The sequence below is a fragment of the Sturnira hondurensis genome, unplaced genomic scaffold (genome assembly GCF_014824575.4).
Source record: "Sturnira hondurensis isolate 20B ecotype Veracruz unplaced genomic scaffold, ASM1482457v3 Scaffold0022910, whole genome shotgun sequence".
In the NCBI taxonomy this organism is placed as follows: domain Eukaryota; kingdom Metazoa; phylum Chordata; class Mammalia; order Chiroptera; family Phyllostomidae; genus Sturnira; species Sturnira hondurensis.
This window is the reverse complement of record NW_028095541.1, coordinates 11,490,318-11,772,592: the sequence shown is the minus strand read 5'-3', so window position 1 is coordinate 11,772,592 and position 282,275 is coordinate 11,490,318. Positions and strand designations below refer to the sequence as shown.

General features: G+C 45.4%; 1 protein-coding gene, 1 long non-coding RNA gene and 1 pseudogene across 9 annotated transcripts; all 3 read right to left on the bottom strand.

Annotated features, from left to right (window-relative positions):
• Nucleotides 1–41,340: 41,340 nt before the first annotated feature.
• Nucleotides 41,341–196,732, bottom strand: SVIL (supervillin). 8 transcript variants are annotated; one of them, XM_037037053.1, is made up of 40 exons: nucleotides 196,706–196,732; nucleotides 135,766–135,823; nucleotides 130,231–130,322; nucleotides 124,891–124,948; nucleotides 124,631–124,782; nucleotides 121,469–122,132; nucleotides 106,599–106,679; nucleotides 103,401–104,270; nucleotides 102,874–103,044; nucleotides 102,166–102,200; nucleotides 101,538–101,599; nucleotides 101,109–101,248; nucleotides 99,401–99,496; nucleotides 97,360–97,603; nucleotides 96,368–96,929; nucleotides 95,305–95,530; nucleotides 86,964–87,093; nucleotides 83,449–83,496; nucleotides 82,855–82,932; nucleotides 76,534–76,681; nucleotides 73,178–73,267; nucleotides 73,002–73,088; nucleotides 71,438–71,615; nucleotides 68,687–68,859; nucleotides 66,681–66,836; nucleotides 65,443–65,579; nucleotides 64,687–64,834; nucleotides 64,412–64,557; nucleotides 63,098–63,273; nucleotides 60,318–60,462; nucleotides 59,668–59,944; nucleotides 54,790–54,941; nucleotides 52,206–52,311; nucleotides 51,365–51,572; nucleotides 49,719–49,852; nucleotides 47,710–47,865; nucleotides 46,045–46,188; nucleotides 44,424–44,548; nucleotides 42,401–42,556; nucleotides 41,341–42,302 (listed from the first exon to the last, which is right to left on the bottom strand). In XM_037037053.1, exons 4-40 carry the CDS (start codon nucleotides 124,896–124,898, stop codon nucleotides 42,216–42,218), a joined length of 6,696 nt encoding a protein of 2,231 aa, XP_036892948.1. In that variant the 5' UTR covers nucleotides 124,899–124,948; nucleotides 130,231–130,322; nucleotides 135,766–135,823; nucleotides 196,706–196,732; the 3' UTR covers nucleotides 41,341–42,215. The 8 variants fall into 8 exon arrangements, with proteins under 8 accessions (XP_036892948.1, XP_036892949.1, XP_036892944.1 ...); XM_037037054.1 differs by lacking the exon at nucleotides 196,706–196,732 and adding an exon at nucleotides 149,707–149,711; XM_037037049.1 differs by lacking the exons at nucleotides 82,855–82,932; nucleotides 196,706–196,732 and adding an exon at nucleotides 137,497–137,557.
• LOC118980418 (U6 snRNA-associated Sm-like protein LSm3) lies at nucleotides 146,664–147,188 on the bottom strand (annotated as a pseudogene).
• A 16,845-nt stretch (nucleotides 196,733–213,577) lies between the features above and the next one.
• Nucleotides 213,578–252,113, bottom strand: LOC118980419 (uncharacterized). The gene is made up of 3 exons (XR_005065103.1): nucleotides 251,816–252,113; nucleotides 218,852–218,913; nucleotides 213,578–213,589 (listed from the first exon to the last, which is right to left on the bottom strand). It is a non-coding gene; the product is annotated as an uncharacterized LOC118980419 (long non-coding RNA).
• Between the last annotated feature and the right edge of the window lie 30,162 nt (nucleotides 252,114–282,275).

Sequence of the window (282,275 nt, the reverse complement as noted above, 5' to 3'; positions counted from 1 at the left end):
CTTGCCCGTCTTCTGGAAGGCGGCACCATGTTTCCAGGTCACTAGGCTGCTGGAAGCAAAGCCGTGCAGGTTACCTAGGGTTAAAGCAGAGTCAGCGCCTGAGGCCCTGGCCTCTGTGCACACCGTCCCTCCGCCCCTTGGGGGGCTGCCCTGTCCCTCCCACCACACCACTGCCACGGCAGCAGATGTGTCCTGCCGGAGCTAAGGGCTGAACTGTACATCTTGTTTCAGGAAGCAACGTGGCCTCTGCCCTAATTGTAGGGGTGGGAGCACCAGGCAGCCACAGGCCTTCCCTTTGCCAAAAAAAAGCTGCAGTTCGGTCCTTTTGGTTTCATTTCAAAGAAGCTTTAAAAACCCCTTAGTTCACCTAAGTGCTGCCTTCTCGGAGTGAAATGGAGACTTTTATTTGTTTCTGCCTGCTGCTTTCTTCACCCCACCTGCTTCTGAGGTGGTCTAATGAGTAAATTACTCATGTCCTGCTAACCAGTGTGAGGGCCAGGGACAGGACAGCGACGGGTGCCAGTTACCACACGTGGCCAGCACTCCGTGGTGCTCCTCCTCCCAGGGGCCCTGACCTTGGCGCACTCTCTGCTTCCAGTTGGTGCTGGGCTGCAGCTGAATGCCTTCGGAGGAGCCCGATCTGAGTTCAGTGGGGGCTTGTTTGCGTGAGGGCTCTGAGAATGGCTGTCCCAATCAGGCCTCTAAAACTGGCCATCAGGGTCTGCCCTGGGGGTGCTCCTGCTGCCTCTCCAGCTTCCAGTGGGCAGGGCTGAGCCACAGGGCCTCTCCTGACCCAGTGGTATTTGACTGAGTATAGATAAAAACTTAAACAACCCAGTCTTAAGCTTTTGAGTTCAGCTCTCAGTGAATCTAGCATTCATTTTTAACTTAGAAGGTTTGCTCCCATTTCGAAGTGTCATCTCACCCACTGGTTCATTTTGAAGCTCGGAGGGCTTTGTGGACCCCCCATGGTACCCTTAGCTTTCCCTGTCACCGGCCCTGGCAGCTTCCGTCTCTGTGTTCCTTTCTATCACCGTGGGGGAAACATGGCCTGGGAACCACGCTGTTCAAATGTGAAGTTGCCACAGGTGTAAATATGGAGGCTTGGATCTCAGTGTGCTCCATTTTGCCACACACGCTGTGACCAGGAGCGCTGCATGGCTCAGGGATTGTCAGAGTCCAGACCCAGTGGCCCCTGTCACCATAAGGGCAGATGTGTTTTGGAAGGAGCCCTTCTCTCTGTGTCCCTTCCTCTTTCTGGAGGGCAGGTTTGGGGCATGCACCCAGGTGGGCTGCTGGTAGGAGCAACCCCCCTCAGAAGCCCAGTGGGCCATCTGAGGCAACCGTCCACCTGTTTTTCATGCCCCCAACCTGACCTGAGGGCTGGCTTCCTCCCGGGCTCTGGGCCCATCCCAGGCCTGGGAGTAGAGGAAGTTGCCTCCCTCACCTGGGGCAGCCCTCTTGCCCCATCTGGTCACATACTTCCCAAACTCACCTCCAGACCCCAACTCCAACCTGTTTAGTACCCAAATACCATCAGCACATAGCTAATCTTTTAGGGTCTCCCCAAGGGCATATTATGTATTTTGTAGAACTGGTTTTGTATCGATGAGTACTCTCACAAGAAATGATTTTTTAAGTATGACTTGGAAGATAAATTCATTGCTGAAAAATTAGGGAACACGCACATCATGAAATTTTGCAATAATAGATCATTGACAAAACCTTGGAGAATGTTTAATGAGTTCCCTTCCCATGTTACCCCTGGACTATCAGCGATGCTCATTATCAGCAGTCAGGGGACTTGAGTTGCCAGCTCAAGGACCCCAAGTGTACCCCAGTGTTTACGGGCCTGAGCTACACCCCTAACATGGGGTCGGCCCGGGCAGCTTCAGGGTGCCTTGTGGAAAACCAGTAGTGGTATAATGCTCTGACCAGGTAATTTGAAAGTCGCCCTTTGGGATCTATGTAATTTAATTGTGAAAGCTTAATTCATGAGCAAGTTTATGCAATGAGGAACAGACATTGGAAAATTGCTCAGAGATCAAGAAAAAGTCCACCAGGCCAATTATACCCGCTCTGGCCCCGTAACAGCCCTGGTGCTGGGCACGCCGTGCCTGGGAGACAGTGAGGACATTTCACTGTTTGATTCGAGTGTGTCTGGGAGTAGAAACTTCTGCTTTCACTCAGGTTGATTGATTTCTCTTTTCCCCAGTAATTGTTAAAAAAAACAAAATAAAACCTCTTGTAAGGCTTGGAACTTCTGGGAAAGTCCCCTTGCTGAGGACTGCTTAATGTGAGAAGTGTGACAGGCGTAGCCAGAAGCTGCCCTTCCAGAGCCCTGCCTTTCCTGGGGGCCTGGGTGCGCAAGGGCCCCGGAGGGACGCCCTGCGGGAGCCAGAGGCCATCCCTGGGCAGTCAGCAAAACGACCAAACCAGACTGGGTGTGCGCTGGCAAGAGTCACAGGGAAACCTTGCTGATGGCATGAAAGGATGGCTACATCACAATGGGAATGAAATTCTCCCGACCTCTAATTACAAAGAAGAAAAATCACTAAAAGACTGTTTTAAATGTCTTAATATTGGTCTTTATAACCAAAAACCACCACCTTAAGCTTTGAAGACCAAGTACTTTGAGGCAGCTTCCAACTGCAGGTCCACAGCTGGGCTATCTGAAGTGGTCACGGTGAGGGTTCTGTTCCAGTAAGTGTCCTTCATTCCTGAGCAGGGGCTCGTGCTAGGTGGGGAGCTTCTTAAAAACAGGGGTAACCTTGACTCAATCAGGGCGGAAGCTGTCTTTAGCTTGCTTCTCCAGCTAACTGTCCGTGCGTCCCGGGCCCTGGTTCCATCCCCTTTATGAGCGACCTCTGAGGACTCCTGGCTGCCCCTTGGGACTCGGACCCCAATGCCGGCCTGACACTGGCAGGGCCGGACACAGACTTCCTGCCACCAGCCCTCTGGGATCGCTGGGCCGTGTGGAAGGGATGAAAAGCCTTCACGACGTGAAGATAGAGGACAATTGTCGCCTCAAAAGCCTCTGTACACGGGGCCCTGTGTGACCCCCTGTGGTGCAAAAACTGTCTGTCTCTTCAGAATCTCTGTCTCCCGTGTGTCTTTGTTAGCTCAGCCCCGTGGCCCTCAGCGGGACTTGGCAGATGCTGCAGGTGACAGAGGAAGCAACTTCCACTGAGCTGCTTTCTTGTGCTGAAGCAGGAGGAGCTGGGGGTCCATGAGGGGTTTTCGGCATTGGCCCGGCCTCTTAGACCGACAGATCTTCAAATGGTCCCTTCTGCACCTCATTTCCATGTCTCTGACATCACCTTGACCGCCTCAGCACTCTGGTGGAGCCCTGCTTTCCTCGTGTTTGCTGCTCCCCAGGGTTTATTTTTCCCAAGGGCTCTTGTGTTGTTTGGGGTCTGCATCATATCTCCTCCCTAGGAGAGTGCGCCCTGCCCACCTTTACCGCCCCTACCTTAAATCCCCAACCTCATAAGGCCAGTCTTCTGTACTCTGAAAGTGCGTAATAACTATGGGCTGAATCATTTACTCTTTTTTATTTATGTGTACCCACCTTCATCTAGAAATCATTTAAGGGGACTCATAATACATATAAAATACAGCTGGATGGAATAAATTATCTTCTGATTAAATGTATTCTAGTTCTTTCCAGATCTGAGAACCTAAGAACTAACACATATGAGATGCCTTTTACATGAAAATATACACATAAATGGTCTTAAAATATAAACAGAAAGATGCAGTCACATTCCTGATTCTAAGGAGAAGATCTACCACTTGGTATTGCACAGCTGGTGCCCGGGCCTGTGCATCCGGGTGGAAACCCTTCGACTTCAGGATGTACTATGGCTTCTGGGTGACCTACGGAGAGCCCTGTGATTCAGGTTTGTGAGGATTTGTGTTAGGGATTATTTGCAGGGCATTGCTTAAAAATCTTTACAGGTGAAGGATGGACATTAAGTGCCTTGCTGAGTGATGATTTGCAACGTATTGCTTAGAGATTGTTCCAACAAAATTCCATGGGTTCTAAACACGCATTTGTGTGAACTAACACTACAGCTAGTGTTCACAGTGGTTTATTCATTGGTGTCCACCTCCTTCACTTCTGGGGACACCGGTGAGCCTAGGCCCAGCCAAGGGCAGTTATAGCACGTTAGTACTTCTCGGTGGCCAGCTGCTCATCAGTCAGCAGGGTCATAGCCAAATCTGGAGAGTCTTCAAGTGACCTAAAAGGTGCCTTCAAGAGCAACCATTTCAGCTTCTTAATCTAAGAGGGAACAGGTCCGGAAAGAGTGCTTCAAAGTTTGTGTTGGATTAAAATTCTCATGTACTCCTTCCTAAAAGTATTTTAACACTCTTAGTGCTGGTTCCAGCCTAGGAGAATCAGAAGTTAATGGCATGAGCTTCTCCTAAAGCCTAGCGTTTCTCAGCACTTTCTAATACTTACGGTTTCTCCTTTTCTGGCTCGATGTTTGTTTTCTCAGTTGCCTTCTTCCAAATGCACTGATGCTGCCTAGTTTTGAGAAGCTGCACAGGCTCTCTGGATTTGGCCGGGCCTTCGTGGTGCGCAGTCTGCATCTGGCTGTGGCCCACCTGTTCTCTGCCTGTTTCCCGGATGACCCCATAAAGGACAGGGGTTGAGGGGGGGCAGTCCATCCCCCAGAGTGGGCGGGTGGCAGGAGCCTGCCAGAAGCCACACAGCTGGGATCACTCAGTGCAGGCCTGGGGCAGGCAGTCCCAGCCCAGCTGAATACTGCTCTCCATCGTCTGCCCTGCTTCTGCCCCACGTTCTTCACGCAACATCGTCTCCTGGTTTCTCGCCACTAGCCTGTCCAAGCTGAGGTAGGAGTTGACATTTCAGCATAGGTGCCCTGGGAAGCAGGAACGAAAACTGAACAGCAGGAGATACTGTTTTGCCCACTCTGACCCCAACGGCACAGCCTCCAGCTGGAGCGTGGAGTTCGCACCAGGGAGCACACACTGAAACAGCTGGAATTGATCAGCGGGCCCCCGTTAACCCATTGGTTCCAGGAGTTGGGATTTCCTGACCCAAAGCACTCGTTTTTGCACTTTTTTTTTTTACTCTTCCTTTCTAACTTTTAAGGAAACAGGAGCACCATGTGTGGGCAAAGAGGCCACTCTGGGTAGCAGCAGATTCCTTCTCCATCTGCTTCCTGTCGTGAACTGAGGAGCTTGGAGAGAAAGGAAAATACAGTTCGAGTGACCCGTTTCTTTATTGTTCCTCATAGGTTTGCTGAAGCTCCAGGTTCCTGCCCGACACTGTGCCCTTTCCTCTAGCCTCTGGAAAGCCAGACTCTAAATAACAGTGGCACTTTTCACTGCTCCCTGGACTGATGAAAAACATGTGAGGATCCTAGATTGCAGAGGGCGAATGCCCACTCTCTCAGGAGGGGCGCTATGGGGCCCCAGGACAGCTAAGTCCCCCCTCCCACTAGGCCCCACCAGGAAGAGGAAGGAGAGTCGGTGGGCACATGCGCTGAGAGCAGGGCGTCCGAGGAGGCCTCAAAGCTGCAGGCAAACTTCTTACGCTCTTTTAGGACTGGCATAGTGTCTCTCTTGTCCCCTCTTCAGAGAGCCACACAGAGCTCACCCACAGGAGTCTGCTAGTAGCCAGACTATAAAAGGAAACGAAGCTACAGGAGATGGAAGGCAAATCCCTGCCCGGACCAGTGCATTTCCACCTCTGCTAACTAGCTGTGGCACCCCCAGTTCATGGGCCGCTGTGAGCGTGGGGGCACTTACCTGAGACATCCTGGTCCAGGGCTGGGCTCCGGGACCCAGTCAGTTGTAGTTCCTGCTGCCCACTCAACATCTGCCGCTTATGCTCTCAGGAGGAAATTTCCTTACCAAGACCACCACCAGGCACATACATGTCCATGGTCAAGGGGCTAGAGTGGTAAATAGCACGGCGTTTTCCAATGAGCTGCCAATGTTCTGAACTCATGGCAAGTTGCACATATCTGGCACACATTTTTTCTTCCTGTACCCCGGCCGCCCCTGTCCTGACACCCCACCTCTCTCTGGGTGGACCCCTGCCTCAGCCAGGAGATCAGAGGCTTCTGTTTGTAGGAAGTACCTCTGCTGAGTGGGACTGCCCCAAACGCCATGCACACATCCCTCTGAGGTCTGGGGCTGTGCGGGGTGCCTGGGATGTGGCCTGGTAGAGGGGAGGGAGGGTGTGCTCTTGCAACGCTTGGGGCCTTTTTAAATCGTGATCTGGTCTCGGCATTTGGGTGCTCACACACGAGAGGGAAGCCGGCTCTCTGGAGACCCGGACTGAGGCGAATGCAAAGGATCCCCAGTTTCTGGCTTCAAGGTGAGCCCTCAAATGAGGGAGGGAAGCCGGGAAGCAGAGTCCCCACCACCAGCGGGAGAGGCTGAGGGAAAGGTTGGAAGGAGGAAGGTAGTGCTTGCTTACTGCGATGGGCCCACGACAGAGGCCCCCAGGGTGTTCCAAATGCTGGGACGGAGGGGCCAGGGAAACAGCTCTTCCCTGTCCTCCATTCCGACGGTCTTCCATTTGTGGGATCTGGGGGGTCTCCTATCCTGCCAGGTGCAAATTCCCCCAGGAAGGGTGCACTCAGTTTAAAGGCTGGTTTCCTTGAGGACAAGAGCCCCTGGGGTGAGGACAAAGAGGAAGAAAAGCTGGAGAAAGAGGAGGCTGCTGCCTGTATTCCACCTCCTGTACAAGTGAGCCCTGGGCAGCCCAGGGAGCAAATGGTAAAGTGGTCTTTTTTAAAAAAGAAAATGAGAAAATGATGCAAGGATAGCTGCTACTCCTTCCCTTGGATCTGACTTCCATTTGCTTATGAGCACCCTGAAAGACAGCCTGGATTTATTTGAAAAGCCCGGATGATTTATAAAGAGGTGGAGAGGCAGGAGGGAAAGCAGCAGCCAGGCAGGCTTGGAAATGAGACGGAGGCAGCCCCACCTGGCTGCTGCTGGGGATTGTGCTCCCCCCTGCAGGGCTGGGACCCATCTCCACAGGGGCTGGAGACGAGGAGGGGGCGCCCAGGACGGTGGAGGGCTGTCTGCTGCCCAGACATCACCCCGAAGCCAAGGGAACAAACAGCAACCCCCCCCCCCCCCCACACACACACACACACTGCGGGAGTGGCAGGGCCCAGCGGCTGCGGGGAAGGCCTGCGGGGCTGCTCCCTGGGCGCTCTGATCCTTAATAGAAAGGAAGGCAGAGAATATTGAATTTCTGATTAGGCCTGCCGCCTGCTGCGCCTCAGCCCAGCTCCGATTCCTCATGGGCCACGGATCATTTTTATGACTGGTGAATAAATGATTATTATCTACATAATATCACTTCCTCAAAAAGGGCCGGCCTGCACTGACTGCAGCGCCACCGGAAGGAGTGGGGGAAGGCTGGGCACAGCAGTGGGTCGCTCTGTGGTGGCACCAGGGCGGGCCTGAGCTCCGAGTGAGTGTGCACAGCCAGGGCCTCTGATCCTTGGGGCCTGGCCAGTGGGCTGGGCTTGGGGAGGAACCAGGGAAGGGGTGGGTGGTGAGGTGCTTTCCTGTGTGGTCTGTAATTGGCACAAGCCGTCAGGGCTCTGCCCACGCTCCCCATACCCACGAAGCAGCGTGCAGACTCAGCCTCTGCAGGGAGGAAGGAGCAAAAACCCTTGTCTGAATTCCTAGTTTCTCCAGAAGAAGCCAGGACCCCTCTTAGCAGGGCTCCAATCAGCTGAGGGTGGCCACCTGAGGGGCGGAGGGTCCAATCGGCCTGTATGGCTACCTCCTGTGGGTTGAGTCGAAGTGCTAAGAGGTTGTTTTATTGTTTTATAAGCCGGTGGGCTCTCCTGAATGGGCTTCTATCTCAGCATTTTCTTGTCTTGCTGTCCCTCGGGACACCCTCTCTAGACCCACGGGCAGTAAGCTGCAGGCTGCCTGCCGGGCTGGATAATGCAGGCACCGTGTTGCAGTCACATTTAATTTTCTTCAGCTGTCACGTCTCACGGAGCTGCAGCCTTTGGAAGACTCATGGTCCCCTTCTGTGTGCCAAAGAGCTCGGACTCCTGACGTCTGCAGAGGGCTGTCAATTAGCTGGTGAAGTCAGGATTGGACTGCCAGCCCACCCAGAGACCATCCTGGGGGCTTCGCTCTCCTTTTCTCAACACACAGTTTCAGCCTCAGGATTCCCAGTGGGCAACGCAATACAAAGAAAGGACCCAGGCGGGGCCTTCAAGGCCAAAACCAACTCCGCAGGCCCCAGCACCCTCTGGGATGGGTGCTGGCCCCGCAGAAAAGCCGGCTTCCTTGTCCCCGTGGCCCCCTCCCGGCCAGCAGCTTCCTTCCTCTGGGTTTGTAACCTCTGTTAATTGCCAGGCACTCTCCATTGTGTGTGACTTCATCGCGGACATAAGGCTCCGTCAGTTCAGCGAGTGGGGACTGAGCCAAATAGTTTTCTGATCAACTCCATCCTCTAGTGCACTCTGGGCACAAACAGGCCTTTCTTCTCTGTGGCAGGCCCGTCTCCGGATGAGCCGGAGGCTCCCTCTGCTGGTGGTGGCGGTAGCAGCAGCCACGCGCTCTCAGTGCAGGCCTCTGGGCTGGTGAAGTAAACTCAGCGAGGTAATAGGCATTTTCCTGAACACTCTAAAATAACTGGTAATGGTAGAGAAAGACAGCCTTTGTCCAGCTGGTCATACTGAACGTGACAACACCTGCTTTCCTAAGTTGAACTACCAGCATTTTGATGGTCTGTGTGTTTTGTGTACACAGTTTAAGTGCATTTTTAAAAATTTAATCATTTTCACTGTTATTCTTTTACAGTTGTCCCAATTTTCCCCCTTTGCCCTCCTCCTCCCAGCCTACCTCCCCCGCCAGCTCCCACAGTCAATTCCCACACTGTTGTCCATGTCTGTGGGGCGTTCATACTCATTCTTTGTCTAGTTCCTTCCTTTCCACCATTATCTCCCTCCCCTCTCCCCTCTGGTCACTGTCAGTCTGTTCTCTGTTTCCATGCCTGGGGTTCTATTTTGTCATTAGTTTATTTTGTTCATTAGATTCCTCTTATAGGTGACATCATACGGTATTTGTCTTTCACTGGCTGGCTTATTTCAAAACAGTCTGGCACAGGCATAAGAACAGACACATAGATAAATGGAACAGAGGAGAGAGCCCAGAAATAAACCCAAGTCTCTATAGTCAGTTCATATTTGACAAAGGGGGCAGGAGCACACAGTGGATGCGTTCTTGGCAAGGAGGAGCCATCTAGCCCTGTGCAACGCACGGGACAGATTTTTACCTGCTCCTGTGAGCTTTATCCTTTCGGGTGGATTTTCTGTTGGTTTCTTCACTCAGATGGTTCCCTGAGATTCAGTCTTGAACATGGAGGCTGACGCACAGCCGCTGCGAATGTTTCTGAATAAATGTGAGAGCCACTCTGTGAATGACTCAGTGAGTGGTTTGTCTCTAGGTGGGAGAGAGGTCTGCTGAAATATGGAAAAATTAAAAAGGCACTGGGTTAGTCACCAATTTCTCTCAAAAATTGCACAACCTGGTTGGTACTGTCCATGCAGACTGTCAGTTACCACTGTCTGACCTCTGTTAACAGCCCACCAGAAGAACCTGCAAGCTGGATATGTTAAGAACACCTTCTTAAATACACACCGTGTTAAAAGTCTCCCAGGTAGACAGGGGTACAGGCATGTAAGCACCGAGTCAGGCCATGCAAAATAAAAATACACCTCTCTGGCTAGGCGGCTCAGTTGGTTGGTGCATTGTCCTGATACGCGAAGGTTGCTAGTTCCATCCCTGCTCAGGGCACATACAAGAATCAACCAATGAATGCATAAATAAGTGGAACCTTATCTCAAAATCAATAATAAATAAAATACATTTTAAAATAATAAAAATAGGCAAATGACCCACGCAGTGCATTTCTACCCTTTCTTTTTTGTTGCTGTCTCCCAGCCGGATTTCCTGGGGAGTAGGCGTGCCAGCTGCGAGCCTTTGGCTATCATTTCAGGAAATCCTGACGCCCCACATGGTGGTTGGGGCAAACCCCTCTGCAGCATCCCCCTCAGAACTGGGAAGGGGCCAAATCAAAGGGCCCTTTGCTTGTTGTCTTTGGGAGACTGGAGGAAGAGGACAATGGTTTCTGTGGTAATTGGCCTGCCTTAAGCGGAAGTCGTTAGCCACAACTCTGAGCAGAGCAAGGCTCGGAGCTGCTGGCTGGCCCAGATCAGTGCTGGGCATGCAGAGGCTCCCGTCCCCACCCACCTAATCCTCACCAAGGTTGGCGAGGAGTGGGTACCTAGCGCCTTTCCCTGGTGACCCGGCTATACCAGATAAGATGTCAGAACTATCGGGGGCAGCCAGGAAAGGCCCTCTTCACGTCACACCAGCCTGCCCGCACACTACTTCAAGTCACCACCCATCGGGGTCCAGCCCTGGCTGGCCTTTGGAGCCTGAATTCTTCTGGTATTGGGTCCAACCCCCTCTGACAGTACCCCCTACAGCCTGCCTCCTCTCACCCACGCCCCATCCAGCTTCCTGTGACCCCTCCGTCCTCAGGGTACCCCATGCAGCTCCCTCCCGGCCTTTGCCTCTAGTCTCCTCAGCAGCCGCACTTCACACAGTTTTCCCTCAGTCCAGTCTTCCCTGCAGCCTGTCATACCCAGGCCACATCCCATCTCCTTGTATAATGGATTCTCATCTCAGATGCCCCCTTTCCTGAAATCCGATGGCACTTAGGAATCAGGCAGGACTTGTGGCTATTTTTTGTCCCTGTAACTCCAGTAAATCCTTTTGGAGAGAGGCTGTGGGGATGGAGGATGAGTCACTTGTATGCGGGTGGCTCCTGGGCACTGGTCCTGGCTCTGTTCTCCTCGTTAGCCCCTTGACAAACAACCCCACCTCAATGGATCTCCACTGGGGGGTGGGCCATTCGGCAATGTCCTGAGACGTATTTGGTTGTCACACCTGGGACAGTGCTACCGGTGTCTGTTGGGTGGAGGCCCAGGGATGCTGCGAAACCTCCTACAATGCACAGGACAGGGCCCCAAAAAGAATCGTCTGGCCCCGAATGTCAGTAGCGACAAACAGTGAGAAACACTGCCCTACCTCCGTCTCCTCACCTGGAGAAGAAGAAGGTTGTGAAAAAAATCAGCTGAGATGATTCGTGTGACAGCAGATGAAAACTGTAAATGCTATTTATAATCTGCTCCCTGCACCCTTCCACCAGGGTTTCTTTCTGCGAAGTATGGATGATGTGAGGACAACAGCCCGCATCAAGTGGATACTTATTATGGATTATCTCGTTGGATCCCGTGGAGACCCAACCGCACAGGCACGGGTGTGGTCCCCACTTTCCAGAAGAGTGGCTGGCAGCCACTGAGGAGGCAACCAAGGGCTCACACTGGGGACTTCTGGGCTCACACTGTAATCACTGGTCTTGCCAACTGGACACAATTTTGTGTAAAAGCCTTGGAAACGCCGAAACACTGTACAAATTGCAGTTCTCTAGCGGGAAGCCCTCTATGTCCTCTCCTGCAACAGCACAGCATTGGCCATGCCATTGAGACTCAATAAATACCTGCAGATTAACTGAATTTGAATTCCTCTGGTGAGCCAGGAGAGAGAAACTGGAGGCTGCCATGTGGCCTGGAAGCCAAATCACCAGAGCCTTGGAAAACTCTAGAAGCTGGGAACAGTCTCAGTGGCCCCAGGAAAGCCCAGGACCTTGTGAGTGAGGGAGATACACAGCCCACACCAGGCCTGGCGCCATGCTCAGAGACAGCCAGCCCAGTGTGCTTCACCAGTGCGTTGCTCACTTGTTCAGCAGTCGATTGATGGAATCAGCAACTGGGGTCCGGGGCAGCCTTCCTCCAGGTGCCGGCAGCTCAGTGGACAGGGCAGTTGTGCTCACACCCCAGGTGTAGACCCAGAGCTTGCATGAGTGGGCAGCCCTCATCATAATGTGATGTCCACAGCCTGACCCTGTCCTCTGCAGCAATGCCATATTCTCCACTGAGAAGGATATTAATCTCTAGGAAGAGGCTGCCAAATTTCCAATGGGGACATGTGTCCATGGGGCTGGGAGGCTCAGCCGCAGTGGCACACATTCACCAAATCACAATTAACCATTGCCTTCCTATGTGTAAAGGAAAGGGGACACTGTGGCTCGCCTGTCATGAGCAGGCCAGCTCTGGGGAACAAAGCTAGTCATTGCCATTCATTCTTTCCTCTTTGTTTTTCCACTTGGGAAGTGAGAGATTAAATTAATATCTGAAAATCTCTTTCCAAGGTTCTCCCCTGAAGATAATTCTGAGATTAGGAATGGTTATTTCTATGTCCGGGGGATTAAAGCCTTTAAGGCTCATGACACTGCAAAAATTCTGAGTACACAGGAGGCAATGTAATCCTTCTGGCAGGAAACCATCAGTCCAATAAGAAGATAACATATTGCTCATTCCCCTGAAGATCAAACGGGCCCCATCAATTTCTCTCCTGCTTGTGAACGATGGCCAATTTATCAGGTACACAGTGAACAATGATTTACCATGGGGACAGCAGCTCTTATGACAAAGTGCTCCTGCTCTAGCCGCATTATTATAAACAACATCCAGTTTATGGAGTCAGGAAGCAGGGGCATTGCTCACTTATGTGTCACCGTTACCTGGAATGAGTCATCAAATCTAGACTGTCGTGTGTTTTCTGGCTGAAAACTTCAAACAATTAATATTCCTATTTTGATCATGAGCCCAATTTATAAATTAGTTGTTCAATAGGATGATTAAATCCCAGAGCTGGAGCTTGCTTTAGCCAAATGTGAGTAGCCAAATGTGACAAATCTTATATAACTTTTCAGACAGAAGGAACTGTTTGAGACATTGGGGATTTTTGGTGAATTTCAAATGAGGCAGCTTCACCTTAGGAGAACGCAGCAGTCTTGCCCGGCCTCCCAGAGGGAGATGAGTCAATGGCATGCTCCTGCGTTCAGGTAGCGCGGCTGTCTGCTGGGCCTGAGTCCGTGGTACAGGGGCAGGCACTCGCCTGGAAGAACCCTTGGCCTTGATGGGTGACAGAATCTCAACGTTGCTCTCCCTGGAAGCTCTTAGGTGGGTACCCCCTTGTCCTTCCCCATCTCAGGAAACCCATGCAAAGTTGCAAGCCTATGGGACCCTAGATGAAAACTAGGAGAGGTGAGACTGTGGAAAAATAAAGTTTGGAGTAATATTTAAAACATGACCCTGTAGAGTCTAGAGTCTATGCCTCAAGAAACTGAACGGTAAGAGTGGCAAGTGATGGGGGATATTGTCATAGGCTAATTGGTTATTTTAAATATATAGGCAATGAATATGTTTGAAAATTTCATCCATAGTATGTCAACAAAGTAGTGTTGTTCTATCATTTAGTTTGTGAAACCTATTCCAGCATTTAGTTTGCATTTAAATTCATTATTTGTTTGCTCATTTAAATTCATTATTTCTTGGTCATTTCCAAAGTGCTCGTTTTTGTACATCTGTAAGCTGTCCAGGATGGTGATGAATTTTGAGGATGAATTTTATGTAATCATCCTAATTAATAGGATGAACATGGTCTATTGAATTTACGATTAAAGAGACAAGAAGAAACTACCAATCACTGATGGCAAGCATCGGGGGAAGTGGTCACTCATACACACAGCTTGTGAAAGTAGACGCTGTTCTGAAACTTGGGAAAAACAAATTGGCAACAGGTATCAAAGCCGATATCCTTGACCCAGCCATTTCACTCCCAGGAATTTATCTTAAGGAAAAGAGTTAGTGGAGAACTGATGTCCAGCATGAGGTTAATTAAGTGTTAGGACAATCATGTGATGTAAATATGTATATATACAGTCATAAAAATTGTTGTGGAACACATGATAGATACATTGCTCAATGAATGCAACCACTTAAAAGGCAAAACATACCACGTGATCTCAGTTTCATGTAAAAAAGTGTGTATTATACATGCTTGTGAGAGAAGAATCACCAAGACATTAACAATGGTTATCTCTGTAAGGTAAGACAGGGAATGATCTTGAATTTTTTTCTTTGTACTTTTCTGAATATTCTGTAATAAATACACATACATTTGTTATCAGAGAAAAAGAGGCAATGGGATTTTTGAAGAATTTTAGCCAGTTGAGTTAGCAGGATTTTTATATAAGACTGTAAGAATGTATATGATGTATTATACTACATTCTATTATACCATATTATAAGGTTTGCTTTTTACAATTTTTGTTGTATATTTTTTCCATTACCATTTAGTCCCCTTACACCCCCTCCTCCCAGCAATCACCACACTGTTGTCCGTGCCCATGAGTCCCTTTTCCTTTTTGTTCAATCCCTTCACCCCTCAACCTACACCCTCCTTAGCTGTCATCCTGCTCTCTCTCTAAGTCTGTCTCTCTTTGCTTGTTAGTTCAGGTTGTTCGTTAGATTCCACATGTAAGTGAAATCATATGGTATTTATCTTTCTCGGACTGGCTTATTTCACTTAGCATGTTATCCAAGTCTATCCACACTGTCACAAAGGATAAAACTTACTTCTTTTTTAACGCCAACTAGTATTTTATTGTGTAAATGTCCCATAGTTGTTTTATCCACTCATCTGTTGATGGGCACTTGGACTGCTTCCGTATCTTGGCAATTATAAATAACACTGCAATGAACATAGAGGGGCATATGTTCTTTCAGATTGGTGTTTTGAATTCCTTTGGATATATTCCTAGCAGTGGGATTACTGCGTTGAAAGGCAGATTCATTTTTAATATTTTGAGGTATCTCCATACTGCTTTTCACAGTGGCTGTACCAGTCTGCATTCCCACCAACAGTGCAAAAGGGTTCCCCTTTCTCCACATCCTCACCAGCACTTGCTGTTTGTTGATTTATTGATGATAACCATTCTGACAGGTGTGAGGTGATAACTCCTTGTGGTTTTAATTTTCATTTCTCTGATGACCAGTGACATTGGGCATCTTTTTATATGTCTATTAGCCATTTGTATATTCCCTTTGGACAAGTGCCTATTCAAGTCCTTTGCCCATTTTTTAATTAGGTGGTTTTTTTGATGTTGAGTTTTATAACTTCTTTATAAAATTTGTATATTAACTGCTTATCAGATGTACTGGCAAATATGTTCTCCCATTCTATGGGTTGTCTCTTCATTTTGTTCATGTTTTCTTTTGCTGTGCAAAAACTTTTTAGTTTGAGGTAGTCCCATTTGTTTATTTTTTCTTTTGTTTCACTTGCCTAGGGAGATATACCTCATAAAATATTGCTATGAGCAGTGTCCAAGATTTTGCTGCCTATGTTTTCTCTGATTTTTATGGTTTGGGGTCTAACATATGAGTCTTTGATCCATTTTGCATTTATTCTTGTGTATGGGGTAAGAATGTGGCATAGTTTCATTTTTCTGCATGCATCTGTCCAGTTTTCCCAATACATTTGTTGATTAAACTATCTTTAGTCCATCATATGTGCTTGCTTCCTCTGTTGAATATTAATTAACTATAGAGGTGTGGGTTTATTTCTGGGCTCCCTATTCTGTTCCATTGATCTTTGTGTCTTTTTATGCCAGTACCATGTTGTGTTTGTTTCTAAGATTTTATTTATTTATTTTCAGAGGGGAAGGGAAGGAGAGAGGGAGAGAAATGTCAATGTATGGTTGCCTCTTGTGGGTCCCCTGCTGGGAACTGGCCTGCAACCCAGGCATGTGCCCTGACTGGAAATTGAACTGTGATCTTTTGGTTCACAGGCCCACGCTCAATCCAATGAGCTACACCAACCAGGGCCCATGTTGTTTTTTGATCACTATGGCCTTAGAGTACAGTTTGATATTAGGTAGCATGATTCCTTCAATTGTTTTCTTCTTTCTCAAGATCATTGTTGCTATGTGAGGCCTTTTTTGGTTCCATATAAATTTTTGAAAGATTCATCTAGTTCTGTGAAATCTATCATTTGGAAACTTGATAGGAATTGCATTGAATCTATAGGTTGTTTTGGGTAGTATGGACATTTTAATGATATTAATTCTTCCTACCCATGAACACAGTATATGCTTCCATTTGTTTGCATCTTATTCAGTTTTTTTCTTCAGTGTCTCATAATTTTCCAAGTGCAGGTCTTTTACATCTATGGTTAGATTTATTCCTAGGTACTTCATTCTTTGTGAAAGAATTATAAATGGGATTTTTCTTTTAATTTCCCTTTCTGGTAGTTCATTATTGGCCTATAAAAGTGCAACTGATTTTTGAATATTAGTTTTGTATTGTGCTACTTTGCTGAGTTTATTTATTAGTTTTAGCAGTTTCTTGGTGTACTCTTTGGGGTTCTCTATGGTACAGTAACATGTTATCTGCAAATAAAAAGTTTTACTTCTTCCTTTCCAATTTGGATGCCTTTTATTTCTTTTTCTTGTCTGATTCCTGCGGCAGGGACTTCCAGCACTGTGTTGAGTAAGAAAGGTGAAAGTGGACGTACCTGTCTGGTTCTCAATGTTAAGGGGAATGCTTATAGTTTTTGCCCATTGAGTATGATGCAGGCAGTGTGTTTGTCATATGTAGTCTTTATGTTTAGGTATGTTCACTCTATCCCCACTTTGCTGAGAGTTTTTATCCTAAATTGGTGCTGAATTTTATCAAATGCTTTTTCTGCATTAAGTATATGATCATGTGATTTTTATCCTTCATTTTGTTTATGTGGTGAATCACATTTATTGATTTGCAAATGCTGTACCAACCTTGCATTCCTAGAATAAATCCCACTTGATCACGGTGCATGATCTTTCTGATGTGTTGCTGTATTTGGTTTGCTAATATTTTGTTGAGGATTTTAGTGTCTATATTCATCTGGGATATTGACTACAATTTTCATTCTTTGTAAATATCTTTTTCTGGTTTTGTAATTAGGACAATGCTGGCCTCATAAAATGAGTTTGGATCCTTCCCTCCTCTTGAATTTTTTGAAATAGTTTGAGAAGGAGAGGTATGTGTTCTTCTTGGAGTGCTTGGTAAAATTCATCGGTGAAGCCATCCAGTCCAGGGCTTTTGTTTGTTGGAAGTTTTTTGATTACTGTTTCAATCTCATTAGGTGTAATCTGTCTATTCAGATTCTCTGATTCTTCCTGATTTATTTTTGGAAGATCGAAAGTTTCGAGGAATTTATTAACTTCATCATCCAGTTTGTTGCCATATAGTTGTTCATTATATTCCTACAATCCTTTGTATTTTTTTGGTGTCAGTTGTTGTTTCTCCTTTTTCATTTCTGATTTTATTTACTTGGGTCCTCTCTCTTTTTTTCTTGATAAATCTGGTTAAAAGTTTTAAATCTTGTTTATTTTTTTGAAGAACCAGCTCTTGGATTCATTGATCTTTTGTATCATATTTTTTTAGACTCTAATTCATTTATTTTTGCTCTGATTTTTATTATTTCCTTCTTTCTACTCACTTTGGGCTTTATTTGTTGTTCTTTTTCAACTTCCTTTAAGTATAAAGTTAGATTGTTTATTTGAGCTTTTCCTTTTTTTCACACAAATTTTTGAGTGAAAAACAAGAATGCACATTATACATGGGAAGTACTAATTCCATATCTAGATAAATGTTTTTAATTCTCTTATTTATGTTCATGCATTAATAGTGTAACTCTAGAAAGCCATAACAATATCCATATGCAACTTAAGATCCTGGTTTACAATAATTGGTTTTGTTTTAAAATATAAATAAATAAATAAATAAATAAAAACAAAAAAACTTTTCCCTCAAAGTTTGGGCCAAAAATGTTCCTGTACATTATACGTAGGAACACATTAAACATGGCAAAATACAGTATATGTGTCTTGTTTTCTTATCCATTCAGCTATCCTTTGTCTTTTGGTTGGAGCTTTTAAGCTATTTACATTTTAGGTGATTACTGATAGGTACATATTTAGTACCATGTTATTGTTACACAATTTTTCTCTGTTGTTGTAGTAGTTGTTGTTGCTGTTCTTCTTCTTTTTCTTCTTCTTTTTCCTTCTCTCCTTCTTAAAGCAAGCCCTTTAACATTTGCTTCAGTACTAGTTCAGTGTAAACAAACACTTTTAGCTTTTTCTTGTCTAGAAAGCGCCTTATTTCTCCTTTGATTTTAAATAGTAGCCTTGCTGGGTAAACTAGCCTTGGTTGTAGATCCTTGCTTTTCATCACCTTGAATATTTCATGCCACTCCTTTCTATCCTGAAATGTGTCTGTTGAGAAATCAGATGACAGTCTAATTGGTGCTTTCTTGTGTATAAGCATGTGGCTTTCTCTTGTAGCTTTTAGCATTCTCTCCTTGTCTTTAAGGTTTGCCATTTTAATTATGATGTATCTCAGTGTAGGCTTCTTCAGGCCTAACTTGTTTGGGATACTCTGAGCTTGCTGTACTTGTGTGTTTTTTTCCTTTACCAGATTAGGGAAGTTTTTGGTCATCATTTGTTCAAATAGGTTCTTGATCCCTTGCTCTCTTTCTTCTCTTTCTGGTATTCTCATTATGCAAATGTTGTTATGCTTCAAGTTGTCCAAAATGTTTCATAAGCTCTCCTTGTTTTTTAAAATCTTTTTTCTTTTTGCTCCTTTGCTTGGGTATTTTTTTCTACCTTGTCTTCTAAATCACTGATCTGATCCTCTGCTTCAACTAACCTACAGTTTATTCTTTCCACTGTATTATATATTTCAGATATTGCATCCTTTAATTATGACTGGTCCTTTTTATGGTATTTATGTCTTTTTTCATGTTGTTAATAAGTCTTATAGTCATTACTTTGAACTCTATATCAGACAAATTGCTTGCCTCCATTTCATGTAGTTTTTCTTCTGGAGAATTCTTTTGTTCCTTCACATGGGCTCTGTTTCTTTGTCTTCCCAATTTGGCTGCTTCTTTGTGTTTGTTGCTATATTTCTGTAGATCTGTAACTACTCTGGGGTAGGCCTATGTCAGATCCTCCTGGTGACTGGCCCTGGGCAAACTGTTTAGAGCTGTCAGCAATCCACAGCTGTGGCTCCCTCTGCTGGGCTTGAGTAAGTGCAGACAGAACAGGCTGCACACCGTGGCTGGCTTTTACCAGCACCAGGCCCAGAGAAGGGTCAGCTAGAGTGTCAGATCTCCTAGAAATCTGCCCCAGTTGTTAAAGTTAATCAATGATGCAGTCTCAAGCTGTACTTAGCAGCCCAGCTTGATCTCCATAAGGTGGGGTGAGAGGGATTTCTGTGAGTGGGGATATTGCTTCTCCTGGGCTGATGCCACTTGGAGAGATGCGCTCTGCCTGAGAAAGATGGCCTCTACAGAGTGGGGGATGACTCAGCACAGGGATCACGGTGGCTGTTCCTTCAGTTCTCTCCCCAGAGCCGCTAGTCCTATACTCTCCTCATGCAACTCTGGTTCACTCTGCCCTCCCTCTGCCAGGACCCACAGTAAGTGGATGCATACGAAATTTTGTGTTTTGACTCTTTTAGAGTCTCTCTGAGTCTCCAGCCATCTCTCCTTGGCAGACCGAAACCAGCTTTTCACAGCTGGATATTGTCTGAGTTTCTTTCCCAGTTCTGACGCTGTAGGCTTAGGAGCCCAGCTTGGGGTTTAGACCCTACACTTCTCAGGAGGAAACACCCAGCTCCTGAAATATTTGGAAATTTAGCTGCTGCCCACGTGAGCCCAACCAGCCCTCTTGCGATCTCTGCACTCCCTACCAGTCACATTGTGGTGAACTGGTTTCTTCTGTCTGTCCATGGTTATGAGGCTTCTCTCCAGCTAGTGTTCAGTTGGTTATTCAGGGTGATTTCTTTACAATTTAGTTGTACTTCTAGATTGGTCCTGGGAGGGGGGTTAGTGTAGCTTCCACTTACTCCTTGGTCATCCTGGGTCTCCTGGGGCCCTGTAGTGCAGTGAATCACTATGAGTTTCTATTAGTCATGAGCAGATGGGTTGGGGACTTCTAGCAGTGATCTAGATTCTCAGTGGTCAGTGATTCATGATCAGGTGATCTTGAGAAGAAGCAGGTAAGGGAAAGCCAGAGTCAGCTTTTCTAAAAATATCATTTATAATTAACTCACGTTGGAAAGATGATGTAAGAAGTGTACTGGATCTGTTTTGGTTTGAAATTCACCATACATCAGAGAAAAAATGGTCGGCTTAGACAGCCCATAACACAGAATCCTGATGCATCAGTAAACTGTCTGTCCATACAAGATAGGGCAGTGAAGCCTGTACTGATTGTGCTCCCACTGCTCAGAGTGGGCCTCATGCCTTAGGAACCAGCGAGAGGGGAGCCCAGCCTGGGGAGCTGGAATTGGTGATCTGCATCCATCCTGCTGGTGGCTCCTTGAGACCCAGCTCTGAGGCTTCGAATTTCCACAGAGAGAAGCCAAGGCAGGGAAAGTGAGGACTGGAACTCTTGTCTAGGAACTCCCATTCACATCACCTCCTTTGCCAGCCACAGTGCCTCCACCTGTGTGTCCTAGCAGTCCATCCGCATGTGAGTTCTTGCTTGCCAGGGTCCATCCATGTGTGTGCATGTGGGTAAGTATGTACGTGTGCCTACATGTGTCCCAGCCACAGTCCAGTCTATGAGGGTCCTACTTTGTTTTGGTACCAGGACTCACCAGGACTGCTACACCCTGGATGATGCAGCTACGGATACCGCTGCTTCGTCCCCTGCATCTGACTAGACAGTGATTTCCTGTTTTCTTCTTTTCATGGTATTGAGGTCTCAGTTCCTTAGAATTGCGGGGCTTTAGGGGAATATATATTTTATTATGCCTTCCACCCCAAATTTCCTTCAGTATTTCTTATTTTTAGGATTTTATTTATTTATTTTATTTTTAGATAGAGGAGAAGGGAGAGAGAAAGAGAGGGAGAGAAACATCAATGTATGGTTGCCTCTCACACACCTCCTACTGGGGACCTGGCCCGCAACCCAGGCCTGTGCCCTGACTGGGAATCAAACCAGCGACCCTTTGCTTCACAGGCTGGCACTCAATCCACTGAGCTATACCAGCCAGGGTTCCTTCAGTATATTCTCAACAGAGGTGCTACTGGCATTAGAGCAAGAAAATTTTGGTTGCATGGGATTGACCAAACGATGAAGTACTTTTAGTTTTCCTGGCTCTCCAGGTGAATACCAGTAGGACCCTTTCTGAACCTGTGGTAACCAAGAATGCCTCTGCCACTCTTCCAAGCCACTGTGGGAGCCATTCTGCATTGGAGGTTCATGCTCCAAATTGGACTGATTCTCAAAGCCTTTGGGCCCGACTGCTCTCTCAGTCTACGACCTCTCCTCTAGGAGACTGACTTCGAATTACCAATTACACATGTGTGTGAGGGCTTTCCTATTTGTTATTCCTAGCTTTGCAGTACCCCATTCCTCTGTTAAGACACTATTTCTGTGGATATGTAGAACTTGTGGTCTTGACCTATTTTGTGATATCCTAAATCTTATAATATCAAAAGATGCATCAAGACCCCAATATTTTAACTCATTTGTTCATTCATTCAATCAATCAATATTTGTTAAGAATCTACTATTAGTCAGGCACTGGTTAAGAGGCTGGGATTTCAATAATGAGCAGAGAAATCTATCAAGCCACCACATTAAAAATACAGAGTGTAAACTGAGGTGCATGTTCTGAGGAAGGGAGGGAATAGGTTAGAGGGGAATTTGTTACAAAGAGCCATCTAGGCTGGGTAATTAGAGAAGGTTTTAGTGAAATGATGCTTGAAAAGAGACCCGAAGGCCACGCAGGGCTAGCCAGATGAGGGGTGGCTGTGGCGGCATTTGATCATTTTCGTTGGAGGGAACAGCAGGCACAAAGGCCTGTTTGAGCCGGCTTCCGGGGCACGGGGAGAATTAAAGAAGCCAGTGTGGCCAGAGCACACAGAATGAGGCGCGTTTGAATGGGGGCCTTGTAGGCTTGTTAGAGAATAGCTTTGTGTTTTGGGAGCAACGGGAAGCTACTAGAGGTTTTTAAGCAGGGTGTGCTAAGGCCAGCCCTGCATTTGGGAAAGATTGTTATAGATGCAATGTGGGGATTAGATGGGGAGAGAATTGAACAGGATCCAAAAGGGGCAGCCGCCACCACCGTGCAGGTAAGGGACAAAGGCAGCCTGGATTTAGGTGGTGGCAGTGATGGTAGGTGGTGAGAAATGGGTGGATTTAGAGGTATATAGGAAGTTAAATGGTTGGCACTTGCTGATGGGTTAGTTTGGGTGGCAAAAATGAAGACAATGATAAGGATGGCTTTGTTTTCCAGTTTGTATCACTTCAAGGATGGGTGTTGCACCATTCATGGGTCTGGAACCCCAGGACAGATCGGGCGGGGCTGGTAGCCAGGGCTGGAGAGAAACCAGGTATACTTTTAGACAACACGGGTTTGTGGTATCTGAGACAACATGAGGGGCAGTCACAGGGAAATGCCCTGGTTGGGGTGGGGTGGGGGGTGGAACGGAGAGGAGACCAATGCTGCTGTACTGGGCTGCAGATCTTGGTGAATATTTATTTTTCATAATATTTTCCTTTTCGTGGCAGTCTGTCTGATGCCAGTGTGGCTGTCCAGCGCGACAAGCAGGGAGCGATGCTTGAGTCTTGCTGGCATGTCTTGAGGAAAAAAAGAAGAAACTAGAAATCCAGTTTAAAGATTGTGTTCCTGTTTAAGACAAGATTAAAAGCAATATTTTGTCCTTTGAAAACTTGAAATAGTAGCGTAACATGTACATGATCTAGGATCTTTTCATGAATCAGCAATATTGGTGAATTAGGAATTAAAATTTAGAAAAACAATGTGGAGAAGCATTCTGACTTGTTGGGACTCCCTGAAGTACCCAGTGACCCTGGCCCCCAGGCAAAGATGGGCCTGGGTCCTTCTAAAGTGGGATGCAGGCCTATGTACATCTTCAGGGAGGCTCTCAGAGGACCCACCTGGGCCATTCAGTCAAACGTGTGCTTGTGACGGTGCCCTCACATCCCGGGGGCTCCCGGATACTGGAAAAGTTTAGGTGGCGAAGTATTTTTCTGTACCAACCACCAATTCTCTGACCTCCTGACACACCAAATGGTCAACAGTGTAATTCAGTTCTGATACTGGCTGTCCGCAGTCAGGGCAGACCCGCAGGACGGGCTCGTCCTCACATGATGGGGCCCACTTCCAATGCCAGGCATGAGCCTGGGGCTTCCTGTATTTCTAACTAACCCACCACAAATTGAAATTCCCATGATAATTTGCCAGCAGACCTCGCAGAACTCAGAACACATTTAATTTACATTTGCCAGTTTACTCTAAGGCTATGCTAAAGGATACAAACAAGCATCCAAATGAAGAGATGCCTAGGGCGGGGTCAGGAAGGGTCCCAGTGCACTTAGCCCCCTCCCAGCATGGAGTGTGCTCACTGACCCAGACGCTTGCCGAACCCCCTGCATGCTGTTGGGATTCTTCTGGAGGCTTCACCATGTAGATATGATTGATTATTAACTCAATCTCCAGCTCCTCTCCCCTCTCTAGAGGTTGGGGATGGGGCTGCGTGTTCCAAGCTTCCAATTAAGGTTTGGTTTCTTGCGACCTGAAGCTTTCGAGGGCCTATCCACAGTTGCCTCATTAGGACAAGATGCTCCTATCGCCCAGGAATTGCCAAGAGATGTAGGTGCTTTGTGTGATGAACCAAGGACAGAGCAGAAGATGTTCCTATCACCACTATCACTCAGAATATTCCAAGGGTTTTAAGAGCTCTGTGTCAGAAACCAGATATATATTCCTTATGCTCTAGGTGGCTAATATCCTCTTGTAGGAATTCTAGAAGGCATTGAGAAGCTACCTAGGCTTCAGTAGCAACTGTCCCCCTTACCTGTGCTGAGCACCACCCTTACCTGCTGGCAGAGGGAGCCCATCTCTGATGCACAAACTGCCTCTGACCTGGGGTGAGCCAGAAAGCCCCATATCTGGGCAGTGGAGGGGAGAGAGTGAGGGGATGGGGACAAGGCCATGTTCATGCCCCAGGTTTGTGTCTCTGTTGTATGGTTGTCTCACAAAAGTGGGAACTCTTCTGTCATGGGCACATTTTCTGTAGGAAGAATGGGCCGATGCTCATCACTCACTAAGCCTCTAATCCATGTGAACATTTGTACACATTATCCCTAATTCTTAAACCCTGGAGAGAGGTTGAACTGTCTGCCTTCACCCCCCCCCCCCCATTTTATAGATGACTTGCTGGAGGCTCAAGATCACAGTTAAGTGGTAGAGGTCAGATTCAAACCCGAATCTGTCAAGTGCAATGTCCTCCCATGATGCCTCTGGTTCCCAGTAGGGGAACAGAGGTCAGATCCTATAGCTGATCCCTAAGGGCTGGCCAGACCCAAACAGTAGCCAGAAGACTTAACCCATAAATTAAAGTAATGCCAGAGCCCAGAAATGCCCTGCGGATTCCATTCCTGGTTTGCAGCAGAATGCAGTGGGTGTGGTCAGCATCCTTCCCAGGTCTGCAAAGATGGAGGGGCATTTCCTCAACTATTGTCAGGATCTCATTTTGGTGTCTCTGAGACCCTATTTGCAGACTCATGTGTGTCTTCATGAATGCAAACTGTCCGGCCAAGAGAGAGCCTGTCAAGATCCTGGCCCACACTCGGGCCTCAGCCCCCACCAGGGTAGGTATCTGGACTGGCTGCAGGTGAGAACCTGGAGGAGAGTCCAGTAACTGGCACAGACAAGCCATGGTGCTCCAGCACAAGCAGCTGTCCTTCTACTCCCGTGGCCCCCTGTGGGGAAGGGTGGGCCACCCAGTGCTCCCCCATACCCCCTGCTCACCCTGCCCTTAATAGCACTTAACTCACACTCTTTGGACAGAGACCAGTGAGGGAGGGGAACCCAAGTTGTCCCGTTGGGGCAACTCTGCTCATTTATTCAAATCCACAGGTGCCTCCGCACCTGCTCAAACCACCATCCTTCCTGCAAAGCCTTTCTCAGTGCTCCATCCCACACCTCAGCCCCTTTCAGGACTCTAACACTTCTTTGTTGTACCATTCTCTTTTTTAAGCAGCTGGTCTGGGGCAAAAATAACTGACTAGCATTGCATGTGAAACTATTGCCATTCCCAAGTTCATTCCTACACACCCCCCCGCCCTGCCACGGCACACAGGGTGCTCCCCCCCCCCCCCCAATTTCCCTCTGGAATCGCTTATTCCGGAGGCACATGTCCATGTATGGGCATCTGCAGCGTTCCTGCCCTCTCTAAGGGCTCTGCAGTGGGCTGTCGTGGCACGAAGTTTCAGGTTTGCTTAGTCACTGCAGGATGGCCAGGCATTTGGGTTGCTTCCAGCAAGTTGCTCTTATAAATAGCACTCCCAGTCGCTTTTGCATTTAACCACCTGCTTAGCTGTTTAACTGTCTCCTGGGGTATTCCTATCGTCCTCACTGGAGGGAGGGCTGTGTGGCTTAACCTTTTGTATCCCCCTCCCTGCCCACAAGGGTGCTGAGCCCAAAGGAGAGCTTCATAACAAAAGAGCTAGCTGTTCTGAGCCCTCGCTACCTGCCAGACACTGAAGAAGCGCAGTCTGTGGATTACCTCATTCAGTCCTCACCTGACCCTGTGATTCTTTTTTTTTTAAATAGCAGGGTTTTTTTTTATCCTCACCCAGGGATATATTTATTAATTTTAGAGAGAGGGGAAAGGATGGAGAGAGAGAGGAGGAAAACAACAATAGGTTGCCTGCAACCTAGGCATGGGCCCTGACAGAGAGCCCGGGAATCGAACCCGTGAGGACGCTCCGACTGAGTCACACTGACCAGGGCACGGTTCTCATTCTGTACATGGGGAAACTGGCCCTTAAAATGGTTGGGTATTTTCCCATCACACCCCTGAGAAGAGGTGGGATGTGTGGTCCTGGCCGTGGGACTCTGCATACACCTGCCTGCCTGCCCTACCTGGTTGAATTTACCTGATGCGGCAGGGGGACCCCTGGGCCCTCACAGCTGACATGCAGCTTGGTAAGGACGTTACTCAAGATTGGTCCCACACAGGATCACGTGATTGAGAGTTACTCCTGTGTTTGCTCTGCTCATTCTAGGTAGAAGCCTGCAAGTGGGTGTCTGCCCTGCGACAGCCTGTCCATCCCACCAGGCTCCAAGTGGAAAATATATTTCCATTCTAGCTCCTGGGCCCCCAAATTGAGTTTTCAGTACAAAAGATGCTCCTCTGATTCCTACAAGTGGGGGAGAAGGGAGGAGGGAAAGACACAGAATTCTGCTCCTGGGGCCCTTTGTGCCTCAAATATTTTAGAGGGGAGAACTGGAGACACGCCCTCTGCCTCAGAAGCCCAAGGCCAGCACCATGGCCCCGCGGTGAAGGAGGGCTGGCAGGGCTGCAGCCTGTCCGGCTTGTTGGCTCTGGCAGGCCTGGCTGGGCTCGGAGCAGCTGTGGCCCTTGAAAAAGTACTTTGCTGTCACCGGCTCAGTGCTGTGAGGTGGAGAAGCATGCTCCCTCTGCCCTCCTGTTTCTCTGGCCAGCCTGTTCTGAGCACGCACGTCCACACTCTGAGAAAGGGGCCTCATTGAGGAGACTCCTGCGCGGTCATCAGAGCCCAGACGGCATCAGGGCTGGAAAACCTATCCAGCGGCACCAGATTTGGCCACCTGACTTCTGACAGGTGGAGATTAGTATCCCCATTTTACAGGTGAGACCCCTGAGGTCCGGAGGGACTCAAGACGGCCCATCTCAGAAGTCACGGTTGGGTGTTGCATATGTGAGACATTGGATATTTTCTGGGACAGCAACCCACTATTTTCAAATGGGTCTTAATAGTATTTTTCTTTCTCTTTAGAACAGTAGTATATTCTCATTTTAGAACCTGTCAAAAAAGGAAAATTAAAGCTGTCCATTATCTCCTCACTTGGGGATAACTCAATATTAACACATTAGTATATTTAAACTTCACGCACACACGCCTTTTTACACAGCTGTTTATCTATGTGAAATGTTTGCAGCCTACCTTTGTCACTTATCATTACAAACGTTTCTCCAGTCATGGAGACAGCTTAGTAAATATGCTTTTCATAACTACACCATACATTTTGTTTGATATCAAGCCAAACTTCTCTTAAGCATTTCCTTATATAACACTTGCTCAATTCCAACGTTCTGTTATTGTGAACGATTCTGGGATTAACATCGTTGGAGTAAGCTTTTTCTGCATTTTTAGATTTCCTGTGTTATGGGTTTTCCATAAATAGAGATCCCCGAGATGCAGAATTACTGAGTCAAACACCGTGAGCATTTTGAAGGTTCTCGGTAAATTGCTCTGCAGAGGTGACATGTGCTTTCTCACTCCGACCAGCAGCGCCTGGCTCCGCCCTGCCCTCTCCAGGTTCAGTGTTAATAAAAATTTAAAAATAATGAAATGGTCAAAGTCCATCAGCATCTTCAGTCATGATTTTTCCCTGTGGCTTCCAGCTGCGTCAGGCTCTTAACTGATAAAGACCACACTCACGGAGAACGTCTGGTGTACAAGACTTTGTGCTGAGATCTCATATGACCTTCCCAGAGTCCCCAGTTGGGTTTTATTGTTGCCTCTGCTTTTCAGATGAGAAACCTGAGACAGAGACAGATTAAATGAGTTGCCCAAAGCACACAGTTAGCAAGTGGTGAGCCTTCAGTGAAAGAGTCTGTTTCCTGTACCTGCACTCCCACCACCAGTCCTAATGCCAGGTTAAATCGGGGGCCAGGCCTGGCTGCTCTGCTCAGCATGGATCTCAGTCCCGATTTTGAGTGACGCTTGGTGTAACCCTGCCACGGTCAAGCCAACAAAGCAGGAGTGGCCTTCCATTCTGCCCTGGATACTCATCTCCACAAAGTGTTGAGCTATTTGTGACGTGTCAAGCTCTTGGCAAGATTTAAGATCAGGAAAACATCACTATTTCCCTCAAAAGTTTATAAGCTGGTTGAAAGGTAAAAGTCAAATACACAAATGACGGCTTTATAAGATGGAATATATAAAGGCCTTAAACGAGGCAACGTGTGAGGATGTTGGATATGCAGAGCAGGGAATGAAGCTGGATGGAGGGTTCCACTGAGCACGTGCCACGGAAGTTCCCTAAAGAGAGAGGAGAATTTGAGTTATGAGGGAAGGCAGGAGGGGACCCCGGGCAGAAGGCTTCAAGTGACCCAGAGGATGGAATGGTGTTGAAGGAGTAGTGTGCTGTTCCGTGTGGGAAATGAAAGAGGTGGAGTTGAAGGTAGTGGTTGCCAAGCTCGGGACTCTGCACTCCACATGGGCGGCAGGACTGGAAGTGGTGCCCAGTCCCAGTACTGATGGGAATGGAGGGGAGATCTTGAATTCAGGCAAAAGATGAAGAGACTTGACCGTGGCGGGAGGTGGGTATGGGAATGGAAGAAAAACAACGCATTCCAGAGAGTTTACAAAATGGAATTTTTCCACTGGATGATGGGGCTGACAGAGTCATTCATGATTTCTTGAGTCTCTGGCTCCTGTCCTTTCCTGCCCCCACAAGATGCGGTAGCAGTCCCACTGTCTCCCCCTCTAAAACACATCTCAAGGGCGTAGGTTTCCTCCAGCTCCTCAGCCACCATCTGTCCTGTCTAGGCCCCTCTCATGGCGTGTCCACATCATTGCACTCAATTCCAACTGACCTCACCAATTCCAACTGATGTATCAGCTTCCGTGATGAACATCTCCACACCTCCTCCTTACTGTGGCCAGAGTCAGGGGGATCTTGTTATAGGGAACCAGTCCACCTGGCAGTGGTGAGTGTAGCCCAGCCCTGTTGGAAAAGCAGTATGTGCGAGTTGGCACACCCACAGATTAGCCTTCCTGTAAGAAACAAGGCCTGCATTACGCCTAGGCTGCTTTGAGGCTTGCTCTTGCTAAAACTCCCTTACCCTAAATTGAAGCAGAATATGTTTACTGCATATCTTTAAAGTAACTTCCTAGAGTCTGTGCTAATTCTTCAAAGGATGGAGTATAACCAGACCAATCACACTTATTGTTCCCTTGTATTTGCAACATTTTTTCCTTGTTAATCTGTAAGAAATAATCAGCAACATCCTTTCCTTTGTTATCTGTAAAAAGTAGTCACCTAAAGCAAACCTGGGCATAATGAATGAGAACCTTCTTTGATGCATGCTATTAGAAAGCCAATAAAAGCCTGTCCAGGCAAGGGTCGAGGCTCTCCCTCTCTCAGAAAGTGGCTGTGCCGTCCCTTTTTCTCCACAGGACTTCAGTAGTTCGTGTGAATTTGTTCATTGCATCCACACCACCATGGACACTGCTGGCTGGAGTCCACATCATCTGGTGATTTACTGTCTGAACCAGGAGGACACTGAAGAAGGCGAAAGGAGGCACTGTAAATAATTAGGCCAGACAAAAGGCACAAACCAGTAGTGTGCCTGGGCAAGCCCAGACATACGGACTTCCTAGACAGAGGGATCACTTGCAAGCGTAAACAGTAGCCAATTACTCTCTTGCTTAATAGCTTCCCTCTGCAGTTAGAATAAAGCCCTGGGGTCCTCACCCTGGCAGTCCCGCTTCTCACCTTCTCCCTCCGCACACCCTTTCCCTGTGGCCATTCGGGCTCCTCTATCAGCAGCAAGAACTTAACACATGCCAATCCCAGTGCCAGAACGCCCTCCGCTAGATATTCCTGAGGCTGGCCGCTCCTCACTGCCCAGTCCTTCCCCAGGCCGGCTCCCCAGACCGGCTTCTCATGACCTCGCAGCAGCTCTCCCCCACCTCCCCTGTCAGCTCCCTAGCCCTTAGTCTTATCTGAAAGTAAGATATTTACTGAGTTCCTATTGCAGCTCCAACATCAAAAGAGCTTAGAAGTTGTCACTTCTGTCCCCACAACAAGAAAAACCCAGACAAACTGAAAATCAATGATTTTGGGGGGGATACATTAGGGAACTGAGGCTGCCGGGCAAACCGTCACCGTGAAAGCTGCACAGACAGGCAGATCCCGGAAGTCTCAGCCCAAGGCTGAGCCCAGGGCTCATTACCTGCGGCAGAAGCTGGACCTCTTAACTGGTAGGAACACTTGACTAACTGGTAATGTTAATGAATTGCTGAGGCTGAGTGTAGACTAGTGTGAGGATAACCAAGTCCTGGGGACTGCACTCTTAGGGGGACCCCACACTTTTTTGGGCGTTCCCTCTAGGAGCTCCACCAGGTTCTTGTGGTGAGGATCTGAGAAAGATCGTGGCTGTGGCTGGGGTAAAGGAAGAAGGACTCTGTGAAACACAGCAGAGCATTCTCCGTAACTAAGGCCCAGCCCCAGGGGACAGGCTTCGTCAGAGCTCTGTCCGGACCGGTGGGAGAGCAGCCCTCCCAGCCCAGCCACCTCTGGCCCTGCTGCCTCACCTAGAGGGACGTGTAAAAGAAGGAGCATTTACAAGGCACACCCACTAAAGGACTGAGATTTAATGGGAAGATCGTAGCACTCTCCCTTCCTCTCCATCACTGGGGGCCATGACATAATAGTAGGTTGAAGCTGAAAGAGCTTCAAGACACAGACTGTCGGGAGAGGAGGACTGGGGGAAGCCCCAACTCAGGAGGGGAGACAAAGAGCAAACACACGGATGCTAGAGTCTCTGGTGCCTATGGCCACAGAAAACACTCAGCAGAGCCAGCTCCTAGCCAGATTATCATGAATCTTTACAGGAGAGACCAATTTGCTTGCACTCCTATTATCCAGTACAGCTTGTCCACGTTTCAATAAGGTCACAGTCCTGTCTAAAACCAAGGAAAACACAGTCTGAAAAGACAAAGCAGCAAAATTAGGCTCAGACATGACACAGATGTTGCAAATGGTCATACAGGGACTTTAAAATAATTATGACTGATCTGTGAAGGGCTCTAATGGACTAAGTAGACAACATGCAGGAGCAGATGGGTCATGTCAGCAGAGAGAGGGAAAGCTGGGAGACAGGGGCTCAGAAAGGAAAAGCACTGGGAGGAATGAAGAGTGCTTGCTATGCGTTCGTCAGAGGACTCACTCAACAGAGCTGAGGGAAGAATCAATGAGCTTGAAGATAAACCAGTGCGAATACAATAACACCCTAAAAAAGATAGAAAGATAGAAAGAAAAGACCCAGACCATTCAAGAACTGTGAGAATTACAAAGATATAACACATACATGACTGGAATACCAGAAGAAGAGAGAACTGAGCAGAACAAATGTTTGAAGTAATAATGGCAGAGAACCTTCCAGAATTAAGAACATGCAGCAGACCACAGATCCGGGAAACTCAGTGAAATTAAACTCGCTGCCTTTGTGTGTGTCAGGCATTGGTCCCCGTGCCCCACTGCCTCCTGCACACAGGCTCCCCAAGAACATCGGTCTTGTTTATCTCTGTTTTCCTGGAGTCCAGACATGGCCTGGTACATAGTAGGAGCTCAGCAAGTGTTTACTGGATGAATGAAGGAGTCACATTGTTCTGAGCCTGGGCACCTGCAGACCAGTTCTATAGCTTTAGATGTGCAGAGTTCCCACAGCTCACAGGACGCTGATGAGCTCCTAGCTGCGCTTTCTCAGCCTTGGCATCCTTCACCCAACTGAACTTGATGCCTGCTGATGACCAAGAGGGTCCCCTGTGTGGGTGGAGGGCCAGGCCCACCCAGCTCACCAAGTGTCCTAGAGCTTGGGCGGGTGACCTGTGACCTGCTGCGTTGTTCCCCTGCAGGCAGCACACCAGTCTGGGCTACTATGGCTTCCTCCTGACTCGACAACGGCAACTCATGACCCACCTGCCTGATTCTGGCTCTAGGTCCCTCGATCCATTCTCCAGAATGGTGTGGTCTTTACTAACGACAATATTTATCCTCTGATTTTCTCACTTCAAACACAGCAACAGCTCCTTACTGCATTCAGGAGAAAAATCTCGATTCCTGAGCACAGCACCCAAGACTGTCCGTGTTTCGCCTGCTTGTTCGGTCCTGGACCGTCCCCTCCCACGCTCCACCCTTTACAATGGTTTGCGGTTCTCGAAGCCTTTGAGCCCATTTTTCAGCTTCCTGCGTCCCATTCTTGTGCCCTCCTGGTTAACTGCACCATCCTTGTGGCTGAGGTTGAGGGCCGTTTCCTGGGGAGGTCTGGTACCACACGCCCCAGTCTGAGGTCAGTGCCCACTTTGTGGGCTGACCCCTGCTGTAGCATTCGTCACACGATATTTTAAAAACTGCCTATTTACTTCTACCTCTGTCTCCCTAGGACGGAAGCTCCCCGAGGGAGTACTAGTGGTCTGAAACTTGGACCCCAGGCACAAATGCCAGTGAGGACAACGCCCCCTGCCTGTGGTGCTGGGTTCTCTGGGGACAGCCGTCTGTCTGACTGATGGCTTGCTATTGATCAGGGCCTGGATGCTAAATTTACATGAGAACTTGAAAGAAGCAAAGCTATTGCAAATGACTTCTGTCAAGTAGAGGAGGACAATGATTTCTGACTAGTAGAAAAGAGTTCCTGCAAATGTTAATGTTTTTATTAACATTTGCACCTGACCCAATTTGAATGTAATTTAGAAATCTGATTCCTGTGCTCCTTTCCCCACTGTCCCCTCTCTATATACAGAAACATATAAGTGTTGGTGTGTATGTGCACTTACGCACTCACATTATCATCACATTGCTTCAGTCATCGCCCACCTAACGAGTTAAGCCTGTGGCCTGTGCTGTGAGGAGAACGGTCAGCTGGTGGCTTCTAGGTGCAGTGATTTCTGATCCACCGCCACCTGCATGACAGAGTCAGGCGGGGACCTGGGGCCTGGACATTTCTGCCCATGTCCTAAAAAGGACGACCTTTGCTCTGGGGCTCCCCACCGATTGGCCAAAACCTTCCCCGAGCTGCCCCTCAGCCCGAGGCTCTTTCTTCCGCGCCCTCCTCCTTCCTTTGTGTCAGGGGTCAGTCTTCCACCATCACCTACAGGCTCTCCTGGCCTCCTCCTGCCCCTTCTCTCCTCTGTCTTCAACCCAGTATATGTCTTGCCCTTCTTGGTGCCTGTTTTCTGGAGGCCCCCAATATATCACCACAGAGCTATAGGAGGTTTTTTTTTTTAACTTTTTGAAAGTCATGCCCAGGGAGAAAGTCAGAGGCAGGCGTCTGCACCGTTGTAACATGCATCTCTAGCATAGCTTCATGCTAGTGGCAGAGGCTTAGTAACTCTTTGCAGAACAAGAAGTAAAATAATTTTGCTGTATGCCAGGAGAACACCACGGCCTCTGCTGGGGCCCTGACCTGAACGCAAACTGGGCCATGTTGCTTCTAAGCCTCTAGAAATGCCTGTGGATCACCTGCAACTCCGGGCTGCTTCGGTGTCTTTCACGAGAAAGGGCTCATGGCTTGCATGTGACCTAATTTCTCCTCAAGGAGTCCCTGCTGGGGCAGAAAGGGGGCAGGCATGTGACAGGTAGGACGTGAGGAAACGGCCTGAGGTAGAGGGGATAGTATGACCTGCCAGGAAAGAGAGCAGCTTGGGGCACGTAAGTGAGGCCTCCTGACACCAGGCCCTCCCGTGACTCTGCCTTAGCGCTACTGCTGGGCTGCGGCTGAGGGGTTGCCTAGGCCGGGCTGACGGTGCTTGGGCAGCGTGGCCCTGCCGATGGGCTGAGTGAGAAGGGAAGCTGACTTCTCAGGACCCTGGGCAACAGGGAGAAACTGGGATGTTAACTCAAAAAGTCTCTCTTACAGTCCTGAAAGGTATAAAACTTATGAAAACCTGTATTTAAAATTATGTTTCTGATCCTGTCATTTTCTCTGGTTATTCTGCATGTTTAATAGATGAGTATGAATCATCCCCAAGTGTGGCTAATTAAATATTTGGTAAATAGAATGTAGTGCTTTTCATCTGCAGAGAGCTTTCTTGAGATGAACTAATTGATTCTTAGAAAGGTAGCACCTTCATTTCATAGATGGCAGAACTGCCAGAGGAAAAACATGTAAAGAAGGCAAAAAAAAAAGTGTGTGTACAGGGGCAGGGACCCTCCTATAGAAGCCCCGACCTCGGGGCAGTTTCATTTAATTGTGTAATTCCTCAGTGCTTGTACGGCTGCGGTGCTGGCCTCTGTGGATTTGCCTCTGAGTATATTCTCTGAGCTCCTAGCAGGGGCAGATGCAAAGGAGGCTGCAGGTGGGAACTGCACTCCCGGAGTCACTGGATTCCTGTTGTTTGCGTTGAAAATAATTTAAGGAGTGGAGCTGGGGTCACTCAGGGGCAGCTCGGGGCTTGGGGGCAGGTCCTAGCCCATCTCACTGCCAAGGAACTGGCGCTTGCTTTTGACATCATGACTTAGGGCAATGGCGGGGAGGGGCGCCCCTGCCGGGCTCCTGGGCTTCAGCTGGGGAGCAACAGCGTCACCTGCTGGCTCTACAGCTGCTTCTCCAGTGCAGACCATGGGCTGAAGGCCAAGGTTGTTCTCTAGTTTCCTCCCCCCCCCCGCCCCCCCCACCCGGCCAGTCGAAGTTCCGAGTCCTGGCTTCTCCAGCTGAGGAATGTAGCCGACAGGTTTCATAATGACAAAATTATTTTGAAAATGAATATGAATCTGTCAGAGCACTATTTGGACATGAACAGCAAACATCTCTCCCCAGCCCTATCACTGCTGGTGGACGGGGGAGGGGGGAACTGGTCTAGAAGCCGTGTTTTCATGGCTAGCGCTTCCTTCCGTGGGCCCCTGGTCACCCAGCCATTCCTCCCATCCAGGCTCTCAAGGGCAGTGTGAAGGCTCCACCTGAATATTCTCCTCCCTCCACTTGTTCTCCCAAATGGTGGAACGAGTTCTGAATCCCTCCCTGGGCCTATGTGTCCTTTCTCAAAGAGAGTAAGGTGACTCAGCTCTTTGTTCCTGCTGTCCAGCGGGAACTCATGCAGGAGCCAAAGGCCGTGGAGCCCTGTCCACACAGATGCCCAGGTGGGGACTGGGGCCACGAGGCTGTAAACTAAAGTGAGGCAAAACCCTCTGCAGCCGGAGTCAGGAGCAAGGATGGCCACGGGGAACAGCAGAGAGCCATCCACGGGACGAAGGGGCCCGAGTCTCTGACGCCCCATGCAGTCTCTCTGGTTCTAGGGTCCCATTGGGAACAGGAGGACCTGCCTGAATGGCTCCGAGGACAGTTGGCCCATTTCCCACCTTCCACACACCGGAGCCACACTGACAATGAAGTGGGAACTGTCAGTGGCTTTGGATCTTTAAGACAGAACTGAGTCCTACGCACAAGGCCAGAGTTGGTTACCGCCTGAGAAAGAGGCAGCATGCCATGCACCTGCTGAGTTCCTTTGGAGACAATTGCCCCCTGGGTCCTGCTGGTGGAGTCCTAGCCCCCAGCCCAAGACCCAGGAAGCCTGAGTGCCCCAGGCTGCTGCTGTCCAGTGTCAGTGGGTCCCCACCTTACTTCCAAGCCCTGGTCTGGCTGACCTTCCTACGCTATGGAACAACTACTCTGAGGCAGCTCAGTGCTTCATTTCCATTCTGCCATTTAATGCCACCTCCTACGGGGTGGCTGCTGATGGTACCAACCCCACTTGACAGATGTGAACGAGGCCGAGACACAGATGTTAGGGAACTTGCTCCTCGAGAGGATTGGGAATTGGAGCGGCCGGAGCCTGCACTTTCCCTGTGCAATCCTCCCCCCTCTCTCCCTCCCTCCCTTCCTCCCTGTTACAGCACAGCCCCTCCAGTGATCTCAGCCTCCACACCAATGACGGTGGGGAGTGGGGGACAGGTGGGCAAGTTGGGGACCTTCTTAATGAAAGAGCCAAACTTTGGGTCGGAAATCATGAAAACTAGTACTCTCTTTTCAGCCACGTGGCGGTGGCAGGTGGAAGGGAAGCAGAGGTGAAGTCAAAGTCAGTCTCTGCCACGTGCTACAGGTGGGCAGGTGCGTCAGAAACTTGACCTCGGAGATTACCACCTCTACCATGGGGACAGCAAGCACCTCACGGGAGGGCTTCATGGATATGATGGAATCGTTTGGAGAATGCTGGCACAGGACTGGGAGTGGGGTTCCTTCCCCCGCCTTCCTCAGTCCCTCCCAAGGGAGACCCAGGCGGGGTGTTCATGGGTCCCCAGAACTCAGTAATTATCACTTGCAGATGGAGCGCGGACGACCCAATCTGGGGGCTGTCCTGCACCCAGCACATGGCAGAGCCATCTCGTAGTCAGTACATTTCTGCACCAATGGCCCTGCTGGGTAGAAAACCCTAGACTAGCATTCCCCGTGGCAGACTCTGCTATGTGCCGGAGATTTTGGGGAAAAAATTGTGTGGTAGGTAGCCTAGACAGGGACTGAATAGAACCAGCACTTTTAATATTTGAATATAAAGGTACAAGATGGAAGTGTGATCTCACAGTGTAAAGTAAGCCAGTGAGATGAGACCAGAGGGTCCTGAAAACAAACTCACTGGGTCACGGTGAGGATGGGATGCTGCCCATTGGCCTAATGTATCCTGAAGGCCAGGAGTCAGTCCCAGATGTGGTTGCCAGCTCGTCCTCTCACCTGAAAATATCCTTCACCCTGGACCAATCAGCCTGTCCACTTCTAATTTCCTTTAACCGCATCGCATCTTCACTTTAGCCTCGAGGCTGTAATTGCTATTCCTCAATCCTGCCCACAGCTGGGAGACTGGCACACCCTCCCTCTCCATCTTCCCTCATTAAATACTCCCCTTTGGAGCTATTGTCTGATGGGCTGATGCTAGCTGCAGTGAGAAATTGTAACAGTCCAGGCCTACCCAGATAACACTTCCTCCAGGAAGCTGCCTTGATTGCTCCCTTCCCTACCCCCTCCCACCAGAAGACCCTCCTTTGCACTCTGTGCATTTCCTAGATCTGCTGTAACAAAGTGCCACAGACTGCATGGCTGAAGACAACAGAAATGTATGGCTTCATAGTTTTTGAGTCTAGAAATTTGGAGTCCAGTCAAGGTATTGGCAGGGTTGGTTTCTTCTAAGGTCTCTCTCTTTGGCTTATATGATGGGGCGACCCAAAAAATCCAAAAATGATCTTCTGGAGGGTGGGCCCCTTGTAGTACAGGCTTCCACAACTAGATGGGTGTTCTAGGAACCCACTTGTATCAGGATATCAGCTGGTGTTGTTGTGGGAGGCTGCATTCGTGTCAATGAATTTTTTTGAAGACTCTTACAACACATTTGCCAATTTCATGATGGGTGATTTACAAGTGCACCTGCCCACACTGCACTGAGTGTTCAGCAGTTTTTGACCAAAAATGGCCTCTGTGCCCCACCCTCCTTATTCACCTGATCTTGCCCCAAGAGATTTTTTTTGTTTTCCAGGTGAAAAAAAAGTGCCCAAAGAGAAACGTTTTGCTGATGTGGAAGAGATGAAACAAACGAACTAAAAACAGCAGAAGCCTTAAAAGACATCAACATTGAACAGCTCAAAAAGCTGTTTTGAGCAGGAGGAAAAATGTCTCCATAGGTGCACTGCATCAAAGGGAGAGTGTTTCGAAGGTGACTGAAGTTTAAATGTGTAAGAATAAACTCACCATTTTTAAATAAATAAATTCCATTTGGGGGGCCCCCCTTTGTAGTTGCCTGTCTTCTCCCCATTCTGCCTTCCTTCTCTAAATGCCTACCTCTGTGTCCAAATTATATGGGAAGGTTTCATTCAATGAGGCATCCAAATAGAGTCCTTGTGGGACTCTCGTCATATTGGAGGAGAGCCACCCTAATGGCCTCACTTGACTTGATTTCCTGTAGATTACCTCCGACTAAAGTCACACACTGTGTTAATGAGAGTTAGAACTCTAGCACATCCATTTCTTTGAGAGGTGAAGAGGGCACATTTCAATCCATAACAGACTCCCAGGGCATCTTAGGCTTTTGGACAATGCCCCTTGTTCTCTTCTCCCTGGAATGCTCGTTCATTGTGGGGGCAGAGCCTGGACAAGACTTGTGTGCATTTTCTGGTGAGGCCTACACCTTGTCACACTCATCGACACTGGGGTGAGTGAGCAGTAAACACAGATGCTTATGGACCACTGCCATCACGACAGGTCTGCGTGTATGGCGCTCGACCTCAGAAACACATGCGGGCAGGTGATGTGGCCTCCACTGCAGGCTGCAGGCAGGTCTGGTTGGTGGAAGGACCCTGCCAACCTCCAGAGAAAATCTTCCCCATCAGGACCTGAAGTGCCATCCCTGACAAACGATGCTCCAGGTGAGCCCTCTGTGATTCCTGATTCCTAACACAGGAAGCACTGGTGTTTGCAGGGGGAGGGGCCCCTGAAGGTGGAGCTGGAGGAGACCAGGGAAGCCAGGAGGGGAGGCAGGGTGTCTGCTTTGACTAACAATGGCTTACCCTTCCCAAATGCATTGTTTAGTTGCTTGTGTTCATTTCTAGAAACCGGCAATCAGAAAGTACCAGGTACCTGCCTCTTCTCCCTGTCCCACGTGACTTTTCCGTATTGGCTTACAGCTCCTCGTTCAGTTGTCGTTCATCATTTGTTTACTTCATGGAGCTAGCACGCCCTGCTATAACCATTTCAGGATGGATGCTACAGTGGTGTTCGCCAGAGGCATGACACAAAAGCTCAACAGAGGGCCAGTCCATTATTAGAAATGAGGGGTGCTGGTCTGTTCATCTTTCTTCCTCATTTGCCCTCCAGGATCAACGCTATGCCCTGTGCATGCGAAGGGTGAAACCTGTGGGGGGTTTCCATACAAGCTCCACACTCCAGCAAATCTGCAGAACTGATCAGAGGCACACAACCTCTGGTGTTTTCCCCTCACAAATCCGTCTTTCCACTCTGTGCCGTGGAGTCCATCCACTGTATGTAGGTCATCTAAAGCAGCCCTGACATCCTTTGTGCATTTAGTTTTTAAAAGTAAAGTAGGATGTTTTCTTTGGGCCAAATGCCAGACCAATAGAGTCAAATTTCCATTACTTGCATTTGACCCATCACCTTGACCTCTGACTTGTTACTGTGCTCTGGACGCACACTCACTGCCCGGCTTTGCACAGGGCCTGCCTTGGGAATTCTGGCCCTTTGCTCTGGGTCTGGCATCAAGGAGGCCTGTGAAAACGCAGCCCTCCCCCTGTTTCTGGGCCTGGGCGTGATGCTGCTCACTTAATGAGGAATGTGGACAGGCCCTGGGGTGGGGGAGGTTGGTGATTTGGCCTCCACGCTGTACCCTCTGTGGCCTCAGAACCTCACACACACACAGATAGACACCCAAGAACCCCTGTCTGAGCCCTACTGTTTACAGGAAAATTAAGACACTAAAGAACAAACTCAATTTTTTTCTCTTCAAAAATATATGAGCATACATCTCCACATTAATACATGTAAAGAAAAGCCTAGAAAAACATAAATTGAATTATTGAAGTACTTGTATTTGGGAAGTGGTGACAGAGACTCCTCTGAGCCCAACTTGGCCCTGTCCTTGGGCATGTTCTCCAAAAGCCCTCTTTTAACAAGAATCTTGTCAACTGTGTGAGGCCCACGTCCCCACCCTTGACACCCGATCACCCTTGTTGTCTGGTCCTCATCCTCCGCCATTGCCCAGGTGATGCCTGAGCCCCATGCTCTTCCGCAGGCAGAAGTCCCACTTTACCTTGGTCTGCATGCTTCTTCTGACTGATTTTCCACCCACCGATCACCCCTCTCCCTGCCTGCTGGCTATAACTCCCCACTTTTCCTCGTCTGTTCCGATCTCTCTCCCTCCAGCACACCTCACTGCAGGGGCACCCACACCTGCAGTGGGGGCTCTGAGTGAAGCCAGCCTCCCTGCCTTAACAAGTGTCTTGGATAATTATTTCTTTAACAGTTGTATGATCTACGATTTTCAAATCCTAATTTACATCTTCATAAGACTAATGTTGGCATTTTCCACGTAGATCAGTGTTACTGTTTTCTAAAACAGCTTTCTTGAGGTATAACACTCATGCCATAAAATACGCCTCCGTAAGTGCACAGCTCAACAAATGTTAGCACTTTTACAGAGTCAGGCAACACTACCATAATCTACTTTTAGAAGAGTTCCCATCTCCCTAGAAAGCTCCCTCTTGTTACTTGCAGTCAGCCTTCACTCCCATTTCCATTGCCAGCACCATGATCTGTTTTCTTTCTGAATGACTTCGTCTTTTCAGGAAATGTCATAGATAACAATGCCCCTTATCCAAGGGGAACGCATTCGAAGACCCGCGGTGGATGCCTGAAACTGCAGATAGTGCAGAGGTCATTGGGGTCTTTATACACACTTCCTATGACAAAATTCAACATCGCTGATGATACTCATCTCTCATCTCTGGCAGGATCGTCACTGGAGGCTCTTAGAGCAGCCCAGTCACTTTCCATGTGGGAAAGGATCCAGGTCACCTCTTTGAACGGACCCAGGCAGCCCTGCCTCCCCTTTGGACACTCTGCTGGTGGCCCTGCTGGCTCTGGGAGTCCTTCTCTGCTTCTCCTTGCTTACGGCCCATGGGGCACACACTCAGAGCTCCTCTCTCTCCTTCCCCTCCTCCATTTGTGTCTTTGGAAGGTCCCACTTGTTTTCGTTTAATCTCTAATTTCTAGGTGTGGGGCTCCATTCCTTAACCTCCTCTCCCATCTCCCCTAGGTCAGCTACAATAAAAAATGGCAGCAGCAGGTACCTAGGAAGGACTTCCACTTGACTGTATTCAAGGAGCTTCCACCTGATCCTCACTAAGAATCAACCCCATGATGTCAGCAGGAGAGCTGGTATTGACTCTCTTTTTAATTTTTTAAAGAAAATGTGGTGGGAAAGTCAGTGACTGCCCAATATCATATAGTCATAAAGTGGTGGGACCAGGAAGGAGTTACAATCCCAGAGTGCAGGTACTCAAGTATGTGAGGATGTTTAAGGCAAATATTATTCAATAGGTTAAAATTAAAGCAAGGTTGGGGGGGGGGCAGTAACAACTTACATTAGGCCTGTAAAATCTGTTCAGACAATGGACTTGGGATATGAACAACCTCTGAGCCTGTGAGGAGCTTTCTGGCTCACTTTAAGTGTTCTAAATCCCTTACATAGTCAATATTTTAAAAGGCACTGAGACCCTGATTTTGAGAGGTCGACATAGTCAGACTGTAGATGTAGATACAGTTTTAGGGTAAAGAGATTCTGTTACAGGGTGATTTACAAAAATATTTCTTTAACATAGTATTTTGAATTTTATCAGTTGACTACCATCTGTCTATGTAGTCCTATGACCTTGTATAGAATTTTGCCCTAAACTAAATGAAAAGAGCACATACTACCTAATGGTGAAATACAGGTACTAGGTTAACATTTGCAAAAAACTCTTTTTCAGAAAGGAACATGCTTGGAATTCAATGTGAACGAATCAATTGCTGTGTTTATTCCGAAGCTTTTATTTTGGAGTCCTAGATCACAAGATGACATGTTTAATGTTTACAACAGATATTAGAAATTGAGATGTTTCTTTATTTCTATTGTTTTAGAGTAAAATCGTGGATAATGTTCCAAACCCTCATCGAAAAAGGCAGGGCAAATTTTTATGTATACAAACTGTACATAAAAACAAGGCACTATACATTTTGGGGAGACATTAAGGTAGAAAGGTGAATCCGCACAGATTCCATGCCAGGAAGTTCACATGTTCTGTTCCTTTTAGCACCGGAAGCAGCACTCAGAACAGTGAGACCTCACGCTGAAAGGACACTTCTGAACGCGGTGAACACGCGCAACGGTGGCAGAGCTAATTCCGTAGAAACGACTCCCTCTACCTTTTAATATCATTTTGACACCCCCCAAAATCTTAAAAGTGAATGAATACATATCGCTTTGTTAAATACATATTTGATTTATATGGTGTTTATATAAATATATATATTTTCGAATCCACAGACTATCAAAATAACACTTTATAAAGAGAACTGCTTAAAAAAAAATAGGCAACGCTTAGCTGGAGCAGGAGGGCGTGCAGCGGCAACCGCCGAGGAACCGCCGCGGAGGCGCGCCTCCGCACTTTCATTGACATCACCTGCTGCATCGCGGAACGCGTTCCCGCAGAGTTCTCTTAAACATTTACAAAATACACAACTCCAGGACAAGCAGTAGAGCTAATAACTTCAGGTTTTGAAAACTCCGATTAAAAAATATTTTTAAAAATACCAGTCCAAAAAATATCCATTTTCCTGGTCCAAGGGCATTGAAAGTGACAACCGAGGTTTCGCCAGCATCTCTGCGCTCAGAACAGACCCTTCGCTTTCTTCAAGTTCACCTGCTTCCAGGCGGGCAGTGCATTGTACTCCTCTCTCGTCATGTCTAGTGCAAACTGGAAGAATCGGGAGAAAAGCCCAGCGGCTGAGTAAGAGGACTCTCACACCGCCCAGTGTGTGGTGTAATTGCTATACCGCCTGAAGAAACACTTACCTCGAAGTCTTCATCAGTGAGATAAATCTCAAGCTTTAGAGGGTCAACTCCCTCGGGCAGTGGCCTGGCGAGAAGATCGGCCAGTGGGTAAATGGTTTTACAGAGCTTGGTTAACACATCTTCCACAAGGGTGATCTGATTTGAGACTTCTGTGTCCTAGAGAAGAGGAGGAGGCAGAAAGAACAGTGTCCCACACCTGAACACATTCTGCCCTGTACCCGCAAATACATAGCCCTGTCCTATCAGCACCTCAGCCTGGGGACCCTCCCTCAGGGGGAAGCAGAGATCTAAAGTGGAAAGGAATTGCTCAAAGCCCCCCAGTTCGCCCCAGGACTGTAGGTACCATCTCATCCCTAAATGTTCAGCAACTCCTGCCCCTGGGCTGCCTCAGAAGGAAAGCTTAGGGACTACCCTATGAGGGAATTATGACATAAGATTACTAAATTTGAAGTCTAAGCACCAGAAACATCCAAATAATGATGTTCGTTTGATAATATTTAAAGACAATTAGAAAATGCATGTGAAATATGCCGGGGTTGAATCAAGAATTTTCTTAAAAAATCACTGTGTGCTTTTGGATGTATTCAGGTAAATTATTCTCTGTTAACGTGAATCCAGGTTGGCTGCCTTCCTAGCGGGCGAGTGGGGGAATGAATGGTGAACAGGGCAGCGCTATGCAGTGGAAGACTAGCTGTCAAGACGTGGGTTTCGGAGGCAGCCTGAGCCTGAGACCTGGAGCGAGCTGCTTCCTGTTTGTGCGCCTCAGCTCCTTCGCCTGTAAAATGGGGACAATAATACAATGATTCTTCATGGACTGTTATGAATATTGATGGAGAAATCAATGTAAAGTGCTTGGAGCCATGCCTGGCACAGAGTCAGCTCTCAGTGAATGTTCATTATTATTACAACTTGTCGACGTGGGAAGCCAACTGTTCACTGGCCGAAAGCCCGAGGGCCTGCACAAGACAGCATACAGCCCCATCGCCAGCCCCAGGGATCCAGAGTGGCCATGATTTACAGCCTTGAACTTAGACCGCAGCAACAGTGCTCCCATTCCCTGGAGCTCTGTAGTCCCGTGGATCACATATTTCCCTATGGAGAACAGAGCCCCCTTGCTGATGGTGTTGGACAGCAGGCTGCCTGAGCCCTGCCTGTGCCTGTGAAGTCCATCTGGCCACAGAGGGATAGGGCTGGTGGTGATGCTCACACTAGGAAACAGCCTCCTTCCATTGTTAAACAGCAGCAAACTTTTCTTGTTTAGACTTATTCAGACCTCCTATGAAATGCACTCATGCCCTCTCTACCTGCTCTCCACTAAAAGCAGCTCTCCTCCTCAGTGAGAAAACCAAAACGAACAGACCTACAGACCCATTACCAAACCAAAACACTCCTGGAACGGCCATTCCTACCAACGTGAAAAACCCATAAATTAAGAAATTCTATATAGTTGCAGGAAGCTTCCTTCTTTTCTGTGCAGTTGGAAATGATAACATTCTAGTCCATAATATTTTTTAGCAACAGTAATTCTGATAGATGCCTCGTGGTAACACCAGGTGGTCTCATAAGAGAATATTAATGACTTAGTGAGCAGTGCCTTATCAGGAGTGATTTACAACATTCGCTCATTGAGTTATCCTCACAGGTTAATTCATCACGGAGTTATCTGTGTCTTCTTTAACAAAGGCCAATGTCTGAAACACGAGGGCTCTGCTGTGCCTCATGTGAGCCTTGAGAGTGAGGAGGCAGTGGCTTTTATTTATGAATATTTTCAAAGTAATGAAATTCACCTTTGCTTTTCAGTTTTTGGACCTGAGTACTATGTGTAGAAAATTACCAAAATACTTTAATGGATTTCTCCTTCCTTAGACCTTTCCTCTTCCTATGCTCATTCTAGATAGACTTGTTAATAACATATCGGAATTGAAAAGACATGTTCTCACACTGAAAATGCAATTCCCCCAGGAAAAGCCGCCCAGAGTCCAGAAGGCGGGGATCCCCCGTCAGAGGAAGGGGGCGTGCTCACCATCTCTGTGATCTCAGCAATGTCCTCTCTGTGCTCCCAGCTGGGAAACATGTTAGTGAACGTCAGGGGCTCCAGGCCCGCGTGGATCAGGTAAGATTTAGGTGGCGGCTTCTTGATATTTTTTCCTGTGGTGACACAGAAGGTGAGTGTCTGCAGACCCAGCCTCAGAGACCCTGTCTTTCTCTGACTTCCCTCGAAATCTATTCCTCTCTTTTTGGATCTCCAGACTTCATGCTTAAAGTTCATAACAGCACCTGGGTGATGTTTATACAGTGCTCACTTTATGCATATGACTTCGCATAAAACTGCGTGTGATCCACCTGACTCTGTCCTTTCAGAACATTGCAAAATGTGTCTGAGGCCTTGGTCGGGAGGAAGCTTCTCGGGGGGCGGGGCACGTCCTTCCTTCCGCACTCCTTGGCAGAAATATTCCTGATGCAGGTTAAGTTCAAAGAGAACTAAACAGCTAACATGGCATTTTATAAGCCACTGTAGCTTGAACATTTGGTGGGAAGTTTAACAAGTTATTTTATTACTAAAGAGATATTCAAGAACAGAATCCGTTGTACACCTTGTGACCATAAACTATTAATAAAACCTTTAAAATTCAGATAAGAAATGAATTACTGGCATCTTCAGTTTACACAGAAGCCCATAAATTTTAGGTGCACAGCACAATAAAAACCATGAACTGACTACAGATCTTTCCTTAATGGTATCATGGTAAAAATAGTAATGAGTGGTGGCCACTGGCTTTCCTGTCTGTGGGGAGCTCTCCACGCCCGACAGCGCGAGGCTGTGTGCGGACACTGTGTGCACGCAGCCTCCCCCAGGGAGATAATCCTGAGTGCAGAGGGTTTTAACCAGTCCAGGGAGTTCTACAATATAGGCAACCCTCAACAACATGGGGTTTTAGGGGCACCAACACCCCATGCAGTAAAAAATCTGTGCAAACTTTGGACTCCCCCCAAAACTTAGTCATCCATCGGTATCCACAGGGTATTGATTCCAGGACCCCGCCCCCCCCCCACCTGCCCTGCCAGACACCAACATCCGTGGACGCTCAAGTCCGCTATATACCCCTATATAGAGTGTGTAGAACGACGCACACAGTTGGTCCTCCACATCCTCAGACTCCCGCCCGCAGACTGAAAATACTTGTTGATCCGCAGTTGGCTGAATCTCTGGATATGAAACCCTCGGATATGGAGGGCTGACTGTATTATTTACTGAAAAAAATCTGTGTATAACTGGACTCACGCAGCTCAAACCTTGCTGTTCAAGGGTCAGCAGTTCAAGAGACAGCCTTCAGCCTCCAGGGTAACAAATTAAATGGCTTCATAATAGGAAAAAAAATGAAATCCCGCTCATGTTGGCAGCTGACAATACACTAATCTGAAAATTAATAAGCCTCAAAAGTTAAAGAGAAAATTGGTTTTGTCACTCCCGCCAGGCTGTGCCAAGGCTGGCTGGCACGCGTGGAAGGGAGGCCTGGGCAGAGTCTCTGACCCTGCAGAGGGCCTGCAGAGGGCTGCTGGCACCAGCTTCTGCAAGGATGCTGGCCATCACCGTGCTGGGGGTTTGGGGCCCGCCCGACAGCCCAGCCCTGCAGACGCCTCACCCCGGCAGTACTGGAGCACGGTCTCCATGGCGCTCTTTCGGTCGGAGGCCCAGCGAATGCGGGCGGAACCCGTGATCTTGTTCTCGATGGGCCACCAGCCTTGCCAGAGGTACACCTCATGGTGATTGTCAACCAGGAAAAGTGCTGTGAGGGCAAGGACAGACCAGACAATCAGGCCTCTTCGTGGATGCTGCCAGTCATGTCTCCCCAAATCTAACAGATGTCCTCCCCCCTGGCTGCCTTTGTCAGGGGCACAATCCCGCTGGCAGTTAAAGTCAGGGGGAAAGGGAGAGTCCTTCGAACATTAAATCAGGACAGAGAGAGGGGCACTGATGATGTGGGCCTCCTTCCTTCCCTCTCCCATGGCCCTTCCTCAACCACAGGTGTCCTCAAGGTGCTGAGTGGGGGGGGGGCAATTATCTTTAAAATGTATGAAAAACTGGAGCGTCGCCATGCTTGCCCTACACCTCCCTGACACTCAAGCCCATGTACAACTGCTTCACCGGTGCTGTGAGGTCCATGGCTCTTTTAGAGAGGAATGGGCTCTAGAAATCATGCTCCTTACCTTTTCTCGTCATCAAACCACCAGCCTACTCTCACTCCACGTGGTAAAGGGGCTCTCACTTTAGCTCGGCTTGCCCTGGGTCCTAGCATACATTTCAGCGTTCTGTAAAAACCACACACTTGAAAAGCCAAGTGGAGGTTAGTAACTCATCCTGAGCCACAGGATGAAGAGGGTGGGTAGCAGCTTCCCTTTAAAGATACTTGCTAATACACCCCACAGTATGACCCGTGTACCCACTGCGCTTTTAAGGTGGTGACCTAGGCTGCCAGTGACAGGTGAGGTTCTGGCTGTGGCTCCAGGCTCTTGTTGTGGGAGAGGGGTCGCCAACCTTAGACTGAGTTCAGGGAGGTGAGGAGGGTCTGTACACAGAGCCCAGCCTCCAGGGACTGTGACTGGCCCAACCAGAACAAGAGCACACAGGTTCTGTCTCCAGGTGGTGGTGGAGGGGAAACAGACCCGACCTTGGGATTAGAAGACCTGGGTGAGGCCACGGCTCCGCTGTGCAGCCTTGGTATGGCAGGTACTGTCCTTTGCCTAATTCTGTAGACACTCCCAATGCCCTACTCCCTGGCCACTTGCTGTTCCAGGCTCCCTGCAGCTGGAGTGGCTATGTGACAGAGCTCTGGCCAAAGGAATGCCGGCAGGAGTCTGCTGGGGGCTTCAGGGAAAACTTTTGCTTTATCTGATGAAAGGGAGCGACGAGGCCATCACTGCTCTTCCCCCTACCCCCTTCTTCCGTCTGGAATGAAAATAGGAAGGCGGGACCAGGGCAGACAGCAGTGGACCACAATGAAGGAAGACTGAGGGAAGCCTGGGGCAGCAACAGACACACCAGGCCTGACACTGCTGTGCTCAACTTATTCCTACAGATGTGCTTGGGTGACTTAAGTCACGGAGCTTCAGTTTCTTATGATGTGAGGTTGACGCCCCTTTTCTTCTGGGATAGATGTGAAGATCAAATGCAATAATATTTTAAAAAATGTTCTGCCAGTGTACTTGACAAATAAGAACTGCCTGGTGAATGCACAAGAGAAATAAAAAGCTTTTTTGGATGGTGTACTTTTGCCGCCCAGCACGACCTCTGCCCTCGGGGGCCATACCTGGCTGTGGTGCGCTGTACAGGTCTTCCTGCAGGAAGGGCATGGCATTGACCACAGAGGGGTCCCGGGCAGGGTACATGAACTCTGTGGCTGAGAAATCCCCAGAGGAACTGCTGAGGATGAACAGGCGGGGTGTGAAGTTAAAATTTCCAGGATCTTGGAAAGAAAAGAGAACAAAGCTAAAAACAAAATATGCACCAAAGGGAATTTCAGAGGGATTGGAGAATTCATACAAAACGAGAAATAATCAAAGAACCAGTATAAAAAATAGTAGCGAATATCTGAGCATGGAGGCAGGGAAGTTCTTTTTAATCAAAATTGCAAAAGAAGTAATTAAAGGAGAAGAGATTTAGGCACTGACAACATAAAAATAATAATTACCTTGCAAAAAAAAATCCCAAACAAACAAAAACCCAAACCAACAAAGAAAATGAAAAGGTAAGTGAAAAAATGGGAAATAAGGAAACTTGCTAATATCTCTAGTATATCAAGGAATATACTGAAAAGATGAATATCTCGATAAGCAATGGCACAAAATAAAAAGGCACAAATAAAACATTCATCGAAGGAGAAATGCAAATATCTAAAATACAATTTTTATACAAATAAAAATTCATGTCGAAAGCATTTAATGGTACTCCTAATTTTAAGCCATTAATTGAGAATGGTCCTTAGAGAGCATTTCCCCCCAGCAGCGCTGGCAAAGGTGGAGAAGGCGATGTTCGGACGTTGTGACAGGCTGGGAAATGCACACCTTTGTATTCTGCTGGCGACGCTGAACCTTGCGCCAACATTCTGTTGATACACTTGGCGATTTGGATATGAACTGTAGGACTTTTATTAGCTGAACACAACAGTTCCATATCTAGGAATTTACCTTAACTAGGAATGGATGCAGATCATTATTTTAAAAATTATTCACAACTGTATCATTATATAATAGAAAAAATGGAAATACCTCATGTCTCCAAATGTTAGAGACAGGTTATATAGAAAATGTCATAAATTATAGACTATTCATGGAATGCCCTACAGCCATTAAAGTCTACATATTGACAACCCGAGAAGTTGTCCGTAATAAATTAAAGAAAAACCCAGGTTATAAAACAATAGATATAATGCTATCCAAATTTTATTTAAAAAATATATGTACATATAACATAGAGAAATGTTAATTCTGGTTATCATTGAGAGACATGGTTATAAGTGACTTTTCTTAACTTCTCCATATTTTTAAAGAGTCTCCATCATTAATGTTGATTATGTGAAAGAACTGTATAAAAATTATAAAAATGGAGAGGTTGTATAATAGAGGGGTTATGTGTCCCCCATTGTTGTCCAACTTGGGAAACTCGACTGATTCACTTCTCTGCGCTTCAGGAGTCGCAGAGCTGGATTGTAAGAATTAAATGGGTTAATGTCCTTCAGGTGCTTAGTGTCTGAATCACACACTAAGCTATTTAATAATTGTTAGCTTTTCTTCTGATGTTAGTCTGCACTGAAGTCGACCTCTGTACATTGAGTATGTTGTGCATTTAAATACGAACCGATATACTCTCTAAGTGCAACTCTACTCCTTGCCTGCATCCAGGAAGCTGGCCGCACTGAAAACGCCTTGTTCCACAGGTTCACACTGTGTCGCTGCTTATCTGGTTTTCCAGAGTCTTCTTTTCTTTCTCCCTTCTCTCAAGTCATACCTACCTCCAGCTCCATGTAAATGCTCCATGTAAACACCTTGTCTCTGTGGGGCTGGGTGTGATTTTTCCTTGTGGAAGTAATGTTTTTTTTTTCTTTTTAACTTTCAACCTCCTTTACCTTTACCTCTTTCATGACACATAACATTTTTATTTGGTGTTATAATTAGTCACCCATATTTTTTTAGACTTACTGGGTTGTAGGTCCATGAGGACCTAGCCTAGGTTTAATTCATTGTGTGCTGTACATAGTAGATGCTCAATAAATGCGTGTTGAATCAATGAGTGCCCAGCGGCGACAGAGTGTGGGCTTACCTTGGAGCATGCAGTCGTAGGCTTTCCTGTCTCTCCTTCCCAGTGCGTCCCAGAATCCCAGGGGCTCGGAGCCTTCGTCGCATTCATGTATGGTCACTTTGCTGCTGCTGTGCAGCCCTGCCTCCAGGGGGCACCTGCATGGACGCCAGTCGTTGTTGTCAGGCTGTGCAAATAAGTGCTGATGGCACGGCTAAACCTACAGGTGAGTTAACCTCTCTCCTCTACTTTTTCACTAAAACAGTTCTTGCTCATGAGTAAAAACGTGCTCTGTGGTGAAGAGGTTAGCTGTGCCCTTAGAGAGCAACGCACAACTACTTATAATATGTAAGGAACATGACATGCATTTTTATATATAATGGACATATTTACTATTCCTGGTCCTCTCCCGCTGGAACGTAACCTTTGTGCAGACAGAGACTTTGGTTCGCTCACTGGCAAGTCCCTAGTCCCTAAATCTGTGCTTGGCATCAAGTAGGCGCTGGAGAATTTCTGTTGAATGAATGAGTTCTTTGTTGTTTTGTTTTTTTCTCAAGGGTCCAAGTAAAAAATCCGATGGGCCATGAACGTCTTTGGAGGCCTCAAAGAACGTCATCATCCCGCCCCACCCCCTGGCCCTCAGGACAGTGTTGGAAATGAAAGATCAGGCTTCACAGCTGTCTACATGTTGAAAGGCCGCTTGCCTTCCTTTCCTTCTCTGTTCTCTCTCTGAGCGTTAGGGTTTCGAGCAGTCACAGGGAAAGCAGGCCCACTTTGCACTGTCCTGATGCCCAGAGAATGGATTTTACCAGACTGTGCTTTGGCGGTACACTGTGGCCCTGGGAAACTCCTCATTTTTACTATACACATGTCACCTAGGCCCTCCCAGTTCTTAAGGAGGAAACGCTGGGCACCTCCTGGATGACCGGGACACTGGGATTTCTATGGCTGCTGGCACTGCTCAGGCTGCTGGGAAGAGGGAGCCCGGCTGCGGCCTCCAGGCAGGGGCCTGGCCGGTGCAGCCCATCCCCAAGGGCCTCACTTCCTGCTGCAGCACCGCATGCTTTCTCTGCCTACCTGGTCGAGGGCAGCACCGGCCGGGTAGGAACAAAACCCTTTGCCTGCTGTGAGGGGTCTGAGAACCGCCCCAGGGGCCCAATAACTCACTGTTGGGGGCTGCCTCCGAGTACATGAAAACACAGTCCTTGTCTAAGGGGCGGGAGATGACTTATATTATACCAAAATCTTCATTAGCTAAATGCTTTTTAACATTCCAGTGTTCTGACAAAATTAAAACTCTGAACTTCAGAAAGATATTTGAGATTTGCTGTTTAAGTTACAAAGGATGTTAGGCTTGTGATTCAATGGCTGAGTCACATCTATGAAGAAATTAAAGTACTTGCTGGGGTGCTTTCCCTCAACCTTCACTCTGCCTTTTATGAGGCAGGGAAACCCTCAAGGTGGGAGAAGCCCTCAAGCTGGCGTTTGGCTGAGACATGTCAGATCTACGTGGAATGTCAGAGGCCTTGACCACAGTAATAAGTAGCCTTGGTGAGGTCACTGCACACACTCTGGGACGTCCACTAGGGGCCCTGGGCACCCTCTGGCCTTAGCCTGCACCCCCTACAGGCAGCCCTTCCAGAAGAAGCCCTCACACCAGCAACACTCACTGTTCTTTGATTTTATTTGCTGCAGTCCTTCCAACCTCCTTCGTGTGGGCCTGGGCTTTGCATCCGTGCCACAGGTAAATGAGGGCTTTATTTACGTTGAGGACAACCATGGATGTCCTGGACCTCAAGCTACTACAGTGGCAGGCCACCTCCAGCAAATTTCCTTCCACAGGCACTTCTCCTCGCACACAGTACAGCCTCCACTCGCCTGCAGGGGGCACCAGCGGCACAGGGTTAGGAGGTGTTCTGCACTGGGAGGCCCGCCCAATCCCTGCTCAGCAGTCAGCAGCAAACACCATTCCTAGACCGTGAACGGAAGGTGGAACCTGAGGCCCTGCGGCCAGCCATCTGACTGATGCCCCAAACACAAATCCTTTCAGAGTTTGGAGCAGGATGCCCAGTTCATGATGCAGAGAAATCATTTTCACAAAACTTATCAATGCCTAAGTAAGTCGTAGAACAGCATATTTTAAAGATCTCTAAAGCGAAGGTCCTTCGGTTTTTGTTTTGGTTCTGGCCAAGAAAAAATCTCGTAATTAATAATAGAAGATCCACTGGGTTTTTTTCCCTCCTAAAAAGAGACAGAGTTACTGTGACGATTCCATTAAGGTGAAGGACTCTGCCAGCCTCCAGCACTCGATGCTGGACCCCGGGCCCACCCCACAGGAGGGCGGATTGTGAGATCCCCCAAAGCTGCTGCATGAGTCAGACATTAGACATTAGAAGGCTTTCAGTGGTAAAGCCACAGCCATATGAAGAGACACTTAATAACCCCCACACCTACAAAAATACCTCCCAGGGGAGGAACAAAAATCTAACTCTACCAGTAAAAGTGACTCACTCTGCGCATTTTCTTCCTCCTCTTCTCGCCGGCCGGAGTGCACCACCATCCCGCCCTGGAAGCACTGAAGAAAGCAGGGCGGCTCCTTGCCCTGGAGCACCTGGACCTTCCAAGGCAAACACAGTCACATAAGCAACCCGCACCAGTGTCCCACAGGCACCCGAACTCTAATCCCTGCACAGAAAACCTGAAAATGGGTCAAGAAACACAAGCCAAAGCCAGTGATGGTACCATTATCTAAAGAGATCTGCTTCAACATTCTAGCATATAGCTTTCCTTTCAAAGTATTTTTCAGGTATCTATATATTTCCAAACAAAAATAGGATTGTGGTTTTGTGTTGCCTTCTACCCTGATTTTTTTCACTTGAAGTCTGTTGTTGAACATTTTTTTAAAACGTGGATTTTGATATTTAAATGGTATTTCACGGTGCAGATACCACTTGATTGATTTAAGCACATTTTTAATAAAGTGCACCTCCGAGCAGGGAGAATGATTAATTGCCCAGTGAGTCTGGGGGAAGGAACTGCCTCTTCTGTAACCTTTCCAAGAGCCCAGTGGCAGAGTCTGTGCCCCCACCCACAGGCGGCCCTCGAAGCTGCTGACACAGGCTCTTCCATCAGGTGTTAGCTACCCCACCAAGACTGACGTTAGGGGTGAGTCACCTCACTCTCACTTTGGCAAGACATTTTCCCTTAAAGAGGAAGTTATTTATTGAGGCTGGAAGTCGGGTAGGAAGCATTTCTCACCATGAATTAGTTTATCAATCTCAAGGCCCATTTTGCATAATTAAGTGCCATTTTCGGCAGTGTTTTATATGCCTAAAGCGATTTTCCATCTGTTGGCGTGACAACAAAATGAAATGCTTCAACTAGAGAGATTAAGGCTCAGAACTCTGAAGATGATTTGGAGGGCACACGTGCACACACACACACACACACACACACACATGAGCAGAAAAAAAAACCCAAAGAAAGGGGCACAGAAAGGACCTGCCATCAGGAACAGATGAAAATGCTACAGTGACTAACAACCACCGGTAAACACAGTTCACGGCAGAGGAGGACGGGGCCTTAGAGACCTGGAAGGCTGATGACGAGTGTTACTCTGTTTTCGGGGAAAATTCTTCTGTTCTCTCCCTTCCTGCTATCATCAACTATTCATCCAAGAGAGTAAAAATATCTGTACATGGTGTCCTGTTTCCTAAACACTCCCGGGGCAGCTCTGGGTTGCTGGTACTGAAGGATTGAAGCTGAGGCACAGACAACCTGAACACTGAAAAGGTGACAAAATCTTGGTTTGGGGTAGTAGTACCTGCCCATTATTATGCTGGCTCTGGGGCTATTATGATGATGAAGACCAGGACAGATGTGGTCTCTTTCATGTGTGTGGATGAACACAGATAATAAATAAGTAAACGAAACGACTACATAGCTTTCGTTTTGCATAGTGGGAAGTGCTATGAAAAAAATAACACTCTGGCTCTGGCTCATGTAGCTCAGTGGATTGAGCATGGGCTGTGAACCAAAGGGTCGCAGGTTCAGTTCCCAGTCAGGGCACATGGTCCCCAGTGGGGGCCACGTGAGAGCCAACCACACATTGATGCTTCTCTCCCTCTCTTTCTTCCTCCTTCTCCTTCTCTCTAAATATAAATAAACTCTTTCTTAAAAAGTAAGCTTCATTGTGTAAAAACAATATTTAAAAAAATAACACTTTGGAACCTAAATCTGAATTATATGTGGTAAGAGTTACATGGATCCAGGGAAGTGCAAAGGTGGGCGGAACAGGTGTGTCTGAGGAGCAGCAAGAAGCCTGGAGTAGCCGGCGGGGGCGGGGGCCTGGGCAAGAACAGGCGAGGCTGGAGAGATGTGTGGGCCGCTCCTGAGGTGCTGCTGGGCCACGGGAGGCTGCTGAGATTGTCCGCCAAGTGTGGTGACAGCAAGGGGGTGACGTGATCTGACCTGTTCTGAAGAAATCAGTCGGGGGCCTACTCTGAGGAATGCAGATGTTGGAAATATGCATTTTTACATTAATCTTTGATATTTCCTTAGGGTATATTTGTGCAAGTGGAATAACTGATTAAAGTTTATGAGCATTTTAGGGATCTTGAGCCAAAACTGTTTTTCAGGATGGCTGTTTCAAGTTACACTTCCATCGGCAGCGTGTAAGGGTCTCCTCCCAGGCAGCTCTGGGCAGCCTGGGACCCAGTCTTGAAACAAACCCCCACCCAGTTTAAAGGGCACCTTTGTTTTATTCGACATTCCTTGATGACTAGTTAAGTGTAAACCTCTAAAAAACACTCATTGGCTCCCAGTCCTTGCGTTGTGGAACTGCTATTTGCAGATGCAACATTTTGACAATCCTGTTACAATGGGTAGGTCTGCCTGGCCCAGTGGTGGAGGGGCGGGGAGGGGGACCAAAGTGAGGTGCAGCCTGAAGTCCGGAGAAGTGGGACCCGGACTAAAAGTGTGTTGAGTGAGCTGTCTCTGTTCATCAGAGTCGGGTCCCTTGGGGACCAGGCCACATGCTAGGGCCCCTGGAAAGGACACCTCTCTCCTTCCCGGTGCAGCACTCTGCAGGACGTACCTGGGCACCCCTTTCTTCGTCCAGCTCCACCGTCATCAGAGCTGACGTGCCCTTCTCGCTCACGGTCGACTGCCGGCCTTGCCAGAAGAAGTACACGCACCTCTCTTTGCCGGCCACCCTCACGGCGTGCTCGCCCTTCTGCCGGCTCCCCACTGCAAACACACACAACAGCCAGGGCACATGAGTGGTAGATACGACAAAGGAAGAGCAAGTTCACGGCTCTCTCCTCAGCCTCCCTGAGGACAAACAGGAAAGAAGCAGCATTGGGACCACAGGGCGGGGGAGAAATCATTCCTCACTGGAGGGAAAGTAAATCACGCCTGCAGGATAAGAGGAAAACCTCCTTCCTCCAGCTGACTGATCCTGAAACTGCAAGCAGGAGAGAAGTGATCTGAAGGGCGCTCCGGATACCCTAGGGTGACACCTGTCATCCTAGGGGAAGGTGGCAGACACTCCGAGTGTGACGGAGAAAGCGGTGGCTGCCAGAGCAGGGCCCAGGACTCCCAAGGAGGCAGACACATTTTCCGTATTACACTGCTCTCTGGCACCGATTAGCTGGTGGAGAAAAGATACTGAAAACAACAGCTGGGCCCGCTTTAAGCACAAAGGAAAAATTTTAGTCTGTTAAAACTATTCTAGTAAAAAAAAACCCTCTTTGAAGCCTCAAAGTTCCGTCAGAAATGGATGAGATGAACTGCTGACGTATCACTTTCATAAAGTAATCTGGAGTTGAAATAATATCTGTCACCAGGGCTGTAGCCAGGATTAAGTGCCGGTTATTCTCCCTGTCTGGCACCTCGCAGACATTCAAGACCGATTAGCAGCCCACAGAAGGCCGATCTCACTGAAGAGCAGTCGCGGCTAGTTAATTGGTCAAGTGGTCGATTTGGACAGTATTTCAGACCTCAAAATCGCTCCGAACTCCCCTTGTTCATTTGTCTTCAAAATATTTATTGGGCACCTTCTATGTGCCAGGAAACTCTAGGGTACTGGGGCTACGAGGATGAGTGGGACAGCAACTTCCCTGCTTTCGTTCTAATAAACAAACAGATGAGTAAGATGCTTTGGAGACAGGGGCAGTGATGTGGAAAACGGGCCGGGCCAGGGTGAGTGCTCCCGGGACTGCCTGAGGGAGGAAGGCCTTTCTGCAGAGGTGGCCGAGCGGAGGCCGGAGTAAGGTCAGGAGACCAGGCTCTGGACTCCAATGGCCAGGGCCCCACCCAGTACAGTAAGTGGGGGGTCAACAACGGGAGGAGGCAGGTGGTTCTAACACCCACCATGCGCCTTAAAAATGAATGATAATAACTGGATTCTGTTCCATATTACTTTAGTTTTCCTTAGCTCCCATCCCATGTACCAAATCATAGCTGTTTGAGATTTGAATGTAAGAGGAAAGCTTATTTGAGTTCTTAAGAGGTCGGAAGCCATATTTATTTGCTTATTTGTTGTTGTTGTTGTTTTTGGCCTGTTAGCAAAGGAGTCTATAACAGTTTTCAAAAATGATTACAATTCTTAAAGCACTCTGAGGAAGCACGGCCTTTAGTGCCATCTGCTGCGCCCTGAACTGGCCAGGCCCGGTGTTTCCGTGCGGGCGCAGAGAGACAGCAGCCCCCAGTGAGCGGACTGCAAATGCCCACAATTCATCTGGAAGGCACTTGAGTGAAATTTACGCTGGTTTAGATGGGAACAAAGGTTTGCTTTTGATTAGCAATCTTCAGTGGAGTGAAATTTAGTCAAGTTAACTAGATTTGGGGGAAGAGCTATGTTTAAAATGGATCATAGCAGTTGGCACCTGGGTTAGGGTTTGCTGACACTTAAGCACATTGTGTGAATACACGGTCAGGCCGAAGACCCACTGCTTTACACCCCGATGCTCTGAAGTGGACTCCAGTGTACCTGTCTAAAATGGAATTGTATTTCTCTGAAAATATTTCATTAAACAAACTTGTCACTGTTTTTCTCTTGCAATCTTATTATCATACAAAAATGCACTCCTACAGACAGCTTAATTTTTAACTCATTTATTTTTAATTTTAGCAAAGTAAAGATTAAGCTTTTATTAGTAAGAACTTCTGGAGTATAATTATTATAGTCTGATCAAATGCCTAATTTAAAGTGTTGATGCTATCAAAATACTTCCAAAAGTGAGACTTTTAGCAGCAGTTGTGTTCAAGAGTAATAGAGAACCAAAGTATGAAGTCCTTCTCATGGGCAAGTGGTCTGACACAGAACCCTATTTACTGACTGCCTGATTAAAGGAACTTGACCTTTATCACGCTGTAGAGTGTCCTGACCCAGCATCATTGGGTACCTCATGTAGCTAGCTTCCTGACCTTTAGGGGCACAAGCCATGCCCTGCAGCCTCTGAGGTGGTTACTAGGGCAGGACACTGGCCCACCAAAGCTTCCAGTCTCTCTTTTGTGGACCCCAAGGAGCTAGCCTGTCTGTGTGCCTCTGGGGCGGGGGGGGCTGGTGTAAACCACAAAGATGTCAGTACCACTTCTACAGCTGCTGCTTTCTGTGGAGCCTGTCCCAGCACATCCTGAGCCCCAGGTTCAGGCCTGTCTGCAGGCGCAGACCTTGTTGGGTGTGAGTGATGAGGGGCTGGACTAGCAGTCACCAAGGGCCAGTGTTTGTATGAGGACCACGTGTGACTGCAAATGCCATCGGTCTATTCTTTCTGCTCCCAAAGGCGGTCTGGGATCTGAATGCTCCTCACTCTAACTTAGTTCTCCGAAGCTAGACTTCTTCAAACTAATAACTTTGCCCTGCTGGATACAGATACTGCTGGATCCGGCTATGAGATGAACACATTGTCTACTGGGAAGAAATACAGAACGTATTTGCCTGGCTCAAAGCATTATTTCTTAGGGGCACACAAGTAAATCGTCTATGAAGACCTCAAATCTTAGGTTTACCTGCTAATTCATTTAGATTTCATGTCATTCATTTGCTGTTACTTCCTTTTTATAACTGACAGGTAAGGTAAGGAAATGACTCGATTTCACACTGCAGAGCCCCTTGGCCTCCATATATAAAGCACGCGGTTCCCTGTGCATTTGAAGAACAAGAACTACGTATGTCTTCTAAGGCTGTTCCTTCAAGTTCCCTGTTTCACAGCCCCAAAGGTTAGCAGTAGTATCTTTCCACCAAATTCCCCATTCTTGTTTTTATGGCCAATCAGCAGCACCGATTATTATTCCGGTCTCGGCCAACTCTGCGTCACATCCAGGAGCTTAAACCTATAGCAGTGACTCATGGCAGTTGCTCCTGTTTGGGTGAGTCCACGTTAGCTCATCTTCAAGTTAAATGCAGTCACCATGCTGTCACTCCTAGGACGTCACTCACCATTGTTTCCTGCACCTGCCATGTGAACACGTGCAAGGCACGAGGCACATGCTAATACACTGTAATACTAGACTGTAGTGTTCTGCAACTGGGTGTGATAATCTCCATCTTCCAGGGGAGACACCAGAGCCCAGAAAGGTTAAGTAACTTTACCCGGCTCCCTGAGCTGATGAGAAGGGCCTGAGAGAAGACTCAGACCCAGGCCGCATGGTGCCAAGACCCGTGAACTCCCCTCTAAGTGACGGGGCCTCCTTACAAAGGGAAAATGGTTTCAGCACCCTGCTCTGCTCTCTCCTGGCTGTGTGACTTCAGGGGACACCCTTAGTCTTGGTGTCCTGCCCCTTGTCTGAACAACGAGCACAAGGACCGACACAGCTCATGCGCTCTCTGGGAAGAGCCAGGGCCTGAGGCAGAGCCCCCAGGCTGGACCTTGGGGGTGGGGTGGCCCTCAGGGCCTGCACCCGGTTCCGGGCACAGCCCTGCACAGCCCTCCCGCCCGCTTTCCTACTGTGGCAGATGCCACCTCGGGGACCCTGTCTTCCTCCTTCAGCTCGACGTGGGTGCCTCTCTCTGCCTGTGCCTCACTGTCACACCACGCGCTTCTTGAAGGCAGGGTCTGGAGTGTTTACTGGCTTCCTATAAAAAGTCTCTAATACACAGCAGTGCTGTCTAGTTGATTAAATGATTTGTTTTGGATAAATTAGGAAAGAAATCCAATGGTTCTAAGTCTGCAGGTATTTGATCAGCAAACCACCTGGAGGGCAAGGGGACTGTAAGGAGGCAGGGCATCGACTCTTCTGGAGACGGCTCTCAAAATCACAGAGCTGTGACATAAGCTATCTGCCAGACACTATGCGTAACGTGGGTAACAGCTAGTTTTGAAAAAGAAAAAGAATTCTTCCTCCAAAGTTCACTCGCTGTTCTCGTTGTCTGCCTCTGTGTGTACAACGCACACAGATGAGTGTTTTGCTAGAAAGACTATTTCTCCGATGGGACCACTAGGAGCTTGACTATGTATTTGTTCTCCCTGATTTACAAAGCACTGTTGGGTTCTCGGCCTGGTAGGGAATAGCTTCTTTCATTTTTAATACTTTTTTGGTGCAATAATGTTACTACTACACCATTTGGTTTCAGTTCTAAGTCATCCAGATATACTTTACTTAACAACTTTAATTTAAACAGCATCCAGCCACACGGCAGTATCATCTGGAGGCAAATTGTCACTCTCCTAGAAAATATCTGGGGATAGGGCAGGGGAGGGAATGAGGGTCCCAGAAATAACTTAACACACGAGTTGGATTTCTATAAGGGCGCATCCCAGATGTTAGCAGCACTGCATTGCTAGGGGTTCACCTACAGGCTTCCTAAGTGGTTCTCAGGGCGAAGGAGTATGCTGGCACCACTGCGCCCCCACGGCCAGGGTGAGAGAGGGCGCACAGGGCTCTGGCTCTGGCAGCCCTGCAGCTGCAGTCTCTGGGCTGGGGCTGGGGCAGGGCCTGGCTCGGCTTGAAGAAAACACGAGTCACTGACCTGAGGTGCTCACCATGTACTTCCACTTGACCACATAGGCATCCCCTTCGTGGAACTGCCCGATGCTCTGTTTGGGGAGCCTGCTGTAGTCGAATTCAAGGATATGCCAGACATCCACAGAGACACTGGCAATCTCAAACTGCCTCCTGTCGTGCCCTTCCACCAGGCCGTAGCCACGGCCCACGTTCACTCCGTCCAGCACAGTGCCAGCTGTCGTCTGGGGCACTGGCACCATCCGGGTCACATCGTATGGCTTGACTTCGGCCCTAGGATCATCCTACAGGGAAACGAAAAACGCCTGTTCAGTTCCATGCTTGCCCAGACATTTCTTCTCACACTCCATGCTGTTTCGCTGTTAGTGGGACAGTATGAGTGTGCAGCCCCCACACTCTGTCTGGAGCGCTGAACTGCTTTGGGAAAGGCTGCATTTAAGGGAAGGCCCAAATACCGCACCCCCTGCCCCCTGTAGTGAATGGGATGCCCACAAACCCAAAGGTGCACACAGAACTACTTCCACCCTCAGGGTAGGAATGTAACGGGAAACTGGTTTGCTGTTCTACTAGTAAGCCCTGGGAAGGCTTTCAGCTTTCAGGCCTCTTTGTTGGGACCCAAACCAAGCTTGGAGGTTTGAGGATGGCTACTCAGCATACCTTCTGCTGGGCAAGTTCACTGGCATTCTTCTCAGTAGGTCTCTTCAGTTCAGTCCAATCGAGAAATTTCTCTTTGAACAAAATAGTCTCATTGTGTTCTGTAAGTCTCCCAAATATTGCCCAATCAGGCCGCCCCTGTCCTTTTCTGCAGGTGGGGCGGGGGTGCAGACAGGAAAAGAACCAAGATTAAGCCATGATAAAACAAAGGAAAGAAATTGAAAACAAACACATGCGGTCATTGGGGGAAAAACACAGAATACATAAGAAGTATACAGAATGAATGGTTTATTCTTATTTTACCAAATACGTGACATTTTATTTTAGCCTGAAGCCTTGCAAAGCTTTGTGTCCATGGAACTGATGAGCGAACCATGTCAGGGCTGACTTTGCTTGTATTCTGGCAGAATCCGGTGTTTGGGATAGTCTGGGGTGGTGCACCAGACTGGGAGCGGGGAGGGAGGGGTCACGTGCATGTCTTCCTTGCCTTCTCCAGGCCCCTCTGTGCTCTCCAAGTTTCTGTCCAGTTGAACAGATGGGAGTTCACCCTGAGCTCTGCTATTTGAAGTCATGTCAGAACAAAACTCTCCAGTCTCCTCTGTTACTGAACTGAACAGACTTGCAGGTATCGTGAAGTGAGTGTGGCGTGTTCATCTCTAGGCCACTGGACACGGCAGTAGGCAGGGAGAGCACAAGGACACGGGAAGGAGGTGGCACAGCCTGACCCGGAGGTCCTTCCTCAGGACCTCAGAATGTGAACTGTGCTGGAAACAAAAGGTGACTTAGAGAGAGGAACAGGCACAGCTTGGAGACATTGCGGGTTAGCTTCCAGACCACCACAGCGGAGCGAGTATGGCAATGAAGCAAGTCTCCCTTTTGCTGGTGGAGGGTCCTGCCTTCAAGTGTAAAAAACTCAGTATCTGTGAAGCATAATAAAACGAGGCATGCCCCTCCAGCTGAGAAAATGCACGCTCAAAAGGGCCTGGCCCTGAGAAAAAGGTGCAGGTAGGTCTCGTCGTTCCAAACCAATCGTTGGTTGTGAATCGTGACCGGGTCACACACATCCTCTCAGACCAACGGGCAGGGCTCACGGGGCCCTGCTGTGACTCCTGCCTCATCACCCCCTGTTTGGTTTTGGAATACATTCTCTGACGTCATGGCTGATGCACACTACAGAGGCTGCCTGTCTCTGCAAAGGAGATCAAACACTCCTGGGGGACTTAAGGAACCAAGTATTGGTGACTACGGAAGATGCAAGACTCCCTTAAAGGGCTGTGGTCTTCACCAGAAATGTCTGTGTGACTGTCATTTGCATACATCCAACTCTGCAGACTTGCTAAGATGCCTACAGACAATGCCCCTGGTTTCAGTGTTAGAAATGTATCTTTAAGCCGTGAGGTTGCATGAACACAAGAGGAGACCACGGCAGTGTGAGGCTGGGAACAGGAGCGGAAGCAGGTGTGCCCTCCCCACCCTGGTGCGCACGGTCTGGCTGGGCTAAGTCATGGCGCCTCTGTGGTTTCAGCCTCTATGTTTCATCAGAAGCTCTGGATGCTTAATATTGGCTGCACCTCAAAATTTCTGGGGAGCTTTTAAGACATACTGGCACATCAGTGCCGCCTCACGTGAATTGAAAACAGTTCTCTGGGGCCAGGCCTGGCACATGCGTTGTTTAAAACTCCTCAGCTGATTCTGATCTGGTCTGGATGAAAACATCTACTTCTAGATTTGTGATTATGTCACTGCTCAACAGGAACTGCCCATCATGCGAACTTTGTGCTTCAGAATTATACTTTTTGTGTATTACAGCAAATAAAATACCCCTTTTACCCTTAGCTTCCATCTGTAAAATGCTAGTTACCACAGGGCTAGTTTTAGGTTAAACGTGCACTTGTTTAAAAAGGATTTGAAAGCTTTCCACCGATATGGACAAAACTTTTAATCATTTCTATTTGATAATAATAAAATCAGTAATTTGATTTTAAAACAGGAAACTAGGTAGGAAAGTTGAAATGTGTGTCCTAGTTCAGTGGAAACCATCGAAACGCAGCTGTGTGACGCCTGGTATTCTATGCTGTACGGGGCACACCTGCTTCTAACCCGTGACGTGGCACACATAATCGAAATACACTTCTTTTACTCTGGGTGTTAAGAGAAAGAAAAATCTCTTTGCATAAGGAATTATTTTTCTTATGAGCACATTTCTCAGAGTTTGTGCATATCCTTATGATTTGCCAAAATTACTTAAAAAACATCCAGTACATAGAAAATGTTAAAATTACAATAATTATTTTAATGCCATATTTCCCCTCTCCTGCCAAGAAAAGGCATAAGCATCACCTACGGGCAAATAAATGACAAGCCCTGGGGTTCAAGGGCTATGCTGGGAAGTGAGAAGTTAGAGGGGAACGCATCGCTTTTGCACCTCCGTATCGATGGCTGAATTCCAGAGTCTGAAGATTTTTCAGATCAACGTGCAATTTTTTAAAACAATTGCTATTCATCTGTCACAACAGCACCTGGAATGCCACAGGTAAGAATAATTTGTTCACTCCAGAAATGTAATATAACAAACATCTCCTAGAAGATGACAGCATACATATTTCTGTACTTCTAGTTTGGTTAGAGCTAAATAAATATTCTTTTGTGAATATTCATGGTACTGAATTGCACTCATTTATGAAAACAAAAACCTATGAAAAAAAACAATAGACAATGGGGCAAGAACTGAGACCCCCGAGGGACCTCCTTGCTCTGCAAGGCACCCAAGGTCACAGGAGTACCTGGGAATAAGCGGGTTGCATTCTCCAGGATCCAGCGGGTTGATGTCACAGTTCTCATAGTCAAAGGTCCCATTCCACAGGTGCTTTGCCAGCTGAAATGCTATTTTCCGTTGTGCCAGTGTGACTTCCTTGCCGTGCCACACGTAAACTTCACTGCCGAAATCAAACACCAGTACCTGGGAGAACGGCACAGAAGAATTTAGAAACTTCAAGCGCAAGCTGCAGTTGAATCAGGGTCCCTACTGACAGTGAGTCAAAAGGGGGATGATACAAACCCAGATGGAGCAATTAATATGGACCAGCTGGCACTGTCTAGCCAGCCTCCACCCCGTGGGCAGGATTCTGTCTACATGCCCAAGTTAATTATCCCTCCTCTGAACACTCAAACACTCAAAAGTTCTGATTCATCAAAGAGTTAAAGATGTCCTCCTCGAATCCTTCCCCTTTCTCTCCTTCCCTTCTTTCCCCCCTGCATTCATTCATTCACTCCCGCAGCATACACAGGCTGCTATATCCCCGCTAGGCACAGAGGACCCAGGGGCGTCATCTCTCCTCTGTACAACTCCAGGGCCCTCAAGGGTATGGGTCCTACCACACTTACACTTACGGCAGGGCTTACTGTTTGCTGCGTGAATCCATGAGAGCAGTGCTCTTATTTCTATGCCTGTGGTTTGTTCTACCTATTTTTTCTAAAATAATTTCTCCATTGCCAGTAATTCAAATTCTTCTTAATTTTAAAGTAGGCTCACTTTCACTTTCTCTTTAAAATTATTCCTGATTATTCCCTTTTCTGTGACTTTTTAAATTTAAACACCCATACATATTATACAATCGATCTAGCTTCAGATTACATTCTTTATAATACTCTTCCAGTCAATGGAATTTTGTGTCTTTCCCTTTCCTTCTCAACACTCAGAATACTTAATGGTACTAGAAATGGACGTATTTAATAAATATTTAATGGTGTGAGAGAAAAAGGCATATAAAAATAAATTATATATATCTATATGCATCTATTATTCCTGAAACTTAAGGACAGAAGAATATTTAAATATTTATACAAAAATCAAAAGATAGGGCTAATACATACACTTATCTAAAACAGAAAAGCCTTCAGTGATGTATTGAGCCTCCTCCGAACAATACTCTAAATTCTGCATTAGCGCTTGGGACGGCGGGAATGGTTTGAGATCACAGATAAATATCCCTCAGAAGACGCCCCCAGTCTCTGACGGTGCCGACTAGCATTTGCGGGGCACTCGCTGTCTATCTGCTCGGGCAGCCCCGGGCAGAGCGCCTCGCCCCTCACTGTACCTCTTTTGACTGCAGCAGGGAACACTTTGGGATCTTCCCCCAGAAGTCGTCATCGGGAACAAGCTTGTCATCCATCAGACGGTAAGTGCAGTTTGTTTCTATTATGGCTGTTTCATACAGTTCATCTTCTTTTGGGTCTCCAGCGGCTTTGGGACGTGAAAAATAAGAGCGTCTTACGTTAGATGCTGAAATGGGGCTGGTTTTAGGAGAATGAACTAAGGGAGAAGGAAGGATATTTGAGTCTCGTCAATCTCTGAAATTCATTAAACTCTTACATTGGTAACTGGTCTGGCCCCCCAGAAGCTTCCAGAAGTCTTTGGCTGCATGAGTGTGCGTATTAATTCCTTCTTCAATAGTTTGGATATAAGTAGCTCTACAACCAAGTTCCCTCTTTGTCTGAATTAAAGTTGCAAGTTCTGAGGCCTGGAAGGAGAGAGGGACACAATCACCTGGGAAGACAGACAAGCCTGAGGCTGGTTGGAGGGGCCCACGCTGAAATCCGAGACCAGAAATGATGTGTGTGTGAAAGGCAGACCCGTGGCCAAGGGTCCTGAGACCCTGGTGGTTGGGTATACTCAACAAAGCTGGAAGACGTAACTAAACAACCAGGTATCAATTCTTTAGAGCTCTAGTTCTCCATCTTCAAGTTCAACAGATCGTGTGAATTTTAAAAACTACCTGTTCTCTGGGCTTCCTCCCATGATATCCTCATTTGAAGTCTGTAGCAGAATTTCACAGGTACTTGGAATAAGTAACTTTGAAGTGACATGCTAGTTCCTTTGTTACAACAAGCGTGAGAACAGATGAAGGACTTAAAACCCGGAGGGATAGGTTGTAATCCCTCTAAAACAACACACTTATGTCCCTAATGACAGCTGGTTTGAGAGACATTCAGGGAAATATCTATCCCTTCTTGCTCAGATGGGCATCGGGCACTTGAGAGGCTTTGTAATCACCTGGCAACTGGTAGAACATTCTGCAGTCTAGAAGGAGATGCTTAGTTAGACTATTTGTATTTTTCAGATACCAACCTTCGCCTTTTCGATGACATTTGCAAACTCTCCTACCCACAGGAAGCAGTGATGGGGAGAGAGCAGGAGGAAGCAGTCCCCACTGTTGAGTGATGAGGCCCGGGGCTCAACCAGTCTTGTCTGCACATGTCTTCTCCCTGAACACAAGGCAAAGGGTCACTGACTCCCCAGAAAGGACTCCCCCAGCCACAGGAAGGACCAGGAGGTACTCAAGTATCCCTTTCAGTGCTGAAGGGTCTGGCCCACCAACACTAGTTCCCAGGACTGGGGGTGGCAGAGGGGGATTCAGAGGGACAGCATCACAGATCACATTCCCACCAGTGCTTTCCCACATGTTGCCATGTTGTTAGGCCCACAGTTGGCGTCCTGTTTCAGTGCACAGATGCATCAGCTGCGGTTCCCTCCTCCAGGAAAGGTGGCACCCATGCCCCCTTCCCTCATCTCCTAGTTGCTTTCTCTCCACTGAGCCCATGCCCTACATTTAGTGGCTATGGCCAGCTTCCTCAGAATTCTTCACTTGAAACCACAGGGAGTCCTGAGGGGAATCAACACCTTCTCCTAGATGGCTGCTGACGGAGAGTCCCACTGGTGGCATAGTTTCTGGGTTAGGACCAAGAACAGAGGTTGGCTGTTTGAGCCTGTCCCCGAGGAGGGTGGTGGTTATGCCAAAACACACCGGAAATTCTCACGGATGGACAGCCTATTCCATCCTCCTCTCCCGACGATCAATCTCTCAGCTCTGTGCTCACAGCCCAGAGCTAAGTCCCTCTGCTATGGACAGAAAGGGTGATGGTGTGGAAGCTGTTCTGCTTCACTTGCTTCGCTCCCCCTGGATTCCTCCTCCACAGGTGTGCCTGTCTCCCCCTGGCCTCTGTGAGGGGAGCTGCGTGGACACAACTGTGACGACTTCTGGGGTCTGGTAGCTGCATGGCAACGTGCGTCAGGGGCCACGGGGCAAGGGGAGGCAGCCACCGAAGCTGAGCTTCTCGAATGGGCGAGACCACAGTTCACATCAGCAGTGCTGCTCAAGCTGCTCACCTCAGGCACCTCACTCGCCCTTCTGAGCCTCAGTGGGTGCAGCACCAGAGAAGAGGAAGCTCAGCGCCTGGTGTGCAGCAGATCCTCAGAGGGTGTGAGTTTGCTCCCATGAGAGGCAGTTAAGGGCAGTCAGGACCCCTGAGGCTGACCAACTGAAACCCCTGGCCACCGTGTCCCTCTTCTCCGCTGCTCTGAAATACCTTTGACCTGCATCAGCATCAGCTTCTTGTAGGGCAGGGCGCTGTTGTTCGAGTTCTGCTCTGTCAGGTTGACACTTCGCAGGCTGACGTTGCTGAAGTTCTCCTTACTGGCCAGACCCGCCAGGGTGACTTCTGAGAAGCTGGAGTTGGAGGACACTGGGGCGATGGAAGAGAGAAACACATAAACGTGGGGAGAAGCAAGATGTTCGGGCGCAATGACAATGTTTACCATCAGAAATCACTAGTGACTGTCTTTTTCTTTTATTTATTTGTTTTTTTATCCTTACCTGAAGATATACTCAGATTTTAGAGAGAGGGAAAGGGAGGGAGAGTGAGAGGGAGAGAAACATCCATGAGAGAGAGAAACATCGATTAGTTGCCTCTCATATGCACCCCAACCAGGGACCGAACCCACAACCTAGGCATGTGTCCTGACCAGAAATTGCACCAGTGACCTTTGGTTTATGGGACAATGCTCCAACCAACCGAGACACACCCAGCCAGACTATTTTTTTCTTTTAAAGTTAATGAGAAGGGGGAGCAAATACTCAAATCTGATTTAACTATGAAATGCCATGCTTAACCACTGTACTAAGAATTCAACTCGGTATTGAAAGTTTAGATTGCTTCTTGACAAAGGTCACAGCTCACCATGCGGAGCCAAAACTGGAGTGAAAATGTGGTACAGCTACCTTAGTACAAAATAAGGAGCTGGACTCCTTTGTTGCAATTCCACCTAATGCTGTTACAATTCCTAACAATGCTGAGATGTTGAAAATGCATTCTTAAAGAAGACTGTTGGATGTCTTTCACCAAAATCCTTCATTTTCTATCACAAGTAGAAAAAAGCAGGCATTCTATAAGAGATGGTTTAGTTCTGATGTTTTTCTGGAGGCAAAGCGATCAAGTTGCTGATCTCTTGAAGTCCTCTAGTCTCTGCTCTCAACTTAGGATTCTAAGCAGATGCAGAGCTCCCAAGACACACCCACACACGTGCGTGTACAGTCGCCACAGAGGCATTCTCCACGCCCCCAAGAGTGCAAGGACAGAAAAGTATGAACAACTTGTTCCAATAAACCTTGATTTCTCCATCTCATTGATTTTTTTCATGTATATGCTGGAGAGAAATTCAGAACAATTCTTTTACTAGGATTAGGTTCTAACAGAGGAAATATAACACACTTTGACAATTCATGGGGCACAGTGATTCTGACATACACTTAGTAAACCAGTGACACTGAAAAAGCTCACTTACTCCATCTAAATATATATGTTTCTGAGAAAAAGTGTTAGGAAATAGGGTTATGAATGTTACAGGAAAAGAAGAATTATAGGAAGAACATTCAAAACAGCATGATTATATATGTCATTGTGTCCACCAAGGAAACTTGCTTCAAAACTATGACACTCCACCCTACTGCACGGGTAAAAGCAGGGCAGCTCTGCCTCTGCTGAGGCGGGCAGCCGGGAGCCTGGCTCTCCTCTCACTGCTCTGCCCGACTCCCTGACCCCACCCAACCTGCGCCCCGACTTCGAGGAGCCTGAGGGTCCCATCAAAAACAATTTGCAGAGCACTGGTTTTTGCATTAAAAAAAATACAGAGTTAGGCAAAGCACTGATTTGGGACATTTTCCATGTGAGAGATCAAGTGATTTCCTCTCGAATAAGACTAAGTGGAGAATTATGGTGCTGAAAATGGGCTGGATGACAAGGCCCCAAAACACCCTTCTCCTCCAGCCTCCTGAAAGAAAATGCAGCAAATCCGGGTAATCTGCATTTTCCAACTAACCGATGCTGGAGGCTAGAAGAATTTCTGTGAAAACCTTTACGTTCCAGGCAGATTTTCGGCAGGTGTGCAAGTGCATTCACACCTGCTCATTTTTACTTAATGAGTGTCCGATGAATGCGACTCCTGGCCTTTGCAAGGCAGAGAAAGGGCAAAAGGATGAAAACACCGCATTACCCGTTCCCGAGCACAGAGGCAGGACGTGGTTCCAAATACTCACTCTTTTCTACTTTCATGCGCTTTGACTCCATGAAGGCAACATTGAGTCTCTGCTCAGTGTATTCCTGCAGGAGGTCATCCCTGGCTGCCAGCATTTTCAGGGGGTTTTTGGAAGCCTGAACCCGGCGCTTGGGCCTGACGGCGCGCTTGTGCTCGGCCACCGAAGATGTCAACCTGAGGAGCAAAGCGGAGCTGTGGCCTCGGTCCGGAGTACCGCCCACTCCTGGTTTACTGAGGGTCTCTGACCTGAAGTGATGGGCTCCACGGTTTGGTTCCCTGACTTCACTGTAAATCTTAGAAGTCTTCCTCCCTCCCGCCACTCGCCTGACAGGAAGTCACAGAATCTTGGGGATAGAAGGGAGATTCCAGGAGAGAGTCACGTAATTCAAGAGCCCAGACAATCCCAGGTAGGAAGTTCTTCCCTGACTCCATCATACCCACACGCCCATTCCAATTCTCCCCATTGCAATAACACACGTCTACTTCTTCTGTTACTAGCGAGTCCCTCAAGAATTACAGCCGGCTGGGGATTCTCCATTCCATCCTCATTCTTCTAGACTAACCTTTCTAATAACACAATAATTTCTCAGTTCCCTCACCAAGTTTCATAATGAGTCTCCTTGCAATCCATTGCCCCCCCCCTTTGAAAAATAAGCACTGTTTCGAAGAATAGATTGAAATAAAATTGGTTCACAAAACCAGCTCTGACCGCCACACACCAGCTCTGACCGCCACACACTCACACACCTCTCGGGGGCAGAAGGCCAGACTTGGGGAGGTGCGTGGACCCAGTCACGCGACTTCCCAACAGCTCTCCGCTGATGCTCCCAACTTCCAACTGCACGGGCCTATGTACAAGTCTTCTTTATACACAATGTTGCCGTGTGTGTATAAGTGAACATACATCTTTTAAATATAGAGCAACTTAAACAATGACTTTTGGGAAATGGTTTTAAATAACCATGTATGTAAATGCCCAAAATATTATTTAAATACAGGAAGTAGCAAATTGTTAATTTTCTTAAGGTACCCAATTGAATAAAAAGGAACATATTGGTACATACAAAAATATATGAGGAGTAGCCTAAGGAAAAATTTATGACAACTGTATAGACTCAAGGAAGAGACTGTCACTCTGATAAATTTGGAGCAAACGGATAAATGTGGCCCAGAGCTGTGGGCTGAGCCAGTCCAATGCATTTTCTCTGCTTCTGGTAAGAGTACCTCACTCTGTCTCCCGCCTCCCGCCCTGGCTCAGGAGGGGATCCAGACACCAGCTCTGTCCAGTCACCATCCTTCATCCCCTTGGCCACAATGACGGCTGATTTAGGGTGGGCTCAGACCCAAGAAAATCACGCCTGGAACTCCTGGGAAGAGAAGCTGCCAGTGCTGGAGTGTGCAAGTGAGCAGCCTGAAATCCAGCACTAGGTGTGGCGGTGTCCTACCACTCGGTCACAGCCTGAAAACAGGCAAGCGCGAAACCACATCCTGAGTGCCCGCCAAGACCCCGAGTTCTCGGCCACGCTTTTCAGGGAGTGAACCTTAAGCACCCTCACACCTTCCTTCTGCTAATGCTGGCTTGACCTGGCCTTCTTTCTGGCTCTTGCAGTTGAGGGCCCCATGAACCGTGACCACTGTTCTTAGCTGGTTTAGTCACATCCCGGTGTGAAGCCAGGCCCGTGGGCATCACTGAGAACAGCCTCAGATCTACTGATTTTATAAATGACTGTAAGTTAGGGAATATGCTTTACTGATTTTCCAGGTAGCTGTATTAATTTGAGCCCATGTGATCCAAATATCTTTTTAAAGTCATGAGTTTGGTATGTAAAGTCAAGAATTTGGTATGTCAGAGAAAAGGTATAGAAATCTCTGCTAAATAGTGTTAGTCCAAAAATATGCAGAAAACATTGGAGTGATGTGAGAAACCTGTGAGATGGGGTGTGCGTGTACGACTTCCTGACTGAATGCACGCCTGCTCTGGGGCGTGCAAGTTTTCTCCACCCAGAGCCCGGTGTGGCTTGCTCAGAGAATGCAGTAGCCCACCCTTACCCACGGCTTCACTTTCCATGGTTTCGGTTACTTGTGGTCAACCATGATATGCACAAAAATTCAGAAATAAACAATTCACAAATTTTAAATTGCACGTAGTCACTTTGAACAGCAGAATGAAACGTGCTGCCATTCTGCTTCGTCCTGCGACTCATCCGTCCTGTACATGCTCCTCCCCCATTTGCCACTTAGTAGCTGTCTTGGCTATCAGATTGGCAGTCCCAGTATCGCACTGCTTGTGTTCAGGTCACCCTTACTTGACTTAATAATGGCCCCGAAGCACAAGAGTAGTGTTGCTGGCAATTCAGATATGCCAGAGAGAAGCCATAGAGTGCTTCCTTTCAGTGAAAAGGTATGTATGTAGTACAAGAAAAAACATAGTACAGGCCTCATGGACACGGACAGCATTGTGGTGATTGCAGTGGGGAGGGGGATGTAAGGGGGATAAATGGTCATGGAGAAATGCAATTAAGAAATTAAAAAAAGAAAAGAAAAAACATAGTATTTGAAGAGTTTGGTGCTCTCCACGGTTTCAGGAATCCACTGGGGTCTTGGAAAGGTAATAATTTGGCTATGTTGAAGTTCTATCACAGCGGTAATGCAGTGAGAGAAGGAGCCTCGGGGAAATACCGAGTGGAGGCCGATGAGGGAGTCCATTCTCAGTGGGTCCATCCCTCAGAGGGATGGATTCACAGTGACTTACTGGGGGACGTAAGGGTCGAAAATAACATCGAAGTCTTCTTCCAGCTCCACAGGACTCCTCGGCATGGTATCGTCCACGCTGCGGTAAAATTTGGCAAAGGTTTCGTCGTCATCCAACTTCATGACCTCCTTCACAGATTTGCCGGTGACGGTGAGTACGGTTTCTTGCATCCCACCAGCTATTAATAAACAAGCAAATAAACAGCATAAATTTTTGTAGAAACATTATTCCAACTGCACCTCACAATATCTCAAAAATTATTTTCCTCCTAAGCAGAACAGATGGGAGTTCACCCTGGACTCTCTTATTTTAAGTTACGTTGTAACAATACTCTCCAGTCTACTCTCGTGTTACTAAACTGAACATACATTCATGTGTCATAACAGGGATGTCCAGGGTTGTGTGGATGCTCCGAAGGCCTGCCTTGACTTCTCCTGAAACGACTTCCAGTTGAACACAGTTCGCGCTGTGACGTGGTAGGAGAGAGCAGGGCAGGCCTTGCTGCACACAAGTCCACTACGCAACTTGTGCTACTCGAAGCAGAAGTAGCCTCAGCCTCATTCGAGGGCAGGGGTCAGCAAAGTCTTTCTCTGCAAAGGGCTCTTAGTAAACATTTTAGACTTTGCACGGGACTCTAGATGGCCTGTGTTACAACTACTCAACCCTGCTGCTGGAGAGCAAAAGTGGCTATTGACAATACCTTAACAGGTGGGCATGACTGTGTTCCAATAAAACTTTATTTACAAAAACAGGTGATGAGCTGGATTAGACCCCTGGGCTAGATCACTGTTATATACATGTAATAAACGTATAATTATTTGTATTGCTTACCTTGCCAAGTTAGTTATCTTAATATACTTAATATGTTTCTGGTTTAATGGGTTGTTTGTATTATTTCCAACCTATTTGATGGAGTTTCCCAAAGTTTAGTATTTCACAGGTTTCAGGTACAGAGAATTTTAATTAAGAGATAAGAATATTGCTACATATTATTCCTTTATTTTGTCTATTCCATTGACTTTTGTACTGAAATACTTATTTCAATGTATATTTACTAGAATATTCTTTTGTAAATAATTTGTGATTATAATATATGTCAGCTGCTGCCATTTTGGAAACTGACATATCCAATTTAAAGTTCATCAGGCCCAAGATCATGTTGATTTTGAGGAAGTATAATAATCTGCTTTCAGTGTTAAAAGCAAAATTAAGTCATGATTCTGCTGGGATGACATCCTAAGGATTTAGATGTAAGACGAAATGTTATTAGGGGTTCCCAAGTCAGCACATTATCAAACGGACTGGAGTTCGGTGATACAGTCAGACTTGGCCAGGAACTTCATTTTCAAAAAGACAACAACGAATATACTGCTGACAGCATAAATCAGCACAGTCGTATAGAAAGAAGACAATCTAGCTGAGGAGAAGGTCATCGCAATTGGGAGTTAGAGATTTTGAGAGAGGAGCAGGTTCTTTTAGGTTTCCTTGGCTACTCACTGAAATCCGAATCGCAGTGTGCTATGGGTATATAAACCAAAGCTTCCCTCTGGCTGCTGGCATGTACCTTTGTTATTCAGCCTTCTTAGGAAGGTTTCCAGCCTGTCCAACTTCAGGTCCGATTCTAACTGCATGTCTGGTCTGGCTTCGATATCTAGGCGAGTAGAAACCATCAGTCAGAATACCACTGAGGACTCTTCTGATCGCACAGCCGCTGGCGTATAGGGTGCCTTGGTGACTTACCTTCCAGGGGTTTGGAAATGGGTGTTGTGCCCTTCGTCTTACTGCACATTGGCGATGCTGTTGGTGTTATGGCACTGGGTGACGCCAAACCTGTGGACACAGAAGGGAGCTGTTTAGTATCTCAGAGTCATTGCCGAACACACCCCAGACCCTGCTGGATCTCTCTTATCGCTGATGTAGGTTTTATAATGTGCAGAATTTACACACAAACACACATGTCCGTACACAGGCACATTTGGCAGGGGACTGCAGTAGCTGATAGAACACTGTCCAACATGAACAATGAGGACACGCGGGGAAACACGTCCATAACATGTAGACAGAATAAGAAAGGATGACGGGCTATCAGAATACTCTTAAATGAAAGGAGTGTGCGTTCTGAAGGCCCTTTGTGGTGGTGGAAAAATACAATTAAGAAATTTTAAAACAGAAAAGAAAAAACATAGCATTTGAAGAGTTTGGTACTCTCCACAGTTTCCGGACTTTGCGCCATCTCCCACTGAGGAAGAGGAGAAGGGGCGGTCACGGTGGCTGCCAAGGGGCCCCTGCTCTGGAGTTTCCTCCCAGTCTGAGGTGAGGTGGGCACAGCGCAGCCCCTGGGTGCATCACGCAGGGGTGTGGCTCCATCGAACAGTAACTCAAGAGCACTAACCTTTCAGGAGAAAGACCTGGGACAGCACACATGTAAACTGACCTGTGATCTCCGGGGGGCCATCTCTACCTCAAGTGAGGCTGAGAGCCAATGATATGCTTTCCTGTGTATTTGTTTATCAGGGTGGGGTATGAGAGGGAAAGAAAGTAACTCCAGCATAAAAAGGCATCTAGTTGGAACAAGAAATTTTAATAAAAACCAATCAGTATTTCCCCTCTCCACTTCAGTAGAATTTGGAAAGGGAAATAATTAATACATTGACAGCGAACTACATCAGGTGTTAATGTTCTTCATATTCATTCGTAATAAATGTGAAACCGTTGGATGCCAGTACCACCTTAAGCACCCCTCAAAGAACAACATCTGAAGACGCCATTGTCACTTACAGGAAAAACAAATGAATGAGCTGCTCTGTCCCTTCCTTCTATGAGCTAGAGAAAGAGGTATTACAACATAACGTTTTTCAGGAAAAATACGGAAATGCAGTTTAAAATGTAAGGTTTAGGTGATAGTCTAGAATTCCTCAAGACATACATATTTTTACATAATGATGACAATAAAATTTTCAAAATTTAGCTTGGTGACCAGAACTGCAAAGGGTTTTTACATCAGTGAGAAAGTAAATTTTTCTGAAAGATAATAAAGTTAGGTAAAACTTGATATCGCAGGCTGGGACAGTAAATCATCATGTACTAAAAGGACGTATAAAATGCATGGAAAGGTTCATTTGCATAGAGGTTATTAACTCTAGAGCCAATGAACAGGCCTGACTCTTAAGGCAACCAGGAAACCTGGCTCTCATCCTGCCAGGGCGCTCCCTGCGGCCCAGCACGCGGGAGACCTCTTTCCCAGCTAGGAATAAGTATTTTCTGCAATGAAGGAGGGCAAACAGGTTTCAATTACACAATGTTCACCCAAAGCATTTCTCCTCCTTTTAATGACTTCTATGTGCAATGACCAGCCACCCACTCTCTTGTTCAAAGGCATACTTTGAGTAGTTTTCCTCCAGAAGAATACTAGAATACCAAGGGAACCTTTCAGAGCACAAATTGTTACAGAGACGGGAGGAATATCAAAAAGGGAGGAAGTGTTAATGGGGTTAGGGGAGAGTAGAGCTCTCTGTTGAGAGAGAACGAACATGAGGGTGCAGCAGGCCTTTTGGCAACTCACGGGCATGTGGTAACTCGGGGCTGCACAATGTATATGAAAATTATTTCCTGAGCAAGCCATAGGGCAACTGTTAAATAAAGATCCCCAATTTACTCAGAAAAATGTGAGTGCAAATTCATCCACTAAGGGACAGGAACTTCTTGGGCTGTGCTCCCCAAACCTGCATAAGAGCCAATCTCCGTCCTCTGATAGCATTGTGGACAAGGGCCATGGGATTTTGTAGTAAGGGCCCAGTTACAAATGAATTGTGATTTTTAAGATGGAAGAGGGGGAAAAAGCCAAAATAAAAAGTCATCATGATAAAAGTCCAGGCCAGAGGTTGGAGGATCTGAGCTCTGGGTCAAGTTCGAAGCTTGAATTCTTCTTAACCAATGTGGGCCTCAGGGAGCTGCTTTTGTGAGCATAGGATGGGGCTCACGTTAAAGGAGCTTAACATGATTGCACAGTTCTGCCAAGATTTGGTGAAGATACTCAAATGCTACCTCATTCTGCGAGAGTAAATTATTGGCTGTTATCTTCTGGCAATTCCAAGGTTAAGAATTTATGAGAGAGGATGCTTCCCCCAGGATTGGAGTTAATCTCAATTCGGGGCCTTTCCCTCCCTCTCTTCCTTCTGTAAATATTTATCACGAGACTAGCACAAGTTAGGCACTGTGTATGAGGGAGGGTCCTGAAAGATTTTGAGAAAAGAGAAATATAAACTTAAAGAGCTGATGACCGTATACATTAATTCTGAATGTGAAAACCTTTATCAGTAAGTTAGAACATTCATTTTGAAGTAATAGCTTAGAAAAGAAGGGTATCATATAGGAGACAAAGGGATCTCAAATTTTAACTATCTTCTGCAGGGTATGGAAGCTCACTGGTGACTTTACTAACCACGTGATTCCTCAGTTGCCTATGTCTTTGGATACAGGCTGCAGATCAGTTCTAAGAGCCCAGGTGCAGAGCAGGGGCTGCAGGGAAATCCCACTTTCGCAGGTGGAGATGCCTTTTAAACCTCTGGTAAGACACATGTGGTAATGTGGCATTGTAAGCCAGAGAACTCTGGTTTGACGGAAAGGGACCGAGGAATTTCCTTGTGAGGGAGAGGAGAGAAACTCCTTCTTCCCCGGGAAAGGCTAATTTGGGTTAACTGACTTCCAGATGGCAAGGAAATGGAAATAATCGAAAAGCAATTGTGGAAAAGAACTAGGACTTGTGAGCAGAGTTACTATTGCTTTGAAAACCTGTGCTCAATTTCCAAAGTGTTGGAAAGGCTAAGTTTTGAAAGGTGACTAATTGAATTATGCTTTTTAAATTGAAGATGATGCTCTGTATAAAAAAAGTTTTCAGTAGGAATATCTTGGAAAAACAACCCAAAACCATGAACACAACTTCAGTGAGATTAAAAACTGAAAAACACCATGGCATGATTGTTTTAATCAAGCTGTCACAATCTCCCTCCCCTCCATGGGCGATGGAGCGCACGTGCACACACATGCACACAAATGCACACACGTGTACATGCATACACACACATGTACACTCAGACCTTTCTTCACCATTCTCCCGGCCACTGTGAACTGGGTGGAGTCATTAGCTGCTCCTTTGCCTTTTGTCTTCCAGGCTTCCTCTCTCACAGTGATGAGGTGCTTTCTCTCTTCGATCGTCATTTGCATCTCTTGACTGTCCGTGACCCGCTGTTTTTAACATGTACAAAGGAGAACATAGGAGAGGGAAATGAGAGGTGAATTTTAGCCTGTAGCATATTGTGAGCTGAAAAGCAGGCAAACAAAGAGGAACACTGGTCAAACTGGCCAGTACCTCAAACTGGCCATAATTGTTCTATCTGGACTAGGTTGGCCTTCCTTATTTCCAGCTTGGTCAGAGATCACGATCAGATCAATATCAATAGTACTGAAACTTTAAATGAAAACTTAGGTTTTGGGTTTTTTTTTTCACTATTTGTTTGGAACATTGGAACACCAGGATGATACTTTGTAAAATACACAAAAATAGAGACTGCTTTTATGCCATGAACTATACAGGGTATTAAGGTTGCTGTTTTATTACCTATCTGGTTAAATTCAGTTGATGAGGAAATTTTATCCATTTTACCCCTATATATAGTCTGTCTGGAAAATATCCAGCCATTGTTAATATAATGAGAATGGTTTGCATGACATCAAAGTCACCTGGCAGTCAAGGAGAGTGGACTGGAATATGCGTGCATGAACAATGACGACTTCACTGTACTAGTCAGTGGGGGTGGTAGACATCATTGACTGAGCATGTGTACCATGTGGTCATTGCATTCAAAATGACTGAGCAATCATTTCTTGGCCTTTTGGCTACAATCAAGTGTAGTATCGAAATGACTGAGGGAGTAGAGCAATGAATTTGCATCACATTTTGTGTTAACTTTGAATATTCCTACACAGAAACTATTTGGATGATTCAGAGGCTGCAGCTATGAGGAACTGGTGATTCCCAGCTTCATCATGACGATGCGCCCATTCACATATCATATCTTGTGTGGAGTTTTTTGAATCAACCCTGCTTCAGCTGACTTGGCGCCTTGCAACTCCTGGCTTTTCCCAAAACTAAAATCATCTTTGAAAGGGAAGAGATTTCAGACCATCGATGAGATTCAGGAAAATACAACAGGGCAACTGACAGCAATTGGGAGAACTGTGTGAGGTCCCAAAGTGTCTCCTTGAAGGGGACTGAGGCATCATTGTCCTATGCACAATGTTTCTTGTATGATCTTCAATAAATGTCTCTATTTTTCATATTACATGTCTGGATACCTTCTGGACAGACCTTGTGTGTGTGTGTACATATATATGTGTGTGTGTGTGTATGTGTGTGTATATGTGTATATATCTTACAAAGAACATATCAATCTAGAAAATCTTATCCACTAAGTACACAGGGAACACAGTCAATTGCAGAGTAGGGAGGCTGATTAGGAGTAAGGTGTGCTATAAGAAGGTTTTCTGAAATTTGACCTGCTTTTTCCTAGAGCAACTATGTTATATGGGCAGTTAGGCAACCAAATCCTATCTGTTAAATCATAATATATCTGATACTGAGGATGAATTATGCTACAGACATAACCTACATATATAATGGCATTTTCAACTGAAAAAAGGGGTTTTTATAAGTTTCTAACTCGGGTTCTAGAGATACCTGCCTCTTCACTTTCTAAGCCATTGGTGATGCTCATTTCGCCCAAAGGAAGAAGCTGGAGGGGACCTGAGGGAGCACGACAGGAAGAGGAGCTCTGGGTGTGGAGCTGAGGTGAGAGAAAGAGGAGCAGGGAGGAGGCTGAAGACAGGCTCAAGGCACGCAGGACCCAGAGAGGGAGGGTGTGGCCTGGAGGAAGAGTGTGGATGATGGTAGCAGGGTGTCCTTAGCGGGAGGTCTTCCAAGGTTTGTGGGACTCCATCCCTGCTTTCACTACAGCCCCCTCTGTGGGGCGCATGGGCCAGGGTGAGCAGCAGGGGAGAGGGACCACCGCTGTGGGAGCCAGTGCGGAGGAGGAGGAGAGGAGACACGTTCCCGGGACAGAAACTGCCTCTTGGGGCTGTGTGCCCCAAAGTCAGTCTAGAAAGGGCCTCGAAAGATGGGGTCAGCCAGCTTCCTGGGAGTGGGCTTTGGCTCTCTCCTCAGGCTCTTCTTAGCCCAGGAATGGCACCTTTGCTGGGGCGTTTGCTTTCAAACTGGAGCCGAGCTCTCCTTAACTAATCTGGCAGCTTCCCCGCTCCTCTTCCCTCAAAAGGATTTTCCCTTTGAAGAGCACAGATCAAAGTGAAGGTCAGGCTCCCACTGCCAACCTGGGAGTGCCAGGGGAGTCCTGGGGGAATACATCCCAGGGGCTGGTGGGATCACTACCACTCCACCCACTGCAGCCTGCAGGTTAGCTTCCCTCCATTGACTGACCAGAAACAACTTCTTCCACCCAGAAGCATAAAACCAAGCCCACACCAATACAAGCTAGATCGAGTCATGAATATGGACTTCTCCATCATCTGGTATATGAATTTCCTTTTACAGAATTCTTCCACAGAGCAATCATAGCTACAGAGACATGACAACAACATACAGGGCATGATCCTGGCTCAGGTCCTAAACGGGGTGGGGGTGGGGCTAAAAGAGACATTATTTAGGGGGAAACTGAAACAATGGAAATACAAACCAGGGATTAAACATTGTACCAATGAGAAATAGAGAGATTTATGCGTAGAAGATACTGTGATGTGGCTCTTAAATTTTTATCTTATTCACATCGAATTAAACTAAATTGTAGAAAGAAATGATCAAGGCACATATTCAGTAATAGCAATAAGGCTAAGTGACAAATCGGTACTTCTTGGTTTTTGAAAATGTTATTGCCACTTAGAAATCGGTGCACTGTTAAATAAATTTACTAGCTTTGCCCCTGCGTGAGGTGATTTTGGTCCATCATCAGTGCATAGAGTCGGAAGTGGTCTGAACAGAACATGAAAATGAGCTCAACTATGCGAGAGCGCCACAATCTGATCCTGCCACCTCCTACCAGCTCCGACAATGAAAGGCGGGGCAGGTGGGGATTAAGGGAGATTTTACTCTGGCACAGCCTGAGGCGTGTGAGGAAGAGGAAATTGTGTGTTGAAGCTCGAAAAAGAGACAAACAGTCCATCCAGACACCGTCTGTGTCCTGTGGAAGTGCTGGGTGTCTTCTCTGAGCTGTGCATTACTGACTTTAGACGCCTGGACTGCGGAGGACAGGAGTCCCCTGACCTCTGGGAGCTGACAGACTGGGGCCACATAACTGGTGTGTAAAGGGTTTACCTGAGGAGCCTGTCAAGAAGCAAAAATATAGAAGTTTTCAGGGATTTTAACTCTAAAGTGATAAAGCACAGATTGCCTCTGGTAAATATATTTTTTAAAACTTAAAAACATATGGAGAGGTACTGCATGCTACTGCATAGAAGATGCAACATTGTTGAGATGTCAGTTTCTTCCAACTGGATCTATAGATTTGAGTACAATCCCAATCAAATTCCCAGCAAATCTGTGCATACTGATGAACTGACTCTAAAGTTTATATGGAGAACACAATACCCAGAACAGCCAACACAATATTGAAGGAGAAGAACAAAGCAAGACTGACACTCCCTGACTCCAAGACTTATTGTAAAGCTATAGTAATAACCCAGACAGCGTGAGTATCAGTAAAAAACAGACAAAGAGATCAGGGGAATAGAATAGGGAGCCCAGAAATCGATCCCCACAAATCTACTCAACTAACGTTTGATGAGACAGCAAAGGCAACACCGTGGAGAAAAGAGAGTCTTTTCTAAAGTGGAAAACTGGACACTCACACTGAAAAAGTCGTCTGGATACAGACCCTCACACCTTTCAAAACTGAACTCAAAACATATCACAGACCTAAATGTAAACAGGAAACCACAAAATATGTGTAAAGTAACATGGAAGAAGGATTAGAGGACCAGGGGGTCGGCGATGACGCTGCAGTTGTAATGGACGAGAAGGGCAACCGATTGGCGGGACTTCTGCTTGGTGAAACAGGCTTCCGGGAATGAGAAGACAAGCCACAGACCAGATGTGCAAAGACACATCTGGTCAAGGGCTGCTATCCAAAATGCACAGAGGACCGGTATAACTCTGCAATAAGAAGACAGGCAACCAACTAAAAAATAGTAAAAAGATCTGAACAGACACTTCACCCAAGAAGAGGTGCAGATGGCAAATAAACACATGAAAAGATGCTCCACATCATATGCCATCAGGGAAATGAAAATTAAAGCAGCACTGAGATACTGTTATACACCTACTAGAAAGGCAAACGTCCAAACCTCTGACTCCACCAAATGCCGGCGAGGACGTGGAGCAACAGAAACCCTCACTGCTGGTGGCAGTGCAAACAGACACTCCGAAAGGCAGTTTGGCAGTTTATTACAGAGTTAAATATACTCTCATCACATGATCCAGTAACTATGCTCATTAATACCAAAAGGAGCGGAAAAACTTACAGCTACAAAAAACCCTGTATATGAGTATTTACTGAAGCTTTTTATATAATTACTAAAACAAGGAAGCAACAAAGATGCCCTTTGGTAGGTAAATGATAAACAAATTGTCTTACATCCAGACGAGGAATATTATTGAGCACTAAAAGGATATGAGCTATCAAGTAATAGAAAGACATGGAAGAACCCTAAGCACTCTTTACTAAGGAGAAGAGGCCAAGCTGAAGAGGCTGAACACGGTATGATTCCAACTATGAGACATTCAGGAAAAGGCAGTGCTGCAGAGACAATGAAAGATCAGTGGCTGTCACGGACTGGGTGGGGAAGCGGGGGACAGGAACGGATAAGCAGAGCACGGAGCATTTTCTGGGCAGTGAGACTACTCTGTATGACACTGTAATGGCGGAGACGCATCATTACACCTTTGTCCAAACCCATAGAATGTATAAGACCAAGAGTGAACCCCAATGTCAACTATGGACTTCGGGGGGCAATGCCGTGTCAATACAGGTTCATCGACGGTGACACATGTACCTTTCTGAGGAGGATGCTGATGGTAGGAAAGGCTATGTGCTTGGGGTGAGGGGCACCTGGAGCACTCGATACTTTCCACTCAATTTTGCTATGAACCTACAACTTCTCTAAAAACCAGTCTATTAAGAAAGCATGTTTATGCAATACATGTGTTTTATATTTAAGAAGTTAGATAATATAACTTTTAATTTAAAGTCGTCTTATTTAGAAGAAGCAACTCATGTCCCTCCTTAGTGATGGAACGACAAGTTTGCTCCAGATTTCAGCCTGGTTTCTGGGTGGATGTTGACTGCCTGTGTGAGGCTGTGCTCACAGACCAGACTCCTAACTTCAGAGGAAGGGAACCAAGGAGAATGAGGGGAAGGCCCAACTTTGGGAGTCGGAACGGGGAGTTTCCACGTGTGAAGGCGCAAGAGGCAGACAGGAAGACGCCCAGATGCCTCCCCGGGGCAGTGCTCTGTCAGTTTCATGTTTGAAATCCTGTGCCTCACCCTCAAAGACCTGATTTGTCACTACCAGTCCTAAAGGGACAGCACAGTCACGAAATTCTGTAGTAGAGGCTGCCTTACAGCAAATAAAGCCCCGGTCCTGCTGAGGTCCTGCAGAGGCCCCAAGAGGGGAGCGACCGGGCCGGTCCCACAGGTGGAGGGGGAGGAGAATGTGGGCTTCGGGCCAAGTGGATGCAGCTGCTTTCCATAGCGCTCCTGACACCAGGGATGTTCCAAGGGGAACAGAAAACAATCATGGATACCTTCAGCTTTAAAAATAATTGTGTGTTATGCACCAACCGACTCCTTCAGCCCAGGCCCAGGCTCCCCTCTGGGTGGGGTTCCTCAGATGGGGTATGGAGGGCAGGGGGCAGGGGCTGCGGTTTTGCATTTCAGAAGAGCCACTGCAACCAGCTCCTGTCACATCAGCCCCTTCCCGCCTGTCCCTCCCACACCACACATTGCCTCCGCCACATCCTCCTCGTTTATTAAGCTAAGCAAGGTGGCATCATTGCCGCGCTGGAGCAAGGGACTCTGGTGCATTTCTTGGGCTCCTGACTCAACTTAGGATGTAACGCTTGGTCAAACTCTCAAACCAGTGTTGTGATTATGAGGTGAATTAGTATCATCAGGTCTACCTGAAAGTCTGAGCCAAGGATATGAGTGTGTGACTGTGTGACTGACTTGAAATACGTGAGCAGATCACGCGTGCACACAAACACACACTCAGCAGTTATCCCCCAAATGAGACGAGCTCTTCCTTACTGCTCAGAAATTGCAATGAGGCCCAAGCGTGTGTAGGATTTTCCTCACCTGATTAATAGATACAAAAGACAGGTGTTTATGGGCAGCAGGTATAGCAGGAGAATAAGTAGAAGCATATACGGGTTCCTATAGAGCAAAGCAAGAGGATTAGAGGTGAGGAGAGGGTATTTACTGGAGCAGGGTAGGAACGGGGAGAGACAAAAAACAATTTCTCTAACAGAAGGTTAATTTCTCATTGCAATTTCAGTGATCTTTTCGAGAGTCCTTCTCATTTGTTCACTTATTAAGAAATAAATCCACACAAACACAGTAAATATGCCTGAGTCCACTTTGTATAGTAATTGAATAAATTGATGGCCATATTACTGCAACTGATAGAAGATCCTGAGGTACAGAAAGGGGGCCCATAACTTTCACGGACAGCTTTAACATTTGCCACAAAATGTCTTCTTTAAAGCCTTTAACAGTTTTTTCATTACATGATTCAAAACAAAGTAAGAACACAGATAGCTCTCCACTCTGGATAAAGGTGACATCTTGCCTTGGAATAGGACACTGAACAAGGGCACCCTCTCTAGGATATCACGCGTGGGGGCACAACCAGCTGTCATCTAGGGACACCCACGTCAGCGTCAGGCTTACCCAAAGCAGATTAGAAATGGCACTATCATCTGTGAATCCTCCTTCTTCCTACAGGTTAAAACAAACAGGTAAACATTGCAGAGAGTCAGGAGGGCAGGGTCGAGTGAAGGCGTCACAGCTGCTTTGCAGCGCGCTGGGCCAGGGCTCAGTCAGAAGCATGCAAGTGCTCGTCCCCCCAGGTGGTACAGGCCCCAGGTAAGCTCGCACCCGCCAGCGGGATGCCACTCTTTCATCCGGGCCCCCTTCTTCTTCCTCCCCGTGCTCCTCAAATGGATCACATTCTTCTAAATTGTGATTTGGAATTTCAGTGACAGCAGGCAATGAGACCATGCATGTGGCAGATTTTCCTTCTTTGAATTTTCAAGGACTTATACGGGGGGCATTATAGATCTTAACTTGACTCACTGACTGAATCCTATTGAAGTGCAGCGAACATCATACCTTAATTTGCGACCCACAAGTAGACACAGGGTTGTAGTGGCAAACTGTACACAGGGCTTTTATTTCCTGGAATAGTCTGATATCCTGGGTGATTGTCCTAACAGAAGGACGCAGGATTCACTGTCTATGGTTTACTGTCCAGTATGCCAACACAGGGTTGGAACTTAAAAGAATTATTGGGTGAAAATAAGTAACTGCAATGTAGTTGTAACAAAGAGACTCCTGCCAAATCACTTCTATAAAACTTCATTTCGTTTCACCCTTTCGACGGAATGAGTTATTCTGCAGGCAACGGTGCAGACTGTGCTGGAGCCCACACATTCCACACGGTGCGGACCAGGCCAGACCTACACACCATGCGGCTGTACGGTCTTCAGAATTACTTACATGTGCTGCACGGCACAAATGCGCATGTCAGGTTAGCAACGCCCTAGACTAAGCTGAGAACAGGAGAAAGAAAAGAGAAGGAAAGGAGGGTGGCAAGGGAGAAAGGGAGGAGAGAGAAGGGACCTGGACTACTGGTCACGGGAAATGATGGAGTCGGCTCAGTCAAGGGTTAGTGCTCGCAAGGTCCAATTCCTCAATCCCGATTTTGGGGGAGCGAAGATCTGCTGTTAACTCCGACTTAGTCCCCCAAATCTATTCATGGGCCAAATTTTCTTACTATGTAGCACCCAAAACAAGATGCTGGTTACTGTACCACAAATTTGTTTCGTTTCAGACAAGCCCTTTGACAGAAACAAAACAGTTACAGATTTTTAAGGCAGCGTTTACTTTTTTTTAACATGGTTACTAGACAACCTAAAATTACTTATGTGGTTCACACGATACTGTTATTGGCCGGCAGGATTTTCATAAGGGCAGTGGAAGTGGTTTGCAGAGTCCCGTCTCTACTTCCTGTCTCCTCTGCGTTCCCACGGGCTGCCCCTCGTGGGACTGGGCTCACTGCACACAAAGGCTCGAGGGGGACAAACTGTAAAATGTTTGCTGACCACGAAAACGTGCTGTTTGGTGAAGTCAGAAACTGCAGGGAGGATGGACAGCTCTGGTGCAGCCCCCCCGAGCAGCTCTCCATCAGCAAGGCCAGGCCCAGCCCTGCAGCAAGACCCGCCCTGTGCACACCACTCCGTGACTGTGCTTGCTCTCCAGGGCAGCACTCCGGCACCCAGCAAGCAGGGGTGCTTCTCAAGTACTCCTCAGCTGCTGGGGGACTGTCTTCAGACAGGTCAGGTGTAAGGCACCTCACATGTGAACCCAGCAGGGGTGTGACAGAAATATAGTGCCAGCCCTTGGGAAGAAATCAAGCCAAGGGCTTATCAGAGGCCATGTGAAAACGGCTTGACCTCAACAGAACTTGAGATACCCCCATGTCTGCTCCACAGGCTTAAAATAGATCGGCTTATTTTAACTTCAAAGAGCTGATTGTCTCAGGCCAAAGTGAACTGGGTCATGGAGGATGAGTGGGAGAGTGAGTTCACTGTTGCTGCGGAGTCCGCAGCTTCCACTGGCCCAGAGCATCAGTCACACTGAAGCCCCAGGCAGGCCGAGAGCCCCCGTGCCCGGTGACGGGGGGGTTTCCGCCCCATGGGCAACTGAGTCAGCTTCTTCCATGTTCGATTTCTAAAACCCTCAGCCAAGCGTGAAGGCAGTTCGGATCACATTCTCTATTCACAGCCTCTGGTTTTCAGAGCCTCAAATGACCCTTCTCCTGAGCAGGCAGAGCACTTATCTCGCTGCACTATTCATGGGGAATCTGTCTGGCTTTGTGTTTTGCAGCTTTAATTTTCACCTGGCCACACAGGACTGCCAGCTCCTAAGGCTGCTTTGGATCTTCCAAAAGGACCAATGAGATGAAAGTGTTAAAGATGCTTTTGAACCAAGGCCTTTAAGACCCTTTTAATTAAGTCCATGGGCAAAGGGACCAAGTTGAAGGATCTGATTTCCTTTCACTTCAGGATTTCATCCTTAAACCCTCAGTTTCCCATCTATGCAAATCCAAGATCACACGTGATTATATTGGAAACACTTACTAATGACCAAGAATTAGATGTGTTTTATCATTCGCTGGAATAATTATATATGTCTGGAAGAGAGAATTCAAATTTCTACTCCCATTTAACCTGCCCAGGCACAGAAGCACTCTCTAAACCTGTGTCCGCGCTGCTGCCTCACTGGCCCGCGTGCACGCTTCCTTTCTGTGTGAGCTGCTAAATGCACGAAGGCCGCATTCACGGCTTCTCTCTTCTCCAGATGCTTAAGTTATTTCAGAACTAGAGGGGTCCAGATGATCATCTGGTAGGCAGATTTTCCCTCTTCCATTTGAAGACTTCGATGCCACCGGTTGGCCTGTGGACACGGCTGTCACAGGGGCTGCCCCCCTCCAGCCAGCAGGTGCGCCTTTGCAGCCCGCAGGCCAAGCGGCAGGGACGGCACTGCCCGTTTTGACAGTGTGCACTACCTGGTCAACAGCCGGTCATCCTTGCGTTAGAATTTAATGAGTCATCAATGCTTCTGCAGATGAGATCCTTGCCAGTAATGACAACAAAGTGTTATTTAATTTTATTTAAACTTGTAACATATTTACCTGTATATTCTCAATAAAAGGTATGCCTGCTCAATGTAAAAAAGTGCTTACAGTGATAAAATAATGTCTCACTGACCACAAAAATTATGTCCTCATTCTGCATATTTAGGTTTGAGATCTCGGTATCGGACACTTTAAGTCCATATATTATATGCAATGTATAAAGTATTAGTGGTCAATTAAGGCTTTGATAACATTGTAAAGTCAGACTTCACTTAAGAAGGCTTTAAGCCAAATAAAAGCACACACTTCAAAACGGAGGAACGTGCTTGCGGGTACATTATGCAGGCGGTGCTGTTCCCGGCTCTCCATCTCAGGACTCTACCTCTGGTCAATCGAAGCTGCTGCGAGACACTCTGAGTGTGGACTCCAGGGGCAAGGCAGTGCTAGCGCCTTGCAGAGCGGTGGTTAGCGAAGTCATGCACGCGTGTCTGATGCCCCTCCCAGCGTGATGGCAGTCAGCGCGCCTGCCCCACCACGGGGCACTTACCTTCTTCTTCAGTGACTGCTCTGCTTCTTGTACGTGCGGGCTGCTCGGCACGGACGCTTTGCCGTACTCCTGCTTTCTGCCGAGTCTGTTTCTCCAGTCTTCCTCCCCACTCTTCTTCAGCAGCGCCAATCTGGGGAGAAAGCATGCCGACCGAAGCGCTCAGCACCAAACTCTGGCTTGTAATAGAACCATAACATAGGTAACTCAGACGTCTTTGGCCACTAAATGACTGCAGTTGTCTAGTTTTAATCTTTCCGAATTTCATTTATTCCGAAGTGTGTTTGGAAAACTAATATAGGAGTCCCTTCTCTAAGATGGTCCCAAAGATTTTACAGCTGATTGAAATGCAAAGCTGAAATCTGACTTGCCAGATAAAAGCTGCCTCATCATTCCACCAAATGAATAGCTGTGATTTCTCCTTGCCCTTGGGCTGAGGACAGGATCCCCAGAGAAAATGTCTGCTAGTGACCCCTTCTGGCCCCTTGGTGAAACAACGTTGAATGACGAGTGCTAGATAATAACTTATTTGCAGAAAATATAGCAGAGACAGGTTTAAACCCGTAAAGCTATAAAACACTGACAATCTCTTGATGTCATATCTTTCAAAAGATTGATGTTTAAGATTGGTTTTCTTTCTGAACTCTAAGCCCTGGTTTTCCCCCTCCAAATAAACTTGGCCTTTCCAATCTATCTTCTTAACACAGAAACTTCTCCACGAACCCACTTTAAAAATGATCAGTTCAACTTCCCTCAGGGAAAATCTATCCACAAAAAAAGAATCTAATTAACTGAGGTTTTTTCACCTAACCTACTTCAGTTCCACTGCAGTCTGACCTGATAGAAAGCTGCTTGGATGCCATAAGCGATGGCCGGTTGTTTTGTTCCAGCTGCTACTCTGTTAAAACGACTGAGGAAGTCTTAGGCATTCAGTTGGAGAAACATGGGGAAGAAAAAAGGCAAAAGCGTGGGGAACACTGAACTCATCTGAGCTGATGCTCAAACACTTTAAAGGTTCCGGGAAAACACGATTAAACCCCTTGCCCTCTCTGCCCAACCTGCTGGGCCACGTTTAAAACTTAAACATCATTAGTGCACGTCCACACCGGCGTACTTGTAAGCAGCACATCTGCTCCAGCCTGGCCGTGAACTCTGGTCAAGTGGCCTGGTCTCCCTTCCTTATTAGTCATCTTGGGAACTGGACTGGATGGTTGTATGTGACCCTTCAATTAAGTCTCCTGATTTTATTAAATATTTTAATTGGAGATGGAAGGAGATATATCACACTCCCTGATGAAAGTTTTATTACACAAATAAGAAAAAATTTCCAGTACTTAAACAAGAATCCATTTACATTTGCAAATTCATACATGACCACACCTTATACTTGTCTCTTCATTTAGTCAAATAATGGAAAGTAAGCCATGAAGAAAAGAACCCCCCCAAAGGCAGGGGCTTCAGATCCTGGACCTATCTGCCCCCCAGTCTCTTCCTTTGCCTTCCCCTCTCCTACTTTCTGCTGTGTGACATGCCCATTCTGTGAAACTGGTATAATGGCATCTGGTCTACCTCAGATACTATGATTTATAATAAGAAATCTATATTTGGTCTTTGCCCCAGTTTCTGGCACAAAACTCTTAAAACTCCTGGAATTTCCTAAGTGAAAAGAATCATAAAGTATCTTTTATTATATTAATGATGAGACTTTTGGGAACCAACTTTCAGCTGGTTTCCTGGCTTAAGGAGAGGGGAGAGAAGCTGAAGATGGATTAAATCCTTGGTTATTTGCAACTGAGCTTAATTAATAATGCTTATGGAATGAAGGCCCCATAAAACCCCAAAAGGACAGAGCTCAGAGAGCTCTCGAGTTGGTGGAACCCGGAGATTCGGGCAGCTCTGTGCCCCTCTCACAGACCCGGCCCTGAATGTCTCTTCTGTCTGGCTGTTACTGAGTTATATGCGTTCTGATAAACCAGTGATCTAGTACGTGGAATGCTTCTCTGAGTTCTGTGAGTTGCTCTAGCAAATTAATCAAACCCAAGGAGGGGGTCGTGGGAGCCTCAGATTTATAGCCAGTGGATAAAATGTACAAGTAACAACCTGGATTTATGAGTGGCATCTGAAGTGGGGGTGGGAGATGGTCTTTTAGGAGCGAGTCTTTAGCCTGTGGGATCTGATGCTAGTAACAGGTAGATAGTGTTAGAACTGAGCTGAAGCACAGGACACCCAGCAGGTGTCAGGACAGCTTGGTTATTGGAGGTGAGGAGGAAACAACATACATTGGAAATTAAAGTCAGAATCTTACTGAGAGGCCTCATTTGGCCCAGGAATCCGTTGAACCTTAAATCCTATACACAATGATGTCTGACTAGACTCTGCATGCTACAAGGACCAGTTCATGTACTTGAGAACAAATTCTAAACTTCTTTCAATACTTTCACCTGAAGTTCAGTCTCCATATGACTAAGATAGATCACTTCTCCAATTATTCTCAGCGAGTCAGTTTTTTCCAATAAGAAAAAAGAATCCCACAAAATCCTATCACTAGAAGATATAATTAGTATTTGCACACTGCAGTGGAGCTTTCAAAGCTTCCAAATTATCTGTAAAGGGGACTTTCAGAAAGTAAGCCTGCCAGTGCTCCCAACTCCTCGGGCTGTGCAGACAGACAGGCACCTCGCTGCTGTCTGACGTGCAAATGCACCTCTTCCCCTCGGACTCAGATTAGTCGTGATTCATCGCAGCCATCTGCCTTTTTAATCCCATCAGACTGGATTCCAAGTGACTTGAGAGAATTTTTTAAAAATTCAAAAATTCATTCTCATGCATTGATTGGGTTTATTAAGAATAATGTGCTGCCATTTTTGAGGGCCTTCTCGAAAAGAAGTTCCCAAATATTTGGAGCAATGACATCATCCAAAGAATCATTTGGTTTCCCTGGTGGCTGATATGAGGATTAAAAACCTGACTTACAAAAAAAAAATTGTGGAGTGTTTAATCACTTTATAGTCTACCTTATGCCACGCTGATCTGCGCGGCAACCTTCACGAAATGAAATACTGTTATTCCCTATCTGACAGACAAGGAGCAAGGCACACACGGGCCAAGCACTCAGTTGACAGGGAGGTGGGCTCCAACCAGGCATGTCCTGCCTCGGTCCAGACTTGCTTCACTACCTCAGTGCATGGGTTGGCCAGGAATATTCTCCCTAAGATTTCAAGAACAGCATAGTATTCTGGCTTTCTTACAATGTCCTCCCCACCCCTGTCTCGGGTGGCCTTCAGAGATTCCCCCATTCCAAGAACCTGAAATCTTGCTTCTGGATGTGGTGGCTGGGCTTCCAAAGACTTCCAAGGACTTCAGAGGCTTCCAAAGACTACAGAGTAACCAAAATAACACGGAAGAACTGTGGTTCCACTGAGCCCACATGGCACTTTGGACCTAGCATTAGCCAACATGGTGCAAATGATGGGTAACTTAAAAATAACACACACTGACACTTTAATCCAATCAGACTGGCCATCTGGGATAATCAGGGCATCAGGAATAATATCAATCAGACTGGTATTATTCCTGTCCCTTTAGATTTCCTAGTCCGTGTTCCACAAGCAGAGGAGGCGAAAGCCCTTTCCAAATGTGGTCTTGCCTCTGCAGTCTCACGGCCCTCCTGACTCACTGCAGACTGCTGTGTACCAGAGAGGGCCAAGGAGCTAAACGTCTGATCTTACACATGACATAAATTACTGCCTGTGCAATTCAAACAACTGTCAGCGCTTTTAACATCCACCAAGTCCAAGTGCTATTTGCAGGGCTGTGATGGTGAGAGCCTGGGCATCTGCTCTGACTGAGGCTGAGAACTCAGTGAGTGGCGCTGCATTAGCCTATTGACCCTGTGGCTTGGCCGGGGCCACTGTGACGTGGGCCTGCCAGGCTGCCTGGGGAAATGTCCACCCCTCCTGCCACAGCCCGCACTTTTCCAGCAGAGAATACTACCCGGAGTGGCTGTTTCAGGGGCACTCGTCTGACAAGACCCACCTGGTCAGAACAAGTTCTGCAGGCCTGCAGCCGTCAGAGCTGGGTCAAACTCGGGACAGGCAAACCATGTGCCCTCATCCTCAACTTTTTCTTCCCTCTGAAAAAATGCCCCTGCATTTCAGAGGACCACGGGCACCACACAGATTTCAGATAAGGCCGAACTGCACAGATCGGTATTTACAATGGCCTTGGCTAGTTTGCAAGCTGGACAAGTGAACTTACGTGTCTTTTAAAGTAGGACAAATGAGAGATCAGAAAAGGAGGGTCACAGGGGAACAACACCTTTATCCCTAATTGTTACATAAATCTGGGGCCCTCTAGTGGCTGAAATCTCCCAAAGATAGGAACTATCTTAGTTCCTATCTGGAGTCTGTTGGGGAAGCATGAATATAGCTTCTGCTGGGTGCAGGGTGGAAGGATGGAGAGGCAAGCAGGGAAAATGGTGGGGGGCAGGGCAGCTGCCCCTGTGACTCAGGTCTCTGCAAGCTGGCAGGAGGCATGGGGAGAGTTCTTCGATATTATGCAACCAAGTCCTCACATTCCACCCATTTCCCACTGAAGGGGTGGCTCCTTTGCCTTATTTGGTAATGTCCCCAATATAAAATCTCAGATTTGGTCATCTTAGTAATTGTGGAAATAAGATTTCTAAAAGCCTAGTCTACTTTTAAAGAGGTATCAGGTATTAAAGAGGTTTTATCCCCAAAGAACATACAAAGAATTTGTTTTGCAATGCTTTTCAAACTAGTTCCCAGACAGGGACAGCTTACACCTCAATCAACTGGACAGTTATGAGGCAGCGATTTTATTAATCCAGTGAAAGACGCACATTGTGTTTAAGTTAGCACTTGCTGGGGTTCAAATTCGACATTCTAGAGGTCACAGAAAATGAAAAAGAAAAGAAACTTCTATTTATGTTTCTACTTGAGCATCAGACCTGTCCTGAAAGAAGAGTGGGCCCAGGGGGAGACGAGCCTGCCTGGCCCTGGGCTCTGCTCACTCGCCTGCAACCGCACTCCAGGCTGCTGGAGCCACGCCTCTCCTCTGGCAGCCTCTCCTCTGGCAGCCCGAGGCAGTCAGAGGACGTCAGCATAAGGTTTAAAAGCTCTGTTTTACCCTGGCTGGTGTAGTTCAGTGGATTGAGCACGGGCCTGCGAACCACACGATTGCGGTTCGATTCCCAGTCAGGGCACATGCCTGGGTTGCAGGCCAGTTCCCGGTTCCTGGCAGGGGACACACAAGAGGCAACCATACATTGATATTTCTCTCCCTCTCTCTCCTTCCCTTCCCCTCTAAAGATAATTTTTAAAAAATCTTTAAAAAAAAGCTCTACTTTATATGCCACCTCAAAAAAGAAAAGTAAAATCCAAAGAAATACATGAACAGCATTCTTATTTTAAATAGGTCAAACGTCATCATCTCAATTAACAGTAGGGAAGGATTATAAACCCAATTTAGGGAAAAGCTATCACAGATGGATTGTAAGGATACACAGTTTTGCTATTTCAGCAAAGTACAAGTAAAAGCACCATCAAGATGGTGCCAGGGGGAGATCACTGGTAAAAATATTTTGTATTAGCATAATTTACTATAAACCTAGCCGCTAAATTAAGGGCTCCTCATCCTTTTTCAAACATACAGGCACACCTCGTTGTATATGTGCAGTTTGCTTTATCGAACTTCACAGATGTTGCATTTGTTACACGTTGGGGGCAAGACTCTCCATCAGTGGAAAGATTACTACTCCCTTTATTGTGACGCTTGCGTCATTGCAGTGGTCTGAAACCAAACCTGCTATAAACCTGAAATACACCTGTATATTTTAACAATTAAACTGAAGAGCTGAGTATTTAACAAGCATTCCTTGCTATCATGGTTCGGAACAGGGTGGGCTCCCTCTTGGAGAGTGAGAGAGGTTTTATCTCCCACCAGCCAGAAGATCCCTGTGGAGACACAGTGGACTTGGAACACTTTCAGGCGGTTCCGAGAAACCTTACAGCCACCCTGGAACTCTTCAAAATGAGATGTTTACAGGAGGATTGAAACTGCTTTCAGAAAGGCACAAATACACTAACATTTACTAAAAACAGCAAATAAGCCAACAATTATTGCACCACGGATAGACGCAAAAGTTCATCAAAAGTTCTAAATCTCTTTAGCTTTACCTCATCTGGGAAGCACTTTATCTGCCCTTCCATTCTAAGTGATAGCTTTTGCTGGATAGAATAACCTAGGTTGTAGGTCCTTGATAAAGCTAAAGGAGTTCATCACCACCAAGCCATTATTATAGGAAATGCTAAAGAGACTTATTTAAGAAAAAGAAGATCAAAATCATGAACATTAAAAAGGCAACAAGTATCAACAACTGAATTAAAAAAAACAAAGCCAACAACTAGAACAGGAATGGAATCATAGATATGCAGATCACATGGAGGGTTGTCAGTTGGGAAGGGCGGGGGGGGGGGATGGGGGAGAATGGGGGGAAAAGTACAGGGAAAAAGAAACATAATTGATAGGAACAAAATAGACAGGGGGAGGTTAAGAATAGCATAAGAAATGGAGAAGCCAAAAAACTTACATGCATGACCCATGGGAATGAACTAAGAGGGGAGACTGCCAGAGGGAAGGTGGGCAACAGGCCCCTGGAGGCAATATGGAACAGCTGTAATAGCATAATCAATGAAGTATACTTAAAAACACTCCTAAGTCCCAACAGATAGATTACACCCAAAGATGGGGGAGTCCCTCTTAAGACCCTTTGAAAGGAGGGGTATATCTTAGTATTTCCCATTGGAATGTTTCTCCATAAAAATATAAAACACCCCTATGACATCAGAACTGTATACTGGTGACATTTACCATTAATTTCTTTAAATGCAACCTCTTTCTTCTCACCTACCCAGTAATCAACAGCTGGATCTCTGAGATCCAGCTTCTCTGAAGCAGGTTCCTGCAGAGGGGGCCTCTGGGCCGGAACAGGCCCAACAGCCTCCCACTGTGAGGACTGGGGTCCTGTCTCCCAGTGTCCTCGGTCTAGTGGGTGTAATTCATCATGAATTTTAAAGAATAAAGGAGAAAGTAAATAAGATTTAACCACCTTAACAATTCATTAGTTGACCAAGGCTCCATCTTATTAATGTTTCGAAAAGATTGTTCGAAAGCTTGGCTTGTAGCTCGAACAATAAGAGCAGCCAGAATCTGACAGAGCAGGAAAACTGAGTGGTGGGAGGTGCTAAGGAAGAGGCCGGGTGGGCAGAACCACAAGGAGCTGCCAGTAGAAATAGTTCTGCTCATCACACCGGGAACTCTAGGAGCCCTTTCTTCATGCTGTGTTCCTGTCACTGTTACCTTAATTCGACAGTGGTTTAAGGTTAACAAGGAAAATATGACCTGAGACATTTAGCTCCTATTCTTTGTATCTGTGCCATTTAAATATATTCTCTTAATCCTCCATCATTCATCCTTTTTTAAAAATCCTCACCCGAGGAGATGTTTATTGATTTTAGAGAAAGAAAAAGAAACAAATGTCAACAGGAGAGAGAAACACTGATTGGTTGCCTCCTGTATCCACCCTGACTGGGGACTGAACCTGCAGTCTAGGTGTGTATCCTGACCGGGAATCAAACCCGCAACCTTTTCCTGTATGGGACAACACTCCAAACAACTGAGCTACCCAGCCAGGGCCGCCATCATTCTTTTGAATAAAATGACCTTACAGTGTTGATACTCAAATATAATCTTTCATAGCTATTACCTGATACAAAATGTCTCAATGCAGTTCAGAAAAGTCCTTTAATTTATTTTCTGTAAAATAAACAGAACTTAGGTTTTAATCCCAAAGGTTTGTATTCTAGATATGCATTTCCCTTCGTTCCCGCCTTTTAGACATTCCTTCTACATACTTCGCACGGACAGTCAGAACCCGTAAGCACCTTTGATTGGATGCCACGTGGATCTGAAAGGGAGGGAGCCGAGCTCTCTGTTCCCATCGCCGCCGGAGCCCCAAAGCGTTTAATATAAAAAAGAAAACGAAACTGCAAACAAACGAAGCAAGCAAATTTCTGCTTCTGCGGTTTCCTTGTATGTGTGTGGAACTGGACCTCATCCAGCCTCGCCCGGCCAGACAGGGGGGTCACTGCAGTTCACCCTCAAATACCTCAACGTCCCCTAAGAACTCTAGTATAACAGCGTATCTCCTTATGTAGCTGGACTTGCGAGTTCCTCTCTTTGCACATCACTCAGATCTTTTCTTAAAAGCGAGTTGCAGTTTCTTCCGTAATAGAATTACTTTGCAGTCATTAAATCCGATTACCTTTCTTTAATTGACATGGTTTTGCTGGGTGAATCGAGGACGCCCTCCCCTGTTGGCGTTTTGATCTCTCCAGCAGCAAACATCGCACACGGATTCCTGTAGAGCTTCTCCTGCAGTTGTGCTGAAGGCTCCTGCTGCTTCCAGGACACTGGGGCTGCAGCTGGAGCAACAGTTTTCCCAGCAGCTGTGCCGTTCTGCTCAGAAGCGGGCTCTCCGAACTCGGCCGCTGGGAAGGAAAAGAGCAACGTCAGCACTAGCTCCTCCAGGCAAGCATTCTCCCAGCTATTCACCAGCCCCCGACAGTCCTACCCTTGAGTTCAATCTGTGGGCACATGGCCGGTTACCCAACCCACCGGGATTTATGCAAATCTGTGGCACGCTATATTCCTTGAGAAAACAAGTTTCCCAGGGGGTTCCTCCACACAGCAAATCGTTTGGTGACAACTGGTCTTTTCCTGTGTGCAAGACTCAGGAAGTTCACTTTAATGGTACACTACATAATGTTTTACTCCTCCAAACACTGCTTTCAAATGTGCCACACTCACAAGCCAAAACCACTGTTAAAATTTACATACTGTCATTTTACGAAAATGTAGAATGAGAAAGAAGTCCCATGTATATACCTTGCTGGTGTGCATGAGCAGAATGTAGAGGGGACCTGGAGTCCACAGACCTGGGATAAAGCCCTGCTTCCCTGTACGTACCCAGCCTGGACATTTGGGCCATGGAAGGGGCCAACAGAGCGAGCAGTTCACAAGGCTGTCATGTACCTTAACACGACCCAAGTAATCACACACCCTTATCAAAATGTGTGAAAGAGCATCAGGCATTCTTATTGTTGAAAAACTAATCATCCATGGAAAAAGTCAAATTCGAGAGGAAGAGAAGTCTAGGGGAGAGGAGGACTCTCACTAGACTTTTAATGAGTGCTAGTTATAAACTTGCCTTCATAATTTAATTACACCCAGCAACTCAATTAGGAACAATCACAAACGTGCAAGCAATCAAGCAGCCACCGAAACCCCAGCTGGTTTCTAAAACTTGAGGAGCAGCAGCGAGTTACCTCTCAGTGAAAACCTCCTCTTTGTGACATTCTCCACGTCCACCTTCTCTTCAAAGGGCTGCCTGTCCGAGCTCCCCTGTGTGAGGCTTCTGGCAGCGGGCAATTCCTCATCACCGAGGTGGGGGGCAGGAGTGCTAGCTGGCTCCAGGCTCCCCTTTCTCAGGACAGCGTACTGAGGTTCTTTCTGGCTGTCACCTCCCCAGACTCGGTTGAGGACGGGGTAGGACAGCTCTGCTTCCTCAAAGGACTCGTGCTTTTTAATGCCACTGTCCCTGCCTGTCAGGACTCTCTTACTCTCTGTCTCTCCAAACTCTCTCAACGTGCCTTTGCTCCCACTGCCCTCCATGGGAGGCTGCCAGACTTGGGACTTCAGAATGCTTCTAACCGGAGCGTCTGAAGTTTCTATCGAAGAAGGAAACTTATAGTCAGTGGCACTTGTGTTGTCATCCATGGGGGGCTTTGTCCGAAGGTCCCCTGCGTATACGGGCGTGACTGTCGATGCCTTGGTGGACACAGATGTGTTAATGGTGGGTGAGAAGGGAATGAGCTTTCCACTTTGCACCTGGAAGGACACAGTGAAGACAGAAAGAACGGATTTAAAAATACTGTGTACAGAAGCCCCAGTGTATGGATTGACCTACCCTGAAATACTGCCTCTGGTGCAGTCTCACTGCTGGTCTTGTGGGAAACCAATCCTAGATACAGTTATACAATGCATCTCATCAACCAAGTCATCTGGGTGAAAAGCAGACTGTGTGTCCTATTTTCTCTCTATAAAGATACATTCCAGATGATTTCAGCAGGCAAATTATACAAACAGGGAAAGAGAAACATACTGGGCATTCTTAGGAATGAAGGCATTACCAAAATATTTACAGGTAACACAGTGTACAGGTAGACCACCTTCAGTTTATCATTAACCCGAGATAACCCAGTGCTCCTAAAGTTGAAGAACATACCAGAAACCTAGAGATCGAAGACAGAGTACCCACCTGTTCCACCTCTCCAAGCGTGACTGGCTGAGTTTGATAGCGAGCATTCATTCTCCTCTGTCTCGTGTCTATTCTGTTTCGGGTAGAAATAGCTTTTGAGACTGGCTGGGACAATTTGTTAAACAGGGCCAACTTCTCTGCCAAGCTTAGAGTGGAGGAATCAGGTTCACCTTGTTCAGCAGAATCTTTGCCCTCATTTGCCTGGTCTCTGGCTAAGGCCTTTTGGTGAGCAGATGCCTGCAATCTGCAAGGGAGAATAAGTCAGTGACACAGATAAAAACACACACAAACCCATCACTAATTTTGTATGTTAACTTTCTTCCAAGTGTCTATTTTGAAAAGGGCTTTATTTTTGCCTATGTCCCTTTAAGACAGGTGCAGGCAGGTGTTAAGCTATTAAAGGAGACAGTAAAAAGCAGAGTAGCCGGGGACACCAGCCTTGTCAATCTCTTAAAGAGCGGATTTTGTAGCTCTGAAGTATCTCTGAAAATTGAATTCCCGAACTGAGAAATTGAAGTCACCTTGAGCATACCTTATTTTAGAAAGAAGTTGTCTTGTTGGAATCAGTAATAAACAAGGCTACAGGGAGTCTTAAGGCATCACACTTACGGCAGGGTCGTCAAAGCCATTTTCACCTGGGGCCCCATCAGCCTTGCATTTGCCTCCAAAGGGCCGAGTGGAATGTTAGGACTGTATAAATGTAACTACTCCTTAACAGTTAAGCAAGAGCTCGGCACTGCTGCCAGGTAGAAACAAGGTGCCGGGCCAGATAAAACAAGGTGGAGGGCTGGATTCAACCCATGGGCCCTGTGTTTGCCACCTGTGACCTATGGCATATTTAGACGTCACCTAAATGTGTGGTTCAGAAGGTGGTCGTTTCATTTTAAATAGTGACTAGCTAATCATGCTGTCAGCACTATCCACAACCCAGGGTTTTGATTTTCACTTGCTAAACACAAATGATTTAATTTTAAAGATTCTTTCACTCCTTCTCTCCAGCACTTTCTCTCACAGATTTCTCCCAGTTTTTTTAAAGGTATTTAGGTCAGTGACTTGAAAAGTGAAGGAAATTTTGGACACCGGTAGGCCCCTCTGGCTCCCAGGCAGAGAGGGCTTCCAGTAACGTGGCCGCGGGGGATCCTCAGAGGTTGAAGACAAGGCCCCTTCCGCCACGGGCACATCCGACTCTCAAATCCAGTCAACGGTTTATTCTGCCTTGACTCCATTTAATCGCCACTTCGCGTGTCGTGCCAGACACAGAGCAGCACCAGTGTTCCAGGGTAGAAGGGAGATGGCCGTAAGGTACCGCCCTGTCACGGTGTCTTTTCTGAGGTCAGCAGGTGACCTGGGAGGGTAACGTCAACCTCCTTCCAGGCGAGTCCCAGCATCTGGGTTGTGCTGGCTTTACTCCTGCACTGTCCCTTTACTTCTTTTATAGTCTTATCTTTAGCCTTCATGTTTTTGCCCATAATAGTAAAGCAGCGGGGGTTATTTTTGCCTTAAGGACACAATTTAAAACACAATAATGAAACACCTTTCAGACACTATAAATTCTTAATGTCCTAACCCCCAAATATAACGGCATTGTCTATCCATTAGAAACAGGTAGGATTATTTTTAATGCCTATTTGTGTCTATACATGTTTTTAAAAACCCGGGGATTATCAGAATTTCAACAGTCCCACTAAAGTCCATTTTCCCATTACTGTTTATCAAGTTCTAGTGTTTCAGAGTGAAGAATGACATTTCTTAAGGACAGCGACGTGTATGAGAAATGGAAGCCAAACGCACGGATAAGTGAGTTAGGGTGATTCTAGTTCTAACACGTCCTGGAAGCAGGTGGCTGGAGCGTTTCCCCATGCAGGCCCACGGGGAGTCATCAGTGTCCTGCACTGCGACTTAGGAAAACGGCACACATCCCCAGAACAAGACATGGCACCAACGTATTGTCACACACGCGAAAGGCATTCAAGATCCTCAGCCCCGTCCGCAGGCTAGCACCTTTGCCCTCGGGCCTCATGCCGCTATCGCTGCCCAGTACCTGGCAGGCTGCACAGCGCTCTGAGCTACAGTGGGACTAGGAAGTCTTGTCATTACAGGGTGGGTGGCCACAGAGCACGAGGCAGGGAGAGGCTCACTTTAAAGCAATTGCCAAAGAAGGACCATTCATAAGGAGAGAGAAGAAAAGAAGCATTAGGGAAAGCACAGTTTTCCATTCAGAAATGTGAAATCAAATATTTTAACAAAATCATTTGTTCATTCCTTTGGGAAAATCACAGAAGAACTTGAAAAGCAATAACAAACTTAGGAAATAACAGACAGAGGCTACTCAAAGTAAATAGAATAAGAATAGGCTATTTCCAAAAGACATATTCTCATCGAAAAAAGCAATTTAAAGAAAGCTAGTGTCAACCATAAGGATATCTTGTAGATTATGCTCATTTTTAGAATGTTTTCCTCAATTTATTTTTTTTAAAGAGTCAGTGTCTGCATAATCTATAGGCTCATCAGAGTAGACTCACAGCCTTACAAGGTGATCATTTTTGCTTATATTTACCTTTTTATTCCCACAGGTAGCTGCTTTGTGTTTTGCAATAGCCACCCAAATATTCAAAGAATCAACATTTTAATTAAAACAAACTGATTTGCTAAGGCTTCCTGATGGGCACAGGATATATTTATCCAAAAATACACCAAAATGTTGAGAAGTAGCTTAGGAAGGAAATGAAGGCAGCTGATCAAAGAGCAGACTCACAGGTGTGGGCTGGCGCACAGAGGCCTCTGGGGATGTTACTACCAAGTGAGATTCACATCATTTTTTCAGAATGTGTGTGTGTGTGTGTGTGTGTGTGCGTGTGTGTGTGCGTGTGTGTGTGTGTGTGTGTCCAGGGGAAGCCCAAAACCAATTTTCAATTTTCAAAAAAATGCCCTGACTCATGTGGCTCAGTTGGTTGGGTGTCATCTTGCAAAGCAAAGGGTTGCCAGTTCAAATCCCGGTCAGGGCACATGCCTGGGTTGTAGGTTCAGTTCCTGGTCAGGGTATATATGAGAGGCAACTGATGGATGTTTCTCTCCCTCACTTTGACCTCCCTGCCCCTCTCTCTAAAAACAAATAAAAATCTTAATCTTAAAACTAATAAAAGTTTTCACTTTATATAAGTAATTATCCCTGAATGAATGAATTTCTTTGGGAAATCCATTCTGAATATACTAGAACATACTGCTCAAAAATTACTTCCTAAAATTCGAAAAGTCATCAAACTTCCAATTAAATTAAATTTTTTGATTATTAAAAAAACCCTTTGCTTTTCAAGATATGCAGTAATGCACTTACAGGAAAAGTGGTGTCTGGGTTCGTCTAAAAACAAGGCGAGGGGAAAGGGAAGGGGGTGTGGCTCTAGGTACAGGAGCTGACGGTTGTTGAAACTGGGCGATGAATGCATGGGCTTCATTAGATTAATCCATCTACATTCATGTTGTAAACTTCCCAGTGTACAAGAGATAAGAAAATGCAGAGACAAAAAATTAAACAAAATTCATCTTCATGTCTTTCCGATAGATGCAATAGATAACACCTCCGATTACGAGGTTCTGAGAGACTCCAGCAAGAAAAATCTCTAAACACCAACTTCTCCATCGCTTCTAACTAAACCATCTCCCAATCACCTTGTTTTACTTAAAAATCTTTAAATCTCTTTGTAAATAGAAGACATCACAGCCATGGCCCCGAGCACCAAGGGGAGACTCACGTGGCTGCAATGACCACCTCCTCCGGGGTCACGGGCTGGGTGTGGGATCTGTCCTGCAGACGCCGCAGCCTTTGCTCCACGGCCGCGTTTCTCGAACGTCGTTTCGGAACGTTTTTCTCATCAAAGGACTTCTCCATTTCCTGAGATCAGAAACATTGTAAAATCCTCATGAATGTGAGGAAAGGAAATTGGGACAGGACAATGCCTCTACTCTGTTCCCCTCCAGGACTCCTGGGCAGGGGTGCATCCAGGGAGATCCAAATCACTTGTCACCAGCTGTGTTAGCTGGTGGTCACACCAGTCAGAGATGGGGAGAGGACAACAGCTGGGCAGGAGCTGGGGGGCTGCAGCGGCCCAGGTGCAGGGCGAGGCCAGGCACCTCCCTCAGCAGGGTGACAGTTTCTGCTCAAACGCATCAGCACATCTTACCCTGAAAAGCAGCCGCTTGGCAGCAACACTCAGCTTGGCTCGTTCATCTACCTTTTCTTCGTCTGTAAAAAGCCACAAAAGAAAAACTGGACGTCATTAGAAAATGTAGGTAAAGTCTCTAAAAAGTGTCTCCAAGGCTGACCTGGAAATCCTGTGAATGTAAGAACAGATGTACTAAAAATTATCCTGGGCAATATTTCCCCCCGGATGGGGAGCCTATTCTGCTCAGTGAAAAGGCGCTCATTTGAGTTGCAATTAACCAAACAAATGCTGTCTAGATAGTAATTTTCTACTGTGCTATTTGACAAATCAAGATTTCATAACAGAATTTTTGGGGAAGGCATGTCTCTTCTTTATTGTTCAAAAGCACCAGGAACAAGAACTACCTGCTTCTTTGGACCAAGTCAGTTGTTTTATTATTGCTCACTCAGCAATTCTCTAACTCTCTCAAAAACTAAGGCAAAGATTGTCTGAAAACCCTAACTAGGTTTTCTTATACTCACCAAAAGAAAACCCTCAGGAAAGGAAGAAATAGATACTCATGATCATCTCATTCTCAAAAAGTAAAAATCATTTAAGCCTAATCTGGGTGGGATAATAAAGAAGCAAAAGAAAAACAGATACTTGCCGTCAGCCGTTGGCATTTCTGAATTCGAAGCAGACCTATGAAAGACATTAGCAAATAATAACAACCAAAAATTAGCTGGTGGAGGTAGAAGATCCATATAAAACCTTACTTTAACACTAAAAATAACAATGCAATTAAACTCTCTTTAGGATATGATTCTGATAGCAATTCTAGTTGTGAATACACATGTGCAGTTAACAGACACCACAGACTGTGTGTGCACACAGCTCAGCCAAGTGCACACCTCGTGGAGACAAACCGGAATCCAGTGCGACTTACTGAACATGACTGATGATAACTGTTTAGACAAACCTTATCATTTCTCAGGCTAATCAAGTGATAATACAAAACTCAAATATGGCATGTTGGAAGACACCTATAAAATGAACACCCCTAAGTGATTTCCACTGTAAAATGTGGTGGGCGCTCAATTTCGATTCTAATTTAACAAGAGCACAACAAATTAAAAACATTAAATGAAGATCTTACTTCTTACAGTCCGAAAGCAGTCTAGAAGGTGTCTTGGAACACTGTAGTCATGGACAACATTCTTTAAACGTCCACTTATATAAGCCAAATAAAAACTCCTTATCTATTAGGTGGAAACATCATGGAGTCACCACACCCCCTTTAAACAGCAGCAGGACCATCGCTGAGGTGAAAACACTGTGTGGGTTCTCTCAAGTCCCTAGACATACACACGCCTACCTATCCGATTCCTTTCGTTCTGCCGAGGTTATAGGTTGAGTTCTAAATCTCTCAGAAGCTTTTCTACTTTCACCAGGAGAAAAATAGCGTCGTGGTTTCCGGGACCCCCTCTCCCGTTCCACGCTGGTAGGCAAGCCAACTCCTTTGGTTGACTTCTCAAGCTGCGTTTGGCTTTTAGAACCATCGGCAGGGAGGATACAGCAGGGGACCGAGGAGACAGAGAGAGAATAGAGCAAAGGTTTATGCATCTCAGTGAGTCAAGGCACAGACACCGCAAAATCCCACTGCATGCCTGTCCCATGCATGTAAAGGAGGAGGAGCATTCCCGAGACCCATCCTCCGGCTCCCCATTAGTAGGCGAAGCACAATGGTAGTTTTGGAGCCGTGTCCTGTGTGGTCTGCCCTGCACACTGGTGAGCTAAGCTTATATAGGACTCAATGCGGGACACGACACAAGTCGAGAAGTGAATAATTCTGCCAAGGACGTGCAAGTGACACATGGGGAGGACGTTGGAAACATCACCTACAGTTCAGGTTTCTTGCTGGCACTGGCAGGCTGCAGAAATGCATTGCGGAGCTGGGCGACAGAGACCTTGGTGTCCAGCACACTCGCCTCCGCGTGGGGCCCCTCAGCTCTGGAACTCTGCCGCTCGGACTGCCCCTTACCCCTCAGGGCCTGGAGCTGAGGGGGGCCCGTGTAGTCAGACAGGGAGCGGGTGAGGACCTTGTGCTTCCTCCTAGGTGCTTCTTTTTTGTGATCTGTCACTCTGGCATCTTGGGATACAGGCTCTCTCTGAACATACAACACCATTTCGCTCCTGCCCGTCCTCTCAGTGAACTGGCTCTGGGTTTGAGGTGGGTGTGATGGACTTTCTGGCTCCTTCCTATGTTCTAAGGTGATGGTGCCAAGAGCAGGCTTGCCAGAGTCCTCCTTTGCAGAGGGGTCTTCAAGCCCACCGTCCTCCAAAGCCAAGAGTGCTTTCCTGCTTTTCTCGAGAGCTTCTGCGAGGGGCACATATTCTTCTGCTTGTGATTCACAAATATGGAGGATGGGGGTCTCCTTTCTCTCACCTTCGAGAACCTTCAGGGCAGGAGGCTTTATAACGTTCTGTGTGGCTGATTCCACCCAGCTGCACTCGGACACACTTTCTGGGGTTTCCGAGGTCACCAGCAAGGCCGTGTGCACGGGATCTGCTGGTTGGACATAGCCCCGGATCGGCTGTCCTGCAGAGCCGGCTGCTTTGCCCGTGACCCTATCGAAGGCCGAGTTTTCTGACTGAAAGGACAGGTAATGCACCGGCACTGGCTGATGTCTCCTCTGAGTTAAGGACTCTGAGGCCGGTTCAGGGCTGCTGCGAGCACTCTCCTCTTTCACCAATTTTTCTCTAACTTTAATTCTTTAAGAAAGAAAAAGGGTTTAAGTTGCAAAGTGTAGTAACCGCTCAATGGGAAGGAAGCATGCGTACATCATGGGTGACCAGTGGATGGAAGTAAACCCACAGAGAGAGCAATGGGTGAGAAAGCACCTGGGGTGGTTAATGTCAGACACCCACTGTTTGCAAGACGAATGTTTTTGAGTTGAGTTTCTGCATGTGCATTCATCTGCAGGGGTGGTGAAAAACTAACTCTACCTCTGTAAAGCGGAGGGGTGAGATGCTGTCCTGGAAGAGAAGGGATGCCTTTTGACTAGATGAATACCCAGAAGCCACAGAGAAAAGCCCTAACTGAACCCCAGCAGTACGCATTAGACACACTGAGGCTGGAGTTGCGGGGGGCAGGCTTTCTGCATGTACAGCCCACAGAGGGCTGTGGGGTCGTTTCCAGTACGACTACCCCTATGGATCAAATGTCATTTCTTCATCTCCTGGAAATGTAAGAGCATGCGTGATTACTCTTTTTTTGAGTTCAAGACACAACAAATAAATCACCCTTTTCAAGTATACAACTGAACATTCACAAGCTTTTTCATGCAACCCAGACTGCATTCAGTCATTCAGGAGACATGTCATCAGTTTGGACAGCGTTACTACTAACAACTGTAGCACCCCGAAGAATGTTAGAGAAAAGATATTTGTTGAAAGAATTAATAAACTGCACATTTTCTCTCCTCTGGACTAGCAACTCCTATTAGGCCGTTAGTTCACAAGTAATGTAAAAAGAGATGGGTCTGTTTTTTTCTGGGACTATTTAAATATCTGGAAGCAAAACTGAAATCCATTTTAAAAGCTATGGCTCAGTGGATTGAGTGCTGGCCTGTGAACTAACAGGTTGCCAGTTTGATTCCCAGTCAGGGCACATGCCTGGGTTGCAGGCCAGATCCCCAGTAGGAGATGTGCGAGAGGCAACCACACATTGATGTTTCTCTCCTCCTTTCTCCCTCCCTTCCCCTCTTTAAAAATAAAGAAATAAAATCTTTTTTAAAAAACTGTATAAACAAGCTACTTTTCTACTTTTCTACAGCTGCAGAAGCAAAGGAGCCAAGCGCCCTGGCGGTGGGGCCCTCAGAGACCTCTGTTCAAATGCTGGCTCAGCTGGTTCTAGCTGTGTGGTCTCAGGTAACTTAGCAGGCTGGCCTCAGTCGCTTTATCTTTCAAATGGAACGAAAAGTGACAAAATGTAATGTGATGCTTGCAAGGCACATGGCTTTAATAGTCCTGGCAAGTTCCTGTTTTTGCTTTTTGAAATACCACTTAGTGAGAGAGGAGAAACCTTGAAACTGCTTAGAAATAGACTACTAACAGGGGATACTTTTTAAAAAAATGAAGAATGCCTTTAGAATGGAAAAAGTGATTTCTTGGGGAATGTAAAAGCTGCCTTTACTTAAGATTAGTCAGAGAAACGATTATTTCTGATATATCCTTCCAGAAGAAGCTGTTTTCTTAAATGACCAGCACACCCTGCTAAATGTGATATAAATGTGTACATGTTTTTCAACATGAGAGGCAGGATATCTATGTATACTTCATTAAAGAAAAACAAAGACACGGTTACTATGAGTCATTTGTGGGGGGGAAAGGATTCTGAGTTGTTACTTTTCTCCGACTATATAAGCTTTGTTCATCAAAAGAAGACGAAAACGGTTCAAGTTCTCCTGTGGAATGTGTCCTTCTAATCAGACAATCTGAACGTTGTCCTCAGCTGAGAACAAAGTGACTGTTCGAAACTCGATACAGGGTTGCTTTGTCCTGCCACCGACTTATTCATTCTTACTCTTTCCGCCTTTCCCTGCCCCCAACCTGAAAAATGAAATGATAGGGGCCTCTGTCTGCTTTCAAAACAACAGGCTCTCAAAGTAACTGTTGGAAATTAACTATTGGTTTAGAGAGGAGGAGACATGAAAACAAGGAGGCTGCAGTGCCTGGGTCAGGGGTGTTGACAAGATGGGACACTAGCTGGTTGGCATAAGAGACAGGGACGCCCAGAGGTGCCGGGAAGGCTGGCCGAGTGTGAGTTGGCAGAGAGAGGAGAAAAAACGAGAGGAGTAGTCCAAAAGATTTTTCAAAAAGAGGAGCAAAAGGAAATGCTGTTAGAGGGGAATGGACAACTGAAGGAGAAAAGCAAACAGTTAGGCAGTAACTTCCCAGACCCTTCGTGAACTCAGGCTTCTCAAAGGCACTGCTACCAGAGAGGGCAGAGCTGCACGGGGGAGGTGGGAACCGCAGGCGGGGGCAGGGAGAGCAGGAGCACTCGGAAACAGAGGCCAAGCGTTGCAGCTTGGGATGTACCTGGAAGGCCAGTTGATAAGTGAAGGTGTGTCCCCTTCGGAATCTTTCTGGAGAAACCACTCATGTTTGAGCTTCCCCGTACTATCATGTACAAAAAACAAAACTTCAGAAAATTTCTATTACAGTGTCAACATACACACAGAAATTAGACCCTTTCTAGTTGGGGAAAAAGGTCTTCCCATACACCTGGATTGTTTACTGCTACTGGCTAAATTGCTACATTACTGGAGATATAGGGAGGCGGGTGATAGGTTTGGATGTGGAAACACGGGAGATGTTACTGTAGAAACAGAAGTTCAGGTCTGACTGTGACAGACTGCAGCGGTCACAGCAGAATGTGTGGAAGTGGTGACAGATGGCTCTGGCCTGTCAGTGGAAACCAAAACTCAAACTAAAGAGGTTTTAGGAAATTGATTGTAATTTAAAACCTAAAGGCTGATTTCTGTTAAGTAAAGAGTAATCCTGGCTTTTGAAAATGTATAAGCATATTTTGTCATCAGGTTTATATTCATATCATAGAATTTCCAGGACATTTGGCTCACTGCTAAAATCAAGAGATAAAAATAACTATATCAAAAGCCACCAAACATAGTGTTTTTCAGGTAATTTGAAAGTATTAAGAATCTTTAATAGTCATACTTTACCCAGAAATACCAGTCGATTCTCTTGTAAAAAAAATGGATTAAAAATATAAGGTCATTTATCACCCATAGGTTTTGTTAAGGTACATTGGTAAACAGCGAAATACAAAAATAGTATCCAAAACAGTACATACGAAATAAAGGAATAAAAAGAGTCAATAAGATCATATCTTTAATTGCTATTACACATTTTCTTTTTATATTTATCACTGAATAACGCAGCCAAAACATTTACCAATACTACTCAAGTCTATTCCATAAGTGTTTATTGAGTTCCTACTATGTACAAGGCTCTGAGAAGTAACAAAGGTGCATCAGGCACCAACCAGCCATTAAAAAGCCTCTATCATGCTTGGCAAGACAGTGTCCGTTGGACACATCCATTCCTTAGCACTCAGTGGAACATAATGCAAGACTGACTATGACACAGCACAACCGACCCTTGAACAACTCGGGTTTGCGATGCACAGGTCCCCTTGTGGGCGGATTTTGTTCGGCAACCACAGTTGACCCTCTGGATCCCTGGGTCTCACGTCCGTGGACTGAACAAACTGCAGATGTGGAGAGCCAACTCACTGTTCAACGCCGCTTCACACGAGGGACTTGGGCATCGGAGAACTGGGGTCTCCTTCTGGCGGAGGGCAGTCCTGGAACCAATCCCCCACAGATACCAGGGGATGACTGTCGTTAACCTTTTGCAGGGATCAAGTTAAACTCGGTGCCCTGAACCGCCGTGTTGTTCAAGGGTCGGCTGTAATTATGCCAGGTAGAAGATATTTCAGAGAAAATCACAGACGAGGAAAACCGTGTGGTAACCGCGGAAAACAAGGCACAGGAGGAATACTCAAAGTACTGAGCTGCATCCTCTTATGATGTAGAAAGAAAAATGGCAATTCTACATGCAAGTTAAAATGTTTACCAGGACAAGCCCCTACCAACCTATCTGTGAGAGTTCTTCAACACCAGGCTGCAAACACTTTTTAGACCAAAGCACTCTCCAAAAGAACAGAATTATAATTACAATAACATTCTCTGCAGTTTCTAAAATCGCTGTAGTTTGAGTTTTGGTTTACGCAGACGGGGAAGAACCTGTCACCACTTTGGTACACTTTGCTGTGACCGCTGCAGTCCGTGACAATCAGACCTGAACTTCTTTTTCCCCAGTAATATCCCTGTCTTTCTACAGCCAAACCTATCACCCCCTACCCTATCTGCAGTATTACAGCAATTTAGCCCATATCCAATAAACACTTCAGGTATACAGGAAACCATTGTCTATTTTCCAACTTTATCTACAGGGTCTAATTTCTCAACATTCCATAAACATAGGAACACTTTAGCATACCATATGCAGCTAGGAAAGGATGCAATGCAACAGAGCACAAGATATTAAGAAGAGGGAATAATGGATACTCGCTTCCCCAAACCATCAAGTTAATGTAATCAATATATCTACATCACAGAGTGATACTAAAGTTCCGATGCTTTTTGTATAATGGATTGCTTCGTAAACTGTGAAGTGCTAAACGAGTTTCTGAATATGACCCTCACTAAGAATAATAAACTCGGTCAGTATCACCATAAAGAAATTACCAGGAGAGTTAAGAATACGTTTAGTTGGTGTTTGTAAACTGAAAACCAGCCATGGGTCTCGCCGGGCTCCATCTACCCATAACGACTTAAACATGGAACTGGCCAAAAACCCGAGTAACTGCCACCGTGGTAAGGGCTGCTCAAATTCTGACATTTGATGCACCCCACAAATGTGCGGAAGGAGAACTCACACATGTGAAGGCATTGTGCCGAGAACATCGTACGTCCTTCAAAAAGCTGGTCTTCTTTCTTCTTCAAAGACAACACAGCACTGCAGGTGTATTAGTCACTACTTTATATTTTAAAGGGATGACACATACATGTTTCCAGCTCAGAAGTCACGTGACTTTAAGGACAGGAGGGCCTGGGTTTGTCTCAAGTAAATTAAAAGCAGGAGCGACTTAGAATAGTATTTCTCAGATTAAGGCTCTCGGGACCCTTGAGGTTGGATAAGGCATTTATTTGGGTGAGGATTTCTGCTGTTCAAACCAGAAAAGAAAGAAAAGGCGTTGGGGAGAGACCTAAATTTAATTGAACAATGGTTTAGTTCAACAAGGCTGCCCTGGGCACTTCCTGTCCACTCTACTGCAGAGTGTGGCCACCTCTCTGTCCTCCTCTTACTCACCCACCAGCAGCACTGGACGATGGCTCCCTGCCCTATCGTCCGTCCTGCTCACTGCCCACCCCTCTGCGGCTAAGGGAGCCTGAGGCCCTGTCTCTTCCTGCTGTACCCACAGGCTAAGGCTGGATGACGTCATCCAGTTTTCACTTCCACACTGCCGGTCTCCCAACGCTTATCTCCATTCCAATCTCCCCCCGGAACTCAGACTTCTGGATTCAACTGCCTGCTTGGCACTTCCATTTGTATGTCCAAAAGACGTTTTAAATTTCTCCCATCGGAAAAGTGAACTCTCCATTTCCCTCCAAGCCTCACTGGTACTGAAGCCAGCCCTACCTTATTCAGCCAATGGCCACCCCCGTAATTGAGGTGCCCTGGCCAAACCCTTGAGCTCACCTTTGCCTCGTCTGTTTCTCTCATAGAACACAGAGCACATCTAAATCATCAGCAAATCCTGTGGTTAGCCTCAAAATGCAACCTCTTCTCATTACCCCTGCTGCCATCATTCTACGGCAAGGCACTGCCACCCCCACCTAGATTACTGAGATGACCTCCTGATTATTCCACCTACTTTCATGCTTGCCCACCTGCAGTCTACTTTGAGCTCAGCAACCAGAGGAATTATTTTTAAATGCAAGGCAGATCTGTCTTCTTCTCAAAACCCAAAGATCTCGTGATGGGCTAGAGGTCCTTCCTGATCTGCAGACATGTCCCCAGACTTCTCTCCCTATCACGACCCTCCAACCCCACATTGCTGCCCCCCCTAGGGAAGAGGCCTCCTCAAACTCAGAATGCACAGTACCTACGCAGGGGCGTGGCTTCCTTCCCCACCTCGAAGGGGTCTCTGTTCAACTCCTGTCTTCTCAGGGTGACCTTCCTAATCAGTCTCTCTATATCAAATAGCAAACCTAATCTCCTCTCCCCTTCCCTTCACTTGATTTGCTTGAATTTTCTTCATAGCACTCACTGCCCCTGTCACGGTACATGCTGACTCATGTCTCTCGCTGCACTGGGGTACACACACTCCTGGAAAGAGGAGACTGTTGCATCATCAGCACTGAGAACAGTGTTTGGCAAATAGCGGGTCTCGATACAGATTTGTGGAATGGCGGAATTGTTAGATGATAATGTCCACAATTCTCTGAGGCACTCTTATCCTCATTTTATAGGTGAAAAAAGGTGCACAAAAACGTATGAACTGCCTGAGATCACAAGCTGGTTAATGAAAGAATGGGCTTAACCCAGTGATTGGGCCCCTCAGATATACCTTGGACCCCTCCCGAGCTACTGGCTCCTGAGTTCTGGAAATGACTGCCGCCTGGCTTGAACGAGCGATGATGTGGCAGAAATGCTGGGGTTCTTGTGCCCTTGGGCCAGCAAGGAAGGCACCGACCTGTGGGGTCACACCCAGGACCCTGACCTGATGCTGGTCTCTCCCCCAGACAGTCACTCAGCTACCTGTACATCCTGCAAAACCCAGTCACCTTCCTCCTCCAAATACACAGCACGAAATCACAGGAGGGAAGAGCAGTTTGGCTCAGAGGGCACTCGCTGCTGAGGTGAGGCGGGTGGGGCCCGGCCTTGGTAAGGCGAGTGGCATTTTGTCTCCTTCTCCCACAGAGCAGTCTCTGCCAGAGACATGTGTGAGCATCACCCGTGTGGAAAGGAGAAACTTCGTGGGAGGAACAAACGGAGAACAGGCGATGCTGGGCGTTAGGTGGGAGGGATTATAAACACTGAGGACCGAGGGAGTACCCCGGTTCTGCCGCACTGACCTCTCAGCTGCCCCTGCTGCTCCGGCAGAACACAGCAACAATTCGACATAACACCGAATGCATGAAACCTCATCCTGCTCTCACAGACGCTCTGCAGGCTCAGCGTCACAGCAGCCAAATGTCCGTTGTTCATCCATAAATATTCACCTGTTGGCTGTGACACGTGTAATGCCAGCATCGGGGACCATCATTTTAGTGTGCACACCTGACTTGTGTTTTGAGTTTTCACTAGGAAACTGGGAATTACAAATCACCAATGTATAAACTGCCTTGAAATTTAAATTACAACCATTTGAGATGGATTTCTTCATTGAGAATACTATAAACAACATGTCTGTGATGCTTTTAAATCACTTCATCAAATTCTTACATGTCTTGAATTGACAAAAACAAAATACTCAAAGAATTTGGTTTGGTATATTAAAGATGAAGACCTATAACACAGAAAGCTGACCGCTGGCCGTCAGGGCCAGGGCTGGCGGGCTGACTGCAGGGTGAGCAAGGGGCCCTGGGGGCTGACACAGCTGCTCCAGATCCCAAATGCAGTGACAGTCACACAGCTTCATGGATTTGTCAGAATTCACAGAATTTTACTGAGAAGTGTGAATTTACTGAATGTAATTATGCTTAATAAAAATATTTTTAAAAGCATGCCTTCTAAAACCTGTAATTTAGCTGACCTTCATCACTGATCTAGTTCGAGGCACAGTTCAGGGATTTGCTTGGACGCAGATGTGTAGTGCAGCTAATGGTTGTTTTTTTTTTTTACATTCAGATATCTTTTTTCATCATTTGAAAGCAAAAAAGTTAATGAATGAAAAGTCAATAAAATGTGGACCACACACAGTCCATCCACAAAATCTGTTTTGGATCTTTCTTCTTGCTTTCCTTCAGATTTCTCCCCAAAGCCCAAAGAGACTGAGAAACCTGCGTGAAGGAGTGAGGAGAGCCCAGAGCGGGCCCTCTCAGTGTTTACAGTGGAAAGGAAGCAAACTTCTCCATTTGGAAAGCTGATCAAAAGTGTGGCTTGGCTCCCCAAATGGTGAAGAGTGCGGAGCTGATCCGGGTAGCGCACAGGCACGGCAAAGCTACAATGGAAGCTTTGGGTTTTCCACTAGGGAGTGTAGCCTGACTATAATACTGCAGGGTGCCTAAGGGATACCCCACATCAGATTAAAAACAACACCATTGCATAAACGTACACAATTAATTTCTGCATTATTTTGGAGAAACTGTATTATGGCAAGTGAGTTTCTAAAAATATGAAAAAGGGCTCTGGCTGATGTGGCAGAGTTGGTTGGAATGTTGTCCCTTAAACCGGAAGGTCACAGGTTCAATTCCTAGTTAGGGCGTGTGCCTAAGTTGTGGGTTCGGTCCCTGATCGGCCCAAGTCGGCACGTTCAAGAGGCAGCCCACTGATGCTTCTCTCTCACACTGATGTTCCTCTCCCTATCTCCTCCCCTTCCCTTCTCTCTAAAAAAAAAATAAAATAAAAAAGCCTGTCCTCAGGTGAAGATTAAAAAAAAGAGAGAGAGAGATCCCATCTGAATAGTGGTAATGATCCCTTGGGTTCTTTTCTCTTAGTTTCTTTCAGTCTTTCATGAATGCTGTTATTTTATGCAGTAATCCTTAGTGTTATGCTTAACTACTTTCCATACTTAAGGCTCAGTCACAACACAAACAGTGGGAAGGACCAGTTTTGCACAGTACAATGACGTGACCAGGCTGTGACAGCTGAGTAGAGGCAAGGCCACCATTGGTGGACAGAGGTCCAGGGGTGATGAAAACCTTTTCTATTTGACTGGGGTCAAGTTTATACATTTCCCCAAACTCACCAACTTGCATCATCCTTAAATTACGCGCATTCTGATGTATTATATTCCAATTAAAAATATACCACTGTCAAATTATAGAGTGAAGACATCTTGAGCAACAAAAGGTAGGAATTCAGAGTTTTCTTGGGGCAAAAGCAGGATAAACTTGTGAGGTAAGCAATTCTTCATCTTGCTGAGCTAATTTCAGGGATTAATGCGGAAATGCTGCAAACTAAACCAGGAAAAACAGTGATGGCGGGAGAAGCGCACAGACAGACAGACTGCCCAAGAAAGTGCTGCAGTCTGTGGAAGGTGGTGTGGTGGGCCTTCCAGAATGGATCAAGTTCATGCCTCCCAGCTGGACTTGGATTTCCACGTCTCCTGCTTGGATTCTAACGACCCTCCTAGAACAAGTAATCCCTGAACTTGGCTGCCTCTGTCATGGGACCAGCCCAGAGGCAGCGTTTCAGGGCTGGAGGCTCTGCTGGCCAGGCCCCAAAAGCACCCAATGGATTTTTGCTCACTTATCGCGATGCCCATTCACAGTTTAACCACCCTCATGAGCAATGACTCAAGATCATAAAATGAGAATTCTAACCTCAAAGTGGAAAAAGCCTTGTAGTGTAAACGAGTGCCACTCAAGTGTGTTCTACTGACTGAGTCACAGGTCCATGGTTAGAAAACAGGCCTATGCCAGAGAAAGTGAACATTGCTAGCCTGCTGTTCAGTACAGCCGACTTTTTCTTCATAGTGTGACTTTGTCGATGAAGGAAATGACCGTGGTTTACATTCAGGTGCAAGTCCCCATAGGTTGTGGGCTGATAAATGATTTGCGAATTGATTATTTCAAGTAGCACTGCTAGAGTCTGGTGACACTGAGAAAACAGAAAGCAGCACCATATTCACTCAAAAGGACTCACTGAGCCACCTGGTATGTGCTAGACGCTGGGCAACAACAGGGAAGGGCACAAGAAAGCGACTAAGGCGAGGTATCTATGCTTCCAGTAAGGCTTCTGCTGAAGTGATGTTGTCTTTGAGATCATCCTTAGCAATATTACAATCTCCCACTATACCAACTGCATGGCACCATTCATGGTCTGGGGGAATCTTGACAAAATTGCTAAAACCCCTTCCTGGGCATATCAGCCTTGTAGGGTATTGAGCATTTGAATGTCTTCTTCCTAAGACAGCATGTGTGGGTGAAGCTGTGTTTGTGAGACGTCTAACCTGGTTCGTGATCTCTCTCCACTTTTCCCTTTTGGCAGAACGATCACCAGCGAGATGTCAGACTGATGGGCTCAGGGCTCCCTATGCCAAACCAAACTTCAGCTTCGTAACTGCTCTGGGAAAAAGTCTGATAATGAGAAGAACAGACTGGTTTCAAAGTCTTAGTACCAGAGAAAGTGTGAGAGACTCCCAAAATGATTCCAGTTTCTATTAAGACAGGAGAGGTTTATAAAAACTTGGAAAGATCAAGAAAGCAGGGCAGATGGGAAGGTAGCCTTTATAGACATAACCTCATTTGTCAACAGCTCAGCTAGACTGAGAGGCCCAGGTACCCTGTGACACTGCGGAGGACAGGTGGACCAGGATCACCCGTGTTACCAACAGCTCACCTTCATGCTGTACCCCAACACTGTAGCAGCTACCCCGGTAGTCACCCAAAGAACTTGCTGCCAACTCAAACTCCAGGTCTGTTACCCACGACTGTTGTTAAAGCAGATTTCCCCAATCTTGACCTCATACACTGTTTTTTTTTCCTCTCTAAATACAGAACTTTATTAAATTGCATGTTGTTAGTTTCCAGCCATGGTGCCAGCTACATGTGCTTCCTTGCCTCCAGGCCAGCTCCCTTGCCACTCATCTCTCTCTGCCCTGCCCCTCCCTCCCGTCTCTTGGTTTGTATCACCGAACTTGTTTACAACCCCTCTTCCAGATATCTGATCACCGGGGCACCATTATCTTCCAGATTATCTAGTGAAATGCCAAATAGGGCCAAGTTAATGGCAGAGCCTAACTCACAGCCACAGACTTCACACCTCATGGGTGGGTGACTGCAAGAACCACGCAGTGGCCTGCGTCACTGGAATTGATTCTCTTGCAGACCAACCCCTACATATTCTCCTCAAGTGAGTGGTCTTTCTAAAACACATAATCAATCCGTTTGCTCTAAAATCCTTCAGGAACTTCCCATTGCCCACAAGCCAAAGGCCAAATGCCTTGACATGTCATCTGAGGTGCTCGGGGATGGGGCCCCGCCTGCTCTCAGCCTCACTGTCGCCCTTCTTCTAGGCCTGCAGTGGACATCCGTGCTGCCTTGCCGGGGCCAGGCTCCCCTCCAGTCCTGCAAACTGACCACATTCTTAAGGACTTGGTCCCATTAGGATGACTTCTCCAAGGGGGAAGAAGTAATACACCATTTTGGTATTAAGGCACCCAACCTTGGCTTCTAGAACCTTAATTAGTCCAATGTGTCGTAGTTATTTCCCACACTTTAAAAAAATGATAAACTCAGCTAGAAGCACAGTGATTGGCACACAGAAGGCTTATTGGCTCAAAATGATTTTCTTCCAAACTACCTTAGTGCTGAAATTAATACATAAACCAATTTGTGGGGGGGTATGGGTAGATGAATGGAGGTCTGCTGAGCTGGAATCCTTCTGGACTACAAGTTGTCCTTCTGTGTATGAGGACATGGCTTTTTGCTACCTTATGTAAATCCACACAAACTTTCTCGAAGACCCCTGATCTTCTTTCCTAAAATTTTGAACCTTCAAAGGGCAAAACCAGCAAACTCTCTTTTCCACTTTGATGGAAACTAGAACTGACACAAACAGCAAGAGCAGAGTGTAATGGAAAGAACTAATAACGGTTCAGAGAACTTGAATGAATAATGGATGATGGATAATGGGCTGGCTCAGTCTTGTCAAAGTGGGTACATGGTTTTAATCTAGTTACCTATGTGCTTTTATCGTTAGTTTTTTCATGCATAAAATAGATTTTTAAACTAAATAACCTCTGGGGTTACTCCTGTTTCTAGGAATTTAAAATTCTTTAACATCAAGTGACTATTTTGTGGGGTCCTTTGGGGGAGCCAGCTCCCCACAGGGCAGAAGCTACCTCCCCTGGGAGCGGACTACAGGGTTACTGGGGATTAGAGAACCGTGAGACAGTGACCTCGGGTGAACCTAGGGTGAACAGGACCTTTTTTATGATGCGGCAACTGGCTGGCTGAGAATTACACGACCAGAAAATAAGAACTCACCCTCGGTTGTCATGGAGGACAGCAGTTACTCTCGGTCCATGTCCCTCAGTATATAATCAGAGGCTTTAACTCCCCATAACAGTGCTTCCTGCTACCAAAGTGAGGTCAAGTTCAGCACAGCAAAATTAGTTTCACCCTGTAGGGGTCCAGCTTTAATTATGTAACAGCTTCTAATTATAAAACATTATTCAGCCTAAGAAAGTTGACTATGAACTTCAGCATCTCATTAAAAGGGACAGTTTATGTGCTAACGTTGCTTGTCAGGAAGAAGTGCTAATGATTACTTTGGACATATGCACAGGCGTGTGCATGGGCAAGGGCTCATGCACACAAGCAAAATCCTGCCTGTAGAATCGGCAGACGTGTGAATTTTCAGGATGTAGTACCAAGTGTCTGGGGTGACATATTCATAGTGAATTCAGTGATCAGAAACGATGCTTGCCAGTAAGAAGAGAATGAAATGAAATGAATGGGAGTGAGCTGGTCACACATCTACAGTCAAAGCTCAAACAGGGAGAGGGCAGCAGATGTTGGGGTATGGGGACTGAAAGGTGAAAAGGATTCCATCCCAACACTGGAGAAAGCCCTGAGGTCTCCTGTTTTGAGAGTGGGTCCTCGGAGGTCTCCGTGTTCCGGGACATTCTGCTATGACAGGAAGCCTGTGTTCCACACGCTCCTTCCTGCCACCGGAGAGACGGGCGGAGACAGACGGCGGATGGTGAAGAGGCCTTCTCTCCCTCAGCATCACTCTCTGTGGACGTTTCTATCAGTGCAGGTAAGCAGGCGATTGATAACTAACACAATGAGCTCAAGGTTGTGGGGACGGTTTTCAGAGTCACTCCTCTTACTGCGAGACAAATGCAATCAGAAATAAACTAAAAAAATGCAGCATAAGCCCTGTTCCTTCTTACATGGCCCAGTCTACATGTCACAGCTTTGCAGAGAACATTCATTCGGGAGGGTGCCCTGGTCCGTATTCCTGAACCTGGCCATGGCTCTCTGGTGCTACAGGGAGCCCTGCCCAAACCATCATTTACCAGTGGCAGCTCTGCCCGGGTCAAGTTTCAGTGCCAGCACTGCCTAAAACCACCACAGTTATTTTCTGGCCACTAATGTTACAGTTTGTTCAGTGGGAGAAGGCGTGGTGAGGACTGCTGTAGAGCAGCGGTCACCAGCCTTTGTCATCTCGGGGCACACGACGACGGTTTACTAAAATCCTGCAGCACAACAAAAATATATTGTTTGCTGATCTGACCAAAAAATGGGTATAATTTTGATTCATTCACACCAGACAGCTATTGTTCTGTTGGCTATTGTCATTATTAATTTGACAATCTAAGCGGAAGGGGTCAGTGTCCCTGACTAAATGGTGAGGTGTTGCATATTTTAAAAATTCTTGCAGCGCCCATAACCCCCTGGCTGGTGTAGCTCAGTGGATTGAGCACAGGCCTGCGAACCACATGATCACGGTTTGATTCCCAGTCAGGGCACATGCCTGGGTTGCAGGCCAGTTCCCAGCAGGGGACTCACAAGAGGCAACCATACATTGATATTTCTCTCCTTCTCTCCTTCCCTTCCCCTCTAAAAGTAAATAAATAAAATATTTAAAAAAATTCTTGCAGTGCCCTGGTTGAGAATCACTTCAGTAGAGTGATGGGGAAAAAAAGGAAGGAGGGTTTTCTAGAGTAGATCACCACTACAAAATTGGCCATCCTTCTCCTCTTTGCTGGTTGCAGGGCTAACTGAGAGCAGGGAGTCACAGCGGGCCCCCAGGAAAACAACCGCTGTGGGCTTGGGGACAGGGTCTGCGCTCACAAAAAATAACCGATGTGGTGCATTTTACTTTATTTTTTAATAATGAGGGATGCACAACGGAGCAAAGTCAGTGAGAGCTTTGATTCAGGACTTCTAATAGTAGCCAGGGCTCAGATTTTTAAAAATTTGAATAAGCCATAGGCCCCCAATAACTTTACATTTTATTTAAAATTCACAGGTGGCTGAAATAACAAAGAATCGTTCATATTAGCAATACTTCCTTTCCGGAAAATGCAATTTCTAAATTCCAAGTTTACTGGGCTTGGCAGGGTCGGGAAGCAGGGGTTGGGAGGAGCCCTGTGCTCTCCTCCACTACTAGGTGCGTTCTTAGCTTGCTTCAGAACAATGTGTTCACCTGACTCCCCGGCAACTAACAGGACTTCTTAGCCAAAGACCCTGTACCCTGTACCCTATACACGTACAGAGTGGGGCCAAAGTAGGTTTACAGAAATGAGTATGTGAAACAGACTTTATTCCTGTATTACTATTAATGATTGTATTATCTTCCATATGAACAACTGTAAACCTACTTTTGCCCCACCCTGTACATACATATCTCCTTTATCATCTACACTGAACATTAAATAATTCTAAAATAAATGTATTGCTTAGCTAAATATTGTCCTAAAGGTGATTACTGAGCTGATAATGCTTAACAACAGTGTAGTCCGGTGAAGGACAAGAACTGCTGACTCTTCCGTGTGTCCGTGTGCCCGTGCGTCTGTGTGTCCATGTGTCAGGGCACGGAAAAACTGAGCTTCGCTCTCTGACTCACTCCTGAATTTCCAGGCTACTGTAGGTGGTCTTGTGACTGTATATTCATGAGTGATGTATTCATATTCCATTAATGAAATAAAAACAGCCTCATGCTAGTGAGCACAGAATAAAACGAAATGGCAATGAGTTAATTCGGAAACTAATAGTCAAAGTCCTGGCGGACGTGGGTGACAGGTAGAATACAGCAGTGAGAAAAACATTCTGTGACTATGACAGAACAAACCCATGATGAAACGTCTCGTTAAACTGTTTTGTTACTTGTAGACACTTGCTGGTCATCCCTTAATCTTCCTGCACTTTTCTGTTACCTGTTTCCACGTTACGTGACATCTTGCTTTCACGCATGCTTATCGGGGACCTGAGTTTTCTTCGCTTACTGTTTTAGTTCACAGAGTGCTTTCTGTCTGTCTTCCCTGCACGTGGGAATCAAACAGCAGCGACTGTTTGGCTCCGGAATCACCTGGTGCTCGAGGAAGGACATCTAGCGGAATGGTAATCCTTCTGAAACCCATCTTTACATGAGGAGTGGCCGGAATCATCACAAAATAAATTTTAATCATTTTTAATGTCATGTTTGTCACCCATTATGTTCCCTTCTTTTTAATGCAAAGGTATCTCAGGTATTTCCTCCATCTCTATGAAATGATTTGTATTTCTCTGCATAGAAATCATACAACTGTATGCTTTGGTTACAAAAAATAAAGCACGCGCCTCCTCAAGAACTCCTTTACAATTTCTTAATTCTTTGAAGCCTTTCTTGGTGAAAGTAAGGCAGTGTGGGGCTAAGACTAGGCTTATGGAAACTTCCAGGTAACATTTTTCTTCAAATAACCTAGAAAGAAATGGCTCAAGATTGTAAGATACATATTTCTGAATATTAAGATTTTTAACTCACACAAAACTTTTCAGTATCCTGTCTTTTTACCTGAATGACTCAACCAACTTTTTTTTTAAAGATTTTATTTATTTATCTTTAGAGGGGAAGGGAAGGAAAGAAGGAGAGAAATATCAATGTATGGTTGCCTCTCGTGAGTCCCCTGCAGGGAACTGGCCTGCAACCCAGGCATGTGCCCTGACTGGGAATCAAACCGCGATCGTGTAGTTCGCAGGCCCGCACTCAATCCACTGAGCTACACCAGCCAGGGCTCAACCAACTTTTAATTATTTATACAACTGATTCAGAATATCACCAAGAATCTATGACCTAGATGACTACCTAGACACCTAACATGGTAACAGCTTCAACAGTTTTCATAATGTCGTGACCAAAACTTAAATTATTCACTATTTTTAACTCAGGTAATGGTAAATCTCTTTCTTTCTAAATTGAATGTTAGGTTTCTTTGTCCTGCTCACAGACCACATGAAGAATTTTCCTTAATGGAGATTAACTAACCCAAGAACACTGTTTCTACTAGGAAATACAAGTGTCCCAAAGAACAGGCTTTTCACAATATGAGACAACAGGTCACAGTCCCTAAATAGTAAGTAAAGTCCAAAGGCTGAACAAAGGCCCTCAAAATACAATCTCATAATCTATACTACTTAATTCTGATAGAAGCTGATGTCTCTAAATATTTCAGTGGTGGATGATCAAGTGAGTAAAGACAGATCTTTGGCTCAATAAACTTCAAGAACCAAAGTGATCTGTTTTAGATGCATTACTGCTACTTAAAAGTGGTAACATTTACTGCTCTGTCCCAATGTCAAATAGAGAAATTTTCCAACATCTTTTTTCTTCAGAATAAATTTGCTTGACCATAGGTTCTCATTCCTCCTAAATTCACCTGTGGAGCTAATGTTTGTTTGAGCTAAAAAATGAGTTGACCTAGACAATTACCCCAAACCTGGAAATAGAATGGATGTTGAAGTAAATTACATTTTAAATACGGTCATTGCACTTTTTAAATGTAAATCGAGAAAGAAACATGTATTCTCTTCTGGTTTGACTTTCTGATTTTAGGACTCTTCTGATTTTTCCAAATGAGTGCTGTTCTTGTCTTTGGTTGATCTTACTGCACAGTGACTTCTCTCACTGGCTGATCTTTTAATAAGGCATTGCAAAAACCGCTGCCTTCTTCGTGTGCCGATAGACTCCCATAACTACCCGTTACAGTAATGGTCAGTATGTATTGCAGTCATGCTTCATGCCCTAAACTGAGACCCTGCCACTGGTTAGTGGTGGAATCCTTCTACCATAGGATTTTCAATGACAACAAGGGCAATCACCAAACAGTCTCAGGTATGATTACAAAAAAAAACAAATAAAGAAAAAGACAACTGTTAAAAGGCACATGATAAACAGTAAAAAAAAAGGTTGTAAAACAACACATCCATGAAAGTGTCCTCATGGCACCATTCAGTTTTAAAAAATGGCAAAAAATAATTGGCTTCTTGCTTTGGTAGAATGTGTTCTGATTTGTGGAAACTAAAACATCACATGCCATATTACCTCTGCAGTGAGCCCAGACTCCATAGGGGCTGAGAACACCCAGACTCTAAGCCACCTGAAGGCAGAGAAGACATGGGTGCTTCCATATTAATGGTGGTCAATGTGAGCTGAATGCTTACCTGGATCGAGCCTCCGTGGGGAGTGGCGGGTCACAAGAGGGGCTTGGGGAGGCTGGCTGCCCAGGTGAGGAGAGGGGCACGCTGTGCATTTGCTTTGGGGATCTTGGCACTTCACTGAAGGAGCAGTCTTGCCCGGAGAACGGGAAGGATGAGGAACTCTCAACTGAGGAGGGCAGTTCGAGGGCCTGCTGCCCAGTGACACTCAGCTCTTGACCTCGTCTTTGGTTTTCCACATTGAGCAGCACCTCTGTGTTGACAACACTGTCCCTAGCATGGAGGGCGTAGTCCTGGGGTTCAGCCATGCTGGTCCTGAGCCCTGGGATCTCAGCCCTGGAATACGAAGAGCTGAAGTCTTTGCTTGACTCGGCCGGCCTTTCGTTTTTCCCTCCCCTTTTCTCAACAGCATCTGGCTCCCTCCTGGACTTGGCGTATCGAGACGGAGATTCAGAGTCTGCCTCGGAGTCCAGAGCGAGCCCGTATTTTTCTGCCAGCTGACGTCTCCTCTCTGCTTTGTACCTTGCAATCCTTTCGGCTTTGGACTCCAGACTCTGGGTGTCCATGATACCTGAGTCACCATGGACCCCTGAGGTTTCTGGGCAGTGCTTAGGGCGAGTCTGCTTTTCTAACGAAGAATCAGAAGTTTCTTCCTCTTCATTGGATCGGCCTACAAAAAGATCATATGGATAATCAATACAGATTTTAGCAAAGACATATTTACCACACTGTTTCATAAGCAGTGCACACTTGAGCTTGCACACTTCTTGAAGTGCCGTTTCTCACACAGGTGTCGTTATGTGGATGGTTTACCTGGGATCTGTAGAGGAATGAATGGAGGCTGGAATGTCCTATAGGCTCTGTGAGCCACATAAAGCCTGGGATGAACTAAAGCTCAGTCCCTCACTCCTGAGAGCCTGTCAGTTCTCACCCAGAGCTACTGCCCCTTACTGACTTACTCCTTTTGTTTGTGAGTTTAATATTTCATGTGTGAGGCCAGAGGATGAATTCAGAGTCCTCTAGAAAAAGATAATAGATATTTGAACTGCTCTAATCTGTCAAGTGAGGGATTGTGGTTTCACGGGATCTGAGAGTAACCATCACATATGCCCACGTCAGTATTTACCAGGCTGCTGTTGCGTGTTGTTACCACAGAGTGGATCTTCCCAATTACAGCACACATGCTTGATGTAGAAAGTGTCTATCATAACTTTGAGTCACCAGCAGTCACTGATTTATAATAATGAATAATAACTACATTGGCAATTTACCGCACATTCAATACAGACCTTCTAGTCATTTATAAAACTGATTTCTTCTCTTTTTCTATATAATATAATTTATTTTATGTAAAATTCATGTTCTATATAAAACATTTTCCTGTATTTGGAAATCTTATTTTGAAGACACCATTCTTTTAAGGCATCATAATATTCTACCCAACAGGCATTCCATAATTAATTTAACCCTTTTCTTATAATTGGGCGTTTAAACTGTTTGTAACTTTTAATCAGTCTGATTTTTTCTGATTACTATCACAGTACACTTGTAAAATTGCTTAATCTGCAGGGACAACGCTTTGAGACACATGCAAGACTGTCAAATTAGTGTCTATAAAGTCCGCATCAACTCACATGTCAGTCTACAATGTCTGCTCCCCCATAAACAATGTTAATTTTAAAGATTTCCTCTGATTGTCACAAAAAAGAGAATAAATGCATATTCCAATTATTTACTAGCCATTTATATGATCTTTTTCTTACCTGAAAAAAAATACAAATCTGGTCAAGCTTATTGCTCTATTTTCTACTAATTCACATTATTATTTTATTGGTTGGTGTAAACATATATAGGAACTGAGTCTATATCTTATAAATGTTTTCAAACGTGCTTGTTGAATTTCCCAAGAAGTCTACCTGTGATATTGTCTTTGGAGTACAGGTGTTAATTGTTGTGTAGTCAAAGCAACTGACCTGGTCGTCTGTGACTGCAACAGCTGTTTCTGTGTTTTGAAAGTCCTTTTCCATGTAACTTGGATTATGTATTCACTTATGCTTTCATGTTTTTAATTTTACTGAAATTAATTAGTAATTAACAGGAACTTACTTCTGTGGTCAGTGTGAAGTGAGAAGAGAAACATGTTCCCTTCCCCACCCCACAATAATAAATTTTTCCAGACCATTTCATTAGATAACTCTTCCATTTCTCACTAGCATGGGATGTTTAAATGATTATGTAACACACAGATTAACACTTTATGTACCCTAGGGTTTATTTCTGGCTGTAAACCTGGTACTCTGTCTATTCTTGATTCTTCATGATGCAATATTAAAAATCTTAGCTCTCTAGTTTACCTGTCATAAAAGACCAGAAACTGTAGAGAGAAGCAAACCACTAACATCAGGAGGTAAGATCAGCAGCCCTTTCTGAGGAAGAAATTAGAAAACACTGGCTATAAAAAGCAGCATTACGAAGCTGCAGTGCCAGGGATGGGGTGGAAAGAGTAGCCCTGAATGTGTCACCTTCTTCCAAGGTCAAGTTGAGTATTTGATACCCCCAACAATGAGTGAGTAATCAAGGCAAAGCTAAGTCATGTCTGACATACTGTTCAATATGAAATGTATATGCAATGCATTTACAATCACACATATATAGATGATTTGAATAGAATGTTTGTTATATAAACACACAGAGTGACAACCCTAATCATTCAAGGTCCAGCTTTGCCCTAACGTTCCTTCCTAAGAGCAGCTGTGCCCTGTGTGGGGTACTTGGGCACTCTGTTTAAATATGTCTCATTTAGTCCTTTACCAAACAAACTTTTACTGGGGACCTCTGACAGCAAGCAGGTCCTGTGCCAGGGCCCTGAGGGTACGAAGAGAGAGACACAGTTCCTGGCCTTGAGGGGTAGCGGGTGAGAGGGAGAAATATGTGGCCCTCAGTTACCCTACAGTGTGCCACCGCTGTGACCCTGCAGGACCACTCCTGCGAGGCAGAGCAGAGCTGACATAAATGTGTTGTTGAAGTTTTTAACCAATATGCGTAATAATACAATTATAGCTACACAATTCACTCTGTGAACTTCCTCACTCTCCAATACCCTGGGATGGACAAGACTACGTGGACCAGCGGAGCAGCCTGTGTGAGGACAGGCCGCGGGGTGCTCACCGGTGTGGGGGCTGGCCGGGTCTGTGGCGCGCATGTATCTGGGCGTGTCTTCCTCCAGCAGCCGGTGAGTCACTAAGCCGGTGCAGCTCTGCAAGAGGATGGGCTGGGTGTCCGTTTCAATTCCTTCTAAGCGCCTGGCAATTCTTTCTTTTCTGTGCAAGACACCCAAAAAGTAAGCAATGCAGATCAGTTCTAAGGGAGAACTGAATACTGATTTGCCAAGTTCTTCAACTTGCTAATTCCATACATACAGAACTTACCTTTTCATTTCTAAAAATTCTTTCCTCTTTGGTTCAAAGATTTTCCTTAATTCTGCAACTAAAACGAAAGAATAAAGAGTCCAGTCTTTACTAGTCATCTATTCATTTTACTCACTCAACATACATTTCTTGAACTCCTACGGCTGTTCTTTGCTCCCCGTGTAACAGTGACACTCCAAGTGACACAGTTCCTGCCTCGCTGGAAGTTGTCTTCTAGTGAGGGAGGCAGGGGCCAAATGAGAGGTGCACACAGACACACACACACACAGAGCCGTGAAACAGCGAGAGTGAGGGGCAGAGTGAGGAGAACAAGCTGTTTCCTTCAGGGGAGTCAGAGGAGGCCTAACCAGTAAGGTGTCCCTAGCAAGCAGAAATCTCAGTAACTATCTTTCACTGTTATTAGATTTAGGAAACCTTCTCAGCCTTTCACTGACATTTGCAGCACTAGAGACTAACACTGTGCGCCTCCCCTCCACCCCATGCCCTCCAGCCAACTCCAATAGGCAGGACGCGGCACTCCCGTTGCCCCCTATCATTTAACCTGTAAATATCTGTAACTACCTAATCGTGTTTCCAGCGGGAACCGACGCGGCACGCAGAGGAACACAGCCTCTCTGGAAGGAAATGCTGTAATTTTGGTGCATGATGGATAAAGTAATTACTATGATTCTCCCAGCAGCACTGCATGACCCGGACGTGTCGTGCCGACGTGGGGAGGGACTCATGTGATACTGACTACAGGGTATCACTAAGATGCCAAATAATTGTTTCTTTGGAGAAATGACCCAATTTTGTGAAGAATAAATGTCTCTCTTCTGGCCTTTTCCTCAATCACGAGAATTCACGCAGGCTCCTCTGAGGGGCTCTTATTGGAGACTGAGGAAGGGGTGGAAGAGAGAAGTCACTGTCAGCCCCGGGGCCCACAAGCTCCTTGAAAGGCTGAGTCAAAGAAATTCAAAAGAGGGGGTATGAATGCATGGAATGTAATTTTGAACTGCCTCAATTTCTACTTGTTTTTTTTAAAGTGGTCATTCTTAGTGATGAGTCAAAACCATATACCCACAGATACACACACATGTGTGCATGGCTTTGATTGTGTTCAGAGATACAAGCCTTGTTTTTAATTTACTTTTAAATGATAGTCACCTTAAAATTTAAGTTAGGTTGACTTTTGGTAAGACTGTTGGCTTCAGAACAGCCTCTCTCTCTCACGTGGCCTTCCCAGGAACCAGAGTAACTAGAGGCAGCGGGGTGCTTGCCCTGCAAAGTCAATTAGCAAAGCTAAACAGAGTGTGATGTCTCTGTTTAGAAGATGTGGGTATGACGATAATAGCGCATCCATCCCACCGCCTGCTGCGTCAGCCTGGCTAATGATAGCCTCCCAGTTAACAGATTAGCCCTAGTGAGATCATGATTTAATGGCTGGTAGCACGTATTTTAAAAATCTTTTCAAGGGTGGTATAAACCAAAGAGTATCAGTTACCTATTTAAATCTCCAAAATGGAGAACAGAGCTGTATTTTTTTTTTTTAGAAGACTGGTTAACAGGCTAGTGAGACCAAATTCCAAGCGCTCTGAAAGGTATTTCTTAAGCTCGTGTCTCAAAACTGTAACTGAGAAACAGAGTGTGTTTACAGGGTCCTGAGTAGGCATGACACTTAACCTTTTCTCCCCCCAAGTTATTTCTACCGGGTTGATGCGCTCTGAGTGGTTTCGTCAGCTCCAAACTCGGAGGCTGAAATCCTGATCCCCAAAGTGATGGCCTGAGGAGGTGGAACCTTTGGGAAGGGATCCAGCTCTGGCCACAGGAGTAGAATCAGCACTCTCACAAAAGAGGCCCCACAGGGCTCCCCCTCCCCCGCCACCAGGGCGGGACACAGCCAGAGTTGGTTGGGACCAGGAAGAGGGTCTGCATCACAACTGGACCATGCTGGCACCTGGACTTGCACCTCCAGCCTCCAGAACCACCAGGAGTGAGATGCTGCTGTGTATAGGTCACCCAGTTCATGGCGCGTCGGTCTGGCCGTCGAGTGTGACAGCGTGAGGATAAAACGTTAATGTGGCACCCACAGAGCACCAAAAACTTCCGCTGGGAAAAGTTAAGAGGTACTATGCTTCCGTCCTAAGTTAAGGTTGTGAAAATCACTTTCGTGCCATTAAATTGTTCATTTTAAAACTTTTCTATAACAATTATGCAAGGAAAGACCAAAAAAGTGACTTCAAGCAGGACAGTGATCAAACTACGCAACAAGTTCCTTTCTGACGCTTTTGCCCATATTCAAGAAGGAAAGATCAACTAATTGTGAGACTATGCAAATGTCCCGCCCCCGACAAAGGGCGCTTTTCCTACTGCCATTACTGCCCCATTTCAGTGTTCTGTAGGGACTAAGAGGATGAGAGAAGGGGGCAGGCTGAGGGTCATAATAGAGTTCATCACAGAAACGGATCCTCGAGAAGTCTGGGGCAGTGAGAGGCACTTGAGGGACAGGGCAAGCACGCCAAGACTTCCTACTGTCCATTGGGATCTCTGCTGCTTTCTGGACAAAACAGGCTGGGCAACCCACCAGCGAACACTGTCCCCCGTTAGCCATTCACTGCTGAGTATAAGAAGTCTCAGGAGAGCGTTTAGCGGACACACAGGTGCATTTCATCAGGGTCATGGACTCCTGGAAGGCTGGCTCCAGAGGAGGTCACAGGTCACTACAGGGGCACCGATGGCCTTGTGAATGGGCAATTGCTCTGTTGTGAGCCTCGCACGGCAGGCTGCTGAGTAGCCCTGGCTCTCCTCCTAAATGCCAAATCATCCCCAGGTGCTGTACCAAAAATGTGTGTGTGTCTTCAAAGCCCCCTCGAAACGGCACTGTCCTGGATTGTGAATCACTGATCCCGGTATGAAGATTTCCCAAAGGCAGTCGGTCCCCTAGTTTATGCCCTCAGGTGTGCCGCTGACAGCCATCACCAGCCCATCACAGCTCTCTTTTCAATCAAGCCTAGATTCCAACTCAAAACTACTGCAAGCCTAAACCCTTACAGCCCCCCTGATCTTACACTGGGAAATGCAATGAAGCCATGAATCAAAGCATCCTTGAAATGTGTCAGCGAGCTTACTGATTTCTAGGGAAAGTCTATAGCCAATATTTTAGGGAAATAAAAAAATTAGAGAGGCAAATAAATCACCTCTCAAGTCTGCTCTTTCTTACAAGTATATTTTCAATTACCGAGATTTACATCATTGCTATAGGCATGAGATTAGAGGAGGAAGAAATGATGTGGAAGACAAAAGAAGTAATAGACACCTTGACTTTGGCTTCCCTTCCCCAGGTCTATAATTTAAAAGTAAAATGACATGTAATATAATTACTCCAGTATATTTATCCCGTGGAAAAACACCTCAGTTGATAAAAGAGAACAACATTTTATTTGAATTGCTAATGTGTATACTTTATTTATTCCTTTCCCGGGGGGGAAAAAAAAACCTCCTATGGGCACATATAGTCCTCATTAAGTCCTCTCACTGAAATTTGGTCAAGTTCATTGCAAAGCACTGAAAAAAGCTAATGCTAAGACATCATGAAAGTTGCCCTGGCCGTGGAAATCTGCGCTGTTAGGCCCAGTCGCTTCTACGGACCACCCACAGTTCTGCCAGCTACCTCCTGATGGGTAGTCTTCTTCTACCAAAAGAAGTTTTCTTTCCTCTAAGACTTTTATATAATTTCAGACTTGTAGGAAAGTGAATCCTTTATAATATGTTAACATTTTACTCCATTTGGTTTGTTTTTATCCTTTTTTCCCTCACGTGTATATTTGTGTGCCTATGTGTAAAAACACACGCACACATGTTTACAGATTGATTTTTATGAACCATTTAGAAGTTGCAGTGCTCCTTCATCTCAACTCCTCACTGTATATTTCCTAAAAATAAGGAATGAGAATATTTTTAAAATTAGATCACACAGCCACAATTCGATTGGTTGTATGCTAGGTCATAATGTGTATAATCCATAAATGGTTCAGGGAATGGTAATACTGATTAACAGTGACCCAGATATAAATAAGTATGGCCGATCTCACTTCCGCTGTAATCAATTTTCTACTTTGCTTTCAAAGGCATTAATACTCTGATGTGTACTAAGTGACCCTTTAATATATCTACTCTCTAGTCTGCTGCCCTTGTTTCAGCAATAATATTCTATGAGATATATTTTCAGTTATTTCTGGTGGGAATTTGTTGGTTATTTTCCAAGTAACACAACTTGGGTGGGTTTGACATCAGGTCTATAACGCTTTATAAAATTATTTAACTGCCTAGTTTGCTTTGTAATAATATTTAACATCAACATTCAGGTCTTCCAAATGCTCTTCTTGGGAAACATGATTTTTTCTGTTAGTCATTGTTGAATTCCATCCTCCAATGGAGCGCTGCAAACCTGAGCGCGCAGAGTCCTGCGAGGGAAGGCGAGTGGTGGGGGGAGCGGCGAGAACAGGCTCTTTGACCCTGCACTTGACGCCCACGGGCACGGACCAGGGCCAGACTGCTCTGGATACTGAGCCTCCTGGGCCCCAGGAGGAAGCACTTCACCTTCACACTTGGATGAAAGCCTCTAATGTCAGGAGGAGCAGCTTATAAAATAAGTAATGACAAAATTGGAGGGGCACGGGGGAGGGGTCCTGGCTAAGAGGTGTGCGGTTTCTCTTTGGGGTGATGGATGTGCAACCCCCGTGAATGTCACTGAAATGGAAGCCTTTGAATGGATGAACTGAATGGTGTACGTTCATATCATTGCACAGGTAAAACTAGGGGTTCTTGACTGATAGCAGATGAAAATATTTTACTGCGTGTGCATTTTCATTAATGAAAATACTAATTCACCAAACATGAGTGCCTACTTGGGGAAGAAGAGAGATGAAGAAGAGACAGTCTGTGCTCGTGGTGCAGTGGGAGCTACTAGACACTAAGGGCAAACACCACAGCACCAGAAAACAGCGAGAGGCCAGCGGAGGCTGGAGGGAGAAGAAACGTGCATGTAAGCAGAACTCACCAGATGGAAGAAGCTAGGAGGGACAAGGTAGGGTTGATTCTAGGAACCCTCTCGTACCTTCCCCACCCAGCCTCCAGGGAAAACGTGTGGGTGCTTAAAATGCAAGGGAAGGAACACATAGAAAGGTGAGGATTAAAAATGCAAGAAGAGAGGTTCCTTAATTGAGGTTGATTCTTGGATGAGGCAGAAAGGGACACAGGGGAATCCCGGCTGGAGGCTGGGTAAAGAGTTCTCCGAGAAAACCAGATAACACAACTGTTGTATGCCCAGGACACTGGTCCACCATTTAGAAAAAATCTTACCTTTAGGAAGTGCAGTTAAAAACTTAGCATCGCTTCTTCTTTTGCAGTTAGCAAGTTGTTCTTTATCTTCAAGAAAGAACTCTTTCTGAAAACTAAAAATTTCTCCATTAATAAAATGTTTCAATTTAAAGCAAGATATGTGATACTTAGTAAAAATACGTAGAGTATAAAAATTATGCTACTGTTATATATAATCAAATATGTGTGTATATAGATTGCAAGAAAAAGTTTTATTTGGGGGAATTGATTGGTAATTTTTTTCATTTACTTACATTTATGTTACAACGATTTTTTTGTACAGCTAAATAACTGCATTCACAGGGGCTGGCGGCATGGCCCAGGGCGGAAAAAACCACCGTTCAGACCGACCGCCTGTTCTAGCGGCACCAGTAGCTGTTTCAGCTCGGATTAATCACTTGACCTCTCTGTGTTACACTTTCTCCCTCAGGAAATCAGCAGCTTGTCTAGGGGATACATGCTTTCCTGATTTGAAATTATATTAAAGTCACAAATGCCTTCCGACAACCAAGAAATAAAAGCATGGTGAAAGGTCTAATGTGTCTGGGAAGAAAAGCAGAAGAAATGAGAGAGGAGGAGAACAAAGGCATTGAGCACCGGCTGTGCACTTTCCTGCTGCGCTGAGCATGTCCCATGTGTTGCCTTAGTTACCTTCCTCAGACGCCATGAGGCAGGAGCCAAGCGCTGCGCTGATAAATGTCTAACAACCGCCTCCCTCCTCTAGTGCACCTCCCCTCCCCCACCCCCAAACCACTTGCTTTGCATCATTAGCTGGTAGTGTGAACTCTTCAGCAGGAGCTGGAAACTGGGAGAGAGGCACGCTGGCTGTGACGGGCACCGCGAGCTGGCCCCAGCACACCCCCGAACTGTTATCCTTGGTTTATAGACTAGGAAACTGCTAAGTGACTTCCCCAAGAACACACATTTGGCCGGAAGACTACGTGAGATACAAATTCAGCACTTTGTACATAGTGGTGCATGCTTGGGGCCCCAAGACCACTGTGCGTACAACTCCGTGGTCTCCTGCAGGAATATGCCCCGAGTGGGGCATGGAGTCGCCTGCCTCGCTGGAAGAAAACCAACCTAGGAAAACAGAAAACTGCTATTCCCCCATGATATGATCACCTCCAGAGAGGTGAACAATTGGCCTGAAAACGCATTCAATGTGAAGCTGACCTTCCCGGTGTACTTCCTCCGACGGTGTTTCTGCCCTGCGGGGCACACCTCACAGAGGCCCAAGACACACTGCGGAGGGTGCTGTGTACATTGTATCAATGGCACACACAGATAATCTATATCCCACATACAGATTAAATGTCGAGGAACTCCCACACACGCCACAGCGTGGCTCACCACCCCATCTTCCTAAGACCAAGCTCGTCAGAAGCCTTGGTTATTGCTGACGAATGCAGTATGACTTACATTCATAAGTAGGAGTGCCACGTATTCATACTATTTATTAAGAAGCCTGGAGAATAAGTAGTGTTTATAAACCACACTCCAGATGGCTTAAAAAGACCCTGCAACATCTGCTTGGATGAGAAACTTAGAGTCAGCACTCACTGCTGCACAGTGAGCTGCTGGGCAGTGAGGGTTCCTCTTAGCGTTCTATCCGGGGGTACGTTTAGCGGAAACGTGCCCTGGTTAAGGAATGACATGCTATTTTGATTGATAAACTATTGTTTAACTATCTTCATACTGTTCTGCACTTTCTTTGGGAAACTAAAATCTCAGGGGAAAAATCTGTATTAAAACAAAATGATGCAATCCCTGAAACATTCAGCTTCTGAAGCCATTGACTTTGGGGTACAATCATTATCTCATATTTTCAAAGATCAATATCTGTATGTTTCTATTCCCCTTCCTTTTCCTGCTTATCAAAAAGCTCAGGAAAGCCACTGATGAAGACTGAGACATCAGCCCAAGTTAAACATTTTGCTGGACCTTTACAGAGGTGAGTTCACAAGTCGGCACCTGACAGCCCCTGGCTCCACAGACACGTACTTTCCTGAAACAAGCTGCAGACAGGGCAGCAGCAGTGGACGGTACAGCCTCCGCAGCTGGTCGGAAACCAGTGGAGAACTGGCGCTGTCAGGAACACCTCTCACGCCTGTCTAACTGGGTTCACTGTAAGTGCACCTCCTCCACCTGAATGCTCTTATCTCCAGCTCTCCTCCTGTCCTGGCTGAGTCCTGTCCTGGCCTGGGCCTCAGGGTAAGGTCACTTCCTCCAGGAAGAGCCCCCTAACCCACTGCCTGGCCCACGGGATCTACATTACACACCTCTGTTTTTCTCTCGCTTTGTATCCTGTTTTCCTATTTGTAGAACCCAGTACAAACCAATACATATAGGCTGAATGAATGAATGAATGAATGACTATAATAAAACGCTTTCAACCCTTGCTACAGCTCACTCTGAGGTATTTCCTGTATACACTTTATATACTGTTGACGTGATGCGGACACAAAGAATTGCAAATATTGAGAATAATTAGAAGGGCATATATTTAAGAACATCAGTTATAAGCTCCCTTCATTCCTCCCTCCCTTCCTTCATTTCCTTCTTTCAGCTTTAGAATGTGTGCCTGGGAAAACGTCTCTCCTAACTATCTTTGTTTACCTTGAACACATGAATGAAAACATTGGTATATATGTAATTCTACTTTTAAGTCTCCATCTTGAAGATAAACTTTTATTACTAGAATCTATGTGGCTGTCTTTATATTTTCTTCTTGCTCCTATCCCCCCCCCCATTCCCACTAAATGATGGATAACTTCTGAGGAAGCAGATGGGCAGACAAAAAGAATGAGGAGAATGGGTAAGAAAGCGTGGCTCTGAATGTCACAAAAGCTCCCACCCAAGCAAGACCCCTCAAGCCTACACGAACCAGGTTTTGAAAAGTCACGCCTCCTCCCTGGAGTTTCTATACCCAAGGGCACAGTCAGCAGTGGAAATGCAGGCAAGACAACCAGTAAAGAACTCTGAGTAAGCTGTGAATGAGTAACCCCTTCTGATCACGTAATAAACATGAAATACACATGCCCAAAAGAGCCCTAACATCACCCTGATCTCACTCTCCTGAGTCGGAGGCACCAGAGCAGCGTGACTGTCAGGCCCACCCCAGACTCCCAGGAGGGCTGACTCCAAGCCCTGAGCCCCAATGCTGAGTCAGGCTCTTCCTCGGCGGTCTTCCCCCCCGTGAGACTGGGTCTCTGCCCCGACAACCTCTGCAGACCTTGGTTGGTTGCCACAGCTCAACCGAAGGGTCCCAAGTTTCCGTAATGAACCTTCTTCCTTATGTAACTAAAGTAAATGCTAGTCTGAATTTTATGAATTTTTATTATTTTAAAAGTGTGAAATATTAAGAGGTACATTTTGCATTTTTTAATCTAGCTCCATCTCCTCTGAAATGGTGCTCACTCTTTCTAATTTTTTAATACATCTACCTCCTTCCTTCGGCTTCCATAACCTGAGACTGCCCCCTGCCTCTGTGACAATCTTTTTAAATGTGTCCCATTAACCTACTTTAATGTCCTGTGGTAGCGACAAAGGGTAATTTCATTAAAGTGAGGGCAGGATATTCTGCTGTTACTACCTTCTACCTCTCACAAAATGTAGGATCTACTCTTACAGTGATTCTTTAGCGCCAGGCTGTGAAAGGCTCCTGCAAGCTGCGATCTGTTCCTGCTCCTACAGAAGATTCCATTACAGGACATAGGAATCCCAACCACACTGGCTCATATTTTCACCTCTGGTCTCTGGTTGACTCAGTTTCTGTGAAGGAGGCAGGTTCTTACATCTCGTCCATTTACACTCAGTACCTTGGCAAGGAGGCCATCACTTCCGCAGGTGTACGTGGAATAATACCCAGCACGTTAGAACAGCTGCGTCCCTCTGAGCTGTTCACCATGGCAGTATCTGACCTTCATACTTTCTGCTTTTCCTATCCTTGAATTAGCAATACCTTCCTGTCTCCCTTCCCATGTACACCCTTTTCTTAGCCACTATCGGAGCTTAGCCAATCTGCTAGGGACACACTGGGAACTAAGTGGCTGTGGTCTGACTGTATTCCCTCGGATTCCTGTGCTGAAACGCTAGCCCCCAAAGGTGATGACATTAGGCAGTGGGTCTTTGGAAGAGATCGGGCCATGAGGGGAGGCCTTCATGAATGGGGTTAGTGCTATGAGGGCTCAGCGAGGCCCCAGACTACTCAGCCGAGGGAGGAGGTTAAGAACTCAGCGTTCTGCAACCACCATTCCAGCGTCCTGGTCTCAGACTCCCAGCCTGCAGAACTTGAGGGGTGAATTTCTGTTATTTATAAGCCACCCGGTGTGTGGGGTTCTGTTAGAGAAGCCTGAATAAAGCAAAACATAAACCTTATATCCTGTTAAAAATGTTGTAAAGATGAGAAATAGGGGAAACTGGGTCAAGCACTAGAAGGGTCAGGTTTCTCAAGTCAAATAAAACAACCTCCCTGGTGACCCTGGCTCATTTCCGCTTTGGTTAACCTGACACTGAAATGTGTGTGAAATTCATTGAGGCTTCTTGCGCTCTCCTGCGTTTGTTCACAAGATCGACTCTGCCACTTCAAACGCAGAGCCGGGCTCAGCCTGACGAGGACAGAAGTCAGACAACTGTTTGTTCCAATGCCACTGAAATGCAAACCGGTTCTGGTAAAAACAAACAAACAAACAAAAAACCTACGTCCCACATAAACATTAGGAACAAGAACATCCGAGTGGAGTTAAGGGTAGACTGGTCTGGGTCTTACCAGCCCAAGGGAGTGTAGGTGGAGATTCACGACTGTGTGTAAGGGATGATAACCTTGCACCTCCACTTGAAAACCCCAAACCTATTAGCGAGAGGGATCTAAGAAGCTCCTGAGATACAGCTACCTCGTTTGCCACAAACTTTAACTTTCACATTGTTTTATACCGATGATGATATACCATGGAGTTTGAGCACATTGCGTAAATCAAATTAGTACCCACAATATTCTGCACCCAAGGGAAATGAGGTGCAGACAGGGTAAGAGAGCAGGCACCAAGTCACGTGGACAGAGGGGTGGATGGGTGAAGGGAGGGAAGGAAGAATGAAGGGAGAGAGGGAAAAGCGGAAGGAAGAAGGAAGGGGAATAGGGAGGAGAAACAAGGTGAAACTCTTTCTTAAAAAATCAAAAGCTCCCTTACTTGATGGACAGGTTACTGAAGGACAGCCCATGCTTAGAGGCAGGTATGAGAAGGAAAAGGTCAGAGTGCTTTGCCAGCGTGCAGTTACAGAGACATCAACATTCTGCTCTGCAAATAGTGTGCAGACATGGTATTAAACGCACGAGCGGAATCTTTGCTGGCTGGAAGCACTATTGCATAAGCTTGCTTCATTTATTTTAACAAATCAACCTCTGGAGAGAAAACATACTGACGAAGACTTAAATGCATAAATTAGACATTTAGGAGATAATTTAAAAAGCTCTTAGAAATCTTCAAAACAAGATTCCTTGAGCAAAGAGCACTTTACCTTGGAACTTTCCTTCGACGTGGGAATCCAACAAAGTTTAAGTTTTTCTTGTTGAAATCTAAGGGGAAAGAAACAATGTAGTACTGAGATAGTTGAACAGTGAGTTTTTTTACAAGGCATGGGAAAGAAAATTCTTCAAACTCCTCTTGAACAGAGAATTTAAGAAAAAGAAAACCATTAATGAATGGTCTTCAGACAAGAATAATGAATAAAAAATTGACACCATCTACGAATCAAATTTGACATTACATATTTATATAGGCAAGATTTTTTGGTTTTCTCCAAGTGAAAGAAAGTGAACATAATCTGTGGGTAAAAAAATCTGTCATAGTTCAATGCTATGATTTAAATACATATAATTACAAGAAAAACTTAAAACAATTAAATATTAAATAACATAGTTATATACTTATATTCAGGGGGAAAAAGTAAAAAAGTTTTGGCCAAGGTAACCAGAAATACTGAGAGTCACCCTGTCTGACCTATTCGAGGTGGTTTTAAAAGGCTGCATGGGGTGGGGGCCCAGTAAGGAGCTGATGAAGAGCAGGGGAGTCCTCAGCTGAGATTTTATTGCCTTCATTAAAACCTCAACAATAACAACACATCAGATAAACCACTTATTTATTTCTGAAGACAAAGTAGATGTCGTGTAAAGCCAGCTGGGAACAATCCCATACAGCGAAGACACACATACGAGTGAACCAGTTGATCAAAACCAGGTGCAGACAAATTTATAACCAGTCTAATGGCAAGTCATCTGTTTTACAGCTTTTGGCACAGCGACCCCTTGTCCACCAAGGAAACCACAAGTGACCACTTACAGAAACCTTCCCCTGTGGAAATGCCTTTCCCTGGGTACTATTTGGGGTCAGCAGCCCAAGGAAAAGGAGGTAAAAGCATACCACATGCCGACATGTCACTGTCCATCAGCGAACACCGGGATCCTGGAACCCGGAAAGTCTGACCGGCCAGAGGAACATCGTAAAACGCAAAGTGCACTGCCAACTAAACATCCAGACTTTCCTCCTAATTGCACAAATGCCTTCTCACGTAGCTTTTGAAAAGAGAATTCAGCTCAAAAGCTATCAAATCTTATAGAAGAAAATTCCTGAACCTGAGGCCTGAACTGTTCCAATCACTTCCTAATAGTGCATCTGTGCTAGAAAATAGGCTTGCACACAGTGGCTGGATTTCAAATGGGACACTCAGAATCACCTCAGCCTTTCACTGCTGTTCAGTCAGGGAGCTGAGTCTGTGATACCACTTCAGCGGTTAAATTGAGAGCATAAATTTTCCTCTGTGCTGGAAAGGAAGCCACTAAAAAGACAACATTTAGTTCCAAACTGTTTCACATGAAGATTTAATAAAAAGACACTCACCCATGCCTACTGGAAATAATTTAATATATAGCATTTGGTTTAGAAAAATATTTTAGTTTAAGTTCAGAACTTGATCCAAAGTTTGGGCGTTCCAATTGAATTGGCATTTTTTCTTCTTCATAAAGGCTTCAGTGGTTTAGTAATATCTTTCGGTTATAACAGAAAAAGAAATCACATTTTTCAGCAATCCCAAGATAAGCTCATTTATAAACTTAATTAGATATTTAAAATGTCCTTTGAGAAAACCTAATAACTAACTGGATGCAGAAGAATGCAAGGTAACACAGGGCTCTAGCCGTTCATTACGGTATAAAATATACTCAGAAGTGCGTTTCGATTTCTCTTGCCTTACCTTGTTTCTCAGAGAACTTGAAAGCCCCCAGGTAGCTGGAGAACCCTGAGCTTCTGATCATGATCTCACACACACACACACACACACACACACACACACACACACACACAGAGGCAGTTCAGTAACAGAGCCCGTTCTGCAGCTAATTCACAGCCAGCCACAGCTCTCTCAGCCACTCTAAGCAGCACTGGGATGAGATTTCCCCCAGCGCACGGCTGGAGCAATCAGGCACTCGTGTCCTTCAGAGTATATATAGTAAAAGCCGAGCAAGAGGCTGCAGGCGGGAAGAGCTTGAAGCCTGTAATCCGGCTGCAAGTGGACTTAGGCCTATGGATGCTGGGCCAGACTGGCTCTGCGATGGGGCGATGGGGCTGCCACGCCACCGCGGTGGCCGAAGCACAGTGCGGGCTTCAGCTCAGCAGACAGCACTGCGCCCTAGCCATCACTGGAGGAGTCAAACAACTCCTCCGTTTCCTAAAAATAAATAAACAGGCAAAAAAACCCAACATATAGAACCTCTTGATGTTCTGGGAGCAACGGAGGCTGCCTAACTATCCCCAGGCTGCTCTGAGTCCACTTTCCTAGGTTAAATGAAATATTTTACCTAACAGGGAGCCAGCCAAACCCCATAGCTAAGATTTATGAGCAACATGCGAGTGAAATTGTGGGAAAAGAAAAAGCAGATATTGCTTGAGGTTTAACAATTTTAATTTAAGACAGAAGCTCTTACATTAAGCGTTATGTACTTGACTGCCCCCTGTTTATATTATCATCTCTTAAAAATACTTCATTTTCTTAGAGCAGGTTCAGGTTGACTATGAAATGGAGGGGAAGGCATAGGGATCTCCCGTATGAGCCCCCGATGCCCACATGCAGAGCATCCCCCACGATCAACGTCACTCACCAGAGTGGTACATGGTTTGCCAAGGATGAACCCACCTTGATACACCCATAGCCCAACTGACCTCAGAGCTCCCCCTTGGTGTTGTACTTTCTATGGGTTTGGACAAATGGATAATGACATGTACCCACCCTTAGAATATCATACAGGCTATTTTCATTACCCTAAGAATCCTGTGTTTTCTGCTTTCAGCTAACTACCCTCTGCCAGCAACCACTGACCTTGTTATGACTCCGTAGTTTTGACTTTCCCAGAATACCATACAGCCAGAATCGTTCAGTATGGAGCCTTTTCAGATTGTTTTTTTTCACTTAGTAATGCATATTTAAGATTCCTCCATGTCTTTTCATGGCTCGATAGCTCATTTCTTTTTGGCACTGAATAATAGTGCATTGTCTGGATGCGCCACAGTTTTATTTATCCACTCACCAACTGACGGGCATCTCGGTTGCTTCCAGGTTTTGGCAATCATAAATAAAGCTGCTATAAATATTGATACACAGGTGTTTCTGTAGCCATATGTTTTCAACTTATTTGGGTATTAAGGAGCGTGACTGCCGGATGGTAGAAGAGAGCATGTTTAATTTTGTAAGAAGCTGCCAAACAGTCTTCCAAAGTAGCTGTACTATTTTGTGTCCCCACCAGCAGTGAGTGAGAGTTCTATTGCTCCACACCCTTGCCAACACTTGGTGATATCAGTGTTCTGGATTTTTGCCATTCTTATAAGTGTGTAGCAGTATCTCACTCTGGTTTTAATTTGCATTCCCCCTATGACAAATAATATGGAGCATCTTTTCATGTGCTTATTTGTCATCTGTGTATCTTCTTTGGTGAGGTGTCTGTTCAGGCCTTTGGCCCATTTGTATTGGGATGTTTGTTTTCTTTCTGTTGGGTTTTAAGAGTTTTTTGTATATGCTAAATAACGGCCCCCTAACAGACGTGTCTTTCTGCAAATGTTTTCCCCAGTCTGTGGCTTTTCTAATTCTCTTGACATTGTCCTTCACAGAACAGAATTTATCAATTACTTCTTGATAAATTGATATCAAGAAGTTCAATTATCAATTGAAGTTGATAGTTCAACTAATGAAGTTCAGCTTATCAATTACTTCTTTCACGAGTCACGACTTTGGTGTTGTACCTAAAAAGTTACAGCCAAATTCAAGGTCCTCTGGGTTTTCTTCTATGTCATCGCTAGGACTTTAGCATTTTTGTGTTTTACGTTTAGGTATGTGCTCCAACTTGAGTTTAATTTTTGTGAAAGGTCGGAGGCCTGGTCTAGTTTAATTTCTCTGCATATGGATGTCCAGTTATCCCAGCACCATCTGCTGAAGAGACTGCCTTGACTCCACTCTGTTACTCGGGGGTTTCTGCCCTGGAGAGCATGGCTCCCTCTATGGGCTTGAACGTCTCTCCGCTCTGGGGGCAGGAGTTTGCCCTGCGGCCTCTCCTCCCTCTGGACTCAAGAAGCATTGCTGATTTTTCAGTCTGTTCAGCTTTTTACGTGTTGTTAGGAGGGAGCAGTGACTTCCAAGCTCCTTCCACACAGAACCAGGAACCCTGGAGCCCCTGACCCATTTATTTGTAACTGTGATCTGTAGCTGGTGGGCCCAAGCAGTGATAATGCAATCCTAAGAAAAATATGCAATAATCAGACACTGACTCTTTTCCTAATAAAAGGAATGTTTAAGAGAAACTAGAAAAATCATCTCACTAACAAGATGAGGCAACACAGAACTGGAGAAGTAACCAGTTCATGGGAAGTCACTGGGTTAGTGATGCAATTGTGGGATCCTGGGCAGGAGAGATCAAAACATGATTTGCCCTGACTCACAGCTCCCCCCACCCCAGGAAACAGGGACCCTGAGTATGTCCGTCTTTGTATCTCTAGTTGGAGCACAGCAGGCCAACAGTGTGTGCTGAATGACCGTATAAAACAACAGGATAATCTTCTCTGAATGCTAGAGATCATACTATTATACAAAATGATTTGCATGGATTTTGTACCCTACTTTCAAACCATGTTCACTTGAATTGATTTCCAGTACCTGGCTCAAAACACAGACTGTAAAGACTGGGTGAATGAGAGAATGAACGAATCGAGTAAGCGGACAGGCAATGGAATCACCTTTATTCTTCCTCATTCTGGGATCCCACCTCATCCTCGGCCAATCCCTTTAGCTTAGTTTAGTTTTTTTTTTTAATAAGCCAATTCTATTTCTTCAATAGGAGGCACAATGGAAAAGTATTACCATTCTTTCTTTAACTTGAGACTCTTAATAAAGTCCAGTCTTTCCTGAAATATGAAGCGATAACACGGAACATAAATCCTGGTGTGTGGGAGAAATGGAGAGAAAACGTTAGATTCGCCAGGAACACAATGGGGCGGGAGAAAGAGGGAGGATAACCCTGCAGTTCAACCGTGAACAACGTCGATAGGAGTCCGAGTAAGAGGGGTCACCTCCTGAATTGCCAACGTCAAAAGCTAAGAGGTTAGATGACACAGGATCAAGGTGTCACACCCCCAGGGACTTGCAGTGCACTCGCTGCACAGCTGGGGCTCAGGAGGACACAGAGGCGACACCGAGAAGCCAATCCTGCCAGTGGCTCCGGCTGACAACACACGCGCATCTCCCGCACAAGAGCAGGTGTGCTCTGAGGGTCGCTCTCATGGCGGAGCCAGTGGAAACAAAGCGTAGGAACAGGGGAACAGCCTGGTGCCCCGACTGGCAAGTAGCCATTGTCCGCCACAGCCGCTGTGCTGAGGAAAGAGCAGGGCCAGCCCAGACCCTCACTCACCCTCCAGCCTGGGCACCAGGGAAGTGCTCTGGGCACTGAACTCACTGAGTCCTCACAAAGCCTGCGGGAAAGCCTAACAGTACCCCCACATGCAGCTGAGAAGACTGGGCTACGGTGTGAGCCAGGGTAAACGCTCAAGCCTGGGGTGACCACTTAAAATGCGTTTCTAAAGGCAGCACCACCTTCCCCTGAACAACCCAAAGAAAATCAAAGATGCAAATGTGCAGGGGAGTCCGCCATTCACCGAGGGAAAGGACATGGAAGCATTCTGAGTGGAGAGCATTATCTACTCCACACCTGCATCTCCACGACGAGGGGACACGTGAGTGACGGGGTGCGTAGCACAGCCCTGCTGAGGCCTGTGTGGTGTCAGCTTGTGTCTCCTTACTGTCCTCCCTGAATGTCCCCTGAGGCTCTCCCGGACTACAGGAGAATGGGCTGACATGGAAGTGGGAAATACCGGTGGTGTGAAATTATGACTAACACTTGTCTGAATACTGCTCCAAGCTGTTGGTTCATTTCTAAAATTAAGAAGAGCCATGGAATGATTTTAATGAAATCTGCAGCAAGCTACTAAAGATGATGGATGTCTGGGCTGAAATTCCAAAGTGAATGATATAGTTTTACGGCCCAGTAAAGAAGTATTTTGTATGCTAGAAGCAGCTGTAAGTGGTATTCTCATTTTCTTTGACAGATTTTACTTGTGCAGACTCTTAATCTGGGCCAGAGTTGCCCGACATGAGGTAATCCCGCCAGTGGGGATCCCACTGAGTCCTCTCTCACTTTCCTTTTATCACAAACTCATTACTTAGACAGTCCAAATTCCTGCTTTCAGTGCAATTCTCTCCTGTGTGCACTGTGAAATGCTTTGTGAGTTCTGGGGAGTGGTAATCTCTAGGACAAGTCTGCAAGTAAAGTTTTGCGCTGCATCACTACGTAAGGTAATCTGAAACAGGCCATGTGTGTGGAGACGAAAAGGCGAAGCTGCTTTCTGTGAGGAAGATGACGCTCACATCTTGGTCTTTATCAGATGTGCTGACAGAGCCAGGCCCACCGCGGTCCAAAATCATTTTTAAAGAAAAGGCTCATCCTAGCTCCTAAAGACTTATTATTTATTATCTTTAAAATACATGTTCAAACAAGCAATGTCAAAGATTGTACTGAAAATGACCTCTAATCATTTTAACTTCTGGGCAATTTTGAATCTACACCTAATGTTTCCTGGGGAGAATAAGCCAGCTAGTTGAGAGGAAGAGAGGCTGGTCAGCTGCTTATCAGAACAAGAAAAAAAAGACAAAGGTTAACTTTTTGTTCAAAATCTACATGGAAATACACAGACCATGGAGTACTATTCAGCCTTTAAAAGGAATGAAATTCTGATACACGCAACTGCCCAATATACACCGGGCCCTTCAACAATGACCTGACAAGTCAGTGTACACCCAGGTGGGGCTTTATAAGCCCTGGAGCCGAATCCTCGGGCACCAGGTACAGAGCGCTGCATCCTCTCAGCTGCCCGGCCCCAAGGCCCCTCCGAGGGGACCCCATCAGTGGGAAGGGCCGATGCAGTACAGCTATCCAGGGAGGGCTGAGAAGGCTCCTGCCAACTGCAATCATTCTGTACTTGCTATTTGATGGTTTCCACATGAACTGAAAGCTAGGAAATACTGAATCATCAGATACGAGGATTTTTATGAGTCTAAAAATCCAGATGGCAGACAAGTAACTATATGAAATGGCTGTTGATACCTGATAGCTGTTCTAGAGTTATACTTGGATGACTTGAAGGAAAGAGCTTTGAATAATATCATTTGTGGGCTTCCTTCTCCTCAGAAGGGCATCTTAATAAAAACAACAATGGCAACTTCAGCAACAGTAACAATGTGAAAACCCAGGAAAAGTTCAGCATCTCGCCATTCCCAAAGCCTCTGATGTTTCCATGAGGTCACGACGTTAACTGGTGCCCAAGACCTGCCTAGAGTCTCCGAACAGGCTCCCGATGGGTTTGCTGACTGATCAAAGAGGGCAGAGGAAGGCCAGTGAGATCTGATGTGTTCACGCCAGCTTTTAGAACGGACAATAATCACCAAAAAAGCAGCTTGTGTGCTCACGGAGTGGCTGGCATGGGGAAGTTACAGCAAGGAAGTCAAAGTCAAGCAGTTATTCTGCTTGTTGAAATGATTAAAAGTATGTTAGTACTTAGATGCAAATTTAATATGTGGTATAAGGTCAATGATATCAAACTCTGTGCCCCTCAAAGTCCCATGGGGTGCATGTTAAAAATGAAGGTGATTGTGAAATGCTCTTCGGTTCAAAAACCACTCGTATAGCCATCCATGGACTATGTCCACAAGGACGCAGGAAGCCCGAATCAAGCAGATGAGCTTGGTAAAGGGAGCTTTCTCGGCGAAGGTGGCCGCAGAGCCTGGCTTTGGACTGAGAGGACAGGGTCGGACATGACAGGAGGAAGAGGTGCCATAGGCATGAGAGCTGGAATAAAGACAGTGCTTAAAGGAGACAGGAGATGGGCCACAGTCAGAAGGAATTGGGAGGGAACCCGGACAGCCCTTTCCGTGGTAGGAAGAAGGCAAGGGGGAGTCTCCCCAAAGGAGGGGATCCACCTGCCTAAAAGAAACACTGAGGCCATCTCTGAAGCCCAAGTGGAAAAAGAAAGCTTCTCTTCCCACCCTGAGGCCAAGATGTGATACAGCGTCGCTCTGCGGCCCTGTGACAGGAGAGAATACTTCCTCGGGAACGTGGGTGCACTAGCCCAGGCATTTCCTAATAGGTGGCCTGCATGTCTCCTACTCAGGACTATAGACAGTGGAACGAAAAGCTTACAAAAGCCAACTTTTTTTTTGTAATAAAGAAACTCATTACTGTGATCCCTTATCCTGGTCCGTGGCTGGCACAGAGCTGGTGGGCTTTGGTCCCCATTATCAGATGGGACGAGCCAGCGCTCATGTCACAGCCACTTGAAGCAGTGAAACAGACTGACTGCCAAGGATGTTAGGTACGGGGGATTCAGTGTTGGGAGGAGATGTAAATTGGAGGCTGATGTCTTTCGTTATTGGCATAATGTTCATAGATACTCAGCTGTCTACTAAAAGCCACTATGCAAAAGACAAATGTCATAGATCTTGCCCCTCCCCTCCCCTGGCCCCCACCTGCCCCATCTCCTGCAGTGTACAGTCACCCCATCTCCAGATCGTACCCCTGCCACTCACACAGGATTCGCTGAGCAGCTACTGCAGGTGAGACACCAGACGTCAGTATTCTGGAGGAGTTTCTGCCCTCGGTGATGCCACAGTCTAGGCAAGAAGATCACCTAATGCATTAAGGACGGAGTTTTGTGCATAGTACCGAGGCCTGTTTCCATCTTGTTGTCACTGGCTCTTTTGAGGTTTCCTTACTCTTCCTTTTTGCCTATCAAACACATGTATTCACCTTCCTCATAGAACATACATCCTTCCTGGGTAAAATGAGATACAGTTCCCTTGCGTTGCAGACCAAGCAAGAGCACAGCAGACTGAAACACACATTGCAAAAACTTCCTTCCTAAAAGAGAGAACATTTCACTCTTCCTTCCTCCTCTGACCTTCAAAACACCTGATGCTAAGAGCAGAGGCATTTTAACCATGATAGTGCATGCAAATGAGTATGAGGACTATTGTGTCCTAGACAAATGTGAATCATCGAATGACTTTCAAATCAATTCCCATTGATTTGAAATGAAATATTTATTATTGCTTCATTGCAACTACTCGCTTACTGAAGTAATTAATGAAATAATCCCCCTCACTGGTGTGGCTCAGTGGACTGAGCACCAGACTTGGAACTGAAAGGTCATTGGTTCGATTCCCAGTCAGAGCACAGGCCTGGGTTGCACCTGGTCGCTGGTTGAGGGCGTGCAAGAGGCAACCAACTGCTGTTTCTCCCTCACATCAATGTTTCTCTCCCTCTCTTTCTCCCTTCCCCTCTCTCTGAAAAGAAGTAAATAAAATCTTAAAAAAAAGAATCAAACACCACCAATTAAAACAGTATTGTCCACTTGACTCAGTGACTAAGGAATTTTCCTCCTCTCAGAAGAGGCAAAAGTTATCTTAACTTTCCAAAAACTATGACTGTTCCTCAAAATCAAATAATCTTTTGTCATTAAAGCTACAGACATATTTAAAAATTAAATCAGAAAATTTGATTGCCTATCTGTTAGAATTCTAACTTCCTCATTCAAGATAATGAGGATGTGAAAAAATTCAAGTAAGAGACTCGGAAATTACAATGCAGTAGATTCTGGTGGCTTCGAATTCAGGGAGTCACAGTTTCTGCTCCAACAAGAAGCCCCTCTCAGCTCCTGGCGTCTGCGATGCACAAAGAGCATGTACTCACTACAGAGGCTTCTCTCTGCTCCTTCTTGTCCGGGACACACAGCTAATCTTTTCTCTTTCACATCTGAAATGCAGTCACTTTCCCCCTGAACAGAACAAGCTTTGCATTGAGTTTCAGGGGTCTTGCAAAGTCCCAGTGGCACCCAGCCCCAAGGTGACAAGTTCTTTTCCCAGGTCGCAAGTTCATGTGATAAGAACAAATAAGTCAAAGGCATAGTCCATACCCTGGGGAGCGAAGTGCCCCAAAGAGATGGCAAAAGATTTTTAAAATGTGGGGGTGGGGTGGGGTGGGAAGGATTTCTTTACCAGAAAACCAAAAGTGAATTTATCCCTTCTTTCAATGAAAAAAGCAGAGAAAGGGCAATTAAAAGAAGATAGATAATAAGGTCAAAACAGACACCTAGCCCCCTGCCCCTCAGATGCCCTCTCCCACGGCCGCAGGTCCAGGACACATGGCAGTGGGAGCCATCCCTGCTCACAGAAAGAGCAGGGGGGCTTTGTTTGCTAGGGCAGGGCTCCTGGAGGGAGAAGAGAACCTATCACATGTGGTGACGGGCACTGAGAAGGAGCTGCCTTGCATGTCTTTCTGCCTGGGAGGCTGTCCAATGACCGCACCAGGTGCATGAATATTCAGCTGAAAAAGAAACCAGTGTGCGCTCACCTGCCACATGACCAACTCCGGCCCCTCCTCCCTTGTGGATCTGTCTCACCTCCAGGTTTGGTTTGTGAGCCACAACTTACTTCAGCAACTGGAGCGTATCGGAAGGACAACTTCAGTATAGAGACGTTCCCAGTCCCTAGCTAGGTCTCAAGTTCTGGGGCAAACTCAAAGAGTAAAGATGGGTTCAGCCTAAAAGCATGCAGATTTTCCCTTGGACATTTAACTGTGGCTATTAACCACCAACACACATTAAATCTCTTTTTTTTTTGCATCTTGATGATCACATTTATTGGAATGGTTGGAAAAAATAAAAATGCCATTTAGCGTAAGAATTTGTGAGTTATGTGCAAATCAACTAATTTCATGTGTAGAGGAATCCTTGGTTGTTGCTCAACATCAAAACATACATAGTTTTCTCTTTTGAATATTTTCTACATTATAGACACAACCATACAAGTAGGACAAATTAGGAAATTTGTCCTAATTTCCATACAGGACTAATTCTTTGTTCCAGCCAACTCCTGATGGAGGGCAACCAGCACAACACCATCTCCCTGGGCAAAGGGCATCAGAATATTCCGCTTTGTTGACTTATATACCTCTTCACATGTTTCTTCATCAATTTCTACAGTAGTCACAGTTCCTTCCACATCTCCCAGTCCCGTGTTTAAAGGTTGGTCCTGGGCACGTAATCTACCTCGAAGCTCTCTGTCATTTCTCACTGTCACATAAATTCATTCACCCAGTCTGGGCCTGCTAAGATCCCGGGCTCTTTTGTGGTGTGGGCAATCTGTTGCTGCTCCACCTCATGTGCCATCTTTCCTCGTTAGATCTATTATTTTAAGAGAACAAAGAGGCTGGCAAGAGAATGTAATGAATGCCTTTTTTGGATGAGAAATTTACAATGGAGAGACCAATTAAGAGAGTTCAGTCAGTCTATCCCTACATTTTATAGAGAGCAATGGAAGGGACTTGCCCAAGGTCACTTAGCACATGGGCCATACCAGGGTCCCTGGCTCCTAGGACTCTGCCTGCTATTTCCTCTGTGCCCCACGCATGCCTCGGAACCATAAAGATTTTACAGTGAAACACAAACAAGATTTTAAGAGTCTCCAAAATAGCTTGGATTAGAAGGAAAACCATTAACCATCTCCTGATGGAGTCCACACTACATAGAATAAGCCCTGACACAGGGTGTGACCAAACAAGCTACCCAGTAGGCACAGCCCTAGAACATGAGATATGTCACTTGGTCCTTGGGGAAGTCGCCTCCCATTTTCCATTCACACTGTGGAGAGTGCATACACCTGCCACTACAGTGCACTAGGATTAATTGAGCAGTACCAGGCCATGTCTCCAGGGTTCGGGCCCCTGGGCTCCTTATAAGATGCAAGCCCACTGCCACGGCTCTGCGGGGCTGTCCCCAGACACTAGCCTTCTCCACCTGCCTAATAAGGCAATGTGCAAGTTGACTGGCTGGCTTATAGGTCACCCACTGTTTACTGCACAGACAGGGCTGGCAGGCAAAGCTCGGCCTAACTTTTGGCAGACAAAGGGTTACCCCTTGCCAAAAACTCTTAAAAGGTGGCACTGTTACTCTATTTACATAATAATAAACTCAGCAGAGGAGTATGCCAGGCTTGAGACCTAGGGTCCTCTTACAGGGTTAAAGGAACAGAACTTCATCTGTGGCCTGCAGGGTGCTGAGCAGTAGAAGGGGAACCTTGCCCCTGCCTCCCCAGGCCCTGCCTCCCCCAGCCCCTTCCTCAGCCCCTTCCCAAGTCCCAGGGGCTGAGAACTCAGTCAGTCTTGGGAGTTGTTTATTTAGCATGCATCCTGACTAGCCAGGCACCCCCACTTCAAAAATAGCCACCGACTGTCTCCAAATAGATTGCATGTCCCGGGTCCTTAAAAGGGAGTCACTGGGTCAGGTGTGGAAACAACCCTGAGCACTCCAGAGAGTAAGTGTGTGTCAGGGAAAAATAAACTGTATTTTCAAATAAAAAAGGCTGAGCTGTTGGCCAAACCATGCCTGAACAGTGTGGCGAGCAGGACTGCGGGAAGACGGCATCACGGCAAATGCAAACACCCATTATTTTTGGTTCTGTTGAGGTCTGGGCTTGGAGTCTCCCTGCCTCGCCCCTGCCACCACCCCACCCTGCCCCACCAGGCTCCTTGGGCTTCTCTGCGTATAAGGAGAAGAACCCAGCTGTGGTGATCAATTGCAGCACAGTCCTCATTGCACACATTTCCTTTAGTTTTTGGCCATGGGTGTTTTTGATATTCAGAAGGCATTCCACCCACTGCTTCACCACAATTTGCATTGTCCCAGCAGAGTTCTGGGCATGGCCAGCATTTCCAGTTTCAGCAGTGGACTGCGAGGCTGGACCCAGTGAGGTGTGGGAAGGCTGGGGTACTGGACAGCAAACCTCTGACCATGGGACTCACCAAACTACCGGCTCTGAGTCACCTGTGAAGACAAAACTCATGGTACGGGAAGCAACAACTAGTCTGACAGTCTCCTCATTTCACTCGTTCCTTCAGGCTGGTGTCCAGTGTTAACTTTGAGTGTGTGTGTGTGTGTGTGTGTGTGTGTGTTTACAGATCACCCCTTTATGTTTCCCAGAGCCCTGCCATTTTCTGCCTGACAGCCATTCTCTGCTTCTCAGAGTTGTGGAGTGCAGGGAGTCTGAAACCAGAGTTACGAAAACACGGACGCTCGGTCAGTGCAAACCTGTTGGGGATGTAAATATTAGACCGTGTTTTAGTTTTCACCAAGCAGGTTTACCTACTCAGCCCCTAGTGGGTGCCCTGGCCAAGCGGTGTTCAGAAATTCCTGTCTGGGTACGCATGGCAAAGAGGACCAGTGAGAAACGCGTAGCATCAAACGCTCGCCCATTAGCTCTGCGGAAAAGAGCCTTAGAAAGCGGCGTTTTAAAAAGCAATATCAATTCCCAGATCGTCCTAACACGCCTTTGCTCTCACAACCTTGAACTAGCCTTTACAACCTCCAAATTAGGCAAACAGGAGAGGAACCACAGGTGGCCAACAGGTGTGGCCAGAATAGCGGTGTCCGATTGCTCTGGGCCCCTGGAAAGGAGAGACTTCACAAGTCAGCTGCTGCCAGCAACCACCAGACTGGTTGGCCTTTGTGTATATTTGACTCCCAAGCAACTGAATTCCCATTATTTAAGGCCAAGTGAGAGAGCATTGAATCACTGCAGTTCCTTTCTCTTCTTTAACTGCCAGCTTTTTGGGCCGTTTGATCCCTAATTAGCACTTCCACCAGAGACTGGCCAGGAACAGAAAAGGAGGTGGAGGACTCAGCTGCAGGCTGCCAACTCAACCCAGGTCCTTGGGGAGGAGGATGCTGCTGCAACAGGGCAGGAGTGGCACTGAGGGTGACCTGGACCCCCCCCCACCAACTAAGTTCCTACAGGCCACACCCCTCAGGGTGTATGAACTGCAAAGCCAAGACAGCAAAAAACAACAGAAAATTGATTCCTCGCATAATCAGCAATGAACACTGAGCTATGATCTTCAGTTTGTTCTAATTAAACTTAATATTGTAAAAGAAAGTTCCTCTCTTCCAGTCCCTGCACCTCTCTCCTTAACAATACAGATCTTCTCAGACTCACCCTCCCATTGGCATTTCTGTCTTAAGCCAGGCTGTCCAGCAGGTTTCCAGCACAAGAGAACTATTCACAGACTTGACTATACTAAGCCTGCACCGATGCTCCGTTGCAAAGGTGCGCACTTAGTCACCATCCGTGCAGCAGGACTCGAACCCCTGAATTTTTCCCTCCAAGATTAAAGCTGTGTCACTTGCACAGGCAGAACGGATTTTTTATCATATCTTTTCCTGTTTGGAAGAGGAAGAGTGTTCTTTTTAAAATACACATTACACCTTATTTTCTATTAAAGCATATATGTTATTTGATTGGGTAGCAGAAAGTTATTTTGAAATGATCAAAAGCTAAATCTTCATACGTAATGTATTTATGTAATTATTTTTAAGCACATTATCAGGCTGTTTTCATAAATATATCTTTAAAGATATCTTTAAAGACACACGCTTACCCTGTGTTAGCTTACAATATGCTGATACAGCTTTCAACCTCCTCTTGCAGTACTGATTCAGCTCAGTCACAGTTAACTGCATTTAAGAGCGAGTCTTTTAAAGTCATTGAAAACTTGTTTCCTTAACTGCACTGTGTCGGCCCCTAGTGGCAGAAAGGAGCCGATGCACTTTACAAAGTCAATTTCACAAACACCACTCAAAACAAAAGCATTCTTGTTTATAACAATTTTACTGCCTCTAAGATATTTAAGAGCTTAAACGTTAGCAAATTCTTTCATTCATTTACTCAACAAGTATGTATGGCGTAACCAATAGGCCAAGCCATGTTCTGAGGCTGGGAGACAATGGAAACCAGTGAGGAGACAGTGACAAAACTCAGCTCTATCACAGCAGTTAACAACAAAAACAATGGTGTAATACAATGTCCCACCCGCCACAGGCCCTTTATTCTAATGTACGTGAAAAGTACACTATGTACATTAAATATCAAATACTCAGGAAGTGGCCGTGACTTTGTATCTATCGCTGGTTTCTCCCTTTAGCTCCTTGTCTGTCCTCCCCGGCCCTCCATCAGTATCTGTTCAATAAGCAGCTGTTGGCCACAAGTACTCATGGAATCCAAACTAAAAAAGCTTCTATCAGTTAAATAAAAAGGTCTGTGTTGTTTTCAGTTGTCCATAATATAAACTAAAATATTGATAGTTATAAATATGAGTCAGTCTCATAAAAAAGTAATAGGCCTATATATATAAACTGATGCAATCATGTACCACAATACATTCTTTTGTATATAAACCTCACAGCATTTTATTAAGAATCTCACATCTGATAAAATAATAAATTCCAAAGCCACAGAATGCTATTGTTTTACTCCTCCCACCCCCCACCTCTTTTAAACCAGCAGGGTCAGAACTAATGTTCCTAAATATGTAGGTTCTGATGGAACGGACAGGGTGGGGTACAGGGTGAAACACCAGTGCAGCAGACAGACACTCTTGCCACCCTGGACCCCGGGGCCATGGCTGCGTGAAGAGGCTTTGTGCTGAGAGGGGCTCTCACAGTCCCGCAGGAGGGGAATCGGAGTGCTCTGGGTCTGCTCCGTGCAGGAGGGAGGAAGGGCCGAGAGCTCACCCGCAACGCCCCCCCCCCCCCACCATCTGTTACTTTATGTGGCCCTAGATACTGCTCTAGTGTTTAGGGCATTTGAAGAGGTTTCTTAAAAACAATACAAATGCTTTTAAGTGTTTGTTATATACACATTCTATGTTTCAACATATAGAGCTTCAAATGCAACAATAAAGCCACTTGAATATTTCACAGGGGGCAAGAGAGTTTCCTAGGAGCATAAACTCTCACAAAAGAGGAATACATGGAGGTTCCCCTTTACTATGATCCCAAAATTAAATTTCCACCAAAACCGCTGAGAGGCTGCTTACAGTTCCTTCCCGACAAGATTCTGCCAGCTAATGGTGAGGATTCCATGATGCAGATTTAAACACCAAGGGGTCCACTGGTACAGGCTCTCTGGTGGTGATGTAGGAGAGGGGTGGGGACACTTTGCAAGACCTGGTATGATCCAGTTCACAGGAAGCACACACCACCACGGTTAAATGTGCAAAGTGAGCTTTGTCACACACAGGTTCTCGTAGAAAAGAAAGCTTGATGCAGCGTACGTGTGATTATTACAAGTTGAAGCAAAATTCAAGTGGTTTATGTAAATGTTTCTTTCATGGCCAAGGCTTAGATAAAAGTTCAGCCTACTTACTTGTGTTCTTCTTCATTTTTTAGGGCTTGAACAGGGTGGTAGAAATATGTTTACGTTTAACTTATCGCCCAAATCCAAAGGAAAAAAATCTCATTTATTGATTTGTTAGACTGAAGTTTTGAACAAAAGCAGGACTTCGGCTAATCAAGGTCAATTTGAAAGTTACCAAATATGGTAGTCCAGGGTTCAATATACTTGGAAGATTGTGGCCTTCATTTCTGTGTTACCCCTACAGTTTTTGAGAGCAGCCATGTTAATATTTGTATAGTTAGAGGACACTCGTGAAAAAGGAGACATTCTGTAATTTTACACTAAGACTGTATTTAATGCGGTGTTTTGTGAAAATCTCACACTATTTTAAAAGTACAAATGAGGCACAAACTGTCCCAGAGTCCTCGGCAGGCTGTTAAGTGAGGACATTTCTCATGCCCCCCCGCCCCCCCTCCCATCCTCCAGGAAGTTTCCATGTGAAGGGAACCCACGCATGCGGCCCCCAGCTACTCGTTTCATAAAAAACCAGTTTGTCTTCACTGGATGCTGACCCAGTTGGTTATCAAAACCCAGTGTGTCCAATGCCTGCTCCTCCCTGCTTCCCTGCTCCCTTTGCTGCTCAAGAAGTTCACAGTGCTTGGGCAGTTACCTCCAACTCAAACGCTCCGAGGAAAAGAAAGATACATCGTGGAACTTAACCAATCAGCAACATGATACAGGGGCTGGCAAAAGGGCACTGTGCCACTGTGACACTCTTTTGAGTTAATGAAGCTACTGTAACAGTCATAACCTGTAGGCCTTTTCCCATACAAACAGCTGTGAACCTACTTTTGTCCACCTTTGTATTTCAGACAATGTGTCAAATTGTATTAAGAATAGTAACACCATACACATATTAAGCTATAGTCAGTACATGGATTCCATAAATCCCATAGGTTTGTTTTAATCCTCACTTGAGGATATCTTCACTGATTTTAGAGAGAGAGACACACGAAGGGAGAAGAAAGCATCGATCAGTTGCCTCCCGTATGTGCCCTGACTGGGGATTGAACCCACAACCTTTTTCATGCACAGGGGACAATGCTACAACCAACTAAACCACCCAGCCAGGGTCCTATAGTTTTTCTTCCCTTTTTTTCCAAAGACAATATGTTGTTATATGTACTGACTCCAAACCGTACCCTTGGAGATTTAGGAAGCCCTTTTGTTTCTAATGTACACCCAGCTCTACAAAGCTTGGTCGTCTTCTCACCCAGTCCCAGCTGAGATGATGTGGAAAAGCTTCTAGAAGGTTAAGGCCACTCTAAGCGGGAGGAGAGCAGGAGTCCAATGAGTCCGATGAGGAAGGACGCCCTCACTTCTCCTCAGTACTCTCTGCTGCCCTTCACGTGCTGAACCGGGAACTGACAGGCCCTGCTGGACTGCTCTTCAGGGGGGAAGTCGGGACTCTCCCGCACAGAGCCCTGGAGGAGACACGCACTGCAGCAAAAGCTCGCTGGGCACCACGCGGACCTGCCGTGGCCCATGCACAGGGAGCTACACTTTTATTTACAGGAAGTGGGATCACGCGGGCAATAGCTATTCAGTTGAGTAGCAAAGAAAGCCAATTCCATTCACTTTACTAAACAGTCTCTTACTGGGGAAAAAAACAATGAATAGTATAAAAGCAGGAAAAAATACCTTTTGGGTGGGCAAAACTTTTAAAACCCATTCAAGACAAAAATAGATACTGCAGAGAAAACAGGCGTACACCTCATCCTTGTTCCTGAGGTCAGAGCTTCCCTGTTCCTCCCCCAGGAGCTGGCTCCGCCGCCCACCCCACCGTCCTCCAAGAGCCAGGTGGACTCTGCTACCACGCACCCATCTATAACTTGTCTTTTGAAAAATTCCTTTCCCTTTTGATGAGGAGTTCCTGATGAGAGCATTTTATCAAGCCATCTGCCAAACAGTGGCTAAGGGGTCTGGGAAATGATGCCACAGCCAACAAAGGATCAGGGTGAAGCCAGAGGGGTCACCCCAACCTCTCCTGCATTCTCCCCTGCCCTACCTTCTCACATAGGAAACCAAGCTCTCCCTCAGTGCCCAGTGCAGTGGTCCTCACACGGTAGGCATACATCACTATGATTTTCCACCCGACACAGCGTTTAGCGTCATCCAAAGTGCTTTCAATAGCTTACTTAATCTTCACACAGTGGCCCATAATTTAGAAAGTGTTTCACGTGATCCTGCTGCCAGGAAGGTTAGTAACCCTGTCCCCATCTCACAGATGATGAAACACCACCAGAGAGGTGAAAACACAGGGCTGGTGGGATGAGGAAGACAACCCGTTAACCGCAGGGTTCTGCACAGTGGATGTAGCACTGAGGAGGGCTGGCTGGTCCCTGAAGCTGCCCAAGCCCTGCATTCCTGTGTTTAAAGGCAGAGAGAACCAACCTGGATTGCACATTCAAATTTGTGATCACGGCTGCCCCCAGGTCCTGCTCCCCTCTCTCCAGCCAGATTATTAGGGGAAGTATGATTCCCACATGTTCCGAAACTCAGCAGCAGCTGCCTTCAGGGTGAGTGGGGAACAGAGCCTGGAAGTGTGTCTGGGACAAGTGGGATGAGCGCCTCCAAGTCTTCTCATGAATCATGGGAAAAGTCTTAGGTTTTATTCAAAACTGCTGTTTTAAAGTCTTGGCGATTTGGGCTGTATAGAGGCTGGACTCTGGCTAAGGAAAGGGTGAAATGAGAAAGGATTGAAACAAAATTCTCGCTACATTCTTCGGGGGACGGATTTGGAACATGAGCTAATGCATACGCCAGCCCAGCCAAAACTGAACAAACACAACCCTATTGACAGCTGCCTCGGGGCATCTTTCTGAGCACAAAATAGCCTCTCCCAGCAGAAGCTCGGTTATTTTATTTTTTATTAAGGCAAGGGTGTGGATAATCCTTGCAAGCCAATATGTCATTTTGTTTAACTTCAGAAATATTTGATCACTCTGATCTGGCAAAGAAAAAACACGTTCTATAGCAGGAATATTTCGTCTCTGCAGTGACTGGTTTGAGCAAGTCAGGAACGAGATGCAGAACTTGGGCCCCTGACAGTGGGGGTCCGTGACCCACACGAGGACAGCAGTTACCTCCTAAGCCTGACTTTGACCTTAGGGCACGCTCACAGGGTAACAGCTGTTTTTTTCCTCTTGCCTGGAAAATTTAGCACGAGTTCTGAATCACAGAATCTTTTCCTTTCTTTTACTTTTTCAACTTTTTGTTTTTTGGTTCAGTCTTTTTTTTAAAGATTTCTGTAGCCTTCCAGCAGGAAGCAAAAATAACAAAATCGGTTCCCAGATGGTCACATAGAAAAGATTTGGGTTTCTCATGGGATGCAAGAATGATGGCTCAGAGGGTGAAATCCACAGTGAGTGTGAAAAGGTGTCCACCAAGTACACACCAGGTAGAGTGTTGTCAATCGGAGCCCTCTTTTGCGTGGTTTGCTATTCTGAACATTGGCTATTCCAAACAGAAGAGGTGGAGGTGGGGTTTGGCGATTGTTTACACACAACCCATGAATGAAATGATAAAATACACCACACATTGCAAAAAAAGGCACTCTACTATGTAGTACTTTGGGCTAGATGAGATTCTTACAACAATCACTGAGAATTGTAACTGAGTTTTGGCCTGTAGTGCATATATGATGCAGACTAGAAACTAGCAAGGAACAGTCAAATTCATCTGGGCCCTCACGGTAGAACGAACTTCAGGCCCGGAAAGGGCTTTGGAGAGCCTCTGGTTGAGTGGTTGTCCCCTGTGGCTGAATGCTGGACTCTCCCGAGAAGCCCCGAAACCTCCCCATGCCACAGGCACACCCCAGATTGAGGCGCCAGAAGCTCCAGGCAGACCTGGGCCTGGGGATCTGGCTAAAGCTCCCCCGGTGATTCAGGATGCAGCCTGGGGTGAAAACCACGGCTCCGGAACCGCCTCATTTGCTGAAGGAACACACAGCTTGGCTGAGACAGCATAAGCGGCAACATTGAGACTGTAAGACTCCCAGTTTCCTTTTTTAAATGCCGGCATCATTTATATAGTAACATGGGCTGCCTGGAGGTGCATTTAAACAAATATTATTAGTGAATATGCGATTCCGATTTGATCAGTCCCAGAGCTCATGGGGGAAAGGATCCCACTCAAATATCGTGGGGTGAAATTATGATAAACACAACCAAATAAGTTCCCAGGGAAAGGAGAAGGTGAGATGATGAAAGAGTGTTCTACCTAAAATCCCACCTCTGCATCTGCAGGGCCCCTCCCAGGGGACCGGATTGGTAGGAGACGACAGAAAGACCAGCTGACCCAAATCCCACCAACACACACTGTGATTAAGTAAGTTCCAGCTCATTTCCAACCCTCAGATGGAGAGCCACTCCCTGCTAGAAATCAGGCCACGTAACCCCGGGACACAGGCGTTCCCCTGATACCTGTGGTGTTCCTTCTTAAAAATCCTTTTTCCTGGCTCATTCCTCTCTGTCATTAATATACATTACTCATGTGCTAGCTTGAAGGTTTACATTTTGTTGTGGTTTTCATCCTCTGCCTCTCAGAAACATGTTACTACAATTATACAAGTTTGTCATCCAAGGAAAATAGCTAACAATACCGGCATAAATCAGTTCCCAGGGCAAAGGCATAAGGAAGTCCCCCCTGGAGTTTCATTTTTTCCCTTTGTTTTCCAGAATGCTGCATGCCATGTTTTAATCTAAAACCAATGCACACACAGATTCACCAAAGCCCGGAGCTGGAGCCAAAAGTGATTTTAAAGATCACAACGTGCTAGTCTTTATCTGTGAAAAGAATGCTTAGTTCTAAATCTTCTGGGGGGGCTGTGTTCTCACGCATCTCTCTGGAAGAGGAAATGTGTTGGGGCCAGCAGAGGGGTACACAGTCTTTCACCCTAGCTCCCAGCCATTTCTGGGCCCAATTTTGGGAGGGGGTTAAGCTCGCTGTAGGATTGAACGTGAGGCTGTGAGCCCTGAGGCAGGGGCAGGTGACTAGTGACAAACCACAGATGATACTGAATGCAAAAGCAGCCTGGACACTAAGGGCCTGGCCTCTGGAGATGGACAGGAGCCTGGTGTTTTCTAGCTGTGTGCCTGTCAGGCCAATTATCCCCCTAATGATGGCGGTCACGAGGCTGTTCTACAAATCGAGGACACTCTTGCCTGGAATAATTCAGTACCGGCATCTCCAGATACCATCCCAGGTGGCATCTTCTACCACTCCCCACCAACCCTCCTCTTTCTTTTCCCTGTCTGTCCACCTCTTCTGCTCCCACCACACAGACCCCTTTCCAACCCACGCCCTGCACGTTGGGCGCTCGCTCGGACTGTTACTCACTTTGCTTCACAATTCTCATAGTTTCCCTTTCTACCACTGCACGGCCCGCTGGCATTGTGGTACGTTCCACTCAGCCCAGATCTGGGGCAGGGTCTGGTATCTATGTGGTGGATTTGGTTGTGTTCCTTTAAACCATGAGGTAATAGTTCAGTCTTTTTGCTTTTAGCAAATTATGGAGCTATTAGCAATATGAACCATCCACAGAAAATACGCTGTCTGTGCCAACACAGTCTTGATTGTTCTGCAATAACTTACAAACAGGGATGTGTGGGCTGTTCCAAGAAGGGCTCCTGACCCGGTACAGGACCCCACACCCGCCGCGGGCTCGCCTGCCTCGACCTCCATCCCAGCTCCACCAGCGCAGTCAGGCTACGCTCTCCCACGAAGGGCCGGGGCAGGTCATTGCTCCTCACCAGAGCGGTTTTTGGATGAAGACAATTGTTTCCATTTATGAATATACTATGCGTGCTGGTGGGGGCCATGCCTTCTAAGTAAAAACAGGTAAATCATGTGAATTCTACACTGTAGTTTAAAATGGAACATAAAATGTTCAAGAATGCCAACTGACAACTCTGAAAAAATGGTTAAACCTCATCTTTTATAAAAAGTGGGAAGAGATAGCAAAATTACCTCAAATCTTTTCACTTGCATTAAGAGGTATCTGAAGGCCTTGTGAAGGCCGGACTACCGGAAGCCCAGGGAACTGGGGGCTCAGGGCAACACCGAGCGGGGCCACTGCTGACGCAGGGGCTCTCAGTCCTGCGAGGGGGATCTGTGAGAAGCCCACGCACCCTGCCCTCGTCTCTCCTATGACGCGGACTGAAAGAGCAAATAATGTTTCCAACCCTTTACTCCTTATAAAGAAAATGCAGGGAGGGTGGGGGAAAGGGGAGATGTTAGTAATTTTGTTTCCTGCATGACTAAAAATTGTAATATTTGTCTTTCAAAGAAGCTCCATCTCTGGGGCATGGTGTGAAGTAAATTAAAGACACTGATGAGCAGCTTTTAAACCAAAGACGAAAAAGCATTCAGCTACCAACCGCTTGGAACCTCAAACTCAGTAAAACAGCCCTGGCTGCCTCCAGACTACAAATCTCCCAAGAATCATGATATGAGTTACGGTCAGACAGTTCACCCATTGTCTTCGCCTGCAGGTTTGAAACCTACTTGGTCCTCCTAGTTGACGGAGCAGCGGGCTGGGCCGGAAGGGGGTGCAATGACAGAGCAGGGAGCGCGGACGGAGCTTTGGAGCTTCGCTCCCAGAACTTCACCAAAGTCACCACCCAGGGCCGGTCAGGCGGCATTCCCAACAAAACATATATTGAAAAGCACATTTAATGGGCACCTGAGGCTCGTGTTTTCAAATGACCTAACTGTTATTTTTGGATTTTCACTTAATTCATATAAAATTCTACTGCTAATAGATGTAATACATAAAGCCAGAGCTGGTCTGCAAAGGTGACTCTATGCACTGGGCCTACAGAGCACTCTTTTAAAATGCAGCGAATGGTTGTAATGCCTTGCTTTGTGGGATTTGAAGGAAGCTGAAGAGTGGGAGAAGGTTCCCAGGAAAACAACCCAGTCTTCTCCCTCATGCCTTCATCACCAGTTACTCATTTCTAGTCTGTCCTTACAGAATTTCTTTATTCAAGCAAATACAAACGAATACTTATTCTCCTTTTCATATACAAATAGAAAGTTTACCTAGCGGTGTCCTTGGAGGATCTGTCCCCACGGGCAGGCAAACCCTTACTCGGGGATGGCTGCAAGGTGCTCCTGGATTGACTGCGCCAGCCCCTCCCGCTGGGCAGCCAAGTCTCTCACCTTCTCCCGGTTCACACAAAGCTGCAGAGTGTGCCCTTCAGTGGAAGCGATTCTGGTGGAAACTGGCAAACCGCTCCTCGAAGACGTAGTGGTCAGCGACAGTTCCTGTTCCCCAGTCTCCGCAATCAGAGTGGGCGGGACCTGCCTCTCTGGGGTCTCCCAGTCACAGCCCGTGTTCATTTCTCTCTCTTAGCATTAGTGATGCTGAGCATCTTTCTACGTTTTAGGATCTCTTTCCTTTTCTGTGTTCTGTTTTTGCTAGTTTAGAGGCTCTGCCAGCCTACAGTGAGGATTTCTTTTTAGCGTTTCTAAAAGTTAACATATGGATTTTGAGCCAGATACCTGTGATAGGAGTTGTGAATGGGTTTCCTAGAATGGGTTTGTTGGTTCCCCGCACTGTGAGAGTGTTGTTGTTTTTTTAAATATAGTTGACTTTTATCAATCTTTCTTCTCACAGCTTCTGCACTGTAAATCACCTGGAAAGTTCTGCCAAAGCCAGTGCTACAAAGAAATTCTATGTTTTATTCTGGTATTTATTCTTTTTACTTTTTGAAAGAGCTGAAAATTACACCAAGTAGAGATCATGCTGAAACAAACTCCCCACATCCGCCACTGTATTCAACAGTCTTAACCAACGTGCCACTTCTATCTCTCCTCTGTCTACAAATTGTTTTAAAGCAAGCCCAAGATATCGAGTCATCTTACCCTTGCATACTTCAATATGTATTTAAATGTTTTCTTGTATGACCATGATGCTACATTCATATATAACAAAATGAACAAGCTATCTGGTATCATCTAATATGTGGTCTTATTCAGTTTGTTCTAATTGCCTCAAAACTCTCTATACAGTTGGTTTCTTCGAATCAGGATGTGTCCGTGTTTTACCGTTTTAAAATATTTAACCATTTGAACATTTGATCTACTGGAAATTTATCCTTGGTGTACAGAAGTACAATTTACTTATTGTCCCACAGGGATACCCAGTTGTCTTAACATTTAGATGTTAAGACAATGGAATGGTTGTCCATTTCCCATCATTTCTTTTACTTGTTCCATCACATACCCAGACTGTTTCTTTTACCTAATCTATTCCACTATTCTGTTTATTCACATGCCAGTACGGACCTTTTAATTACCAAGGTTTTATAATGTATCTGATCAGTGATAGGTCTTTATCTGTGTGAACTTTAGAAACCACTTGCTTACTTTTTTGTTATTTTTCTAACAGTTGGTATTTAATTGGGAATGTGTTTGATTTAATAAATTAACTTAGGAAGAACTGACAAGTTTATGGTCTTGCTATTCTAGGGTATGATGCATGCCTTTCTACTTTTTAAAATTCTTTTGTATTCTCTAGGCATGGGGGAAAAACAGTATTTTCCCATTTTCTACAAACAGATTTCATTTATTTCAAGTTAAGTAATTCCTTGGTGTCTAATGTTTTGTTGCTTTAATAAATGTGGTATTTTCTTCCTCTGAAGTCTCTGAATGGTTGTAGTTTGGAGGCCTGGCTTTGGACAATGTCAAGTTTCTCATTCTCTGCTTCCAGATGCTCAGAGACCGAGGTGAGCCTGGGCTGAGACGACCAGGCCACACCTCTGGGACAGAGCTGGGGGCAGGTCAAATGAGGCCAAGGCCTTGCAGTCCTTACTGCGGGCCTTACCCGTCAGTCATGACGGGGCTGAAGGTGCTGGGAATCTGGGGTGATCAGAGAGCAGGAAAAGGCAAACTCTGGGAGCTGGAAGATTCCTTGTCTTCTGTGGAGCTTTCACAGAAGCTAAACTTCCTCTAGCATGGAACAAATAATCTGCTCTGTGATGAACTTACTGCACAACAGGTCTCTGCCAATGGCACGCTCAGACTTCTCAGGAAAGCGACAAAGGCCCTTGGCAGCCAATGCCCAGCCCTGGGGGTCTGCAGTCAGGTGAACATCAGACTCTCTGCCTCCCACCTGCCCACCTGCTGGCTCTGTATCCCACTGCCTCACTTATCAGGTGTTCTCCCTCCTGGCCAGACTTCCAGCCTGGGCAGCATTAGCTTCTCCACTGTAAGAGGGATGTCAAGGTAGCCTAGGCAGGGGCTGGCCATTACCTGTCCACAAAACCCTTCTCTCCCAGAGGACACCGGGCTCTGCCTGGGAGCCTGCTTGCCCTGCCCAGCCTCCATCAGGGAGATTCCTGAGGACTGAGCAAGCCCATCACTGTGAGATTGGTACAGCCTGGCCCTTATGTCAGGTATGTCCTGTGGCTTCACAAGGTCCGAATAATCAGTCCCACTGGTGTTTCTTCCAATCAAGCCCTCACCCCTCTGGTCCTTCCCTTTCTCCTCCTGCTGCCTTCATCATAGTTTGAGACCTGCAGGGTCACAGTAGCTTCCTAACTGCCTTCTCAGCACTTCCTCCCCCATGTGTCTGTGAGCATGGTTTCCTGTGGCCAACAAACACACACCATTTATCTTGTCATTCAAGACTCTCCAGTACCCAAACAGCATGCTTTCATCATACCTTCATCTGCGCTTCCCTTCCCATCTTTCCACTTATCTAAATCCTACCTGTCCTTTATATCCATCCAGTCTCCTGGACTCAATCGGTCCCCTGCTCCTCCACCCCTGCACCTCATCACAGACCCTCCCTCCTCGGGAGGATTCGTGCGTGCTCACCAGGAGCCTCTGCAGTACTAGAAGCAGAGGCTCCTTGCTTATAACAACTTCCCAGCTGCCCTTGTGCACGTAGGAGCCTGCCATCTCCCATTCACCAGCACATCGGATCTCTCTACTTATTCTGCTCCTTTAGGATGTAACATCGTGCTTTCTTCTTGCCTTCTTGGATCAGAAGTAACACTTACATAACATTAAGTGCCGAGAAGAATGCTGCCTTCTCTTTCCTCAGTCCAGGGACAGCGCCTGTGACAATCTCTGCAATCCGACAGTTTCCCATGCCTCAACCTAAATCCCTCTTACTGTAATTCTTGGTTTGCTTTTGCTCAGTGAAAAGTAAGATTGTTTACTATGTTCAGTGCACAGCTCCTTCACGTTTTTTGATGTCCCAAAGCACTCAAAAGCCCCTGTTTTTAAAGCTGTCATCTGTTTTAAACGCAAGGGCTGGGCACAGGTGCAGTGAGCAGAGCTCCATGTCATTTCAGACAGGAGCCGCCCGGGAGAGCTGCCAGGAACTGTCGACTGGTTACTCATCCCCAACGGCTCCCAAGCCAGGACAGGATGTGATAAGCAGCTCCTTTTAGCTCTGGAAGGCATGTCGCCATGACATATGATGGATGGTTCAAATGCCACCCTTTATTTAAAATAAAAGTTACATGACATTTATGACATCCTGGGATATTCTGGATCGGAATGGGGGGCAAACTGATGTCACAGGTAGAGAAGTCCTTGATATCAGGTGCTTTCCAGAGGCAGGGTTGACCACAGCTAGCTGTGGCTACAAGGCAGTGAGGCCCTGGCCCTGTGGTACGTTGCAGGTAAGGAAAAGGAATATCTCAAAAGCAAAACAACTACTTGGAGAATTTCTGGTTATAACCAGTCCCATTAGAGTGATTCCTTCAAGGTGACTGGAACCAGCTGTTTGCCTGGGGCCCCCTCACTTGGAACAGCCTAGAGCAGGGGGGTGTCAAACTCATTTTCACCGGGAGCCACATCAACCTTGTGGCTACCTTCAAAGCACTGAATGTAATTTTAGGACTGTATAGCTGTAACTGCTCCTTAACAGTTAAGTGAGAGCTTGGCACTGCCGCTGGGTAGAAACAAGGTGCAGGGCCGGATAAAATAAGGTGGAGGGCCAAATTTGGCCCACGGCCTTGTGTTTGCCACCTGTGGCCTAGAGGTTCAAAGTTAAACTGGATATTGTAAGAAAATTGGGCCATGCCAGCAACAAGGATGAGAACCTGTCATTCCATCACATTAGGCTCTAGGGGACAGCTCATAGCTAACAGGGAGTGGAAGGGGTGTGGAATGGCATGAAATCTGTCTGCAAAATATTGGCTCGTTTCTCTCTAGAAATATTCTACCCTCCCTAGGCAACAGCCCTGATGTTGGCAAGACTTGCCTCCTCAGCTATCTCAAAAAATATCACTTCTCAGCCCTTCCTCCCATGACAAGTAAGAAGAGGATACGCTTGGACCTCAGGGGCCAAGTGCGCGCCAGCAGAATGGTGAGGTCATCTGAGCCAAGGTCCCAGGGAGCCCGGGACTCGAGGACAGTAATGCCACAAATTCTCAATGGCCAGCAGAAATAGAGCCCCCTTGTTCTTGTATTCTCGGGGAGACCTTTAGGGGGCGTTTTGCTGCACTTTTACTCCCCTTCTTGTTTCTCCGGTCTCGTCAGTGACACCAGACAGTAGGATGACTAGCATCCTTCACCTCAGACATGAAGGACTTGACAGGACTGGCGGGCTAGGCTGGTGTGTAGCTGGGTCACTTGTAAACTGATCCACGGAGTGTTCCCCTGCTTATGAGAACTCGGGTTGGGACCAGCGTTGTCCTCCCATGTGCCCTGCCGGAGCACGGTGTGGTTCAAAAAATAACCTGTGTTTCAAAGAAGCTGCTCTGAGCTTTGGATCTAGTAAAAATAAGAAGGGGAACTCAGAGGGTTTTCTTAGATTTTAAATGTGACTTTTCTAAAAAAATGTTACACAGTTGAAAAAAACCAAAAAACTTTCAAAATATCTTTTGATCCTCAGTAAGTGTAATTTTCCTAGTCACATATGTCCTAACTGTACAGCTTATTAGAACGATGTTCTCAAAGCCCCACTGCTGGTAAGTCCATTCATATGCCAGTGGCTGGATGACTTTGGACCAAGGCGCTGGAGAGGGAGGGGCCGGAGGGACCCCATGGCAGCACCCCCCACGCTGTGCACCAGGGTCACTTGAAGAGGGTCACAGGTCTACCTTCTAATTATGATTAAATATGTCTGGGGCGGGGTCCAGCAAACTATGTATTTCAAGACCTTTATCAAGTGATTTTAATGACCATTCCATTTTAGAAAACAATCACCTTGAGGAACTATCATCTATTTCAAACCGATGACAACCAATGAGTCTAGATGAAATATTTTATTTCAATCAACCCACACTTTCATCTGGGTGAATAATATTTAGCTATTCATCTACAATTTGACACCTGAGCCCAAAGAATATTCTCTTTTATGTTTTTTTAAACGAACCCACCGAAGGGCACTAAACTCCAGATAGTCATCTGACACATGAGGTCTCCAAACCCACCGTGCCCCCCGTATGTAGGGAAGCGTTCCTTCCCCCTTGCGGGGTGTGGAAGCGTTTGGGCCCACACTGTCTCAGCGTGAGCCCACAGCGGGGCGCTGGCAAAGCAGGACTCACTGAGACGCGCCTCCGCGGGCAAGCGGCCTTGGAGTGGCCACTCAGATATCCGGAGTGGTCATTTTCTATTATTGTCACCAAAGTAATACATTTCAAGCCAATTAAAAAAAATTAAAGGATATTAAATCATTTCCCTAGCTTTCAAGAAAAACCACAGGCTCAAGTCATCTATTTTTAACACCAAAGTTATAAGAAATATTGCAATGAACATTTAGTTAAGAAAATCACTACAACTTAAAGCTAAAATTAAAACCCACAGACCCTTGCCCTAATGAAGGACTAACCATGAGTCTCTCAGTAAACAAGGCCATGTGGCCAAGTACCGCCCTAGGTGTTTTACACAGATCGGCCCATTTAATCCTCCGAACAGGCTTAGGGGCCGTGTGCTATCAGCATTCCCACTTTACAGGCGGGCATCGAGGCAGAGGCTGAGTTCCCCCTCCATGCTAATATCCACAGCAGCTAAAAGGGCTGCAATCTAAACCCAGTAAATCTGGCTCCAGGGGCCACAGAGCCCGCAGTCAGAGATGAGGTTTCAACTCTCAGATCAGCGAGTTACCATAGCAAAACTTTTACGGTACAAGACGGCATCTATGTAAGAAAATACCAGTTTTTAAATTGCTATTATTAAAAACTATCATATCACAACGACTTTATTTCACTTGCTTTAGAATTAATTAAAAATTATCTAGACATTTGCCACCTTGTTTTCACACCTTTTAAAATTATCCTAATTCTCTCAGTTATGTTAAAAAAATTCAAAGGTGTATTACTTGGCATATTTTCTCATCAATGCACTAGGTGAATTCAAAACAGCACTTGATTAAATGACAAATTTGATTTCAACTTCATTAGCAGTACCTTCTGTGTTTAATTACTCATTTTGTTTAAAGCTCAAGCTGGTTACTCTTCACTTGGCACCTGCACTACGAAAATGGAACTGTTTAAAACAAAATAATTACCTTCCTTCTGGAGAAGGTTTGAGTGAATCAAAAGTGTTACAAAGCAGATTTTCACCAGGGAACTTAGCAGATGAGGGCATCTAACAGGCTTTGGCTCCTGCACTCTGGGCTCCTACGTGTGTGTGTGTGTGTGTGTGTGTGTGTGTGTGTTCCACTCATGAACTTTTTACTGCACTGCTGTTTACTGAATACCTGCTGTGTATCCAGACCGTGGCAGGAATGGTTAGAAGTGCTGACTATTGGGTACACGAGTATCAAACACAAGTATAAAAACATTTGCTAAATCCTGTTTAGAGATGCCTAAAGTATCTGCCCCTTGGAAACACCCAATTTTCAGAATAGTGAGAACTTCATCAGGCTTCACACTTCCACACTGACATCCTCAAGTCTTGGCAATCCAAGACTCACAAATCACGTGGGCACATCGGCAGGTAATGCACCTCACTGTGGTGAGGTCGCACTGACACAGTTGCTTTTCCTACACAATTGGCATGAACGTCACCTCTAGGTTTTTTCAACACACAGGTAGGTGGCTCAATGATCATTTACTTTTGGGGGTAAATTGTATTTCTTCTACCTTTAAAACAAATACATCTAAACATATTGTATAACTTTGGAGTTCAAGCAATTATGATATATATGAGCAAGCTGTTCCAAAGTCAAACAAAATCTATAATAAATTGGTGCACAAGACAGATCTCATATATAACTTCACATTGAAAACTTGTTATTTTGACATGAGAATTTACTGTACTGCTCTGCTTTCTTAAGTAAAGTGTATGGCAGGTCATGTATTTCTCTTAAGAGCAATAAATCTTATTTTCGATTTCAGATAATATATTAGTCAGTTCTCTTAGCCAACCATGGAATGACAGAGTACCGAGTGCAGCCAGAGTACAACCAAGCACTGCTATTCTTCTGCCTGGGCCAGGTCCACGGGGCCAGGGCGCTGGTCAGCTCTAGAATATTCTCTCGTGTGCCAAGGTCCCACACAGGGATATGTGTGTGCGTGAGTGCCCGCGTGTGCGTGTTTTCCATGCTACTGTTGGGCTATTTAAATCTAAGCCAACCAGAGAACAGGCAAATTCACACGGAGAAGTTCTATCTACTCAACTAAGAAATTCCCGTGAAGTGTGTGAAAGCAGACACTTTTCAGAATCCTTGGAGAGCTTCTCTTGGGGGCAGTGACTAGAGGCTTCTGTGCGCCCTCAGGGCGCACTTGTTCAGGTGGTCCTGTATTCAGTCAGGATTCGACTTTCCCCCATCAGTCTCTGTGTGGCTCTCTGTGGGACAGGGACGGGGGCAGGGGGAGGACCGGCCTAAACAGGCTAAACCTGATAGCAAATGAGGATATCTGATTTTGAAGTCTGACACCTGCTTGAGTATCCCACAATCTGGCAAAGCTCAATCTAGCACCTTTAAGTTTTCAAGTCCTAAAACACAACCCACGTCCCGGGCCACATAAAACTGCCCTAGTCGCCTCCGATCATGGTCACATGCTAGAACGACTGTGGGGCAGCATCCACAGAGACCGCTTGCGAGGGGCTTGTGAAAACCAGAGGGGAGAGGCGTGTCCTCACGGCAAACAGTGAATCCAGTCTCCTTCAAGATGGGAGAAGGTGTAGTACATTTGATTTTACAGAAAGCTCTGCAATAGGCCCAACACCCAACAGCTGCACACAGTTCAAACTGAGAATCAAGACCTCAACACATAATTCTTAGTGAGGAGGGATTTCTGGATAGTTTCTCAAATTCGAGTTTTCCTTTCTGTCCATCTGGCCATGGAAAGGGAAACGCGGTCTCTTCTGACTAAACTCAGGCAGTTTGCAGATCCCCGAGGAAACAAGAGCCTGGCGTAGACGAGGCAGGGCCCTGGGCCGCAGGCAGAATTTTTCAGGATTAGTGGCTACACAAAGCAAAAGCCATGCAGGGTCAGGCCCACGCCTTCCTCAGCTCTGCCTCTCACACGGACCCCGTGCCTGCGCAGCCTGGGCCCTCTTGCCACTGACAAACCCAAATGCCTTGGTTCTAGTCATGTGTGACCATGCAGACACAGTGGTCTAGGCAGACCCCAGAGGACTGCTGGGTCTTTTCCTAGTCCATAGTCTCTGACCTAAACCCGCTGCTGCTCCTGCCCCTCCGGGTTGCAGCTGTGGCCTTTCAGCTGACACCCAAATGCAGCCCACTGTGTAGTGACCAAGGGCCTGAAGGGTCCATAAGCAACTGGGGGTGGGGAGAGGAGATTTGTGCTAAAAGTGCCAACTCAAGATCCAGGAGGCTTTGCTATCAGCTGGGGAGTCCAGAATGACAATGATCACATCCTCCAAAAAGAGATGACCGGAGGATGAGCAATGGCCAGCACTTAAGGCTCTAGGATCTAAACAGAAACTCTGAAATCAATGATCCTCTGTGAGTTCCTCAGAGGACTGACAGAAGAAACAACACACAAAGACGATTTTTTCCAGCCCTCCATGTCTGAGTTCTTCTTTGTGTTTCATTGGCTTCATAATATATATGGGGAGGTCTTAAATCCCAGAGGAAAAACGTTTGCAGAGGACTGGTGGGTCACGGTCGATGCCTGTGTGAGAAGAATGAGCGGCTCTGGGTAATTCGTTGGGCTGTCAAACTCTAATGACTCTTCTACCAGAATGACTTTGGTTAGTGAGAACTCAGACTAACCAGACTTCTGACAAATGTTTATAGTCAGGGTTAAGAGTGTTTACCCCCTCCGTAGCAGTTAGCTCCTGCAACAAATCAGCCTCCACCGAAGAGGAACTGAGCACGGCCCACGGTGCTGGGCGGAGCGACTCCCCCAGCCCGCCAGCCCACAGGCCCCGGCGGTGTGCAGGTGACGGGTGTGTCACTGTGCTGCAGCACCTATTTTTAAAGGGCAGCATGCACACATACAATATGATATGGTTTCCCTCGGAAAGTCAGAACTGCCAAATCGTTACAACATTTCTAATTTTAAAGTTGAGTTAGCAAACACCAAAGCAGAGGCTGAGGCTCGATTTTAATTTTTGCTTTACTAAAATTAAACGAGAATGTCACATACTCGCTCCTCCTTATTACTACTGGCAAAGTGCATTTTTAAAAATGAAAGGAGATTTTTTGGGTTGTTATTCTTATCTATCGACATATACATGTATGACACATATATAAACATAGATAACAGTGAAGGAAAGATTACCAACTCACTCTAATGAGAAATGAGGGTCTCCTTCCACAACATAAAATCATGCCTAAAAATCTGCTTCAGTTTCAGAATATGATAATGTTTAGAAGATCGTTTATAGTATTAACAGTGTTACAAAAACTACCAAAACTATGTAAAGGAAGTTTTTATGCCCATATAAACATACCATATATACGTATGTTTTAAAAAGTATCATTACCCACAGTAAAATCAACAAAACTTACAGATATCCATGGCTATGCTGCTGATATCTTGATGTATCAGCTGAAGATGAAACAGGGACACAACAAGAGAAAATATAAGAAAGAGAAGTAAAATAGAAAGTAAGAAGATGATAACAGAACAAAGAGAGAGAAGAAGGAAAGGAAGGAGGAGGGAGGAACAAAAGAAAGGAGGGCGGGAGGGAGGAGGGAGGGCGGGGAAGAGGGGAGCTGGGAAGCAGAGGCAGAGGCAGAGGAGGAAGTGGACTCTCCTTTTATCGCCCCTAAATACTCACCCACCCCTCTGACAAACCAAAGAAGGTCAGGTGGGGGCTCGGATAGTCAACCGTGTTGGTTATTTTCAAAACGCCCATTCAGTTCAGCTGGACCGAACTGTTTGTGACATACAGTCACCTAATTCAATTAAACAGGCTGATTCATCCAGACTTGATGCAAGGGTTAAACAGGGCAAGGGAGGAAACAGCCCTGCCCCTTTATTCTGTGTACTTAATAGTGGCTCACTACATTCTTTTAAGAAACAGGTAATTCTCCTTGCAGTTGTGGAGTGGGAAATCAGCCTAGTGATATGCTGGTTTACATGAAGACAAATACAGTGGAGACCAGCTGGCCTCCAGAGTCATTCTCCACGTTAGGACACTGCTTTCCCTGAGCTGTTCAGAGTAGCCAGGGGCTGCAGGTGGGTAAAAGGACAGCTTACTCCTGGAGGCAAGTTTCCCAGTGAAGGCAGCACGTTCCCTGAGGCTGGCAGGCTGAATGCGATGGCAGAGGCACATTCCCTACTGGGGAGAGTCTGATGCAAAGGCAGAGTCGAGGAGGCCCATGGCAGTCGGGGATGGGGCCAATGTCGTGGCTAGAGCCCAGGGTGCAGAGGAATGCGTGACATCTCAAAAGCAATTCATCAGGCCTCCAAAGGACATCACACCAGCCCCTGGGCTATGGACCCATGGACAAGGGTGAGGGCCATAACCTTGGACACAACCTGCCCTTCTTGACCCTTATACATCCTCCAGCCCTACATTTCTTGCACTGCCCAAGAATTCCCATCTATTACCAGTGCATTCTATTAATCAGAGTTCTGGGGAAAAGCTAAACACACACACACAAGTCAGAGCTTGAGAGCACGTGGAGCCTTAGACATGGCAGGGATCGACAGTTGGGTTTTCGGATGGGAAGACAAGCAACTTGAGCAGGTTCACAGGGCATCTCTGATCCTCCCATCACACTGCCCCCATTCCCATTCCAAACTGTTGGAGGCTGACAGTCCACAGACACTTGGGGGGAAATGCAAAGTATCACTGGGAACCATGGTAGGAAGTCAAAATAACTGGAACGAGTGAATAAATGACAACGGTTCCAGATGAGTGGTTTGATAAGGACAAGGTTTCCCACCAGCCACCATCACAGAGACACCTCTTAATGACACACATCCCAGCTCTGTTCCCAAAGGACATCTTTAGTTTGTATCCATAATGTATGGATAAAGTTAAAAGCCAAAACGAGCAAAACATATGTAAACTAATTTGTCACAAAACCCTATGACCTTAAACCAAAACACAACTTAGGAAAGAACAATAAAGCTGCCAAAGCACATGCCAATGACATGTGACAATACAACCCCCAAACCACTTCACGCTCCCAGCACTTCCTGCCGGCACCGACCATCAAGCAAGCGCCGCCCCGACAGCGCCCGATGGGCCCCACGCCAGTGCTGTCACCGAGGGTCGAACGACAGACTGAGGCTCTTTGGATACACAATGCAAAGCATGGAAATGAACACTTAATGTGTTCAGAGCCACGAAGAACCTACAAAAGTACACGGTGTCTGTGTGTGAGCACGTTCGCACTGGCGGTGCGTAACTGTGGATTGTTGGGAGGGTTGAAGAAGCCACAGAACAGTTTCCTCTATGCTTCAGTTTCTTTTGAAAAGGACACTATTTTATATTTTTTCCCGGCAATCCAAGACTCACAAATCACGTGGGCACATCAGCAGGTGATGCACCTCGGTCCTCCAACTTGTATCAGCAGATGCGTTAAGTGCGAACCTACTTCCTCCAGACCTGCACTGCCCAGCACAGAGGCCCACTGCAGTTTGAATGGAATAAAATTAAGTCAAGTTAAAGTTCAGTTCTGCAGGCAGTTGTACTAGTTACATTTTTAAGTGCTCAGCAGACACCGGTGGCTACCCTACAGGGCAGCACCAACCAGACAGCATTCTCATGAACCCACACTGAACAGACCTGTGAGTGGCGTGGACAGTGCTTCAGCGGGTGGAGGGGCCACGAGAGAGCTGCGTCCTCCAGAGGGCACCCCCTGGGACCCCTGGCACTGCTGACGTCCCCCCTTCTATCCAGATGACCACACTGAGTCTTCAGTCTCCAGGTATTTGTTCTTAACTTGTCGGGAGCCACCGCCCCTTTAACAGACCGGCTGAAAACAACAGATCTTCTCCTCCATTAGATGAGTTTTCAAAAAAAGGAACATTTTTCAAATAATTGTTGGGAGAGATTCTAACCTTCTCAAGCCTGTTCATGAATCTGTTTAAAATTATCTGCTCAACAAAGTCATTTTTACAGTGGTTCTCTGAATCATAATTTCACTGCATAAACAATTTTGCCTCCACCCTGCCCTACAGTATCCACCTGTCAGTCATTTTTCTTTCTTTTTTTAATTTGAACTCATTAATTATAGAAAGCATCATTGGCTCTCACATTAGCCGGAGAGATGGTGTACATAAAAATTATGCAGACCATACTCAGAGAACTCTTGGCTCACAAAACTCTCTCCATGAAAGTACCTGAGTAATTTGTTCTCCTCAACTCTTAGAGCATCCATTTACCGTCTAATTGACACTTTTATCTGGTGCTACTGAATAAACTGTAATTTACTTTTAATGAAATAATTATCTTGTGAAGGACAAATGTTGGAATGTTTATAGCCCCGTGAACCAAGAATGCTCTTTACAACTTGTGCAAAATTAAACGTACAAAAAGCACTAACACATAGTGTAGGCAAGAAAACCGCTAATATACTAGCTTCAATAAAATGAGCTTCACCAACGGTATAGCGATCAGATAAATAATCTTAAAGAAGAAAGACACAGATAGTCAGTGTTGGATTCCAAAGTTTCTGTTGTAAGACAGCTTCTCCCACTCTGCTTGTGACACACAGTAGTTCATCTGATACGACTAAGCTCTTTCGAAACTCACTACAAAGTCTTCAGGTAAAATTACCTTTACTTTTAAATTTTTGCTCACTTTTATAATAACCATCTCAGAGAGACAAAGTGTGACAAAGCAAAAGTCAGGTGGATTAACTCATTCATTTCTGGATAATCCCGGTTGAATGGTATCCACGGCAACCTCTGACTTGGCAGTGAATCAATGTTTTACAGGATGGTGCTTTATGACAGTGGGGAGAATGTGAATTTTTAAAAAGAGATGGGTGCCTGACCTATACTTGCCCTGATTCAATCTGTTTTTTTAAAAAAGCACAAGAACTTGACCAGTATGGACTAGAGGGGAGGAGCAAGTTTTGAGGGGGGGGGGGCGAAATGTGAACAGCTAGCAGACACCAAACCCAAGGAGCACCTTCTCTGGGTTAGGAAGCATAGCAGGTATTTTAAACCCTTTCATTTAAGCACTTCAAAGACAGAAGGTTGAAGATGAAGAGAATCACTCAGAGCACTTGGGTGTGACCCCATTAACACTAAGTTCCCATGAGGAAAGAGATTTTGTTTCTCACAGTTCCTTCCCCAACACCCATGCCTGTCCCTGGCACACAGCGAGAGCTCAGAAAATAACTGTTGGTAAGGAACAAATGCAGGCAGTGAGCTGACAAAGGTACTGGGAGAAAAGAAGGCTGAGCACAGCCTATTCCTGTTGGGAACAGAACAGTTTTATCTCAGGCATCAGGGGAAGAAAGCAAAAGTCCAAAGAAGATAAGAATAAATAAGAGAAAAGAGAATTTAAGTATTTAAATAAACACAAAAGAAAGGAGAGCTTCATCTGAAGAGATGACTGAGACTTCTAAAAATAAAGGACTGAAGACCAAGAATGGTGACCATGCCAGCTGAGAAGATTGGCTGCACAGTTACTTCACAGAGTCCCACGAGTACAGTAAGAAGATATTTGTAAATGTACATGTCTTCTTTGTCAAGACGTGTCTAACTTGTTTCTGCTGCCACCTCAACCGCCACCACCTTCCACGTACAGGGTCTCCTTCCCAGGGAAAGGCAGAATATTTTCAAGCTCCGAAATCTTGTGATTACAGCATTCAAGTACGTAGAAGGGACCTTAGAAATCCTTCAGTCCAACACTCATCTGAATAAATGAAACTCAGAGAGGTTATGAACTTACCCAAGGTCACAGAGCTGGTTATTAACAAAATCAGGGCCACCTCCACGTACTCTTCACCATGGCCCCAAACACTCTTCAGGGTTAAACACCTTCAATGTCCAAATTCCTTCTCTGTGAAGAGCAGGGAAAACCCTTCCTGGAAGCTCTGGGAGGGTGGAGGCTGGGAAGAGCACAAGCTTGTTTGCTACTCTGGCGTGCACATACATTACTTTCCTTCCATGTGGTCCCCATTCCACCTCCCCACCACAACCCTCTTCTGAAATATTCAAGAACTGTTAGCTGCCTGAAAGCTCCTTGAAGCCTCCAGAGAAAAGAACTGATACAAATCCAAATAAATAAATTCCATCTCAAATGGGAGGTTCCTGGGCTGGGGAACTGTGCACCACACGCAGCTTACTCATCCCAGTCAACTGCATCACAACGATATTTGTCTACCATGGAATTTCAAAACATTCAACACTTTCAATCAAAACTGTACGAAATGACAAAGTCAAATGATTACGTGTGTGTGGCTAAGATGAACATCTGGTGGAAATGAGGACTGTGAGCATAATCTGGAGAACCATAGACCCTCACATGCCCATGTTTTTTTTCTAACCTGGCTCAAACCTAGAGTCATTGGCTGCATTAAGTACCCAAAGCAACATATGCAAAGAAAAAAAAAGACATTAAAATGTAATTTGTTCTTGGGTTTCACAATAGCAACTGTTAAAGAGATGAACTCATTGCAACATACATAAATATAGATGAATTTCGTGGCCATCCTAGTACATAGTAGATTAAAAAATATTTTTCCTGAGAAAATCTACATATAAAAACATTACTAAAAACTTTCAAGGGTTTTTTTACCTGTCATAACCTACCTACTTCTTAACATATTTCCACTGCTGAAAATCAACTGCTTTCCTAATTGAGTTTTTGGTTAGGGTGGCTTGTTTATTCTTATTGAGTGTGTATAACATACGTATCTTTCAAAATTTTGGTTTAGATAGGAAAATTAGATATAATATTTTCAGAAAGTGTGAAAAGACCAGGGCCTAAAATATTTAAAGTATTAAAAATCTTAAAAATATAAAAGTATTAATACAATTTTCCTGTTTAATGACAATTTATGTCTGAATGTACATTATTTGCCAACTTTCCATGCTCAGGAGGTAATTGAAAATCTAGAAAGAAACAAGAGACCTCTGATTAATCAAAACAGTTTACAAATTATAGGCACATTATTTACAAAAGCCCTTTAGGTCTTTGCTTAGAAACGAATTGCTCTTTTTTATACATAATTCTTCCATCAATACTAGTTACATAGAATACAAACCCTAACACAGCTAACTAGAAGTGAGCAACTTCTAATTAAAAAAGAAAATAAGCTATAAAGCCCAAATGAATACAGTCTATCTGAAATGGACAAGACATATAATTCACAGTATAAAGAGCAGCATGAGAACTTTCATATTAACATGGACCCCAAGGAGGGAGAGCTGAGCAGGTGAAGAGACATGGTCTAGAAAATAGAGGTGACAGGATTGCTCTACAGTCTGGGGACATTCAGTACAGAGGACAGGACCCCCACAGCCGCCTGCACCTGAGACGGGATTCTTGTAGAGAGGCGCTTGGAGGTAAACCTCAGGGAGGTCAAAGCAATTGGGAGGTCTTGGAGAACGGTGCCCACTGAGTTGTGGGTGCTGACGAGTGAATGGGCAGTGATAGAAGTAGGTGATACTGTGAGGTCAAGGAGAGCTTTATTTAGGATGTAGGAAACTTGAGTATGTTTTCAACATGGGGAATAAGAGCCAGGAGAAAGACAGAAATTGGAAAGTAAGAGAAAGGGTGGACGACTGTGTGGGTAGAGCAGGGAAGAATGGAATGAAAAGCACAGAGGGACAGATCAGCCTTGGGAGGACACCTCTACGCCGGAGAAGCCGTCTTCAAATCCCCATCTGACCTGGTTCCTCCCAGCTCGCTGGTTCCACACATAGAGCAGTGCTACTCAAAGTCGGGCCTCGGACCAGGGGCATCAGTATCACCTGGGGCTTTGGATGTCGATTTCTGGTCCTGCCCAGATCCACTGAGTTAGAATCTGCACTTTAGTAAGAATGCATGTGATGCCTCGAAAGTTTGAGAAGCACTGGTTTAAAGCAGCGGTTATAAATGTGGGCAGTGACATCAGACATATCTGGGTTCAAATCCAGCTCTACTGTGACCCTATGGCATGTGCCCTTTGGAAGGCTTCTCTAAGCTTCAGTTTTGTCCCCTGTGGAATGGGAATAATGCTAGTAGTATTTCTCAGGGGCCAGTGAAAAAATCAAAGAAGAGAATGTAGGTAAAGGGCATGGCATTAAGCTTGGCATTCAGTAATAATGGATGGCATGTTATTATTGTTCACCCCTTCCAGCCCACTGTATAGCAGCTTTATCATGTCTGGGTCTGAACTCGTGCAGGAATGAGTCCACCAGGCACAGGGAACACATTTCACTCATGTTCATTGCCAGGCATTGGATCCGGAGACCTGCACACAGGTGGGCAGTACTGATGGGACACGTTCAACCTGCTGAAATGAATCCCACGCTGCAACATGAGTAAACCAACTATTAGTTAAGCTCTTTCTTTGACTATACTGACACAAAAGCCAATTAAAAGTAGGTTATGGACTTATCTGAGATTAAAGGATCAACTTTCAGAAGAGAATAATCAAGTTATAAGGCAAAAATACGTTTCTCTTTCAAACCTCCCATGACAGGGAGGGCCACAGGCAAGTGAGACAGGCTGTCTCCGAACAGACATCAGGCGCTAGGCTTCCCCTCCGAGGTCAGCAGTGCACCACTCTGAGATGTTTCACCCAAAGCACAAAGCTGAAAGCTTGGGAAAAGTACATAAGTCATATCACACCACTAGATGAGTTCCTCCATTTCAGGCAAGGCTCCAATAATGAAGTGGCTGACTTCACCGAATGTACCTTAATTTCCTGTGTTGGCAAAAGCACTCATCTATAAACCCCATCAGGCTTGTAACAGTAAGACAAATGTTTCTGCTTGCATTATTAGATATGGGGGAAAACATAACTCATAACACAGAACACCCACTTCTGTGGTAAATAATATATGAAACTGGAGAAGCATGTTATGGAGTACAGTTAAATTTTGATATGGACAATCCACAAGTCATTCCAACCCACATTTATAGAGCACCCACTGGGCAGTGGGCACTGGGCTAGATCTTGAGGTGGTGAGAGGGCTGGGATCCACGTACCCCTTTGGCACTCCCTGCTGCGGAAGGGAGCACCCGAACACAGTGCCAGGGCCCTGGAGCCCAGAGGCAGAAGGCCAGAGGAAGCTTCTGGGAAGATTTCATCTGTTATCAGCTTCTGGGCAAGCAAGGGAAGGCAAAGCGCTTCAGGGAGGAGTGCCAGCAAAAACAGTGACATCAAAGACCCTGAAAGGGAGGCTAAGGAGTTGAGCTTTACCCTTTAATCAATGGGGAACCACAAGAGCGACATGCTCAGATCTTTGTGTAGGAAAGTCATTCCGAGGGTGGACTGGGCAGCAGAGAGCCTAGGGGCAAAAAATAAAATAAAATAAACCCTATGAAGGGCAATGCAGTCATCTGAGTAAGAGACAAGAAGGCTCAGGAGGAGGTGGCCGGCAGAAGTATCACTCAGAGATAGACTTAGTGGCCCTGGTGACCGATAGAGAGAGGAGTCAAGGTGACAGCATAGCTCCCGGTTCGGTGACAAAACCATGCAGAGTTGAACTGCAGGGAAGCTCCACATGGGGGACTCCTCCTGGTGACGGGGAGACCCCTGAGATGTGTGCATTAGTGTCGCATTGCAGTGAGTGTCCAGAAAGCCCAGGAGTACCTGGAGTGGGGAGATGACTTCCTTTGCATCTCAGTAATAAAAGAGTCCCCTGGTGGCTCATCTCCTCACTCTCTGTGAACCCCTGACCCTGAGCAATGCCTTTTCTTTGGCTACCATCCCTCAAATGTAGAATGTTTAATGACCCCAGGTATTGCCAAAGATACTTGTTCTGATTGAAATGCAAAATCTTCCAGAGGGGCGGTTACCAAGAAACAGTGTGTCTCCAAGGACAAGCAAAGATACCTGGCTTTGCTGAACGAAGTAATGTCAGCTGGTGCTTTAACCACATTTCCCTGTGAGAGTTGTGCGCCTGGCACCAGTTAGACGGATATTCAAAGTGCGTTTTCCCGAGGACTCTCTCTGCCAGTCTGTCTCACCCCCTCTCCTCTTCAGAGGAGTGACAAGGCCCATCCACTCTTGTCAGCACACCCAGCTGCTTGGCTCCTCGAGAGTTCCCCAGGTTTGGTGAGAACAGGCAGCCAGAATACGCCCAGCCCACTGCTGCGTCCCCCGGGCTGGGAGAGGACATCTACACCTTATACTTTTTCTCAGCTGGGGATCCCACCAGCATTTTGGCCAGGGCGATGCTTTGTCTTATGTGACTGTCCCACATTACAGGGAGCTTACAATCTTTAACTACATTCCCCCAAATGCCAGCCCTGATTACTGCTGTGAAAACCAGAAACACCCCCAAGCGTTCCCCAGTGCTTGCCAGGGTTGTGGCGCTACCTCAGGCTGAGAACCACAGCAATATTCGCTGCTGCAGCTCGCTTCTATAAACGTTCGTTTTTTCTACCTGATAGAAATAATTACTGCTCCTACTGGCTCGTCTGATTTGGTGTAAAAAAATGATCTTTTTCTTAGTTTTTTTGAAGGTGAAATATGTCAAACAAGCCGTAAGTCTCCTACAGCCCATTGCTATTTTTTAGCAGAATCAAATCACCAAACTAAATTACAAAGAGGCCACAGCTATCTCTGGGGCTTAAAAAGCATTTTGGGGGGATAATTTAGAAATAAAATACAGTTCAAAATCTAGAAAGTAAAGTGAGATTTTTAAAAAATGCATTGTGGAACCTCAGAGGTTCTATAAATCAGTCCTGAAGAACCGACGAAGAAGGTAAAGAACGCTGGAAACAAAGACCACACAAAAGGCTCACTGGTCAGTTGTGTTTCCAGATGTATTCATAATAGGAACGAAGTAACACTTGCCTTTCTGACCTCCACCCCCACACTTATCATCATTGAAGTAAGTACTTTGTGTTGTAAATACACTTTTTGTTTCAAGGCTTCAAGTGCTAACTTTTAGACAGAAGCAGTTACTAAATCATATTAATCAAATTGTTAGTATAAACTTCTCAGTACGATAAAGTAAGTTCTTTTGTTTTTAAGGAAAAAATCCAATCATTCCAACACCCAACACTATGCCCTATGTGCCCAGGGGGCACCTTCAGTCACCAACTCACCCTGGCCAGGCACCGCACTGCCTGCCCTCCACTAAGCCTTGGGAGATGCTCAGGCAGACGGCACGGAAAAGCAACTGCACTTGGACTTAGAGAAAGATTTTTCACTTACTTCAGACTTCTGTATAATCCTTGTTCCTCTACGTTACAAGGGGAGAAAAATCAAACTGCACTTCCTTATTTTTCTAATTAAAAAATAAACCAAACAAAACACGGTATATCCTCGAATCCGGCTTTGGGTGTCCTCGAGAATTTTCTTTGTGTCTCCTGTCAACGAACACTACTTTCAAATTCTAAACAAAAAGTAAAATAGGAAAAGTTAGGCCAAGAAACACTGTACAAAATCAACTATCACAACACCAACCAGGCAAGTGCGTCTATTCAAAGTGATGATTCAGAACAGGATAAATTTAGAATGGCGCTCTCCACGAGGCGTGTGGGTGCCGACTGCAGCAGATAGGTGAAGGCTACATCCCCAAAGTTTCTCTGAAAAAAGACCGCCAAAATATTATCAAAAACAGTCTCCTTTTGGAAGTTGTCAGTCTCCCGGTGTCCCTGATGCTGAACTTCCCCGATCTGGCCTTGGTGTGGCCATCCATTACTGGGTAAATCCACGTGAAACCTGAGGACACTTCAGCCTGGAAGGACGCGGGTAGGAGCAGTGGGGCTGCTCACAGGGGACGGGCCTTTTATGGCCTGAACTGGAGAGTCCTGATCCCAGCTCATCTACCAAAATAGCTCTTGGAACTCAGAGGAGCCCATCAGCTGTTGCAACAGGCCCGGCCAGCAGCTACCTCAAATGCAATGTTTGTTCGCATTGTCTTTCAGCTTCTTATACAGAGAAATTAAAAAGTGCAACATCAGTCTATTGAACAGGCTAACAACAGTGCAGAATGGGGCTGGCACTTGTTTCTCTAACTCTAGTTTCTGGGTTAAAAAAAAAACAGCATTGATAAAGGTCAGAAGCTGAACACTCAAAAAGTAACATACCTATATAAATACATGAAATAGCGTGTCGAGTGGCACAGGTCTAGTTACAAGTTTAGAACTGTGTAGACATCTGTGGACTTCTTCCCGTTTTCAATAATTGTAGAGAATGAGTCATCAGAAGAAAGAATTGTATCGGAAGCATTTCCTCAAAAACAAAACAAGTATTTTTTTTAAACCAAAGACAATGCTCCAAACTGGCAAGAACTATCCTCAGATGGATCTCAGGTGACTCAACTCAAAAACCAGAAGAACCTTAACCAGTTAACCTTAACTAAAAACCAACAAATGAACAAAAATACTAAACAAGCAAACAAACAAACAAAAAAACCTATCAAGCAAACCACTTCTTAAAAGGCTATTAGCATTTTTTTAGATATTAAAACTAAATTATCACTCTGCTGACAAAAGTACTTACAACAGTAGGTGTCCTTAAGAAGAATGACAGAAGGTCTCAGTTGTTCATCCTTACTTCAGTATACACCACAAAGTCAGCTACACCCCAAACCATGCTACACGCCATGAGGCCGGGATGGCGTGCCTCCGAGTGTCCCTTCTCAGACCACCAGCTGCATCAGCCAGCAGATGCCTCCCAAAGCGGGACCTGGAGTCCTGTTATTAATTAACCCTGTAGGACAACGCCCACCGCCCCCTAAACAGACAGGCTCGGGGCCAAGTGAAAGATGGAGACACCCTGGACAGCTGTAACAATTAAACACCAGACTATTTTGTGCAAGGGGTAAAAGTACTTGTCCAAGCCAAATTTCTTACCCTTTTCAAGACGATGAATAGAACATCACAGCATGACTTCTGCTTCCTAATCTTCGTCTCAGCCCTCATCTTATTTTCCCTTTGACCAATTTTCATCAATTTTTAATTTTATGTTGTCTTATTTTATATATTTATAGAATCTGATTAAGATTCCCCCTGGAGCAAAGCAGCATAAAGATAAATCAAAATTTACGTAGAACAGTTGACTACAGGGTCTTTTAAGAGAAGACAGGTGGAGAAACACCTAACTTTTCGATGCCTAAGAGTTGTGCCTCACCAGCCTAGGGTAGTGCCTTAGAGTTTAACAGAACAGCTCTTCTCAGATGTCTAGTTTACATGCCCCTTTAGACTTTGTTCACATGCTAGTTAATTCTCCTGTGTGATCTGTTTAAATACATTCTTCAATTTTTCTGTGATCTGCCGAACTCTGGAATCTCCTGTCACACACACTTCTCTCTGAAAAATGACAGTAATCAGCCCTGATGTGCCCCAGAGTAGATTTCATGATATCCCCATGAAGAAAATGAAAAATCATTTACTATGAATTAATATTAAAATGAGAACTAGGCTTAGACTGAACTTAGAAGTTTCCAAGATGTTTGATAAATAACTATTTCTCATTTGCTATTATTCAATAATAGTATTGTAACAACATGGAAATCTACTATTCTTTCTAGTAACTGTTCAGGATATCTGCTTTATTATGAGTTTTAATCTAGATTTCCTGAGCGAATCCAGGAACCACATATCTTTATGATATTTGTTTCTAAGAGAAACTACATTCATATCCCTATAACTCCTATTTCTTTTTTTTAGTGCTTTTTTTTAATGTTTTTTTAAATTATTTTTCAAGTACAGTTTTCTGTCTATTACTCCTATTTCATAACAACAATGAACATGTGGAAAACAATACCATTTACAACCATTGGAAAGAAAGCAAAATATTTAGATATGCACTTATACAGGAGCTGTATGTTGTAAATTACTTAACGTTGATAAAAGACCTCAAAGAAGAACCAACTAAAACAATAGACATATACTGTGTTCGTGTACTGAAAGGGTCAACATGATAAGGATGTCAGTCCTCCCCAAAACTATCTATAGTTGATGCAGCCTTACGGACCTCCCAGCAAGATTTTGGTAGATATGGACAAGCTTATTCCAAAATGCATTTGCAGTGGCACAGGCCTTAGACGAGCTAAAACAATCTTGAAAAAGAGGAATAAAGTGAGAGTAATTAGTCTATCCATATTTAGGTCTCCTGTGTAGCTATAATGATAGATTAGAAAAGCCAGAAATAGACCAACACAAATACACCCAATTTATTTTTGACAAAAGGTGCCTTTTCAACAGTTAGAACTGGAGCAATTGGACATCCACTGGTGAAAAAAATGCATAAATAACCTTGACCTAAACCTCGCAGCTTTTACAAAAATTAACCAAGAGTCATGAAATTAAATGTAAAATGGAACACTTTAGAAAAATAGAAGAAAATGGAAAACTTCTGCTTCATGAAAGAGTCTGTTAAAAGTATGAAAAGATATGCTACAGAATGGGAGAAAATCATGCAAATTGCAATTCTAGAATATTGAAGAACTCTCAATATTCAACAGCAAAAGCACAAACAGTTCAATTTGGAAATGGGCAAAAGATGTGAAGAGACAATTCACTAAAGAAGATACACAGATGGCAAGTGAGCACACAAAGACAGTCAGCACCATTAGCCATTAGAGAAATGGAAATTAAAACCACAATGAGACATCCCTACCCACCTATTAGAATGGCAAAAAGTAAACAATAGTGAGAACACCAGTTTCTGGGAAGGGTCACTCACCCACGTGGCTGGTGGGAACGTAAGAGGCAGAGCCACTCTCGGGAACAGTTTGGCAGTTCCTTAGAAAGCTAAACATGCCAAACCAAACTAGCAAATGACTCAGCAATTGCACTCCGGATATTTTTCCAAAGAAATGAAAGCTTATTTTCATACAAAAGCTTGAATACAAAAGTTCATAGTGGTTTTATCTGTAATAGACCAAACCTGAAACAACTCAGATGTCCTTCAACAGATGAATGCTTAAATAAACAGTGGCATCTCATGCCATGGAATAATATGAAACAAACTTTAACACACACACCAACCGACCTGCATGAATACCTAGGGAATTATGCAGAGCGAAAGAAAGCCAATCCCAATAGGCTAGATGCTGTATGATTTCCATTTACACAACATTCCCTGAACAACAACATGGTAGGACTAGAAAACATAGTCGTGGGGTCAGAGGTTAGGGCTGGGGGTGAAGTGGCTCTCGAGGGCACCGGGAGGCCCCTTTGCTCTGGATCTCTGTTCCACTGACTGCACCAGTGCCAATATCCTTGTACTGGGACTAGTTGATCATTTTGCAAGATGGTACCATGTGGGTGGGGATGGGTAAAAGGTACACGGGCTGTCTCTGTATTATTAATTCTTATAACTGCATTTGAATCTACAATTATCTCAAAATTAAAAGTTCAAACATTAAAGAAAAAACTACTTCTAATGAAACTTTCAAATGCAACCCATTTGTAAATAGGCTACTTAACTGTAATTGTACTTTAACTAAATCTCAGTAAATTTTCCTGTCATCGACGCCGTCTTAAGAAATTCAAATTGGAAATGTTTCTATAAGAAAGTCATTGATCCAAAGTAAAATGTTTGATACAAAGTTAGAAATGAAAGCATCATTTTCCAATTAAAAATGTCTACTTGGCAGGTGTTATGGGTACGTAAAAGACCACCTTTAACACCCAGGGTGTCTCCTATAATAGAGCAAGATTCCTCCGCACAATTTTCAGGGGTTCAGTCCACTGCCCAAGATGACTAATTTTCAAAATCTGACCTACACTTGAGAAATAACAAGAAAACAGCTCTCTAAAAAAGCAGGGAGGCTGGACCATATCAAATATAGTGCTACCATAAATAGTATAGAAAACAAGTTTTCAAACTCTGGAGTTTTGGAGTCTTACAGGTTGTATACTTGAAAATAAAAACACAAGGTACAAGTTTGGCCTTCCAAGTGGTAGGAGGAACCAACTGCTATGTTTCAGTGCCTATATCCTCTCAGAATCCATAGAGCCTAGATCCAAATACTGACCTGTCCCCGCTGAGGGCCAAACTAGCCTCCTAGAAACAATTAGCTCTGGGGACGCCGGGGAGCACACAGAGGACACACTGTCCTCTCACGTCACTGGATGATGGACAGCTGAGCGGCCAGAACGTGCTCCGACCTCCCTCATCCCACCCCACAAGCTCCCCCAGCCCACTTCCCCCTGCAAGCACTTGCCTGCCTTGTGTCTCTTTTTTAAATTGAATTTATTAGGGTGACATGGTTAATAAACTTATAAAGGTTTCGGGTGTACAATTCTATAATACGACATCTGAACATTGTATGTGTTCACTACCCCAAGTCAAGTCTCTTTCCATCGACGCTTATCCCCCCTTTACCTCCTTCTGCCTCCTTTCCTCTCTGGTAATCCCCATACTGTTGTCTGTGTCTGGTTTTTCGTTTGCTTTTTGTTTAATCTCTTCATCCCTTCACCTATTTCACTCAGCCCCCCAACACGCCTCCCCTCTGACAGCTGTCAGTCTACTCTCTGCATCTGTGAGTCTGTTTCTATTTTGTTTATTAGTTTATTGTGTTCGTTAGAGTTCACATATGCGTGAGATCATATGGTATTTGTCTTTCTCTGACTGGCTTATTTCACTACTTTGTTAGTTTATTTTATTCATTAGATTCCATATACACATGAGATCATATGGTATTTGTCTTTCTCTGACTGGCTTATTTCACTTAGCATAATACTTTCCAGGTCCATCTGTGCTGTTACAAAAGGTAAGATTTCCCTCTTTTTTAGGGCTGAGTAGTATTCTGTTGTGCAAACGTACCTCCACTTTTCATCAGAATTCATCTTCCACAATTACAATCTTCCCTCCCCCAGTTTTCTTTTGCTCCCCTATCAGTTTTCCAGTTGGGTTCCAGCTCCCTCGCACCCAGAAACTGCTGCCCACCAGGACAGGCTCTCCCGGAGGACTTGGCCTCTCCAAGGCATCTGATCCGACTACTTCCAACTTCATGGAGCACGCTCTCTTGAAACACTTCTTTGTCTCTCTCCACGCCCTGCTGACCCCTCCCATCCTTAGTTGGTGCTTGGCCCTTCCTTCCTTTCCTCTCCCTCAAATGTCTATTTCCCAGGACCCTGACCCTGGGCAGTCACTTTCTTACCCCACCTCTGCCAGAGTGAGTTCTGCCACACCTGAGGCAGGATTCAGGATGGTGGTCATTTCCTGGGGTTCAGAACACTAGCTATATCACAGCAACGTGGTGACACCCGTCCTCTCACATTATGACACGTGTCCCTGTTTACCTAAGTGACCACAGTCTCACTCAGGCTGGTCACTTCCATTCCAGCCATCACCCAGTCTTGCTGCCTGAAGCGCAGGCTTCCCCACTACTTCCACCTCTCCGTAATGCTCTCCCTGCCTCTTGCCAGAGCCCCTGACTGCCCCCTCAACCTCCGACACCTCCCCAAACCCATCCTCTCCACTGTGTGCAGGATGCCTTGCGCCCAGCCTAACCTGGCACATCCCTCCCAGCCCAAAGCTCAGCCCGGGCTCTGGCAGCAGTTCCGCGAGAGGGCCTGGTGCCTGAGGGCTGGGCAGCCAGTCAGTGCTCAGTGATAAAGCTGCTGGACAAACTCTTCAAATTAAATGTGCTTGAAGAGTAAATGTAAGAATGTCCTTCTAAAAGAGTCACTTTCGCCCTCTTGCACTTAGAGATTCATCAGTGGTAGAAAAAAGGATTGAGTGATGACCCAGAGATCATTTCCTACGGACCAAGATCTGCCGTGACTGCCTTTTAAAGGGGGGATGCCAGTAGTTGTGATGTCACGAGGAATTTTAACGCCCCGCTTCATTACCAACGCCCCATGTGGATACACTCAGAGTGTGTGACACAGGAGGAGAGCATCCATCACACATGTCCCGGTGAGAAACAGAGCTGAGAATGCCTGGCCTATTGGAGATGCCAAAGACCCTGGCCTCTGTGCCTGAGGGCCTGCCTATCTCTTCAAGCCACGTACCCCACCAATCCTGCCCCCAGCAGGTGACGGTGAGAAACCACAGCGATCACAGTGGTTGTATGCCAGTGCGCTCTTCCCTTCCTTCTCATTTAGAAATCCCCTAATCCAGGGGTCCCCTACCCCCAGGCCATGGACTGGTCCCAGTCCGTGGCCTGTTAGGAACTGGGCCACCCAGCAGGAGGTGCGCCACCGGTAAAGCTGTGCTCGTATTACCGGCTGAGCGCCTCTGGTCTCCTGAATACCCGCTTCCCCCTCCGTGGAAAAATTATCTCCATGAAACTGGTCCCTGAGGCCAAAAAAGGTGGAGGACTACTGCTAATCATTCTTTATGACTCAGTTGACATTATTTTACCTATAAACCTTTCTTTGATATGGTCTATGATTTCCAGCCTTTATTCTCTTAGCGCCCAGAAGCCAGGGACACCATCACACCTCTATCCACACAACCTATCAACCAATGTCTGCCACTCAGTAAAGGTCATGAATGTTTGTATATGGAAACTGACAACCAGAATCAAAATAGCTTGCAGCTCGTTCTTTTTTTCTTATTGTAATTCGGCAACAAAATTCTCTCTTTTTTTCAGATTTGATTAATCAATACTTAATACCCCTCTGAAGTTGGAGAGTGACACATTGGTTCTTCAGCTTACAGGCAGAAAATAAAATAGATACAGCCAGCTTGGGTGCTTTTGGGCACCAGCCTCACTGCTCACCTTTCCCGTGGAGAGTACCTCTCTCAGAGGAGGGCTGATGTCCAAGCCCTGGCCAGCACCGTCCGTGCGGGGAGCAAAAGACAAAAACACTCTCTGTCTCACTGCTGCTGCCTTCTGAACAGTTCCGCTTCCTAAATGGCAATGGACTTGAGCAATCATTAGAAGTATTTTTTTAAGCTGCTCATTCCCCGAGGATGGGAAGACCTGGCAACTAGGACCTGTATACATTATGTTCTAACTCCTGCTATGACAGGACAAGACTTGGAATAATTTCATTTCATTCTTTTTTCTTTCCCCATAAACTTAGAATTGTGGCATCTCTAAGTAAAGACAGGGACATGCCTTAGTCTCCTTATACACACACTGAATACACCACTCTGAGCCTTCTGCACCATGGACAAATAATGTTGTTTCTGGGTAGTTTTTTGAATAAGCAAAAAAGGGGGGATATTATTTTTGGTCAACATTATTTTTCAACCAACAAATTTCCCCTCTCCCTGATAATCTAAGTCGAACAAGCAATGAGTCTGTCTGTCTGTCTGTCTGTGTCTCTCTCAAAGCTCATGAAGAACTTCACTGGCTTTAGATGACAATCTTTCAAGTCTCAAGGTCATGTGTAGGTCACTGGCTTAAACAACAGATGAGCAAGCCAACTCTTTTCTCCCAGGCTGCTGCTTCAAGAACATGGGTGTGTAGCAATGCTCAGCATGAACAGAACTGCTGGCCTCACAGTCAAAATGAAATGTGAGTTTGCCAAGGGGGAGCCTGGACCGCGTTTATGAGTCCTGGCTCCAGGGATGCAGTCTCTCGCACAGCTGGACCAACATCACATTCCTGGACACCAGACTCAGAGTCTTGAGAGTAATCAGAGATGCACAAAGAATGACATGATCCATTTAGGCCACTATATATCTCAAAATATGGGATTTCTGTCAATTTGTCACATGGCAGAATCACAGAGGTTCTCAAGTGGGAACATGACTTTGAAGTGATGCAGCTGGTGGAGTGAGGACCTCCTGCCCCACAGAACACCCTGGAGGCTCTTTCCTTTCCGTGCTGTTGTTGACACAAAGCTTTGCACCACAAGTAGTTTCTTCTGCTGATCCCAAACACCAAGAGGGAATGGAATATTCTTACTCCTGAATGAAAAATACAAAGAACCTCTGTTTGCTCTTCAAGAGTGTGTGAACAGGCAAATATCTGCACCATGTCACAAAGGAGAACCAGGAGCAATATCCAGACCTCAGAGAGGCACTGGGAGCAGGGAGGGCCTGGGCAGCTTTCTCTGCAAGAGTGTTCCCAGCCTCCATGAACCAAGCCACCCCAACCCACCCACCTAGGGTTGGAGGCACAGCGCATGCACTCTCCTGCTCAGTGTGGGTCCCCTTGTGAAATTCATTCTCATTTTCTTCTGGAAATAGAATCCTAAGTGAGGGCTGCACACTTGGGCCACAGTACCAGTAATTTACAAAATGGAACTGCTACGTGTTATAGCTTCAAATGTACATGTGGCCCCAACTGGGGCTCCTGGCAGCACAGTTGGTGACTTCCTACCCGAAGGTTTCGGCAGTGACTCTTGTCTTGGGACAGGGGCTACAAGACTGAGGAGAAGGGCACTGTCTGAGGACCAAAGTGTGGGAGAACGAGGCGGGGGAGGAGTCCAACGAGGGGTGGCAGGGAGTGCTGTGAGGGAAGGGAGCGAAGTTCAGCAGGATGAGTAATTTCTGGGGTAGGTGGAAAACACTAAGAACTAAAAGGTTGAAAAGAAAATAAAGCTAATTAAGTTTAGCTTTATGAAATATTTATTTCATTTTCTCCTATTTCTCATTTAGCTGCATCAAGTAAAAAGTTGATTTTAGTCTAGAGACCAAAAACTGTATATCTAGATTGAGGTTCCCAGAGCCCCATCCAGTTCTAGACAACGGAGACTCTAATCCAGAGCAAAGTGCTGCAGTCTCACCTTCACGAAAGACAAATGGAGAGAACCAGCAGAGAGAAAAGAAAGGAGAGAAGAAAGGCAGGAAGGGGGTCCAAGGAGAGAGAAGTACGTTAACACAAGGCATTCTGGAGTGAGAATTAGCGGACAGTAGTGCAGTAAACAAAGATTAAAACGCTCGATCCAACACAGGTTCAGTCTGTAACAGATAAATCCTTCAAAGGCCCTGACGTTATCTCATGGACTCCTGAGACCATGTTATCAGCATGTAGGAAGAAATCCGTTCAGGGCAATCTATGGAAAATATAAAGGCAGTGGACAGAGTACATTGTATCAGAGGAAAGACAGGAAATAAATAGGCAAATACCCCTCAAACTACTACACTTAGTTCTCCCTGCTCCTCCTGACCCTGCTCTCGGCTCTCTCCAGCCCAGGTTCCTACAGCAGTACCACCGCCCACCCCAGCAAAGCGAGTTCCAGGAGAGCAGAGACTGCGTCTGTTTTGTAGATGTTTGTTAAACTCCAGTGCTCAGGACATAGAAGGGCTCAATTAGTATTTGTTGAAAGAGCAGAATGAATAATACATAGTTTAAAGGAAGAGAGCCAGAACACAGAGGTTTTTCAAAGGCTCCTTGACCTCTCTCTGCTCCCACCATCCTGCAAATTCTGCTCACAGGCCCTGCTGGCTTCAGGGTGACTGCCCCACAGCCCGAATCATTTTACTTCCTTCCCAAGTACCTCTTTGAGGAAGATTTTCCCCACTACGCAGTGCCCGATTTCAATGCAGGACTCCCTTGCACATCTCTCACGCATTCAGACCTAGACACAGCCTCACTTAGGGAAGTACACTGCACCTGGGCCAGGTGCATGCAGAGGCCCTGCCTGCAGCCTCCGAGGTGAACTAACTGAAGGCAAGATCACAACAGGCCAGCCCTAAGAGTTTTCTGATGATGGCCAAGTGGGCAAGGTCAGTCCTTTTTGCCCAGCAACATGACACTGCTCTCTATACCAACAAGTATTTCAAATCCCTGGTGCACAGTCAGGATATGAGAATTAAAGTAATCTAATCTTGCAGAGGAAGAAGTATGAATCACCATTACACAGTCTGACACAGAGCAGAATGATTAATCCCATGCAGCCCTGAGGTTAGGGTCCATGGTGATGGCTCCTGTGGGCCACAAACCAACTGGGGGCACCCACCAGCCAACCTGGGAGAAGTCGGCCGCCCAGGGGACAGGAAGCAAGGAGCAGCAATGTTGTGTCCTCAGGGCTACACTTAAAGACTGCTCGTCCTGAGGGAAACCCTGTGACCGAGGGAGGAGCGGAGGGGCAGTTTCCTTGCCTCTTCTCTGTTCTGGCTGGTGGGAACTGCTTCAGCTCTGAAGCTTACTCCTAAGTGGGAACTGTGCAATCACAACATCGCAGAAAATGACGAGAAATCCCAATTCTCTCCAGAGGAACACAATAGAATATGCACAGGACAAGCAGGACAATGAAAAACAAATCCAGTCAGAATGCTCTCCTAACCACATCACAGAAACATCCAGTTCTAAAGGGAGGTCTTAGCCTTTTCCTACGACTTTCAAAAAGACCACTGAAGCTCCCAGTCAAGAAACCACAGTCCCAGTGGGCTCAAGGAGGCTGGTCGGGGCGCCCGCAACCCTGGACCAGCCCTTGGCGTTCTTTCCCTTTTCTTTTGCACAGCTGTGTCCAATTTTCTGTCCTTAGGGTTTTTAAAGGAACATTTATTCTAGGGCCAGGAGTCTCAAGTTTTACAGTTATACAACGCCCTCTCCCAGAGCCAAAGAATGTTTGAAAAGCCTAAACCCGGCAAGAGAATTAGTAAAAGTAGCCAAATGAAAGTGAAAAGTTAAGGCTTGTTCCAATTTATATTCAACCTCTTACTTGATTGTATTGTACCTTCTGTTGCCCTACAGGACGTTTGCTACCCAGTTTTGAAGCAAATACAGGTGTGGTTGCAAGCGCGTGTGTGTGAGAGAGTGAGAGAGAGAGAGGGAGAGAGAGAGAGAATTGAGAATAGGTGAGGAATGAAGAATTCTAAAGGTAGATTGATAGTCTTCCATGGTTTCTATTTCCTGTTTTATGGTAAACTTTATTATAAATAAGGCCTATATCCTACATGGAATTTAATAAAAGATCACAAAGAAAGATTCCTTTATGAGTTTTATGTGCTTGCTTTTCCTATTTAGAGAAAGCTAGATAGTAGATTTTGGTGGTAGCACAGCAGTTTAAAAAATAAAACGATATTGTTACGTAAAAAGTCAAATTATTGGCACTTTTAGTAGGAATGCTGCACACTAAGTACTCTATCAAACATCCCGAAATCACCACCACACGCACACCAAAGAGCGAGCGTGAGGCCCCATGCTGACCAAGTCCCTAAGCGCAGCCAGGTGGAGTTACTGCAGAAAAGACAGAAGCCCCATACCTGTCTCTTCTGTTGCTCTCTCTTCACATCACCCGGAGTCCCACATCTCAAGGCAACCTGCCGAGGCTGTGCCTGCACAGGCTCATGAACATCACTCAGACGCCGTCCCAAACCCTGGCCCCCTGTTTCCTACAGCCCATCCGACCTGACAGACAAAGCACAGCACAAGCTCCGGGGCCTGAGGTCTGTGGCAGCGCACACCACCCACAGGAGAGGCCTGGCTGCGCCCCAAAACAAACAAGGAGCCTTCTGAGAAACAAGCAGTCTGCACAGATCCATCCTGAGCAGAAGGAACCCAATCCATCCTCCTGCACAAAACGAGCTAAAATGTTGTCAGTAGCACCTGCTCAGCAGTCCAGGTCTCAGAGACAATCAGGAGACCCTGACATTGACCCTGTCCGACCCTGGTCATGACCCTCCCTAAAAGCAGTTAGCTGGAAGCAGGGCTGAACAAACCTGTTCTTTTTACACATACTTTCCTTTGCTCATTTAATATCAAATTGAACCACAAAGTGTTTTCCTAAAAGTGATTAAAAAATAAAATCAAGATACGAAAACTTTCCATTAGCACAGCCCTGGAGGCAAAATAACAGGTTGAGGTTCAAGTGATCCCCTGCCCATAATCACACTGATTCTCCGGTGACTGGAAGCTGACAGACGTTAGTACCATTCCCTGCACCCGGGGCAGGGGACAGCTGAAACGGACAGCACTCTGAAGGCACAGCTCGTTTTCAAGCTGCTGATTTCCTGTCTCCTTGTGGATGACAGACAGTCTAGCTTCCAACCAAATGGGACAGGCTGCAAATACAGTTTTCTCATAATAATGAATTTAACACCCTATGGATCTGCGCTCTAGAACAAATTAAGATGCTTCTTTCAGAGGAAGAATGTTTTAATGAAGTATTGAAAATGCTTCCCTTAAAACCCCCAATACATGCCCCCTCCATATACAATAAAACGCAACCAAACAACAACCATATAATTTTTTTCACAGCCCCCCCGCCCCTCCAGCACACACACACGAAAAATCCTTATAAGGAGCCTTTAACCAGGGCTTGAAAACAAGGATGTTTTCTAATTTTGTGCCAAGCCAGTTCAAAAACAGTGGATTTTAAAAATACTCTTTTATGATAAGCCATTTACATGCCACGTAATAAAGAGCAGAAATGTGAGCTAAAACACTAAGAGGTAACTTTAAAAACGTGACTCACCAGACAGTGTGCACGTGCCTGCATGCACACGTGTACACACCCTCCCTGTAAAAGAAAAGCAAACAATGTTTGGCCTCACACAATGAGCAGTCAACAGACATGTGCTCAAAACGTGATTTTTGCCCAAAATATCCGATGGGCTTGAGAGCCTAAGCAGCGGTCCACCGACTCAGGAGAAAGAAAGGGAGGAGCTGTTCCTCGCTCCAGGAGCCGCTCCAGCTGCACTGGCGTCTGAAGAGATGGGAAGCCCCGGCCGGCACAGCTGGACTTTGCTTTATAAAGACTGAATCTGAAAGTGTGCAATGCCCTTCCTCGTTATTCTGATTTCAAATGAAGAATTTAAAACAATTCCACCTCAACTTCAAAAAAGCACATTAATAAAATTCTTTCTACTTTATCACAAAAGGAGATAAAAACGTGAGAGAGAAAACCCAAAGAATAACCCTCTTCACTCCCCTCCTGCCCCAGCCTTACCTATAGGTTGGCAGCTCCCCATGGGCAGCATCTAACCCCTAGGAGCTGGCTCCAAGGGAGCGATGCCTGCGAACCCCACGGGCACTCCCACTCCCTCTCCGGCGTCTCAGCAGAGCAGGGAAGGATCCTAGGGCAAGTTTCACCTGCTGCCTCACCGCTCTCTCCACTTGAGCACTTCACATCCCGCTTCAGCCCACTCTGACCTGGGGTCTGCGCTCCCGAACTACGACTCTTCTCTAAGTCACGAGCAACGCCTGTCTTGGCAGTCCAAAGGACACCTGGGTTCTCTTCCTGACCTCGAGATCGCACCCGTGCTGTGGACCCCTCCCTCCTTATCACGTCTGGGTTCAGTGACCCAGCACTGGCCTACTTTCCCTTTCCTTCTGGCTGGTGCTCCTTCTGTTTTCTCCGTGGTTCTCTTCCTCTTCCCACCTCACCTTAAGCCTTGTCATTCTCATTCCCTCTCCGTCTCTCCCTCTTTCTCTCTCTCCCCATTTTCTTAGTTACCTGTGGATTTAGTTATCATCTACATTTTACCTCCAGTCAGTACTGTCCTTCTGAGTTCTCCAGGCACATTCAACTGTCTACTTAAAATCTCTCGTTGGATATTTCACAGGTACTCAGAGTCAGTTTGTCTACAACAGAAGTCTGGCTTTTCAAAGCTGTCTCCCCCCATTTAAAAACCAAAAACTCCGAAAACCAAGAGCAACTCCCAGTCTTTTCTCTCCTTAGAAGCTGCCATGGTCAAATTTGGGGGGTCATTGTTGATTCCTCCCTGGCCCTTGCTCCAGCGTCCCATCTATCACCGCCTGCTGACAGCCCCACCTGCAAAGCACACCCTGTTTGACATGTACACCAGTTCTACTGCTATAATTCATATGCCACACAATCCATCAATTGAAAGTGTATGATTAAATGGTTTTTAATGTAGTCATAGAGTTGTATAATCATTAACAAACTAATTTTAGGCATTTCCATCACCCCCCCCCAAAAAAAAAACCATGTGCCCATTAGCAGTTGCTCTCAATTTTGCCCTGAACACTCCAGTCCAGGCAGCATTAATCCACCTTCTGCCTCTGCAGCAGATCTGCCTGCTCTGGAAGTTTCACGTAACTGGCAGCATACAATATGTGGTCTCTTATCTCCCACTTCTTTCATGTAGCATGTTTTCAAGATTCATCAATATTGTAGCATGCCTGAGTTCTCCATTCTTTTTATGGCTGAATAATGTCCTATCCTAGGGACATACAACATTTTATTAGTCCATTCATCAAATGATGGTCATTTGGGTGGTCTCCATTCTTTGATTATTAAAATAACACTGCTATGAGCAAGTGCTTACATTTACACTTTCGTACAGATGTAAGGTTTCATTTCTCTTGGGTAAGTATCTAGGAGTGGATATGCCGGATCATAAAGTACGTCTGTGTTTCCCTGTATAAGGAACTGCCAGACTGTTCTCCAAAGCAGTTTCCTTGGAGAGATCCTGCATTTCCACCAGCAGTGTATGAGAGTTCCAGCTTCTCTGCATCCTCGCCAGTACTTGTTACTGTCTGTCTTTCATGCTGGGTTAGAAATAGTATCTCTCTGCAGTTTTGATTTGCATTTCCCTGATGACTAGTGATATTGAGGATCTTCTCATGTACCTATTGGTCATTTGCCTATCTTCTTTGAAGAAATGTCTATTCATATATTTGCCTATTTTTTAATCCTCACTCAAGAACATGCTTATTTATGTTTTTAGTGAAAGGGGAAGGGAAGGAAAGAGAGGGGAACATCAAAGCAAGAAACGTCAATCTATTGCTTCTTGTATGTGCAAGCATGCCCCACCCAACCAGGTACCAAAGCATAACCTAGGCATGTGCCCTGACTGGGACTTGAACCCTAGACCTTTCAGTTTACAGGATGATGCTCCAACCAAGTGAGCCGCACTGGCCAGGGTAGATCTTTGCCTATTTTTAAATTGGGTTATCTTCTTATCATTGAGATGTGAGAGTTCTTTATATATTCTAGATACAAGCTTCTTATCAGATTACATGATTTGCAAATACTCCTATTCTGTGGACTGTCTTTGTACGCTCTTGATAGTGTCTTTTGATATACAAAAGTTTTTAATTTTGTTGAAGTCCAACTTATATATTTTTTGTCACTTGTGCTTTCGGTGTTATAATTAAAAAATATTTTCTAAGCAAAAGTTATGAAGATTAACACCCCTGTTGTTTTCTAAAGAATTTTATAGTTTCACTTCTTACATTTGGGTCTTTCTTCCACTTTGAGATCATTTTTTAAAATCTAGTGTGAGGTTTATTCTTATCCATGTGGATATTCACTTGTCCCAAAATCATTGTGGCACAGACAATTCTTTTCCCATTGAATTGTCTTGGGATATTTGTAAAAAAAATCAATTATCATAAATGTATGGTTTTATTTCTGGTCTACTAATTCTGTTCAAAAGATCTGTATGCCTGTCCTTAGGCCAGTACCACAATGTCTTAATTACTGTGGCTTTGTGTTAAGTTTTAGAGTTGGGAAGACTGACTCTTCCAATTTTGCTACTTTTCAAGATTCAGTGATCTATTCTGGGCCCCTTACATTTCTATATAAATTTTAGAATCATATTTTAAATTTCTGCAAAGAATCCATCTGAGATTTTGACAGAAACTATACTGAATATATAGATAAGTTTAGAAAATATCACCATTTGAACAACAGTAAGTAAGACTTTCTCAAGTCTTTGAGAAATGGAATATTTTTCCATTTCCTTAGATTTTCCTAATTTTTTTCAATTGAAGTTTTGTCATTTTAAGTTTTACATTTCTTTGGTTACATTTATTGCTAAGTACTTTATTATTTTTCATGTTATTATAAAAGAATTTATTTTCTTAATAATTTGAGATTCATTATAAGTGCAAAGCACTACAATTAATATTTGGGTCCTGCAATCTTTCTGAACTTGTGTAGTTCTTATAATAGTTGAGTGGCTTTCCCATGGACAAGATCACGTCATTTCTGAATATAGTTTTGCTTCCTCCTTGCCAATCTAGAAATCGTTTACTCTATAGTCTTTCCTAACTGCCTTGGCTAGCACTCCCCAATACCACCCTGAACAGAAGTGATGACAGCTGTCTTGTTCCTGACCTTCAGGGGAAAGCTCTCAGTCCTTCATGGTCAAGTACAATGTTAGCCGTGGGTCTCACACATGCCCTTTCTCAGGTTAAAGCAGTTCCCCCCATTCCTAGTTTGTTGCTGTTGTTTAGTTTTGGGCTTTTTTTTTAACTCATGAAAAGGTACTGGGTTTTTCAAGTGCTTCTCTGCATAAATCACAGACCTTTGCACTGCTTCTCTATCTGCATAGCTCAGTGTTTCTCACTCTTACAGGAACCTGCCGCAGAGCAGTCCTGGACCATCATATTCAAAAGTCTCCACCCACCACTATCTCTTCCCCAGTCAGCCTATCCTGTAATCTTCAAAGCACTCTGCCATGATCACTGTAAGCACAAATTTGGTAACACTTGTATATTATGCTTAGTAATTGCCAACATGTATTCATCATTTTAATCCTCAAAACAACCTTACTAGGTAGGTGCTATTATCACCAATTTACAGATTGGAAATTAAGAGGTTAAGTGTCTTACTCAAAGTCATGCAGTTTATAATTGGCAGACTCGGGATTAAAGCCCAGGCCCCCTAGCTCCCTAGACCATTCTCTTAAATACACTGTCATGCCTCTCAATAATTGCTCTCCCTTATTTCTTACCTTATTTACTATCTATACACCCACATCACCAGTCTCATTTATTGTTATAGTGTTAGACTCGAACACCACATATGGCTGGTGTTCAACAAGAAAAAAGTCCCACTGGGCTCTGATAAACACTGGCAACTGCACACCCCCACGGAGAGAAAAAGGCTCGCTGGTTTGGAGATCCTTCAGTAAGGAGGACTGTTTATCTTTAGCCCATGTTCTCCAAACTCATTTGAGCACAGACCTATCTTCCTCCACCTGTCCCCACCGCACTAACAATCTAGGGAACACACTTGGAGAAATACGGCCCCAGAGAGGCAGTTCTGAGAGAACAGTTCCTGGAAGGGCACTCCCTCGCCCCTTTTTATGGCCAGGTCTGGTCTCATTTACAAAGTCTCACTTACAGAGTCCCTGAAATTTCCCTCACAGCCACAGCTCAGTTCAAAAAGAAACCCCCAATCACAGAGGTAGCTTCAATTTTCTCAGAGCTCTGATTTGCTGAATGTGATTCAAACAAATTCACCCTTCATAACATTCTTTTAACTATTCTCAGAATGCAGGCAAAACTGCGGTTAACAGTTTTGTTAACCACAAAACCGTTGTATTTCTTTCCTGAATACTTACTGCAATGCCAATATTTAAATCTGGCTTCAGATGTAGAATAACTTCAAAGTGTTCACAGCTCGGCTCTCTCAGTCTTCAAGATCATCTACTCAAACTCTCTCTGAAAAAGGAGCAAGAAAAGAATTCTACTTTTAAATCTAAGAAGAAAAACAGCAAATAACATAAGACAGCCACATGTATGAGCAAAGCAGGGCACACTGCTGTGATTAATTCTCTGCTTGTAAAGCACATCCTTTCAATCATTTTTTTTACATCAGCAACTACAAATCATAGGTGTTGGTTAGAGCATCTTCTTCAACTTCATAAAAAATCATTTTTAAAAAAGACCCTTTCTCCTTTATCTTAAACGCTGAATAAAGTCATTTTTATGTAACAATTCTCTAAAGTCTAATGGTTCTGTGGTGACTGAAATTTTATATATTTGTTCTGAAGGTAAGAGTTATCTTGGGTAAATATGAGTACTTTCTAAAACACAGACTTACATCAGATTCAAACAAGAGGCTTTGGGGAGAGAAGCCTTATAACAAAGGGGGACTTGAGAGGACCAAGGAGAACGGGTTGGAACTCATCACATACAGCCACAGGAGCTGACAAAAGCCCCATTTCTTAGAAAATGAGACAGTGGGTAAAAGTGTTAGGAAACTAGAGTAACTGGTCTTGGGTGCCCAGATTGACCGGGCCGGAACTTGGTCCTGCCATTAATTTCAGGGCAACAAAATTTTCAACATTTATTTTCCTCTAAGGCTGGGGCATGAAGGAAAACCTCACTCCTACTGAAAGTACACCAGACTAGGACTAAGACACACATATACTGGCATTTCCCCTTGCAATTTTCCTAGCCGCTCTAATTTGTATGCAAGATGACTCACATGGTGATAATCCTTACACCCTAAGTGGCTGAGTGCCAGTGCAGAATTCTGATGACTCAGCCCGGGACAGGGTGCCCATGCACACAAGCACGGCTCCGGCCCTGAGGTCCCAGACCACAGACGGAAGCCCCTAGTGAATTAGCTGGTTAGTCAGTTAGTGGTTAGGGTTGACCTTGGGAAGTATTTTACTTTAAGCTACTGAGGTGCTTCCTTCCAGCTCCTCCCAATCAAAGCCTATTCAGAACTTCCTGGCATTACCTTTAAAAAGGTCACCTCAGGAAAGAGTTTGCTCAAGCACAGATGGCCCTAAACTAGACAGCAGCCAACGACATGCCAACACCGTAAAGGACCAGAACTGGGACCAGTTCTCAGTTTTGAGAAGCCCGTGGGAGGCAAGGTGTCAGAGCCTACCTTACCTTGTGTTGCAAGAATGGGCTTCACCTCCAGAAGCCCAGGCTGAGGCAGCTTATGAGGAATCGGCCTATTGCGTTCAGAGGACCGAGGGGAGCTGACCAGTGTGAAGTTCCCACAAAGCGAGAAAAACACATCAGTGCCACCGCTGCTTGGTTAAATTCAGCCAGCCACGGACTCGCGACCGGAAACCACATAGGTGGTTGCGGTAAACACAAACTATTGTTTCAAGTAGGTTGTTTTTGGTGCCAAAAATAAAGTCGTTTTCCCTCCTCTCCCATAACTCTGTTTATTACTAAAAAGCTTTGCAGACTCGTGAACTGGACTAGACCGATTTAAGCCTCTGTTTCCTCCAGGGCTCCTCCTCAGGATACTAAATTGGGGAAGAATTTGCCTGCTTTGGACAAGGGCACTCCTTGTACTGACCACAAAAGAAAGAAAAAAGGAAATCATTCAAAAAGAGAAAAGGCTAAGAGAACCAGAAGACTCTGAGCGCTGAGGGCTGGGCAGGTCCGCGCACCACTCCCTCTTCGGAGAGAGGGCCGGGCTCTGCCTAAGCTTGCACCTCTGCCAGGCGTTGGCCCCGCCCCTCAGTCACCCTCTAGAGCAGGGCTCTCACACTAGAGTGTGACGGATGGTTGACTGGGGCTCTATAACTGTCAGAAAGAAGAAAATCTACAGTGCAGCTTGGGAGCCCAAGGACCCAGAAGGTGTCTGAAACTTTAGTTCTAGGATCCAGGTTTGCCCAAAGACAAGGGGAAAACTGCAGTCTCTCAATGACAAAACTTCAGAATATAGTTATTTACAGGAAAACAAAACAATAAGTCAGCTTTAATACACTTAAGATAGCTTGGGAAAAATAAAAGAACAAGACAACAATCAGGGGAGAGTCCAAATCAAGAGACAGGTTGAAGTTTAATAAACTGGTTAAACCTGTAAAAAAAAAACAAAACCAAAAATGGAAAAAAACTCCAAGGAAAACAGGGCACTGGGGAAAGATGACTCAATGACTCAATCTGCCTGTGCAGATGCTGACCAGTCCCTATGCAAAAACTCTGACCCAACTTTGATTAACTCCAGGCCACCTGGAGGGAAGACATGCCAGAGAAACATACTTTTACCTTCACGTCTCAAAAGACTTAGGTTTGACAGGAGGTGCCTCTGAGGTGCCCACAGTGAAGGGATACTTCTGGTATTTTATTCACACTTAACTATTACAGTGTCAGGTGGCTCTAGGTCCAGAGGATTTAGCAGGGTCTCGTCCCCCTCCACCAGGTGTCCAAAGGTCCTCCATTAGAGACCCTGGGGACATGGCTTCCATGAGAACTACCTTTTTCTCTGGCTACCTGCTCCTATCTTTCTTTTCCTGGATGCCTAGGGAAAGGAAAAGAAGTTCTTCAAGATATTTGCCCAGAGCCCTGAGCACTAACTCCCAGAGCCATAGGCATTGCCTCCCACTCTCATATAAATCTCAAGATACATTTCAGGATTCAGCCAGATACCTCCAGGTTCCACGTGGCCTTCCCTGACTGCATAATGTCTTCCTCAGGGACCATTCTCTGTCTTGAATCTGTGCCAAATATCTGATTATAAATGATCATTATAGTTAATTCTCAACAACCCAGGGTTGGACCAGCCATAGCAATCAATCAATCAATCAATCAATGGCATAACTGTTCTTATTATTTAAATATCTATAATAACAATAAAGTGCCTTCAAGTCAACAAAACCATATACCTACTAGAAGATATCCAATGCAAAAGAACCTATGCACCCCAATGTTCATAGTAGCACTATTTACAATAGCCAAGTGCTGGACACAGTCTGAGTGTCCATCAGTAAATGAGTAGATCAAAAACTGAGGTACATTTACACATGCAGCAGAAAGAGAAAAGGAGCTCCGACCTTCTGCACCAGCATGGATACAGGTGGAGAGCACTATGCTAAGTGAAATAAAGCAGTCAGTGAAAGACAAATACCATATGATCTCACTTATACAAGGAATCTAATGAACAAAATAAACTAACAAGCAAAACAGAACTAGAGGCATAAAAACATGAAACAGATTGACAGTGGCTGCAGGGGAGGGAGGAGGAGGATAATGGTGGAAAGAAGAAGAAGGGACTAGTCAAAGAACATGTATGAACGACCCATGGACACAGACAATGGTATGGGGATTGACTGTGGAAGCAGGGAGGTGGGCTGGGCAGAGGAGGGCAAAGGGGGGAAAACTGGGGCAACTGTAATAGAATAACAATAAAAAAGAAGGTGTCCATTGGCTGGAAACACACAATAACCCACAGATGTCACCATAGGTCTGTAACAATCTAGGAGCAGCCCCGTTCCATCACACCTCAGACATGTACTTACTACACTGGTGCCCAAGGTGTCACTCTGTTAGCGTTAATTGCAGGACCACACAATTTGATGGGGAAACTATTAGTAAGTGACTAGGCTGTCAAGTGTAGGAGCCAAGGTTAGAGGCGAATGAGCAATGACCACAGTGGGAATGTCCCCTAGGAGATAGGGCAGCAGGGACACTATGGGGAGGGTCTCCCTTCAAAGATGGCTGGGCTCACTGCGGCACCTTTAGGGAGAGGAAAGGGCAGCTCTCAGTGACACAGAAAACTGCCTAGGCTTCACTGTAATAGTTGGGGGGGGGGGTTATAGAAGCTTGAAATAAAACAAATAATACAGCATATTCAGAGTATTAACACCAGACCATTTTATTCATCAAGAAATTATTAGGAGATTTTGTGTCCCTGAACTATGATGATTGTAATATTTTTATACATTAGGATAGTATCCACAGAACAGTGAATATTTTCCTAAGTATTGGATTTTTTACTAAATAAATGTTGATAGTCTTCACTAAGAGTATACTAATGCGCATGTCAGGTACAAGTTGACTGTAACAACTTCTTTTATACTCTACTTGTCTTAATCAAGAGTTCTCTCTATTTCATATGTAATCATTTTCCCTCTAAAACGACTGAGTTTGTATGAGCCAGAATCTTATCTTGTGTTGCACATTTTTATTATTTCATAAGCATGAATCCAGTGCTCAACGAATAGACGCCCAGAGACTAACCGAGTTACTAGTGGGCACAGGGCCAACGTGTTCCCCCGCCCGCCCATGAGGGCTTCTGGCAATCAGCACATCGCCAGCTGCAGGAAGATGCTCACAATTGAAATAGCAACTGACGTGGGGACACATGACGGAGAGGGAGCTAAAATAAGCCCCCAAGTCCTCCCTGGTGAGATCCAGAAACAATACCACTCCTCTGTCCTGGGGGATACCTCCCCATGGGGACACATTTCTCACTTTATGGGCTTTATGCCACTACTGGATGAGTTTCCTGTATTTTGCATTACAGCTTAGTTTCTTAAAAGGTGCTGTCAGGTTCTTCTACATTTTCAAATATGCTCCTACAAAATCCTGGGAGGTTTTCTGTTTCAAAATGCAAAGTATGTGGGTATTATCCAAAAGTACAGGTGGAAAAATCAAGTTAATGAACAAAATTCTCAACTTTAAGTTCTCTCATCATTTTTTTTTCAAAATTTGTGGTGTCTCCTACGACTGGTCTAATAGCAACCACAAAATGAATAAACAAGTAGCAAGCAAACATTGAAGAAAAACTCCTGTGAATATAATTTTATATTATTTTTAGCATTCAAACATAGTGTCACTGACTGAATGTTTGTATTCTCCCCAAACTCATTTATTAAAATCCTAACCCCCAGTGAGATGTCATTAGGAGGTGGGGCCTTTGGAGATAATTAGGTCATGAGGCAGAGCCCTCATGATGGGATTAGTGCCCTTATAAGTAGAGAACAGGGGGACAGCGACCAGAGGGGAGAGGGGAGGGAATTCCAGGGGAAATAGGGGAGGGATTTAGAGGAACAAATACAAAGGATACATGGACAACAACTAAGAAGGGTGGACATGGGAGGGAGGGGGAACATGGGGGTGGGTTGGGATGGGAGTAATAGACAGAAAACTGTACTTGAAAAATAAATAAATTTAGAAAAAAAGAAGGGACAGAAGAAGCCTGCTTCTTCTTTCTGCCCTCCACCATGTGACAACACAGCAAGAAGGCAGCTGCCCGAAAACCATGAAGTGCGCCCTCAACGGTAACTTAATCTGCCAGCACTTTGATCTTGGAATTCCCTATTTCTAGGACCATGAGAAATGAATGTGTGTTGTTTAAGCCACCCAGTCCATGGTACTCTGTTAGAGCAGCCCAAACTGACTAGGAAATATGGAAACAGACAACTTTATACTTAGTAATTAAGTAGATAGATGGATAGATAGATAGATAGGTAGGAAGATAAATAGATGTGTATACAGGTACATATATATATAAAATATATACATATATGTACACACACACACAGAATTGTCCCTTCTTATGTGTGGGGGATACACTCTTAAGACCCCCCGGTGGATGTCAGAAACCACAGGTGGTACCAAACCCTAGACAGACTATGTTTTTTCCTGTACATGTAAAGTTGAAACTATTCTTGCACTTGGGGGCCACCGCATCAAGTAAAATAGGGGTTACAGGAACGGGAGCACTGTGATACTGGGACAGTCAATCTGACAACCAGGATGGCTACTGACTAACGGGAGAGGAGGATACGCAGCATGGAGATGCTGGATGACAGTATGACTCGTGTCCTGGGTGGGACCAAGGGGCATGGCGTGAGATTTCCTCACACCACTAAGAACAGGGGTGCACAATGTAAAACTTGTGAACTATTGATTTCTGGAATTTTCCACTTACTATTTTCAGACTGTGGCTGACTGCAGGTAACTGACACCACAGAAAGCAAAACTGTGGGTAAGGGGGCCTTGTGTACATACATGTATACATATACACACATATATACATAGATGAGGTTTGTCCGTAAAATGTCCAGCCATTGCTAATATAATGAGAATGGTTTGTGTGACACTGATGTAACCTGGCAGCCAAGGAGAGTGGAGTTGAATGCACATGTGTGAACAATGAGGACTTCACTGTACTAGTCTGTGGGGGTGGTAGACACTGTTGAGAGAGCATGTGTACTGTGTGGCCATCTCATTCAAAATGACTGAGTGAGTGAAACAATGAATCTGCATCAAATTTTGCATTAAGCTTGGACATTTCTCCCTGGAAACTATTCAGATGATTCAGAAGGTCGCAGCTATGGGCAACTGGTGATGGGCAGCTTCACTGTGACAATGCACCTGCTCATGCATCACACCTTATGCAGAATTTTTTGGTGAAACATCAAATCACCCAGGTGACTCAGCCCCCCTACAGTCCAGATCTGGTGCCCTGTGACTTCCGGCTTTTCCCAAAACTAAAATCACCTTTGAAAGGGAAGAGATTTCCGACCATCGATGAGATTCAGGAAAATACAATGTGGCAGCTGATGGTGACAGGGAGAACTGTGTGAGGTTCCAAGGTTCCTACTTTGAAGGGGACTGAGGCATCATTGTCCTGTGTACAATGTGTCTTGTTCTTCTTCAATAAATGCCTGTATTTCTCATATTATGTGGCTGGATACCTTCTGGACAGACCTCACATACTAGTATGTGTAATACCCAAACCCATAATGTCCTAAGCTGCAAGACAGAAGGAAAGAATATAACACTCGGACATTTCAGAGTGTGTCTCAAGGAGCACCACAGCTTTCTGCAATTGGGCTTACGCTTCAACAAGTCTGAAATCACCACATGAGTATATTTTTACAGGCAGTTCAGGAGGCACTCTGAGTGTACAGTTGCACAACACAAAGAGAACAGAGACCCTTCACAGAAGAGAGCGCTCCGCTTCCTCGGCCGGGGCGGCGGGGCTCCCAGTGGGTGGCGGTGGGCGCAAGGCAACCATCATGCCCTGACGCCTCTTTGGCTCCTCGACACTGTCGGGCCATCCAGTTCAGCACTTGGGGAAGACAAATATTTCCTGCTGCTCTTTCCTGGCTTGACACATACATGTTTTCACACACAAAATAGGATTATTATGCTAGGCCTTGCCCTTTTTCCTAACTGAATAACAAGCACCAAATAACTTATGGATGTACCAGTTGCACTTGAGAACAGTGTGCACTATGGCTTGAGTTCACTGCCCTGCAGGCGCCACCTATCAACCTCCTGATGGAAAGAGGGTGATGGGTAGGGAGGTGATACGTGCCTCTGGGCCACTCTCACCTCCTTTCTCTCATCTCTAAGTAATGTCTCTGGGTGCATATTACGCAGGGGGGTCCCAAAAGCTTCAAATATAAGGAGCTCCTTTGTTATGTTATAAATTCTGTTACTCCCCACATTCTAGGACTTGCATGTTTAGTAGGACAAACAGAAAGGATACTATGAATTCCACAGTGCATCTCACAACTTTGCATTTTATAAGTCTCAGCTCTCAGAAGCTTTTAAAATAACAGTGCATCTGTGAGCCCTGAGCTAGCCTGCAGACATGCTTAGAACAATAATGAAATCCTGCACCCCTGTGATAACTCTGAAGTGCACAAACCACCATGTGTCAAAGCCGGGTGCACACAGGGGCCAGCCCTCCTTGGTCCCTGAGGGGCACAGAGGGGCCTGCTAGCTGGCTGCGCCCTGAGGTGGTGCCCAAATAGAGGTAACCTGACTGCACTTGCATGTGTCCTGGCTGCCAGATGGGAAAGCCAGGACAGACCTGCTCCCTGGAGACGTGGTCACTGCCAAGAAGTGTCAGAAGAGAGTTGCTAAGCTAGGCTGAAAGATAACCATTTTGGTATGGAGGTAGCAACAACAACTACAACCAAAAAAAAGTCACTAGGAAGAGAGAGAGAGATGATGATTAAAAATCTAGTTCACAAACGTCTAACTCTGACAGAGTGATCAGACGCAACCCCTCCAGTGGGGGAAGCGGGGCCCGAGGCGGGAGGGCAGTGCCCCCCCCAGAAAGCACAGCTGCGTCCCGAGCCTCCGGGATGGAGAGAAAGAACCCAGAAGAACCCATCCCAAGAAGCAACGCCACTTAAAAATGTGCGTCGAGTCAACCTATGAGAGTATTAACACACACCAGAGGATAACCCAAGACGATATTATTCTAGGTAATGCCATAACATTCTGGTTCCCACTGTTACCTGAATTTTAGTCATTCTTTGAACAGGTAGCTAGTGCTTAAGAGCTGTGAAAGTGAGACAAATGCATGAAAAACAGGTTTTACTGGGGATAAAGTTTCGTTAATAACAATATCAAGAGCAACTAATGCTCATGTATCATTTAAATTTTGCCAGGCACTGTTTTAAGCACTATAGACAAATTAACCACTTAATCACCACTACTAACTACTCTTATTGTCCCCATTCTACAGACAAAGAAACTAAGGCATAGAGAGGTTGCCCAAGGTCACCTGGGAGGTTAGTAGCAGCATTTGGCTCCAAAGTTCCCACTTTTAAATGCTATGTTACATGTACCACTAATTTAAAAATAGTGCAAAAGCTTTAACAAAGAGAAAAAACACTTGTTCACAAGATTCTACACACTTCATAGTATCTCCAGGATAAATCTATACATCTTTTCATAAATCTATATATCTTTTAATAACCATAGGTTTTTTCTGACTTCTCCACCTAGGTCGGAAGGAACCTTCACCACTGTGGAGGTCCCCACAGCTGGGAGAAACATGAGCAATCTCCCCCTAGAGCCGGGGTAGGGTTAGCCACGGTGTGCAGATGCCCCCGAGCCTGCGACGCTCACACCGACGTCCACACAGGGCTGCCGTGCCCCCTGACATCAGTTTAATCTATCTCACTACAACCAAGTCAAACAGATGCGAATTTAGCGTTATGTGCAGAGATGTAAAACAAAAACTCAGGCGACGGTGGAGGGCTGAAGGACCTTTAAATAAAAGTAATTTAATGGTCCAGGTAGAAGAGACTGGAGCACAAAATTGAGGGGAGAAATGGGAGAGAGAAATCCCGAGGTTTCAAGTCCAGAAGGAGAAGCACTCTGGGCATTAGTATGTGCGGGTTGAAAAGCAGCTCACGGAACCCTCATACCTCACTGATGGGGACAGAAAACACTACAGCCACATTGGAAACCAGTTTGGCCCTTTTCAAAATAAAGTTAAACACATACTTAGATATGACTCAGCAACCCCACTCCTAGGTGTTTATCCAAGAAAAAATTGGAATGTATGTTCCCATAAAGATAGTTTTATTGAGAGTTTTATCTTTAATCACCATAAACTAAAAATAACCTAAGTATTCAGCAATTGGTGAATGGATAAATAAACTCTGTATTCACACACTGGAATGCTACTCATCAATGAAAAAAACACACTACTGATAACATGCCACATGGGTGAATCTGCAGTGCATTAATCTAAGTGAGATTCGAAATGCTGTACACCACTTGATTCCATTCATATGACATTTTCAAAAAGGTAAAACTATAAGAATAAAAAAATTATAAGGATAAAAAAAGTTGCCAGGGGCTGAGTAGAGGGACTGATTACAAAGGGGCACAAGAAATGTTTCAGGGTGATGAAAATGTATATTTTGATTATGGTAGTTACACTTAGCTTGCATGAGTGCTTATCAAAACTCACAGCTGTACACTTTTAAAAAAGAATGAACTTCACTGTATGTAATTTATATAGTAATACACCTGACTTTTTAAAAGCAAGTCAGAGCAATTATGCCAACACAAATATCTCATGGAATGGGGCTATTTTATCTTCTACAAGGCTCTACCAGCCATTTAGCCAACCTCCTCTGTTAACTCTTACCTCCAACTTCTTCTCAGACAGTGTTTATAAAAAGATTACTGGTTGCTCATTCATAGGAGAAAAAGCTTCTTTAGTCATATAAAATTTATTAAAGTAACCCCTGAGTGTTCACATAATTACTGGAACTCTCCTACATTAAAAATAGACTGGAGTTGTGGCTCTTTCTCCTGGTGCTAAAAATGTACCTGCTGGTCACTAAGGAAAGAAGGCAAGTAAGATTCCAGTGGCTCTGTCTGTCTACACGGATCGCTGCTATACAACCGTTAATTAGCCAAGAAGCTCTGGTACGGCGATTCTCCCACTGAACTCACCGAAGGGAGACCTGGGTTACTGCTGAATCTTCAGGGAACTAAATCTAAGCTAAACCTTGACTATTGAATGGCAACCCTTTGGTAGGAAAAAAGATTTTGAAAAACATGTGCTACTGAACATGACTACACTGTGACGTGGTCACAAAACGATGGGAATGGTTCTGGTTCTTTCCTTCATTCAAAACCAAGCAGGTACATCCAGATGGTTTGTGTGTGCTACACACGAAAGATACAATGACAAACCAAAGCCCCCATCATTATGGAGCTCACATTCTCTTGGGAGTGACAGACAAATTGTAAATAAATGAACAGAAAAATAAACTCATCAATCACTAACAGCCTGAACGTCAACTAATAAGAGCTGGAAGGAAAAGCAGGGTAAGAGAATGGGGGGCGGTGTAGAGCTTCTGTTCAACAGAGCAGTCCGGTGTCTCTGAAAAGTTAGTATCTGAGCACATCCCGGGAGCCTTGGGAAGAGAGCGGGTGAGTGCACAGAGGGAGAGTGTGCAGCAGGAGGAGGACAGGAAACTGGTGCAAATTCTCTAGTCCTAAGATGGAAGAGTGACTGCTGAGTCCTAGGGACTAGCAAGGTGGCGAGTGCGGCTCCAGCGACAGGAGGGAAGAGTGCCTGGAGATGCCGATTAGAGGTAGCTGAGGACAGATCACATGGGCCCTGCACCAAAGACAGACTTTGGGTTCTACATGGAGTCACCAGAGGCCACTGTTGGGTGTGGGCAAGGGACTGACACGATCTTGATTTAGTTTTAAAGAATCACTCTACTTGCTCCGAGGAAAACAGACTTTGAGGGTAATAGATGCAGAAGTGGACAAGAAAAAGTGGAGAACTGGATGGGAGGCCACCACGGTCATCAAAACAGAGACAGTGGAGGAGATGAGATGTAGTCAGACTGGCTGGACACCTGGGTACATGACGGTGCCATTGACTGAGTATTGAAAGGTGCTGAGATGGAGAAGGTTGGTTCCATATTTAAGAGCTGCGGTCTGGAAAGTGTGTATGATATTGCTATCAGAGAGTTAGGAAGCCAAATTAAAAGAAAGGAAAGGTTAATTGGACCCAAATAACATTATACCTTAAGACTTTCTTTACAATGAAAATAGGTGAGTCAGGACCAGCTGAGATACTAATTTTATCTTGCAATAGCAACCCCACTGACTAGGTTATTTACTACATGCAGCTAAGAAAAGGATTTCTGTAAGAAACTATGCACTTTACTAGTGAGCTTTCCAGGAAACAAAGATTTCCAGTGAAGCTAATAAAAACTTCAAAGCTTCCTACAATCCATCAACAATGCTTTGAAGATTCTTTTATTTAGCCTTTACTAAAAGGGGGAAAAAGTCAGCCAGATTGCAGAGTGTGAATATTCTTTTCTAAATTTACTATATACAAAAGCTTTGTCTGATGGGAAAGAGAAGTCAAATTATAAGATTTTCTAATTGGTTTACATGTTAAAGCCTTTTATATAAACACTGTTTTGTCCGACATAATCTACATCAAAGCATTTATCTGCTTCACAGATTATTTTCTTCAGCTGCCCTCTGATGTCTATGTTGAGAAAGCTCTTTCTGAGTTTTATGAAGAGGCTGGAACAACAACGCACAAATGCAGGACGGGATCAAGTTTGAGGCCTGCTGGTCAAGGTGAGGTACAGTAACGGGGAGCCCTCGAGGCTCAGCTTCCACATAATAAGACTTTGTGCGTGTCCTAAAATCACATCTGCCTCGTTCAAGACAAAGTTCGTACTCAGGATCCAAATCAAAAGAAAAAGTTAAACTTGTTTTGACTAGAATAACTGTAGCCTGCTAACTCCCACATTTTCCATCTTGTCCTCCCCACCCCACCCCCCAATTCAACCCTGAGAGCAACAGCACAGAGCCTGTTGGGGAACCAGATTAAAACCCTTTGGGGTGCCTAGCATAGATATCTCCAGTGATCGTAGCCGCAGTCATCACTTTTAATCTATTTCCCCTGGTGAGAAAATGCTTCAGCCCAGTTCAAACCATCCAAACTCAAAACAATCTCATAAATTTAGTCTGCTTTCGGTTCTTCAAAAGTTTTACTCAAAAGAAGTTAGTCCTCCAAAGTAACCAGACTCATCCAGTTCCCATCATTAGCTTCCCAATGTTTCCTTGCAGTAACATTTCTGGAATCACTTAATGGTTTTCCAGTGTTTTCTTACCACTCTCTATGTCCTAGGATCTACTCTTGGAAAGATCTATTCTCAAAAAAATTCACCATTTGGCTGCACAGCAGTGATTTTCAACTGGTATGCTATAAAAAATTTTAAAATGTGCAGTACCTGACTATTTAGTCAGGGCACTGACCTCTTTTCCCTTAGGTTGTCAAATAAAAAAAAATGACAGCAGCCAACTCAACAGTAACTGTCCAGTGTGAATGAATCAATATTATACCTATTTATTTTATCAGATGGGCAAAAATATATTTTGGGGGGTTTTCAGAATTTTACTAACTTGCTTACGTGTGCCATGGGATGAAAAAGATTGAAAATCACTGCTCTACAGGATTCCTTACTCAAATCTTTAAGTTCAGTGACTTTTCCCACAGTATCAGCTATTGCAGACAGATTTTTCCGGCTTGCTGTTGAAAATGTCAAGATGTGTTCTGCTTTTTAATTGGGACTCAGGACTTCCTTTCTCACAGCCCCCAGCATCAGACGAACCAGATGTTTCTGCTGTTTTCCAGAAGACTGCAGCGTCGAGGCTGTGTGCCCAAAGCTTCTCCCAGGTCAGCAGTTCAGATTTTTACCTTATTCCTTCCCAATGATCCCAGGCAAATCTTCCCTATTTCTTTTTCCTTTCTTTCTTTCCTTTTTTCAATCTTAAGAGTTAAAGCACCAACAATACCCTCAAAATGTCGAATCCCCTGCCAAGACTGAATTGCTGTGGTTTTCTCTTTGGACTCATCTATAATGACCTAAAGATGTATTCTACTTGGATTGTCAGAGGTCTGTTAAATATTAATCACAGCGATGTGAAATGTTCGAAAATTGGGTCAGTCTGAACTTCCACTATTAATCTCGTCCGCTATTATTTCTTGGTGAGACTCTATAACCCATTGTGAAGCTGTCACTGGCCAACTGCGGAGCGAATGAGCTCCCTCTGCAGCAATATTCCGGAACAAGATGGCAGCCGTAATTGCCAGTCTAGAGCAGGAGTCAGCAAGCTGCAGCCCACGGGCCAGATCTGGCCCACTGCCTATTTTTACCAAGAAAGCTTTATTGGAATACAGCCATGCTCATTGGTTTCCACATTATCTCTGGCTATTTTCACACTACAATGGCAGAGTTGAATCATTGTGACAGAGACTGTGTGGTCCACCAAGCCTAAAATACGTATTCTCATTCTTTCCATTAACAGTTTGCCCACCTCTACTTTAAAGCCCATGACTTCTAAGACAATATAAACCCCACTCTAAGTGGTTTTGCAAAGTTACTTAATTAAAATATCATTTTCCTCAGGGTAAAATTAAATAACAGAGTGACACACGAAAGTGCGCAGCACAGGGCCTGAGGTTCAGTAGACAATTAATACTACGTGACTCCTTCTTCCACTTGCCAACCTGCTTCTCCTCCCTCGGTACCTGGTTTAAGAGTCTTCCTCTCAGCTGTATTCTCCCTGCAGAGTTGGAAGTTTTTTCCTCTGGGCGCCAGTTTATTTTAGCACTGGCTACTGCACACTCTTGTCACCTGCCCACTCGTCTCTCTGCCCATCTTGACCATGGACTCCTCTGGGAAGTGCCGTTTCTCACTTGCTTTGTTTCCCTAGTGTCCGACACTTAGTAGGGTCCTAGCAAAGATTTTTTCAGAGAATGAGTGAAGAAATACTAAATAAACACTAAAATATTCTTAATTCCAAAAGATGCCATGCACAGATCATTAAAAATATTATTCCTAAATAATATCAGAATTCCCAAACTGAGTTCCACAACTAATGAGCAATTTTTGGTCACTGATTGAAGGTTACAACTTACTACATATTGTGGAGGTTTTATTGAACAGACACAGGGCAAGTTAACACTCCAACCGTGAGTAGGCACAAAGATGTTCCTAGAATGCAAACAAGCAATAATGACTCTTGTTTAAGCCCAACATCGTAAAAAAAGATCTCTAACCAAACCTCTCACCTTTGAACGACAATGTAAAGTGTAATATTCTTTATCTATAATAAGTCTGAACTGAAGATTTCTAATAATAGTGATATACTATAAATAAACTCTTTGAAAAGATAGTTGGGGTTTTTTTTTCCATGGATTTAGTTAAAAGGGATTTATTCATTTAAAAACGAGTCAGGTACTGAACCAGGCAGTGAGGATATAATAGTGAAGAAATAAAAGATCCTGCCCTTGCTCTAGTAAAATAAATGAGCTTAGAGATATCTTAGAATTAATTTTGGCAGATTATTCTTTGAGCTATTTATATGCCATAAATTTTCAATTATATTATATACCATAAAACACTAAGGGGGCCTCATGTTTCCAGAACAGAGACAGGGTTCCATATTGGACTATTTCCTATGGTTGCTACATCAAATTACTACACATTGGGTGGCTTAAAAGCAACACAAATTTATTATCTGCATTCCAGAGGTTAGAAGTCTGAAATGGGTCTCACTGGGCTAAAAATCAAGGTGTTGGCAGGTTCCTTCTGGAGGCTCCAGGGGAGAATCCACTTCCTTCCCCTTTCCAGCTTCTACCGTTCGCCTGCATTCCTTGGCTGCTGGCTCCTCCTCTGTCTTTAAAGCAACGCAGGTTTGGAGACTTCAGCACATGGCCTCACTCAGACACAGACTCTCCTCTCTTGGTCCTTCACTTCAGAGGGCCCCGTGATTACACTGGACCCACCTGGGTCCCCTCCTGGGTCCCAGGTGGATTGTCCAGGATAATCAACCCATGTCAAGGTCAGCTGACCAGCAATTCCTAATTGCCACGTAACCTAACGTATTCCCAGCTTCTAAGGATCAGGATGTGAACCATGATTCTTTGGGGAGCCACGCTTCTTTCTACCACACATATCTTTGCAGCAATCATGTCAATGAGCCCAGTCACATGTATAGCCCCACATGGAACCAGGAACTCCATGACTGCTAGGAGCCAGCTCTCCCACGTGCTAGAACATTATTCCTACCCAGGCAGTCCCCCAGCACCTCACCTCACAGACGCACACCCCCTGTGTTCTTCCACACGCTCCACCAGAGGGAGTGCCCGTTTCCTAGCCATCAAACCATGGTTCATCCACGGCCTCAACTTGTCTAAGAATAAAACTAGAGATTTTCCTCTTGCCCTCCAAATTAAGGAAACAATTTCATGGGCACTGTGGCTCATTTGGTTAGAGTGTCATCCCATACACTGAAAAGCTGTGGGTTTGATTTCCAGTCAGGGCACATGCCTAGACTGCAGGTTGGAGCCTGGGTCGGGGCATGTATGGGAGGCAGCCATTCAATGTTTCTCTCTCACATTGATGTTCCTTTCTCATCCTGTCTCCATTCCCTTCCTCTCTAAATGAATAAATAAATACCCCAGGTGAGAGTTTAAAAAAATAAGGGAAACCCCTCCCTCTCTTCCAGCTTTCTATGCTAATGAAGGATGAACCTCTATTGCTTGGGCTGCCGAAGGACTTGTTAGTGAGTAAAGATTTATTCACCCATCTCCTTTTGCTGTGTTAGCTAAGCATACATGTGTTCCTTTTTCTGTTTTTAAAGTTCAAGTAGGTGTGTGAGAGTGTGTATGTGCACACCCACATGTGTGCATGATATAAATCCTTGAGAACAAAGACTATTTAACTTGCTAAACACAGGCACTTAGTGAATACCAGTCCGCTAACCAAAGACTAAGCAGTCTTTGACTATGATAATGAGACAGGACGTGCTCGGAGACTGTGCACAGAGCCTCGCAGAGATTTCCTCTTGTCAAAGGGAAGTGGAAAGAGGCTGCAGAGCTGCAGGCTGCAGCAGGGAAGGGGAGGTCATCCTGGGCCCCAAAACATCACGTTAAGGGGCAGGAGCAGCTGGCTCTTGGAACACAGGCCTGGAATCTGGAGTGAAGGAATGGGGAGCCAGCTCTTCTCTTTTTGACAACAGCCTTTGGCCACACATGGTGCTCCATTCCGGCTGGCACACACCTAGGACTTAGTGCCCATGTGGCCACAGGGAACAGACTTTCCAGCTCTCCTTTCCTGCTGGCACATAGCTGTGACCCTGGGGACTGGAAGCATCTGCTGAGAACCAGCCCTGGTCACTTGTACAAGAGTTCTTGTACAAGTGAACTCGAACAAGAGTTCCCAGGTCACCAGACCCCATCTGTCCACTAGACAGAGATTACACACCTTGGAAACATTCCATAACGAAGGTTTATAAGATACCTTGATCAACTGCATTTTTAATAATCGCTATTTAATTGTGATCATTTTTAAATTTTAAAATTAAAAAAATTAAACTTAAGAGACAGTCTCTATGTGACATTCTCAGACAATGTGCTTTTCCTCAAATTCTCTCTCTTCCCCCTCAGCTCAGCTGCCACTCCTGGCCTGGGGACACAGACCCCCAAAAGACGTGTTCCCTTTCCACTGCAGAGTAATGTTTCTGTGTACAGTAGATAAAAAGTTTGGGAGATTTCCATCTCTCCTCTTGTTGGCTATGCACTGAAATATTCCCAAACCAAAGAAAAAATTCTATCCGGAGGATCGGGCCTCGCCCAGCCCCATATGCTGTTACTGCCACTAAAAGTGACACCTGAACACAGTTTATTGGCAACTTACTGTCAGTCTCCCAAACCCCAGGAGGAAAGAGGGGAAAGAACTGCCCTCTCCACGTGAGTGCTGTTCCTCTCACTCTTGGGGAGGCGAGAGCTCATTCCTGTTTGATGCTTCCCTCTAAGTTCATCACATCTGGATGCTCTCCACACAACCCAGAGAACTCCAAACTGTGCAAGCAAGATCATGCAGCCGAGACCAGTCACGTGGGTGAAGAAAGGCTGGGACATACGGGTTAACGTCCCAGAAAGCCATTCGTCTGGGACACATCCCAGGGGTCAAGCCAGACCCCACCTTGTCTAGACCTGGAAGACTACAGGTCTAGAATCTTGCTAGAGCTTTGCATGTGTGAGTGAGTTGTGTGTCAGAGGCAAGTTTAGAGATTCTTCCCTGGAGGAGTTACGTCCAGCCCGTTGGAGCCAACTAAGCTCGAACGTGGAGAACAAGCTTTGGTCCAAACAGAAATAGTTCAAGGCAGTCGGAGCCTCAAGAGTCTGGTGACCATTGAAACACCAATTCCTCCTTGCCTTTTGCTCTTCCTATGATTCCTCTCTTACACTGTCTTTGAGAGGAGATGAGTTGAATGAAACCATTTTCTCGTAGTATTCGTAAAGCAGCCCAGTTATAAAGTGAAAAATACCTAGGAAGATAGCTACTCCTGGGCAATGGAGGAATCATCTTGCTCCACTAACTTTTATGAAATTCTCAGCTGGGGTGCTCTATGAGTGTGGCGGATCCTCATGAGAATAAAAGCAGTGAATAAAGCCATTTTTTATAGGAAGAGTGGAAACAAAAAGCATTGAGGACACGGTGGCAGGTTTCACAATGAATGATCAGAAAGCCAGACATTTCTAAACCCCTGTGTGTTAGGTGCAGTGACAGAGGCCAGGGATCCAGTCCGGCCTTTACAGCAGTCTGTTTGGCTGGAGATTGACATCTAAAACACATAGTCTGGGAGGTGCTTAAATATGAGTTTTGTCCGGAAGCCTCTTCCCCAACAGGTGCAGCTGACCCAGATGGCTTCTTTGAGGAGGTACCTGAATGACACTGTTAGGAATCAGTTGGGTGTAGCCCATAGAGAAGGAAGAGCAAAGGCACTCCAGAGAGCAGAAACAGCATGTGCAAGGCCTGAAGGTTGAGACTGAGCCTGGTATTTTCAGAAAGCTGATAGTAATTACGCACGACTAGAATGTGGTACAACAGGGCAGGCGTTGGAAGCTGGCATCAGAAGGGTGTGCCAGGCTGAGATGTCAACCCGGAGGCTACAGCCAAAGACTTAGGCCTGAACAAGTACAGCGAGCATATAAGAAGGGTGACAGAGCGCAGTGCCAGATCAGGAAGGGCAGGGCAAGGGGGAGGGAGGGAGACAGCGGTCACGGGTAAGGTGCCCACCTCCAGCAGCATGCTGGGCATCACCTGCTGGGCTTGCCCCACTAGATGCCCCAGGGAGGAGGAGCACGGGGTACTGCAGGGCTGAAATGAGGGCAGTGTCCCTGGAGGAGGGGCAGGAAAGCTGGCACAATGTTCTTGAATTTGTAATCGGCATTGCAGGGAATAGGATTTTTAAGTATATTTTATTGAATATGCTATTACAGTTGTCCTATTTTTTCTCCCTTTTGCCCCTCCTCCGCCCAGTACCTTCATTCCCTCCAGCAGTCCTCCCCTTAGTTCATGCCCATGGGTCATACATATAAGTTCCTTGGCTTCTTCAATTCCTATACTATTCTCAACCTCCCCCTGTTTATTTTGTACCTACTAGTTATGCTTCTTATTCCATGTGACTTTTCCTCCACTCTCCCCCTTCCTCTCCCCACTGATAACCCTCTATGTGATCTCCATTTCTGTGATTCAGTTGCTAAGAAAAGGATCAAAACTATGAACAGTAAAATGACAATAAATTCACAATTGTCAACAAGGGAATAGGATTTTTGACTGGTAAGTTGGGAAGAGGCTGGCGGAGGAGAACGGAGAATGGAACTGTGGTGGAGCGGCAGGGTGAGGCTGGGAAGTGAGCCTCAGGGCATGTGCAGGAGAGGAGGGAAGATAAGTAGGCAGTGATTATGCAACACAGGATGAGATCTTCATGAATACACGGGGTGAGGAAGAGAGACTCTAGCTACCTCACCACAAAACCTGACATGCAAAGGCATGACACTTTCTATAGTCTCAATGGCATACGTGCGTGTGTGTGTGTGTGTGTGTGTGTGTGTGTGAGAGAGAGAGAGAGAGGAGACAGGAGAAAGGAGCACAAGTCCATGGTTTCATTAAATTACATCTCATGACTGTCTCCAAGTTATTCATCAGCTGACAAAAAGACAACTAATACTGTGCCTTGAAGTCCTTGGACCCTCACTTAGCATAGAGGTTCTGGAAAATTCTGGTCACCTCCCTCCTCCTTATGATCACCTGGGAGGGGAAGCCAAAAGACCAAAACTCACCTTCAGAGCACCTACTCAGTGATATTATTAGGTCATCAGAATTGGATTGGATTCTCCCATCAGCCAGACTCTGTATCTGCTACACACCAAACTATGCACACTGCAGTGAGGCTCTCTCTGTGCTCCCTCGTTAATTTAAACAGAGGCAGGCCTCGAGGACAGGCCTGAAAGGGAAACCAAAGGACCGCCTCAGCCCCTGTCAGGGCCGGAATCTTGCCTCCCTGTGACTTATGACACGCTTTCTCACCATGACAGCAGCACACGCCCTTCCTGCCTCCCCGCCCCTACCCTACCCCCGCCACAGCCCAGCAAAGAGGCTTCCTGGGAGGGGCTGGTGAGCGCTGAAAGTTAAAAAGTCCTGTGTGGACACCAACGCTAGCTTCTCCGACCTTTCCACATTTTATGTGTAAGCATCTTGGAAAGACTCTTCAATGCTTTGAGTAGCAGATTAGCACAGCTTAAACTACCGTCACCCACGTAATGACAACACGACATGCCATTTCCTCAGCCCTCTAAAAGGGTAGACAGAGGTGTGTTATCACACCCCACAGGCCAGGGACCAGTAAAGAGAGCAGTTGCCAAGTCAGCCAGGCAAGAAATCCACGGCTGAAGGGATTAGACCTGTCCCCAGGGAACTTTTGGTTTGGTCCAGGAGATGCACTTACTACCTCATTAAGTAAATGTTCCTTGAGCGCTCTATGCCCCTGACACTGTTCTAGTCGCTTGGCATGAAGTAGCAAACAAAACAAAAAAACTCTGCCTTGTGGAGCTGATATACTAGTGATAAGTGAGGAGACACCTTCACCACCCATCGTTAACAAAAGGAAGCAAACCAAGGACACAAGGTCAGGGCCAAGTGGGGCTGTGTTTGGAAGGAGTGGGTTGGAAACACTCTGCTGGAACAAGGGAGGCTTCATGAGGAAATGGGAGCCTGAAAACTTGGTTGAAACTCCAATATGGCTTTATAGTCTCAAGTGTGTAGCACCTCCAGGGATGGTCGTGGGGCACTTAGACATTTTCAAAGACAGTTAGCACTTGGTGCTTTATCTCACGTTTAATGTCAATGCTCCTGCTGCCCCTAGGAATGGCCATGGGAGGCAGACCCTAGGGGTTCCAGGGTGGCAGAGTGGGTGGGTGGGGTTCCAAGACCAAGCGAAGGTCCTAACGGCCAGGGGTGTAACCAACTCATGGTGATCGTCTCCCTTGGAACCTAACACATCACACACACACACACATCAGACAGCCGTCCTGAAGAGCCTGCTCACCGCCACAGCGCCGGGCCGGGGGTGCGTCCTGTCCCCACAAACACTCTGTCGGGACAGCCCTCTAGGTCACGAGGGCTTCGAGGGAGCGAGGCAGGAGCCGTGCTTCAGAATAACCCTACCAAGAAAATCACCCCAAAGCACACCAGATGCAGAAGGAAAGGCAAGTGCAATAGTCTAGTCAGATATCTTGTGGATATCGTGTGGCGGGGGGAGACTTTCCTTCATTTCGGGTCATTAATTGAGAATTCCTTTGGGTGAAACAAGCCTTGAAAACCTTCTTCCCACCTCAGCCAGGCTCCCCTGAAGCAGTACCCCAGTCAGACAGGTGTCCAGCCTCTACGAAAGTATCTCCCAGAGGGCTTTCCTCCAGGCAAAGCTACCTGCTTATCACGTGGTCCGAGGTTTCAAAAATTCTCCTTTTGTTCTTTTATATCCTCAGCCCACTGGCCCTGGGACCAACACAACTAAAAAGTGTAACAGTATGAATTTTAAAATGGTTTCTTTTTAAATAAATCCAATTGTTAAGCAGAACACTTAAAGAAGAGGGGGAAATTACTTACTACTTTGAGAACTGCTGAGCAGGAATTGTAATTGTTCCAAAGAACAAAATATTGTGAATAGATTTTAGAAAGATGATTTTTTGAGAACCAGTAAGTTTCTGAGACCTGAGCTCTCAGCTGAGAGTTCTGGGACTGAGGGCACCCAGGTACCAAGTTCCGACCCGAAGAGGACAACCAGCTTCGATTAGCTGGCCAAGGGGAGGAGCTGCCCCCGAAGTTCTGCCAAAGGAGAAACTGGTGCACCTCAAGGCCATCGGTTGTCACAGGGCTTACATGAGCTGGGACTGGGGAAAGTAGGAAAGCAGCTCGTTGTTAGGTTTTACCAAATGTACATGCTAGTATAATGAGTCTCTACACTTTAACTGTCTTTCCATAACTTATGCCTTGGATTCTCTCATTCTCTCTCTCCTTGGGGGACGTCACGCAGACAGGCACGGGAGACAGGCTCAGGGATGTGTTCTAAAAAAAGGAGCGAACTGCTTAGCCGGGTCACACCTCAATTCTCAGGAATACCTACCTGGAAAAGCTTATTTCAGAAGAATATGCTGTGTTTTGTTTTTTAAAAATCACGTAACTAAATCAGAATGGTACCAGTTATTTTTGTGGTGAAAGAAAATACCCGGGCTCTTGATTTTTGTTCGCGCCTGTTGCAGCTGGCCTCCACACCAGTGCTGGGAACCCATTCTGAAATCATCAACAGTCACCTTTCATTCTATTACTCAAAACACAAAAATAATTCACCTTCACTTCATGGGCTTCTTCTCTAGTTTTAGAAAACAGCCAGTCTTCGGTGTAGCTAGAACCTAGAAGGAAAAAAAAGGACTTAAAAATTGTAGGTTGTAACTTCCAAAACTGAGAAACATACATATATGAAATGGAATAAATTAGTTGTGCCTTAGTTAACCTCTGAAAATGATAAACTTCACCTACTGTATCAGTATGCCCCATTCCCTTATGACCTAGTACAATGAAATTTGGAATTGACATGGAATTTTTATAATTCTCTAGGTGTTTTTCCTCATTGGCAATTTAAACCAAAACTAAAATGGCCTTGATTGGATCTACTCTAACCTGACATAACTTGAAACATTTTCCACTAGCTAAACAACCCAGTTTACTGGTTGTAAACAACCCAGTTTACTGGTTGTTTACTGGTTGTAAACAACCCAGTCACCCCAATTCCATCAATGCATGGTTCCCTTTCTTGCCCAACCATCTCAGTGCTGTGGCAAGTTATGTCAAACAAGCATCGCGGACAATTCACTCACGTGTGCAGAGGAAGCAGCTACATGCACAGACCGAAGTAGATATACAAGTAGAAAGGAAACGGTGCCCAATATGCTTCCTTTATTTTTTAAACGTATTTTTATTTTTTAGTTTTTTCAACTACAGTTTACATGTAATGCTATTTTTTATTAGTTTCAAGCTTCCTTGATCTTGATGAGAGGTAACAGATTCAGTTATAATGGCTGAACAGACTATTATTCCCCAAGGATGCACTGAAAATCTCCAAGATCTTGAGTTGAAATGAAAAGCGCTGTAATTTCTAATACTGCAGGATTAGCCAATTCAGTCTGTGGGTGCTTGGCCGCTGTGCACACATCTGCTTCGTGAGACGGCCTCCCCTCTGGCTTTGTTCTCTGCACCCGACTGAGTGCAACCTCAGGAACCCCATCCCCACCCTTCCCAGGCGATCAGATCCTAGTGTGCAGGCGCATCCAGGCACCTGGAGGTGCCATCCAGAGCCCGGGTTTTCTGAGTGCTTCTCTGCCTCCTTTGTTACTAAATGCCAGACTCCCCAGGACGTGCCCTGTCTGGCAGCCGCAAAACACAATGTTCTTCCAATTTTCCTGATTCTTCCCCTTGCTCCATTTAGCCAGATGCTCTGCTTGAGTTTGCTTCTTCCTGTTTACAGCTGCAGCAAAGGGCTCTTAAGTACTGAAATGCACACAGAACAGTGCTACATGTGAGTTGCTTTTTAGACAAAATTGTTCAGTAGCCAGGATACATTGGTCAACATATATTTAAGTATATTAAAACACATGTACTCAGTGGATGGTCAAGCAGCTATGAAAACTGATAAATGTGGCCCTGGTTGGGTGGCTCAGCTGGTTGGAGCATTAGCTCTTCCACCAAAAGGTTGGGGGTTCAATTCCCAGTCAGGCCCCATACCCAAGTGGCAGTTTGCTACCTTGTCAGGGCACATATGAGAAGGCAAATGATCAATGTTTCTCTCTAACATCAGTGTTTATCTCTCTGTCTCTCCCCCTTCCTCTCTCTCTAAAATCAATAAACATGTTTTTTAAAAAAGAAAAAACCAGATAAATGTAAAAAAGAGAAAGCTATTAAGATAGCAGTAAATGTAAAAATACTTATGAGAGATACCACTATGGAAAAGAGCAGAATTTAAAAACTGTTCAAAAGTGCTAAGATTACAACTTTACCAAAAATACAGTATCCTATGGCTGTAGTTGTTGAAACTATAAACTCATACATATAAAACTAAAAGAAGTTGATTAATGACTGTTAAATTCTAGGAGTCTATGAAAACAGTGATACAGCTCTTGCCAGGTTTAAAACATCCAATCACAGAATGTTGTGATGAGAAGGAACAAGACGTTAGCTCAACCTCCACTTCACAGGGTAGTAAATTTACACCCAAAGAAATGCAGTGACTCGCCCGCGATCACAGAGCCCCTCACCGGCAGAACCGAGACCAGCACGGGGCTCTCTGCAGTCAGGAACTGTCGCCCTCTTCTTGCCGGAGCACAGTGCAGGGGATCCCCGTAAATAAGCCAGGAAGCCCTCATTATCCGAGCTGTCATTATCCAAACCCCCCACAGGCAGGAGCGTTTCCAGGGAAGCTTGCTTCCAACACTAAAATGTCTCCTAACTGCTGAGCATTTTATGACTTGAATCCCCACTCAAAATCCTGTCTTTGTTCACCATCAGCACCTACACCTGATCTATGAGTCTTGCACGTACATCCACTGCAGAGTGAAGTTGCATATATTTCCCCCAAACACAGAATTTTATGAGATCAAACAAAACGACATCAGGGAATGTGTCCAGTAGCAAGTGAAACAATGGCAAATGGGGGTGAGCAGTATGATGGGGAAACAATGTTTAAGGTAAAATTTTAAGTTGGTGGCAAGAGAGGGGTGAATACAGGAGTTTAACATTCAAAAACTGAAAAGGTCCAAACAAAAATGAGTAAGACGTCAAGTATTTTTGGAAAACTGACCACTGCGAAGATGTGATACAAATGTCAGGTGTGACAAAGTTCCACAGTGTACCATCACACAACTTGGTCCAAAGATGTACTCCCCACAAACAATCAACACCTGATTTTTGCACCACTGAGTCTAGGAGAGCCGTGGCTGAAATGATCACCTACATTCTGTTAAACATGAACTAGAATAAATACGTTTTCATAGTTTTTGTGGGTTTTTTGTAAGATAAAGTCCCAAAGTTTTTTTTATTATATTATGAAGTTTTGATCCCATTTAAGTGAATTCACTTTAAATAGCTTTTTTTTTCTGGTTCTAAATATCCTCAGATAATGAGGGCCAGCTACCGAATCTAGAATTTTTTGAAACTATAAATCAGTACTATGGATGATATTTATATCATTAGAAGCCAAGTATACATTTTAGAGGCAGGAATTTCAAATGAGAATATAAAATACTGAGGGACACTATGTTTTTATTTGCTCCTCTGTCATAAAAAATAATGCACTTACTATTCTATTTTATGTAACATAAAGATTGAAAAATCATGCTTGACTATATTGTTTCAATCCTTTTAAAAAGCGCCAAAAGTATAAAAATGTATTTACCATCTTGAATTAAATAATTACATTTCCAATTTTATATCCTATTTTATTTGAACAAAACCATGGGAAAATCTTCAGAAATTTCTTAATAGTTGCTTATTTGCATATTGTGAATAATTCTACCACCTGTGACGATCTGTGGTTCTATATAATTCATGGTCTGAACTTCATCTGAAAACAATCAGTTGGCTGAGTCTTCTGATGTTCAAAATGTTTGTTACAGAAAAAATAGTTACTATGCAGGAGTGTCTACCATTCACTTAGATATTAAGGCTACTCTGATGTCACAAATACATGAGGCTCATTTGGGAGGCGTCGGTTATTTAGTGGAACATTTTCTTCTAGAAGAATGAGAACAGTGAAAAATTGGTTTTTTCATTAAATAAAATTGCAACATTTCAGAGGAGATATTTTTTCCTTTGCTTTCTAAATATGTGACAATATTAGGAGTCTACATAATCAATAATAAACAACTTAAAGTATGTGGGATAATATATAATTTTTAAAGATTTACTTACTGGGGACTTTCCAGCTTCTGTGACTTAAATAATAATACATGATTCAGTTCCTTTACTAATCCTGTCTCCAATGCCAAGACCGACATTACTGCCTCACTCTTCCTCGTCAAGTTTGCTAATCACTCAGATGCGAGTAAATGTGTGGCTCAGCATTCAGATGTGACTAACACAGTTCCTTCCAGGAAGGACAACAAAACTCCAGCTCCAACCACCAGAGGCCAAAGAACAAAAGTGTGGAATACCTACCACGCGCTATTTTAGTCACTAATTTATGCCCCCACTGTGGTCTAAGAACAAGAAAGAGAAGCTGGTCAAAATCGCCCTCTGGAATAGGGGAGACTCCTGCCCAGCAAGTCGGATGAGACGTGCAGCACTCCCTCCTGAACGGAATTAGGGGACAACTGGACATTCTAGGTCCAGGCAGTCGGCCCCCTGCTCTAGCTCACTCAGGTAAGTTACTGTCAACCCCTGTGAAGAAGCTGGGTTGTTTACAGCTATAAAAGGACGTTTTTGTGCCAGGAAGCTTGATCAACCCATAGGAAACAAGAAGTCATGAATTTGGCTCCTTATCTGTAGCCAAATGACTTAGAAGCAGATGTGTGTCAACACCAAAACTGCTTTTGAAAGGCAATGCCTTTACTAGACTAGCAATACAAGAAACTGTGAAAAGATGATAATAAGCCAGATTAACCCTCCCCTGCGCTGCTCAGCTACCCTGTAGCCGGAGAGGGGCAGAGTATTCCTGCCACATAAGCAGGGGTCTAGTAGGCTCAGGAATCGAAGAGCCCAGCCACTTTCTCATGCGGGCCAGTTCCTCACCCTCCAAACCTCTTTGCTATTCTGTAAAATGGGTGTAAGAACACACGCGTAAGATTCTGACAGCTTTAAGTGTTGGGCAGGCATCACAGTGCTTGGCATATACAACGTTCCGGTGGTTGGTTATTCTTTTTCCCGCTATAGACAGAATAAAACAACACTCTACCTTCTCTGAAACTTAAGAAAAGCTGCATTAGACAATTTCTGTAAGTAAAGCTGACCTTTTCCACCCAAAATTGTGAACAGGGATTTTTTTTTCTGCAAAAATACAGAAAAAGTAATACTTCCGAATGCAGCCTTTAATCCTCTTTCTTAACCATTACTCCAGAATAGGTGAGATTCATACAATTTTGGTTTGATGGTCACTAACACTGTCCTAGGGACAGGCACTGTAGGTGTTTTCCATGTGTGACCTCATTTAAAATCTCTAATAATCCTCTGGGGTGGGAACTGTGCTCATCCTCATTCCACACATCAGGAAACTGAGAGATGGAACTAGGAAGCAGCTTGTCCAGGAGTCGGAGCCAAGCCAGGACTCCAACCATGCAGGGCACCTCCAGAGCCCACGCCACACCTCTGTTCTGTGTGTTTATTTGAGGATGGTTGGGGGGGGGCAGGGAGGGGGAGGAGGGAGGAAGAAGGAAACGAAACAAAACAGTGCAGAAGAGTCTCCTCCCATCCAGCAGACACATTCCGTGAAGACATTGCCCAATACATTCACTCTCACTGGCTGCTTCTTCAAGTCAAAATGTTCAGTTTCTTATAAGGACAGAATTTTCCTAGAGCTGTATGGAGAAGCTGGAGAGAAGAGAGGTCTGGGACGGTGCAGAGATGGTGTCAGGCAGCAGCAGTACGGAGAGCGGAGAGGAAGGTGTCCGTTCTTACCACAGTCTAGAACTAAACCTCTTTGTTTATCACAACTGCCCAGACTCAACACACCTGTGATTTCCAGACCCTTCTCCCTCTGCAGAAACAACCCCACTCCTCTTAAATGCGATGCCTTCAACAGTGAGCAAGGCCAGGGTAGCAGCGGCTGCTACTAAAGCAGGTATGTGTGTGCTCAGCCTGTGTAAGTCCATTACCAACATCAATCAAATCTTCATTCATCATGAACTATTATGCCCATTTCAGAGGCAAGCTTAAGAGGGGGAGTGTTTTGCCTAAAGCCACAGACTGATTGAGACAGCCACATGTCACACAGTTGCCACTCCAGGGCCCGGAGGCGCTGATGGGCCAGAGAGTCCCGGGAGGTGCAGGAGAGGCAGCAATCTCCTCTCAACCCGGAGAGACCCCTGAGAACCATGATGGGTGACCACTGCACCCCAGTAAGAAGATACATACCTGCTAGACAAGAACGGGAATAACAAAAATCGATATGCACAGTACCATGGCAGTTACGGTCAATATGGTTATGGCTGCATCATGCTTCCCCAAGTGCAATTTAAGGCTCTCTTAGTATAACCCAAGGGGAAAAGGAAAACTAAAGAAGAATCTGGAATTTGTGGGAAACCTCAAGGTGACAGACTGACACACTCACCAGTGTGAACTAAAGCTTAGAGACAATGTGACAAGGAAACTGGGTCTTCTGGAGTAACCGTGATTTCAGCAACAGTAACTATGATTCAGAAGGAGAGAGGACTAAAGGAAGAGAGGGGGCTGAGGAATCTCTACGAGTCAAGCTCTTCCGCCCAGACCACACAACGAGGGGCATTTTAGGGGCAGAAATGAGGAAACTAGTGAGGCAGGGGTCCAAGGGCTCTGGGAACAACTTCGGCTAGAGGTCAAGGGAAGGCACCCCACACGACAGTCTGGAAGGAAAAGGCCCCCCTGCAAATCCAGGGTTGCAGCAGCCACAGCAGCTGCCAACCCAACTTGTGTAGAACAGACTGCCCACCTTTTAAATAATCACTTCTTTAAATTTCAGAGGGCGAATAACTTGATGTCTCCCATGAGAAAAGCCTCCTGCATGACCCATCTCACTCCAAAAAGAGGGCAAACTTTTGAAAGGAAATAAATCCTGTGCTTCACATTTCAGACTAGATGGCCAGGCATCAACAATGGGAAGCGCAGTCACACAAACCAGTGGCTGGAAATCTTTTTCTTCAAGCTCCATGGCAGAATCAAGATGCAGGGGGAAGCTGCCCCAACAGGCGACCAGGCGGTGAGGCGCCGCGCGACCTGGAGGCACCGGTTTCAGCAAACGGGAGACAGCCCGGCTGCAAAAGGCTCCCTCACTGGATGACACTGGAAGACTACAGGTTTTCATGGGCTCAAAAGACAGATCTGAACAACTGGTCCACAGGCTGGATTTGACTCAAGCCTCTCCTTTGTCTGATAAGACTGTGATAAAAAATTGGATTTTTAATAATTGAACAACTGTGGTGCAGCCACCATATTTTTAGATAATAAGTCAGAACATGTTGAGGCCAAATTGCCAAAGACTTTTTTTTTCAGCAAGATTTGCTTGATTTTTCACTGAGAGGAACTGGAGGAGAAGGGCATTAAATCTGAAGCCAGATGGGGCCAAACACACAGGCAAGAGCGCAAGGCAGCTCAGGCCCCGGGGCCTGCTCAGCTGGGGGCACACGCAGGTCCACATGGCCCTGGAGAACATAGCCGCATAATTCCCTCCGGGCTCTGTGCTGCAATGGTAAGCTCTGAGGAGAACACACCCAACAAACTGAGAGCGGTTTGCGTGAGGAGCTGGGAAGTGATGTCTCACTCTGCACCGCTGGGCTCTGGCTCACCGTTCAACACGAAGCATGGTAGGTTTCCGAGCTCAGGCAGAATTGCCGTTTTTTCTTCTAAAAGGGTACTAAAATGACACAATAAAGAGTAAAGACAGAGATGGAGTAAACTAATTTACCTACAATAAAGCGGGATTAAACATGCAAAGTTCTTTAGCAGATATTTTGCCCAAACCAGTGAAATAAAAATGTAGCCTGGGAGCTGAATAAAGATGGTGCTTCAGGGACCGTGAGACTCTAACTTCATTTCAGCACAATGGTTCAGCACGATGGCAGTTCACGGTTGGAAGGAGATCATCAGTCTTGCTCTTCACCGAGAAAGCCCACTGACGAGCATTTCCCCGGAAAACCTCTAACCCACCCAGAGTCCCAGGGATGCCCTTTCACTCAGACGACACACTTGCAAAATCTTTCCACCAACAGGAACCTGAACATGTCATAAGAATAATTCTGGGCACCCTACCCCCAAGTGAATCCCCTCCCATCATTTCTAAAGCAGTGAAGAAATCTATTTCCACTATTTGTGTGAGATGACCTTTGACTGCTTCCCTCTGCCCCACTCACCCCCAATCACCAGTTCATCTTCCCAGCTATTTGAGTGCTTAAATAAAACCCAGTGTGAGCAGCTGTGCTTGAGCCCATCACCTCAAGGTGCACCTGACCGCTATCCGGAAGAAGAAGGAGAAGAGCAGTAGACCCCACTGGTGCTGCCACGCCCCCCTTCTCCTTCTCTCGCTCTGCCTCCACCCAAACACAGGCCACCCATGACGGCAGGTCCTGCTGCCTGGCACAGCGGATGAGATTTTTGTCTGCCCTACAGCCCTCCCTCCTTCGGGAAGGAAGTCTTCCTCTCTCCTCAGCATCACCCCCCACCCAGTCCTCTGTCCACAACAAGTGGGTGCATGACCAAGGCCAGAGAGATTTCTTTCTTAAGACTTGGTTTTCTTTTTGGGTTGAAGCTGTAAGACCTGCCAGCTGCCATCTTGCAGACCCATTCACTACAAAAGAACACGAGGCCAACACACACAGGGCACCCAAGTCCCACTGAGGCAGGCTTCACCCTTGGGTTTTCCTAGTACACAGGTCAACAAATGCTCAAGCTAGTTGGTTAGAGCTGTGAGGGGAAGATGTGTACTGCCAGCTTTCTTCAAGAAACTATAAGAGATGCTTTTTAGAAAAAGGGAAAGTTTATATCTAATAATATATCCAGTTATCATTTCCTACAAAACGATTTCTCATTTGACCAGGAAATAATTAGTCACAAAAATACTCATAAAATGGTCATGTACATTTCACAGAAAAGTATTCTAACTTGATATTTGAAATCTTATAATTAAATGGTTTATGCTTCCAACTTATCTTTTAATATAATATAGCATTTGAATAAATTTGAAAGATCACACAAAGACATTTAAAAAAAATTATATCATGTCAGACAGGATAAGGTAGCACCTTAGAAAAATAATAAGCAAAGGGGTTTCACAATGACCTGTCCCAGCCTTAAGCCTCGTAAAGATTTTCAGAAGGAATGGAGCTGGTGCTACTTTTTTGACTGAATGTTCCATCAAAATAAGAAAAGCTACTGGAAGAAAAGACTTCACAGCCAACAGCACAAGTAGACATCCTCCAGTAGCATTTATAAGTCCCAGAAAATGAGAGCGAAGACCACTGAAGACCAACATTTCTCATACGAAGTAGAAGTAATCAAGGAAGTTACTCCATTTCATAAACAAGGCAACCCTAGCAAACATCAGCTCAAAATGTATTACGGTGACAGTAAAAATAAACCCCTAAACTGACACAGCTCACTGACCTCTGACCTTTCATGATTTTCAAAAGAACCGTCTGTGGACAATTTGGTCACCTGACATGTCATCTCCTCATGGAGCTGCCCAGGGCTGCTCCTGTTCCTGGAACAAACCTCCAGCTTAGGACTCAGGAACCTTGTGTTTGACCCGCCCACCTCACGGGTTGGCCTTGAACTCTGAAGAGTGGGGACAGAGTCTTACTGACCTTGATCACAGGCCTGGATTCTAATGGAACCAGACAGGCTGCCTAACAAATAAATATTCATTAAATGGACCAACTGTATGTCCTTTTACTTTGCTGTGAAAACAAACAAACAATAACCTTGGATATTAGGATCTCAATAAGATACTCCAGAAATGTGAGGGGGCTCAATCCATGTAGGTTTAGGGGTAATAACCTAGACATCTAACCCTAATATGAGAAAAGAGAAAGTTTAGTTTTCATAAAAAGAAAGAAATCTAACTTTAAACAGATCCATGATTCTTCTAGAATTTTCATGTTTTTTCATCAGTACTTGTAAAATTTCAGTTTTTGGTTCAGTTTTTGGAGATTCCCCCCTGCATCTGAAGGTAACTTGGGTTAATTCGGGGATAAATTCCAAACACTGAACACATCTGCACCTCCCTTCACAGGCTGGTGGTGCGGACAAAGAGCTGTCAGCCTCGAGGCCATCTCTGCCACCACTGTCGGGAACCCCTCTCTTGCAAATCACCTCTTCCACCCCAAATGCATTCCTCTTCTCCACTCAAGTGCTGCTCATTCATGACCAGTGGAGCAGGAACAGGGCAAGCAGACAGGACACAGGCCCTCTGCCAGCCAGCACTCCACATTGCTCCGAACAAAGACCCCAGCATGGGGCCAGTGGGCACCCAAGTAGGAGACCTCTGCTAAGTGAAGGGTCCAGACATCAGTGGCCTCAAAGGGTGGGAGGCATCAGTGGGGAATCCCTGGACCTGCCTGCAAGTAAGAACACCCTGAGAAATGGGGTGTTTCCCACCCCACATGGAATTCCTCAGCGGCCTGAGAAATGACCGAGTCAGAGGCAGAGGCAAAGCTCCCTGCAAGGTAAGCATCGGGGGCATTCGAGCTCTCTAAATTCCTGTGTTGAAACCTAACCCCCAAGGTGATGGTACCTGGATTGGGTTCCTTGGGAGGTGATGAGGTCATGAGGTTGAAGCCCTCCTGAATGGGATCAGTGCCCTTGTAAAAGAGACCCCAGTGAGCTCCCTGACCCTTTCCACCACATGAGGACATGTTGAGAAGACAGCCACCAATGAACCAGGAAGTGGGTCCTCAAGAGGTACTGAATGTACACCTTGATCTTGGACTTCCCAGCCTTCACAACTGTGAGAAATCTGTTTGTTCTCTAAGCCACCAAGTAGGAGCCTAAGCTGAATAAGACATTTATTAATGTCGACAGTCACTGGTCTTGCCTGCTTCTGTGGGCTGGGCTCCCAGCCCGCTACCCCGCCACCCCACCACCCACACACCACGACCACTGCTTCCTAGGCCAAACCTGTGATTTCCCAGGAAGTTTTCCAAGTCCGCAGAGCTCTCGCCACTCCCTAAACCCACAGCATTTAACCCATATATGCGCTTAGTAACTGGGCATGCACTAAATTGTAACGTGAAAGACATTGTTTCACAAAGTTTCTCATATTCTTTTTTTAACCTCTAAAGCTCTTAGGGTAGTTTAAATCTCTAGAGTAGTTTTTCAATTATTCACCAAATTCCATCTATAATTTAATTCCTCAGGTTATTGATCATTTCCCCCAGTCTTCATCCACAGCTAAGAAAATCATTTACTAGTGAAACTGAAAGCTATTATTAATCACTTGTATTTGAGAGAATGTGGGACAGGCGATCCTAGAGAACAAACTCTTCATAAAGAAAGGCAGGGTAAGAGAGTCAATGCTTATTAATTGTCCCTGGGGGGGTTAATCATTTATTCACCAAACACGCTCAGCTTCAGAGGGACGGGGCCAGATGCTGCTCCTCTGTCTTGGAAGACCTGCGGCAAACAGGGGACAGAGGATGTCTGAACGAAAGCGGCAGTGACGTCCCACACACTGGGGGCGTACAGACCCACGGGCTCCCACACACACGCCTGGCACTGGCATCGGTACGCTTCAGGGGCCCCGCTGCTCCTCAAACTTCAGACTGCAGCTGAATGGCACCTCCTCTAAGAAGCCCTCCCTGACCACCTAGCTTAAGGTAGCCCCCAACCCCACTTGCCTCACCACACACTTCGCAGGATACAACACACTTGTGCTCCTGGGTTTCTTGGTCCATTGCTCATGTCTGTCTCTCTTCACGATGGTATGATATTGTGGTTATAAGGAAACTGTCCTTATTCTTAGGGAACGACTTAAGTATTTATTGAGTGGCAAATTTCATGGTATTTGCAACTTGTTTGCCTGGTTCAGCAAGGGAAAAATGTATGTGAATAAGAATTGATAAATCGAGGTGAAAAGCATGGGAGATTCATTAAATGTTCTTCTCCCTTTTGTAAAGGCTTATAGGTTGTTAAAATTTAAAAAGTTGAAAGGAAAATTCCAAAGAAAAAAAACTTTATATGTCTCCAAATCTCAATTACTTTTGTCTTTGATTAATCTCCTGCTCACAGTACTGTGGTAATAACAGCAGCAGCATCCACAGTTGTAGTAAAGAAACAAGAAAATAGTGTTTTACAGATTAAACATGCTTTTAAAATAGTCATTAAATGGAATATAACCAGTCAAAAATAACGCAGTGTATTCACAACTAAGCTACTGTGTTAAGTGCGTTTTATGTGCTATCTCATCTGTCATAACACTTCTTTTTTTTTAAAGATTATTTATTTATTTATTTATTTTTAGAGGGGAAGGAGAGAGGGAGAGAAACATCAATGTATGGTTGCCTTTTGTGCGTCCCCTGCTGGTAGTTAGCCTGCAAGGAACCGGCCTGCAACCCAGGTACGTGCCCTGACTGGGAATCAAACCGTGATCGTCTGGTTCGCAGGCCTGTGCTCAATCCACTAAGCTACGCCAGCCAGGGCCTTGTCATAACACTTCTGACATAGGGAATGATATCCCGTTTTAGGGATGAGGAAATGAAGATGTTAAAATGTCAGCAGTAAACATAGCTAGTGTATATCGGGTCTATGATCTAAACTCAGATAATCTGATCCATTAAAGTAAGAGGAAAAACAACTTGTCAAAATGTATAAACTTACATTAGTTAGAAAGAGGAATCAGTCATCAGGAATCAAAAGATTCTGAAATATTTTGAGAAGATGAATGTAACTAAGAACACGCAACTAGAAAAGAACAACAGGATGCAGAATGTTTAGAAAAATACATAATCTGGAAACAAAAAAAGAGCTAATGGAATGTAAAAATATGGTTATCAAAGAAAACCTCCAATCAAAGGGTTAGAAGATAAAGCTACAGAAATCTCCCAGAACCCAAAGCAAAAAAACAAGGAGATGAAAAATGAAGGAAAAGATAAGAGGACTAACCCAGGAAGCCTGGCATATGACTAATAAAATTTCTAAAAACCACAGAAACGTGGGAAAAAAGAAAAGAAAGGAAGTATCGAATAAATAGTATAAGAAAATGTCCCAGAGCTGAAAAGAGATGTGAGTTTTCAAGTTCAAGAGTGGGCTGGCTGTGGTCATGGCGATATTGCCTCTGCATGCCAATGCACCCCCCTCTGCCCTCCCTCATGACCCTGGAGCTGAAGGTGGACCTGGGCCTGTCTCGGCTTTGCCACCTGATACAGGGCTGAGCTACATGAGGTGCAGGGGGCCGGGGGGTGGGGAACTACAGGAAGAAGAAGCTTCTCTGTCCCACATGTCCTTGCCAGCTTATTTCTGTGGTGCCCGGCGGCCAACACCGTGTGGGCTTCAGAATGCTGAATGCCCCGGGGCCCACACCAGAGAGTTGAGTCTGGGGGGCACCTCTGCACGTGGTTTCCAGTGAGTCTGGTAGGCACCCAGAGGGCTTGCTTCCAGTGAGGTGCAGCAGCAGCAAGCCTGGGAACTCTCCTCCAGTCAGCACCTGCAGGCACCTACAGGTTCTTCAAGGCATGCAGTGGAGAGATTTCCAGAAAGTTCTTTGCGGGCAGTTTCCTACTGGCCCATGAGCAGCACCTGCCCAACTACACTGGCACAGTGGCCACAGAACCACGCCCTATCTTGGGGGACTGACTCTCTGTCTTGGGGGTGCTTGAGGGGTGGCACCTACAAATGTGATCCTGTTCTTGGCCCTAGAGGTAGTAGCTGCCCCTGGTAGCCGCCATACTTGTATTCTCTACCATTCTCTCTCCCAATTTCGTAGCTACTCCCATTAACCCATAGCAGTTAACCCTCTGTTATTAATAAATAATTCTTTAAACTCTCCCTGTTCAAATTTCTGTCTGATTTTTGTCTCCTGAATAGCCCCTGACTAATATACCTGCTGACTATCAAAGAGTAAATGAGGAAAGACTCCCACCCAGGCACAAATTAGATAAAAGAATTTCATCCTGTGACTATGCAGAGATGGAGTTCTGCTAACATTTGGAGTCAGTTTAGCCAAGGGGCAGCTTTCCCCTAACACCCTTAGTAACCGTGTAAAAAAAAACCAGTTTCTTCCAGAGCCATGGAAAGATGAACTCTGCTGACAGAATTTCCATCCACCTGAGTCTAGGTTGGATTGCTCCAGAGGTCATTGGTCAGTAGTGACCCATCACAAGAGGAAGAGGAGCTGCAGTTGACCTACAGACCTTGCCTGGGCCTCGTCCCCATCTCACAACCCACAGACTGTCTCTGGGGTTGGAACTCCTGCCCTAAGACTTGTCCTCACGGCCTAGCACAGTAAGAAGTGGTCCAACCCTTGAGGCATGCTCATCAGACCCTTCAGAGACTACTAATGATTCGAGACTTCCCCCGCTATACTCCTGGAATGCCTGGGTGCTATCAAACTGGATGAGGAAGAAGCAGCTGCAGAGTAAGAAAAGTGGGAACCCATCGAGGTGTTGACATGAGGTCCCTTGATTTAAATGCAACCAACCCCTGACCCGCCCTGTCCAATACAAGAACCATTGGCCACACAAGGCTACTTCAAATGTGGCATGTGCAACTGATGAACTGAATAAAAAATTTTCATTGATTTTATTTGTTTTTAAAAATTGAAGTGTATAAGATGTTTTTCTACTAAGCAAGAATGTATTGCTTTGGGAGGACTACATTTCACTTTAAATATAACATAAGATGATACTGGTGTATTGCAGTGTGTGACTGCACACAAACACATCACTGATCTACTTGGTAATAACGAGATGATTGAGTTCAAACAATATTTTTCTATACATTGATATAACATTATCAGGTATTCATTTAAAATTTTATTCAGACAGTGCAAATGACAGTGACAATTACATAAATCATAACTGGTAGTTAAATTGAAGTACTTGTTTTAATAAAATATTTGACCAAATTATTTTTCTAGTTTATAAAATAAATATGGTGAATTTTAAAATTTAAAACAAAGTCTTAGTACTGATAAAATCAAGTGAAGATACAAAAGCTAGTACTATGATCAGAACAATAAACGATAAAAGAGACTGGAAGAAAAATGTCAGGATTAGCGGCAATCACAATTTGCTGTGGCAGACCAAAATGAAAATGCTGGTTATTGCACCAATAAATCAAAGGCAAGGCAGACACCTTCAGCAAAGACACAGTGAGTCTGATGCTTACTTTCCTTTACTTAGTCAAGAAGAGATCAATGAAATTAGTCACCCAAAATCAGAATTAAATGGCCAAAAGATGTTTTAATAATGATCTTTAATACAATCTGAGCTTATAACTTTGGCCAACTATAAAACACTTGGATTCTTGAACAGCAACAGCAAACCCTACCATTTTTAGAAAGGAGATGGTAAAAGAAATTTAGTTATAGAAATTTGGTTAGAAAATTAGGAGGAAAAGATATAAAATATACATAAACAGTGAACAATTTTTAATTAAGCAACCAAACAATTGCCCATAGAATACAGCACCTTGCTAATAATGGAGGTAAATAAATTCTAAGCTTGGAAAACCACAACCAGTTTTCTTTAGCTCTAGATGAGTCATGTAAAATAAGACATTGCCCAATTAGCATTTGGGGGAATTTTTTTTCTAAAAGACTTCCAAATTTCCGAAGAGATACTATTGATTCACAAGTCTAAAAAACTCATGACATAGGTACTTTTAAATCTGTCACATCTGTCAAAGACGTATTTCAGCCAGATATGAATAGATGAAGCTATGACAAGCTTCTTCATAACAGACTGTTAATAGAGTTCTAAAACAAAAAACTACTATATCTTTTAGTGCTTTATTCTACTATATGATATTAAGCTGTAGTCAGTTTGCTGAAGTACAGTCTATGTAGACTGTCATCAGTATTGTTAGATTTGTTCAGTTATAAATGCCATGAATTACCACCAGTGTATAGAATTACTGAAAAAAATGCAGACAATGAATTCAATGATCACAGCTTCTTTGTCAATGATCTTTGCTTGAGTAATGAAAGAGTTTTACAAAGATTCATTATGGAGTTAATTCTAATTCACAATTTTCCTTAAACAAAAAGAATGCTTGCCAAATAATAAAGACAAAAAATGGCAGTGTGATCCATGTTCCTTGCAGATATCTCACTGCATATAAACAAGCTTTACTCCACAAAAGGAAATGCTTATTTATTACCCAGCTAGACAAATATGAGAATTTATACCAAAATTTATACTTTTCAGCCCTGGCTGGTGTGCCTCAGTGGATTGAGCACCAACCTGCAAACCAAAGGGTTGATAATTTGATTCCCAGTCAGGGCACATGCCGGGGCTGTGGACCAGGTCCCCAGTAGGAGGTGCTTGAGAGGCAACCACACATTGATGTTTCTCTCCCTCTTTCTCCCTCCTTTCCCCTCTCTAAAAATAAATAAATAAAATCTTAAAAAATCTATACTTTTCATATGGCAAGTAAAGCAATGTTTTTATACATTTTAACTTAAATTAATATGCAGATTTAATTGTAATCAAAAGCATTATATAAATTGCCCTTAAAATCTACAAGAAAAATTTGAAGAACACTTTATTGAGATTGATAAATTTAGAGTTAAGGTTCAGTTTTTACAATACCCTTTTGAATTTGATATTAGTAATTCTGAATTGGCATAAGTTAGTGAATTTATATAACTTAAGTAGACAGAACGTTGAAAATGATATGCTTTTGTTTCAAAGAGTAAAATCAATTCTTCTAAAAAGATGAATTAATGTTGTCAATTTCGATGCAAAAGTAAGAAAAAATGTTTTTGACTCTTGATTCAGTTATTTGAAAACATAAGCATGTTTCAAACTTGTTTACACAAATCTACTTTGTCAACTACAGGCACACCTCAGAGATGTGTGCAGTGGGCTTGGTTTCAGACCACCACAATAAAGTGAGTGTCACAATATAAGGGAGTCAAAATCTTTTTCCTAGCGGAGGGTCTTGCCTTTGATTTGCAAAAGAATACGACATCTATTAAGTGCAATAAAGTGGAGTCTAGTAAAAGAAAGTATGCCTGTATAAATTTTATGAAATCTAAATATAGACCGAGTATTTCAGATGAAAATGTAGTACCTGAATTTGGAACTGCTATAACTCTATCATACACACCAGATTTCAAGATAGTAACATAAAAAGAAAGTAAAATGTCCCATTAATATTTTATGTTGATTACATGTTTAAATGATAACAATTTGGGTATACTGGGTTAAAGAAAATATAGTATTAAAATTAACTCACCTATCTCTTTAATTTTTTCAATTTGACTACAAGAAAATTTAAATAACATGTGTAGCTCACATTACATTTCCATTCAATTGAGACCTTGGCTACTCAAAGTAATCTTTTCCCAGAAGCATCACCTCATAGTTTGTTAGAAATGCAAAATCTTAGGCTCCAGCTGAAATCTACTGAGTAGCATCTGAATTGTACGAGAAATCCCATGTTTGGCCAAGATGAAATAATAAAGAACAGATTTATTCATTTGTCTGGGACATTTAAATAAATAAATAATTAATTAATTAAAAGCAACCAGACAAAATATGTGAAGCAATGCTTTTCAGAAGACAGGATATCAGGAAGCAAATGAAATGACTGCCCTAGCTTACTGCCTTAATGATTTACTGGCAAGATGAGGGGAGGGAGAGCCCTGAAAGATTCCAGCAGATTCCCTAGTTGATGATATAGAGCTGAAAGTCTTGGGAGAACATGGCAGCTAGTATTTGGAGGATGGAGAGAAGAGTTGCACAGAGAGAAACTCCCAAGTACCTGCAGAGTCACACGTGAGTATTTTAGCTGAGTACTTGACCAATGCATGTGTGTGAGCACACTACCTGTGTGTGGCTGGGGAAAAAATAATAGAGAGAATTAGAGGTAACACATTGATTCTCATGACTAATGACAGTACTCTTTCCACCAGATACCAGATGGACTGGAAATTTTCATAATTCAGGGGCATTGTGCAGTCAGAAAGATCTTGCCTTTATAGTGGAGAATAATTAGCCCTATTTGAGGTTTATCTAATGAACCTTAAAAGCAAGGTACAAAAATATCAAATGTCTCCCACTAATTAGCTATGTCTGAGAAAAAGCTCAAGAATATTTATAGTAATACAAAAACATCCAGAATCCAAGAAAATAAGTCACAATGTCTGGTATCCAATCAAAAATTACCATGCATGCAAAGTAACAGAAAAGTGCAACCTATAATGAGGAGAAATGTCAATTAATGGAAACTAATCTAGAATTAAGACAAATAGTAGACAATAATGGCTATTGAAGATTTTAAGCAGTAATGTGAACATATAACAATACAAAATTACATTTTTAGAGATGAAACCTACAATGTGTAAAATAAAAAATGCACTGGATAGAATAAATGGCAGAACTGACACCACAGAAGAGAAGATTAGAGAATTTGAAGACACAGCAATAGAAATATCAAAACGAAAAACCAAATTTATTTTTTTAATGAGCAAAGCATATTTGAGCTGTGAAAGACAGCTCAAGCTTAATATATTGTACACGTACTAAAATCCTGGGGGTGGAGGAGCAGAAAATAATATTTGAAGAAATAATTACTGAAAAGCTTCCAAACATAATAAAGATATACATCCAAAAAACAAGGATATCGACTAACCCCAAGCACAAGAAGCACAAAGAAAAATACATTACGACACATATAATTGCTCAAAACCAGTGATAAAAAATGTTAGAAGCAGAGTTAAAGGATACATCATAAAGAAACAAAGATAAGAATAACACCAAACTTAATGTCAGAAACAATGCAAGTAAAAAAACAGTGAAGCAACATCTTTAAAGAACTGAAAGGGAAAAAAATGTCAATCTAAGCTCCTATACCCAGCAAAAATATCTTTCTGAATTAAAGGCAAATATTGACTTTACCAAACATATAAAAGTAGAAAGAATATATCATCAGTAGTCCTGCAAACTAAGAAATGTTATAGGAGTCCTTTTTCCTTTTAAGCAGAAGGAAAATTATATCAAGTAGAAATATGGATATACACAAAAAATATAGATACTGAAATTGCAATTATCTAAGTACATATATGATTTATTCGTTAAAAGAAAAGTGATTTCTAAAGCAAAAATAATAACAATTTATGTGGAACTAATTACATATGTACAAGTGAAAAGTACAACAATACAAAGGTCAGAATGGAAGTACACTATTATAAATCTCTGACATTATGTACAAGGGTTCAGCAGAAGTAATGCCTGCTTGAGCTGTGGTTGGTAGGGTAATAATATGAGTGTAATAATTTATAGTTTTAATTTGAACATTGCACCTAAAATGCCATATGGTGTGCTTGAGTGTGGTATTGTTATGTTACAGAATTACATGCTTACGATTTTTGTAATTACAAAAGGGCATTATTTGTGCCAGACACTGTATAAAGTGGTATATCACCTAAGGGCAGACTCTGGTTAGTTAAAGATGTATACTTTAAATCCTAAAGCAACCATTAAAATAACTAACCAAATATATGCAGCTAATAACCCATCAAAGGAGAAAGAATGGAATCATAAAAATACTCAACACAAAGGAAGGCAGAAAACAGGAAGATAAAACAGAATAAATCAAAAACAAATAGCTAGAAGACAGACTTTGAACTAATTGTATCAATAATTACATTAAATATAAATGGTCTAAAAACCTCCAATTAAAAGACAAAAATTGCCATATTGAAAAAATAAAAGCAAGATCCAACTATATACTAGGCAGTCTATAGGTAAGTGATTTACTTTTTAATATTCTGGTAGACACAAATAGGTTAAAAGTAAATTATGGAAAAAGGTATATCATACTAACACGTGTCCAAAGAAAGCTAAAGTGCCTCTGTGAATATCAGACAAAGGAGATTTTAAAGCAAAGAATATCATCTAGTATAAAGGTCATATCATAATGATAGTGTCTGATTCATCAAGAGGACATAAAACCCTAAACATATTCATTTTAATGACCAAGTTTCCAAATACTGGAAGCAAAAATTTATAGAACTGCAAGGAAAAAGACAAATCCACAAGAATAGTCACATATTTCAACACTGCCCTCTCAATATATTAAATAGAACAAGTAGAACAAGTAGACAAAAAAAACCCAACAAACATATAAAAATTTGAACAAGATCCCCCAGTAATTTGTATTAATTTGCACATTCAAGTTTGATGTTGTAGACTACTCATAAGTTCATGGTCAGGTCAACTTTTGGCAAATTTTTCTTTTTGCTTCTTACTGGTGTTATCATAACTAGTGCTCTTTAGCCTGGCTTCTGGGCTAACTAAAAATTAGAGGAGAAGGTATTTTCAGGAAAGCTAATTAGAAAAAATAAACCATAGAATTTAGAGATTGCAGAGTTGAAACACGCTGCACTTATTCATCTTACAGACCTGGACACAACACCAGTCCCCCCACTTAGACTTAAACTGCTTCAGATTAAGGCACTCATCTACGGGACTGTGTTATGAGCTACAGTCAGGTAATGTGCAGACAAGGTCTAACGCACAGCCTAACACAGAATGCGTGCTCAAAAAACATCAGTTCCTTTCCTGCCTGCACTGACTAGTCAAGGGGAACACTCCTAGTGCAGAGATGAGCTGGTCAGCACATTTGCTCGAACAATCCCAGTGAGGATGGGGAAGTTCAATATCTTTAACAACAAGGCATGCTGGTATCTCCATTTTGATCACTGAAAGTCCTGAGACACCATGCAGCTCAACCAATTCTTTTCCTTCTAACCCTCGATGAAGAGCTTTATACATGGTAGTAATTTACATTCTTCTAACAGCTGTTGCCTTGCAGGCCACGATGGATTAACGGAGAAAGGAAGAAGTGGGACAGCTTTATAGCAAACTTTTAAATGGTAATTATCATAAATAACCATAATTAAGTTTTTCTTTTTAATTCCACTGGAATATGTCTACCACTTGTTACTGACTCAATCAAATCAAGAGTGGACAAAGTAGAGCTAGGAGGTAGAAGGTACAATTTCCAGGCCAGACCCTGCTACCTACTTCCTTCATGATTTGCACAGAAAGTTTTTTTTTGGAGCCTTGTAAGTTTTGATTTCATCTTACAGAGTGCAGAAAGGATTAAAACAGGGAGCACAAAGAAACATAAAACATAAATAGGAGATATTATTTTGAATGATTACAGTCTTGGTTCCTCCTATTTATATAGAAAATCAAGAAGTAACTGGAGAAGAGAAACTGCTTAATATCAACCTACTGTTTTTCTACTTTTCAGATTTATGCACTCAATATTGTGTCAGCAACCGTGAGCTTTTAAAAACTCAAAAATTTCCCAAATTACCACTAAATTACTTTTACTACTAAAAGATTTCTCTGAATGTAATAAAGAAGTATAGTAACGAAATAGTCTGAGGAGCTTATCCAATACTGAATCAAAAGGCCCTAGAAGTTAAGAGATTTTGGCTTAACACTGGCCCAAACTTTCCCTAAAAACCCTGCTGGAAAGTTAAGAAAAACAATGGCAACATTATACCCTAATGAAGCTATTTTTAAAAAGGAAGGAAGGAAAGAAGGAGAGAAAGAAGGAAGGAAGGAAGAAAAGCGGAGGGAAGAAAGGTAGGAGGAAGGAAGGAAGAGAGGGAGGGAGGAGAAAGGCGGGCAGGCAGGCAACAGCAGCGGGGCCTTCTGAGGGCCCACACATTGGAACAACAGAACTGTCATTTCACTGCAAGGTGGACTCAGATGTGGGACAGCTGCTCTTCTAAAAGCAGAAGATAATAAGTTTGGTCCTCCAAACCTAATGTGGACATACGAGCACTAAAAATTTCACCCGTTTCATAGTTTTGTTCTTAAATTTTTATTACATTAGCACCAATCTGTACTTCTGAAGTCCCCTATTACACATGTGGCCTTCACTGTGACATCACTCTCATTAATTTATCAGCTTAGTGCTCTGGGGAGTGAACTCGGGTGATTTTAGACTTAGAAGATCTAGATTTGAATCTCAGTCCTGTCATCCATTAGATACCGCATTTCTTGGGCTATAAGATGCACCCCCTCCCCCATCTGGGAGGAATAATGGTTGTTAATGCTGCTGTTTAGTTCTGTTTACATTTACAGTGGCAAAATATTACATTATTTATGTTATTAAATATTTTACCACATTTTTGGTTCAAAAATTTTTTTCCTCTAAAATCCACATGCATCTTACGGTCTGAAAAATGCGGGAAATGATTCTGCCAAGTCGTTTCACTGTGAGCCTCAGAACTGCTTATCCATGAAATGGGAATATTTTTTTACTGACATGGTGGTTGTGACTAAATGACCCTGGAAATGTGCAAGGGCCCAGCAACGTGCCCTGCACATAAACGTATTCATAAATATTTATAAACTTGAGTGATCATTCATGATGAGTCATTTTCATTGTACTTTATCTGAAACTTCCAGTAGTCATTGTAAGAAGGTATTACTCTTAGCAAGAGCTATTTGTCCTACCAGACTATGAAGGATACTTCTAGTAATGGTATGACATAACAATAACAGAAAAAGAGAAAAATTCTATCATGCTGTGAAATTTTTTCATCTTTTCAATGTCTCCACTCTCCTATCTATCTTGAAACTAAAACTGTTCAATTGGCAGATGTCCTGGTACTTGGTGATGACAGGTCACTCACTCAGTAAGCATGAATACAATGGGAGGCAACTCTTCCACAGCTCATTAACTCTCCCCAGTTGTCCCTACAACCTAAAACAATGGGAGAAGTATTTGGAAAATATAAGATGAAACAGAAAAGCCATTCCTGGGTAACTATCAGCAATCCATGTGAATTTGGCAAGCCAGAGGATAAAAAGCTTGGAGAACAAAAAGGGTTGGGTGATGATTATGCAAACATAGCACTTCACTTTTTAAAGCCAACTTCTAGCTGAAGTGGGAAATTCTGGCAGAGAAAATGTATATTGGAAACCACGGCGTGGTGGTTATGGGGCAAACAAAACCTGAGTGGGTGTAGAAATGTCAGTAGTTCTACAACCAGACGAAGGGTATGGCTGTTTGAACCTGGAACCAGTGTCTGTGCTCACAAGGAAAGTGAGATCTTTTCCACAAGTCTGCAGTTTCCTCTAAAATTTTTTTTAAAGAAGCCTAGACATTAGAGATGGAACTAATTTGTTCATGGAAAAAAATTAAGTGCTTTCACTGCCTGCTGTACTGACTTGTGTTTTCTTCCAACACTGTGAGAACAAAGTATAGAAAACATGCCACAAGATGAAAGCTTTTAGGTTTTTTTTTAAGTGATGAGGAAGTCCTTTTTTTTTAACACACAGATGTTGGGTTTACATAAATAATCAACCAAAACATTTTTCTACCATATAATTTTCTTGTCAAGCATGTAATATGTTTTTGTTTTTCCTGGAAACTCAATGTCAGAAGTATATAATGATGATTGTTTTTCAACATATAGTTATAACTGGATAATTCTGAGGTCAAAATGAAAAACTGTATTTATAAATCTTATTTCAAAGTCTTACATTAAAATCAGTTTTAGAAATGTCACAGAAATGGCCTAACTTTGCTGAAAGCGAGTTCTCCCTAAACTTGAATTCATGGCGTAATCAAATTTTCCAGGAATGCAGATGCTTAGCCTTATTCTTAGAGATTTTGGACTTTTAAAAAATGCACTCTTTAAAGAAAACCATGTTTATTTCCAAATTTTCAGCCACATACTTCCTCATTGCGGCACACTGTTCGGGGACAGCGGTCTTTCTGCATCTTGCATTGCTAGCGAGGGCTGCATCTGATTGCGGACACAAGGACACAGCCCTAGAGCAGCCCACGCTTCTCAGCTTCTTCCCGAGCCCCAGAGGGACAGGTCCTGAAGAAGACCACCCCTTGTCCTCACTGGTTCCCTCGGGAAGAAGGCAAAATCCAGCTTCTCTCTTGAGCCTCTCCTTACAATCACAACGGGTTTATCAGAAACATGGACTGGCAATCCTCACAAGACAGAAAGCGGGAGACGAGAGAAGGTAGGTACACCTTGCTGGGTGTGAAAAAGAGACTTAGAGCAGGTACAGTCTCACTGACATGCTGCTGCTTGATGAGGAAGCTACTCTTCCCTTCAATGGGTCTGAAATAAACCACTTCCCTCACCCAAACACAGATGAGAACAGCAAGGCAGGAACCAGAGGCTGTTGGCCATGATGCACCGCACCCAGAGGCAGAGAGGGCCGTGGGTACAGTCCCTCCTGGTGGACAGTGAGACTGGCAGTCAGTTTCTGTAAAGCTTGTCAAAGGGAAGAGAGAGCCTCTTTAGAAATACAGCTGGCAGAACACTGATTATAAAGGATCCGCAGAGAAAATACATAATCACAGACTCAGAAGCACTGTCTAGACTAGATCCCCGTGGTACATTGGACCCCTGAGCAACATGGGTTTGGACTGCACATGTATGAGGATGTTTTTCAGTGAATATGCATTTGGCCCTCCATATCCCCAAGTTTTCCATATCCTCGGATTCCACAAACTGCAGTTGGAAAACAGTACTTTTGATCTGCAGATGGGAGTCCATGAACGCGGAGGACTCACCATGTGCACTGCTCTATGCCAGTTTATGTAAGGGACTTGGGCATCCGTGGATTTCGGTACCTGCTGGGGTCCTGGAATCAACACCCTGCAGATCCTGAGGGATGACTGGGCGTCACAAGTCACACGCGGAGTTTGGACAGTGCAGGGGCCCAGCACCCCAAGCCTGTGCTGTTCAAAGGTGAACAGTACATCCTTTATATGACAGTGGGCATAGTCTAGACCCCACTGTACACCCTTTACACATTCCAGCTTCCTTCTTCCTTCATTACCTACGGTGATGGAGATGCACGGAAAGCAAGCCTAAAAAGGTACTGGTGCATCCTCTTCTTCATTTGACTCTGAGTTCAAACCTAGGTTCTACTTATTACCTTACCTCATTTGAGGTACTTAACCTATCGAGGCTTCCACTTATACGATCCTCCTGATTAAAAGAGGTACAGCATGCCAAACACCCAGCGCAGGGCCCGGTGTATGTTACAGTCAATCCATGACGCTGCTATCAGCACCACCCCCCATCACATCCTCTGTGTCTCTGTTACTCCTGGAATGTGCTTCCATTGCAATAGTGGTGACGCCTTCCTAGGCTTTTGTGCTTACAAATGTCTCTCCAGACTGTAAGCTCTGTGAGACAGGGGTCACTCTACATGTGAATATGACGCACGCACGCACACACCATGTGGCTAACAAATGTTTGCTGAACAAACTAGTGAATGAACATTCCGTGTGATTACTTTCTTCTCTTGTTTCGATATAATTCAATTTTATAAACCTTTCTCCTGACGTTGTTATAGATGGACAACTAAACTTATGACCACATCGAGATCCCGCTGAAACGCCAATCAAAGAACGTTGCTGACACAAAGATTCCCTGGTCTGTGTGAGCTGCGGCCCTACTAACAGAAGCATCAATCCCAGTGCTGCATACAGACTCCGGTATCTACTGGGGCAAGGCAACAGGGCTCCCTTCAAATTGGGAAGTTCAAGAACCAAAGTCCATTTTGACACAGGTAAGCATCTTTTCACTTTTTTCAGAACTTAAAAAAAAAGGAGACATGTAAATTAGTACAAAAAATCAGAAAAAGAGAAATTTCTTTCAGGGATTACGTACCAGATGGGATGGTCCGGGAGCTCACGGCACATGCCGGCTGCAGCCTCACCGGGCCGATGTTACCCCTGGGGGCCTGGCTCACGGTGGGCTGAGACCACCCTTTCCCGCTGCTTCCCACAGCCAACCTGCCCCAACCCCACCCCTGAGGGTGCCCCTCCATATTGAAAGCTTTGAAAAGGAAAAGTAAAAATTCCTCAATCAATTCCTCCTCACACTCACTCTCCAATATATTTTCATGGACACGGGTCCCTGCTAGGAAGTAGCCCCAGGAGCCTCTGGAACAAAGGACAAGCTCTATATGACCAAGCACTCGTAACTTACCATGCAAGCCAGAGTGGCTACAAAGCACAAGCTGCCTTCCAGGATCTTTCAGAAATGTATTTTTTTAAAAAAAAAGCAGCAAACGTTAATTCTGTACTGTGTATGTACAATTTCCACTTGTAAGGGAAAAGTTATCCAAAAACAAGCTTGTGTTTCCGTTACTTTCCAGGTACTGCCACATGAAAAGAAAGCCAAAATAAATTTCAAACTCTTCTCCCCAAAGTTCAGGCCTTTGAAATGCCCTGACCTGACCAGTTTCAAAACTGGTGCTTCCAAGTTTCAATTCCAAAAAACAGTTTTTTTTAAGAGCAAAGTTTCCTCTAAATAAAAAATCAAGATAGAGCATTAGCCTAATTATTAAACCTGAGGCAGGTGGCAGCCGAACAGGACGGGCTGGGACCACGGACTACAAACTGTTGAGGAGAAGAGATAAGGCAGAAAGGATCCACTTCTTAAGAAGCACTGTCAAAAGGGGAGGAAGGACTGTATATTTCAAAGTTTCTAAGAGTAAATCTTAAAAGTTCTCATCACAAGAAAGAAAAGTTTGCAATTATATGTGATGACGGGCGATAACGAGGCTTATTATGGTGATCATTTTGCAATGTGTACAAAGATCAGATCATTATGTTACGTGCCTGAAACTAATTAAGGTTGCATGTTGATTATACCTCAATAAAAAAAATTAAGAGGGTTACAAAGGGGGAAGGGAGGAAGAGAGAGAGAAAGTGCAGAGCAGCCCGGGATGGAGACAGACTCTGACATGCTCTGGAAACCAGGGAACGTGCAGACACAGAGGGTCGCGTGCACAGAGGAGGAGCCGGAGGAAAGGCTCACAGAAGTTCACAGGAAGAATAGCAAGGGGGAAACCTACCCATGTCACAGAGAGGGCTGGAGAGTGGGGGGAAGCAATTAAACACCAGTGACAGATGGAGATAAGGGCATCCAAGGCAAAGTGTCCATAAGACACTTGAAACCGAAGGCTGCCAGGAGGTGACTGGGCGAGCAGCGACAGACCAGGAGCAGGAAGGGCAGCGTGTCAGAGGCAAAACAAAGGGTCTCCGAAGGAGCAGGAAGCTGCCAAAGTGAGGGGATGGGAGGGAGGCTGTCAGGGTGTGTGTAAGGGACAGGACAGCAGCAGCGGCACAAGGAGCATCAGAGGGGCCCTGAAGCACAGGAGGGGCCCCTCTACCGCACCCCCAAAGCTCATCACCTTCCTCCTCCGACCGGGAAATGGCTGTGGTTTCTAACCTCCTAGGAGCACGATGTTGAGAGGACAACCCTGTCACCATTACTGAGGGGTGGGGGTTCACGTTTCAACAGTCCCCCTGGTGGAAAAAGCAAGACTGGTTAACTTAGTTGCCATCCATCCGGAACTGTGTGGCACTCCAAACCTCTAATCAGGAATAAACACTTGGACGAAACAATGTGAGGTCATCTTTGGGCAGGAGCTGGGCTGGGTACTGGGCCCAACAGCCACTGCTGGGCCAGTGTGAGTGCCCGTGTGTATGGGTGTGTGATGGGAAGCAGGGGTCCGTGTGTTGTTAGAAAGCTGGCAGGTGCACTGGAGAGTCAAGACTTAAAAACACCATGCTCAGTGAATCAGTCAAATGTGCAGAGAAGTATAACAAGAAACAGGGAGCCATCTCAGGGAAAGAGCCCAGTGAGGACCGCTGCATTGGGCACTCACAGAGGCCTCAGACTCCAGCTTTGTGGAAGTTGATCCTTCTAAGACTGGGACTCTGCTTTGAGTCAGGAGACTTTCATCCTAGCCCTGGCCTAGGCAGCCGCTCAGCGACCAAGCCTCAGTTTCCTCTTCTGCAAAGCAGAGCCCCCAAGCCATCAGCCCTGAGAGCCTAACAGAGTCTCCAATGGAACGGCAGTAAAACCAGCTGAAAACTGAAACACTGAAAAGCTGCTATTACTGTGTAAAACGGACAAAGTAAAAGATACGTGAATGTATAAGTGGAGCCCAGAAGGGATTAAAGGCTTTAAACTTGTGGGTGAACTCAGCAGCTCTGAGTAGCTGGGGATCTGAAACAACAGCACCTTCCAGTACAAGAGCTCCTAAGAACAAGTGGAGATTCTGAGCCAGAGGGTGGTGCGGTTCAAGTCCAAGTGTGTAGGGTTTATTTTATAACCTCTTCTAGAACCAAGGGACTAAAGCTGACTGACTCCTAACAAATGGCTGTGATTTACGCTGCAGCTTCTAGAGAGCATTTATTCACCTTCGCTCACCAGAACTGGGAAGGCCAAATGCCCTAGAGTGATGAGCAGGAGTTTGGGGACAGGGAGGCTGAGGAAGAGACAGAGGTCTCCATGCACACACAGGGCCCCTCTTTTTAGTACAGGTACTCACAATTTGAGAAAATGTCTCTTCTGTCTTCCTGTGCCCAGACTCTCCTTATTGATTTTTGTTGGCACATGAACTTGTTACTTGGGCTTCTTGTGAGTTGACATGATTACAACACCAACATCACTACAAAAAAGGTGCCTGAAGAGGAGATTTCACAAAGGGGGGCTGCCTCTATGACAGCCCTCATAGGGTAACTGTTTCTGTCTGTTGGTGTGCAAGCTGTGAGTCCATCTGGGGCAGGGCCCAAGCCCTTACTCCTCACCATAGTTCTTCAGGCCTGCAGCACTGTAAACACTCGACAGATCTGCTGAATCAAACCAAGGGCCAAACTGCCTTGGGTAAGTGTAAACTGCTTGGAAACACAGGTTTTCTCATGGACAAGATAAGGGGTATGGGGTACATTTTAACCTTCAGCTCTAAGAATACAAGGTAACCTAACGTCTAGACATACATTGTAACTTTCATATATTTCATGAAATATATGTATAACTAAACCTGATTCATATGGCAATTAACACCCCCCCCCATATTAGACCCATTCCTTTGGTAGTCAATGAACTACAAAAGCAGCCTAAACTTAAAGTATGGGAAAACTATACATGTTAATTACCCTTAAAAATTTATTCAGAGAAAATGTGAATTCTGACATTTATCCTTAAACCTTCCCGACTATATCTGAAATAACATTGACACAGCAGAAACAAATTAGACTATTTACAATGGCTACATTTAACAAAGGCGTCTGGATTTTTACCTTCCTTGGTTACTGCACAAAAGCAACAAGTGTATGCACAGTTGCCCTAGCAGCTGGCAAGTTCTCTCCTATCTGCGAAGAGGTTGTGGAGCAGCTGGGGAATGCAAGACGCCTTTGACCGAGCTGCCTGTTCACCTCCCCACAATGGAAGCACAGGCGCACAGGTCTGGTACACGCCCTGCAGCTGCTTCCTTCTTCCCAGTCCCAATGCAACAAGTAGCTACAATGAGTGAGATGTTCCTAACTCTTTGCATGCTGCCACGTGGGCACACATTTTCCAGTGTGGGAGAGAGCTGCATTTCGTATCCAAGTGCAGAACCTACATAATAAGGCTTTAAATGGCCATCCCACCCAGTGCTCAGGTGCTTTCCGCTTCCTGGGGACAACTTTCACCATACGGTGTTGTTTAAGGCTATTATAAGGTTTGCAGTGCTTTAGCCTGTAATTGTTTAAAAGAGAAATGCAAAAGTAAAATTAAGAACTACAAATAGCAGTGGAAGAGGTCTTTCAAGAACAACTTGACATATCGTAAGAAACCATTTCTCCACCTGTATTTGCTAAACAGAAAATCTTCCAAGTTTTGTAACACATGAAAGAGCTATACTGGTTGTTCACTAGTTGTTTAGCGTAACGGAACATATGTATCTTTGTGTCACCTTCCAAAAGTGAGTTTAGCAGTGCAATTTTCAGATCACACACAGTTTGCCTATTTGAGCAAACGTTTCTGAAATGCTCTCTCATACTTTCCTCCCTCGGCTCTCAGTTTGGTGGCTCCCCTTTAAACCAAGGAGACTGTGCCAGCACGGGCTTCACAGGAGAGATAATGGTGAGTGACTGAGCAAAGAGAACACTGGCTTCCTTTTCTCTGGTTTGGGTTTGTTTGTTTGTTTCTTTAAAGTCCCGTCATCTTGATCGTTAGAATACGGTCTCCAAATTTAAAGGAGAAAACAATGGCTGCAAGGCTGGCCCCCAAATGACACAGAGGGACAACTCAGAGGGAAGCCCCACAGGTCCAAGCCTCCTGTAAATAAATGCCTTAGGCAATTAAACAAAGTTTTCCATCCCTGCTAACCTCCCCACACCACTACCACCACCACTTGCTGACAAAGAATGACACATGCGCCACACTGCTGTGTTAACCTAGAAGAGGAGGGAGGTCAAGACATGGGTCAACCATGTTACCTTTTTGGCTGAAGGAAGGGAAGAAATGGATTCTGTTCTTAAACATCGTAGTCATTAGTTAATGTCCACATAGACTAAGAGCAGCGACATAGTTTGAAAACAGAACGCATTTTATCATTTGTCTTAGAAGCGCTATGTGAAGCTCAGATGGGAGGAGCAACATCCCCAACAGGACAGAGCCATAAATATGGTGCAGGGGCCATTTGTCGCTGGCCATTCAGACTTCAGAAGCTTGCTCTTCATCACCACGCCTTGTCATTCCATATCTGATGACACTGCACTGGGGCATTCTGAGTCACAGACAGTTTGTTATTCCAGACTCTCAAACATCTTCCCCTACAGAAATCCATCTTAAGGATATACAGGATAGTACCAACGTCCATATCATAAACTTGAACTCAACAATGGATACAGGTGTGTGAATAACACCACGTTCTTAGAGGCTTACAAGGGGATTTAAGTCATCAAGTAATTGATTAAGGTTGGCCATGTGTCCAAGGCAGACTTCATTTAATTGTAAGCACATATGAGGAGGGGGCAAAACCACACAGCTCTTAACAGGATAAGAACTCCAGTTTCCCGCTGCAGGGAAGGGCACAGAGCTCATTGCTGTAGAGTTCCTGACCCCAGGCCCGCCTGCCTGTGACACCGAAAAAAGCAGAGGACAGCTATTTCCAACTCTCTCTGGAGTTGTCAGGTAGTTCTAAGGGTTTGAGTTGTCTTCATATACCCTAAGCATCAAGCTAAGATTGGTTGAGGCACTGGCCCTACCAAAAGACAGCAATATGTAGAAAGTCGATTGAACCCTAATGCCTAACATGCTCTGCGGAACCCAGGGTGGCAGCAGATACCCTGACTCTTCAATCAGCAATCCACGAGGAAAAAAAAACCAAAACCCTTCAGGAACGGCCTTTGGCAAAGACTGGGGGGAGCAAATGTATACTTTTGGAGGAGGACATACTCTGGGTCCTGAATCATCTTTAAGCCTCAATTTCCTTATCTGTTACAAAAAGAATCTCTTTAGAGGAGGCTGTGAGGTTTAAAGAGAAAAGGTGAAGAGCCTTCCAAAGTGTGCTTGTAAGATCCTCTTCAGAAAAACCAGTTTCTGCACTTTCCCTACTACTCGAGAAGGGAGTGGCGGCAGATAAGAAAACAAATGAATTCTCTCCATTGATTGCTGAGGTATAAGGTTTCACACGAAGCAGAGGGCCCTGGGTTTCCCTCGGGCAGCTCCACCTCCTCTGCCCGTCTGGCGCGTCTGGCGCGTGGTGGACAGGCTGCCCCAGCCATTTCAGTGCAGTTCTTGGGCAGGTGCTGAGGTTTGTACAGTTACCCCAAACTCGTGGAAAACGAGGGGCGCTCTTAATTGCCCCTACTGTTCTTTCCCCTTCTGGGAAACGTCCAACAGCATTAAATAGTTACCGCGACAGTATTAATACCTGCGCCAGACGCGCTGAACCACGCACCTGACCCAGATTGCGGCCTGGACTGGAGCCTCCAGGCCCACAGTAATGCAATTACTGCCTTAGGGAGCTGCGCTCAGGGTGCCGGGGCGCTAAGCACTCCCTGGAGCCCGCTGGCATCTAGAATCTGTAGGGAGGGGCGTAGACAGCTGGCCCGCTGGAAGCCAGGCGTAGGGAGTTCTAAGCTGCGCTGCACCCCCACCCCTTCCCCCGAGACGCGACCCTGGGACCTAGAGGAGAGGCGCTGGGCCAGGGCCATTCGCCCGGAAAAGAAACTAGCAATGTCGCAGTTCTGAACACAGGAGTGCCCCTCCCGGGACGCCCCCTTTCCCGCCCCTCCTCTCCACGTAACGGGCCGCGGGGCTAACTTCCCGAAACTCCGCGGAGGGAAATCCTGACCCCGCCAGCACCTCCCGGCCGCGAGCGCCTGGGCCCGCCGGGGACGGAAGTGGGTGGAAGGAGTGGCCGCGCAGCGCCTTTGTTATCAAGCTTGGGGACCCTGCGGGCCTCTGGGAGCACCCAGCCGCCGCGTCCCGCGAATCCACCACCCCCTCCCTGCTCCGCGAGGTGAAACTGACCCCACCCCCGGTCCCGGAGAGGCGCTCACAGCCTCGTGTCCTGGTGTCCACAGCTTCAGCCCTAGGCTGCGTCCCCTGCCCCTTGCCTACTGCTCGGAGAGACGGTTCTCACCTTCCCGAGCTTTCCCCAGACCTCCTCGGGGCAGAATCGCCGCTTCCCGCCGAGAGCGGCTCTCCAGCCCCGACTTCTCAACAGCGCCACCGCCACTCCCCGCCTCCTTTCTCGGAGCAGGGATCCGTCCCGTCTCCGGGTGATTCACGGCGCTCCATACCTGGTGGTTCGCACGAGTGCCCTCCCACCGCCGGCTCGCGCGGCGATCGGGCGCGGGCGCCCTCTGCCGGGCCACCGGGCGGGAGCGCCCTGGGGACAGCGAGGAGCAGGGCAGAGGGTCGGGAACCAGGAGCCCAACTGGGGGCAGGGAACCCCGCGCCTCCCCCCGCAACTCACCGGGATCAGCGCGCTGCGACCTTCCTGAGAGGACACGCCTGGGCTGGAGCCAGACCCCGGGCGAAGAAGCCCAGAACTGTCCCCGAGCCCTGGGGCACCCACTTGCGCCCGGAGTCGCCTACTCAGCCCTGGCTCCTGGAGGTGTCCCGTGGGAACCGCGATGACTCGCGTTTGCTCGTCCTGCTTTTAAAGCACTGGAAAGGCATGTGTGCAACCCAAGTTTGGGTCCAGTATCTCGGTAGCCCTATTCTCCCTAATGAAAAGCGCGGAAGGGAGGGCGGTGGCCTGCGACACTTCCCCTCACCCGGATCGGAGGACTAGGAAGAGGCTTGTAGCGAGGTCCAGGTGCGGTCTCAGCGCCGGGGACTCTCGGGTCCCGGCGGGGCAGAAGTTCTGGCTTGGGGCTAGAGGCCGGGCGGGCGTGTCGCTCTCCCGCGGGGAGGAGTGGCTGGCCGGGTGACTCGCTCTTTCACCCGAAGCAAGTTGCCAGCAGCTTACCTTACCTCTTACCACCCCACCTCCCCAGGCCCGCCCCCAGGTCCTGAGTAAACTTTAGAGGAGCCCAGTCTGGGGATGGGAGGGGAACCTACGCATCCCGCCACGGAGCTCCTCCACACTCTCACCCCAACTTCGCTACCCCACTAACCGACTCCGCTCCCTCCTGAAGGGCCTGGCCCGCGAAGGTCTCCGGAGCCCACCTGCCGGGCCGTCCTCGAGCACAGAGTTGTCCCCGGTGACGAAAGTGACAGCTACGCCTCGGGAGGACCCTCGCGCGGGGCTCCGGGGACGGCGGCACCTCTTGGGGAGTGGCCTGGGGGAGTCTGCCCTGCCCCAGTCGCCGCAGCTGCAGGAGCAGAGCAAGTTGCGAGGCTGGTCTGGCTGACCCGGGCCTTTTTCCCGACTGCAGGCGCACGGGTCCCGGAGCTGCGGGCGGCGCCGGGTATTAATTGTACGGCCCCGGTGTCGGCCGCGGGGCGCTCTGAGTGGCTCGGACTGAGCGCCAGCCTGGTGGAGCCGGCGCCACCCCTCGGCTCGCGCCCACGCGCACGCGCCCGGCGGCTCCCGGGTTCCCGGACTCCCGGGCTCCCGGCTCTCACCCGCTGCCGCCGCTTCAGTGCCTGGAGGGCGCCGCTCCCCTTAGAAACTCCGAACGGGCTTGCTGAGTTAACAGTCTATCGTTCGAGGGATAAAACCCACCAAGGTGGGCGAACTTTGTAATCCTTAACGCTCTGGGCCTGTTGTCAAGGAGACGGACCATCGTTGCCCTCCCCACTGCGGGTCCTGACAGGGGACCATACCCTAGCTCAGTGGCGCCTAAACATCACTCTTGAGCTAATCAGAATCTCCTAGCTTTGTTAAAACACAGAGTGCTGCTAATTCCCGCCCCATCCCCCTTTTTCGATTCTTTAATCAAGTCTTCAAGGGCCCTAGAATTTGCGTTTTTAACAAGGTTCCAACTGATGTTGAAACAGTTGTGAAGATTAAATGAGTTAAGGTTTGTGAAGTCCTTGGTAATCTAAGAAGTAGGTAAATTTAAACATGTTAAATCCACTTGTGCTGCTTGTCTGTTTCAGTAGTGTTCACATATCATTTCACTCCAGCTCCTTCTTCTCTTTCCCAGAAGGTTAAACTCTTTCATTTTCCTTCTTGATACACCAAGCTTAAGTATTGTGTATAAACCCCCATCAGAAAAACGAAAGGTGAGTGTATTAGCCTGCTGGGGGCTACATCAAGATCAAGGTATCAGTTTGTTCTGTGGCCTTTGTCTTTGGCTGGTAGCTAGCCATCTTCTCCATGTGTCCTCACAAGGACTTCCCCTCGTGTCTGTGACCTAATCTCTTCTCTTCTGGATGCTCAGGTAGGCCCCACCCACGTGACCTCATTTTAACTTGACTACCTTTTAAAAGACCCTATCTCCACCTACAGTCACATTCTGGGAGCTGGGACTTCAACACATGAATTTGGGGGGACACAACTCAGTCCATAGCAGTGAGCTTCATTGCCTCTAAGACCCTAGGACAGAAATGGAACTTCTGTCTTCCCTAGTCCCTCCTCCATCACTCTGCTCTCCGCTAAAGGCTGAGCTGTGGACCCACACACAGGCAGTTAAGGGACCTGAACTGGAGGACTTAAAATGTAGCAAACAGCTCTCTCAACTCAGGTCATGGTCCTCTGGGAGATAGTAGTACAGCACTCCAACTTGTGAAAATGTTAGGAATCTATCAGGAATTCGGGACCCCTCCCCAGCAAACATTTCAGAACTGGTCTTTTACTCTTTGTTAATGACTAGGTACCGAGTCACCCTTACTTCTATCCTGACTTGGCTGAGAATCTGCCATCTGCCTGGCACCTGCGTCATCTCCAGAGAGTCCTGAAGGGAGGACTGTGTGGAATAAACACATTAAAGGCTATGCATTCCTCATGCTGTCTCTGAGAGCTCTGGTGGTATTTACAGCTTAGAGAAGATAGTAAAGAAGTGAGGACAAGGGCTGTTTGCACTGACCCCACACTAATCAGAGCCATCTAAATGATGGATCTAGAGCAAATCAGTAACTGCCCTGAATTTGGGGCCTCCCTGGGGCCACACCCCCAGCTCTCTGCTGGTCCTTTTTCATATCTCTGCTTTGTGGCTTCATTTAACAGCAGGTCAGACCTCTCCCTAAGTTCCAGATCCAAGTGGGTATTGCATCACCATTAGCACTCCCAATTCAGTATGTCCATTATTGAACTCTTTTCCCAAACTCTGTCCTCCCTCCACATTTCCCGTCTGCATGGGTGGTATGAATGCCATTCTGGTTGAGCCTGCCGGAAACTTGGAAGTCACTGCAGACATGACCTGATTTAATCCCCCTGCTGCTGTGTCCTTAATGCCTCTCAGAGGCCTCCTCTCCTCTCCATTCCCACACCATTGCCTTGGCCAAGCCCCTTTGCATTATTTCTCCTCTGGTATTCAAGCCCAGCCTCCTAACTCCTCCAGCTCGGCTTCTTGGCCAGCATCCTCCACACTGCTTCTTCAGGGACCTTTCAAAAACAGAAACCTCTCAATGGATTCCCTTTATGTTTCCAGAGAAAATTCAAGCTCCTTTGCTCGCCTGTCTCCAGAGGTTTATATCGGATCATCCCCCACCTCTGCCCTTCACCATAGGGACCCCTCGCCATGCTCTGCAGATTCAAGAGCTTCTGTGCCTTCCGAACACAAATACTGAGCACTTTCTTGGTCTAGAGAGAAGCTGTCACACCTGATCCAGCCTTTTTCCAGGAGTTGCCAGCTCCAGAAGTCTGCCCACCCTTTCCAAATTAGGGACCCCCTGGCTACTCCCACAGTGCCCCATGTGGGCCCTAGTGACCGTCCTTAGAGCACTGGGCCCTGATTAGTCTGTCACTTCCCTGTGCCTTACACTAAACCGTGTGCTCCTGGAAGACAAGAAATTTATCCATTTTTGTATGTTTGAAATCTAGATCAAATTTGATGCTCATTTTTTTTTTAAGTTTTGCTTTAAAGAATGAATTGACTCAGAAATTCAGATGATTTGATTAAACAGCATTTGTTTGCAAATACTTCATTTGGACAAAATCTTCACTTTTCAGACAATATTTTATGAACACTGTTCAGTCACCTCTGTTTGAATTATTCAAAATTTACAACCTCTAATTAAGTTCTATGCTTCATAAATACCCAGGGCTCCTTAGAGTTTTTCAAAGTGTTGGTCATGACACAGATCTTTCCGGAAGGCTTGATGATATCAGTGAGTGTGGAGAGGACAGCTTTTCCACAAGCCCAGGAACTCTCAGGAAGTCATTTGGTCCCCATGGCGGTGCCTCTCGTCTTAAAAATGAAATAATTAAATAAATAGGATAGAGTGTTAATGCTGTATGGAAATACATGCTAAAAACTGTTAAATAAGGGAAACTGCATACAGGTTTACTTACGGGCACAGAGTCTGTTGTGAGCGACCTGCGTTCTGACCACAGGTGCCCCCTGTGAGCCAGGCATGTGACGGTGCCCATTTGCAGAGCACAGAAATGGCAACTCTGGCCATCGGTCAGCGCCTCCAGTGCAGCATCATTCATGGGCCTTTAAAGATACTTTGAGAGTGTAGCTTTCATTTTGTTATTAAATTGTAGCAGCTTCATTACAGAGCAAGTTTGCCTTGATGCTGTTTAAAATGACCTGCTCAGCACCCAAAAGACAAAATTGACATATTTGTATTATATAAGCATACTGGTACTTTTTTTGCACATTATGTTAATTCTTGAATAAAATGAGTTCAGTGTTGGCCTGTAGATATTAAAAAGAAAGTATTATTCAATAAATGTTTTCTTTCAGTCCTGAAAAAAAAATGCTGGTCGTGAAATCATTTCTGTCGGTAAAGATGAGCATTTTTGTTTTATGAAATAATCTAGAATTGAAAATACTCAAGTGCATCCCACATGGTAAGTATTGTTTTCATGAAACATTTCTTTCAATTAACTATGTGTGTAAGTTGTGTGTGTGTGTGTGCATACAGTCACTTGTGTCAGTCAAATTTATTCCCTCCTGTGGGGGGTGGTCAAAAAGCCTGAGCGTCACCTCAGGCCGAGCTGGAGCTCTGCCCACTGGAAGACACACTGATGGAGAATTCGGGGGGGGGGGGGGCATGAGACAGAGAACATTTTCTGAAAATATATTCTGAGCCAGTCTTTTAATCAAGGAATTGGCAGAGTAGAGAGCAAAACACGGTGTTCCATCAGCACATAGTAGGTACTTCACAAAAGCTTTTGTTGACTGGTATATGGAAGAAGACGGGTGAAAATATGTAAGATCCATGTGAGACATTATCTTGGCTGGAGTCTGTGGGGGAATAAGAAGAAATGAGGTGAGCGACCTGGAGAAGGGTGAGGAGGCCTGGTTTGCCAATGGACGTTGCTGGTGCTCCCCAAGGTTCATGAACATGAGTAAGGGGTGCAGTGAGATGGGGTATCCTAATACCATGGGGTATCCTAACCCAATTCCATCCCAAACATTCCAGGATCAAAAGCAGGTCGTTAGGATAACATTTGCCGAAACAAAAGTGTCGCTTGCTCTGTGTGGACGTATAAGAAGCCCAGAAGCCCTCAGTGCCTAAGACAATGCGCTCATTTCAAAAGCCGAATTTTCTAACCTCCGATGGTCCGCAGGTCTGGAAAGCCTACTCAGAGAAGGGCAGGAATGAGATAGGGTTACATAACAAAGCAGAGTAACAAGTAGCCCTCATAAAATTATAACCTTGAGAATTATGCCGAGTATTTCCATCCATATTAAATGCCTTCAACCAAGGAACCTAGTTCCAGCCCACAAATATTTAGAAGGCAATGTTCTCGCTCCCTAAAGCTTAGAATCTATAAAAGAAAGTTGCCATGTAAATTAAGAGTACTTGTTATTGCTGCTATTTTTTTTAACTGCTTAAGTCATTTTGGCCTGAGCAGTTTGGAAGAATAAAAACTTGGGCTAGGGGAATACAGACAAGACTTTTAAAAAGCGAGATGAGCCGGGTGGACCAGAGATAGCCAAGACTGGAATAAAAAAGAAATTCTAGAAATTCGACTTCTCTATGCTCCTGCTTCAAAATGGAAATACACTTGGCCATGAATATTGTTATAGAATTGTATTTAATCATGGAAGATGAACACAGTCTGAAAGAAATCAGACTGTGGCAAGCATCAGTTTAAACAAAACTTTAAAACAGGCTCCAGATTCGTCTTCAGCTTTTGGAAAACACTCACATGCACAATGGGATGGGCTGGCACAAAAACTGTGGTTTTGAAAAATTCCTGGAGGCTGAAATATTCTTTGATATTATTTATAACACTGTGCATGTCTCAACCATCCAAACTAAATAGATTTCAACTGATTATTGGCTAAATACAAAGATGGTTCTTTAACTACATTTCATCCTCCACTCCTTATTCTGTGTAATTGTATAATTGGCAAACAATTCTTTAATACCTTGAAAATGAACAGTAGTTTGGATACCAAGAGGAATACATAACTGAAGGCTGTAATAAAAGTGGAAAATACAGGTAGGGCCAAACTAGCTGAGCAGCTGCTATAGGAGATCACGTACCTGTTTCCTCTATGCTGCTGCCTCTTTGGGCACAGCCCATGTTTTTTTGGCTCTTAAAATTGGCAGTAAACCTTCATCTTTCGTCTGCTTGATTTTTGCCTGCCCTCTGCCTCCCCCGTCACTTCCTCCTTCCAGACTCCTATTGGCCGTAGTCTGTTTCTAGTTTAACAATGAAGTTTACTTGCTTATCCATTTTCTCAGAGTTTCTGAGCTAGCCTTCTTGTGTTCAAAACTGTGTTACCTTGGGCCAGTTATTCAGCCTCTCTGTTCCTCAGTTTTCTTATCTTTAACTGGGGGTCATTAAGATCACCCCTTTCTGAGGACTGCTATAAAGAACTTAGGACAATACCTCCAACATGGGGAGTGGTTAATTAACATTGACTGTTGATTTAGTTATTATAAATAAAAGCTTTATTCATCATCCTCTTGGTTAATCACTTACTGGAACGAGGACAAGTTCAGACTCAGTCAACGCTGTCAGCAGTCTGTGGAGGCTGGGATGGCCCATTTAGGAACAGTCACAGGTGTTTCACTTATTTTCTGGAACAAATTCTTACTGAGCTCCTCAGGCCATGCCAGACACCAGGTACAAAGTCATTTTTATCCTTATTTTTAAAGAAAGTTATAGGCCAACATCTTTCAATTTGAGATAACAAATAGTCAGGTTATACTTGTGGTCACCACAACAGGTCAAGTCGGAGGATGTCTGAGTTATTTTCCTACGTTGCCTTTCCCAACAGACCGGGAACCCCTTGCAGGCCAGCCTCCACTGCCCTGCCTGAAAGGACATTCAGTGTGCCCTTGGTTTCCTTTCTAAGCAATGCCCAGGATCCCAGGCTCGGGTAGCTTATATTCTGCCACCTGCCATTGTGGAGCCCCCCAGGGGGGCCTCTCCAAGCCAATCTTAACCACCTCTAACTTCCAGATGTGCCCAGGGCTGGGCTCAGGTGCCTCCATGGAGCCTTATACCAGTGCTAAAGCAGAGGCAAGAAAACAGAGGTGCCAGGGGACCCCCACAAGGAGCTAAGTCATGATAAATGCAGGAAAATTAACCAGTGAAGAAAGAACATCTCACGAAGACCTTCAGCGAGCATTTCAAGGATCTTGTTACCTTAACTTTTTGCTTCAGAGAGTAGACTATTTTTTATGCCACCACAAGACCACCTGAGTGAGCTTGAAAATGCCATCCCTACCCGCTGCAGAGTGACCTAGTGATCCTTCCAGCTTCCACAAGATAGGTGAGTACTCTGGGTGGTCATACCCCTGAACCCACCCCGGTGTTCGCTACAACTGTAAGGGACAGACTGTGAGCCAACAACAACCTGGGCTGTTCTGAAAGTTTCCTGAACTTCTCTCAGGCTCAATCTAACCCAAAGTCCATGTGCCTCACTGTAAGCCCATTGCCTCCAGTTCTGTTCTGGGCGAGACAGAGAACAGCTAGTTGAGGACGCAGCAGACGACAATCTCTCATAGGGCTGCAGTTCCTGGTGTTTTTGTTCTCTCACTGAGTTACTGCAAAGAGAAGATGTTTATCACTCCATCCCTGTTATTAAAAACAGCCCCTGTTTCCTCCTTATAAAAACTTGCCTGGTTCTAAACCGAGGTTGTATTTAGCATGGCAGGATAAAAAACAAGTCATTCCCTGCTTCCGTATGAACTAGAACAGCACAGGAAATAAAAGGCCAGCCAGGCAGTCAGAGGCTGGCAGAGTCTGTTCCTGTTGGGGAGCCTGATCTAAGATAGGCCTTAGGACCCTAAGCTGATAAGCCTTGGAGAAGATGATGTAACAAAAGTCTTAAAGAAACTCATCTCCAGAAAATTAAATACAACAGGCTCATTTAGCTGTGGCATAAAGAGTATTCAAACCATCCAAGGCTGTTATTCAGCTCGAATCTACAGAAATGCAAAGGCTTCCTCTCTCGTGCTTGGACTCGTCTGTGTGCGGGAGCTCTGCTGATACAACCCGAAAGTTTACAGTCAGGTGCAGGCTGACACAGCCAGGAGGTTAGCAGTCAAGTGCAGGACAGCCTGAAGACCTGGCCCTGGAAATTGCAGTTAAAGCCTGCAGGCACATCCCTCAAGAGGGCTCAAAGAAAACTCACAGGAAATCTGCTTAAGATCAAAATCTGGGTTAATCCTGGGTCTAAAGAACAATGCTTTCTTCCAGGCAGAGTAATAGATCTTTCCTAGGAGATTAAGGCTATAGTTGCAAGTGGGCCAGTAAAATGCCTCTGTTGTCAGGGCTCACAGCTAGGTGTTGGGGGGCGGGGGGGTTGGGTGGACAGGCTCAGTGGGGCACACTTTCCGATTGCTCCTTCTGCTGGGTACTGGTCGCTGGTGGTACTAGTTGTTCCAGCTCTGCCCCACCCTGCTCCATGTTGCTCTTTATTCCCCAAAGTTAACAGGAAGGTAGTACATTTGGTTAGGTTGCTCTCAGCTCAGAGTAACAGAAAACCCTTTTCTTGTTGGCTTCCGTGGCAAGGCCCCACAGTGGGAAATGTGGAGGTTTTTTAGGAGTCACTCTCAGCCCATTGGTTCTAGGTCTATTTTCCTGTGGGTTCTTTTTGCAAGTTTCATTTCAAGCTGGTTCCAAGCCTCCCGTCTGTACTTGACAGTAATGTTCATAAGAAGAAAGAAAAAGCTACTTCTGGAAGCTCTTTAAGAAGACTGAGAAAAAAAGTTTTCCCCTAAACCCCCAGGAACGTGAAGCTCCTCTGTGGAAGCCACTCACCCGAGTTCTATGTGCCTGTTCCTAAATCAGTCACCAGCAAGAGATACGACAGGGCTCCAGACCAATCAGGCCACCCCTGGTGTTGAAGGTGTGGGTCCAGTTCCCTGAGGCTCTGTGACTATGCGGGGGAAGGAGACACTTGGACAAAATTGAGGTTCTATTACCAAAAAATGAACTATCAAAAGTATGCTGCGTAGGCAGTGATGATGTCCTCTGCCACGGGTTATTATATCTTTAAATATTTTTATTATATTTTTATTATATTATATTTTTAAATAATAATAACAATAAACTTATAGTAATTTTTACGTTGTTACCCAACTGCCCTCTGCCTTCTGGACACTTGGTAGCATCGTACCTCCTGGCTGCCTTGTGGCCGCATGTCACCAGATCTGGCCAGCGGGCTGTGAGTGAAGTGATGTGTGTGACTTCTGGGCCAGAGCATTTAACAGCCTGCACTGGTCTCTCCAGAGAGTTCTCTCCCTCCGCCACAGGGACCAGCAGCGAGTGCTTCAGACGGTGGCTGCCCCGTCAGCCTGCGTCTTGGACCGAGGACAGTGCTGCAGGGCAGAGCTCCCAGGACACCCGCAATGGGCAAGCGGCACAACAGAGAAAAAACACACTTTGGTATTTTGAGATAATTTGTCACTGCAGCAAAAGTCTGGCTGACAGTAACTAGACACCTACGGAGTGTTTACTGTGTTTCAGGCATGTGGTAACACATTATCATTAGTTGCTATTGAAATGAGAAATCAGGAGTAGTGCAGGCTCTTTCCGTCTATCTATACCCCCATGTGACTTCATTCCTGGACATTTGTACCAACTGGCACTGGCCTAAGATGTATATAAATACACACTGCCCCACCACACAACAGATGAGTGTCCTACGGATTTCGGGCAGAGTATAAACTCACAGTTTTTGTGTCTGTGTATGCGTGTGTGGGAGTCAGAAAGTGCTCAAGGGCATTTGAATATTCACATACAGCAGGATTTCAGTAAGAAGGGAAAGAAATAAACATGTTGGAACCATTCTTCATGGATCTCTTTTGTTTGTGCATGTCTTATGATTAATGCATTGACTGGTTTTCTGTTCCAAATGTTATTTGAAGGATGCTTATAGGAAATAGCTTGAAGGATAGAGCCCTGGAAGGGTGGCTCAATTGATTGGAATATGTGACTTCTTGCCAACTAAATGCTCTGTCCCAGTTGCCCACACACCAAAGGGTTGTGGGTTTGATTCCCCATCAGGGCACATGCCTAGGCTGTGGGTTTGATCCAGGTCAGAGGACATAACTGATAGATGGTTCTCTCTCACATCTCTCTCTCTCTCCTTTCTCTCTCCTTTTCTCTCAACAAAATATATCTTTGGGTGAGGATTTAAAAAACAAAAAAGAGGTCTGGCTGGCGTGGCTCAGTGGACTGAGTGCTGGCCCGTGATTCAAAGGGTCGCCGGTTCGATTCCCAGTCAGAGCACATGCCTGGGCTGCGGGGCAGGTCTCCAGTTGGAGGTGCGCCAGAGGCAACCTCACATCAAAGTTTCTCTCCCTCCTTTCCATTCTCTCTAAAAATAAATAAATATTTTAAAAGGAAATAGCTTGAAGGATACTTCCCTAGAGCAAAGATCAAGTTTGCTTACCACCTTGGAAGGTAGTGACAGTATCTTTCTCTGAAGCAAAGGCAGGCACACTCTCCACTGCAGTAAAGGTGATGCCTCCACACCACAGCAGGCGCAGTTAGTGCCCATCAGGAAAGAGCCAGGTTCCTTAAGCACAGGGTTCCTCTCTTGTAATGCAACTCACTCTATGTGTAGTTGTCATAACCCTGTGGGAATGGGTGCTTATGGTACTAAAGTTTTGTTACACTAGCTACTGTTGTTGCAGTGAGTAGTAAATAAACAGCACTTTGTCTCTGACCTAGGAGTCTCACGTCTCCTGGTAGCACACAACATTTGGCAGGCTGAGTTGTCAGCTTGCAAAGGATAAACCTTAGGCCCTTCATAGTTTCTGACACCTGTGGTTATTCATAGGAAGGTAACATTCCGCATTAAGTATAAAGAGAGAACTTAGAGAGACTTCACTTATCTCAGGACTTTGCCCCAGTGAATTAATCTTTTCCCAATAATACTCCTTATAATACTTCCTAACACCCGGCAGACTCAGATGATTGAAAACCCCAGGACCTGTCTGGCCTCTGGGCTGGTTTGCAGATGTGCTCAGCTGCTCTCACCTGTTAGGGGATTTTCTCTGCTTCTTCAAATCTACTTGAGAATCTAAGCAACGGCTTTGTGAAATAAACCAGAATGCTACCATGGGACATCATCCTCAAACTGCCTGTCTTCTCTTACAGCCCCTGCTTTCTGTCTTCAAAGAACAGAAAACCATGGCACTCTGAGTTTTCAAATTGGAGGTGAAATCTGCTCAGTGAAAATCCTCTTCAAACAGGCTGTGGAGCTGATTCTAAGAGTTTCGTATAAGCTCTAACATCTAACAAATAAAATATCACCTGCCGTATCCAGCATGAAGAAAACTTATTACAGATAATCAGAGCTCAGAGAACAATGGCCTTTGCAGGTTCTTTACACCAGTCCCACGTCCTCCCCTACGATTCAGTGCCTAAGTTTAAATAATTCCTTAAAAGCCCCTGCGGAGTTATGTCAGGCCATACATGGAACAGGGATGCACATATCTTTGTACTTTTGTAAGAAACAAAGACAAAATAAAACAACCTGCATGAGCTTGAGACCATCCAGCAAGGAATCTTTATACCCACCAAGTCACTGACTCTTTAAAAATGAATCTTCACTGTGACAAACTGTCAGCCATATCTTACCTGAAACTGTGAAAACGTGCTGGGGGGGTGGGGAACCTCCTCTTAGAGTAAAAAGGACACCAGTGTGGCATTTCTGTAGACATAACTCATTCTTATTTTCAGGTATTAAGCTTATCTGACCATTAACTTAATTCAAAAGATGTACTTAATGCTCATTAATGTGCTAGTTGACGACATATACAGTCCCTGCCTTCAGAGGGATCATACAAGAGTAGTTGAATTTCAAAGTATGTTAAGTGATGTAAAAAAAGTCCATAGCACTGTAAAAATTTATAATAGGGGCCCTAAGCACCTCCAGGAGGTTCAAGGAAGGTTTCCGTAAGGATGGGACATTGGAGCTAAAATCTCAAAGCTTGAGATGGATTCACTGCACAAAGAAGTCGGGGGCGGAAAGAAGCGGCAGGGACATTAGAAGTGTATCCCAGACTCAGAGAGCAGCATGCCCGACAGCCTTGCGAGCATGCCCACGGGCTACTTTTAGGGCCACGAGAAAGGGCAAGTCCAAATTGGGGGCAATCTGAGCCAAAAAATGTATAATGATAACAGTGGGTTATAACTCAGAGAATAAAATAAATTATCTACCAGTCCACAGTGACAATCAACAATTTAATAAGTAAGTAAATGGGGAAGAAAAGCTATTCCTTACAGTGGACTTGCAATTACTAAGTGTAAAAAGTATGATGGGAGTTGAAAAATCATCATTTGAAAAAATCACGGCAATAATTATTACATGTAAGAATACTCAACTAGTTATAAAATTGGTGGGTAGAAGTATGATGAGAAACAGAATACTAACATAAATTGGAAATATCTCTTATTCTGATCACCCTCAGTAAAGAGTAACTTTCCAGTGAAGAAACTTGGCAGACACTGTCTTAACCAAGGGCTAAAGTTAACTTCATCGGTAACGAGACATCAGCATCACGAGCTTCCTGATGGGATACACTGAGAAGGATATAACATTACTTCTGTGATATTCGTGACAAATTATGTATAACCTGAATTTAAATGTGCAAAAACATAGGACAAATTTACACTGAGCATTATGTTACTAGATAACTGGACGGTCAAGGTCATGAACGACAAAGGAAGAATGGGGAAGGCTCCAGATTAGAGATTAAGGAGACAGGACAACTACATGCAGTGAGGAGTCATCCACTGGATCCTAAACCAGCCGTTCAAATTCAAGTATGATCTGTAGATTACTTAACAGTATAGCACATTAATGTGGATTTCCTCTTCTTAATGATTACACTCTGGTTATGTAAGATGTTGACATTTAAGAAAGCTGGGTAAAGGGTATATAAAAAGTCATTGTAGTATTTGTGCAACTTTTTTGCATGTCAGAAATTATTTAAAGATAACAAGTTAAAGAAGAGAGAGTGTTAAAGGGGAATAGGCCAGTGCAGCTGGAGCACAGAAAGTGAGAGAAGCTATCAAGGTAGGCAGCCTGAGACCACACAGGGATTATAGGTAAGGTCGGAGATTTGAGGCTTCACCCCAAGAGGAAAGGAAGACACTGAAGGGTAATAGGCATGGTGAAATGGATCAGATTTGCACTCTGCAGAGCTCACACTGGCTGTAGTGGGGAAATGATTTTGAGGCATTCATAATATATGTTGGAGATCACAACCAGGGTATGACAAGAGTACGGGAGAGAGGATGCTGCAAGCTTGGTCTAGGGTGATGACAACGAGAATGGATGAACATGATGAGATTCTAGAGGTATTTAGGAAGTAAAAGCACAGAGTAATGTGGGTGTGGAGAATGACCAGGATGTGGGTGTCAAGGATGACTATACATTTTTGGCTTAGCCAAGAAGAGAGAAACAGAGAAGCTATTCACCAATAAAGAGCCAACTTGGAAAAGGAAGAGGTGTTGTGGGTTCAGTCTTGAATGCTTTGAGTTTGAGGTCTCTTCAATAAACCCAAATGGAGATGTCAGTAAAGGCAGTTGGATTTTAGGAGAACCCAGCTCAAGGATAAAGGCTGAAGTGAGGTGGGTCTAAAAATTGATTATTGCAGCAATTTGCCCCCAGAATAGCGGGGGAGAGATATGCAAACCAAACAGTTATAATTACTCAATGAAGTGCAAAATTGGGTTATGAATAAAGTTCTTCATGAGCAGAAAAGAGGGATGGCTGCTAATGGGTGTAGATGAGAATGGTTTTCACAGAGAAAGCACTGCTGAGATGAGCTTAGAAGAATGGACAGACGTTTGTTAGGCTAACACAAGGGCATCTTTGAACAATCTGCATGATCATTCCTATATTTCTTTAATTAGCAGGCAGACTCAGCCCCATGGCTCTGGCTCACAGGTAGTGGCTTAGTCAACCTCCTGGGCTCTACGAGTAAAAGGAGGCAGGCCATGTGTTTTCAGTTCTTCAACTGGTCTTCCTTGCTCTTTGCTCTCATTGGGTATGTATGTGTAGTACACAAATGTCCCAATTTTCTTCATCGTTCTCCCATTTTTAATGCCCCTCCCATCAACAATCCCCAAGCCTTATCCACAAGGCACCATAGACTATTGCCAGGGTGATGGTTCTTTCAAATATTACTTGTTGGTTCATGTGTTAACATTTGATAAAGACTTACTTAGCTTTTCACCTCCAGGGCATTTCCCTTTTAACAAGGGATTTAAGCACCAGAACCAGTTCCAAACTATGGAACAATAATAGCATTTGGAGCAGGAATAACAGGTTCAGAATCACTCTTCTTCATGGCCCCACACTATATACTAATATTGCAAATGACCCCGTGCCATTCAGAACTATTTTCCACCCTCACACACTGGGCGATCCACTATTCGCCCATCAATAAAGAGCTTGGCTGAGTTCACAGTGATTATAAGAGTTAGAACAGAAGGCAGGATACTTGTCTGAGGACTGAGTGTTAGAATCTCTGGTGATTCTGAGAAATTGCCCAGGGGATTCTGAGAAGCTTAGGGGAAGAACTTCTTTCCTTCCTCTCCCCCCAAGTTTCCGAACCACTGTTCAAAACCCCTTAAGTCCTCTTTCCACAGACTTAACTGACTAGGGGTTTTTGGGATGACTAAGTTACTACAGAGGGTCCCCTCTTCCTGTGGCTATCTTCTAGCTGAGGACTCACTCTAACGGGGAGCCACTTCGTAGGCAGTATTTCCATCCACACAGATAGAGGTTCAAGAAATGCTTCTGGACAGCACATACTCTTTGCCCATCGCTGCTGTTAAAGACTAAAAAATAGGACAATTTTACCAGAAAGTCATATTAAAATACTGATTAAATTAGCAAAACACAGTTGGTAATTGCAATGACAATAAATAGTAGCACCAACAGTAGTATCAAAAGTCATGAAATACTTTGGGAGAAATTCTGCAAAATACAAACACCTGAGCAATCAAGACTGCAAAACATTATAGAAAGAAATGAAAAACACTAAATAAATGGAAAAAATATATTGTTCCGAGATTGGAAGTTATTGTTTTCATGTGAGTTCTTCCAAATTGATCTATACAACCCATGCAATTCCAATCCAAATTCCAGCAGGTTTTAAAAATATATAAATAGAGAAGCTGACTTTAAAATTTACATAGAAAAGCAACATATCTGTAATAGCCAAAACAATTTTGAAATAGAACAGCAAAATGAGAGTGTTTATACTGCCTATTTGAAGAATTTCCCTAAAGCTACATGAATCCAGACAGTGCGGTACTAATGCAAGAATAAATATGCAGAGAGAAGAAACAGAAGAGAGTCCAGAAATAGACCTGCACATATGCAGACAAGTGCTTTTTGACAAGGATGCCAAGGTAGTTTAACTGGGGAACTGATAGACTTTTCAGAGTGCTACTGACATGTTTGGTTGGCCAAAAAGTTTGTTTTTCTCTGTAAGGTGGTTCTAGTAGCTCTTAGCTGTCTTTAACTTCATTTGAAACAATTTTGTCAGATTGTATTGTGATAGCTGTCATGTCAGCATGCATTAAATAAATCAAAATTGGTGAATCTTTATCTAGTCATTTTAATAGTGAAGATGAAGAAAATATGCAACATTTTGGCATATTATGAGGTTTGTCCAGAAAGCATCCAACCACATAATATGAAAAGTAGAGACATTTAGTGAAGAAGACACAAGAAACATTCTACATAGGACAATGATGCCTCAGTTCCCTTTGAAGTAGGCACCGTGGGGCCTCACAGTTCTCCCAGGGTCTCTTCCACTGTTCAAAATATGGTCTTGATCTTGCCACACCTTCTTCGGGTGTGGAGAACCAGGCAACTTCCACTGGGACCACTGAGCCTCTGCTTCTGGATTACATAGATCCCCAATTCATCTCTGGTTGTGACCTTCTTGAGGAAATCCGGGTCATTGGTAGCAGTTTGATTCAAGTCATTGGCAACTGCAGCACAATGGTCCCTCTACTCTGGTAGCAGAGCCATGGAACAGACTTTGCCATGCCACGTTTCATGCCAAGGTCCTGCCTCAAAATCTCAGACACAGTAGTTTTTGGAATCCCTAGATCAGCTTCTAGTTCTCGCACTGTTGGTCCTCCTACCCCTGGATCTTTGCTGAGTGCAGCCCATACACGCTCAACATTCTCAGGTGGTCTGCTTGTTGCAGCCCTTCCAGAACATGCATCATGTTCAACAGATTCTCAGCCATCTTTGAATTCATAACAGAAGTAGAAACAACCTTAGTTTCTTCCCTAGGTAAATAGATAAACAAATTGAGGTATATGTATACAATGAGATGTGAGTCAGCCGTAAAGATAGAAAGAAGTACTGCTCCACACAGTGCAGGGGTGGATCTCAAAAACACCATGCTGGCTGAAAGAAGCTTGATGGGCACACAAAAGGGTATGATTTCATGTCTATGGAATTTGAGAAGAGACGAATTTGATCTACAGCAGCAGAAAGCAGACCAGTGGTTGCTTAGAGCTGGGATGGAAGGATTGACTAGGGAGCAACACCAGGGCATTTTCTGGGATGAAGCAGACGTTCTGTATCTTGACTGCAGCTGTGGTTTACTTAGGTGTCTAAACTTGTCAGAACCCATCAAAATGTACATTTTAAGTAGGTCCATTTTATTGAATTACATTACATCTCAGTAAAGTTGATTTAAAAGAAAAATCATTCAACGACTAGAAAATACTGTACTATGCAAATATCAAATTATGAGAAGACTACATACAGACAGAGTCATAATTCCTGGTGAACCTTAGTCTGCAAAATACACACACCTTCATGGCGATCCCCAGTCCCCCTGGGAGCTGCCCTAGGGACTTGCCTGGGACCCAGCTCTGCACTCAGCTCATGCCACCTTGACTCTGTTGTTTGTGTTGAGTCATGGGATGAGTGAGGCATTGGCCGTCAGCCCCCAGTTGAAGGACCCTGCCTCCTTTTACCAGGTCTGGCCAGTTGTCCAATTTTGTAAGTTGCTGTCTTTCACTCTGATGCCTCCCAGAGCGCCCAGTGTGTGCACAAGCTCCTGCTTGCCTAGCAGACTTTTCACCGTAGGCTGAAGTCTTTGCAAAGTTCACAAAGACCGGGGGCCTAACTACTTTTGCACTCATTTGCCCTCTTTTTCTCTTCCCCTCGCTACTTTGCGTGTCTAGCTCCCATATGGCATTCTGTTTCTGTTGGACTTTCCTCAAACCTTTCTGCTTCTTCAGTTCTTAGCTCCTATCCCTTGACTTCATGTCTCAGAATCACCATGACACAGCGAGTGAGAAGATTCCAAAGGTTCCCTTGGGTTTCAGAGTAACCTAAGCATCCAGGAAAGGATGGGCTGGCTCCAAACAAGCCGGCAGCCACCACGGCAAGGCCCGTCGCAGCGAGACTTCACCGCGAAAACTTCTTCTGAGGAATGACAGTTGGCCATATACCCCCAACTAATCTATTGAAGTGTGATCACCCTTTGGTTGTTTCTCATTTATACAAAATAACATTCAACGTCCTGCATGCTGTCCATCACAATCTGGTCTTTGCATATGTTTGAAGGCCCTGCCTTCCCCTGTTCTTCCCTGCTTAGTAGCTCTTTAAGCCTTGGCTAACAAGTGCCCTCCTGGGGGAAGCCTGCCCTGCATACTGTGTGAGCACGAGTCAGCCCTGCTGGCCCAGCCCTTTACCTCTCTGTTACGGTGCTGGTCACAGAGTCCCATGGGACACAACAGTCTGATGCTCTCTCCACACACATGTCCAGCTTCCCAAGGACAGGGGCAGCGGCGGGGCCATCTGTTTTAACTCCCATGCCTAGCACTGCTCCTCACCTAAAGCAAGCCCTCAATTCTTTCTTACCCAGGTGCCTGGTGCTGTAAGAGACGCGAAAACTGCACAAGGCTTAGTTTCTATCTTATATGTGAATATTTTGCTCTCTTTTTGTTAGCCAGAAAGAGATCCGAAGATTCACATAACTGTAATGCTTACATATTGGGCAGAAGTGGAACAAAAAAGGAGAGTTTTAAGTCAAACAATTGGCACAGATGTTTGAATTTATCTAATAATCATTGCTAAATTTTAGCGCGTCCTTTCTCTGTGCCAAGGACCAGCTGGAACATACACACTGTATTAGTTTCCTGTGGCTGCTATAACAAAGCACCACAAACCTGGGAGCTGGGAACAACCAAATGCACTCTCTCACAGTTTTCTGGGAGCCAGATGTCTTCACGTGTGGGCAGGGCTGCGCTTCCTCTAAAGCCTCCAGGGAAGAGGCCATTCTGGCTTCTGGTGGAGGCTGGCAGCCCCTCCCCTTCTGTGGCTTGGAGCTGCTTCACCCCAACCTCTGCCTGTATCGCGTGGCTTTCTTCCTGTGTGTGTGCACATGACTGATTATACTCCCCTTTTCTCCCTTTTCTTATAAGTAGCCGCTCATTAAATTTAGGGCCCATCCCAATCTAGTGTGATCTCTGAACGGATGACGTCGGCCAAGGCTGTGTTTCTAAGTCTGAGGCTCCGGGCAGAAGTGAGTTTTGGGGGAACGCTGTTGAACCCAGGGCACATACATAATCTCATTTAATCTTCACAACAACCATATGAAGTAAATGTTAATACAGTAACCATTTCCTTCATGAAGAAACTGAAATAGAGAGAACTTAAACGTTGGCCCGTTTGATCTGATTACCCACTGCAATCCGAGGCTCCTGAGACTCGAAAAAAACTTCTTAAAACTGTGAAGTACATCATTCAGTTATTGATGTACTTCATTTAAAATTGTGATGCTCATCATTCATTTATTGATGTACTGGTTCATTTAAAACAGTATGTGCAAAATAAAGAATGTTGATTAAATGAATACTATGAACCCATCACTCAGCTTAAGAAGTGGAACATTACCGGCCCCTTTGAAGAACAGTCCCGCCTTCTTTCCTTCACCCACAGGGGGGTCTGAGCTCACTCCCTCATAAACTTTCTGCACACTAACCTCCATCTTCGAATCAGCTGCCCAGGATCCCAGCCTCTGAGGACTGGTACCAAAAATGGCCCGAGAAAGCACACTTTAAAGTGGGGTTTGGAGGATAGTACCTCAGCAGCTGGACCAGTGCAGCAGTAAAGACAGCATTGCTGTTGCGGGGTGGGGGATGTGCCGTGGTGGTAGTCCTGGCTGCGCCTGCGGGGGTTGGAAAAACCCAGGGTAGGATTTAGAGTCTGCAGGACCGCTAGTTAATCGGATATTTGGAGTAAGGAAAAGCCAACACATTAGGATACTTAATTCTGGGCTAGCGTATGGTAACAAGCTCCCCAAAAATTTCGGCGACTTAATGCAACAGAAGTCCATTTCTGGCTCATGTTAGGTTTCTAAGTATATTGGCTGGCAAGTGGTGGGGGCGGGGAGCTGCACCACACACTCATTCAGGGGACCAGGTAGCAGAGCCTCCTTCATCTTGTGCCCTGCTCAGAGCCCAGTGTCTCTGTGACCTCGGGGGCAGGGCAAGAGACACATACCCCATGGCCTCACTGGACTGCTAGGGAAGCTAGAAAAAATAATCTTCCAGTGTGCCCAGGAATTGAGAAATGAGTGAGATTTGGTGAAATAAAATATTATCATTGCTACAGAAGTGAATGTAGATTTTTGATTTGAGCAATTAAATGTTTTATGGTGCTGCTTACAGTGACAGGGAAGACGGAGGTGGTGGTGGTGGTGGTGGTGGTGGGGTGTGTGTTGAGGAAATCAGTAAGTTAAGCCTGTCCTGTCTCCTGGTTGTGCACTGACAGAGCTGTGGAGTAGACAGTTGGGTCTGGGTCTGGGGTTCCGGGGATAGGGATGTGGACTGGGAGTCCTGAGCCGTTTAGAACACGTGGGAAAGGCTGGCTAGGGAGCGAGGCTGTCCACATTCCCCATCCCCGCTGTGCCCGCGTCTAAAAGCTGACGCAATCAGAAAGGGCTTCTGACTTTATCTTTCTTGTTAGTGAGAGTCTTTCACCCACTTTCACCAAAACTCCATGTCGTTCGGCTTTCCCAGGCAGGTTAGCGCAGGATTGCCCGCCTGCCAGATGGACCGAGGCTTAGGGGCTGTGTTTCTCACCCACCTGAGGAGTGCTTGTTATCTATTTTGCATATAAGGCTTCAAAATAAAATTCTCTGAGCAAATGCTTTCATTAAAAGATTTGAAAAACTACTACTCTAGAGTTTCCTGATTTCTTCTTCAGTCGTTTTACTGGTTTGTTATTTCAGTCACTACTTTTGCTTTTTGCTTAAGTACCTCGTCTGTGCTCAGATATTTCTCCAAGGGCTACCCTGAATCACCCCCCATCACGACCACCACACACACACACCCCGTGCTTGCTTAAAATGCAGACTTCTGGACCCTTTGTCCACATGATCAGCATTGCTGAGAAAGGTGCTCAGGACTCTGCATTTTTAATAAGGTGACCTGGTGAGTTTGATGTGAAATAAAAAGTGAAGACCATGAGTGAGTGGATTGCCTTGCTTAGAGGCAAAAGGCGAGGAAATGATCACCTGAATTCCCATCCAACTCTGGAACTTACTAACACAGCCCAGTCTCTCCATCTGGGGGGAAGAGTGGTCTCTGAGCTACTGAATGGGGATGAGAGGGAAGCCCGGCACCAGGTCTCACAGGGCTGTCCTGTCATTGGTGGTCAGCTGAGGCCAGGGCTCCGGGGTGGGAAGGAATACCGGGATAAGGGCCTCCTGAGAGCTTTTACTGCTTGCCTCCCCCTCGTCAAACCTGATTCCCACCCCCCCACCCCCACTACCAGGGGCGGGGGAAGAGTATGGACAGAGGGGGAGGTAGTAGGAAGGCTGCTGAACGAGTACAGGAACTTTCCAGAAAGTCTCCCCTTCCCAGGGTGCAATCAGTGGTCTCATCATTTCATTTTATTAACTGGATCTTCTCTTGAATTGGAAAGTTGCCTATTATTATTTATATGAGCACTGTACAATATATATTACACCTAACATTGGTATTTTAAATCCCATGAATAAGCAAACATTAACCACTCTGTCAGAAATATAGTATTTTCAGTGGCAACTAGAGAATATTTTTTATTTTGAGATATAGTTGACATATAATATTATATTTGTTTCAAGTGTACAACATAATGATTCAATATTTGTATATATTGCAAGACAATCACCACAGTAAGTCTGGTTAATCAAGCTGTTTAAATTACAAAATTTAATGGTTTTTTCCCTGCTAGAGTTGTTTTTGAAGAGAGTGTTAGCAAAGGTTCTCCAGTCAGATCAGAGCCCCACGACCATGTCCTGCAGCAAACCATGAAAACCGGTCCACACAGCCAGCAAGGAGAAAACGGAGTTACCTGGTGCTCGGCTTCAAGCTCTGCCGTGTGCCGTCAGTTCAGCTGGGAACGTGCTTTTCCTCTGCGCCACCGTCCCCAGGCCCTCAGGAAGCACAGGACATTCACTCTCTTCTCTGAGCGTCAGAGTCAGAAGGAAGGGCACAGGGAGGCCTTAGCAGCCCCAGCTGCCACCACTGTCATTCATGTCGCTGGAGACGAGGGCAGTCGTGGGACTGAACTCCAGATTGGCTTCACCTGACACTGAGAAATTTCGTGGGACAAGTAATCAACGGTGGACAACGGAACTTTCTGTAATAAATAGAAAACTGGAAGGACCTTTGAGGACAGTAGGAAAACAGGCCCTTTTGGATCCTGGGACTTATGTTTCTTTCCCTTTTCCGCAACTGTCTCTTTTCCAGCCTTGGGAGGCCCTTGTGCTTTGTATGTTCTATAGCAGCGATTTTAACCCATGTGCCACGGAAGTTTTAAAACATGCGATACCTGACTGTTTAATCGGAGCCCTGGCCTCTTGTCCCTTAGATGGTCAAATAAAAAAATGACAACAGCCAACCCAGTGACAGCCATCTGGTGTGAATGAAGCAAAATCACCCCTCTTTCTTTTTGTTGGACTGGCACAAAGTGTGCTTTGGAATGTGCCACAGAATTGTAGTAATTCGTCTGTGTGTGCCCTGAGATGAAAAAGAGCTGCTTAAAGAAAAGAGGAGCGTGGAAATGCTGAGTGTGCCCCAGGGATTTCCAGTATCACTACTTCTAGAAAAACGAAAGCCAGGTTTAAAAATGCTTTCAAATAGAAGAGAGAGCTATAAAACATCAAACAAAAAAGTGTTTTTTCCTCCTGCCACCCACCCCACTACCGAAAGATAAATGCTATTAAAAATTTCTTCTATACCCTTTCAGAGTTTTCCATGCACACACAAACATTGAAAATACATACTGTAACTTTTGTATACACTATCATGATACTTGCTTTTTAAATCACTATTTATTATATATTTAATAATTATCTTGGCATATTTTACTTTAACACACACAAATTTATTCTTTTAAATAGCTATGTTGTATTCTTTTTTAGAGGTACTTTATATTTTAGTATAGTTTAGTCTCTATTGATGGATATCTAAGTTATATATAGATGGCTTTTAAATTATAATTTTGCAGGGAAAGTTCTTTATTCATGTATTTTTGTACACTTGTGCAAATATACCTGTAAGATAAATTCCAGGAAGCGAAACTGCCAGGTGGAAGGGTACGTGCCTAAGTGTTTCTTACTTACATATTACCATGCCCTCCATAGAGGTCTTTATATTTGACCAATAATCCATGAAAGAGACTATTTCCCTAACCTTCACCTACCCTGGCTTTTATTAAACTTTTAAGTCCCTGTCAATCCGATATGTAAAATGTAGACAAAGAAGGTGTGTTTTCATGTCAACTTGCACTCCTTCCCGGAGTGTCTCCATTTCAATGCTCTCACAGGCAGGATGCAAAACACGCTGCACAGAGATACTGCAAAAAGAGTGGTTTGTCTTCAGCAATACTCCTTGTCCCTTGACCTCATTATGTCCACTACCCAGATATTCCCATGGAGCAGATAGCTTTGGTGCAAATACAACAAAGGCAACGTAAGGAGAGGTGGTGTGTGATGAAGACACGCTGGTGTGGTGCTCCGGACAGTGCCTGCTCCGCCCCTCTCCCCGCTCCGTCTGCCGGGCACCCACTGCGGGGTTTTCTCCATGGCTGAGCGCTGTGGCTGGGCTCTGATGTGGCTTGGGTGCCAGCTGAGCCAGGCTCGCCTTATGCTCACACTCCCAAAGCAGCCCTTTGTTTTCACTTTTTGGGGCTGGCAGGGGACTAGCTGTTTAGGGTTTCATCGATAAGGCATGGAGTTACACTCCACTCGTTTTCTTTATCTCACTGCACCTGCCCTGTCGGGAGCCTATTGGGTGTCGCAGCTGGTGTAGGGTGAGCAGATCTAGGGGAGGGGAGAGAGAGGGAGGAAGTGAGTCTGTAAGTCTGCGCACAGATTTCCAACTGCTTGCCATAGCCCTTGGTCATTTTTACAGGCCGCATTTTCTTCCTTTGATAGGACAGGGACTGCCACACAACTGACTTGCTCAGGCACGTGCCTCCAGCTGCATCTGGTGGCCTATGTGGGCAGGACAGCAAACAATAGGCATGTTCAAGGTCCAGCATAAGTCCCGGCTCAAGAACAGCTCAGCGGCAGCCTCTTCCTTCCCCAACACTTTCTCCTGAGCTGTGTGGGAAAGTCTCTATGTACCTCTATGTACCATAGTGGTTAACGCTCAGGTTCATGAATCTGATATGCTGAAGATTGAATATCAGCCTTTCTAACTAAATGCTGTGTGACCTGGAGAAAGCCACTCCAACTGTCTGTGCCTCAGACTTACAGATGGCAACCATAAATAACTCATAGGCCATGAAGCTTCAGATAGGATAATAACCTTCAAGATGAGTGAGTGCTTGTCCTAAAGCATCTATTCAATAAATCTTGGCTGGTGTTACTGCAACTGGCCTGTGAGACCTTATATATTCTGACATGGAAAACCTGTATTTGGTTGTCAGGTATGAGTGATACCATAGTCACGAACTAGTAACTCTAGGACTCATCGGAAGTTGTCTCCTTGTTGCCTTTCCTGACCTATGTGATAGGGTTTATTGCTTCACTCAGTTTACCTGGGAAGACTCAATCTCTCAGCAGCAGGACTCATGCAGGGAGGGGCTTGGGCTCCGCGCAGCAGTGTCCTGAAGTTCTGCAAGCTGCACAGGCTGAAATTTCTCCTCTACTGCCCCACTGACAGTGGGCGTGGGCTCAGGACACAGACACTCATGAGGAGCTTGGAGTAAATGGTGTCCAGATGTGGGATCTTAATGGGGGGAAGATGCCTGCTCACTGGGCAGGATCAGGTTGAAAGAGCTTAAGAGTTAGAAAGAACTTGCTCCAGGATCGAATAAGTCCTTTGCTTCTAAGCTCCACACTATTGTTTTCATGTAGCGAAGGAAAAAAGGCAGAAATCAGTGGTGCTTTCTGGTGATTCGAATCATGTCCCTCACTCACAAGACAGTTGATCTCTAATGGGACACCTTCCAACTGGTGCAGAGTTAGTCTGCTCCCAGAGGCTGTGGTGACAAAGAGATAAGTACCGTGCATGAGCTGGTTAAATAACAGGTTGTACGGTTAAAAGAATTATGTAATCTGGGAAGGTGACTGAGGGAGGTGGTTCTACAGGGAGAACAGATTCAATGCCATTGAAGGTTAAGGAGATACTATGCCTCAGACCTAACTTACAGTTCACAGAAAACATAGGGGACAATGAAGTTAAATTACACTGAGATGCACACTCTGGCTGTTTCCTGAAGTTGAAATGTCCTGCAGGAAAACTGACATGAATTATTCAAATAGGAAAATTTGGGAGATTGTCCTAGATGAAAAGTGATTAAGGAGACATAAAACCTCAAACCAAGATGCAAACTTAAACAGATCCTTGTTCAGGAATATAAAGGAGACCAACCTTCAAACATATCTAGGGACAATTGGCGACATTGCAGAATAGCTGATTCTTAAAAGGTACCGTAGAATTATCATGAATTTTCCTGGGCATGATAATGTCTTTCCAGTTACCAAGAGATGGTTCTTCCTCTCAGAGATGTGTGCCAGTGTCATTAGGAGTAAAGCATTATGCTCTACGCTATGGATTTTTCCATAATGAGAGAGAGTGAGTCAGAGACAGTAATGTGGCAAATCTGTTCATTGTTAAATCTAGGTGAGGGCTGTTCTCGTGGAGTGTGTTGTAGGTGAGAGTTCTTTCAGGCGAGGGTTGTTCCAGGAGGAAGTGTTCTTCTAAGTAAAGGCTTGGTTCAGAGGGAGGGTTATTCTAAGTGGAGGGTTGTCCTAGGTGGGGTGTTGTTCCAGGTGAGGGTTGTTTCAGGTGGAGCTTGTTCCAGATGGAAGGTTTTTTTTCCAGGTGGACAGTTATTCCAGATGAGGGTTGTTGTAGGTGAGGGTTGCTCTAGGTGGAGGGTTGTTCTGGGTGGAGACAGTTGTTTTAGGTTCAGCCCAGATGGAAGTTATGTGAGTGTTCAGTGTACTACTGAAGAAACACTTCTTTTTGGAAACCTTCAAGATGAAAAATAGGGCAGAGGGAGGAGAGTTTGGGGATCTAGGACATGGTGCACATCTGGCTGGCATTTGTATGTTAACATGCTTCAAGCACAGAAGGCCTCTTCCAATGAGAAGGATGGAAGCCCCTTGATATCATGTCTGTTCTTAAGCTGAGAACCGTAGTGGTGGGGGCAGCCCATCCTCAAGGCTGGACCGAGAGCACCCCTTCCTAAGTCAGCAGCGTTTCCAGGCCTTGGGGCTCAGACGGCCACCACCCTCAGAGGGAGGGCCTGCAGACTCATTGCCCTTCGCAGAACTCTCCCTTCCTCTCAGCCTCACTTGGTGCAGAAAACAAGACTACGTACAAAGTAGGATTTGGTGAGAGGTCGGTGTCAACTTTCCTTCTAATGCAGAACCTTTCAGCTTTGCTCAGCTGCCCTGAGTTCTGCTGACATTTGTACCCATTGCTCAGAGTGCAAGGTTGTCTCGATGTTTTAAGAAGTAGATTGAACATTGGGTTGCTCTTTTATCTTATTTTGGATTTCATAAAGAAATAGTTTAATCTGAGAAAGCAACTCTGTACTAGCAGGTCTTTCAGACACAGGCTGTAGAGAGGGCTTTTGAGTAAGAAGCTCCTTTAGCAGGACAGTTCAAATCATTAAATCTAAAAGGGGAACACCTTCCTTGAAGAGAAACAACAAACCACTCCAAGCAGTGGGAATTCACACTGTGCCTCTCACTAAATAATGAATCTTTAACCAGCTATAGAAAGCTTGCTTGTCACACAGCTGACAAACCTGAAGTGGGTATGGATGGCCAAGCAGGGGCTGGCAGTGGACAACAATACCTGCGGCACTGTTTGCAGAAGAAAGCCAGAATTGTGATGCCCAGACATTAACGTCCAATAAAATATTCATTCAAAAAAGAAAGACAGGCCTGGCAGGGTGGTTCAGTTGGTTGAAGTGTCATCCTGTAACTAGGGGGTTGCAGTTCCATCCCTAGTCAGAGTGCATGCAGAGGGCAACCAATCCATCATTCTCTCTCACATGGATGTTTCTCTCTCTCTCTCCCCACTTCCCTTCCTCTTTCTCTAATATCAATTAATATATCCTTTGATGGGGATTAAAAAAAGACAGTGTAGGATTTGCAATTTTTAATTTTATTAGAGAAACAAATAAAACCTATCCTCTGCTGTGATCATCATCTCATTAAAAAACCCAAAACATTTCATTCCAAAAAAAGCAGTCGGGCTCCAATTGGAGGCTAGAGATGCCCATCTATGGGCCAGAGAGGCCCTTGATCAGCAAGGTGACCTTGCCCAGATGGACGAGGGGTTAAGGTGTCAGCGCTGAGCGCTGTCCAAGAACAGAGACGAAAAGCAGCTGAAGGATTGAAGGAGGAGGTGCTTACTGTCAAAGTCCACCCCTGGACCTGCTTTTCTGACATCTTATGTTGCTGAGAGAATAACAAAGTGTCAAAGATTTACTGTGCATTAGAAAATCAATTAGGCCACATATTTCAGGTGGCCAATAACAGCCCCATGTGTGTATATAAATCACTTCGTATTTTTAAAAATGACATTGCATTCATTTAATCCTCGCAATGGCAATATGAGGTTGTCAAAGTTGTGTCAAAGTCTCACACTAAATTTGAGCACCCATTTTTATCCCACTTTGCACCTGACACTGAAGCTCCCAAGTTAGCAAATGACCAAGCAGGTATCAATGGTCAATTGGCAAATTGGTCTGGACCTCAATCTTCTAGGCAAAGCTTGACCAAGATATCCAAACTTTTGCAGGTCAGAATTGCTGCAAACCTTCTTGAAGTGTTCAAAGGACCTTCCAACCACACCTTGACCCAAACAAACAGAATCCAAACAAATGGTCCAAAAGCAAAGAGTAATGCAAAAGCAACTTAATTCTGGAGACAAAACACAAAATTCATGTCTAAAACAGACATAAAAAAACATGCAAAGGGATTGGATCATCATCATAGTTTTGGAATCCTTTAGAAAGCAGAGCTGGAGGCAGGATTGAGTTGTTACCCCTCATGTGAGAGCGGCAAGCCCAATGCATTGGGATGCAAGTCAGAAGGGGAGTGAGGCAGGAGGGGACAGGGCAGTGAGCTGGTGCACTGTGCAGCTGCAGACACGGTGGCAGCTCAGGGGTGTGCTCAGGGGCAGGCAGGTCTTCTCTGGCAGGGACTGCGGCCCCAGGGCCGTGTTCTCACCCACTCTATACTTATGCCCTATATGTCCCCATGTGTCAGGGTTTTTTCCAGAGGCCAGATTCCAAGTCTGAAGGGAGAGGAAAGAAGGAGAGAGAAAGAAAGAGGTCCAGCACAGCCATTATCATTTCCTGGTGATCATGAAGCCACTTTGTCATATTCAGAATTTTGTGTCCTATTAGTGAGTGCAGTATCAGTTAGGACATCAGGTAGCACGATGGTGATTTCCCCTGCTCAGAGATACTTAAAGAATTGGTCAGTAAGAACACATGGAAATGTTTACCAGTTAAATTTTACTAAGAGTGACCACTCAAGTCAAGAGTTTTGTCCAAGATTGAGGATATTGAGAATTGTTTAGGTCTACAAGTCCATAAGAACTTAAAGTTTTTAGATTCCAGGTTAAATATTGATTATCCGAGACATTTCCATTGTCCTAGAGGGGAGCTGACCCAATATACAAGGATTTGAGTGCAGGTAGTTTGGTTACCAGGTGAAGGAGAGACCGATGAAACTGGGGGAAGTGAGAGAAGGAGGGGCTGTGGGGAAGGGAACAGAACACTGCTGGGCACTCTTGCAGACCCCCCTGGGAGGAACTGCATGCAAGGTGCGTGGGGGCTGGGCTATTTCTATGTTGCCTCCTATCCGTGGTTGTTTGAAAGCTGCTCCCAAAGCTGTTATGTCTCCAGAACTTTCCACCCACTTTTGGAGGACCAGATGGCCTCTGCTAGTTAGAGAGATCCTCGGGCAAAGATATGGAGATGCTGACAGCCAAGGCGAGGCCTGTGCACTACAAGTGGGGCGTGGGCAGGGCACCCATAAAACGAGCTAGACACGCCTTGTGCTACCTTGTCCCCACTCAGAATAAGACAACTCAATGGACACCATCAGAAACAATGGCACTTTTAAATTTTTAAAAGCATTTAATATTACTAATACAATATCCCTTTCGTTGTGAAGTAGATGCTTTATTTTAAATCACTTTGTAATATGTCCTAACAAGAAGAATGCTTGTTTTCTTTGCAAAATTAAACTTAAAAATAGATTGCTACATAGTAATCTATTAGAAAACAAAAATCAGAAGGCTTCCATGATGGCAAATTTGTGATTTATTTTTCTGTAACAGGAATATTTCTACCAAAAGAAGGTAACTAATCTCACCAGTCAGCTGAACTGTGGAAGCGGGAGAAGATTCAACCAGGCCGACTAAATGTAACTCAGTAGGGGGGCAGATGTAGCAGACACGTCGAAAGTGGTCACACAAGCAGAGGACTCTCAACTTCAGTCCCCGCTTGTCACCTAAAAATTCAAGTCATCCTGGTCAAGGGCCAGTGGCAAACTGTTGGCCACGCCACACTAGCATAAGATGGTCGAGCAGGTAGTGATGAAGGACTTGTGCGCCTAATTTATGTTCATTTATTTTATTGCAAGAGCCATAAACAGTTATGCTTTTCTCAGATCACATGTTGAAAGAATCCATGAACGGAAGCAGTGTCTTTGATATGAAGCTAGTGCTAAGGACCTTGACCGTGATCACTGTGGTTCTTACTGCTTTGTGCATAGAACACTCTTGAGAGTGTTCTCCCAGCCAGTTTGAGTGACACCTGTCCCTCACCTCGGCCTCTAGTGAGTGTCCACAATGCATTTGCTTCTGTTCTTCTTGTTTCACACTGTGGTTTATTATTTTAATCCATCTTCCCTCAGTCAGGGCTCTTCCTGTCTGACTGCTTACTGGGTGGTCTCACCTGGGACTTGCCTGTGACAAGCTTCATGACATTTTGTCTTCTTGCCTTATTTCTGATTTTTCTTTTCCTTCTTCAGTGTTCTTTGCTGCTTTGGGGCTCTGTCCTATCGGTCCTCTACTATCTCATAAGCGTTTCCTCCGCAGGTCTTTAGCCTTACACATTGTTTAACCTTGTTTCCATTTTTAAAAGCTCCTAAACCATTAAGCAAACTCTCAAAGAATGTGCAAAATAACTGCTAGTTATAACTGCTCAGACAATAACTGCTCAGAAAAAAGTCCAAGTCTTATACTTCCTTTATGAGCTATATTAAATTGAAAATAGGTGTTGCAGAAATTCTAAATTTAATTTTACAAATATAAAGTAAACAAATGGTTCAAAATATAGACACTGTCTCTAAGAAATTACCACCCGCATGTCATTGATGGCGGATTCATTGGTGGCAGTGACCACATAAACTCTTATCTGAGCCTCGGTATTTTCTCAATCTATCAAATGGAAATATTATTGATACCTACCTCATAAATTTGTTCGAGAATTAAAGAAGATAATGCATATAAAACACAGCACTGTGCTCAATCATTGAGCTTATTGCTATTATTATGTGAAAAATTTTCCTCCTGTTTGTAGTGAAATTTGAAGAGATAAAAAAAATCGGCTTCTGATGCTAAGAAACCCTCCTCTGCCACTGCTTCTGAGAAGGGCTGACGCTGTGACAGCTGTCAGGTGATGCTGTAGGAAGCCGCCTCAGAGCCGTGCACTCCCGTCCCGGTAAGCACCTGTTAGGTTGCTTCTCTTCCTCCTTTTACCTCGGTGGTCAAAACGCGCTGAGGAAAGAGAAAAGAGCGCCTGCCTTAGGACAGCATGTTAGCACGGACGCCAGAGCTCCCTCAAGTTTCGGATGGCCCCCCCTCTGCGGTGATGGCCGATGGTGTTTTACTTCTGGACCTAAAGCAAAACACAGATATAGAAAGAGAAGTCACTTTTCAAAATCATATTTATGCTTTGTTTTATTTTAAATTCAACATTTCCTTTGAGGACATGAGGTGCAAAATGATCTAACATCACTTATTTTTCTTTCTGCTTGTTTCTTCTTGTCTATCCCTCCACGGGAATATAAGCTTCAGGAGGACAGGGATTTTCTCTTCTGCTCACTGCTGTGTCTGTCCCCGGAACTATGCCTGGCATGTTGTTGACACTCAGTAGGTATTTGTTGAGTTTGTGAATAAATGAAAGAATGAAATAGGCAGCAGTCCTGGGGACTAATGTAATTTTTCTTCTAATAAGTGACAAACTCAAAGGAAGAAAAGAGTATTCTGGGGAGAAGAATCAATAAAAGTGGAAATGACAGAGGGCCTGAGGGAAAAGAGCTGCTGGAATACTGGCTGGGAGTTCAGGGTGAGGATGGCCTTGACTTCCCGGGAGGGAGGGAGGGAGGGAGACTTGCCTGGAGAGATGGATGGGTGCCTGAGTCTGAAAGCCCTTACTTATGAGTAAAGAATTTTATCCTGAAGCAGTGGGAGACAATGGGTTTATTTAAAGCAGGAGACTGAAGGATACAAATTTTTAAAGGAGTTGCTTTAGAAGCCATGGCAGCCATTGATTTAAGAGGCGAGAGATGAGT

Excerpts from the sequence above, each read along its gene's own strand:
- SVIL (XM_037037049.1), bottom strand. The coding sequence starts at position 137,557 with ATGATCAGAAGCTCAGGGTTCTCCAGCTACCTGGGGGCTTTCAAGTTC. Across the intron at positions 83,497-86,963 it reads AGCAGTCACTGAAGAAGAAG|GAAGAAGGAGGATTCACAGA; the intron begins GTAAGTGCCCCG and ends TTTAACCTGTAG. Across the intron at positions 51,573-52,205 it reads GGAGGAAGAAAATGCGCAGA|GCGAGTGGAGGCTGTACTGT; the intron begins GTGAGTCACTTT and ends TGCCCCCTGCAG.